The sequence below is a fragment of the Oncorhynchus mykiss genome, chromosome 25 (assembly GCF_013265735.2).
Source record: "Oncorhynchus mykiss isolate Arlee chromosome 25, USDA_OmykA_1.1, whole genome shotgun sequence".
NCBI classification, from domain to species: domain Eukaryota; kingdom Metazoa; phylum Chordata; class Actinopteri; order Salmoniformes; family Salmonidae; genus Oncorhynchus; species Oncorhynchus mykiss.
Window position 1 is genome coordinate 47,256,695 of NC_048589.1, and position 286,008 is coordinate 47,542,702.

General features: G+C 43.4%; 4 protein-coding genes across 9 annotated transcripts; 2 read left to right on the forward strand and 2 right to left on the reverse strand.

Annotated features, from left to right (window-relative positions):
• Positions 1-9,237: 9,237 nt before the first annotated feature.
• Positions 9,238-44,409, reverse strand: LOC110506009 (protein Jade-1). Of its 6 annotated transcripts, none has more exons than XM_036962896.1 (9): positions 44,357-44,409; positions 43,074-43,159; positions 32,960-33,024; positions 32,681-32,838; positions 30,202-30,386; positions 28,051-28,262; positions 27,654-27,854; positions 27,350-27,466; positions 9,238-10,043 (listed from the first exon to the last, which is right to left on the reverse strand). In XM_036962896.1, exons 2-9 carry the CDS (start codon positions 43,120-43,122, stop codon positions 9,507-9,509), a joined length of 1,524 nt encoding a protein of 507 aa, XP_036818791.1. In that variant the 5' UTR covers positions 43,123-43,159; positions 44,357-44,409; the 3' UTR covers positions 9,238-9,506. The 6 variants fall into 6 exon arrangements, with proteins under 6 accessions (XP_036818791.1, XP_036818789.1, XP_036818793.1 ...); XM_036962894.1 differs by lacking the exon at positions 44,357-44,409 and adding an exon at positions 44,034-44,288; XM_036962898.1 differs by lacking the exons at positions 27,654-27,854; positions 44,357-44,409 and adding exons at positions 27,894-27,965; positions 44,034-44,287.
• A 586-nt stretch (positions 44,410-44,995) lies between these two features.
• asmt2 (acetylserotonin O-methyltransferase 2) lies at positions 44,996-147,386 on the forward strand. The gene is made up of 9 exons (XM_036962707.1): positions 44,996-45,312; positions 97,196-97,287; positions 97,488-97,662; positions 113,058-113,187; positions 113,356-113,424; positions 123,615-123,733; positions 127,997-128,134; positions 128,210-128,332; positions 146,757-147,386. The coding sequence occupies exons 2-9, from the start codon at positions 97,207-97,209 to the stop codon at positions 146,966-146,968; spliced, it is 1,047 nt and encodes a 348-aa protein (XP_036818602.1). The 5' UTR covers positions 44,996-45,312; positions 97,196-97,206; the 3' UTR covers positions 146,969-147,386.
• Positions 101,439-103,535, reverse strand: LOC118944256. Its single transcript, XM_036962708.1, has 2 exons — positions 101,898-103,535; positions 101,439-101,478 (listed from the first exon to the last, which is right to left on the reverse strand). The coding sequence occupies exon 1, from the start codon at positions 103,189-103,191 to the stop codon at positions 102,229-102,231; it is 963 nt and encodes a 320-aa protein (XP_036818603.1). The 5' UTR covers positions 103,192-103,535; the 3' UTR covers positions 101,439-101,478; positions 101,898-102,228.
• A 24,572-nt stretch (positions 147,387-171,958) lies between the features above and the next one.
• On the forward strand, positions 171,959-188,286 carry pgmrc2 (progestin membrane receptor component 2). Its single transcript, NM_001124573.1, is given in 3 exon segments — positions 171,959-172,380; positions 185,725-185,880; positions 187,243-188,286. Coding segments are annotated over 3 exon segments (597 nt in total). The 5' UTR covers positions 171,959-172,037; the 3' UTR covers positions 187,341-188,286.
• The last annotated feature ends 97,722 nt before the right edge of the window (positions 188,287-286,008 follow it).

Below are 286,008 nucleotides of genomic sequence, written 5' to 3' on the forward strand. Positions count from 1 at the left end.
TACAGCCAGCAGAGTACAGTACACCTCCCAGCTACAGCCAGCAGAGTACTGTACACCTCCCAGCTACAGTCAGCAGAGTACAGTACACCTCCCAGCTACAGCCAGCAGAGTACAGTACACCTCCCAGCTACAGCCAGCAGAGTACACCTCACCTCCCAGCTACAGTCAGCAGAGTACACCTCCCAGCTACAGTCAGCAGAGTACACCTCCCAGCTACAGTCAGCAGAGTACAGTACACCTCCCAGCTACAGTCAGCAGAGTACAGTACACCTCCCAGCTACAGTCAGCAGAGTACAGTACACCTCCCAGCTACAGCCAGCAGAGTACAGTACACCTCCCAGCTACAGTCAGCAGAGTACACCTCACCTCCCAGCTACAGTCAGCAGAGTACAGTACACCTCCCAGCTACAGTCAGCAGAGTACAGTACACCTCCCAGCTACAGCCAGCAGAGTACAGTACGCCTCCCAGCTACAGCCAGCAGAGTACAGTACACCTCCCAGCTACAGCCAGCAGAGTACAGTACACCTCCCAGCTACAGCCAGCAGAGTACACCTCACCTCCCAGCTACAGCCAGCAGAGTACACCTCACCTCCCAGCTACAGCCAGCAGAGTACACCTCCCAGCTACAGTCAGCAGAGTACAGTACACCTCCCAGCTACAGTCAGCAGAGTACAGTACACCTCCCAGCTACAGTCAGCAGAGTACAGTACACCTCCCAGCTACAGCCAGCAGAGGACAGTACACCTCCCAGCTAAAGTCAGCAGAGTACAGTACACCTCCCAGCTACAGCCAGCAGAGGACAGTACACCTCCCAGCTACAGTCAGCAGAGTACAGTACACCTCCCAGCTACAGCCAGCAGAGTACAGTACACCTCCCAGCTACAGTCAGCAGAGTACAGTACACCTCCCAGCTACAGCCAGCAGAGTACAGTACACCTCCCAGCTACAGCCAGCAGAGTACTGTACACCTCCCAGCTACAGTCAGCAGAGTACACCTCACCTCCCAGCTACAGTCAGCAGAATACACCTCCCAGCTACAGTCAGCAGAGTACAGTACACCTCCCAGCTACAGTCAGCAGAGTACAGTACACCTCCCAGCTACAGTCAGCAGAGTACAGTACACCTCCCAGCTACAGTCAGCAGAGTACACCTCACCTCCCAGCTACAGTCAGCAGAGTACACCTCCCAGCTACAGTCAGCAGAGTACAGTACACCTCCCAGCTACAGTCAGCAGAGTACAGTACACCTCCCAGCTACAGTCAGCAGAGTACAGTACACCTCCCAGCTACAGCCAGCAGAGGACAGTACACCTCCCAGCTAAAGTCAGCAGAGTACAGTACACCTCCCAGCTACAGCCAGCAGAGGACAGTACACCTCCCAGCTACAGTCAGCAGAGTACAGTACACCTCCCAGCTACAGCCAGCAGAGTACAGTACACCTCCCAGCTACAGTCAGCAGAGTACAGTACACCTCCCAGCTACAGCCAGCAGAGTACAGTACACCTCCCAGCTACAGCCAGCAGAGTACTGTACACCTCCCAGCTACAGTCAGCAGAGTACACCTCACCTCCCAGCTACAGTCAGCAGAATACACCTCCCAGCTACAGTCAGCAGAGTACAGTACACCTCCCAGCTACAGTCAGCAGAGTACAGTACACCTCCCAGCTACAGTCAGCAGAGTACAGTACACCTCCCAGCTACAGCCAGCAGAGTACAGTACACCTCCCAGCTACAGCCAGCAGAGCACACCTCACCTCCCAGCTACAGTCAGCAGAGTACAGTACACCTCCCAGCTACAGCCAGCAGAGTACAGTACACCTCCCAGCTACAGCCAGCAGAGTACAGTACACCTCCCAGCTACAGCCGGCTACAGCATTTGTCTCATCTCTTGAAGCGCCACTGCTCTCCTCTCATAGATTACTTTAAACAGTAGAGGTTTCTATTATTTATGTGTATATGAAAGAGCAACGTTCTAGTAATACTGGAATATTGTTAGTTCCAGGTGGTTTTATATCTATGGATAGGCCTTGAATTAGGTTTGTTTCCTGTAATAGCCATAGGATACATTTAATTTTAAGTACATGATATTGTTTTCTTCATTTGAGTGATGCTAGTATACCTGGTCAGATAGTGTTATTAAAGCACAGAGCTGAAACCTTATTGTGGACTTTTACTCTGAAACCTTGTTGATGTTATTTCAGGTTTTCTAGGTGAGCTCAGGAGTTCTTGGCCTCAGCATGTATTGTTTTATTTTGTGAGGTGAGGCGTCCATGTGGTTTAAAGCACAGTGAGTTACACTACATTTATTTATACCTTTATTTAACTAAGTAAGTCAGTTAAGAACAAATTCTTATTTTCAATGACGGCCTAGGAACAGCGGGTTAACTGCCTGTTCAGGGACAGAACGACAGATATGTATACATTCGAACTTGTAACCTTTCGGTTACTAGTCCAATGCTCTAACCACCACCCTGCCGCCCCAACATGACCAAAAAAGTAGTGAAGACATCAAAACTGAAATAACACGTATGGTATCATGTAGTAACCAAAAAAATGTTAAACCAATCAAAATAAATGCATTCCAGGTGACTACCTCATGAAGTTGAGAGAATGCCAAGAGACAGCAATGCTGTCATCAAGGCATAGGGTGGCTCTACCCCGGTAGAGTTCACCCTAACTAAACCTCTCTACCCCGGTAGAGTTCACCGTAACTAAACCTCTCTCTACCCGGGCAGAGGTTGATGGATGTCGTTAAACCCATTGTTATTGAGCACTGTCATTTACTGTTGAGCTGCATTGTGCTATTAGGAGTATTGGAACTGCTGTTGTCATAGTACCCAGAGACTAATATGAGGGAAAAGTGATGCATTTATTGTAAATATCATACAACTAATAAGATTGTATGTTTGATGCAGTGCTGATGATTCTCTTTTTGTGCCAGACTTCAAAACATGCAATAATAGTGTTAAAAACCATGACATGCATTTTAGCCTCCGTTCTGTGACTTCAGGTTCTAAGGACTTGTAGGGCTGGTTTCCCTGACACAGATGGAGGAGAATCTCTTGAGAATATTAGTCCAGGACTAGGCTTTGGGCTGGATTTAATCCGTATTAAAATGTGAAATCCTTAGATTAGGGCCTAAGGAATTTATTTAAATTGAGAGAATTACCTGAAAGAGGAATGACCAGGTAATAAATTCAAGGACATCACAAATGAATGATGGGCTATGCATAAGCTTCTAATTTATAGCCTCTGTCTCACAATATGAGCCACGCTCTCCATTGGCCTCACTCCTTAAACGCTCTTGGAGTCCCAGGAAAAACTAGACTAGAATAGCTTGCTGGAAGAATTTAGTTTTATCATTTCTTATACTAATAGACTATTGGAAGAGGGATGCAAGCTCTTGTTAAAGTACAGCAGCCAATAGAAATGGCCATGTGCTGGGGAGTTTGAAAGGAGGCTATATCAGTTATTTGTTCAGACCCGTAACCATTCAATCTTGGTGACGCAAAAAGAACACCATCTGCATCTTGTTGTAGTCCTTTTATTATTGAAGCATGTCATTACGGCCAACTGTTGAAAGGGAAGGAAACAACAAAAAGGGGAGGCTACTACGCATGTCGCACAACACGCTAGCCTAAAATTGTAACTTTTCTGTCGTGCGGCAGCCTAGGATAAAATGCTCACTAACAGGGATGTAAACAATTGTGGGAAATATGCTTTTTTAGCATGTGGAACACTTCTGGGATCTTTTATTTCAGTTCATGAAACATGGGACTTGCATTTATATTTTTGTTCAGTGTAGATATAGCCTGTCCCCAGAGAGAGAGAGAGACTGGCAACATGCTACGACACTCACATGCATTAGCCTGTCCCCAGAGAGAGAAAGAGAGACTGGCAACATGCTACGACACTCACATGCATTAGCCTGTCCCCAGAGAGAGAGACTGGCAACATGCTACGACACCCACATGTAACGGATGTGAAACGGCTAGCTTAGTTAGCGTGGGCGCTAAATAGCGTTTCAATCAGTGACGTCACTTGCTCTGAGACCTTGAAGTAGTAGTTCCCCTTGCTCTGCAAGGGCCGCGGATTTTGTGGCGCGATGGGTAACGATGCTTCGAGGGTGACTGTTGATGTGTGCAGAAGGTCCCTAGTTCGCGCCCGGGTATGGGCGAGGGGACGGTCTAAATTTGTACTGTAGCATTGATGCTGTTGACCCGGATTACTGGTTGCTGCGGAAAAAGGAGGAAGGTCAAAAGGGGGGTGAGTGTAACGGATGTGAAACGGCTAGCTTAGTTAGCGTGGGCGCTAAATAGCGTTTCAATCAGTGACGTCACTTGCTCTGAGACCTTGAAGTAGTAGTTCCCCTTGCTCTGCAAGAGCCGCGGCTTTTGTGGCGCGATGGGTAACGATGCTTCGAGGGTGACTGTTGATGTGTGCAGAAGGTCCCTAGTTCGCGCCCGGCTATGGGCGAGGGGACGGTCTAAATTTGTACTGTTACACACATGCACTGTCCCCAGAGAGAGAGAGAGACTGGCAACATGCTACGACACCCACATGCATTAGCCTGTCCCCAGAGAGAGAGAGAGACTGGCAACATGCTACAACAACCACATGCATTAGCCTGTCCCCAGAGAGAGAGAGAGACTGGCAACATGCTACGACACCCACATGCATTAGCCTGTCCCCAGAGAGAGAGAGAGAGACTGGCAACATGCTACGACACCCACATGCATTAGCCTGTCCCCAGAGAGAGAGACTGGCAACATGCTACGACACCCACATGCATTAGCCTGTCCCCAGAGAGAGAGAGAGACTGGCAACATGCTACGACACCCACATGCATTAGCCTGTCCCCAGAGAGAGAGAGAGACTGGCAACATGCTACGACACTCACATGCATTAGCTTGTCCCCAGAGAGAGAGAGAGAGACTGGCAACATGCTACGACACCCACATGCATTAGCCTGTCCCCAGAGAGAGAGAGAGACTGGCAACATGCTACAACAACCACATGCATTAGCCTGTCCCCAGAGAGAGAGAGAGACTGGCAACATGCTACGACACCCACATGCATTAGCCTGTCCCCAGAGAGAGAGAGAGACTGGCAACATGCTACAACAACCACATGCATTAGCCTGTCCCCAGAGAGAGAGACTGGCAACATGCTACGACACCCACATGCATTAGCCTGTCCCCAGAGAGAGAGAGAGACTGGCAACATGCTACGACACCCACATGCATTAGCCTGTCCCCAGAGAGAGAGAGAGACTGGCAACATGCTACGACACCCACATGCATTAGCCTGTCCCCAGAGAGAGAGACTGGCAACATGCTACGACACCCACATGCATTAGCCTGTCCCCAGAGAGAGAGAGAGACTGGCAACATGCTACGACACCCACATGCATTAGCCTGTCCCCAGAGAGAGAGAGAGACTGGCAACATGCTACGACACTCACATGCATTAGCTTGTCCCCAGAGAGAGAGAGAGAGACTGGCAACATGCTACGACACCCACATGCATTAGCCTGTCCCCAGAGAGAGAGAGAGACTGGCAACATGCTACAACAACCACATGCATTAGCCTGTCCCCAGAGAGAGAGAGAGACTGGCAACATGCTACGACACCCACATGCATTAGCCTGTCCCCAGAGAGAGAGAGAGACTGGCAACATGCTACAACAACCACATGCATTAGCCTGTCCCCAGAGAGAGAGACTGGCAACATGCTACGACACCCACATGCATTAGCCTGTCCCCAGAGAGAGAGAGAGACTGGCAACATGCTACGACACCCACATGCATTAGCCTGTCCCCAGAGAGAGAGACTGGCAACATGCTACGACACTCACATGCATTAGCTTGTCCCCAGAGAGAGAGAGAGAGAGACTGGCAACATGCTACGACACCCACATGCATTAGCCTGTCCCCAGAGAGAGAGAGAGACTGGCAACATGCTACGACACCCACATGCATTAGCCTGTCCCCAGAGAGAGAGAGAGACTGGCAACATGCTACGACACCCACATGCATTAGCCTGTCCCCAGAGAGAGAGAGAGACTGGCAACATGCTACGACACCCACATGCATTAGCCTGTCCCCAGAGAGAGAGAGACTGGCAACATGCTACGACACCCACATGCATTAGCCTGTCCCCAGAGAGAGAGAGAGAGACTGGCAACATGCTACGACACCCACATGCATTAGCCTGTCCCCAGAGAGAGAGAGAGACTGGCAACATGCTACGACACTCACATGCATTTCTTTATGGCAGATGTTTACTGCATCTGCTACACAGTTATAACATTTACAAATTAACCTTATGTAAATCTATCAGAATATGTTATAGAAAGATAAGCATTATATTATAGGAGTAACTTTGGACGGGTAATATCAAAAGTCAAGCCATTGTTTATAGGGAATACAGTTCATTCATTTTGCTACATTACAGCATTATTCTAAAAAGTGTTTTAAAAAATAAAATAAATAATACTCAATCTACACACAATACCACATAATGACAAAGTGAAAACAGTTTTTTTGAAATTGAGCTCAGGTGCATCCTGTTTCGATTGATCGTCCTTGATGTTTCTACAACTTGATTGGACATGATTCGGAAAGGCACACACCTGTCTATATAAAGGTCCCACAGCAGTACATGTCAGAGCAAAAAATGATGTTGAAGGAAATGTCCGTAGAGCTCAGAGACAGGATTGTGTCGAGGCACAGATCTGGGGAAGGGTACCAAAAAATGTCTGCAGCATTGAAGGTCCCCAAGAACACAGTGGCCTCCATCATTCTTAAATGGAAGAAGTTTAGAACCACCAAGACTCTTCCTAGAGCTGGCCGCCTGGCCAAACTGAGCAATGGGGAAGAAGGGCCTTGGTCAGGGAGGTGACCCAGAACCCTATGGTCACTCTGACAGAGCTACAGATTTCCTCTGCGGAGATGGGAGAACCTTCCAGAAGATAAACCATCTCTACAGTACCCCACCAATCAAGCCTTCATGGTAGAGTGGCCAGACGGAAGCCACTCAGCATAAGGCGCTTGGAGTTTGCCAAAAGGCACCTAAAGGACTCTCAAACCATGAGAAACAAGATTCACTGGTCTGATGAAACCAAGATTTAATTATTTGTCCTGAATGCCAAGCGTCACATCTGGAGGAAACCTGGCACCATCCCTACGGGGAAGCATGGTGGTGGCAGCATCATGCTGTGGGGATGTTTATCAGTGGCAGGGACTGGGAGACCAGTCAGGATCGAGGGAAAGATGAAAGGAACAAAGTACAGAGAGATCCTTGACGAAAACGTGCTCTAGAATGCTCAGACTGGTGCGAGGTTCACCTTCAAACAGGACAACGACCCTAAGCACACAGCCAAGACAACGCAGGAGTGGCTTTGAATGTCCTTGAGTGGCCCAGCAAGAGTCCAGACTTGAACCTGATCGAATCTCTGGAGAAACCTGAAAATAGCTGTGCAGCGACTCTCCCCATGCAACCTGACAGAGCTTGAGAGGATCTGCAGAGAAGAATTGGAGAAACTCCCCAAATACAGGTGTGCCAATTGTAGCGTCATAGCCAAGAAGACTCGAGGCTGTAATCGCTGCCAAATGTGGTTCAACAAATTACTGAGTAAAGGGTCTGAATGCTTATGTAAATGTGATATTTTATATATATTTGTAAAGATTTTTTTTTTAAATCTGTTTTTGCTTTGTCATTATGGGGCATTGTGTGTAGATTGGCGGGAAATGTAATAAATTTTAGAACACACTGTATATGAGCAGGCTATTAAATTGTGGCAAACACAGCATTCATTTAAACTTAATTTGGCTAAAGAAAATGTCTCAACAGAATGAAATAAAACAATTGCAAACTGGTTTAAACCTTGACAAAAGTTTTGAACAGGCTATATTGCAGCAATTACCAACAAAGGCAAGTGCCTACAATACCCAATAAATGACAGAAATAGGCTGTTATGGGGATCACGTGACCCTTGAACGAGATGGCCGCATGAACTAAGAGCTCCACACAAGTCGTTTCCAACTCATCTGACCTCCACTTCAAGTTTAAACTCCTTTAGCTTTAGTCAAAAAGTCATGGCAGGCTACAAAAGGTGGCATTACAGGTGACATTGTTATCCGGACTCGTGCATTAGCGGCGGAAAAAGCCTCCAAGAAGAAACTAGTTTCAGAAAAAGCTAGCGCCATTAGCCAGGAGCATTAATGCTATTACTAAAGGAGGTAAGACAACATATAGCCGACATCCAAAGACCCACCCGACCTGCTAAATGTCATTATAGCCGTCTAATCTATATTTATTTTCAGTTAGACTGTATGGTGGGTTAGAGTCAGGGTCAGTTACACTGTATGGTGGGTTAGAGTCAGGGTCAGTTACACTGTATGGTGGGTTAGAGTCGGGGTCAGTTACACTGTATGGTGGGTTAGAGTCAGGGTCAGTTACACTGTATGGTGGGTTAGAGTCAGACAGTATGGTGGGTTAGAGTCAGGGTCAGTTACACTGTATGGTGGGTTAGAGTCGGGGTCAGTTACACTGTATGGTGGGTTAGAGTCAGGGTCAGTTACACTGTATGGTGGGTTAGAGTCGGGGTCAGTTACACTGTATGGTGGGTTAGAGTCAGGGTCAGTTACACTGTATGGTGGGTTAGAGCCGGGGTCAGTTACACTGTATGGTGGGTTAGAGTCAGGGTCAGTTACACTGTATGGTGGGTTAGAGTCATGGTCAGTTAGTGTGCTGGGTTAGAGTCAGACAGTATGGTGGGTTAGAGTCGGGGTCAGTGAGACAGTATGGTGGTGACTAACCCACTGAAAAGTGGGTTCAATTTGACTGTATAGTGGGTTAGTCCGGGTCAGTTACACTGTATGGTGGGTGAGTCAGGGTCAGTTAGTGTGCTGGGTTAGAGTCAGGGTCAGTTAGTGTGCTGGGTTAGAGTCAGGGTCAGTTAGTGTGCTGGGTTAGCGGCAGGGTCAGTTAGTGTGTTGGGTTAGAGTCAGGGTCAGTTAGTGTGCTGGGTTAGTCAGTGTCAGTTAGTGTGCTGGGTTAGAGTCAGGGTCAGTTAGTGTGTTGGGTTAGAGTCAGGGTCAGTTAGTGTGTTGGGTTAGAGTCAGGGTCAGTTAGTGTGCTGGGTTAGAGTCAGGGTCAGTTAGTGTGCTGGGTTAGAGTCAGGGTCAGTTAGTGTGTTGGGTTAGAGTCAGTGTCAGTGTGTTGGGTTAGAGTCAGGGTCAGTTAGTGTGTTGGGTCAGAGTCAGGGTCAATTTGACTGTGGATTAGAGTCTGAGGAATACAGTAGTTCTGTCTGTCTGGGTCATAGCACACCGGTCTCATATTCTTGTGATGTTTCTCCCAGTCATTAGACAAGCACACAGGCAACAGCCAACGCTGCACTCCGGATTTATTTCCATGGTTCGAGATACACCTGCTGGTATTGGGTTAGGAGTTAGTCATCCACCTCTTTGGTGGCTCCTCCCCTCTGCAGCTGGATACAATCAGCCAATAGCCAGCTGCCTGGGTGTGGCCGGCCTAGGCGCAGAACCCTGACCCATCCCCCGGGGAAACAGGTGGTGGAGGACGACATCATGCTCTCTCCCTGCCAGACTCTCCTCTTCCATCTGGGGGGTCAGCAATGGCTGGCTGTGATTGGCTTGGCATTTCAGCTTCCAGTACTGATACATGAAGTGGACTGTCTCCTGGTTCAGCTGCAGGGCCTGGGACACCTCCTTCACATCGACTAACTGGTGTGGCGACTCCTCCAGCTGCTGCAGTCTGATGTGACGGAGGCTCAGGGCCTCCACTGGGTTGGGGACTGGATGAGGGACAGGGGCGTTAAGAACTTCATCTCCTCTCAGTCTCCCTCCCCTCCTCCCCTCCTCCTTGCCGTCCTCTCCTCCCACCAGACCAGAGTGTTTGGGGCAGAAGGACTTGAACTTGACCTCATCCTGCTCTTTGATGATGGTGGTCATCTCCAGACTGCTGTCTAAGGCACAGCTCACATGGAACGCTGTCCGACAGCTTTCAGCTGAACACTGAGGGAACAGAGAGGAATGCTAAGGCAACTGACAGAAGACTGACAGAGAAAGGACTGCTAACGTGACAGAAATCCACACTAACAGTTATTAAAGCCTTCTCCATGCTAGCTTCATAGATCCAGTCTGGTCTTTACAGAGACAGCAGGTCAGTGTGTACAGGATCCAGTCTGGTCTTTACAGAGACAGCAGGTCAGTGTGTACAGGATCCAGTCTGGTCTTTACAGAGACAGCAGGTCAGTGTGTACAGGATCCAGTCTGGTCCTTACAGAGACAGCAGGTCAGTGTGTACAGGATCCAGTCTGGTCTTTACAGAGACAGCAGGTCAGTGTGTACAGGATCCAGTTTGGTCTTTACAGAGACAGCAGGTCAGTGTGAACAGGAACCAGTTTTGCCTTTACAGAGACAGCAGGTCAGTGTGTACAGGATCCAGTCTGGTCTTTACAGAGACAGCAGGTCAGTGTGTACAGGATCCAGTCTGGTCCTTACAGAGACAGCAGGTCAGTGTGTATCTGTATACAGGATCCAGTCTGGTCTTTACAGAGACAGCAGGTCAGTGTGTATCTGTGTACAGGATCCACTGGTCTTTACAGAGACAGCAGGTCAGTGTATACAGGATCCAGTCTGGTCCTTACAGAGACAGCAGGTCAGTGTGTATCTGTATACAGGATCCAGTCTGGTCTTTACAGAGAAAGCAGGTCAGTGTGTATCTGTATACAGGATCCAGTCTGGTCTTTGCAGGTCAGTGTGTATCTGTATACAGGATCCAGTCTGGTCTTTACAGAGACAGCAGGTCAGTGTATACAGGATCCAGTCTGGTCCTTACAGAGACAGCAGGTCAGTGTGTATCTGTATACAGGGGCCAGTCTGGTCTTTACAGAGACAGCAGGTCAGTGTGTACAGGATCCAGTCTGGTCTTTACAGAGACAACAGGTCAGTGTGTACCTGTGTACAGGATCCAGTCTGGTCTTTACAGAGACAGCAGGTCAGTGTGTACCTGTGTACAGGATCCAGTCTGGTCTTTACAGAGACAGCAGGTCAGTGTATACCTGTGTACAGGATCCAGTCTGGTCTTTACAGAGACAGCAGGTCAGTGTGTACAGGATCCAGTCTGGTCTTTACAGAGACAGCAGGTCAGTGTCTACAGGATCCAGTCTGGTCTTTACAGAGACAGCAGGTCAGTGTGTACAGGATCCAGTCTGGTATTTACAGAGACAGCAGGTCAGTGTGTACCTGTGTACAGGATCCAGTCGGGTCTTTACAGAGACAGCAGGTCAGTGTGTATCTGTATACAGGATCCAGTCTGGTCCTTACAGAGACAGCAGGTCAGTGTGTATCTGTATACAGGATCCAGTCTGGTCTTTGCAGGTCAGTGTGTATCTGTATACAGGATCCAGTCTGGTCTTTACAGAGACAGCAGGTCAGTGTATACAGGATCCAGTCTGGTCCTTGCAGGTCAGTGTGTATCTGTATGCAGGTCAGTGTGTATCTGTATACAGGTTCCAGTCTGGTCTTTACAGAGACAGCAGGTCAGTGTGTACAGGATCCAGTCTGGTATTTACAGAGACAGCAGGTCAGTGTGTACAGGATCCAGTCTGGTCTTTACAGAGACAGCAGGTCAGTGTGTACAGGATCCAGTCTGGTCTTTACAGAGACAGCAGGTCAGTGTGTACAGGATCCAGTCTGGTATTTACAGAGACAGCAGGTCAGTGTGTACAGGATCCAGTCTGGTCTTTATTGAGACAGCATGTCAGTGTGTATCTGTATACAGGATCCAGTCTGGTCTTTACAGAGACAGCAGATCAGTGTGTACAGGATCCAGTCTGGTCTTTACAGAGACAGCAGGTCAGTGTGTACCTGTGTACAGGATCCAGTCTGGTCTTTACAGAGACAGCAGGTCAGTGTGTACCTGTGTACAGGATCCAGTCTGGTCTTTACAGAGACAGCAGGTCAGTGTATACCTGTGTACAGGATCCAGTCTGGTCTTTACAGAGACAGCAGGTCAGTGTTTACAGGATCCAGTCTGGTCTTTACAGAGACAGCAGGTCAGTGTGTACAGGATCCAGTCTGGTCTTTACAGAGACAGCAGGTCAGTGTGTACAGGATCCAGTCTGGTCTTTACAGAGACAGCAGGTCAGTGTGTACCTGTGTACAGGATCCAGTCTGGTCTTTACAGAGGCAGCAGGTCAGTGTGTATCTGTATACAGGATCCAGTCTGATCTTTACAGAGACAGCAGGTCAGTGTGTATCTGTATACAGGATCCAGTCTGGTCTTTGCAGGTCAGTGTGTATCTGTATACAGGATCCAGTCTGGTCTTTACAGAGACAGCAGGTCAGTGTGTACAGGATCCAGTCTGGTCTTTACAGAGACAGCAGGTCAGTGTGTACCTGTGTACAGGATCCAGTCTGGTCTTTACAGAGGCAGCAGGTCAGTGTGTATCTGTATACAGGATCCAGTCTGATCTTTACAGAGACAGCAGGTCAGTGTGTATCTGTATACAGGATCCAGTCTGGTCTTTGCAGGTCAGTGTGTATCTGTATACAGGATCCAGTCTGGTCTTTACAGAGACAGCAGGTCAGTGTATACAGGATCCAGTCGGGTCTTTACAGAGACAGCAGGTCAGTGTGTATCTGTATACAGGATCCAGTCTGGTCCTTACAGAGACAGCAGGTCAGTGTGTATCTGTATACAGGATCCAGTCTGGTCTTTACAGAGACAGCAGGTCAGTGTGTACAGGATCCAGTCTGGTCTTTACAGAGACAGCAGGTCAGTGTGTACCTGTGTACAGGATCCAGTTTGGTCTTTACAGAGACAGCAGGTCAGTGTGAACAGGAACCAGTTTTGCCTTTACAGAGACAGCAGGTCAGTGTGTACAGGATCCAGTCTGGTCTTTACAGAGACAGCAGGTCAGTGTGTACAGGATCCAGTCTGGTCCTTACAGAGACAGCAGGTCAGTGTGTATCTGTATACAGGATCCAGTCTGGTCTTTACAGAGACAGCAGGTCAGTGTGTATCTGTGTACAGGATCCACTGGTCTTTACAGAGACAGCAGGTCAGTGTATACAGGATCCAGTCTGGTCCTTACAGAGACAGCAGGTCAGTGTGTATCTGTATACAGGATCCAGTCTGGTCTTTACAGAGAAAGCAGGTCAGTGTGTATCTGTATACAGGATCCAGTCTGGTCTTTGCAGGTCAGTGTGTATCTGTATACAGGATCCAGTCTGGTCTTTACAGAGACAGCAGGTCAGTGTATACAGGATCCAGTCTGGTCCTTACAGAGACAGCAGGTCAGTGTGTATCTGTATACAGGGGCCAGTCTGGTCTTTACAGAGACAGCAGGTCAGTGTGTACAGGATCCAGTCTGGTCTTTACAGAGACAACAGGTCAGTGTGTACCTGTGTACAGGATCCAGTCTGGTCTTTACAGAGACAGCAGGTCAGTGTGTACCTGTGTACAGGATCCAGTCTGGTCTTTACAGAGACAGCAGGTCAGTGTATACCTGTGTACAGGATCCAGTCTGGTCTTTACAGAGACAGCAGGTCAGTGTGTACAGGATCCAGTCTGGTCTTTACAGAGACAGCAGGTCAGTGTCTACAGGATCCAGTCTGGTCTTTACAGAGACAGCAGGTCAGTGTGTACAGGATCCAGTCTGGTATTTACAGAGACAGCAGGTCAGTGTGTACCTGTGTACAGGATCCAGTCGGGTCTTTACAGAGACAGCAGGTCAGTGTGTATCTGTATACAGGATCCAGTCTGGTCCTTACAGAGACAGCAGGTCAGTGTGTATCTGTATACAGGATCCAGTCTGGTCTTTGCAGGTCAGTGTGTATCTGTATACAGGATCCAGTCTGGTCTTTACAGAGACAGCAGGTCAGTGTATACAGGATCCAGTCTGGTCCTTGCAGGTCAGTGTGTATCTGTATGCAGGTCAGTGTGTATCTGTATACAGGTTCCAGTCTGGTCTTTACAGAGACAGCAGGTCAGTGTGTACAGGATCCAGTCTGGTATTTACAGAGACAGCAGGTCAGTGTGTACAGGATCCAGTCTGGTCTTTACAGAGACAGCAGGTCAGTGTGTACAGGATCCAGTCTGGTCTTTACAGAGACAGCAGGTCAGTGTGTACAGGATCCAGTCTGGTATTTACAGAGACAGCAGGTCAGTGTGTACAGGATCCAGTCTGGTCTTTATTGAGACAGCATGTCAGTGTGTATCTGTATACAGGATCCAGTCTGGTCTTTACAGAGACAGCAGATCAGTGTGTACAGGATCCAGTCTGGTCTTTACAGAGACAGCAGGTCAGTGTGTACCTGTGTACAGGATCCAGTCTGGTCTTTACAGAGACAGCAGGTCAGTGTGTACCTGTGTACAGGATCCAGTCTGGTCTTTACAGAGACAGCAGGTCAGTGTATACCTGTGTACAGGATCCAGTCTGGTCTTTACAGAGACAGCAGGTCAGTGTTTACAGGATCCAGTCTGGTCTTTACAGAGACAGCAGGTCAGTGTGTACAGGATCCAGTCTGGTCTTTACAGAGACAGCAGGTCAGTGTGTACAGGATCCAGTCTGGTCTTTACAGAGACAGCAGGTCAGTGTGTACCTGTGTACAGGATCCAGTCTGGTCTTTACAGAGGCAGCAGGTCAGTGTGTATCTGTATACAGGATCCAGTCTGGTCTTTGCAGGTCAGTGTGTATCTGTATACAGGATCCAGTCTGGTCTTTACAGAGACAGCAGGTCAGTGTGTATCTGTATACAGGATCCAGTCTGGTCTTTGCAGGTCAGTGTGTATCTGTATACAGGATCCAGTCTGGTCTTTACAGAGACAGCAGGTCAGTGTGTACAGGATCCAGTCTGGTCTTTACAGAGACAGCAGGTCAGTGTGTACCTGTGTACAGGATCCAGTCTGGTCTTTACAGAGGCAGCAGGTCAGTGTGTATCTGTATACAGGATCCAGTCTGATCTTTATACAGGATCCAGTCTGGTCTTTGCAGGTCAGTGTGTATCTGTATACAGGATCCAGTCTGGTCTTTACAGAGACAGCAGGTCAGTGTATACAGGATCCAGTCGGGTCTTTACAGAGACAGCAGGTCAGTGTGTATCTGTATACAGGATCCAGTCTGGTCCTTACAGAGACAGCAGGTCAGTGTGTATCTGTATACAGGATCCAGTCTGGTCTTTACAGAGACAGCAGGTCAGTGTATACAGGATCCAGTCTGGTCCTTACAGAGACAGCAGTTCAGTGTGTATCTGTATACAGGATCCAGTCTGGTCTTTACAGAGACAGCAGGTCAGTGTGTACCTGTGTACAGGATCCAGTCTGGTCTTTACAGAGACAGCAGGTCAGTGTGTATCTGTATACAGGTTCCAGTCTGGTCTTTACAGAGACAGCAGGTCAGTGTGTACCTGTGTACAGGATCCAGTCTGGTCTTTACAGAGACAGCAGGTCAGTGTGTACCTGTGTACAGGATCCAGTCTGGTCTTTACAGAGACAGCAGGTCAGTGTGAACAGGAACCAGTTTTGTCTTTACAGAGACAGCAGGTCAGTGTGTACAGGATCCAGTCTGGTCTTTACAGAGACAGCAGGTCAGTGTGTACAGGATCCAGTCTGGTCCTTACAGAGACAGCAGGTCAGTGTGTATCTGTATACAGGATCCAGTCTGGTCATACAGAGACAGCAGGTCAGTGTGTATCTGTGTACAGGATCCACTGGTCTTTACAGAGACAGCAGGTCAGTGTAAACAGGATCCAGTCTGGTACTTACAGAGACAGCAGGTCAGTGTGTATCTGTATACAGGATCCAGTCTGGTCTTTACAGAGACAGCAGGTCAGTGTGTATCTGTATACAGGATCCAGTCTGGTCTTTGCAGGTCAGTGTGTATCTGTATACAGGATCCAGTCTGGTCTTTACAGAGACAGCAGGTCAGTGTATACAGGATCCAGTCTGGTCCTTACAGAGACAGCAGGTCAGTGTGTATCTGTATACAGGGGCCAGTCTGGTCTTTACAGAGACAGCAAGTCAGTGTGTACAGGATCCAGTCTGGTCTTTACAGAGACAACAGGTCAGTGTGTACCTGTGTACAGGATCCAGTCTGGTCTTTACAGAGACAGCAGGTCAGTGTGTACCTGTGTACAGGATCCAGTCTGGTCTTTACAGAGACAGCAGGTCAGTGTATACCTGTGTACAGGATCCAGTCTGGTCCTTACAGAGACAGCAGGTCAGTGTGTACAGGATCCAGTCTGGTCTTTACAGAGACAGCAGGTCAGTGTCTACAGGATCCAGTCTGGTCTTTACAGAGACAGCAGGTCAGTGTGTACAGGATCCAGTCTGGTATTTACAGAGACAGCAGGTCAGTGTGTACCTGTGTACAGGATCCAGTCGGGTCTTTACAGAGACAGCAGGTCAGTGTGTATCTGTATACAGGATCCAGTCTGGTCCTTACAGAGACAGCAGGTCAGTGTGTATCTGTATACAGGATCCAGTCTGGTCTTTGCAGGTCAGTGTGTATCTGTATACAGGATCCAGTCTGGTCTTTACAGAGACAGCAGGTCAGTGTATACAGGATCCAGTCTGGTCTTTACAGAGACAGCAGGTCATTGTGTATCTGTGTACTTGATCCAGTCTGGTCTTTACAGAGACAGCAGGTCAGTGTGTATCTGTATACAGGATCCAGTCTGGTCTTTGCAGGTCAGTGTGTATCTGTATACAGGATCCAGTCTGGTCTTTACAGAGACAGCAGGTCAGTGTATACAGGATCCAGTCTGGTCTTTACAGAGACAGCAGGTCATTGTGTATCTGTGTACTTGATCCAGTCTGGTCTTTACAGAGACAGCAGGTCAGTGTGTACCTGTGTACAGGGTCCAGTCTGGTCTTTACAGAGACAGCAAGTCAGTGTGTACCTGTATACAGGGTCCAGTCTGGTCTTTACAGAGACAGCAGGTCAGTGTGCATCTGTATACAGGATCCAGTCTGGTCTTTACAGAGACAGCAGGTCAGTGTATCTGTATACAGGATCCAGTCTGGTCTTTACAGAGACAGCAGGTCAGTGTGTACAGGATCCAGTCTGGTCTTTACAGAGACAGCAGGTCAGTGTGTACCTGTGTACAGGATCCAGTTTGGTCTTTACAGAGACAGCAGGTCAGTGTGAACAGGAACCAGTTTTGCCTTTACAGAGACAGCAGGTCAGTGTGTACAGGATCCAGTCTGGTCTTTACAGAGACAGCAGGTCAGTGTGTACAGGATCCAGTCTGGTCCTTACAGAGACAGCAGGTCAGTGTGTATCTGTATACAGGATCCAGTCTGGTCTTTACAGAGACAGCAGGTCAGTGTGTATCTGTGTACAGGATCCACTGGTCTTTACAGAGACAGCAGGTCAGTGTATACAGGATCCAGTCTGGTCCTTACAGAGACAGCAGGTCAGTGTGTATCTGTATACAGGATCCAGTCTGGTCTTTACAGAGAAAGCAGGTCAGTGTGTATCTGTATACAGGATCCAGTCTGGTCTTTGCAGGTCAGTGTGTATCTGTATACAGGATCCAGTCTGGTCTTTACAGAGACAGCAGGTCAGTGTATACAGGATCCAGTCTGGTCCTTACAGAGACAGCAGGTCAGTGTGTATCTGTATACAGGGGCCAGTCTGGTCTTTACAGAGACAGCAGGTCAGTGTGTACAGGATCCAGTCTGGTCTTTACAGAGACAACAGGTCAGTGTGTACCTGTGTACAGGATCCAGTCTGGTCTTTACAGAGACAGCAGGTCAGTGTGTACCTGTGTACAGGATCCAGTCTGGTCTTTACAGAGACAGCAGGTCAGTGTATACCTGTGTACAGGATCCAGTCTGGTCTTTACAGAGACAGCAGGTCAGTGTGTACAGGATCCAGTCTGGTCTTTACAGAGACAGCAGGTCAGTGTCTACAGGATCCAGTCTGGTCTTTACAGAGACAGCAGGTCAGTGTGTACAGGATCCAGTCTGGTATTTACAGAGACAGCAGGTCAGTGTGTACCTGTGTACAGGATCCAGTCGGGTCTTTACAGAGACAGCAGGTCAGTGTGTATCTGTATACAGGATCCAGTCTGGTCCTTACAGAGACAGCAGGTCAGTGTGTATCTGTATACAGGATCCAGTCTGGTCTTTGCAGGTCAGTGTGTATCTGTATACAGGATCCAGTCTGGTCTTTACAGAGACAGCAGGTCAGTGTATACAGGATCCAGTCTGGTCCTTGCAGGTCAGTGTGTATCTGTATGCAGGTCAGTGTGTATCTGTATACAGGTTCCAGTCTGGTCTTTACAGAGACAGCAGGTCAGTGTGTACAGGATCCAGTCTGGTATTTACAGAGACAGCAGGTCAGTGTGTACAGGATCCAGTCTGGTATTTACAGAGACAGCAGGTCAGTGTGTACAGGATCCAGTCTGGTCTTTATTGAGACAGCATGTCAGTGTGTATCTGTATACAGGATCCAGTCTGGTCTTTACAGAGACAGCAGGTCAGTGTGTACAGGATCCAGTCTGGTCTTTACAGAGACAGCAGGTCAGTGTGTACCTGTGTACAGGATCCAGTCTGGTCTTTACAGAGACAGCAGGTCAGTGTATACCTGTGTACAGGATCCAGTCTGGTCTTTACAGAGACAGCAGGTCAGTGTGTACAGGATCCAGTCTGGTCTTTACAGAGACAGCAGGTCAGTGTCTACAGGATCCAGTCTGGTCTTTACAGAGACAGCAGGTCAGTGTGTACAGGATCCAGTCTGGTATTTACAGAGACAGCAGGTCAGTGTGTACCTGTGTACAGGATCCAGTCGGGTCTTTACAGAGACAGCAGGTCAGTGTGTATCTGTATACAGGATCCAGTCTGGTCCTTACAGAGACAGCAGGTCAGTGTGTATCTGTATACAGGATCCAGTCTGGTCTTTGCAGGTCAGTGTGTATCTGTATACAGGATCCAGTCTGGTCTTTACAGAGACAGCAGGTCAGTGTATACAGGATCCAGTCTGGTCCTTACAGAGACAGCAGGTCAGTGTGTATCTGTATACAGGGGCCAGTCTGGTCTTTACAGAGACAGCAGGTCAGTGTGTACAGGATCCAGTCTGGTCTTTACAGAGACAACAGGTCAGTGTGTACCTGTGTACAGGATCCAGTCTGGTCTTTACAGAGACAGCAGGTCAGTGTGTACCTGTGTACAGGATCCAGTCTGGTCTTTACAGAGACAGCAGGTCAGTGTATACCTGTGTACAGGATCCAGTCTGGTCTTTACAGAGACAGCAGGTCAGTGTGTACAGGATCCAGTCTGGTCTTTACAGAGACAGCAGGTCAGTGTCTACAGGATCCAGTCTGGTCTTTACAGAGACAGCAGGTCAGTGTGTACAGGATCCAGTCTGGTATTTACAGAGACAGCAGGTCAGTGTGTACCTGTGTACAGGATCCAGTCGGGTCTTTACAGAGACAGCAGGTCAGTGTGTATCTGTATACAGGATCCAGTCTGGTCCTTACAGAGACAGCAGGTCAGTGTGTATCTGTATACAGGATCCAGTCTGGTCTTTGCAGGTCAGTGTGTATCTGTATACAGGATCCAGTCTGGTCTTTACAGAGACAGCAGGTCAGTGTATACAGGATCCAGTCTGGTCCTTGCAGGTCAGTGTGTATCTGTATGCAGGTCAGTGTGTATCTGTATACAGGTTCCAGTCTGGTCTTTACAGAGACAGCAGGTCAGTGTGTACAGGATCCAGTCTGGTATTTACAGAGACAGCAGGTCAGTGTGTACAGGATCCAGTCTGGTCTTTACAGAGACAGCAGGTCAGTGTGTACAGGATCCAGTCTGGTCTTTACAGAGACAGCAGGTCAGTGTGTACAGGATCCAGTCTGGTATTTACAGAGACAGCAGGTCAGTGTGTACAGGATCCAGTCTGGTCTTTATTGAGACAGCATGTCAGTGTGTATCTGTATACAGGATCCAGTCTGGTCTTTACAGAGACAGCAGGTCAGTGTGTACAGGATCCAGTCTGGTCTTTACAGAGACAGCAGGTCAGTGTGTACCTGTGTACAGGATCCAGTCTGGTCTTTACAGAGACAGCAGGTCAGTGTATACCTGTGTACAGGATCCAGTCTGGTCTTTACAGAGACAGCAGGTCAGTGTGTACAGGATCCAGTCTGGTCTTTACAGAGACAGCAGGTCAGTGTCTACAGGATCCAGTCTGGTCTTTACAGAGACAGCAGGTCAGTGTGTACAGGATCCAGTCTGGTATTTACAGAGACAGCAGGTCAGTGTGTACCTGTGTACAGGATCCAGTCGGGTCTTTACAGAGACAGCAGGTCAGTGTGTATCTGTATACAGGATCCAGTCTGGTCCTTACAGAGACAGCAGGTCAGTGTGTATCTGTATACAGGATCCAGTCTGGTCTTTGCAGGTCAGTGTGTATCTGTATACAGGATCCAGTCTGGTCTTTACAGAGACAGCAGGTCAGTGTATACAGGATCCAGTCTGGTCCTTGCAGGTCAGTGTGTATCTGTATGCAGGTCAGTGTGTATCTGTATACAGGTTCCAGTCTGGTCTTTACAGAGACAGCAGGTCAGTGTGTACAGGATCCAGTCTGGTATTTACAGAGACAGCAGGTCAGTGTGTACAGGATCCAGTCTGGTCTTTACAGAGACAGCAGGTCAGTGTGTACAGGATCCAGTCTGGTCTTTACAGAGACAGCAGGTCAGTGTGTACAGGATCCAGTCTGGTATTTACAGAGACAGCAGGTCAGTGTGTACAGGATCCAGTCTGGTCTTTATTGAGACAGCATGTCAGTGTGTATCTGTATACAGGATCCAGTCTGGTCTTTACAGAGACAGCAGGTCAGTGTGTACAGGATCCAGTCTGGTCTTTACAGAGACAGCAGGTCAGTGTGTACCTGTGTACAGGATCCAGTCTGGTCTTTACAGAGACAGCAGGTCAGTGTGTACCTGTGTACAGGATCCAGTCTGGTCTTTACAGAGACAGCAGGTCAGTGTATACCTGTGTACAGGATCCAGTCTGGTCTTTACAGAGACAGCAGGTCAGTGTTTACAGGATCCAGTCTGGTCTTTACAGAGACAGCAGGTCAGTGTGTACAGGATCCAGTCTGGTCTTTACAGAGACAGCAGGTCAGTGTGTACCTGTGTACAGGATCCAGTCTGGTCTTTACAGAGGCAGCAGGTCAGTGTGTATCTGTATACAGGATCCAGTCTGATCTTTACAGAGACAGCAGGTCAGTGTGTATCTGTATACAGGATCCAGTCTGGTCTTTGCAGGTCAGTGTGTATCTGTATACAGGATCCAGTCTGGTCTTTACAGAGACAGCAGGTCAGTGTGTACAGGATCCAGTCTGGTCTTTACAGAGACAGCAGGTCAGTGTGTACCTGTGTACAGGATCCAGTCTGGTCTTTACAGAGGCAGCAGGTCAGTGTGTATCTGTATACAGGATCCAGTCTGATCTTTACAGAGACAGCAGGTCAGTGTGTATCTGTATACAGGATCCAGTCTGGTCTTTGCAGGTCAGTGTGTATCTGTATACAGGATCCAGTCTGGTCTTTACAGAGACAGCAGGTCAGTGTATACAGGATCCAGTCGGGTCTTTACAGAGACAGCAGGTCAGTGTGTATCTGTATACAGGATCCAGTCTGGTCCTTACAGAGACAGCAGGTCAGTGTGTATCTGTATACAGGATCCAGTCTGGTCTTTACAGAGACAGCAGGTCAGTGTATACAGGATCCAGTCTGGTCCTTACAGAGACAGCAGTTCAGTGTGTATCTGTATACAGGATCCAGTCTGGTCTTTACAGAGACAGCAGGTCAGTGTGTACCTGTGTACAGGATCCAGTCTGGTCTTTACAGAGACAGCAGGTCAGTGTGTATCTGTATACAGGTTCCAGTCTGGTCTTTACAGAGACAGCAGGTCAGTGTGTACCTGTGTACAGGATCCAGTCTGGTCTTTACAGAGACAGCAGGTCAGTGTGTACCTGTGTACAGGATCCAGTCTGGTCTTTACAGAGACAGCAGGTCAGTGTGAACAGGAACCAGTTTTGTCTTTACAGAGACAGCAGGTCAGTGTGTACAGGATCCAGTCTGGTCTTTACAGAGACAGCAGGTCAGTGTGTACAGGATCCAGTCTGGTCCTTACAGAGACAGCAGGTCAGTGTGTATCTGTATACAGGATCCAGTCTGGTCATACAGAGACAGCAGGTCAGTGTGTATCTGTGTACAGGATCCACTGGTCTTTACAGAGACAGCAGGTCAGTGTAAACAGGATCCAGTCTGGTACTTACAGAGACAGCAGGTCAGTGTGTATCTGTATACAGGATCCAGTCTGGTCTTTACAGAGACAGCAGGTCAGTGTGTATCTGTATACAGGATCCAGTCTGGTCTTTGCAGGTCAGTGTGTATCTGTATACAGGATCCAGTCTGGTCTTTACAGAGACAGCAGGTCAGTGTATACAGGATCCAGTCTGGTCCTTACAGAGACAGCAGGTCAGTGTGTATCTGTATACAGGGGCCAGTCTGGTCTTTACAGAGACAGCAAGTCAGTGTGTACAGGATCCAGTCTGGTCTTTACAGAGACAACAGGTCAGTGTGTACCTGTGTACAGGATCCAGTCTGGTCTTTACAGAGACAGCAGGTCAGTGTGTACCTGTGTACAGGATCCAGTCTGGTCTTTACAGAGACAGCAGGTCAGTGTATACCTGTGTACAGGATCCAGTCTGGTCTTTACAGAGACAGCAGGTCAGTGTGTACAGGATCCAGTCTGGTCTTTACAGAGACAGCAGGTCAGTGTCTACAGGATCCAGTCTGGTCTTTACAGAGACAGCAGGTCAGTGTGTACCTGTGTACAGGATCCAGTCGGGTCTTTACAGAGACAGCAGGTCAGTGTGTATCTGTATACAGGATCCAGTCTGGTCCTTACAGAGACAGCAGGTCAGTGTGTATCTGTATACAGGATCCAGTCTGGTCTTTGCAGGTCAGTGTGTATCTGTATGCAGGTCAGTGTGTATCTGTATGCAGGTCAGTGTGTATCTGTATACAGGTTCCAGTCTGGTCTTTACAGAGACAGCAGGTCAGTGTGTACAGGATCCAGTCTGGTATTTACAGAGACAGCAGGTCAGTGTGTACAGGATCCAGTCTGGTCTTTACAGAGACAGCAGGTCAGTGTGTACAGGATCCAGTCTGGTCTTTACAGAGACAGCAGGTCAGTGTGTACAGGATCCAGTCTGGTATTTACAGAGACAGCAGGTCAGTGTGTACAGGATCCAGTCTGGTCTTTATTGAGACAGCAGGTCAGTGTGTATCTGTATACAGGATCCAGTCTGGTCTTTACAGAGACAGCAGGTCAGTGTGTACAGGATCCAGTCTGGTCTTTACAGAGACAGCAGGTCAGTGTGTACCTGTGTACAGGATCCAGTCTGGTCTTTACAGAGACAGCAGGTCAGTGTGTACCTGTGTACAGGATCCAGTCTGGTCTTTACAGAGACAGCAGGTCAGTGTATACCTGTGTACAGGATCCAGTCTGGTCTTTACAGAGACAGCAGGTCAGTGTGTACAGGATCCAGTCTGGTCTTTACAGAGACAGCAGGTCAGTGTGTACAGGATCCAGTCTGGTCTTTACAGAGACAGCAGGTCAGTGTGTACAGGATCCAGTCTGATCTTTACAGAGACAGCAGGTCAGTGTGTACCTGTGTACAGGATCCAGTCTGGTCTTTACAGAGGCAGCAGGTCAGTGTGTATCTGTATACAGGATCCAGTCTGATCTTTACAGAGACAGCAGGTCAGTGTGTATCTGTATACAGGATCCAGTCTGGTCTTTGCAGGTCAGTGTGTATCTGTATACAGGATCCAGTCTGGTCTTTACAGAGACAGCAGGTCAGTGTGTACAGGATCCAGTCTGGTCTTTACAGAGACAGCAGGTCAGTGTGTACCTGTGAACAGGATCCAGTCTGGTCTTTACAGAGGCAGCAGGTCAGTGTGTATCTGTATACAGGATCCAGTCTGATCTTTACAGAGACAGCAGGTCAGTGTGTATCTGTATACAGGATCCAGTCTGGTCTTTGCAGGTCAGTGTGTATCTGTATACAGGATCCAGTCTGGTCCTTACAGAGACAGCAGGTCAGTGTGTATCTGTATACAGGATCCAGTCTGGTCTTTACAGAGACAGCAGGTCAGTGTATACAGGATCCAGTCTGGTCCTTACAGAGACAGCAGTTCAGTGTGTATCTGTATACAGGATCCAGTCTGGTCTTTACAGAGACAGCAGGTCAGTGTGTACCTGTGTACAGGATCCAGTCTGGTCTTTACAGAGACAGCAGGTCAGTGTGTATCTGTATACAGGTTCCAGTCTGGTCTTTACAGAGACAGCAGGTCAGTGTGTACCTGTGTACAGGATCCAGTCTGGTCTTTACAGAGACAGCAGGTCAGTGTGTACCTGTGTACAGGATCCAGTCTGGTCTTTACAGAGACAGCAGGTCAGTGTGTACAGGATCCAGTCTGGTCTTTACAGAGACAGCAGGTCAGTGTATACAGGATCCAGTCGGGTCTTTACAGAGACAGCAGGTCAGTGTGTATCTGTATACAGGATCCAGTCTGGTCCTTACAGAGACAGCAGGTCAGTGTGTATCTGTATACAGGATCCAGTCTGGTCTTTGCAGGTCAGTGTGTATCTGTATACAGGGGCCAGTCTGGTCTTTACAGAGACAGCAGGTCAGTGTGTACAGGATCCAGTCTGGTCTTTACAGAGACAGCAGGTCAGTGTGTACCTGTGTACAGGATCCAGTCTGGTCTTTACAGAGACAGCAGGTCAGTGTGTACAGGATCCAGTCTGGTCTTTACAGAGACAGCAGGTCAGTGTGTACAAGATCCAGTCTGGTCTTTACAGAGACAGCAGGTCAGTGTGCACCTGTGTACAGGATCCAGTCTGGTCTTTACAGAGACAGCAGGTCAGTGTGTACAGGATCCAGTCTGGTCCTTACAGAGACAGCAGTTCAGTGTGTATCTGTATACAGGATCCAGTCTGGTCTTTACAGAGACAGCAGGTCAGTGTGTACCTGTGTACAGGATCCAGTCTGGTCTTTACAGAGACAGCAGGTCAGTGTGTATCTGTATACAGGTTCCAGTCTGGTCTTTACAGAGACAGCAGGTCAGTGTGTACCTGTGTACAGGATCCAGTCTGGTCTTTACAGAGACAGCAGGTCAGTGTGTACCTGTGTACAGGGTACAGTCTGGTCTTTACAGAGACAGCAGGTCAGTGTGTACAGGATCCAGTTTGATCTTTACAGAGACAGCAGGTCAGTGTGTACAGGATCCAGTCTGGTCTTTACAGAGACAGCAGGTCAGTGTGTATCTGTATACAGGATCCAGTCTGGTCTTTACAGAGACAGCAGGTCAGTGTATACAGGATCCAGTCTGGTCCTTACAGAGAACGCAGGTCAGTGTGTATCTGTATACAGGATCCAGTCTGGTCTTTACAGAGACAGCAGGTCAGACTCTGTATCTGTATACGGGATCCAGTCTGGTCTTTACAGAGATAGCAGGTCAGTGTGTACAGGATCCAGTCTGGTCTTTACAGAGACAGCAGGTCAGTGTGTACAAGATCCAGTCTGGTCTTTACAGAGACAGCAGGTCAGTGTGCACCTGTGTACAGGATCCAGTCTGGTCTTTACAGAGACAGCAGGTCAGTGTGTACAGGATCCAGTCTGGTCTTTACAGAGACAGCAGGTCAGTGTGTACAGGATCCAGTCTGGTCCTTACAGAGACAGCAGGTCAGTGTGTATCTGTATACAGGATCCAGTCTGGTCTTTACAGAGACAGCAGGTCAGTGTGTATCTGTGTACAGGATCCAGTCTGGTCTTTACAGAGACAGCAGGTCAGTGTGTATCTGTATACAGGATCCAGTCTGGTCTTTGCAGGTCAGTGTGTATCTGTATACAGGATCCAGTCTGGTCTTTACAGAGACAGCAGGTCAGTGTGTATCTGTATACAGGATCCACTGGTCTTTACAGAGACAGCAGGTCAGTGTGTACAGGATCCAGTCTGGTCTTTACAGAGACAGCAGGTCAGTGTATACAGGATCCAGTCTGGTCCTTACAGAGAAAGCAGGTCAGTGTGTATCTGTATACAGGATCCAGTCTGGTCTTTGCAGGTCAGTGTGTATCTGTATACAGGGGCCAGTCTGGTCTTTACAGAGACAGCAGGTCAGTGTGTACAGGATCCAGTCTGGTCTTTACAGAGACAGCAGGTCAGTGTGTACCTGTGTACAGGATCCAGTCTGGTCTTTACAGAGACAGCAAGTTAGTGTGTACCTGTGGACAGGATCCAGTCTGGTCTTTACAGAGACAGCAGGTCAGTGTATACAGGATCCAGTCGGGTCTTTACAGAGACAGCAGTTCAGTGTGTATCTGTATACAGGATCCAGTCTGGTCCTTACAGAGACAGCAGGTCAGTGTATACAGGATCCAGTCTGGTCTTTACAGAGACAGCAGGTCAGTGTGTACCTGTGTACAGGATCCAGTCTGGTCTTTACAGAGACAGCAGGTCAGTGTGTATCTGTATACGGGATCCAGTCTGGTCTTTACAGAGATAGCAGGTCAGACTGTGTATCTGTATACGGGATCCAGTCTGGTCTTTACAGAGACAGCAGTTCAGTGTGTATCTGTATACAGGATCCAGTCTGGTCCTTACAGAGACAGCAGGTCAGTGTATACAGGATCCAGTCTGGTCTTTACAGAGACAGCAGGTCAGTGTGTACCTGTGTACAGGATCCAGTCTGGTCTTTACAGAGACAGCAGGTCAGTGTGTATCTGTGTACAGGATCCAGTCTGGTCTTTACAGAGACAGCAGGTCAGTGTGTACAGGATCCAGTCTGGTCTTTACAGAGACAGCAGGTCAGTGTGTACAGGATCCAGTCTGGTCTTTACAGAGACAGCAGGTCAGTCTGTACAGGATCCAGTCTGGTCTTTACAGAGACAGCAGGTCAGTGTGTACAGGGTCCAGTCTGGTATTTACAGAGACAGCAGGTCAGTGTATACAGGATCCAGTCTGGTCTTTACAGAGACAGCAGGTCAGTGTGTATCTGTATACAGGGGCCAGTCTGGTCTTTACAGAGACAGCAGGTCAGTGTGTACAGGATCCAGTCTGGTCTTTACAGAGACAGCAGGTCAGTGTGTACAGGATCCAGTCTGGTCTTTACAGAGACAGCAGGTCAGTGTGTATCTATATACAGGATCCAGTCTGGTCTTTACAGAGACAGCAGGTCAGTGTGTATCTGTGTACAGGGTCCAGTCTGGTATTTACAGAGACAGCCGGTCAGTGTGTACCTGTATACAGGATCCAGTCTGGTCTTTACAGAGACAGCAGGTCAGAGCCCATCTGTTACTGGGGATGTGGGACATGTTGGTGATGGGCTCCATCTTTTCTGGGTTCCCAATGCTCACCTAGGCAGACATGCACAACACAGAGCAGGGGTCACATTAGCTGTCAGAAGTCTGCAGTTTCACTATGTCTTTAGTTTACATAAGATAAAGCAACGTAAATCATTTTCCACAAAATCACTGATTACATCAGATGACAACAGAAGATGAACACTACTGTTAGCTTCCAAACAGAAGTAAATGAACTTACAATAAGCAGGGTTAAAGGGTCAGGGGTCTTCACCTCGGGGATCCACAGAGCACAGCTGACGTGGACCCACTTGGTTCCGCTGCGTGTGGGCTTCATGGCCCCGCCCTTCTTGGGGCAGACTTGGCATTTGGGCGAGATGCCGAGAGCACAGGTCTGACACAGCCAGCTCCCTTTTGGTACGTTCAGAATCCCATAACACCCCTGGAACATACAGACCCAGACAGGGTTAGGGGTCATCACCTCGGGGATCCACAGAGCACAGGTCTGACACAGCCTGCTCCCTTTTGGTACGTTCAGAATCCCATAACACCCCTGGAACATACAGACCCAGACAGGCCATTGAAGAGCAGAATTACAAGCGGTATTAAAAACAGTCTGAATAAAACTAAAGCGGTACCTGGTGAACACAGATGTTGCACTTGTCACAGAACACCATCTCATTGTTGTCCTCGCAGTCAGGTGACCGACACACGTCACACACGACGTCTTCGTCGTACTCCATGCCAAACCCCTCCTCCGTTGCCATGGGATGTCTCATTCTGTCATAGCAACGCCGCTCGAACTCCTCCATCGCTCTCTCCATGGTGGTCTCATCCAGCACAGCCATGCCTGAAAAACAGTAAACAGTATTATAGTGCAGTCTAGACCAGCGTGGGAGAACCACCGGTCTAGACTAACCCTAACCCTCCAGTAGAGAACCACTGGTCTAGACTAACCCCTAACCCCCCAGTAGAGAACCACTGGTCTAGACTAACCCCTAACCCCCCAGTAGAGAACCACCGGTCTAGACTAACCCTAACCCCCCAGTAGAGAACCACTGGTCTAGACTAACCCCTAACCCCCCAGTAGAGAACCACTGGTCTAGACTAACCCCTAACCCCCCAGTAGAGAACCACTGGTCTAGACTAACCCTAACCCTCCAGTAGGGAACCACTGGTCTAGACTAACCCCTAACCCCCCAGTAGAGAACCACTGGTCTAGACTAACCCCTAACACCCCAGTAGAGAACCACTGGTCTAGACTAACCCCTAACCCTCCAGTAGAGAACCACTGGTCTAGACTAACCCCTAACCCTCCAGTAGAGAACCACTGGTCTAGACTAACCCCTAACCCTCCAGTAGAGAACCACCGGTCTAGACTAACCCCGCAGTAGAGAACCACCGGTCTAGACTAACCCCTAACCCTCCAGTAGAGAACCACCGGTCTAAACTAACCCCTAAACCCTAACCCCCAAGCAGAGAACCACTGGTCTAGACTAACCCTCCAGTAGAGAACCACCGGTCTAGACTAAACCCTAACCCTCTAGTAGAGAACCACCGGTCTAGACTAACCCCTAACCCTCCAGTAGAGAACCACTGGTCTAGACTAACCCTCCAGTAGAGAACCACCGGTCTAGACTAAACCCTAAACCCTAACCCCCCAGCAGAGAACCACTGGTCTAGACTAACCCTCCAGTAGAGAACCACTGGTCTAGACTAACCCCTAACCCCCCAGTAGAGAACCACTGGTCTAGACTAACCCCTAACCCTCCAGTAGAGAACCACTGGTTTAGACTAAACCCTAACCCCCCAGTAGAGAACCACCGGTCTAGACTAACCCCTAACCCCCCAGTAGAGAACCACCGGTCTAGACTAACCCCTAACCCCCCAGTAGAGAACCACCGGTCTAGACTAACCCCTAACCCTCCATAGTCGTCTCATCCAACACAGCCATGCCTGGGGAACAGACAACATTAAAGGGATAGTGCGTCATGCTAGTTGTTCCTGTAGACTTCGTCATTGCACTAACGCTAGTTGGCAATGACTCCAGAAACAACCTTAAAACTGCACAAGGACTCATAAAAATGTTCTCCATGAGTTAATCTGACTGTAGGTAAGTAGAGGAAATGACTATCCCTTTAAACACAGTATTATAGTACAGTCTAACCCCAACCCTCTCTCCATGGTTGTCTTGTCCAACAGCCCCATGCCTGGAGAACAGACAGTCAACACTACGTAGCTCTGAACCACGACACAGTCAACAATACGTAGCGCTGAACCGCGACCCAGTCAGCACTACGCAGCGCTGAACCGCGACCCAGTCAGCACTACGCAGCGCTGAACCGCGACCCAGTCAGCACTACGCAGCGCTGAACCGCGACCCAGTCAGCACTACGCAGCGCTGAACCGCGACCCAGTCAGCACTACGCAGCGCTGAACCGCGACCCAGTCAGCACTACGCAGCGCTGAACCGCGACACAGTCAACACTACGTAGCGCTGAACCGCGACACAGTCAGCACTACGCAGCGCTGAACCGCAACAGTCAACACTACATAGCGCTGAACCGCGACACAGTCAACACTACGTAGCTCTGAACCGCGACACAGTCAACACTACGTAGCTCTGAACCGAGACACAGTCAACACTGCGTAGCTCTGAACCACGACACAGTCAGCACTACGTAGCGCTGAACCACGACACAGTCAGCACTATGTAGCGCCGAACCACGACACAGTCAACACTACATAGTAAGCTGTACAACCTTAGTTGAGGGGGTAAATCTACTGACCCATCAGAGTGAACTGGTGGTTGATAAGCTCCAGCCAGGCCACGTCAGTGTCGTTGAGGTCGTATCGACACGTCCCCTTAGCCAGGGTCTGGATGTCCACGTACCCCAGTGCCTCTGAACCCCCAGAACGGATCCACTTCTTGGGCTTCAAGAACATCACCTCCGTCCCCTTTTCAGCCACCACCCTAAGGAGCAGAGAGTTAGATATTAGGCCCGGGACGATACCAGTTTCCCGATACTTGTTGGTATTGTGGCAAGGAAACAAAACTCAGATTTATCATCACAGCCCTATTGGATATTAGAAACAACAAGTAGGCTTTGGTCTGAAATTCACGAGCCCCACAATGCCTACTCCACCAAGGTTGTACAGCTCACAGCTTTGACCTACTACAGTAGCTATGTTGGTATTGTACTTCAGACTGTGTAGACAGGTTGCTCATGATTCAAACCTCCTCAAACAGCCTGATTCATACTGTTAGAGGAGGTATTTCACAATAAAGTGATTTATACTGCACATACAGAGAGACAGACACATGTAGGCTACATGTCCTACCAGTCTACATGTCACATGTCCTACCAGGCTACAAGCTGGGATATGGTGTTTAGGCTACATGTCCCACCGGGCTACAGGCTGAGGGATGGGGTTTAGGCTACATGTCCTACCGGGCTACAGGCTGAGGGATGGTGTTTAGGCTACATGTCCTACCGGGCTACATGTCCTACTGGGCTACTGGCTGAGGGATGGGGTTTAGGCTACATGTCCCACCGGGCTACAGGCTGAGGGATGGTGTTTAGGCTACATGTCCCACCGGGCTACAGGCTGAGGGATGGTGTTTAGGCTACATGTCCCACCGGGCTACAGGCTGAGGGATGGTGTTTAGGCTACATGTCCCACCGGGCTACAGGCTGAGGGATGGTGTTTAGGCTACATGTCCCACCGGCCTACAGGCTGAGGGATGGTGTTTAGGCTACATGTCCCACCGGGCTACAGGCTGAGGGATGGTGTTTAGGCTACATGTCCCACCGGGCTACAGGCTGAGGGATGGTGTTTAGGCTACATGTCCCACCGGGCTACAGGCTGAGGGATGGTGTTTAGGCTACATGTCCCACCGGGCTACAGGCTGAGGGATGGTGTTTAGGCTACATGTCCCACCGGGCTACAGGCTGAGGGATGGTGTTTAGGCTACATGTCCTACCGGACTACAGGCTGAGGGATGGTGTTTAGGCTACATGTCCTACCGGACTACAGGCTGAGGGATGGTGTTTAGGCTACATGTCCTACCGGACTACAGGCTGAGGGATGGTGTTTAGGCTACATGTCCTACCGGGCTACAGGCTGAGGGATGGTGTTTAGGCTACATGTCCTACCGGACTACAGGCTGAGGGATGGTGTTTAGGCTACATGTCCTACCGGGCTACAGGCTGAGGGATGGTGTTTAGGCTACATGTCCTACCGGGCTACAGGCTGAGGGATGGTGTTTAGGCTACATGTCCCACCGGGCTACAGGCTGAGGGATGGTGTTTAGGCTACATGTCCCACCGGGCTACAGGCTGAGGGATGGTGTTTAGGCTACATGTCCCACCGGGCTACAGGCTGAGGGATGGTGTTTAGGCTACATGTCCCACCGGGCTACAGGCTGAGGGATGGTTTTTAGGCTACATTTCCTACTGGGCTACAGGCTGAGGGATGGTGTTTAGGCTACATGTCCCACCGGGCTACAGGCTGAGGGATGGTGTTTAGGCTACATGTCCCACCGGGCTACAGGCTGAGGGATGGTGTTTAGGCTACATTTCCTACTGGGCTACAGGCTGAGGGATGGTGTTTAGGCTACATGTCCTACCGGGCTACAGGCTGAGGGATGGGGTTTAGGCTACATGTCCTACCGGGCTACAGGCTGAGGGATGGTGTTTAGGCTACATGTCCTACCGGGCTACAGGCTGAGGGATGGTGTTTAGGCTACATGTCCTACCGGACTACAGGCTGAGGGATGGTGTTTAGGCTACATGTCCTACCGGGCTACAGGCTGAGGGATGGTGTTTAGGCTACATGTCCTACCGGGCTACAGGCTGAGGGATGGTGTTTAGGCTACATGTCCCACCGGGCTACAGGCTGAGGGATGGTGTTTAGGCTACATGTCCCACCGGGCTACAGGCTGAGGGATGGTGTTTAGGCTACATGTCCCACTGGGCTACAGGCTGAGGGATGGTGTTTAGGCTACATGTCCTACCGGGCTACAGGCTGAGGGATGGTGTTTAGGCTACATGTCCTACTGGGCTACAGGATGGTGTTTAGGCTACATGTCCTACCGGGCTACAGGCTGAGGGATGGTGTTTAGGCTACATGTCCTACCGGGCTACAGGTTGAGGGATGGTGTTTAGGCTACATGTCCTACCGGGCTACAGGCTGCGGGATGGTGTTTAGGCTACATTTCCTACCGGGCTACAGGCTGAGGGATGGTGTTTAGGCTACATTTCCTACCGGGCTACAGTCTGGGGAATGATGTGAGGGCTGACAGGGACCTGGACTCCCTTTTCCCACTCCTGTCTCCAGGGATCGGCCAGGATGAAGTAATCCTCAGGGTTCAGTTGGTACTTGTCATGGAGCTTCATGGCCGTGATGAAGTCTGTCCTGAACACCTGCACAACACAGGGACAAAGACAGACAGATTATACACTAAATACCTGGGACATGTATACTTCCTTCAGCAGCACACAGCAATAGGCCAACAAAAGGGGTTAGGTTAGTGGGGTGACATACCTCTGCGGGCTTCATCCCATTGGTTCTCCTGAGTTTAGAATGTTGCGACCAAGAAGTGGAGTTACCTTCGAGAAGACAGAGGAATTAATAAAATCAGACTTCAGCCATCTCAATTCTCCTTGGAGCTTATCTTAAACCGACATTTAGGCCGAATCATTTCGATCAAACTTCTGCAACTTGATGGGTATCTGACTGTAACCTGAAGTCTTTCTAGGCCACTAGCGTATAGGCCCATCTATGGTCCTGTAAGACACTAGAATATATAGTCCTTTATGTAGTCCTGTGAAATGTATGGAACAACGGCTGGTGTTCAGTTTCTTCCTTCTTTCCTGCCTGACCTGCCAAGACATCTTTAAATGTCCAGTAGCGCTGTCTGGCACTACTCTCTCTCTGCCTGGTCTGGAGACCCTCTGCCTCTCTGCTCTCTGTCCGTGTCTCTCTGGTCAATCTCCTGAGCCTTCCTGAACACCAAGTACAGCAGAGAATCAACAGGCCAATGAAATTACTTGTTTTCAAGTCTGAATTAAAGGTAATTGGACAGCTCTAGACATGATCTTGGAGAAATCACTGGTGCAACAATATTTTTCATAGAAATATAGACTGTGTGAAGAGTGGTTTTGGGTTGAGGTTAGTTTAGCGCTCCAAAACCCTTCTCCATATTTAGGGTTTCAGCGGCTACATTTGGCGTCGCTGTGTTAACATGTAGGAAGTCAATAATCATTACTTTCAATAATCTGCCAAATAAATACAGATCCTTAAGCTGCGTGTGCCTCCGGTTGAAAAACTACACCTCCTGCCCAGTTAGCTGACACACAGGTGTTCGGGGCACGCTAGATAGCTAATTAGCACAGGTGGAGGCCTATGTCTTCGTAAAACAAGCAAGGTGTGTAGTAATTTAACCTTTTGAAAAATATATAATTTATCGCTGATATGCAAGCGATGCGTGTGATGTTAAGACTGTCTAGGGCTCTTAATAACCAAACTATCCCTATCCCTATCATCATAGACCTAAAGCATCTATGAATGGAGTAGGGTTACTCTAACCCTAACTAACCCTATCATCATAGACCTAAAGCAGTCCACATCTATGAATGGGGTAGGGTTACTCTAACCCTAACTAACCCTATCAACATAGACCTAAAGCAGTCCATATCTATGGATGGGGTAGGGTTACTCTAACCCTAACTAACCCTATCATCATAGACCTAAAGCAGTCCATATCTATGAATGGGGTAGGGTTACTCTAACCCTAACAACATAGACCTAAAGCAGTCCATATCTATGAATGGGGTAGGGTTACTCTAACCCTAACTAACCCTATCAACATAGACCTAAAGCAGTCCATATCTATGGATGGGGTTGGGTTACTCTAACCCTAACTAACCCTATCATCATAGACCTAAAGCAGTCCACATCTATGAATGGGGTAGGGTTACTCTAACCCTAACTAACCCTATCATCATAGACCTAAAGCAGTCCACATCTATGAATGGGGTAGGGTTACTCTAACCCTAACTAACCCTATCATCATAGACCTAAAGCAGTCCACATCTATGAATGGGGTAGGGTTACTCTAACCCTAACTAACCCTATCATCATAGACCTAAAGCAGTCCACATCTATGAATGGGGTAGGGTTACTCTAACCCTAACTAACCCTATAAACATAGACCTAAAGCAGTCCACATCTATGAATGGGGTAGGGTTACTCTAACCCTATCATCATAGACCTAAAGCAGTCCACATCTACGAATGGGGTAGGGTTACTCTAACCCTAACTAACCCTATAAACATAGACCTAAAGCAGTCCACATCTATGAATGGGGTAGGGTTACTCTAACCCTATCATCATAGACCTAAAGCAGTCCACATCTATGAATGGGGTAGGGTTACTCTAACCCTATCATCATAGACCTAATGCAGTCCATATCTACGAATGGGGTAGTGTTACTCTAACCCTAAATAACCCTAACAACATAGACCTAAAGCAGTCCACATCTATGAATGGGGTAGGGTTACTCTAACCCTATCATCATAGACCTAAAGCAGTCCACATCTATGAATGGGGTAGGGTTACTCTAACCCTAACAACATAGACCTAAAGCAGTCCATATCTATGAATGGGGTAGGGTTACTCTAACCCTAACAACATAGACCTAAAGCAGTCCACATCTATGAATGGGGTAGGATTACTCTAACCCTAACAACATAGACCTAAAGCAGTCCACATCTATGAATGGGGTAGGATTACTCTAACCCTAACTAACCCTATCATCATAGACCTAAAGCAGTCCATATCTATGAATGGGGTAGGGTTACTCTAACCCTAACTAACCCTATCAACATAGACCTAAAGCAGTCCATATCTATGAATGGGGTAGGGTTACTCTAACCCTAACTATCCCTATCATCATAGACCTAAAGCAGTCCACATCTATGAATGGGGTAGGGTTACTCTAACCCTATCATCATAGACCTAAAGCAATCCACATCTATGAATGGGGTAGGGTTACTCTAACCCTAACTATCCCTATCATCATAGACCTAAAGCAGTCCATATCTATGAATGGGGTAGGGTTACTCTAACCCTATCATCATAGACCTAAAGCAGTCCACATCTATGAATGTGGTAGGGTTACTCTAACCCTATCATCATAGACCTAAAGCAGTCCATATCTATGAATGGGGTAGGGTTACTCTAACCCTAACAACATAGACCTAAAGCAGTCCATATCTATGAATGGGGTAGGGTTACTCTAACCCTAACAACATAGACCTAAAGCAGTCCACATCTATGAATGGGGTAGGATTACTCTAACCCTAACAACATAGACCTAAAGCAGTCCACATCTATGAATGGGGTAGGATTACTCTAACCCTAACTAACCCTATCATCATAGACATAAAGCAGTCCATATCTATGAATGGGGTAGGGTTACTCTAACCCTAACAACATAGACCTAAAGCAGTCCACATCTATGAATGGGGTAGGATTACTCTAACCCTAACTAACCCTATCATCATAGACCTAAAGCAGTCCACATCTATGAATGGGGTAGGGTTACTCTAACCCTAACACCATAGACCTAAAGCAGTCCATATCTATGAATGGGGTAGTGTTACTCTAACCCTATCATCATAGACCTAAAGCAGTCCACATCTATGAATGGGGTAGGGTTACTCTAACCCTAACTAACCCTATCATCATAGACCTAAAGCAGTCCACATCTATGAATGGGGTAGTGTTACTCTAACCCTAACTAACCCTATCATCATAGACCTAAAGCAGTCCATATCTATGAATGGGGTAGGGTTACTCTAACCCTATCATCATAGACCTAAAGCAGTCAACATCTATGAATGGGGTAGGGTTACTCTAACCCTATCATCATAGACCTAAAGCAGTCCATATCTATGAATGGGGTAGTGTTACTCTAACCCTAACTAACCCTATCATCATAGACCTAAAGCAGTCCACATCTATGAATGTGGTAGGGTTACTCTAACCCTATCATCATAGACCTAAAGCAGTCCATATCTATGAATGGGGTTGGGTTGCTCTAACCCTATCATCATAGACCTAAAGCAGTCCACATCTATGAATGGGGTAGTGTTACTCTAACCCTAACTAACCCTATCATCATAGACCTAAAGCAGTCCACATCTATGAATGGGGTAGGGTTACTCTAACCCTAACACCATAGACCTAAAGCAGTCCATATCTATGAATGGGGTAGTGTTACTCTAACCCTATCATCATAGACCTAAAGCAGTCCACATCTATGAATGGGGTAGGGTTACTCTAACCCTAACACCATAGACCTAAAGCAGTCCATATCTATGAATGGGGTAGTGTTACTCTAACCCTATCATCATAGACCTAAAGCAATCCACATCTATGAATGGGGTAGGGTTACCCTAACCCTAACTACTTATCACCATAGACCTAAAGCAGTCCACATCTATGAATGGGGTAGGGTTACTCTAACCCTATCATCATAGACCTAAAGCAGTCCATATCTATGAATGGGGTTGGGTTACTCTAACCCTAACTAACCCTATCATCATAGACCTAAAGCAGTCCACATCTATGAATGGGGTAGGGTTACTCTAACCCTAACACCATAGACCTAAAGCAGTCCATATCTATGAATGGGGTAGTGTTACTCTAACCCTATCATCATAGACCTAAAGCAATCCATATCTATGAATGGGGTAGGGTTACTCTAACCCTATCATCATAGACCTAAAGCAGTCCATATCTATGAATGGGGTAGGGTTACTCTAACCCTAACTAACCCTATCATCATAGACCTAAAGCAGTCCACATCTATGAATGGGGTAGGGTTACTCTAACCCTAACTATCCCTATCATCATAGACCTAAAGCAGTCCACATCTATGAATGGGGTAGGGTTACTCTAACCCTATCATCATAGACCTAAAGCAGTCAACATCTATGAATGGGGTTGGGTTACTCTAACCCTATCATCAAAGACCTAAAGCAGTCCATATCTATGAATGTGGTTGGGTTACTCTAACCCTAACTAACCCTATCATCATAGACCTAAAGCAGTCCACATCTATGAATGGGGTAGGGTTACTCTAACCCTAACACCATAGACCTAAAGCAGTCCATATCTATGAATGGGGTTGGGTTACTCTAACCCTAACTAACCCTATCATCATAGACCTAAAGCAGTCCACATCTATGAATGTGGTAGGGTTACTCTAACCCTAACACCATAGACCTAAAGCAGTCCATATCTATGAATGGGGTAGGGTTACTCTAACCCTATCATCATAGACCTAAAGCAGTCCACATCTATGAATGTGGTAGGGTTACTCTAACCCTAACACCATAGACCTAAAGCAGTCCATATCTATGAATGGGGTAGTGTTACTCTAACCCTATCATCATAGACCTAAAGCAGTCCACATCTATGAATGGGGTAGGGTTACTCTAACCCTATCATCATAGACCTAAAGCAGTCCATATCTATGAATGGGGTAGGGTTACTCTAACCCTAACACCATAGACCTAAAGCAGTCCATATCTATGAATGGGGTAGTGTTACTCTAACCCTATCATCATAGACCTAAAGCAGTCCACATCTATGAATGGGGTAGGGTTACTCTAACCCTAACACCATAGACCTAAAGCAGTCCATATCTATGAATGGGGTTGGGTTACTCTAACCCTAACTAACCCTATCATCATAGAACTAAAGCAGTCCACATCTATGAATGTGGTAGGGTTACTCTAACCCTAACACCATAGACCTAAAGCAGTCCATATCTATGAATGGGGTAGGGTTACTCTAACCCTATCATCATAGACCTAAAGCAGTCCACATCTATGAATGTGGTAGGGTTACTCTAACCCTAACACCATAGACCTAAAGCAGTCCATATCTATGAATGGGGTAGTGTTACTCTAACCCTATCATCATAGACCTAAAGCAGTCCACATCTATGAATGGGGTAGGGTTACTCTAACCCTATCATCATAGACCTAAAGCAGTCCACATCTATGAATGGGGTTGGGTTGCTCTAACCCTATCAACATAGACCTAAAGCAGTCCATATCTATGAATGGGGTAGGGTTACTCTAACCCTAACTAACCCTATCATCATAGACCTAAAGCAGTCCACATCTATGAATGGGATAGGATTACTCTAACCCTATCATCATAGACCTAAAGCAATCCACATCTATGAATGGGGTAGGGTTACTCTAACCCTAACTAACCCTATCATCATAGACCTAAAGCAGTCCATATCTATGAATGGGGTAGGGTTACTCTAACCCTAACTAACCCTATCAACATAGACCTAAAGCAGTCCATATCTATGAATGGGGTAGGGTTACTCTAACCCTATCATCAAAGACCTAAAGCAGTCCATATCTATGAATGGGGTTGGGTTACTCTAACCCTAACTAACCCTATCATCATAGACCTAAAGCAGTCCACATCTATGAATGGGATTGGGTTACTCTAACCCTAACTAACCCTATCAACATAGACCTAAAGCAGTCCATATCTATGAATGGGGTAGGGTTACTCTAACCCTAACTAACCCTATCATCATAGACCTAAAGCAGTCCATATCTATGAATGGGGTAGGGTTACTCTAACCCTATCATCATAGACCTAAAGCAGTCAACATCTATGAATGGGGTTGGGTTACTCTAACCCTAACTAACCCTATCATCATTGACCTAAAGCAGTCCATATCTATGAATGGGGTAGGGTTACTCTAACCCTATCATCATAGACCTAAAGCAGTCCACATCTATGAATGGGGTAGAGTTACTCTAACCCTATCATCATAGACCTAAAGCAGTCCACATCTATGAATGGGGTAGGGTTACTCTAACCCTATCATCATAGACCTAAAGCAGTCCACATCTATGAATGTGGTAGGGTTACTCTAACCCTATCATCATAGACCTAAAGCAGTCCATATCTATGAATGGGGTTGGGTTGCTCTAACCCTATCATCATAGACCTAAAGCAGTCCATATCTATGAATGTGGTAGGGTTACTCTAACCCTATCATCATAGACCTAAAGCAATCCACATCTATGAATGGGGTAGGGTTACTCTAACCCTATCATCATAGACCTAAAGCAATCCACATCTATGAATGGGATAGGATTACTGTAACCCTATCATCATAGACCTAAAGCAATCCACATCTATGAATGGGGTAGGGTTACTCTAACCCTATCATCATAGACCTAAAGCAATCCATATCTATGAATGGGATAGGGTTACCCTAACCCTAACTAACTATCATCATTGACCTAAAGCAGTCCATATCTATGAATGGGGTAGGGTTACTCTAACCCTAACTAACCCTATCATCATAGACCTAAAGCAGTCCATATCTATGAATGGGGTTGGGTTGCTCTAATCCTATCATCATAGACCTAAAGCAGTCCACATCTATTAATGGGGTAGGATTACTCTAACCCTAACTAACCCTATCATCATAGACCTAAAGCAGTCCACATCTATGAATGGGGTAGGGTTACTCTAACCCTAACTAACCCTATCATCATAGACCTAAAGCAGTCCACATCTATGAATGGGGTAGGATTACTCTAACCCTAACTATCCCTATCATCATAGACCTAAAGCAGTCCACATCTATGAATGGGGTAGGATTACTCTAACCCTAACTATCCCTATCATCATAGACCTAAAGCAGTCCACATCTATGAATGGGGTAGGGTTACTCTAACCCTAACTATCCCTATCATCATAGACCTAAAGCAATCCACATCTATGAATGGGGTAGGGTTACTCTAACCCTAACTAACCCTATCATCATAGACCTAAAGCAGTCCATATCTATGAATGGGGTAGGGTTACTCTAACCCTAACTAACCCTATCAACATAGACCTAAAGCAGTCCATATCTATGAATGGGGTAGGGTTACTCTAACCCTATCATCAAAGACCTAAAGCAGTCCATATCTATGAATGGGGTTGGGTTACTCTAACCCTAACTAACCCTATCATCATAGACCTAAAGCAGTCCACATCTATGAATGGGATTGGGTTACTCTAACCCTAACTAACCCTATCAACATAGACCTAAAGCAGTCCATATCTATGAATGGGGTAGGGTTACTCTAACCCTAACTAACCCTATCATCATAGACCTAAAGCAGTCCATATCTATGAATGGGGTAGGGTTACTCTAACCCTATCATCATAGACCTAAAGCAGTCAACATCTATGAATGGGGTTGGGTTACTCTAACCCTAACTAACCCTATCATCATTGACCTAAAGCAGTCCATATCTATGAATGGGGTAGGGTTACTCTAACCCTATCATCATAGACCTAAAGCAGTCCACATCTATGAATGGGGTAGAGTTACTCTAACCCTATCATCATAGACCTAAAGCAGTCCACATCTATGAATGGGGTAGGGTTACTCTAACCCTATCATCATAGACCTAAAGCAGTCCACATCTATGAATGTGGTAGGGTTACTCTAACCCTATCATCATAGACCTAAAGCAGTCCATATCTATGAATGGGGTTGGGTTGCTCTAACCCTATCATCATAGACCTAAAGCAGTCCATATCTATGAATGTGGTAGGGTTACTCTAACCCTATCATCATAGACCTAAAGCAATCCACATCTATGAATGGGGTAGGGTTACTCTAACCCTATCATCATAGACCTAAAGCAATCCACATCTATGAATGGGATAGGATTACTGTAACCCTATCATCATAGACCTAAAGCAATCCACATCTATGAATGGGGTAGGGTTACTCTAACCCTATCATCATAGACCTAAAGCAATCCATATCTATGAATGGGGTAGGGTTACCCTAACCCTAACTAACTATCATCATTGACCTAAAGCAGTCCATATCTATGAATGGGGTAGGGTTACTCTAACCCTAACTAACCCTATCATCATAGACCTAAAGCAGTCCATATCTATGAATGGGGTTGGGTTGCTCTAATCCTATCATCATAGACCTAAAGCAGTCCACATCTATTAATGGGGTAGGATTACTCTAACCCTAACTAACCCTATCATCATAGACCTAAAGCAGTCCACATCTATGAATGGGGTAGGGTTACTCTAACCCTAACTAACCCTATCATCATAGACCTAAAGCAGTCCACATCTATGAATGGGGTAGGATTACTCTAACCCTAACTATCCCTATCATCATAGACCTAAAGCAGTCCACATCTATGAATGGGGTAGGATTACTCTAACCCTAACTATCCCTATCATCATAGACCTAAAGCAGTCCACATCGATGAATAGGGTAGGGTTACTCTAACCCTATCATCATAGACCTAAAGCAGTCAACATCTATGAATGGGGTTGGGTTACTCTAACCCTATCATCATAGACCTAAAGCAGTCCACATCTATGAATGGGGTAGGGTTACTCTAACCCTATCATCATAGACCTAAAGCAGTCCACATCTATGAATGTGGTAGGGTTACTCTAACCCTATCATCATAGACCTAAAGCAGTCCATATCTATGAATGGGGTTGGGTTACTCTAACCCTAACTAACCCTATCATCATAGACCTAAAGCAATCCACATCTATGAATGGGGTAGGGTTACTCTAACCCTAACTAACCCTATCAACATAGACCTAAAGCAGTCCATATCTATGAATGGGGTAGGGTTACTCTAACCCTAACTAACCCTATCAACATAGACCTAAAGCAGTCCATATCTATGAATGGGGTAGGGTTACTCTAAACCTATCATCATAGACCTAAAGCAGTCCACATCTATTAATGGGGTAGGGTTACTCTAACCCTAACTAACTATCATCATTGACCTAAAGCAGTCCATATCTATGAATGGGGTAGGGTTACTCTAACCCTAACTAACTATCATCATTGACCTAAAGCAGTCCATATCTATGAATGGGGTAGGGTTACTCTAACCCTATCATCATAGACCTAAAGCAGTCCACATCTATTAATGGGGTAGGGTTACTCTAACAACATAGACCTAAAGCAGTCCACATCTATGAATGGGGTAGGATTACTCTAACCCTAACTATCCCTATCATCATAGACCTAAAGCAGTCCACATCTATGAATGGGGTAGGGTTACTCTAACCCTAACTATCCCTATCATCATAGACCTAAAGCAGTCCACATCTATGAATGGGGTAGGATTACTCTAACCCTAACTATCCCTATCATCATAGACCTAAAGCAGTCCATATCTATGAATGGGGTTGGGTTACTCTAACCCTAACTAACCCTATCATCATAGACCTAAAGCAGTCCATATCTATGAATGGGGTAGGGTTACTCTAACCCTAACACCATAGACCTAAAGCAGTCCATATCTATGAATGGGGTTGGGTTACTCTAACCCTAACTAACCCTATCATCATAGACCTAAAGCAATCCACATCTATGAATGGGGTAGGGTTACTCTAACCCTAACTAACCCTATCATCATAGACCTAAAGCAGTCCATATCTATGAATGGGGTAGGGTTACTCTAACCCTAACTAACCCTATCAACATAGACCTAAAGCAGTCCACATCTATGAATGGGGTAGGGTTACTCTAGTTGAAGAGGGTGCTTACTTCCATTGTCAGAGTCTTCGCTGCCGCTTGGATGTCGACTTCTCTTCATGATCAGTCTTGGCGAGGTTAAGGTCTAATTGTGTAATCTGAAAAGAGGAGATTCATAACCAACTGCACAGTCCAGACAGATTCCTCTGCTGCCAAGTACCCAACTTTCACTAGACCAAACACGGCTGTCATCTGCCTGACTGATGATCAGTGACTTCTCATCTATCATCTCAACCAGAATTTTTGGACTGACGATTAGTATGATAGATAATGTGGTGGCAAATGGTAAGATTTTTTAAAAATGTAACCTTTAACTAGGCAATTCAGTTAATTCCGGACGACGCTGGGCCAATTGTGCGCCGCCCTATGTATCTAGTACTACTCAATTATAAGATGGTCACCTCACCCACCATCACACAAAAGTGCTAATCACTAACGTTATTCATGCACCAGTGTCAAGGCTCCTAGCTAGCTAGGAACAAGCGAAACACCCGTCTACGACTGACAGGGTTTATTCCCATCTGAGACATCAAGCAACAACAACAAAATGGTACTAAAAATCATTGTTTACGTCACAATGACCCCACGACTGTGTATGTCTGAACGTTCCACAACGTTGTGCCCTGCTGAACACGCACCAACAACTAGTTAGGCAGTAACACATTCATATCAGAACAAAATGCTAGTAGCGAATCTACTAACTCACCGGGGCGGCAGGTATCCTAGTGGTTAGAGCGTTGGCCCAGTTACCGAAAGGTTGCTAGATCGAATCCCCGAGCTGACAGGCAGTTAACCCACTGTTCCTAGGCCTTAATTGTACATAACTGACTTGCCTAGTTAAATAAAAAAATGTTGACCAAACACAACCATGTATGTATGACTTGTAAACAAACACATGTGCTTAACTAGCTAACGTTACACGAACAACTGAATAGGATAACTTGTTTGTTTGTCAGTAAAAGGTTAGCCTACCTGACGTGCCATCTTAGCTCGCAAACCGTAACCAATGATACCGATAACTAACCCTGTACGCTAGCTGGTAATCTTCTTTGATTAGGTTTAACGGCGGTTGACATCCAATACATGTTACATTACCGCCACCTACTAGATTGGAGTATAACCCTAACCCTAACCCTTTGCTTGAAAATCAACAAATACCCTACCATCTAACCCTACACTCACTAAAACCCATCACCACTATTTCAATGTAATTAGTCCTACCTCAGGCCAACAGCCTTAAAATAATACAATTTGATTTAACAAGAAGGGAGACAACCACTGTAACACCCAAATACCTCTCTGCAGCTGCCACCACAGCCTCAAATTTCTGCCACTTACATTCCATCCCTGCAGTACAGTTGATAACTATAACTTGTTGGCCCCTCCCCCTGTACTGGTACAGATCTACTAGTCACACCACTCCCCTCACCACCCCTCCCTCCTAGCCCATCTTCCTCTACTTTCTTCACTGCCTCAGCATATGACAAGTCAGTTAACAGTCCAGATAGATTCCTCTGCTCCCAAGTACCCAACTTTCACTAAAATATAAACAGTGGGCTATAGGCCTATTTCAATTATATTGAAACACATTTAATGTTCTATCAATTGATTTCTATTTTGCTGCTTGAAGGCTACTGTCTGTAATTAGGCTCCTACTTGTAGACTACTGTCTGTAATTAGTCTTCTACTTGAAGGCTACTGTCTGTAATTAGGCTCCTACTTGTAGACTACTGTCTGTAATTAGTCTTCTACTTGAAGGCTACTGTCTGTAATTAGGCTCCTACTTGTAGACTACTGTCTGTAATTAGGCTCCTACTTGTAGACTACTGTCTGTAATTAGTCTTAATTTACTCCCACTGTAAAACGACACTTTAACTATCTTGGGTTAGTTATACTTATCTTTGACCGAGCCATGGTCATTGGATTAGACGGACATGCTCAGTAGCGCCCGGGCGGGACAGGCGCAGAGTAGAATTACACTGTTCATGTTGTGTTGATGTATTTTAAACATCGATATATAAATCGCGAGGCGACTTTTTCTTTTACGGTTATATCTGAATCTTTGCAGTGACTTGTAGAAGAGAACCGCAGTGAACTAGCGGGTCTACTACACGGATCATTTTGGATCTTTATCCCAGTTGCTCCGAAAGCTTCCATACATCCAACACTAAACCATTCTAAAGGAATCTGTCTATCCGACCTGAAGTGAACATCAGACGGTCGTCAATAGGTGACAGCATCGAACTATTGGGTGAGTCGGGTTTTAATGTCATCAAGACGATAATGTTGTAGACTCACACCGCATATTGTATATAAGACAGGTGGGACTATAACACAGTAGGCAGCTGCTGCACGTTTCGGAACATTGTTTTTACCACTGTATTATGTCATCAAGTGCCAGTCTGTCTCCCTGGTCAATATTATAGCATATCTCATGGTGGCGATGCTTTCTGGAGCGAGAGAGTCAAACAGACAGCTAGTGGCCTGAATGTAGCCTACTAAACACTTATCCTCTTGTTAAGCCCACACATTTTGCAGGGAAAATAATGGGTTATGCAACGGAGTTCCTTTGTATTGCACAGCTCTGCATATAGCTATGGGCCTCAAACTATGGCTATAACCCTAACCCTACACCACAACCAGCCAGGTCTCATAGGCTAGATGTAACAGAATTAATGAAAATCCGGGACATTCAAATTAGTATGATGTGTTTGGTATGGTTACATAAAACAGGTTACTTCCCAGTCAACATGGCGGGCTCGGGTCTATTCCGTTTGAGACTCGGGGACCTTCATACAGGCTGAGTTCTTCCCGAGTCCGGCAGAATCATATTACTCTGGGTTCCAGCTAATGGTACTCGGCCGAGTCTACTTCAGCATATCGATCCCGATTAACTCTTTCAGAAGTATGGCCATATTAGGTTTTTATTCGGCAGGTGATGGAAGAATAAAACATACAAAAAAGTAATAATTTCACCTGCAAATAATTTCACCTGCAAATTTGTAAGGTCATTTGCGAGCAAAAAATCTGTCCATTAGGATAGTAGATAGAGAAGGACCCTAATGAGGGCATTTTAAAACCCCGATGATGTGCAATTATTTTGGTTGATGTAATAACTTGTTTATGATGGCTGTGATGTTAGTGATGTTGTATTGCACCTGTTATTGTAAATTGTTTCTGTAAAAAAAAAATATATATATATATATATATATATATCTTACTTTACGGTCTCAGGGTACCATTGAAAATGAGACCCTGGTCTCAATTGGGATCCCCTTGTTAAATAAACGTTCCTAATAAAAACATCTGTGTTAGTAACCACGTGTCCATCCACAGTTTTAATCGTGACAGCTGTGATGGAAACAGGAAGTTTCGGTGTAATTTGATAAATGCCGACAGAATTTGTTCGTTCGACATGGTGGGATTTTTTTGTGTCGGTTAAATGTCTTATGTGGAAATGACAGTTGGAACGTCTTTATACGCAAATATTGACATAATAACCGTCATATCGACTCCGGAAAGCATACAGTTTATTGGGCTACAGATGAAATACGTTATGATGAACTTCACAGGGTGGTGAAAGTGCACGGTGATCTTGATGCTCCTTTCCAATAAATATTGAGGGTCTTATTATGGTGACATGATAATCGATGCTTGACTGCCGTTTGACAAATAAATATATTCTCTCTTTTATCCATAATAATCTCATCATGTAGACTGGCCGACCCGCACAGTTTACCCGCATTGTGTCTTCGAGCTGTTGGGTAGAGCGCACGTGCCAAGACCAAGAGTTGGCACATTTATTTTTAATTAAACAGTTATGACAGTCGCAGCCTGGAGGAACACATATCAGCCATTTCATAACCTGAAAACTTATTTTCCTGTATTTTAACAGATACAGTCCCTTGCGAAAGTATTCGGCCCCCTTGAACTTTGCGACCTTTTGCCACATTTCAGGCTTCAAACATAAAGATATAAAACTATTTTTTTTGTGAAGAATCAACAACAAGTGGGACACAATCATGAAGTGGAACGACATTTATTGGATATTTCAAACTTTTTTAACATCTCAAAACCTGAAAAATTTGGCGTGCATAATTATTCAGCCCCCTTAAATTAATACTTTGTAGCCCACCTTTTGCTGCGATTACAGCTGTAAGTCGCTTGGGGTATGTCTCTATCAGTTTTGCACATCGAGAGACTGAAATTTTTTCCCATTCCTCCTTGCAAAACAGCTCGAGCTCAGTGAGGTTGGATGGAGAGCATTTGTGAACAGCAGTTTTCAGTCCTTTCCACAGATTCTCGATTGGATTCAGGTCTGGACTTTGACTTGGCCATTCTAACACCTGGATATGTTTATTTTTTAACCATTCCATTGTAGATTTTGCTTTATGTTTTGGATCATTGTCTTGTTGGAAGACAAATCTCTGTCCCAGTCTCAGGTCTTTTGCAGACTCCATCAGGTTTTCTTCCAGAATGGTCCTGTATTTGGCTCCATCCATCTTCCCATCAATTTTAACCATCTTCCCTGTCCCTGCTGAAGAAAAGCAGGCCCAAACCATGATGCTGCCACCACCATGTTTGACAGTGGGGATGGTGTGTTCAGGGTGTTGCTTTTACGCCAAACATAACGTTTTGCATTGTTGCCAAAAAGTTCAATTTTGGTTTCATCTGACCAGAGCACCTTCTTCCACATGTTTGGTGTGTCTCCCAGGTGGCTTGTGGCAAACTTTAAACAACACTTTTTATGGATATCTTTAAGAAATGGCTTTCTTCTTACCACTCTTCCATAAAGGCCAGATTTGTGCAATATACGACTGATTGTTGTCCTATGGACAGAGTCTCCCACCTCAGCTGTAGATCTCTGCAGTTCATCCAGAGTGATCATGGGCCTCTTGGCTGCATCTCTGATCAGTCTTCTCCTTGTATGAGCTGAAAGTTTAGAGGGACGGCCAGGTCTTGGTAGATTTGCAGTGGTCTGATACTCCTTCCATTTCAATATTATCGCTTGCACATTGCTCCTTGGGATGTTTAAAGTTTGGGAAATCATTTTGTATCCAAATCCGGCTTTAAACTTCTTCACAACAGTATCTCGGACCTGCCTGGTGTGTTCCTTGTTCTTCATGATGCTCTCTGCGCTTTTGACGGACCTCTGAGACTATCACAGTGCAGGTGCATTTATACGGAGACTTGATTACACACAGGTGGATTGTATTTATCATCATTAGTCATTTAGGTCAACATTGGATCATTCAGAGATCCTCACTGAACTTCTGGAGAGAGTTTGCTGCACTGAAAGTAAAGGGGCTGAATAATTTTGCACTCCCAATTTTTCAGTTTTTGATTTGTTAAAAAGTTTGAAATATCCAATAAATGTCGTTCCACTTCATGATTGTGTCCCACTTGTTGTTGATTCTTCACAAAAAAATACAGTTTTATATCTTTATGTTTGAAGCCTGAAATGTGGCAAAAGGTCGCAAAGTTCAAGGGGGGCGAATACTTTCGCAAGGCACTGTACATATGTATAGCCCTAATATTTAGCTAATGTACTGTCTAATAGTATTTTATTTATCTTTTTACTTCGGCTAAACATTTCTACAGCCTCCCTCTTTCAGCTGTTCCTGTGCTTAATAGGCTGTGCAATGTATCTCCGCTATTCTCTTCTGGTGAAATCCCAGTAAATGCTATATATAGGAGAGAAGCAGGCTTGCTCTTTTTTATATATTTTTTTATGTAATTTGAACAAATATCAACCAAAAAAGAGGAATAGTCACATACAAACAAACTATTTACATTGGCAGGAATCCTAAACAAACAAATCATATTCATTAATAATACAACAAGTTTTAATTGCCTTTTTGTTTTTCATTTTAGTTAAAGTGATGCCATATTGTTTAAACTCATTTATAAAGTGAAAAAAGTTAGGTTTTGAATTAGACCATTTGCATTTGTGAATATGAAATTTACCTAGTATTTTTAGCAGGTTAATTAAATATACTACATCTTTAATTATGTCAGGATTTCTGAAATAAATCATATCAAAACCATTAAATAGTACAACCGGTCCTATTTTTTTTCGTAACAAAATTCTGTATGTCAATCCAGAACATTCTACTCTGAATACAGGCAATAAACAAATGCAAAATGATCTCCTTCTCCATTCCACAGAAATCACAGATATATTCAATATTCAGCTTGAATCTTTCCAAAACATGTTTCACAGGATAAATTCTATGTAACATTTTAATGAAACTTCCTTTACTTTGTTACTGATACAATATTTGTTAGCAATTTTCCATGCTTTCCCCCATTGTATATCACCATAGATATTTGACCAAAATAATCTTGCTATGGGAATTGTAGTATCACAAATAATATTCCTAATCTGTTAATTACTATTTTTATCTTTGATGTTAATTTTGCCAATTAATATATTTTCATGTAAATCTATGTTACTTACATCAACCACAGAGGAATTTAAAAGAGATACAACCCCCCTTGGAATCGCATCAAAAACAATTGCAAATTCTTTCGGGGTTATTGGAATTTTAAACTTATCAAGAAATTCCCCATATGAGAGTAGATATCCATCCTTATTCAGTAACTGACCAACCAAAACCAGTTCTCAAATCAGTTACGAAAAAAAGAGACTTATTTTTAAATCGTATATCTTTGTTGTTCCATAAAAAGTATCTGTGAGGGGAAAATTGTGCTTCGACGTTAATATCCAAGCTAAAATTGCCTGCTTATGGAAATTGGCCAACTTTACTGGGATTTTATTAATATCAAAATTACATTGAAGCAAAAATTCTAAACCACCAACGGAGTCAAATAAATACTCAGGGAAGACATTCAAAATACTGTTCTGGTTCTTAACATACTTCAGAATCCAATTTATTTTAAAAGTATTATTTAGATTATTGAAATCTAGAACCTCAAGACCTCCTTGTTCTTGGGTATTAGTGAGAATATCTTTTCGTAGATAGTGAGGCTTGTTCCTCCAAATAAAATGATAAAGAATCTTATCAAAGTCCTTTACAATTTTAGGGTGTAAGTCAAATGATAACGAGACATAAAACAGATCTGGATAACCCTTCAGCTTTGGATAATAAAACAGATCTGGATAACCCTTCAGCTTTGGATAATAAAACCCGACCGTGTAACGAAATACCTCTCATCAACCAGAGGTTCAATTTCTTCTTTGTTTTCTCAATAAAGTTCAATTCACTCCTTTGTTTTTCATCCTTGCATATAACAATTCCAAGATAAGTAACCTTATCTTTAATTGGGATGCCATATACTTCCTGTAAAACACAATCCTTGAGTGGAAATAAGACTGACTTATTGATATTAATTTTCAAACCCAAAACTAAGGAAAAGTCTTCAATACAGGAAACTGCTTTAGAAACCTCTCTTAAAAATATGGTGGTATCATCAACCAGTTGACATAGTTTAAATTCATTGCCAAGTGCTGAAACACCTTGAAAATGCCCTTTCTTGATATGAAGGGCCATAATTTGAGTAACCAATAAAAATACAAATGGACTAATTGGGCAGCCCTGCCTAATGCCACTGCCAATATCAAATCTTTGGGATGTCCCGTGAGCTAATTTTACAGAGCTAGTACAACCACTCTATAAACTTCGGACTGCTTTCAAAAAAAAAGTCACCAAACCCCAAAAAACATATTGCTTTGAACATAACTCATGTTACTTCCGGCGCCGACAGAGATGGCCGCCTCGCTTCGCGTTCCTAGGAAACTATGCAGTTTTTTGTTTTTTTACGTGTTATTTCTTACATTAGTACCCCAGGTCATCTTAGGTTTCATTACATACAGTCGAGAAGAACTACTGAATATAAGATCAGCATCAACTCACCATCAGTACGACCAAGAATATGTTTTTCGCGACGCGGATCCTGTGTTCTGCCTTACAAACAGGACAACGGAGTGGATCCTATGCAGCGACCCAAAAAAACGACTCCGAAAGAGAGGGAAACGAGGCGGTCTTCTGGTCAGACTCCAGAGACGGGCACAGCGCGCACCACTCCCTAGCATTCTTCTTGCCAATGTCCAGTCTCTTGACAACAAGGTTGATGAAATCCGAGCAAGGGTAGCATTCCAGAGGGACATCAGAGACTGTAACGTCCTTTGCTTCACTGAAACATGGCTCACTGGAGAGACGCTATCCGAAGCGGTGCAGCCAACGGGTTTCTCCACACATCGCGCAGACAGAAACAAACATCTTTCTGGTAAGAAGAGGGGAGGGGGCGTATGCCTCATGGCCAACGTGACATGGTGTGATGAAAGAAACATACAGGAACTCAAATCCTTCTGTTCACCTGATTTAGAATTCCTCACAATCAAATGTAGACCGCATTATCTACCAAGAGAATTCTCTTCGATTATAATCACAGCCGTATATATCCCCCCCCCAAGCAGACACATCGATGGCTCTGAACGAACTTTATTTAACTCTCTGCAAACTGGAAACAATTTATCCGGAGGCTGCATTCATTGTAGCTGGGGATTTTAACAAGGCTAATCTGAAAACAAGACTCCCCAAATTTTATCAGCATATCGATTGCGCAACCAGGGGAGGAAAGACCTTGGACCATTGTTACTCTAACTTCCGCGACGCATATAAGGCCCTGCCCCGCCCCCCTTTCGGAAAAGCTGACCACGACTCCATTTTGTTGATCCCTGCCTACAGACAGAAACTAAAACAAGAGGCTCCCACGCTGAGGTCTGTCCAACGCTGGTCCGACCAAGCTGACTCCACACTCCAAGACTGCTTCCATCACGTGGACTGGGAGATGTTTCGTATTGCGTCAGATAACAACATTGACGAATACGCTGATTCGGTGTGCGAGTTCATTAGAACGTGCGTTGAAGATGTCGTTCCCATAGCAACGGTTAAAACATTCCCTAACCAGAAACCGTGGATTGATGGCAGCATTCGTGTGAAACTGAAAGCGCGAACCACTGCTTTTAATCAGGGCAAGGTGTCTGGTAACATGACCGAATACAAACAGTGCAGCTATTCCCTCCGCAAGGCTATCAAACAAGCTAAGCGCCAGTACAGAGACAAAGTAGAATCTCAATTCAACGGCTCAGACACAAGAGGCATGTGGCAGGGTCTACAGTCAATCACGGACTACAGGAAGAAATCCAGCCCAGTCACGGACCAGGATGTCTTGCTCCCAGGCAGACTAAATAACTTTTTTGCCCGCTTTGAGGACAATACAGTGCCACTGACACGGCCTGCAACGAAAACATGCGGTCTCTCCTTCACTGCAGCCGAGGTGAGTAAGACATTTAAACGTGTTAACCCTCGCAAGGCTGCAGGCCCAGATGGCATCCCCAGCCGCGCCCTCAGAGCATGCGCAGACCAGCTGGCCGGTGTGTTTACGGACATATTCAATCAATCCCTATACCAGTCTGCTGTTCCCACATGCTTCAAGAGGGCCACCATTGTTCCTGTTCCCAAGAAAGCTAAGGTAACTGAGCTAAATGACTACCGCCCCGTAGCACTCACATCCGTCATCATGAAGTGCTTTGAGAGACTAGTCAAGGACCATATCACCTCCACCCTACCTGACACCCTAGACCCACTCCAATTTGCTTACCGCCCAAATAGGTCCACAGACGATGCAATCTCAACCACACTGCACACTGCCCTAACCCATCTGGACAAGAGGAATACCTATGTGAGAATGCTGTTCATCGACTACAGCTCGGCATTCAACACCATAGTACCCTCCAAGCTCGTCATCAAGCTCGAGACCCTGGGTCTCGACCCCGCCCTGTGCAACTGGGTACTGGACTTCCTGACGGGCCGCCCCCAGGTGGTGAGGGTAGGCAACAACATCTCCTCCCCGCTGATCCTCAACACTGGGGCCCCACAAGGGTGCGTTCTGAGCCCTCTCCTGTACTCCCTGTTCACCCACAACTGCGTGGCCACGCACGCCTCCAACTCAATCATCAAGTTTGCGGACGACACAACAGTGGTAGGCTTGATTACCAACAACGATGAGACGGCCTACAGGGAGGAGGTGAGGGCCCTCGGAGTGTGGTGTCAGGAAAATAACCTCACACTCAACGTCAACAAAACTAAGGAGATGATTGTGGACTTCAGGAAACAGCAGAGGGAACACCCCCCTATCCACATCGATGGAACAGTAGTGGAGAGGGTAGCAAGTTTTAAGTTCCTCGGCATACACATCACAGACAAACTGAATTGGTCCACTCACACAGACAGCATCGTGAAGAAGGCGCAGCAGCGCCTCTTCAACCTCAGGAGGCTGAAGAAATTCGGCTTGTCACCAAAAGCACTCACAAACTTCTACAGATGCACAATCGAGAGCATCCTGGCGGGCTGTATCACCGCCTGGTATGGCAACTGCACCGCCCTCAACCGTAAGGCTCTCCAGAGGGTAGTGAGGTCTGCACAACGCATCACCGGGGGCAAACTACCTGCCCTCCAGGACACCTACACCACCCGATGTCACAGGAAGGCCATAAAGATCATCAAGGACATCAACCACCCGAGCCACTGCCTGTTCACCCCGCTATCATCCAGAAGGCGAGGTCAGTACAGGTGCATCAAAGCTGGGACCGAGAGACTGAAAAACAGCTTCTATCTCAAGGCCATCAGACTGTTAAACAGCCACCACTAACATTGAGTGGCTGCTGCCAACACACTGACACTGACTCAACTCCAGCCACTTTAATAATGGGAATTGATGGGAAATGATGTAAATATATCACTAGCCACTTTAAACAATGCTACCTTATATAAATGTTACTTACCCTACATTATTCATCTCATATGCATACGTATATACTGTACTCTATATCATCGACGGTATCCTTATGTAATACATGTATCACTAGCCACTTTATACTATACTATGCCACTTTGTTTACATACTCATCTCATTTGTACATACTGTACCCGATACCATCTACTGTATCTGTCATGTACTGTCATGTTGTGTCTTGTCTCTGTCCTTTCCCTTCACCCTGTCTCCCTCTGCTGGTCGTTGTTAGGTTACCTTTTCTCCCCCGCTTTCCCCCAGCTGTTCCTTGTCTCCTCTGACTACCCATTCACCCCGTTTCCCACCTGTTCCCTTTTTCCCTCTGATTAGGTCCCTATATCTCTCTCTGTTTCTGTTCCTGTCCTTGTCGGATTCTTGTTTGTTGTGTTTCATGCCTGAGCCAGACTATCGTCATGTTTGCTGTAACCTTGTCCTGTCCTGTCGGAATCTGCCGGTCTATCTGAGCCTACCTATGTTTGGTTATTAAAGAAGCTCTGTTTAAGTTAGTTCGCTTTTGGGTCCTCATTCACTCACCATAACAGAAGAATCCGACCAAGAATGGACCCAGCGACTTCGGATCCTCTCCACTCAGCCGTCGGGATCCAGGGAGCGATGCTAGGCAGACACGAGCAGGAAGTGTCTGCTGCTCGACATGCCGTTGAGACCCTGGCCACCCAAGTCTCCAACCTCACAGAACAGGTTCACCATCTCCGCCTCGATCCACCGGCCACTTCCAGGGCTTTCGAATCTCCGGAGCCCAGAATCAATAACCCGCCGTGTTACTCTGGGGAGCCCACTGAATGCCGCTCGTTCCTCACCCAGTGTGATATTGTGTTTTCTCTCCAGCCCAACACTTACTCCAGGAGCACTGCTCGTGTCGCCTACGTCATATCTCTCCTTATTGGACGGGCTCGTGAGTGGGGCACGGCAATCTGGGAGGCAAGGGCTGAGTGTACTAACCAGTATCAGGACTTTAAGGAGGAGATGATACGGGTTTTTGATCGATCTGTTTTTGGGGAGGAGGCTTCCAGGGCCCTGTCTTCCCTATGTCAAGGCAATCGATCCATAACAGACTACTCTATTGAGTTTCGCACTCTTGCTGTCTCCAGTGGCTGGAACGAGCCGGCCTTGCTCGCTCGTCTTCTGGAGGGTTTCCGCGCAGAGGTAAAGGATGAGATTCTCTCCCTGGAGGTTCCTTCCAGCGTGGATTCCTTGATTGAACTCGCTATTCGCATTGAGCGACGGGTTGATCTTCGTCACCGAGCTCGTGGAAAGGAGCTCGCGCTCTCCGTCGCCTCCCTCTCCGCATCACTACCATCTTCCTCTGCCGGCTCGGGTGCTGAGCCCATGCAGCTGGGAGGTATCCGCATCTCGACTAAGGAGAGGGAACGGAGAATCACCAACCGCCTCTGTCTCTATTGCGGTTCCGCTGGTCATTTTGTCACTTCATGTCCAGTAAAAGGCCAGAGCTCGTCAGTAAGCGGAGGGCTACTGGTGAGCGCTACTACTCCTGTCTCTCCTTCAAGATCCTGCACTACCTTGTCGGTCCATCTACGCTGGACCGGTTCGTCAGCTTCCTGCAGTGCCTTAATAGACTCTGGGGCGGAGGGCTGTTTTATGGACGAGACCTGGGCTCGGGAACATGACATTCCTCTCAGACAGTTAAAGGAGCCCACGGCCTTGTTCGCCCTGGATGGTAGTCCTCTCCCCAGGATTCAGCGTGAGACGCTACCTTTAACCCTCACTGTTTCTGGTAATCATAGTGAAACCATTTCTTTTTTAATTTTTCGTTCACCTTTTACACCTGTTGTTTTGGGCCATCCCTGGCTAGTTTGTCATAATCCTTCCATTAATTGGTCTAGTAATTCTATCCTCTCCTGGAACGTCTCTTGTCATGTGAAATGTTTAATGTCTGCTATCCCTCCTGTTTCCTCTGTCTCTTCTTCACAGGAGGAGCCTGGTGATTTGACAGGGGTGCCGGAGGAATATCACGATCTGCGCACGGTGTTCAGTCGGTCCAGGGCCACCTCTCTTCCTCCACACCGGTCGTATGATTGTAGTATTGATCTCCTTCCGGGAACCACCCCCCCCCGGGGTAGACTATACTCTCTGTCGGCTCCCGAACGTAAGGCTCTCAAAGATTATTTGTCTGTAGCTCTTGACGCCGGTACCATAGTCCCCTCCTCCTCTCCCGCCGGAGCGGGGTTTTTTTTTGTCAAGAAGAAGGACGGGTCTCTGCGCCCCTGCATAGATTATCGAGGGCTGAATGACATAACAGTGAAGAATCGTTATCCGCTTCCTCTTATGTCTTCAGCCTTCGAGATCCTGCAGGGAGCCAGGTTTTTCACTAAGTTGGACCTTCGTAACGCTTACCATCTCGTGCGCATCAGGGAGGGGGACGAGTGGAAGACGGCGTTTAACACTCCGTTAGGGCACTTTGAATACCGGGTTCTTCCTTTCGGCCTCGCTAACGCTCCAGCTGTCTTTCAGGCATTAGTCAATGATGTCCTGAGAGACATGCTGAACATCTTTGTTTTCGTTTACCTTGACGATATCCTGATTTTTTCACCGTCACTCCAGATTCATGTTCAGCACGTTCGACGTGTCCTCCAGCGCCTTTTAGAGAATTGTCTTTTTGTGAAGGCTGAGAAGTGCACTTTTCATGCCTCCTCCGTCACATTTCTCGGTTCTGTTATTTCCGCTGAAGGCATTAAGATGGATCCCGCTAAGGTCCAAGCTGTCATTGATTGGCCCGTCCCTAAGTCACGCGTCGAGCTGCAGCGCTTTCTCGGCTTCGCGAACTTCTATCGTCGTTTCATCCGTAATTTCGGTCAGGTGGCAGCTCCTCTCACAGCCCTTACTTCTGTCAAGACGTGCTTTAAGTGGTCCGTTTCCGCCCAGGGAGCTTTTGATCTCCTCAAGAATCGTTTTACATCCGCTCCTATCCTTGTTACACCTGACGTCTCTAGACAGTTCGTTGTCGAGGTTGACGCGTCAGAGGTGGGCGTGGGAGCCATCCTTTCTCAGCGCTCCCTCTCTGACGACAAGGTCCACCCATGCGCGTATTTTTCTCATCGCCTGTCGCCGTCGGAACGTAACTATGATGTGGGTAACCGTGAACTGCTCGCCATCCGGTTAGCCCTAGGCGAATGGCGACAGTGGTTGGAGGGGGCGACCGTTCCTTTTGTCGTTTGGACTGACCATAGGAACCTTGAGTACATCCGTTCTGCCAAACGACTTAATGCGCGTCAGGCGCGTTGGGCGCTGTTTTTCGCTCGTTTCGAGTTCGTGATTTCTTATCGTCCGGGCTCTAAGAACACCAAGCCTGATGCTTTGTCTCGTCTCTTCAGTTCTTCAGTAGCCTCCACTGACCCCGAGGGGATTCTCCCTGAGGGGCGTGTTGTCGGGTTGACTGTCTGGGGAATTGAGAGGCAGGTAAAACAAGCGCTCACTCACACTCCGTCGCCGCGCGCTTGTCCTAGGAACCTTCTTTTCGTTCCCGTTCCTACTCGTCTGGCCGTTCTTCAGTGGGCTCACTCTGCCAAGTTAGCCGGCCACCCTGGCGTTCGGGGTACGCTTGCTTCCATTCGCCAGCGTTTTTGGTGGCCCACCCGGGAGCATGACACGCGTCGTTTCGTGGCTGCTTGTTCGGTCTGCGCGCAGACTAAGTCCGGTAACTTTCCTCCTGCCGGCCGTCTCAGGCCGCTTTCTATTCCCTCTCGACCGTGGTCTCACATCGCCTTAGATTTTGTCACCGGACTGCCTTCGTCAGCGGGGAAGACTGTTATTCTTACGGTTGTCGATAGGTTCTCTAAGGCGGCTCATTTCATTCCCCTTGCTAAGCTTCCTTCTGCTAAAGAGACGGCACAAATCATCATCGAGAATGTTTTCAGAATTCATGGCCTTCCGTCAGACGTCGTTTCGGACAGAGGTCCGCAATTCACGTCTCAATTTTGGAGGGAGTTTTGCCGTTTGATTGGGGCTTCCGTCAGTCTCTCTTCCGGCTTTCACCCCCAGTCTAACGGTCAAGCAGAACGGGCCAATCAGACTATTGGTCGCATCTTACGCAGTCTTTCTTTTCGTAACCCTGCGTCTTGGTCAGAACAGCTCCCCTGGGCAGAATACGCCCACAACTCGCTTCCTTCGTCTGCGACCGGGCTATCTCCTTTTCAGAGTAGCCTCGGGTACCAGCCTCCGCTGTTCTCATCTCAGTTCGCCGAGTCCAGCGTCCCCTCCGCTCAGGCTTTTGTCCAACGTTGCGAGCGCACCTGGAAGAGGGTCAGGTTTGCACTTTGCCGTTATAGGACGCAGACTGTGAGGGCTGCTAATAAGCGTAGAACTAAGAGTCCTAGATATTGTCGCGGTCAGAGAGTTTGGCTCTCCACTCAGAACCTTCCCCTTAAGACGGCTTCTCGCAAGTTGACCCCGCGGTTCATTGGTCCGTTCCGTATTTCTCGGGTCATTAATCCTGTCGCAGTTCGACTTCTTCTTCCGCGATACCTTCGTCGCGTCCACCCGGTCTTCCATGTCTCCTGCATCAAGCCCGTCCTTCGCGCCCCCGCTCGTCTTCCCCCCCCCCCCCCCCCCATCCTTGTCGAGGGCGCACCCATCTACAGGGTCCGTAGAATTTTGGACATGCGTCCTCGGGGCCGTGGTCACCAGTACCTCGTAGATTGGGAGGGGTACGGTCCTGAGGAGAGGAGTTGGGTTCCCTCTCGGGACGTGCTGGACCGTGCGCTGATCGAGGATTTCCTCCGTTGCCGCCAGGTTTCCTCCTCGAGTGCGCCAGGAGGCGCTCGGTGAGTGGGGGGGTACTGTCATGTACTGTCATGTTGTGTCTTGTCTCTGTCCTTTCCCTTCACCCTGTCTCCCTCTGCTGGTCGTTGTTAGGTTACCTTTTCTCCCCCGCTTTCCCCCAGCTGTTCCTTGTCTCCTCTGACTACCCATTCACCCCGTTTCCCACCTGTTCCCTTTTTCCCTCTGATTAGGTCCCTATATCTCTCTCTGTTTCTGTTCCTGTCCTTGTCGGATTCTTGTTTGTTGTGTTTCATGCCTGAGCCAGACTATCGTCATGTTTGCTGTAACCTTGTCCTGTCCTGTCGGAATCTGCCGGTCTATCTGAGCCTACCTATGTTTGGTTATTAAAGAAGCTCTGTTTAAGTTAGTTCGCTTTTGGGTCCTCATTCACTCACCATAACAGTATCTTGCCTATGCTGCTCTGTACCATCACTCATTCATATATCCTTATGTACATATTCTTTATCCCCTTACACTGTGTACAAGACAGTAGTTTTGGAATTGTTAGTTAGATTACTTGTTATTACTGCATTGTCGGAACTAGAAGCACAAGCATTTCGCTACACTCGCATTAACATCTGCTAACCATGTGTATGTGACAAATAAAATTTGATTTGATTTGATGTTCTACAGTGTTTTGGATCATTGTCTTGTTGGAAGACAAATCTCTGTCCCAGTCTCAGGTCTTTTGCAGACTCCATCAGGTTTTCTTCCAGAATGGTCCTGTATTTGGCTCCATCCATCTTCCCATCAATTTTAACCATCTTCCCTGTCCCTGCTGAAGAAAAGCAGGCCCAAACCATGATGCTGCCACCACCATGTTTGACAGTGGGGATGGTGTGTTCAGGGTGTTGCTTTTACGCCAAACATAACGTTTTGCATTGTTGCCAAAAAGTTCAATTTTGGTTTCATCTGACCAGAGCACCTTCTTCCACATGTTTGGTGTGTCTCCCAGGTGGCTTGTGGCAAACTTTAAACAACACTTTTTATGGATATCTTTAAGAAATGGCTTTCTTCTTACCACTCTTCCATAAAGGCCAGATTTGTGCAATATACGACTGATTGTTGTCCTATGGACAGAGTCTCCCACCTCAGCTGTAGATCTCTGCAGTTCATCCAGAGTGATCATGGGCCTCTTGGCTGCATCTCTGATCAGTCTTCTCCTTGTATGAGCTGAAAGTTTAGAGGTACGGCCAGGTCTTGGTAGATTTGCAGTGGTCTGATACTCCTTCCATTTCAATATTATCGCTTGCACATTGCTCCTTGGGATGTTTAAAGTTTGGGAAATCATTTTGTATCCAAATCCGGCTTTAAACTTCTTCACAACAGTATCTCGGACCTGCCTGGTGTGTTCCTTGTTCTTCATGATGCTCTCTGCGCTTTTGACGGACCTCTGAGACTATCACAGTGCAGGTGCATTTATACGGAGACTTGATTACACACAGGTGGATTGTATTTATCATCATTAGTCATTTAGGTCAACATTGGATCATTCAGAGATCCTCACTGAACTTCTGGAGAGAGTTTGCTGCACTGAAAGTAAAGGGGCTGAATAATTTTGCACGCCCAATTTTTCAGTTTTTGATTTGTTAAAAAAGTTTGAAATATCCAATAAATGTCGTTCCACTTCATGATTGTGTCCCACTTGTTGTTGATTCTTCACAAAAAAATACAGTTTTATATCTTTATGTTTGAAGCCTGAAATGTGGCAAAAGGTCGCAAAGTTCAAGGGGGCCGAATACTTTCGCAAGGCACTGTACATATGTATAGCCCTAATATTTAGCTAATGTACTGTCTAATAGTATTTTATTTATCTTTTTACTTCGGCTAAACATTTCTACAGCCTCCCTCTTCCAGCTGTTCCTGTGCGTAATAGGCTGTGCAATGTATCTCCGCTATTCTCTTCTGGTGAAATCCCAGTGAATGCTATAAATAGGAGAGAAGCAGGCTTGCTCTTTTTTTATATATTTTTTTATTTAATTTGAACAAATATCAACCAAAAAAGAGGAATAGTCACATACAAACAAACTATTTACATTGGCAGGAATCCTAAACAAACAAATCATATTCATTAATAATACAACAAGTTTTAATTGCTTTTTTGTTCATTTTAGTTAAAGTGATGCCATATTGTTTAAACTCATTTATAAAGTGAAAAAAGTTAGGTTTTGAATTAGACCATTTGCATTTGTGAATATGAAATTGACCTAGTATTTTTAGCAGGTTAATTAAATATACTACATCTTTAATTATGTCAGGATTTCTGAAATAAATCATATCAAAACCATTAAATAGTACAACCGGTCCTATTTTTTTTCGTAACAAAATTCTGTATGTCAATCCAGAACATTCTACTCTGAATACAGGCAATAAACAAATGCAAAATGATCTCCTTCTCCATTCCACAGAAATCACAGATATATTCAATATTCAGCTTGAATCTTTCCAAAACATGTTTCACAGGATAAATTCTATGCAACATTTTAATGAAACTTCCTTTACTTTGTTACTGATACAATATTTGTTAGCAATTTTCCATGCTTTCCCCCATTGTATATCACCATAGATATTTGACCAAAATAATCTTGCTATGGGAATTGTAGTATCACAAATAATATTCCTAATCTGTTAATTACTATTTTTATCTTTGATGTTAATTTTGCCAATTAATATATTTTCATGTAAATCTATGTTACTTACATCAACCACAGAGGAATTTAAAAGAGATACAACCCCCCTTGGAATCGCATCAAAAACAATTGCAAATTCTTTCGGGGTTATTGGAATTTTAAACTTATCAAGAAATTCCCCATATGAGAGTAGATATCCATCCTTATTCAGTAACTGACCAACCAAAACCAGTTCTCAAATCAGTTACGAAAAAAAGAGACTTATTTTTAAATCGTATATCTTTGTTGTTCCATAAAAAGTATCTGTGAGGGGAAAATTGTGCTTCGACGTTAATATCCAAGCTAAAATTGCCTGCTTATGGAAATTGGCCAACTTTACTGGGATTTTATTAATATCAAAATTACATTGAAGCAAAAATTCTAAACCACCAACGGAGTCAAATAAATACTCAGGGAAGACATTCAAAATACTGTTCTGGTTCTTAACATACTTCAGAATCCAATGTATTTTAAAAGTATTATTTAGATTATTGAAATCTAGAACCTCAAGACCTCCTTGTTCTTGGGTATTAGTGAGAATATCTTTTCGTAGATAGTGAGGCTTGTTCCTCCAAATAAAATGATAAAGAATCTTATCAAAGTCCTTTACAATTTTAGGGTGTAAGTCAAATGATAACGAGACATAAAACAGATCTGGATAACCCTTCAGCTTTGGATAATAAAACAGATCTGGATAACCCTTCAGCTTTGGATAATAAAACCCGACCGTGTAACGAAATACCTCTCATCAACCAGAGGTTCAATTTCTTCTTTGTTTTCTCAATAAAGTTCAATTCACTCCTTTGTTTTTCATCCTTGCATATAACAATTCCAAGATAAGTAACCTTATCTTTAATTGGGATGCCATATACTTCCTGTAAAACACAATCCTTGAGTGGAAATAAGACTGACTTATTGATATTAATTTTCAAACCCAAAACTAAGGAAAAGTCTTCAATACAGGAAACTGCTTTAGAAACCTCATTCCTGTCTCTTAAAAATATGGTGGTATCATCAGCCAGTTGACATAGTTTAAATTCATTGCCAAGTGCTGAAACACCTTGAAAATGCCCTTTCTTGATATGAAGGGCCATAATTTGAGTAACCAATAAAAATACAAATGGACTAATTGGGCAGCCCTGCCTAATGCCACGGCCAATATCAAATCTTTGGGATGTCCCGTGAGCTAATTTTACAGAGCTAGTACAACCACTTTATAAACTTCGGACTGCTTTAAAAAAAAAAAGTCACCAAACCCCCAAAAACATATTGCTTTGAACATAACTCATGTTCTACAGTGTCAAAAGCTTTATAAAAATCAACAAACATAAGAAAAGTATCATCAAGGATGAGGTCATTAGTCAATCATATCTGTGATCAACCTGATGTTATTACTAATGTGTCGACCATGCATAACACCAGATTGTTCTTCATCAATTATATGATGCAAGACTTGTATCAAGCTCTTAGCAAATACAAGGGCAAATAATTTCCCATCATTATTCAACAGGCTAATGAGTCTCCAGTTGTCTATATAAAGAGTATCCTTATTAGGTTTGGGAATCAAAGTAATTACACCTTGCTTTAAGGAAGCCGGTAACTCCCCTTTTTCTATGGATTCTTGAAACATAGCAAGAATGAAAGGAATCAATTTATCATTGAATGCTTTATAAAACTTGTTTATTAAACCATAATTTCCAGGGGACCTATTGTCCTTAAGGCTTTTAATACAGCCTTTTAACTTCAGATAACTCATCATCACAAAAATCCCTGAAATCATTATCTATCTTCTTAGCAATGTTTGCTACATTGTCTAAGAAAAGATTCATATTGGAAGTTGGCTGGGCTGATGTATACAGATTCTGATAAAACTGGGCAACATGCTGAGAGATTTATTTTGGATTTTCATTGGGAGTATTATTAATCATTAATTTACATATGGAAGTCTTTTCGCCTGCCCTTTTTTCTAAATTAAAGAAATATTTGGTATTTTTCTCTCCCTCTTCCATCCATTTGTCTTGATCTTACAAACACTCCCCGGGCCTTTTCCTCGTAGATACAGTCTAACTGCATTTGTAATGATGATAGCTCCAGTAATTCCTGATTAGTTAGTTCACTTTTTTTAGTATAATCCATTATTCCCTTTATGTCATATTCTTTCGCTCTCTTGGAACGAGCAATTTCTTTCCCCATTGAAATAGCCAAAAGCTTTATATAAAATTTCATTAGCTCCCAGTAACTTCCAAACCTATTCATAACACAGGCACAATTCCAGTATTTATCAATAATTCCTATTACTTCCTTCTTAAATACCTCATTCTCTAGTAGTCTTGTTCATTTTCCAGTAACCTTTGCTAACTTTTTTGTTGACAAACCATGCATATTTATCTTTATTGAGATCCCTTTGTGGTCTGTTAAAATTGATGGTACAATCAAGACTATATCAACCTTGTCTTCAGATATCAGCCAGAAATCAATACATGGTACTCCATGTACACATAATCTAATCTGGGTTCTTATGTCTCCAAATATCTAGAACACCTAACCTTAGACATATATTCCTTATCTCACAAACAGAATTGCTATCCTTAGGAGGCCATCTATCTAGATTATCATGTAATACTGTGTTAAAATCTCCACCCCATATGACTTTGGCCAATGGATATTTATCCATCATTTTACTTATTTTCTTCTCAATGTCTCTAAATAAAATACAGTTACTTGACTTGTTATTGGAAGCATAAGTATTTACAACAATGAATTGAACATGGTTGACCTCTACCAATAGTATAATCCATCTCCCTGTATTATCTGCTTCATGACTTAGTATATGACCCTTAAAGTTGCCTTTTAAATAGCGACACCTGCTGACCTATTAGTACCAAACGAAAACCAAATATCATTCCCCCATTGACACTTCCAAAACGCAGTATCTATGAAACAGGCATGAGTTTCTTGAATGAAATAAAAGTCGGCACTCTTACCCTTACAATACAAAAATAAAGATTTCCTTTTCAAAATATTACAGATTCCCCTGGCATTAATAGAAAAAACAGAAATGGGCATTTACTATCACAGTGACTATATGAAGAATATTAAACTTGTATACTTTCACATGAATCAGGGTCTCACAAATAGAAAAGTTCTTATTAGTTGCAAATAAACACAGTCCTTTGCATCACGCAAGTGGTTGACCTAAATTATACATATATTTTTATACAATTGCAAATAACATTGTACCATAGATTGGTAAAAACGAATAGCCATCAAGCTAACATTAAGTGCCAGTGTTTATTTCCCGGCCATAAAAACTTTGCACTTTTCCATGTCATATCACTCGCTGTCCAGGAGATGAATCTCATGATCACTGGTCGTGGTGGCTAGTTGTTTTCCCCATCTCTCAGCCTACCCAGGCGGTGCACTACATCCAGAGAACCTGCAACAACATTTCGCTCCTCCTCCGGGACTATTGCCCTGCAAATGTCCTTCACTCTTGCTTTGTTCTCGTCAGATTTTTCTGCTATTCCATAAATTTGAAGACTCCATCTCCGATACCGGTCATTCTCGTTTACCTTTGACTCCATTTCAGTGAGTTTCTTCTCCTGCTTTGCACCCTGAATGTTCAATGTTGCGTTCTGCTGCTTCACCGTAATTAGGCTTCTCCAAGCTCTGATGCTGCTGATGGTCATTAGTGTCCTACCAAATTTGCTAACTGCCTGGTACTCAACACGCTATTGTCTCTCTAATCACTCTGACATCAATGCAAATGTTTTGAAAATCTAATCAACACTTCATGAGAGCCCATGAGCTCATCTTGCCAACAGTTCTATAGGCTATGCAATTGCTCGAGAAAAGCGAGTGATGGTCTCTATTAAAAAGAGGAGGCTCCCATCAGCTTTCTATAGGCTGGCCTACAATATTTATTTATTAACTTTCCTAATATTAAGCACATTGCTTATATTTACAACAGGTGTATAGCCTACCTGGCTGGCATGAAAATAAACCACGGGGAAAAGCGTCCTCCATTCGCTATTTAAGTGCAAAGATGGCATGTATTTTTCCCCGCTGCCTATTTCGATACAGGTGCATGAAAATGGTCCATTCTAAATCAATACAAAATGTCACATATATTATTTAGTATATGTAAAGACAACATTAAATCAAGAGCAGTCTGATGGGTGACAATATTAGCCTATCACTTGTGAATTATATATTATCTCTTGTGAATGATGCTCGGCATAAGAAACAATGCCTTTTTTTAACAACTTTTTCGAAACGTAGTCGCACACCTCATGTGGCTTACTCCATAGGTCTATATGTTTTTATAAGTTTTGTAACTAAATTGGCCAAATAACTAATTAAAATTAAGCACATTAATCTGCTTTACAAGGGGTGTAAAGCCTAACTACATACATAAGCAGTGTGTGAGTTTCAAGTTTGGGGAAGATCATTTTCACACAAAAAATGCACCTTTATAATAAAAGCGTTACATGCATATTCACATTTGCGGTTACTTTTGATAACGTATTTTTCTGCAAAGGGAGCACTTATAGCCTATAGCATTGCTGAGCTTTTAATGTGAAGAAATAGCCTAAAAGTTTATCAACACTAAGTTAAACGTTCTGATCTGTTGCATCAGCCACATTGCGTAAAAAAGTTATTTGGATGCTAGTGGTTGTATTAATCTGGGATCTATCGCATCCTACAACTGTCCCAGACTCTGTTTGGAAAATGTATTTCTTGCACAAAATAGAATAGGTTGACTTTTGTACTATGGGAGATAGTAGATTGACATAGCTAGTGCTTTTTATGTTCGATTTACAGGCAGGTTGGCAGGTTACCTTAGTGTTCTTGGGCACAGGGACTATGGTGGTCTGCTTGAAACATGTTGGTATTACAGACTCATTCAGGGACAGGTTGAAAATGTCAGTGAAGACACTTGCCAGTTGGTCAGCGCATGCTCAGAGTACACGTCCTGGTACACCAGACGTATGTTCAGTCTCTTCTCTCTCTTCAAGCGACATCATTTTCTCCCTCAGTTGCTTCACTGCATCTCGGTATGTGGCTATGTTGTCTGTAGCATCCCTGGTGCTAACCTGCATCTCATCACAGAGGCTTGCATGTGACAGATTGGCTGGCTATGTCTTCTGTAGCATCCCCATCCCATTCCCAGACAACGATAGACAGCTGTCCCTGATTGAGAACCATACCCGGCCAAAACATGGAAATAAAGAAACTGAAATGCCCACCCTAGTCACACCCTGGCCTAACCAAAATAGAGAATAAAAGCCTCTGATATGGCCAAGGCGTGACAGTTGCATGCTAAAATTATGCTGAACCTGAACATATTCTTGAATTAAAAACTTGGTCTGAGACATCACATCACCAAGTTAATAGGCTACTATTTCCTGTTTATTTTACAAATCTGTGATTGTAATTTTTAAGATGACAAATAGCAGCATAAATGTATTGTCAATACGAATGCTTGCTGAAGTGTCCTTAATAGGGAGCTACCATTACTTCTAGGAGAACCAAATACACATGATCCTCGCAGGTTGAGCCGGCCTCCGCGCCTGACTTTCCAACTGTGAGAGTCAGTCAGTTGGTTAATTGTCGAGGCCAGCCAGAAAATATATAAAAAAGTTCAAAATACTAAAGGTCATTGTAGCTATTGTATTTAGTCTCAGTCGCTAATTGTAGTTTGACATTGTAGATAGCTTCATTTCTGGACTGGTCATGGTTGTTGTCAAAGTTTCTCCATCAATGTCAGCTAACGCAAATGTTAGTTAGCTAACATTAGCTAGCTAGCGATCTATCTTTGCTAACTGTTAGAGCAGAGGTAAGTCAATACATTTAGGGTCTAGCGATGTGATATTAGGTAGCTAATTGAGCTGGCTATTGTTTTTGTTTGTAAAACATTGGTAATCTAGCTAAGACAGCACCCAGTTAACATAGCTAGTTAGCAAGCAGTCACAGTTAGCTAGGCTAGCTAGCTAGCTATGTCCAGTGAGTCAAAGTATTCGAGCAAGCGCAACTGGTCTCGAGCAGAAATGGCAAAGAGCGCTCCAAGATTCAATTGTGATGATGATGATGGTGTATTTTATTTGTTTCATGTGTACTATGGCAGGTAAAAGCTGAACTACAGTAACACGCACAATAATTTTTTTTTAATATACACTGCCATTCTAAAGTTAAATTAGAAATGTCCATGTTTTTAAAAGAAAAGCACATTTTTTGTCCATTGAAATAACATCAAATTGATCAGAAATACAGTGAAGACATTGTTAATGTTGTAAATTACTATTCATTAAATAGTACCTGCAAAACACCAGTCTCAACGTCAACAGGGAAGGGGTGACTCTGGAGTTGCAAATAAAAAGCCATATCTCAGACTGGCCAATAAAAAGAAAAGATTAAGATGGGAAAAATAACACAGACACTGGACAGAGAAACTCTGTCTAGAAGGCCAGCATCCCGGAGTCACCTCTTCACTGTTGACGTTGAGACTGGACAGAGGAACTCTGCCTAGAAGGCCAGCATCCCGGAGTCACCTCTTCACTGTTGACGTTGAGACTGGTGTTTTGCAGGTACTATTTAATGAAGCTGCCAGTTGTGAGGTGTCTGTTTCTCAAACTAGACACTCTAATGTACTAGTCCTCTTGCTCAGTTGTGCACCGGGGCCTCCCACTCCTCTTTCTATTCTGGTTAGAGCCAGTTTGCACTGTTCTTTGAAGGGAGTGTTGTACAAGATCTTCAGTTTTCAGTAATTTTCCATCCAAGTTGTCAGATCCCGGTGGCTTGAGAACTGTTGGGAGAAGGCAGAATGCCTGAGAACTGTGGGGAGAAGTGTACAGACTTTCTAGTAGGCTTAAATTGAAGATGTGGCATTATCGTCCACTATTATCCTCAGTAGTTTTCCATTCAAGTTGTCAGAACCCAGTGGCTTGTCATTGTTGCTAGACAACAATAATTTTTTCACTTCTTCCTCACTCACTTTACAGAATTCAAAATTACAATTCTTGTCTTTCATAATTTGGTCAGATATACTGGGTTGTGTAGTGCCAGCATTTGTTGCTGGCATTTCATGTCTAAATTTGCTAATCTTGCCAATTAAAAAATCATTAATGTAGTTGCCAATATCAGTGGGTTTTGTGATGAATGAGTCATCTGATTCAATGAATAATGGAGCTGAGTTTGCCTTTTTTCCCAACATTTTATTTAAGGTTCTCCAAATGTTTTTACTATCTTTCTTTTTACAATTTAGCTTTGTGTTATGGCTCTCGTCGAAAGGAGTGGACCAAAGCGCAGCGTGGAAAGTGTTCATGATTTTTATTTTTTCAAAAAACACTCAAACAAAATAACAAACGTGAAAATGAAAGCGCACAGTTCTGTCAGGTACAGACACTAAACAGAAAACAAGATCCCACAAAACCCAAAAGGAAAATGGCAACTTATATGTGATCCCCAATCAAAGACAACGATAGACAGCTGCCTCTGTTTGGAAACCCCACACACATACACACACACACACACAGAAATAGAAACATAGACTTTCCCTCCCGAGTCACACCCTGACCTAACCAAACAGAGAATAAAAAGGATCTCTAAGGTCGTGACACTTTGTTTCATATTACCAGCCTGTTCAACCTCTCTTTCGTATCGTCCAAGATCACTAAAGATTGGATAGCTGCCGCAGTCATCCCCCTCTTCAAAGGGGGTGACACCCTAGACCCAAACTGTTACAGACCTATATGCATCCTGCCCTGCCTATCTAAAGTCTTTGAAAGCCAAGTTAATAAACAGATCACTGACCATTTCGAATCCCACCATACCTTCTCCGCTGTGCAATCCAGCTTCCGAGCCGGTCACGGGTGCACCTCAGCCACGCTCAAGGTACTAAACGATATCATAACCGCCATCGATAAAAGACAGTACTGTGCAGCCGTCTTCGTCGACCTGGCCAAGGCTTTCGACTCTGTCAATCACCATATTCTTATCGGCAGACTCAATAGCCTTGGTTTTTCTAATGACTGCCTCGCCTGGTTCACCAACTAGTTTGCAGACAGAGTTTAGTGTGTCAAATCGGAAGGCATGTTGTCCGGACCTCTGGTAGTCTCTATAGGGGTACCACAGGGTTCAATTCTCGGGCCGACTATTTTCTCTGTATATATCAATGATGTCACTCTTGCTGCGGGCGATTCCCTGATCCACCTCTACGCAGGCGACACCATTCTGTATACCTCTGGCCCTTCCTTGAACACTGTGCTAACTAACCTCCAAACGAGCTTCAATGCCATACAACACTCCTTCCGTGGCCTCCAACTGCTCTTAAACGCTAGTAAAAACCAAATGCATGCTTTTCAACCGTTAGTGGGGCGGGCGGGTGCGGGCAGCACCAGCATCACCACCCTGGACGGTTCCGACCTAGAATATGTGGACAACTATAAATACCTAGGTGTCTGGCTAGACTGTAAACTCTCCTTCCAGACTCATATGAAACATCTCCAATCAAAAATCTAATCTAGAATCGGCTTTCTATTTCGCAACAAAGCCTCCTTCACTCACACCGCCAAACTTACCCTAGTAAAACTGACTATCCTACCGATCCTTGACTTCAGCGATGTCATCTACAAAATAGCTTCTAATACTCTACTCAGCAAACTGGATGCAGTTTATCACAGTGCCATCCGTTTTGTTACTAAAGCACCTTATACCACCCACCACTGCGACCTGTATGCTCTAGTCGGCTGGCCCTCGCTACATATTCGTTGCCAGACCCACTGGCTCCAGGTCATCTATAAGTCTATGCTAGGTAAAGCTCCTACTTATCTCAGTTCACTGGTCACGATGGCAACACCCACCCGTAGCACACGTTCCAGCAGGTATATCTCACTGATCATCCCCAAAGCCAACACCTCATTTGGCCGCCTTTCCTTCCAGTTCTCTGCTGCCAGTGACTTGAACGAATTGCAAAAATTGCTGAAGTTGGAGACTTTTATTTCCCTCACCAACTTCAAACATCGGCTATCCGAGCAGCTAACTGATCGCTGCAGCTGTACATAGTCCATCTGTAAATAGCCCACCCAGTCTATCTCATCCCCATACTGTTTTTATTTACTTTTCTGCTCTTTTGCACACCAGTATCTCTACTTGCACATCATCATCTGCTCATTTATCACTCCAGTGTTAATCTGCTAAATTGTAATTATTCGATCCAATGGCCTATTTTGTTACGGTGCGTGAATGAGGACCCAAAAGCGAATTAACGTAAACAGAGCTTCTTTAATAACAAAACAAACGTAGGCTCAGATGGACCGGCAGATTCCGACAGGACAGGACAAGGTTGCAGCAAACATGACGATAGTCTGGTTCAGGCATGAATAACACAAACAAGAATCCGACAAAGACAGAAACAAAAACAGAGAGAGATATAGAGGACTAATCAGAGGGAAAAAGGGAACAGGTGGGAAAAGGGGTGACGAGGTAGTTAGGAGGAGACAAGGAACAGCTGGGGGAAAGAGGGGGAGAAAAGGTAACCTAATAACGACCAGCAGAGGGAGACAGGGTGAAGGGAAAGGACAGAAACAAGACACAACATGACAATACATGACAGTACCCCCCCACTCACCGAGCGCCTCCTGGCGCACTCGAGGAGGAAACCTGGCGGCAACGGAGGAAATCCTCGATCAGCGCACGGTCCAGCACGTCCCGAGAGGGAACCCAACTCCTCTCCTCAGGACCGTACCCCTCCCAATCGACTAGGTACTGATGACCACGGCCCCGAGGACGCATGTCCAAAATCCTACGGACCCTGTAGATGGGTGCGCCCTCGACAAGGATGGGGGGGGGGGGGGAAGACGAGCGGGGGCGCGAAGAACGGGCTTGATACAGGAGACATGGAAGACCGGGTGGACGCGACGAAGATATCGCGGAAGAAGAAGTCGAACTGCGACAGGATTAATGATCTGAGAAATACGGAACGGACCAATGAACCGCGGGGTCAACTTGCGAGAAGCGGTCTTAAGGGGAAGGTTCTGAGTGGAGAGCCAAACTCTCTGACCGCGACAATATCTAGGACTCTTAGTTCTACGCTTATTAGCAGCCCTCACAGTCTGCGCCCTATAACGGCAAAGTGCAGACCTGACCCTCTTCCAGGTGCGCTCGCAACGTTGGACAAAAGCCTGAGCGGAGGGGACGCTGGACTCGGCGAACTGAGATGAGAACAGCGGAGGCTGGTACCCGAGGCTACTCTGAAAAGGAGATAGCCCGGTCGCAGACGAAGGAAGCGAGTTGTGGGCGTATTCTGCCCAGGGGAGCTGTTCTGACCAAGACGCAGGGTTGCGAAAAGAAAGACTGCGTAAGAGGCGACCAATAGTCTGATTGGCCCGTTCTGCTTGACCGTTAGACTGGGGGTGAAAGCCGGAAGAGAGACTGACGGAAGCCCCAATCAAACGGCAAAACTCCCTCCAAAATTGAGACGTGAATTGCGGACCTCTGTCCGAAACGACGTCTGACGGAAGGCCATGAATTCTGAAAACATTCTCGATGATGATTTGTGCCGTCTCTTTAGCAGAAGGAAGCTTAGCAAGGGGAATAAAATGAGCCGCCTTAGAGAACCTGTCGACAACCGTAAGAATAACAGTCTTCCCCGCTGACGAAGGCAGTCCGGTGACAAAATCTAAGGCGATGTGAGACCACGGTCGAGAGGGAATGGGAAGCGGCCTGAGACGGCCCGCAGGAGGGGAGTTACCGGACTTAGTCTGCGCGCAGACCGAACAAGCAGCCACGAAGCGACGCGTGTCATGCTCCCGGGTGGGCCACCAAAAACGCTGGCGAATGGAAGCAAGCGTACCCCGAACGCCAGGGTGGCCGGCTAACTTGGCAGAGTGAGCCCACTGAAGAACGGCCAGACGAGTAGGAACGGGAACGAAAAGAAGGTTCCTAGGACAAGCGCGCGGCGACGGAGTTTGAGTGAGTGCTTGCTTTACCTGCCTCTCAATTCCCCAGACAGTCAACCCGACAACACGCCCCTCAGGGAGAATCCCCTCGGGGTCAGTGGAGGCTACTGAAGAACTGAAGAGACGAGATAAAGCATCAGGCTTGGTGTTCTTAGAGCCCGGACGATAAGAAATCACGAACTCGAAACGAGCGAAAAACAGCGCCCAGCGCGCCTGACGCGCATTAAGTCGTTTGGCAGAACGGATGTACTCAAGGTTCCTATGGTCAGTCCAAACGACAAAAGGAACGGTCGCCCCCTCCAACCACTGTCGCCATTCGCCTAGGGCTAAGCGGATGGCGAGCAGTTCGCGGTTTCCCACATCATAGTTACGTTCCGACGGCGACAGGCGATGAGAAAAATACGCGCAAGGGTGGACCTTGTCGTCAGAGAGGGAGCGCTGAGAAAGAATGGCTCCCACGCCCACCTCTGACGCGTCAACCTCGACAACGAACTGTCTAGTGACGTCAGGTGTAACAAGGATAGGTGCGGATGTAAAACGATTCTTGAGGAGATCAAAAGCTCCCTGGGCGGAAACGGACCACTTAAAGCACGTCTTGACAGAAGTAAGGGCTGTGAGAGGGGCTGCCACCTGACCGAAATTACGGATGAAACGACGATAGAAGTTCGCGAAGCCGAGAAAGCGCTGCAGCTCGACGCGTGACCTAGGGACGGGCCAATCAATGACAGCTTGGACCTTAGCGGGATCCATCCTAATGCCTTCAGCGGAAATAACAGAACCGAGAAATGTGACGGAGGAGGCATGAAAAGAGCACTACTCAGCCTTCACAAAAAGACAATTCTCTAAAAGGCGCTGGAGGACACGTCGAACGTGCTGAACATGAATCTGGAGTGACGGTGAAAAAATCAGGATATCGTCAAGGTAAACGAAAACAAAGATGTTCAGCATGTCTCTCAGGACATCATTGACTAATGCCTGAAAGACAGCTGGAGCGTTAGCGAGGCTGAAAGGAAGAACCCGGTATTCAAAGTGCCCTAACGGAGTGTTAAACGCCGTCTTCCACTCGTCCCCCTCCCTGATGCGCACGAGATGGTAAGCGTTACGAAGGTCCAACTTAGTGAAAAACCTGGCTCCCTGCAGGATCTCGAAGGCTGAAGACATAAGAGGAAGCGGATAACGATTCTTCACTGTTATGTCATTCAGCCCTCGATAATCTATGCAGGGGCGCAGGGACCCGTCCTTCTTCTTAACAAAAAAAAACCCCCGCTCCGGCGGGAGAGGAGGAGGGGACTATGGTACCGGCGGCAAGAGCTACAGACAAATAATCTTCGAGAGCCTTACGTTCGGGAGCCGACAGAGAGTATAGTCTACCCCGGGGGGGAGTGGTTCCCGGAAGGAGATCAATACTACAATCATACGACCGGTGTGGAGGAAGAGAGGTGGCCCTGGACCGACTGAACACCGTGCGCAGATCGTGATATTCCTCCGGCACCCCTGTCAAATCACCAGGCTCCTCCTGTGAAGAAGAGACAGAGGAAACAGGAGGGATAGCAGACATTAAACATTTCACATGACAAGAGACGTTCCAGGAGAGGATAGAATTACTAGACCAATTAATGGAAGGATTATGACAAACTAGCCAGGGATGGCCCAAAACAACAGGTGTAAAAGGTGAACGAAAAATTAAAAAAGAAATGGTTTCGCTATGATTACCAGAAACAGTGAGGGTTAAAGGTAGCGTCTCACGCTGAATCCTGGGGAGAGGACTACCATCCAGGGCGAACAAGGCCGTGGACTCCCTTAACTGTCTGAGAGGAATGTCATGTTCCCGAGCCCAGGTCTCGTCCATAAAACAGCCCTCCGCCCCAGAGTCTATTAAGGCACTGCAGGAAGCTGACGAACCGGTCCAGCGTAGATGGACCGACAAGGTAGTGCAGGGTCTTGAAGGAGAGACAGGAGTAGTAGCGCTCACCAGTAGCCCTCCGCTTACTGATGAGCTCTGGCTTTTACTGGACATGAAGTGACAAAATGACCAGCAGAACCGCAATAGAGACAGAGGCGGTTGGTGATTCTCCGTTCCCTCTCCTTAGTCGAGATGCGGATACCTCCCAGCTGCATAGGCTCAGCACCCGAGCCGGCAGAGGAAGATGGTAGTGATGCGGAGAGGGGGGCAACGGAGAACGCGAGCTCCTTTCCACGAGCTCGGTGACGAAGATCAACCCGTCGCTCAATGCGAATAGCGAGTTCAATCAAGGAATCCACGCTGGAAGGAACCTCCCGGGAGAGAATCTCATCCTTTACCTCTGCGCGGAGACCCTCCAGAAAACGAGCGAGCAAAGCCGGCTCGTTCCAGCCACTGGAGGCAGCAAGAGTGCGAAACTCAATAGAGTAGTCTGTTATGGATCGATTACCTTGACATAGGGAAGACAGGACCCTGGAAGCCTCCTCCCCAAAAACAGATCGATCAAAAACCCGTATCATCTCCTCCTTAAAGTCCTGATACTGGTTAGTACACTCAGCCCTTGCCTCCCAGATTGCCGTGCCCCACTCACGAGCCCGTCCAATAAGGAGAGATATGACGTAGGCGACACGAGCAGTGCTCCTGGAGTAAGTGTTGGGCTGGAGAGAAAACACAATATCACACTGGGTGAGGAACGAGCGGCATTCAGTGGGCTCCCCAGAGTAACACGGCGGGTTATTGATTCTGGGCTCCGGAGATTCGAAAGCCCTGGAAGTGGCCGGTGGATCGAGGCGGAGATGGTGAACCTGTTCTGTGAGGTTGGAGACTTGGGTGGCCAGGGTCTCAACGGCATGTCGAGCAGCAGACAATTCCTGCTCGTGTCTGCCTAGCATCGCTCCCTGGATCTCGACGGCTGAGTGGAGAGGATCCGAAGTCGCTGGGTCCATTCTTGGTCGGATTCTTCTGTTACGGTGCGTGAATGAGGACCCAAAAGCGAATTAACGTAAACAGAGCTTCTTTAATAACAAAACAAACGTAGGCTCAGATGGACCGGCAGATTCCGACAGGACAGGACAAGGTTGCAGCAAACATGACGATAGTCTGGTTCAGGCATGAATAACACAAACAAGAATCCGACAAAGACAGAAACAAAAACAGAGAGAGATATAGAGGACTAATCAGAGGGAAAAAGGGAACAGGTGGGAAAAGGGGTGACGAGGTAGTTAGGAGGAGACAAGGAACAGCTGGGGGAAAGAGGGGGAGAAAAGGTAACCTAATAACGACCAGCAGAGGGAGACAGGGTGAAGGGAAAGGACAGAAACAAGACACAACATGACAATACATGACATATTTACTGCCTACCTCCTCATGCCTTTGGCACACACTGTATATAGACTTTTTTTCTACTGTTTTTCTACTTTTTTAAAACTTTTTCTACTGTGTCATTGATTTGTTTAATGTGTTATTGGCTTATTTATTGTTTACTCCATGTGTAACTGTGTTGTTGTCTGTGTCACACTGCTTTGCTTTATCTTGGCCAGGTCGCAGTTGTAAATTAGAACTTGTTCTCAACTAGCCTACCTGGTTAACTAAAGGTGAAATAAAAAATAAAAAAAGGTTATTTACATTGTGTCTTCCAACGCCTCTGGGATAATATGCATTTGCTGAAGCATTATGACAACTCAGCGACACAATGGTGGGGTGGCAGGGTAGCCTAGTGGTTAGACTGGTAGGGATTAACTGATCTGGGCTTGGGTCATTGATACGTTGTCTCAAGTTGTCTCAATGCAACCTTATAAATGCTGTGAACGGATCTAGTAACTCATATGATTTGGGTGGAACCCATTCTCCTTATAAAACAAGCTTTGTCTCCAGAACATTTTCAATAAATGTTACACCCACAGAGCTACAATAGTCTGGTAGCCAGTTATTGAGGGATAACAGTCTGCTGATAGTCTGGTAGTCAGTTATGGAGGGATAACAGTCTGCTGATAGTCTGGTAACCAGTTATGTAGGGATAACAGTCTGCTGATAGTTTGGTAACCAGTTATGGAGGGATAACAGTCTGCTGATAGTCTGGTAACCAGTTATGTAGGGATAACAGTCTGCTGATAGTCTGGTAACCAGTTATGTAGGGATAACAGTCTGCTGATAGTCTGGTAACCAGTTATGTAGGGATAACAGTCTGCTGATAGTCTGGTAACCAGTTATGTAGGGATAACAGTCTGCTGATAGTCTGGTAACCAGTTATTGAGGGATAACAGTCTGCTGATAGTCTGGTAACCAGTTATGTAGGGATAACAGTCTGCTGATAGTCTGGTAACCAGTTATGGAGGGATAACAGTCTGCTGATAGTCTGGTAACCAGTTATGTAGGGATAACAGTCTGCTGATAGTCTGGTAACCAGTTATGTAGGGATAACAGTCTGCTGATAGTCTGGTAACCAGTTATTGAGGGATAACAGTCTGCTGATAGTCTGGTAACCAGTTATGTAGGGATAACAGTCTGCTGATAGTCTGGTAACCAGTTATTGAGGGATAACAGTCTGCTGATAGTCTGGTAACCAGTTATGTAGGGATAACAGTCTGCTGATAGTCTGGTAACCAGTTATGGAGGGATAACAGTCTGCTGATAGTCTGGTAACCAGTTATGTAGGGATAACAGTCTGCTGATAGTCTGGTAACCAGTTATGTAGGGATAACAGTCTGCTGATAGTCTGGTAACCAGTTATGTAGGGATAACAGTCTGCTGATAGTCTGGTAACCAGTTATGTAGGGATAACAGTCTGCTGATAGTCTGGTAACCAGTTATGGACGGATAACAGTCTGCTGAAACGTTCAATGCCACGATTTAGGGAGGGCAAAGGGACAGATATTATGGGGCGTTTGTTGGTGTCAAGCAGAGACCCAATCAGTTCTTTAAAATTCATCTTCAGCCAATCTCACAGCCAAGTTAAAAATCCACGATTCCAACATGGATTGTCTACTCAGGGAAAACAGGGTGATGAAGGAGTCGCTACTAGACATACAAAGTTGTAGCATGCGTGAAAATCTATTTTTTTTCGTCGTAAGAGACTGCAGGGTTATAATGTTTGGGAGCAGGTTATTGATGTCCTGATGCAGGGTTATAATGTTAGGGAGCAGGTTATTGATGTCCTGATGCAGGGTTATAATATGGAGCAAGTTATTGATGTCCTGATACAGGGTTATAATGTTCGGGAGCAGGTTATTGATGTCCTGATGCAGGGTTATAATGTTAGGGAGCAGGTTATTGATGTCCTGATGCAGGGTTATAATGTTAGGGAGCAGGTTATTGATGTCCTGATGCAGGGTTATAATGTTAGGGAGCAGGTTATTGATGTCCTGATACAGGGTTATAATGTTTGGGAGCAGGTTATTGATGTCCTGATGCAGGGTTATAATGTTAGGGAGCAGGTTATTGATGTCCTGATGCAGGGTTATAATGTTAAGGAGCAGGTAATTTATGTCCTGATGCAGGGTTATAATGTTTGGGAGCAGGTTATTGATGTCCTGATGCAGGGTTGTAATGTTAGGGAGCAGGTTATTGATGTCCTGATGCAGGGTTATAATGTTAAGGAGCAGGTTATTGATGTCCTGATGCAGGGTTATAATGTTAGGGAGCAGGTTATTGATGTCCTGATGCAGGGTTATAATGTTAGGGAGCAGGTTATTGATGTCCTGATGCAGGGTTATAATGTTTGGGAGCAGGTTATTGATGTCCTGATGCAGGGTTATAATGTTAGGGAGCAGGTTATTGATGTCCTGATGCAGGGTTATAATGTTAGGGAGCAGGTTATTGATGTCCTGATGCAGGGTTATAATGTTAGGGAGCAGGTTATTGATGTCCTGATGCAGGGTTATAGTGTTTGGGAGCAGGTTATTGATGTCCTGATGCAGGGTTATAATGTTAGGGAGCAGGTTATTGATGTCCTGATGCAGGGTTATAATGTTAAGGAGCAGGTAATTTATGTCCTGATGCAGGGTTATAATGTTTGGGAGCAGGTTATTGATGTCCTGATGCAGGGTTATAATGTTAAGGAGCAGGTAATGTATGTCCTGATGCAGGGTTATAATGTTAGGGAGCAGGTTATTGATGTCCTGATTAGAGGTCGACCGATTATGATTTTTCAACGGCGATACCGATTATTGGAGGACCAAAAAAGCCGATACCGATTAATCCGCCAATTTTTTATTTTATTTGTAATAATGACAACTACAACAATACTGAATGAACACTTATTTTAACTTAATATAATACATCAATAAAATCAATTTAGCCTTAAGTAAATAATGAAACATGTTCAATTTGGTTTAAATAATGCAAAAACAAAGTGTTGGAGAAGAATGTAAAAGTGCAATATGTGCTATGTAAGAAAGCTAACGTTTCAGTTCCTTGCTCAGAACATGAGAACATATGAAAGCTGGTGGTTCCTTTTAACATGAGTCTTCAATATTCCCATGTAAGAAGTTTTAGGTTGTAGTTATTATAGGAATTATAGGACTATTTCCCTCTATACCATTTGTATTTCATTAACCTTTGACTATTGGATGTTCTTATAGGCACTTTAGTATTGCCAGTGTAACAGTATAGCTTCCGTCCCTCCAGTTAGCGAGCGCTAACTAGCCAGCCATTTCACTTCGGTTACACCAGCCTCATCTCGGGAGTTGATAGGCTTGAAGTCATAAACAGCGCAATGCTTGACGCAAAACGAAGAGCTGCTGGCAAAACGCACAAAAGTGCTGTTTGAATGAATGTTTACGCGCCTGCTTCTGCCTACCACCGCTCAGTCAGATACTTAGATACTTGTATGCTCAGTCAGATTATATGCAACGCAGGACACGCTAGATAATATCTAGTAATATCAACCATGTGTAGTTAACTAGTGATTATGTTGAAGTCGGAAGTTTACATACACCTTAGCCAAAAACATTTAAACTCAGTTTTTCACCATTTCTGACATTTAATCTTAGTTAAAATTCCCTGTCTTAGGTCAGCTCACCACTTTATTTTAAGAATGTTAAATGTCAGAATAACAGTAGAGAGTGATTTATTTTAGCTTTTATTTCTTTCATCACATTCCCAGTTGGTCAGAAGTTTACATACACTCAATTAGTATTTGGTAGCATTGCCTTTAAATTGTTTAACTTGGGTCAAACTTTTGGGTAGCCTTCCACAAGGTTCCCACAATAAGTTGAATTAATTTTGGCCTGTTCCTCCTGACAGAGCAGGTGTAACTGAGTCAAGTTTGTAGGCCTCCTTGCTCGCACACACTTTTTCAGTTCTGCCCACAAATTTTCTATAGGATTGAGGTCAGGGCTTTGTGATGGCCACTCCAATACCTTGACTTTGTTGTCCTTAAGCCATTTTGCCACAACTTTGGAAGTATGCTTGGGGTCATTGTACATTCGGAAGACCCATTTGCGACCAAGCTTTAACTTCCTGACTGATGGCTTGAGATGTTGCTTCAATATATCCACATAATTTCCAGCCTCATGATGCCATCTATTTTGTGAAGTGCACCAGTCCCTCCTGCAGCAAAGCACCCCCACAACATGATGCTGCCACCCCCGTGCTTCACGGTTGGGATGGGGTTCTTCAGCTTGCAAGCTTCCCCCCGTTTTCCTCCAAACATAACTATGGTCATTATGGCCAAACAGTTCTATTTTTGTTTCATCAGGACATTTCTCCAAAAAGTAAGATCTTTGTCCCCATGTGCAGTTGCAAACCGTAGTCTGGCTTTTTATGGCGGTTTTGGAGCAGTGACTTCTTCCTTGCTGAGCTGCCTTTCAAGTTATGTCGATATAGGACTCGTTGTACTGTGGATATAGATACTTTTGTGCCTTTTTACTCCAGCATCTTCACAAGGTCCTTTGCTGTTATTCCGCACCAAAGTACATTCATCTCTAGGAGACAGAACGTGTCTTCTTCCTGAGCGGTATGACGGCTGCATGGTCCCATGGTGTTTATACTTGCGTACTATTGTTTGTACAGATGAACGTGGTACCTTCAGGCGTTTGGAAATTGCTCACAAGGATGAACCAGACGTGTGGAGGTCTACAATTCTTTTTCTGAGGTCTTGGCTGATCTTTTGATTTTCCCATGATGTAACGCAAAGAGGCACTGAGTTTGAAGGTAGGCCTTGAAATACATCCACAGGTACACTTTCAATTGACTCAAATTATGTCAATTAGCCTATCAGAAGCTTCTAAAGCCATGACATAATTTTCTGGAATTTTCCAAGCTGTTTAAAGGCACAGTCAACTTAGTGTATGTAAACTTCTTACCCACTGGAATTGTGATACAGTGAATAATAAGTGAAATAATCTGTCTGTAAACAGTTGTTGGAAAAATTACTTGTGTCATGCACAAAGTAGATGTCCTAACCGACTTGCCAAAACTATAGTTTGTTAACAAGAAATTTGTGAAGTGGTTGAAAAATTAGTTTTAATGACTCCAACCTAACACGGAACCCAAACCGGCCCAAACCGGCTGCGCGCGTGCGCCATCGTGCGCCATCGTGCGCCATCGTGCGCCATCGTGCATAAATATATTTCGTCCCCCCACACCAAATATGATCACGACACGCAGGTTAAAATATCAAAGGAAACTCTAAACCAATTAAATTAATTTGGGGACAAGTCGAAAAGCATTAAACATTTATGGCAATTTAGCTAGCTAGCTTGCACTTGCAAGCTAATTTGTCCTATTTAGCTAGCTTACTGTTTCTAGCTCATTTGTCCTGGGATGTAAACATTGAGTTGTTATTTTACCTGAATTGCACTAGGTCCTATACTCCGACAATTAATCCACACATAAAACGGTCAACCGAATCGTTTCTAGTCATCTCTCCTCCTTCCAGGCTTTTTCTTCTCTGGACTTTATATTGCGATTGGCAACTTTCATAAATTAGGTGCATTACCGCCACCGACCTCATTCGTCTTTCAGTCACCCACGTGTCACCCCTGCTTCTATAAATCAATGAGGAGATGGGAGAGGCAGGACTCGCTGCGCAATCTGCGTCACAAATAGAACTGACTTCTATTTTAGCCCTTGGCAACGCAGACGCTCGTTGGCGCAATAATTGAATAATATAGGTTTCAAATTATATTTTGCGACGCGCACGCGACGCGAGCGGTGTAGTCAGCCTTTAAGTGTATGTTAACTTCTGACTTCAACTGTATATTTACACTGAGGTGCGCTTTGATAGATGGGTCGAGGATGGAAGACTGGTTTGCCCAGCAGAGATCGCCCTTGTCCTTTGTAGAATCTTTCTGGTCGTAGTGTTGTAGAGGGGATACAGGGGGGAATTACCTTCTTCTTAGGAGATTGCCTGTCCTTTCCTAGGCTACGTACTTTTAAAGCTGCAGCTGATAACTCGACGTCTAGGATGTATCACTTCTTTAGTGAATAAGAGTTCAAAGTTCATACCAGGTTGCCATACTCAGCTCGTGCTGTATTCTGGCTGGTCTAGTTGAAATTCATCTTTCCAGCATGGTGATCGTCACCTCCACGTTGAAATTAGCCCTTTTAAAAGCATCGGGAACTGAGGTTGATTTCCGGGCTTTTGTATTGGGGGAGAGAAGGGCGTGTTTCATAGTTCTCAACCAATGTCTGTTTACTTGGGCGTGGCCACTGACTGAGCATAGTTTACTTATGAAAACAATTCTCTCATTTAGAAGCTAAAATGACATTTCATCTTTTCGCAAATAGTATTATATTCAAACATTTAAATTGCACAACAATGTCATGTGAATCTGATAACTAGAGTCTGTAGACTTTCCCAGATACAATTCATATTGTCCTGTCATCAGTCATAATGTCCCAGACAAGAACTGATCTGACATCATATACCAACGGATACTTTCAACTGGTTGGATTACAGAAATATTGTTCCATTCCCAACCTTTTGATGTGACTGTATTGCAAAGTCTCTGTGGTAACAACGGATTTTCAAAAGTACATTTTTGTAGAGTGGAGAGGGAAGGGGGAAAGGTATTTATGGGGGTCATAAACTGGTGGGGGGGAGAGGGAAAGGGGGTTTTATGACCCTCACCCAACAGGGCAAAGTCATGACACTAGCTAACTGGCTAGCTGGTAGCAGGTGTTGACACAAACACTTATAAAATAAAACAAAGTAAATCTTCGGAAACAGCAAGCCGAAGAAACAGGCCGAGGTGCATGAGGTATCTGAGTTTGTGACAGGAAATTATGTATCAGGACCTTACTGAGTAAAGTATTTGTCATCGTCACTACTCAACACAGTCAAAAAGTCATAATTATTTCTTAACCCTGCCCATTTCCATAATTTCTCTTTTTAAAATGTGATTTTAAACCTAACCCAAACTAATGAAGGCCAAGTTTGATGTGTTGGTCCACCAGACCTTCCACGCGTTTGGGCGGAAGTGTCTGAGAACGAGATTAGTTGTACAGTATATTCAGAAAGTTTTCAGACCCCTTGAATTTTTCCACATTTTGTTACGTTACAGCCTTTATTTTTTTCCTCCATCTACACACAATACCCCATAATGACAAAGCGAAAACAGGTTTTTAGAAAAGTTAGCGAGTGTCTATTTTTTAAAAACTGAAATAACTTATTTACCTAAGTATTCAGACCCTTTGCTATGAGACTTGAAATTGAGCTCAGGTGCATCCTGTTTCCATTGGTCATCCTTGAGATGTTTCTACAACTTGATTGGAGTCCACCTGTGATAAATTACATTGATTGGACATGATTTGGAAAGGCACGCACCTGTCTATATAAGGTCCCACAGTTGAAAGTGCATGTCAGAGCAAAAACCAAGCCAAGACGTTGAAGTAATTGCCCGTAGAGCTCTGAGACAGGATTGCGTTGAGGCACAGATCTGGGGAAGGGTACCAAATCTTCTGCAGCATTGAAAGTCCACAAGAACACAGTGGCCTCCATCATTCTTAAATGGAGAAGTTTGGAACCACCAAGACTCTTCCTAGAGCTGGCTGCCCGGCCAAACTGAGCAATCGGGGGAGAAGGGCCTTGGTCAGGGAGGGGACCAAGAACCTGATGGTCACTCTGACAGAGTTCCAGAGTTCCTCTGTGGAGATGGAAGAACCTTCTAGAAGGACAACCATCTCTGCAGCACTCCACCAATCAGGCCTTTATAGTAGAGTGGCCAGACGGAAGCCACTCCTCAGTAAAAGGCACATGACAGCCCACTTGGAGTTTGCCAAAGACACCTAAAGCACTCTGACCATGAGAATCAAGACTCTCTTGTCTGATGAAACCAAGATTGAAAACCTGGACTTGAACCCGATTGAACATCTCAGGAGTGACCTGAAAATAGCTGAGCAGCAACGCTCCCCATCCAACCTGAAAGAGCTTGAAAGGATCTGCAGAGAAGAATGGGAGAAACTCCCCAAATACAGGTGTGCCAAGCTTATAGCGTCATACCCAAGAAGACTCAAGGCTGTAATCGCTGCCAAAGGTGCTTCAACAGAGTACTGAGTAAAGGGTCTGAATACTTAAGTAAATGTGATATTTAATATTTTTTAAATGTTTATACATTATTTTAAAAATATTTATATGTTTTTTCTTCATCATTATTGGATATTGTGTGTAGATTAATGAGGGAGAAAAACAATTTAATACATTTTAGAATAAGGCTGTAACGTAACAAAATATAGATTAAGTCAAGGGGTTTGAATACTTTCCAAATGCACTGTAAACAGTTTCAAACTCTTTTGACAAGAAGTAAAGTCTTGGATGGTTGGTGGGCTGACGTTTGTGAGCTTGAACCTGTGGCCAAGAGGTCACTGGTTCAGGTCCCCGATTCGACTGGGTGGGGGGATCTGTACTTGTGATGCCTTTCTCTCTCCTGTCCCCCACTGTGATGCCCTTCTCTCTCCTGTCCCCCACTGTGATGCCTTTCTCTCTCCTCCCCCCCACTGCGATGCCTTTCTCTCTCCTGTCCCATACTGCGATGCCTTTCTCTCTCCTCCCCCCCACTGCGATGACCTTCTCTCTCCTCCTCCCCTGCGATGCCCTTCTCTCTCCTCTCCTCCACTGCGATGCCCTTCTCTCTCCTCTCCTCCACTGCGATGCCCTTCTCTCTCCTCTCCTCCACTGCGGTGCCCTTCTCTCTCCTCTCCTCCACTCTCTCTCCTGTCCCCCACTGCGATGCCTTTCTCTCTCCTCCCCCCCACTGCGATGCCCTTCTCTCTCCTCCCCCCCACTGCGATGCCCTTGTCTCTCCTCCCCCCCACTGCAATGCCCTTCTCTCTCCTCCCCCCCACTGCGATGCCCTTCTCTCTCCTCCCCCCCACTGCGATGCCCTTCTCGCTCCTCCCCTCCACTGCGATGCCCTTCTCTCTCTTCCTCCCCTGCGATGCCCTTCTCTCTCCTCTCCTCCACTGCGATGCCCTTCTCTCTCCTCTCCTCCACTGCGATGCCCTTCTCTCTCCAATCCTCCCCTGCGATGCCTTTCTCTCTCCTCTCCTCCACTGCGATGCCTTTCTCTCTCCTCTCCTCCACTGTGATGCCTTTCTCTCTCCTCCACTGCGATGCCCTTCTCTCTCCTCCCCCCCACTGCGATGCCCTTCTCTCTCCTCCCCCCACTGCGATGCCCTTCTCTCTCCTCCCCCCAACTGCGATGCCCTTCTCTTTCCTCCCCCTCACTGCGATGCCTTTCTCTCTCCCCCCCCCACTGCGATGCCCTTCTCTCTCCTCCCCCCACTGCGATGCCTTTCTTTCTCCTGTCCCCCACTGCGATGCCCTTCTCTCTCCTCCCCCCCACTGCGATGCCTTTCTCTCTCCTCCCCTCACTGCGATGCCTTTCTCTCTCCTGTCCCGCACTGCGATGCCTTTCTCTCTCCTCCCCCCCACTGCAATGACCTTCTCTCTCCTCCTCCCCTGCGATGCCCTTCTCTCTCCTCTTTTCCACTGCGATGCCCTTCTCTCTCCTCTCCTCCACTGCGGTGCCCTTCTCTCTCCTCCACTGCGATGCCTTTCTCTCTCCTCTCCTCCACTGCGATGCCTTTCTCTCTCCTCCACTGCGATGCCTTTTTCTCTCCTGTTCCCCACTGCGATGCCTTTCTCTCTCCTCCCCCCCCACTGCGATGCCTTTCTCTCTCCTCCCCCCCACTGCGATGCCCTTCTCTCTCCTCTCCTCCCCTGCGATGCCCTTCTCTCTCCTCTCCTCCACTGCGATGCCCTTCTCTCTCCTCCCCCCCACTGCGATGCCCTTCTCTCTCCTCCCCCCCACTGCGATGCCCTTCTCGCTCCTCCCCTCCACTGCGATGCCCTTCTCTCTCCTCTCCTCCACTGCGATGCCCTTCTCTCTCATCTCCTCCCCTGCGATGCCTTTCTCTCTCCTCTCCTCCACTGCGCTGCCTTTCTCTCTCCTCTCCTCCACTGTGATGCCTTTCTCTCTCCTCCACTGCGATGCCTTTCTCTCTCCTCCCCCCCACTGCGAAGCCCTTCTCTCTCCTACCCCCCACTGCGATGCCCTTCTCTCTCCTCCCCCCCACTGCGATGCCCTTCTCTCTCCTCCCCCCCACTGCGATGCCTTTCTCTCTCCCCCCCCCCCACTGCGATGCCCTTCTCTCTCCTCCCCCCACTGCGATGCCTTTCTTTCTCCTGTCCCCCTGCGATGCCCTTCTCTCTCCTCCCCCCCCACTGCGATGACCTTCTCTCTCCCCCACCCCCACTGCGATGCCTTTCTCTCTCCTCCCCCCCACTGCGATGCCTTTCTCTCTCCTGTTCCCCACTGCGATGCCTTTCTCTCTCCTCCCCCCCACTGCGATGACCTTCTCTCCCCTCCTCCACTGTGATGCCTTTCTCTGTCCTCCATTGCAATGCCTTTCTCTCTCCTCCACTGCGATGCCCTTCTCTCTCCACCCCCCCCACTGAGATGCCCTTTTCTCTCCTCCCCCCACTGCGATGCCCTTCTCTCTCCTCTCCCCACTGCGATGCCCTTCTCTCTCCACCCCCCCACTGCAATGCCCTTCTCTCTCCTCCCCCCCACTGCGATGCCCTTCTCTCTCCTCCCCCCCACTGCGAAAGCCTTCTCGCTCCTCCCCTCCACTGTGATGCCCTTCTCTCTCTTCCTCCCCTGCGATGCCCTTCTCTCTCCTCTCCTCCACTGCGATGCCTTTCTCTCTCCTCTCCTCCACTGCGATTTCTTTCTCTCTCCTCCTCTATGATGCCTTTCTCTCTCCTCCACTGCGATACCTTTCTCTCTCCTCCACTGCGATGCCTTTCTCTCTCCTCCACTGCGATGCCCTTCTCTCTCCTCCACTGCGATGCCCTTCTCTCTCCACCCCCCCACTGCGATGCCCTTCTCTCTCCTCCCCCCCACTGCGATGCCCTTCTCTCTCCTCCCCCCCACTGCGATAGCCTTCTCTCTCCACCCCCCCACTGCAATACCCTTCTCTCTCCTCCCCCCCCACTGCGATGCCCTTCTCTCTCCTCCCCCCCACTGCGATAGCCTTCTCGCTCCTCCCCTCCACTGCGATGCCCTTCTCTCTCTTCCTCCCCTGCGATGCCCTTCTCTCTCCTCTCCTCCACTGCGATGCCCTTCTCTCTCCTCTCCTCCCCTGCGATGCCCTTCTCTCTCCTCTCCTCCACTGCGATGCCTTTCTCTCTCCTCTCCTCCACTGTGATGCCTTTCTCTCTCCTACACTGCAATGCCTTTCTCTCTCCTCCACTGCGATGCCTTTCTCTCTCCTCCACTGCGATGCCCTTCTCTCTCCTCCACTGCGATGCCCTTCTCTCTCCTCCCCCCCACTGCGATGGCCTTCTCTCTCCTCCCCCCCACTGCGATGGCCTTCTCTCTCCTCCCCCCCACTGCGATGCCTTTCTCTCTCCTCCCCCCCACTGCGATGCCCTTCTCTCTCCTCCCCCCCACTGCGATGCCCTTCTCTCTCCTCCCCCCCACTGTGATGCCTTTCTCTCTCCTCACCCCCACTGCGATGCCCTTCTCTCTCCTCCTCCCCACTGCGATGCCCTTCTCTCTCCTGTCCCCCACTGCGATGCCTTTCTCTCTCCTCCCCCCACTGCGATGCCCTTCTCTCTCCTCCTCCCCTGCGATGCCCTTCTCTCTCCTCTCCTCCACTGGGATGCCTTTCTCGCTCCTCTCCTCCACTGTGATGCCTTTCTCTCTCCTCCACTGCAATGCCTTTTTCTCTCCTCCACTGAGATGCCTTTCTCTCTCCTCCACTGCAATGCCTTTCTCTCTCCTCCACTGCGATGCCTTTCTCTCTCCTCCACTGCGATGCCCTTCTCTCTCCTCCCCCCCACTGCGATGCCCTTCTCTCTCCTCCCCCCCACTGCGATGCCCTTCTCTCTCCTCCGCCCCACTGCGATGCCCTTCTCTCTCCTCCCCCCCACTGCGATGCCTTTCTCTCTCCTGTCCCCCACTGCAATGCCCTTCTCTCTCCTGTCCCCCACTGCGATGCCTTTCTCTCTCTTGTCCCCCACTGCGATGCCTTTCTCTCTCCTCCCCCCCACTGCGATGCCCTTCTCTCTCCTCCTCCCCTGCGATGCCCTTCTCTCTCCTCTCCTCCCCTGCGATGCCCTTCTCTCTCCTCTCCTCCACTGCAAATCCTTTCTCTCTCCTCTCCTCCACTGTGATGCCTTTCTCTCTCCTCCACTGCGATGCCTTTCTCTCTCCTCCACTGCGTTGCCTTTCTCTCTCCCCCACTGCGATGCCCTTCTCTCTCCTCCCCCCCACTGCGATGCCCTTCTCTCTCCTGTCCCCCACTGCGATGCCCTTCTCTCTACTCCCCCCCACTGCGATGCCCTTCTCTCTCCCCCCCCCACTGCGATGCCCTTCTCTCTCCTCTCCTCCACTGCGAATCCTTTCTCTCTCCTCTCCTCCACTGTGATGCCTTTCTCTCTCCTCCACTGCGATGCCTTTCTCTCTCCTCCACTGCGTTGCCTTTCTCTCTCCCCCACTGCGATGCCCTTCTCTCTCCTCCCCCCCACTGCGATGCCCTTCTCTCTCCTGTCCCCCACTGCGATGCCCTTCTCTCTACTCCCCCCCACTGCGATGCCCTTCTCTCTCCCCCCCCACTGCGATGCCGTTCTCTCCTCCCCCCCACTGCGATGCCCTTCTCTCTCCTTCCCCCCACTGCGATGCCCTTCTCTCTCCTCCCCCCACTGCAATGCCCTTCTCGCTCCTCTCCTCCACTGTGATGCCTTTCTCTCTCCTCCACTGTGATGCCTTTCTCTCTCCTCCACTGCAATGCCTTTCTCTTTCCTCCACTGCGATGCCCTTCTCTCTCCACCCCCCCACTGAGATGCCCTTCTCTCTCCTCCCCCCCACTGCGATACCCTTCTCTCTCCTACCCCCCACTGCGATGCCCTTCTCTCTCCACCCCCCCACTGCGATGCCCTTCTCTCTCCTCCCCCCCACTGCGATGCCCTTCTCTCTCCTCCCCCCCACTGCGATAGCCTTCTCGCTCCTCCCCTCCACTGCGATGCCCTTCTCTCTCTTCCTCCCCTGCGATGCCCTTCTCTCTCCTCTCCTCCACTGCGATGCCCTTCTCTCTCCTCTCCTCCCCTGCGATGCCCTTCTCTCTCCTCTCCTCCCCTGCGATGCCTTTCTCTCTCCTCTCCTCCACTATGATGCCTTTCTCTCTCCTCCACTGCGATGCCCTTCTCTCTCCTCCACTGCGATGCCCTTTTCTCTCCTCCCCTCCACTGCGATGGCCTTCTCTCTCCTCCCCCCCCACTGCGATGGCCTTCTCTCTCCTCCCCCCCACTGCGATGCCCTTCTCTCTCCTCCCCCCCACTGCGATGCCCTTCTCTCTCCACCCCCCCACTGCGATGCCCTTCTCGCTCCTCTCCTCCACTGTGATGCCTTTCTCTCTCCTCCACTGTGATGCCTTTCTCTCTCCTCCACTTTAATGCCTTTCTCTCTCCTCCACTGCAATGCCCTTCTCTCTCCACCCCCCCACTGAGATGCCCTTCTCTCTCCTCCCCCCCACTGCGATGCCCTTCTCTCTCCTTCCCCCCACTGCGATGCCCTTCTCTCTCCACCCCCCCACTGCGATGCCCTTCTCTCTCCTCCCCCCCACTGCGATGCCCTTCTCTCTCCTCCCCCCACTGCGATAGCCTTCTCGCTCCTCCCCTCCACTGCGATGCCCTTCTCCCTCTTCCTCCCCTGCGATGCCCTTCTCTCTCCTCTCCTCCACTGCAATGCCCTTCTCTCTCCTCTCCTCCCCTGCGATGCCCTTCTCCCTCCTCTCCTCCACTGCGATGCCTTTCTCTCTCCTCTCCTCCACTGTGATGCCTTTCTCTCTCCTCCACTATGATGCCTTTCTCTCTCCTCCACTGCGATGCCTTTCTCTCTCCTCCACTGCGATGCCTTTCTCTCTCCTCCACTGCGATGCCCTTCTCTCTCCTCCACTGCGATGCCCTTCTCTCTCCTCCCCCCCACTGCGATGGCCTTCTCTCTCCTCCCCCCCACTGCGATGGCCTTCTCTCTCCTCCCCCCCACTGCGATGCCCTTCTCTCTCCTCCCCCCCACTGCGATGCCCTTCTCTCTCCACCCCCCCACTGCGATGCCCTTCTCTCTCCTCCCCCCCACTGCGATGCCCTTCTCTCTCCTCCCCCCCACTGCGATAGCCTTCTCTCTCCACCCCCCCACTGCGATGCCCTTCTCTCTCCTCCCCCCCACTGCGATGCCCTTCTCTCCCCCCCCCCCCCCACTGCGACAGCCTTCTCGCTCCTCCACTCCACTGCGATGCCCTTCTCTCTCTTCCTCCCCTGCGATGCCCTTCTCTCTCCTCTCCTCCACTGCGATGCCTTTCTCTCTCCTCTCCTCCACTGTGATGCCTTTCTCTCTCCTGCACTGTAATGCCTTTCTCTCTCCTCCACTGCGATGCCTTTCTCTCTCCTCCACTGCAATGCCCTTCTCTCTCCTCCACTGCGATGCCCTTCTCCCTCCTCCCCCCCACTGCGATTGCCTTCTCTCTCCTCCCCCCCACTGCGATGGCCTTCTCTCTCCTCCCCCCCACTGCGATGCCTTTCTCTCTCCTCCCCCCCACTGCGATGCCCTTCTCTCTCCTCCCCCCCACTGCGATGCCCTTCTCTCTCCTCCCCCCCACTGCGATGCCTTTCTCTCTCCTCACCCCCACTGCGATGCCCTTCTCTCTCCTCCCCCCCACTGCGATGCCCTTCTCTCTCCTGTCCCCCACTGCGATGCCTTTCTCTCTCCTCCCCCCACTGCGATGCCCTTCTCTCTCCTCCTCCCCTGCGATGCCCTTCTCTCTCCTCTCCTCCACTGGGATGCCTTACTCTCTCCTCTCCTCCACTGTGATGCCTTTCTCTCTCCTCCACTGCGATGCCTTTCTCTCTCCTCCACTGAGATGCCTTTCTCTCTCATACACTGCGATGCCTTTCTCTCTCCTCCACTGCGATGCCCTTCTCTCTCCTCCCCCCACTGCGATGCCCTTCTCTCTCCTCCCCCCCACTGCGATGCCCTTCTCTCTCCTCCGCCCCACTGCGATGCCCTTCTCTCTCCTCCCCCCCACTGCGATGCCTTTCTCTCTCCTGTCCCCCACTGCGATGCCCTTCTCTCTCCTGTCCCCCACTGCGATGCCTTTCTCTCTCTTGTCCCCCACTGCGATGCCTTTCTCTCTCCTCCCCCCCACTGCGATGCCCTTCTCTCTCCTCCTCCCCTGCGATGCCCTTCTCTCTCCTCTCCTCCCCTGTGATGCCCTTCTCTCTCCTCTCCTCCACTGCGATGCCCTTCTCTCTCCTCTCCTCCACTGTGATGCCTTTCTCTCTCCTCCACTGCGATGCCTTTCTCTCTCCTCCACTGAGATGCCTTTCTCTCTCATACACTGCGATGCCTTTCTCTCTCCTCCACTGCGATGCCCTTCTCTCTCCTCCCCCCACTGCGATGCCCTTCTCTCTCCTCCCCCCCACTGCGATGCCCTTCTCTCTCCTCCGCCCCACTGCGATGCCCTTCTCTCTCCTCCCCCCCACTGCGATGCCTTTCTCTCTCCTGTCCCCCACTGCGATGCCCTTCTCTCTCCTGTCCCCCACTGCGATGCCTTTCTCTCTCTTGTCCCCCACTGCGATGCCTTTCTCTCTCCTCCCCCCCACTGCGATGCCCTTCTCTCTCCTCCTCCCCTGCGATGCCCTTCTCTCTCCTCTCCTCCCCTGTGATGCCCTTCTCTCTCCTCTCCTCCACTGCGATGCCCTTCTCTCTCCTCTCCTCCACTGCGATGCCCTTCTCTCTCCTCTCCTCCACTGCGATGCCTTTCTCTCTCCTCTCCTCCACTGCGATGCCTTTCTCTCTCCTCTCCTCCACTGTGATGCCTTTCTCTCTCCTCCACTGCGATGCCTTTCTCTCTCCTCCACTGCGATGCCTTTCTCTCTCCTCCACTGCGATGCCCTTCTCTCTCCTCATCCCCACTGCGATGCCCTTCTCTCCCCCCCCACTGCGATGCCCTTCTCTCTCCTCCCCCCCACTGCGATGACCTGCTCTCTCCTCTCCCCCACTGCGATGCCCTTCTCTCTCCCCCCCCCACTGCGATGTCCTTCTCTCTCCTCCCCCCCACTGCGATGCCCTTCTCTCTCCTCCCCCCCACTGCGATGCCTTTCTCTCTCCCCCCCCCCACTGCGATGCCTTTCTCTCTCCTCCCCTCCACTGCGATGCCTTTCTCTCTCCCCCACTGTGATGCCTTTCTCTCTCCTGTCCCCCACTGTGATGCCTTTCTCTCTCCTGTCCCCCACTGCGATGCCTTTCTCTCTCCCCCACTGTGATGCCTTTCTCTCTCCTGTCCCCCACTGTGATGCCTTTCTCTCTCCTGTCCCCCACTGTGATGCCTTTCTCTCCTGTCCCCCACTGCGAAGCCTTTCTCTCTCCTGTCCCCCACTGTGATGCCCGTCTCTCTCCTACTGTGATGCCTTTCTCTCTCCTGTCCCCCACTGTGATGCCCTTCTCTCTCCTACTGTGATGCCTTTCTCTCTCCTGGCCCCCACTGCGATGCCTTTCTCTCTCTTGTCCCCCACTGCGATGCCTTTCTCTCTCCTGTCCTCCACTGCGATGCCTTTCTCTCTCCTGTTCCCCACTGCGATGCCTTTCTCTCTCCTCTCCCCCACTGTGATGCCTTTCTCTCTCCTGTCCCCCACTGTGATGCCTTTCTCTCTCCTTTCCCCCACTGCGATGCCTTTCTCTCTACCTTCCCCCACTGCGATGCCTTTCTCTCTCCTGTCCCCCACTGTGATGCCTTTCTCTCTCCTGTCCCCCACTGCGATGCCTTTCTCTCTCCTGTCCCCCGCTGCAAAGCCCTTCTCTCTCCTGTCCCCCACTGCGATGCCTTTCTCTCTCCTGTCCCCCACTGCGATGCCCTTCTCTCTCATGTCCCCCACTGCGATGCCTTTCTCTCTCCTGTCCCCCACTGCGATGCCCTTCTCTCTCCTACTGTGATGCCTTTCTCTCTCCTGTCCCCCACTGCGATGCCTTTCTCTCTCCTGTCCCCCACTGTGATGCCCTTCTCTCTCCTCCCCCCACTGCGATGCCCTTCTCTCCCCCCCCCCCCACTGCGATGCCCTTCTCCCCCCCCCCCCCCCCCACTGCGATGCCCTTCTCTCTCCTCGCCCCCACTGCGATGCCCTTCTCTCTCCTCCTCCCCTGCTATGCCCTTCTCTCTCCTCTCCTCCACTGCGATGCCTTTCTCTCTCCTCTCCTCCACTGCGATGCCCTTCTCTCTCCTCTCCTCCACTGCGATGCCCTTCTCTCTCCTCTCCTCCACTGCGATGCCTTTCTCTCTCCTCCACTGTGATGCCTTTCTTTCTCCTCCACTGTGATGCCTTTCTCTCTCCTCCACTGTGATGCCTTTCTCTCTCCCTACTCCCACTGTAGCAGTATTCATTAGAGAGGGGTAAAGAATGATTTTTTCCGGCCTCCAGGCAGGTATTAACCATGCCGAAAGGAAAAGAGTAAAATAGAGAGACTACCACTACCAGACCCACACACATCAGCAGAAGAGACTGCCTAGAGTGTAGCCTGTTTACCAGTTAGCCAGTGGAGAGAAAAAAGAATACACACCATATAAAACCCACAGCACAGTGGTAACCCCAACAAGAATACCTCATTCAATAATATTAATACTAATAATGGCAGAGCAATTTAACAGCAACTTCATACAAGAAAGAACCCAGTCATCAACAGAGGATTTGCAATAATATGTATTATTGTCCAGTGGAGGAGTGCAGAGGGTATGAATGTGGGGGGTGTTCATAGACACAACAAAGGCCTTAACAATGTCCACAATCTTCTCGGCCACATGTCATTAGTACACCTCAATACAGTTCACATAACAATGCATAACTTGCAAGCAACCTCCCTTTTAACTAAAATGTCCACCCGAATACTTCTGACAGGGCAATAATAGTCCAGCTCTAATGAACTTCAATGGGAAGTGCATTGGAAGAATAGAGAGTCTGTTGGAGGGTAAAGCACTGGAACGATAGAGGGAAGAGAAAAAGAGAAAGAGAACAAGAGAGATCTTGTTGGTTTGTATGTTAAAGCTTCGCAACAATGTTGCTACTAATCCATGCGATCCATAACGGGCGCGGTCCCAAACGAAAACAACCACGACCTAGAGCGATTACACCGATGATTGAGTTAAATACTTTATAAACTACACACGCTGAAAACAAACAAAACTTCTGCAGCACAGCCCACACAATCAATCTGTCGCGCCACCCAAGAGCTCCTCCCCAAAGAGCTGAATGAGCTCTCTTTATTTCCTCCTTCCTTGTTGGTCATGAGCTCTTAAAGTGGCAGTGCACGGTGAAGGCTCCGTGCAGATTTCGCCACACTCCTCCCCCCATGAAAAACCAACGCCTGTAGAAACAGAGGATGCAGGCTTTGACAGGTTCATGTTCCTGCTACACAAAACCAGGGAAGTCCTCATCATCAGAGTCCTCCACGAAGAGGTCCTGCAGGTGTTGCTTTTGCCTGCGATCCAGCTCTTCTGCCGTAGGGTAGCAGGGCTTTAGGTCAACAACATGCACCGTCCTGACATCTTCCCCAGTGTCCTCCAAACAGACCAAGTAGTTCACTGGTCCCAACTGCTGCACTACACGGTATGGACCTTTCCATCTTGAAGCTAGCTTGGCAGTGAACTTCTTAGACGCCTTGTGAACGTACCCAGACACGAGACTTGGGTAAGAAAAACACATCTCGTCTATGTTTGTCATAGTTTCTCAGCTGTCGTTGTTTGGCTTTGGTTTTGCTGGCCTCCACTCTGGCTAGGAAGGTGTGGTGGTGTTGTAGGGCATCAAACGCTGGGTAGTCAGGTGAAACATTGGAACTTTGCAAGACTCTGTCCATCAGACCTTTTAGTGGTCTTCCCAGGTGAAGTTCGGCGGGAGTGACCCCAGAAGTCTCCTGCACGTCAGAGTTCAGTGCAAAGCGAAATTCAGGGAGATGCTGATCCCACCTTGTGTGCTGATCCCCCACGAATGAAGCAATCATCCCCTTCAGGGTTCGGTTTACCCTCTCGTCAGGTTGGTCAGAGGATGATAGGCTATGGTCAACTTGGCAATTACACCCCAGTAGGTACAGAGCTCTTTGTAGATTCCTGATATGAACTGCGGACCTCGGTCAGAGAGGATTTGGTCTGGAATCCCGAATCTGGTAAAGACCTCCCTTCCTCTGGTAAAGACACCCAGTGTGTGTAGTAGTCCACTACCACCAATAAAAATTAATTCCGTGTCCCCCGACTGGGAGGAAAAGGTCCCATGAGGTCAATTCCCAACATTTCATTTGGATGGTTCACCACGGTCTGCTGCATTTTCCCGGCAGGTCTGCCAATGTCTGGTTTGTATTTCTGGCAGACTTCACAATGCTGTACAAACTTCCGGGTATCAACCCACATGCCTGGCCATTAAACCACCTCTTGTAGTCTTCGATAAGTTTTAAAAACTCCAAGATGGCCACTCATGGGATTGGCATGATGAGCTTGGATTATCTGGTCACTCAATGTAGAGGGAATGAAGACGCGATAATGGGTACTGTGTATTCCATCTCCTCTTTATCCTGAATTATGCTATACGTATCATTGAAGCGACTCTTTGGAGTCTTCTTCAGACAGACTCTTGTGGATCGCCATGATGGCAGCATCCTTCTGCTGTGCTCTCCATACACTCATCATCCAGAGGAAAAGAATCATCCAGACATTTAGCGGTAGTATAAGTACTGCACAAGGGAGGACAAACATTGGCAGTCTCTGTAATCCGAGAAAGGGCATCTGGTACAATGTTCAGTTTTCCTTTGCGATACTCAATGATGAAGTCAAACTGCAGTCTGATAGACCAGCGAATAAGACGGCTGTTGGTCTTGCCTGATGCCAGAACCCACTGCAGAGCAGCGTGGTCTGTGACAACGGTGAAGATCTTTGCCTCCAAGTAGTAGCTCCATTTCTCCAAAGCCCAGACCACAGCGAGGCACTCCCTTTCAGTCGTTGAATAATTCCTCTCGGCTGAATTAAGGGTGCGACTTGCATAGGCAAGAACTTCTTCTGTTCCAAGTCCTGTTTGTTGAGCCAAGACTGCTCCAAGTCCTGTTTGACTTGCATCCGTGTACACAATGAAATGAGCATTCAGGTTAGGATGTCCAAGCACTAGAGGAGTAATTAGACTGTTTTTGAGTGCTTCAAATGCACTTTGGCATGCAGGGGTCCATTGGAATTTCACACCTTTCTTCTTAAGGTGGTTGAGGGGTTCAGTCTTGTCACTGTGATGCCTTTCTCTCTCCTTTCCCCCACTGCGATGCCTTTCTCTCTCCCTTCCCCCACTGCGATGCCTTTCTCTCTCCTGTCCCCCACTGTGATGCCTTTCTCTCTCCTGTCCCCCACTGCGATGCCTTTCTCTCTCCTGTCCCCCGCTGCAAAGCCCTTCTCTCTCCTGTCCCCCACTGCGATGCCTTTCTCTCTCCTGTCCCCCACTGCGATGCCCTTCTCTCTCCTGTCCCCCACTGCGATGCCTTTCTCTCTCCTGTCCCCCACTGCGATGCCCTTCTCTCTCCTACTGTGATGCCTTTCTCTCTCCTGTCCCCCACTGCGATGCCTTTCTCTCTCCTGTCCCCCACTGTGATGCCCTTCTCTCTCCTCCCCCCCACTGCGATGCCCTTCTCTCTCATGTCCCCCACTGCGATGCCTTTCTCTCTCCTGTCCCCCACTGCGATGCCTTTCTCTCTCCTCTCCCCCACTGTGATGCCTTTCTCTCTCCTGTCCCCCACTGTGATGCCTTTCTATCTCCTGTCCCCCACTGTGATGCCTTTCTCTCTCCTGTCCCCCACTGTGATGCCTTTCTCTCTCCTGTCCCCCACTGTGATGCCTTTCTCTCTCCTGTCCCCCACTGTGATGACTTTCTCTCTCCTGTCCCCCACTGTGATGCCTTTCTCTCTCCTGTCCCCCACTGTGATGCCTTTCTCTCTCCTGTTGCCCACTGTGATGCCCTTCTCTCTCCTATCTCCCACTGTGATGCCTTTCTCTCTCCTGTCCCCCACTGTAATGCCCTTCTCTCTCCTATCTCCCACTGTAATGCCCTTCTCTCTCCTATCTCCCACTGTGATGCTTTTCTCTCTCCCCCACTGTGATGCCTTTCTCTCTCCTCTCCCCCACTGTGATGCCTTTCTCTCTCCTGTCCCCCACTGTGATGCCTTTCTCTCTCCTGTCCCCCACTGTGATGCCTTTCTCTCTCCTGTGCCCCACTGTGATGCCTTTCTCTCCCCCCCACTGTGATGCCTTTCTCTCTCCTGTCCCCCACTGTGATGCCTTTCTCTCTCCTGTCCCCCACTGTGATGCCTTTCTCTCTCTCCCCCACTGTGATGCCTTTCTCTCTCCTATCCCCCACTGTGATGCCTTTCTCTCTCATGTCCCCCTCCATCCCACTCTCCTCTCCTCCCCCATCAGGACTCAATATCATGGCAGAACGTCTGTCCCAGAGCGAACTGGACTACCCCTTTAAACTCCTGGAATATTTCAATGGATTCAGAGTTTCAAAGGTTGGACTTTATAATATTTCTTTATCATGTAAGATTGACATCCCCTGACCTATGGTACAAAACCACTGGAAATATTTACAACGTAATGTACAGATATGTAGTTTAGATCTGACAAAATGACATTATGTAAACACCAAAAGATGCTGTCAGACTGCAAGAGTCCTCTGAACCCTTACCCTGACTGTTGCCCCTCCTATCAGGTTATCTTCTCAGCCTGTGAGTTGGGGGTGTTTGACCTCCTGCTGTTGTCCCAGAAGCCTCTGTCTGCGGAGCTCGTGGCCCAGGAGCTGGGCGCCAGCGTGGACGGGATTGAACGCCTTCTGGACGTACTGGTGGGAGTCGACATCCTGGAGGTGGAGCAGATAGACGGGACAGGTGAACCGCTTACACTTTACCACTAACACAGACACGCATACATAACATTCACACTATACAATCACATTTAATCAATCAATCAAATGTATTTTATAAAGCCCTTTTTACATCAGCAGATGTCACAAAGTGCTATACAGAAACCCAGCCTAAAACCCCAAACAGCAAGCAATGCAGGTGTAGAAGCACTGTGGCTAGGAAAAACTCCCTAGAAAGGCAGGAACCTAGGAATAAACCTAGAGAGGAGCCAGGCTCTGAGGGGTGGCCAGCCCTCTTGTAGCTCTGCTGGGTGGAGATTATAAGAGTACATGGCCATTAACCTGTCTAGGACTGGGGTTCCGCTACCGCAACAGCCAGTGACAGTGCAGGGCGCCAAATTCAAAACATCAAAAATCTCATAATTAAAATTCCTCAAACATACAAGTAATTTACACCATTTTAAAGATAAAATTCTCGTTAATCCAGCCACAGTGTCTTATTTCAAAAAGGATTTACAGCGAAAGCACCACAAACGATTATGTTAGGTCACCACCAAGCCACAGAAACACACAGCCATTTTTTCCAGCCAAAGAGATGAGTCACAAAAAGCAGAAAAAGAGATAAAAATGTATCACTAACCTTTGATGATCTTCATCAGATGACACTCATAGGACTTCATGTTACACAATACATGTATGTTTTGTTTGATAAAAATCTGAGTTTACATTGGAGCGTTACGTTCAGTAGTTCTAAAACATGAGGTGATATTGCAGAGAGCCACATCAATTTACAGAAATACTCCTAATAAACATTGATAAAGATACGACTATTATACATGGAACTTTAGATAAACTTCTCCTTAATGCAACCGCTGTGTCAGATTTCAAAAAAACGTAATAATCTTAACTTAATTTAATAATCTGAGTACAGCCTTTAGACAACAAAGCAGCCAAAAAGATACCCGCCATATTGGGTAGTCAACATTACTCAGAAATAGCATTTTAAATATTCACTTATCTTTGATGATCTTCATCAGAATGCACTCCCAGGAATCCCAGTTCCACCATAAATGTTTGATTTGTTCAATAATGTCCATCAGTTATGTCCAAATATCTTATTTTGTTAGGGCATTTGGTAAACAAATCCAAAAGCACGTTCATGTTGCGCCGAACATCGGACGAAAAGTTCAAAAGGTTCCGTTACAGTCCGTAGAAACATGCCAAACTAAGTATGGAATCAATCTTTAGGATGTTTTTAACATAAAACTTAATTCATGTTCCAACCGGACAATTCCTTTGTCTGTACAAATGAAGTGGAACGTAGCTACCTTCCACGTGAGCGCGTCAGACCGAGGCTGTGGCACTCTGCCAGACGTTCACTCAAAGAGCTCTTATGAGCCCCTCCTTTAGAGTAGAATCCTCAAAACAGGTTCTAAATACTGTTGACATCTAGTGGAAGCCTTGGGAAGTGAAACATAACTAATGTCACCCTGTATCTTCAATCTTCAATGGGCTGAGTTGAAAAACTACAAACCTCAGATTTCTCACTTCCTGGTTGGATTTTTTCTCAGCATTTTGCCTTCCATATGAGTTCTGTTATACTCACAGACATCATTCAAACAGTTTTAGAAACTTCAGAGTGTATCCAAATGTACTAATTATATGCATATTATAGCTTTTACGGCTGAGTAGCAGGAGGCTTAATTTGGGCACGTTTTTCATCCAAGCTACCCAATACTGCCCCCTACCCCAAAGAAGTTAATGCCAGATTTTCTTCAAGATGTTCAAACGTTCATTGATTGCCTGCAGGGTTGTAGACGGTGCAACAGGTCAATACCTCGGAGTAAATGTCAGTTGGCTTTTCATAGCCGAGCATTCAGAGGTTGAGACCGCAGGTGCGGTTGAGAGAGAGAGCAAGAGAGTCGAAAACAGCAGTTCCGGGACAAGGTAGCACATCCGGTGAACAGGTCAGAGTTCCATAGCCGCAGGCAGAACAGTTGAAACTGGAGCAGCGGCACGACCAGGTGGACTGGGGACAGCTAGGAGTTATTAGGCCAAGTTGTCATGAGGCATGGTCCTCGGGCTCAGGTCCTCTGGGAGGGTGAGAGGAAGATATAGGATATAACCCCACCCACTTTGCCAAAGCACAGCAACCACACCACTAGAGGGATATCAACAGACCACCAACTTACTACCCTGAGACAAGGCTGAGTATAGCCCCCACACCACTAGAGGGATATCAACAGTCCAACCTACTACCCTGAGACAAGGCTGAGTATAGTCACCGCACCACTAGAGGGATATCAACAGTCCAACTTACTAACCTGAGACAAGCTGAGTATAGCCCACGAAGATATCCACCGCACAAACCCGAGGGGGCGCAAAACTAAATTGGAGAGATAGGTAGCAGCGAGCCCATGTAATGCTTTGTAGGTTAGCTGTAAATCAGCCCTAGCCTTAACAGGAAGTCAGTGTAGAGAGGCTAGCACTGGAGTAATATGATCAAATTTGGGGGTTCTAGTCAAGATTCTAGCAGCCGTGTTTAGCACTAACTGAAGTGTATTTAGTACTTTATCCGGGTAGCCGGAGAGTAGAGCATTGCAGTAGTCTGATCTAGAAGTGACAAAAGCATGGATTAGTTTTTCTGCATCATTACACACATGTACACATGGATTTTGTATTGTAAATATGTGGTTGTAGAGTAGTAACATGAGGGCACACACTTAATTTGTTGTGAAATCTGTTGTGAATGTAATGTCATGTTTTTAATTGTTTAGAACTGCCTTCATTTTGAAGAGTAGCTGCTGCCTTGTCAGGAACTAATGGGGATCCATAATAAACCCCAGGAAGAGTAGCTGCTGCCTTGGCAGGAACTAATGGGGATCCATTATAAACCCCTGGAAGAGTAGCTGCTGCCTTGGCAGGAACTACTGGGGATCCATTATAAACCCCAGGAAGAGTAGTTGCTGCCTTGGCAGGAACTAATGGGGATCCATAATAAACCCCAGGAAGAGTAGCTGCTGCCTTGGCAGGAACTAATGGGGATCCATAATAAACCCCATGACGAGTAGCTGCTGCCTTGGCAGGAACAAATGGGGATCCATAATAAACCCCATGAAGAGTAGCTGCTGCCTTTGCAGGAACTAATGGGGCTCCATAATAAACCCCAGGAAGAGTAGCTGCTGCCTTGGCAGGTACTAATGAGGATCCATAATAAATCCCAGCAAGAGTAGCTGCTGCCTTGTCAGGAACTAATGGGGATCCATAATAAACCCCAGGAAGAGAGGCTGCTGCCTTGTCAGGAAGTAATGGTGATCCATAATAAGCCCCAGGAAGATTAGCGTCTGCCTTGGCAGGAACTATTGGGGATCCATAATAAATCCCAGGAAGAGTATCTGCTGCCTTGGCGTGATGTCCCGACTTCCGCCGAAGTCGGTCCCTCTCCTTGTTCAGGCGGCTTTTGGCGGTAGACGTCGCCGGCTTTCTAGTCGCCGCCAATCCATTTTTCATATTCCATTTGTTCTGTCTTTGTCTTACCTGGCTTCACTCAACAAATGACTTGTTTATTATGTAACCCTCTGTTCCCCATGTTGTGTTTGTGAGTGATTGTTGTAATTCGGTCCGTCTTTGTGGGCTTGTGATTTACTTTGTATATCTTTTTGAGTAAAGAACTTTGATTACGCATATCTGCTGTCCTGCGCCTGACTCTCTACACCTATTCTGCCCTTGATTTGCGTTCTCATGCAAAACTAGACAGATAGCTAACAACTAAGTCTTCAATAAAACTCCCAAGGCGTGACTTTTCTTGAATGAATATATTGAAAACGTTTATGTTGTGAAACTGCAAAATACAGAAAAGAATATACTTTAGTATTCAATTCACACCGACAGTAGCTGTACATTATACATTTGAAGTTGCATAAATACAAAGCACGCGCTAAGGTACCATGCATCTGGCATGATGCCAAACCATATAGCTAATTGTTACTCATATGGTAATTGTCTCCTTTCATTACTCTAATAATGTACAACCATTTAAGTAGAATAACAAAGCATATTACACTAGGAACAGTAACAAAACTACAGTATTGTATATTTTACAATTAGTTTGCATGACGCACGAGCAAAGTAATACAGCTAACGACATACATGAAAGGCATTGCAATTTGTGAGTAAATGCAACCAACCAACATTGATATGTAAGCAACTCTATCAATAACAAGATTATAATCATTAGCTAAATGCTTGAATCGAACTTACAAACAAATATTTTCCAAGGCTGAAGCGTGACAAGAAATAACTACATTGAAAGACCTGCACCGTAGCATTGTTTGTAGCTGCTTCTATGCGTGCAGAACAAATTCTCTACTTCCTGTTTGCGTAGTCTTTCTAAGTACCAGAAACATCCACTAGGGGGCAAATTACACCATTGAACACAATGAAAATCCAATTTAACCATTGTAATAAAATAATCTGTTACCTTCTAACAGGATGGCAGCACACTCCCCGCCTGGTATAATGAAATTGTGCCACTATGAAATAAAACATATCAAGAAACAAATAATGTCCTTTCTATTTGTATCTTTTGTCTCTAGGATGCTTCAGAAAGAAGAACAACAATCTCTGAGATTGGTCTCAGAAACAACTTAGCAGCTCCTTGCTTGACAATTTTTAGTTCTACTTTCCTAACCTTTTTGTCAGTACTGGGAAAGGTTTTTACCACAAGCCCGACTGGCCAGTCATTTCTGTGTGCCTGACTGTCTTTCAATAAGACATCTCCCACTTTTACATTTGGCTTTTCTGCTGTCCATTTTATGCGTCTCTGCAGCGTTGTCAGGTACTCCTGTCTCCACCTTTTCCAAAAGGTGTCAGCGAGACACTGGACTTGCTTCCACTGTTTTCCATGAAGGTCGTTCATGCTGAAGTATCCAGAAGGGGCTGAGGTAGCGCTGGTCTTTTGTGTAAGTAACATTGAGGGTGTGAGAATGGTAGGCATGTCAGGGTCGGTTGATACTGACACTAAGGGTCTCGCATTGATTATTGCCATAACTTCAGACATAAGAGTGCTCAAGACCTCATGTGTGAGACGAGTGGAGCCCGTCTGAAACAGCATAGCATCAAGAATACGTCTGGCAACCCCAATGAGTCTCTCCCAAGAACCACCCATATGAGACGAGTGTGGAGGATTAAATATCCAAGTACATCCCTTATCTGAGAGGTATTTAGTCAGTTCTGAGTCATTTGTGTCGATACCCAGTTCCCTGCAGGCACCTATAAAGTTTGTACCTCGATCAGATCGTAGCACTTTTGCTGGACCACGGATAGAGAAAAAACGCCTCAGCGCGTTGATGAAGCTGGATGTGGAAATGGATTGGATAAGCTCGATATGGACTGCTCTAGTATACATACATGTAAAGAGCACCGCCCAGCGCTTGGAGTCTGCACTACCACCTCTAGTGCGACGAGTTATGACATTCCATGGTCCAAACACATCAAGTCCAACGCTGGTGAATGGTGGTTCAGATGTGAGTCTGTCTGCAGGCAAGTCAGCCATTTTTTGGTCAACTAACCTCCCTCTAACCTTGCGGCAGGTGACACACTTGTGAATGATACCAGAGACCAGACGTTTGCTCCCAATAATCCAGAAGCCTGCTGCTCGAATAGCTCCATCTGAAAAATGACGGCCTTGGTGAGCCACTTGCTCGTAATAATGTCTTACCAGCAGAGTGGCAACATGGATGTGTCCGTGGGATGATGAGAGGATGTTTTTCGTCTTGTAACATGTCGGCGGAGGATAAGCGGCCTCCCACCCTCAGCAACCCATCCTCATCAATCACTGGGTTCAGATTTTTCAGTGTACTTTGCTTTGGGAACTCTTTTCCTTTTTCAATGCATTTGAATTCCTCTCTGAAGGCTTCATGTTGCACACAGTGAATGATTGCTGTTTTGGATTGTGACAACTCACTTGTACCGCATGGTTTATTACAGTCATGCCAGCCTCTGCAGCTGGTGTTGTCTGCACCTTCATGGAAGGATCTGGCAACATGAATGAGTCGTGCTGTGGCTCGATTGAGAGCTTTCCAGCTTGAGAACCTCTCAAAGCGATGAGAGCCGAGTTGAGCTCCAGAAACTTTAGAGGCAAAGACAGTGACGTCTGGTCGAATCTCTGCATCTGTGTGAGGCTCTACAAGGTCAAAGTTGATGTTCTCAGGCTTACTCGAGTTTGTTTGGGTCAGGAACGGTGGACCTGAGAACCAACTAGTGTGTTTTAAGAGCGCAGCAAGTATGGGCCTGGTTGCTGGTCTGCTGGATTGCTGTCAGTGTTTACATAGCACCACTGATCTGGATGGGTAGACTTCCTGATGCGAGTTACCCTATTGGCAACATAAACGTAGAATCTTTTGATGACATTGTGGATGTAACCGAGAATCTATCTTACTGTCTGTGTAGAACTTGGCTGCATGTACATCAATGTCCATTTCGTCTTTGATCAGTTCATACATCTCAACAGCTAGCAAAGCCGCACACAGTTCTAGGCGTGGGATAGTGTGGGCCGGACGAGGGGCCAATTTTGATTTCCCCATGACAAATCCAACATGGCATTGACCTTCCGAGTCAATAACTCTCAGGTAGGCTACTGCTCCTATGGCTACTGTAGAGGCATCCGAGAAGATGTGTAGCTCTCTTCTTTGAGTGGTAGACAAGGAGACTGGGATGTAGGTCCGCTGAATATTCATATGTTCCAACTCCATCAAAGATTCTTTCCACATTTTCCATTCCCCTTCTTTTTCTGTGGGAAGAGGGGCATCCCAGTCACTCTGATCAGAAGAGAGTTCTCTGATTAAGGCTTTACCTTGCATTGTTATTGGAGCCACGAACCCAAGGGGGTCATAAAGACTATTCACTGTGGACAGGATGCCTCTCCGTGTAAAAGGCTTCTCATTGTGGGACACCTGGAATGAGAAGCTGTCTGTTTCCAGGTTCCAGGAAAGTCCCAGACTCCGTTGAAAGGGGAGAGGATCCACTCCTAGGTCCAGATCTTTTAAGTCTTTCGCACGGTCCTCCATAGGGAAGGCTTCCATAACTGTTTTGCTATTGGATGCAATCTTGTGTAGTTTCATGTTGGACTCCGCCAACATTGCTTGTGTTTTTCTTAGAATGTTGATAGCTTCTTCTGTAGTAGCTGCTGATGTCAGACCATCATCGACGTAGAAGTTCCTCACTACATATTGCTTGGGTTCTGACCCATGTTCCTTCTCACCCTGTAGCGCTGCTCGTCTCATGCAGTAGCTGGCTACGGCTGGTGAAGGGCTGTTCCCAAATACATGGACTTTCATCCTGTACTCAGTTATGTTTCTATCTGGGTTGTTATCTTCATACCAGAGAAACCTTAAGTAATCTCTGTGATCCTCACGTACACCAAAACAGTAAACATTTGTTGCACATCTGCTGTTAGTGCAATGCAATCCTTGCGGAAACGCATTAGGACACCCAAGAGTGTGTTGTTTAAGTCTGGACCACTGAGCAGAACATCGTTAAGTGACACGCCTTGACACTTAGCACTGGAGTCAAATACTACTTGTATTTGTTCAGGCTTTTGTGGATGGTAAACACCAAATATGGGCAGATACCAACGTTCGTCGTCTCCCTCTAGTGGCTGTGAAGGTTCGGCTTGGTCGTTATCCAGCATCTTTTGCATGAAGTCAATAAAATGACGCTTCATGTCAGGCTTTTTGTCTAAAGTCCTGCGAAGTGATGTGAGACGGTTCATGGCCTGCTCCCTGTTATTAGGAAGGCGACGTCTAGTGGGGCAAAAGGGTAGTGGAGCCACCCAGTTGTTTCCATCATCCTGGAAAACCTGTTTGTCCATAATGTCCAAGAAGGCTTTGTCCTCCACTGATGGTGCTGGTTTATCATCGTCTTGTGTTTTGTCGAACACGGAACATCCCAGGCTGTCTGTGTTCACAGTTGTGATTGGATATCTTCGGGTGCACTGTAGAAGGAGAGATGTGTTTCTGAGCTACGCTGCTGTAGTTCTCTTTTACCTGGATGATGTCAGGGCAAGGGCTCAGATAGGATGTGCGACCATTTTGAAGTATGTTTGTCCTGAACACGTTAACATTGGCTGGTCGGTGAGCCGTTCCCAGACAGACCTCACCCACGATGACCCACCCGAGGTCGAGTCGCTGTGCATAAGGAGTGTCGTGGGGCCCATTGATTTGCTCTCGTACCTTGTGTACCCTTAAGATGTCTCGTCCTAAGAGCAGGAGGATGGGAGCGTCTGGGTCCACAGCTGGAATTTTGTCCATAACTGGTTGCAGATGGGGATGATGATACGCAATGTCGAGGGAGGGAATCTCCATCCTATCGTCTGGCATCATATCACACTCTATCAGAGTAGGGAGAGTGAGCTGCATGTGTCCATCTATAGACTCCACCATGAAGTTGACGGCTCTCCTGCCTGAAGTCTCTGTTACCCCAGAACACGTCATCATGACCACAACATCGGAAACAAATGCCATTGTCTTTGAGATATGATTTGCGCTCATCTAGAGTTTTGTATCTAAACCCACAACACTTTTTAAGAGGATGAGGCTTGTTATGTATTGGGCAGTGATGGTCAGGGTTTTCAACCTTTGTCTTACTGGGTTTGGTTTGGTGGTCTGAGGCCTCAGATGACGCATCTGTCTTGTATATAGTCACTTGTATACAGTCACAGGTGTCTTCCTGCTGTACCTGGCAGGTTTCTCACTTTTCATGGGCACCTGGTTAGTTGAGGTGTAGAGGGTGAAGCTGGGGTCATTTCTAATTTTCGCCTGGTTCCTGATGAATCCCGAGAAGAACGAGAATAGTGGGAATGCTACCCGATAGTCCTCCTTATATTTAGATCCCTGTGCTATCCATTTTTCTTGTAAACTGAATGGAAGTTTCTCTACAATAGGGTTTACCCCCCGAAGATGTGTCCAGATAAGCGAAGCCTGGAAGGTACCCTTCTACTATAGCACACTCCAGTTCGAGAAGAATGTCACTTAGTTCTCTTAGTTTGTGATTGTCTTTGTTAGCCAGTTTTGGAAAATCATCAATTTTCTTCAACAGTGCATTCTCGATCACTTCGGGTGTACCATAGCACTCTTCTAGTCGTTGCCAGACCATGTTAAGCCCTGCTGTTGCGTTGAAAATATGGACAGATCTAATTCTGTTTGCTTGCTCAGACGACTCTGCCCCTAGCCACTTGGTAATTAGATCTAACTCTTCCCTGGCTGATAAATTCAAGTCTCTGGTCGCATTGAGAAAGGATGCTTTCCATGCCCAATCATTTTCAGGGCGATCATCAAACTTCAGGAGTCCGGAACTCACCATCTCACGGCGTAGGAGGTACTTGATGAGGTCTGGTGCCACTTGTGACTCAGGGAAGTTTTGTGTGTGTGACTGGAAGTGGGCTTGTTTTCCATTTCCACCATGCTGCTGTTCCTTTCTTTTGAACGGAGAGTCTCTGCTCATGTTCTGTTGTTTGCTACTTTCTGGATTATGACATGTAGCTGGGTCAACACTAAGCTTGTCACGGCCGTCCTCCTCTTCATCTGAAGAGGAGAGGCGAGATGGATCTGAGGACCAATACGCGGCGTGGTAAGTGTCCATGGTCAATCTTTAATAAAGAAAGTAGTGAACACTGAACACTATACAAAACCAGTAAACAAAATAACAACCGTGAAGCTAATCATATGGACTGTGCTGAAACAAGCCATCAACATAGACAATCACCCACAAACAAACAGTGCAACCCAGGCTACCTAAGTATGATTCTCAATCAGAGACAACTAATGACACCTGCCTCTGATTGAGAACCATACTAGGCCGAAAACATAGAAATGTCCCAAAACATAGAAAAACAAACATAGACTGCCCACCCAACTCACGCCCTGACCATACTAAATAAATACAAAACAACGGAAATAGAGGTCAGAACGTGACAGTAACCCCCCCCCCCCAAAGGTGCGGACTCCGGCCGCAAAACCTTGACCTATAGGGGAGGGTCTGGGTGGGCGTCTGTCCGCGGTGGCGGCTCTGGCGCAGGACGCGGACTCCACTTCATCATTGTCTTAGTCCGCCTTATTGTCCGCCTCCGTGGCTTTCTCACCATGGCCACCCTACTCAATGACCCCACTGGACAGAGGGGCTGCTTGGGACAGAGGGGCGGCTCGGGACAGAGGTGGGGCAGCTGCTCGGGACAGAGGGACAGCTCGGGACAGAGGTGGGGCAGCTGCTCGGGACAGAGGGTCAGCTGCTCGGGACAGAGGTGCGGCAGCAGCTCTGGGCAGAGGGGCTCCGGCAGCGGCGCCGGACAGGCGGGAGGGTCCGGCAGCGGCGCCGGACAGGCGGAAGGCTCCGGCGCCGGACAGGTGGGAGGCTCCGGCAGCGGCGCCGGACAGGCGGGAGGCTCCGGCAGCGGCGCCGGACAGGCGGGTAGGCTCCGGCAGAGGCGCCGGACAGGTGGGAGGCTCCGGCAGAGGCGCCGGACAGGCGGGAGGCTCCGGCAGAGGCGCCAGACAGGCGGGAGGCTCCGGCAGAGGCGCCAGACAGGCGGGAGAGTCCGGCAGAGGCGCCGGACAGGCGGGAGACTCCGGCAGAGGCGCCGGACAGGCGGGAGACTCCGGCAGAGGCGCCGGACAGGCGGGAGACTCCGGCAGAGGCGCCGGACAGGCGGGAGACTCCGGCAGAGGCGCCGGACAGGCGGGAGACTCCGGCAGCGGCGCCGGACAGGCGGGAGACTCCGGCAGCGGCGCCGGACAGACAGGACCACCTGCAGGGAGGAGACAGAGAGACAGCCTGGTGCGTGGGGCTGCCACAGGAACCACCAGGCTGGGGAGACCTTCAGGAGGCTTGGGGTTAGGAGGAGGCACCTGAAGGACCGGGCTGTGGGGGAGCACTGGAGCGCAACCTTGGCACCACTTCCCCAGGCTGGATAACCACTCTAGCCCGGACCCTCCAGAGTGCAGGCACAGGTTGAACCGGGCTGTGGGTAAGCACGGGAGATCTAGTGCTTACTACACGCACCTCTCCCTTAGGCTCCATTCCCACATTCGCCCGGCACGAGCGGAGCGCAGGCAGAGGACGCACTGCACCCTCCCAGCGCCCCGGAGACACAGCACGCAGAGCCGGCGCAGGATACCCTGGACCAAAACTGCGTACCGGCGACCAGACCCGCTGAGCAGGCACCATACGCCCTGGCTCGATGCCCGCACTCGCATGACACTCTCGGGGGGCTGTCCTATAGCGCACCGGGCTATGGACACGTACTGGCGACACCATGCGCTTAACCGCATAACACGGTGCCTGCCCAGTATCGCGCTGCTTATAATAAGCACGAGGAGTGAGCGCAGGTCTGCTACCTGGCTTAGCTCCACCCCTCGTGTGCCTCCCCCCCAAAAACATTTTGGGGCTGTCTCTCGTACCTGTCGCACTGCCGTGCTGCCTCCTCATATCGCCGCCGCTCAGCTTTCGCTGCCTCCAGCTCTGCTTTGGGGCGGCGATATTCCCCAGCCTGTGCCCAGGGTCCCTCTCCGTTCAGTATCTCCTCCCATGTCCAGGAGTCCTGTGATACCGGCCGCTGTTGTTGCTGCTGCTGCTGCTGCTGCTGCTGTCGTCGCTGTTTTCTACCACGCCGCTTGGTCCTTGGTTGGTGGGTGATTCTGTCACGGCCGTCCTCCTCTTCATCTGAAGAGGAGAGGCGAGATGGATCTGAGGACCAATACGCGGCGTGGTAAGTGTCCATGGTCAATCTTTAATAAAGAAAGTAGTGAACACTGAACACTATACAAAACCCGTAAACAAAATAATAACCGTGAAGCTAATCATATGGACTGTGCTGAAACATGCCATCAACATAGACAATCACCCACAAACAAACAGTGCCCAGGCTACCTAAGTATGATTCTCAATCAGAGACAACTAATGACACCTGCCTCTGATTGAGAACCATACTAGGCCGAAAACATAGAAATTCAAAGGCTGCAGCTTCAGCCAACGCAGCAGCAGCTGCTCTCTCAACTTGGAGAACATATAAACTTGCTTCGAGGTCAGCTTTTTGCTTCATCACAGAAGCTTCCTTCTCAGCATAGGGGACTTGTGCAACAGGATGGCAGCACAACACCTATGCTACACATAGGACCGTTACACATTAACTAATTGAGATCCATAACAAATACATAGCGGAGAAGGTATGGTGGGATTCAAAATGGTCGGTGATCTGGTTGTTAACTTGGCTTTCGTAGAATTTAGAAAGGCAGGGTAGGATAGATATAGGTCTATAACAGTTTGTGTCTAGAGTGTGGGGATGACCACGGCAGCTTTCCAATCTTTGGGAATCTCAGACGATACGAAAGAGATGTTGAACAGACTAGTTATAGGGGTTGCAACAATTTCGGCAGATAATTTTAGGAAGAGAGAGTCCAGATTGTCTAGTCCTGCTGATTTGTAGGGGTCCAGATTTTGCAGCTCTTTCAGAATATCAGCTATCTGGATTTGGGTCTTGGTTCTAGACTGTTACGTCAGTGCTGTTGTCTTTGTTCTATAGTGTTTCAGCAGTAATGTCCTGTTGTCTTGGTTCTAGTGTTACATTAGTGCTGTTCTCCTGGTTCTCGTTTTACAATAGTAATGTCCTCTTGGTTCTAGTCTTACAGCAGTAATGTTCTCTTGGTTTTAGCGTGTTACAGCAGTAATGTCCTCTTGGTTTTAGTCTTACAGCATTATTTTTCACTTGGTTCTAGAGTATTACAGCAGTAATGCACTTCTCATGGTTCTTTTAATATTTTTTTTTTAATTCCACCTTTATTTAACCAGGTAGGCTAGTTGAGAACAAGTTCTCATTTACAACTGCGACCTGGCCAAGATAAAGCATAGCAGTGTGAACAAACAACAACACAGAGTTACACATGGAGTAAACAATAAACAAGTAAATTTGTTTACTAGGCAAGTCAGTTAAGAACAAATTCTTATTTTCAATGACGGCCTAGGAACAGTGGGTTAGCTGCCTGTTCAGGGGCAGAACAACAGATTTGTACCTTGTCAGCTCGGGGATTTGAACTTGCAACTTTTCGGTTACTAGTCCAACGCTCTAACCACTAGGCTACCCTGCCGCCCCCAATAACACAGTAGAAAAAAAAGAAAGAGTCTATATGCATTGTGTGCAAAAGGCATGAGGAGATAGGCGAATAATTACAATTTAGCATATTAACACTGGAGTGATAAATGATCAGATGGTCATGTGCAGGTAGAGATACTGGTGTGCAACAGAGCAGAAAAGTAAATAAATTGGGTGGGCTATTTACCGATAGACTATATACAGCTGCAGCGATCGGTTAGCTGCTCAGATAGCAGATGTTTAAAGTTGGCGAGGGAGATAAAAGTCTCCAACTTCAGCGATGTTTGCAATTCGTTCCAGTCACAGGCAGCAGAGAGCTGGAAGGAAAGGCGGCCAAATGAGGTGTTGGCTTTAAGGATGATCAGTGAGATACACCTGCTGGAGCGTGTGCTACGGGTGGGTGTTGCCATCGTGACCAGTGAACTGAGATAAGGCGGAGCTTTACCTAGCATGGACTTGTAGATGACCTGGAGCCAGTGGGTCTGGCGACGAATATGTAGCGAGGGCCAGCCGACTAGAGCATACAGGTCGCAGTGGTGGGTGGTATAAGGTGCTTTAGTAAGAAAACGGATGGCACTGTGATAAACTGCATCCAGTTTGCTGAGTAGAGTATTGGAAGCTATTTTGTAGATGACATCGCTGAAGTCGAGGATCGGTAGGATAGTCAGTTTTACTAGGGTAAGTTTGGCGGCGTGAGTGAAGGAGGCTTTGTTGCGAAATAGAAAGCCGATCAGGGAATTGCCCGCAGCAAGAGCAACATCATTGATATATACAGAGAAAAGAGTCGGCCTGAGAATTTAACCCTGTGGCACCCCCATAGAGACTGCCAGAGGACCGGACAACATGCCCTCCGATTTGACACACTGAACTCTGTCTGCAAAGTAGTTGGTGAACCAGGCGAGGCAGTCATTAGAAAAACCGAGGCTACTGAGTCTGCCGATAAGAATATGATGATTGACAGAGTCGAAAGCTTTGGCCAGGTCGATGAAGACGGCTGCACAGTACTGTCTTTTATCGATGGCGGTTATGATATCGTTTAGTACCTTGAGCGTGGCTGAGGTGCCGGCTCGGAAACCATATTGCACAGCGGAGAAGGTACGGTGGGATTCGAGATGGTCAGTGATCTGTTTGTAGACTTGGCTTTCGAAGACCTTAGATAGGCAGGGCTGGATGGATATACTGTAGGTCTGTAACAGTTTGGGTCCAGGGTGTCTCCCCCTTTGAAGAGGGGGATGACCGCGGCAGCTTACCAATCCTTGGGGATCTCAGACGATGTAATAGATTATTACAGCAGTTCTGTTCTCTTAGTTCTTACTTGTTTCTGTTCTCTTGTTTCTAGCGTGTTACAGCAGTACTGTTCTCATGGTTCCATCGTGTTACAGTAGTAATTTTCTCTTGGTTCAAAAAAATAAACAGTTACTTTACTTTTGGTTATTTTGTGTTCCTGTTCTCTTGGTTCTTTTGGTTCAGTACTTTTGTCTTGGTTCTAGTGTTACAGCAGTACTGTTCTTTTAGTTCTAGCATGTTACAGCAGTAACGTTATCTTGGTTCTAGCATGTAACAGCAGTACTGTTCTCTTGGTTCTTGCATGTTACAGTAGTACTGTTCTCTTGATTCTAGCTTGTTACAGCAGTACTGCTATCTTGGTTATAGTTACCACAGTACTGTTCTCTTGGTTCTAGAGTGTTACTGCAGTAATGTACTGTTATTTTGGTTATTGTGTTACAGCAGTACAGTTATTTTGGTTCTAGCATGTTACAGCAGTACTGTTCTCGTGGTTCTAGCATGTTACCACAGTACTGTTCTCGTGGTTCTTACATGTTACAGCAGTACTATTCTAGTGTATAAAAGCAGTAGTGTTCTCTTGGTTCTAGGGTGTTACAGCAGTACTATTGTCTTGGTTCTAGATTATTACAGCAGTACTGTTCTTTTAGTTCTAGGAATATTACAGCAGTAATGTTCTCTTGGTTCTAGAGTGTTACAGCAGTAATGCTCTCTTGGTTCTAGATCATTACATCAGTAATGTTCTCTTGGATCTAGATTATTGCAGGAGTAATGTTCTCTTGGTTCTAGAGTGTTACAGCAGTAGTGTTCTTTTAGTTCTAGCATGTTACAGCAGTAATGTTCTCCTGGTTCTAGAGTGTTACAGCAGTAATGTTCTCTTGGTTCTAGAGTGTTACAGCAGTAATGTTCTCTTGGTTCTAGAGTGTTCCAGCAGTAATGTTATCTTAGTTCAGTATGTTATAGCAGTAATGTTTTTACTTTTCTCTTGGTTCTAGCCTGTTACAGCGGTACTGATGTGGCCAACCTCTACCTGGCCAAGGGCAGCGCCAAGTCTCTTCATGACATGATCATCTACCAATCACAGACCATCTACCCTCTGTGGAACAACATGGTGCACGCTGTCAGGTGGCTAAACAACAATACAACACCAGATGCTGAATGAAGATGTACTCCCAACTGAATACTAATGTCATGTTCATCTACCTCACATAAACCGTTACATTGCATCAGTTAAGCAGGGTTATGTTTTCATATGCTTCTCAGCTGACGGTCATTGTGTTTGATATTTTACAGAGAGGGGAAGAACCAAAATGAAAAAACATTTGGCATCTCACCTGAAGACATCTTCCAAACCATCTACAGGTAGGTGGACTGTATCATCTTTATCAAGGAAGTAGAGGAATTATATAACTTCAAATATATCTTAGTATGGGTTAGGTTGGGTTAGAGTTAGTATGGGTTAGGGTTATCAAATCAAATGACATTTTATTTGTCACATACACATGGTTAGCAGATGTTAATGCGAGTGTAGCGAAATGCTTGTGCTGGAGGCGTGCATGGCCACGCGGGTGAACAGGGAGTACAGGAGAGGGCTGAGAACGCACCCTTGTGTGGCCCCATTGTTGAGGATCAGCTGGGTGGAGATGTTGTTTTCTACCCTCACCACCTGGGGGCGGCCTGTCAGGAAGTCCAGGACCCAGTTACACAGGGCGGGGTCGAGACCCAGGGTTTCGTGCTTGATGACGAGTTTGGAGGGTACTATGGTGTTAAATGCTGAGCTGTAGTCGATGAACAGCATTCGTACATAGGTATTCCTCTTGTCCAGATGGGTTAGGGCAGTGTGCAGTGTGATTTTATTGCGTCATCTGTGGACCTATTGGGGCGGTAAGCAAATTGGAGTGGGTGTAGGGTGTCAGGTAGGGTGGAGGGGATATGGTCCTTGACTAGTCTCTCAAAGCACTTCATGATGACAGAAGTGAGTGCTACAGGGCAATAGTCATTTAGCTCAGTTACCTTCGCTTCCTTGGGAACAGGAACAATGGTGGCCCTCTTGAAGCATGTGGGAACAGCAGACTGGGATAAGGATTGATTGAATATGTCCGTAAACACACCAGCCAGATGGTGATGCTCTGAGGATGCGGCTGGGGATGCAGTCTGGGCCGGCAGCCCTGCGAGGATTAACACGTTTAAATGTTTTACTCACGTTGGCTGCAGTGAAGGAGAGCCCGCAGGTTTTGGTAGTGGGACGTGTCAGTGGCACTGTATTGTCCTCAAAGCGAGCAAAGAAGTTGTTCAGTTTGTCTGGGAGCAAGACATAGTGGTCCGCGACGTGGCTGGTTTTCCTTTTGTAGTCCGTGATTGACTGTAGACCCTGTAGATACCTCTCGTGTCTGAGCCGTTGAATTGTGACTACTTTGTCTCTATATTGAACCTTAGCTTGTTTGATTGCCTTGCGGAGGGAATAGCTACACTGTTTGTATTCGGTCATGTTTCCGGTCACCTTGCCCTGACTAAAAGCAATGGTTCACGCTTTCAGTTTTGCGCGAATGCTGCCATTAATCCACAGTTTCTGGTTGTGGAATGTTTTAATAGACGCTGTGGGTACAACATCACCGATGCACTTGCTAATAAACTCGCTCACCGAATCAGCGTATTCATCAATGTTATTGTTCGACGCTATGCGGAACATATCCCAGTCCACGTGTTTGACGCAATCTTGAAGCGTGGAATCCGATTGGTAGGACCATTGTTGAACAGACCATTGTAAGGAATTCTAGGTCAGGTGAACAAAAGGACTTGAATTCTAGGTCAGGTGAACAAAAGGACTTCCTGAATGTTGTTATGATCACACCACGTCTCATTAATCATAAGGCATGCACCCCCGCCCTTCTTCTTACCAGAGAGATGTTTGTTTCTGTCAGCGCGATGTGTGAAGAAACCAGGTGGCTGTACCGACTCTGATGACGTATCCCGAGTGAACCATGTTTCCGTGAAACAAAGAATGTTACAATCTCCGATGTCTCTCTGGAAGGCAGACCTTGCTAGAATTTCATCTACCTTGTTGTCAAGAGACTGGACATTGGCGAGTAGTATACTCAGGAGCGGTGCGCGATGTGCCCGTCTACGGAGCCTGACCAGAAGACCGCTCCGTCTGCCCCTTCTGCGGCGCCGTTGTTTTGGGTCGCCGGCTGGGATCCGATCCATTGTCCTCGGTGGTGGACCAAACAGAGGATCCGCTTCGGGAAAAGGATGGGTTAGCGTTAGGTTGGGTTAGGGTTAGTATGGGTTGGGATGGGTTAGGGTTAGGATGGGTTAGAGTTAATATAGGTTAGAGTTAGTATGGGTTAGAGTTAGGTTGGGTTAGTATGGGTTAAGGTTAGGATGGGTTAGGGTTAGAATGGGTTAGGGTTAGTATGGGTTAGGGTTTGGATGGGTTAGAGTTAGTATTGGTTAGAGTTAGGATGGGTTAGGGTTAGTATGAGTTAGGGTTTGGATGGGTTAGAGTTAGTATGGGTTAGGGTTTGAATGGGTTAGGGTTAGTATGGGTTAGAGTTAGTATGGGTTAGGATGGGTTAGGGTTTGGATGAGTTAGGGTTAGGTTGGGTTATGGTTAGTTTGGGTTGGGATGGTTTAAGGTTAGGATGGGTTAAAGTTAGTATGGGTTAGGATGGGTTAGGGTTTGGATGGGTTAGGGTTTGGATGGGTTATGGTTAGGTTGGGTTAGAGTTAGTATGGGTTAGAGTTAGTATGGGCTGGGATGGGTTAGGGTTAGTATGGGCTGGGATGGGTTAAGGTTAGGTTGGGTTAGAGTTAGTATGGGTTAGTATGGGCTGGGATGGGTTAAGGTTAGGATGGGTTAGAGTTAGTATGGGTTAGGATGCGTTAAGGTTAGATTTGGTTAGTTAGTATGGGTTAGAGTTAATATGAGCTGGGATGGGTTAAGGTTAGGATGGGTTAGAGTTAGTATGGGTTAGGATGGGTTAAGGTTAGGTTGGGTTAGTTAGTATGGGTTAGAGTTAGGTTGGGTTAGTATGGGTTAGTATGGGTTGGGATGGGTTAGGTTGGGTTAGTTAGTATGGGTTAGAGTTAGGTTGGGTTAGAGTTAGTATGGGTTAGGGTTTGGATGGGTTAGAGTTAGTATGGGTTAGAGTTAGGTTGGATTAGAGTTAGTATGGGTTAGGGTTAGTATGGGTGAGGGTTTGGATGGGTTAGAGTTAGTATGGGTTAGGGTTTGGATGGGTTAGAGTTAGTATGGGTTAGGGTTAGGATGGGTTAGAGTTAGGTTGGGTTAGAGTTAGGTTGGGTTAGAGTTAGTATGGGTTAGAGTTAGTATGGGTTAGAGTTAGTATGGGTTAGAGTTAGTATGGGTTAGAGTTAGTATGGTTTAGGGTTAGTATGGGTGAGGGTTTGGATGGGTTAGAGTTAGTATGGGTTATGGTTTGGATGGGTTAGAGTTAGTATGGGTTAGAGTTCGTATGGGTTAGAGTTAGGTTGGGTTAGGGTTAGTATGGGTTAGGGTTAGTATGGGTTGGGAAGGGTTAAGGTTAGGATGGGTTAGAGTTAGTATGGGTTAGGATGGGTTAAGGTTAGGTTGGGTTAGTGTTAGGATGGGAGGCCAAGACATTCATCTCCTTTTTGTGCTTTCAATCAGCTAAAGCTCCATTGAACATTTTGCCTCGGGGGGTTTAGGGTTGGGGTAAGGGTTAACAATTTGCCTTGAGGGGTTTGGGGTTGGGTTTAGGGTTAACAATTTGCCGTGAGGGGTTTAGGGTTGGGCTTAGGGTTAACAATTTGCCGTGAGTGGTTTAGGGTTGGGTTTAGGGTTAACAATTTGCCTTGAGGGGTTTAGGGTTGGGTTTATGGAATAAATGTTGTGGATCTTAATGTTTTTCCTCATAATCCTGGACTATTGGACCACCATTTTATTACGTTTGCAATTGCAACAAATAATCTGCTCAGACCCCAACCAAGGAACATCAAAAGTCGTGCTATAAATTCACAGACAACACAAAGATTCCTTGATGTCCTTCCAGATTCCCTCTGTCTACCCAAGGACGCCAGAGGACAAAAATCAGTTAACCACCTAACTGAGGAACTCAATTTAACCTTGCGCAATACCCTAGATGCAGTTGCACCCCTAAAAACTAAAAACATTTCTCATAAGAAACTAGCTCCCTGGTACACAGAAAATACCCGAGCTCTGAAGCAAGCTTCCAGAAAATTGGAACGGAAATGGCGCCACACCAAACTGGAAGTCTTCCGACTAGCTTGGAAAGACAGTACTGTGCAGTACCGAAGAGCCCTTACTGCTGCTCGATCATCCTATTTTTCTAACTTAATTGAGGAAAATAAGAACAATCCGAAATTCCTTTTTGATACTGTCGCAAAGCTAACTAAAAAGCAGCATTCCCCAAGAGAGGATGACTTTCACTTTAGCAGTGATAAATTCATGAACTTCTTTGAGGAAAAGATTATGATTATTAGAAAGCAAATTACGGACTCCTCTTTAAATCTGCGTATTTCTTCAAAGCTCAGTTGTCCTGAGTCTGCACAACTCTGCCAGGACTTAGGATCAAGAGAGACGCTCAAGTGTTTTAGTACTATATCTCTTGACACAATGATGAAAATAATCATGGCCTCTAAACTTTCAAGCTGCATACTGGACCCTATTCCAACTAAACTACTGAAAGAGCTGCTTCCTGTGCTTGGCCCTCCTATGTTGAACATAATAAACGGCTCTCTATCCACCGGATGTGTACCAAACTCACTAAAAGTGGCAGTAATAAAGCCTCTCTTGAAAAAGCCAAACCTTGACCCAGAAAATATAAAAAAACTATCAGCCTAAATCGAATCTTCCATTCCTCTCAAACATTTTAGAAAAGGCTGTTGCGCAGACAAACAATGTATACGAAATGTATACGAAATGCTTCAGTCTGGTTTTAGACCCCATCATAGCACTGAGACGGCACTTGTGAAGGTGGTAAATGACATTTTAATGGCATCGGACCGAGGCTCTGCATCTGTCCTCGTGCTCCTAGACCTTAGTGCTGCTTTTGAATCCATTGATCACCACATTCTTTTGGAGAGATTGGAAACCCAAATTGGTCTACACGGACAAGTTCTGGCCTGGTTTAGATCTTATCTGTCGGAAAGATATCAGTTTGTCTCTGTGAATGGTTTGTCCTCTGTAAATTTCGGTGTTCCTCAAGGTTCCGTTTTAGGACCACTATTGTTTTCACTAAATATTTTACCTCTTGGGGATGTTATTCAAAAACATAATGTTAACTTTCACTGCTATGCGGATGACACACAGCTGTACATTTCAATGAAACATGGCGAAGCCCCAAAATTGCCCTTGCTAGAAGCATGTGTTTCAGACATAAGGAAGTGGATGGCTGCAAACTTTCTACTTTTAAACTCGGACAAAACAGAGATGCTTGTTCTAGGTCCCAAGAAACAAAGAGATCTTCTGTTGAATCTGACAATTAATCTTAATGGTTGTACAGTCGTCTCAAATAAAACTGTGAAGGACCTCGGCGTTACTCTGGACCCTGATCTCTCTTTTGAAGAACATATCAAGACCATTTCAAGGACAGCTTTTTTCCATCTACGTAACATTGCAAAAATCAGAAACTTTCTGTCCAAAAATGATGCAGAAAAATTAATCCATGCTTTTGTCACTTCTAGGTTAGACTACTGCAATGCTCTACTTTCCAGCTACCCGGATAAAGCACTAAATAAACTTCAGTTAGTGCTAAATACGGCTGCTAGAATCCTGACTAGAGCCCAAAAAATTGATCACATTACTCCGGTGCTAGCCTCTCTACACTGGCTTCCTGTCAAAGCAAGGGCTGATTTCAAGATTTTACTGCTAACCTACAAAGCATTACATGGGCTTGCTCCTACCTATCTCTCTGATTTGGTCCTGCCGTACATACCTACACGTACGCTACGGTCACAAGACGCAGGCCTCCTAATTGTCCCTAGAATTTCTAAGCAAACAGCTGGAGGCAGGGCTTTCTCCTATAGAGCTCCATTTTTATGGAACGGTCTGCCTACCCATGTCAGAGACGCAAACTCGGTCTCAACATTTAAGTCTTTACCGAAGACTCATCTCTTCAGTGGGTCATATGATTGAGTGTAGTCTGGCCCAGGAGTGGGAAGGTGAACGGAAAGACTCTGGAGCAACGAACCGCCATTGCTGTCTCTGCCTGGCCGGTTCCCCTCTTTCCACTGGGATTCTCTGCCTCTAACCCTATTACAGGGGCTGAGTCACTGGCTTACTGGGGCTCTCTCATGCCATCCCTGGAGGGGGTGCGTCACCTGTGTGGGTTGATTCACTGATGTGGTCATCCTGTCTGGGTTGGCGCCCCCCCCTTGGGTTGTGCCGTGGCGGAGGTCTTTGTGGGCTATACTCAGCCTTGTCTCAGGATGGTAAGTTGGTGGATGAAGATATCCCTCTAGTGGTGTGGGGGCTGTGCTTTGGCAAAGTGGGTGGGGTTATATCCTTCCTGTTTGGCCCTGTCCGGGGGTGTCCTCGGATGGGGCCACAGTGTCTCCTGACCCCTCCTGTCTCAGCCTCCAGTATTTATGCTGCAGTAGTTTATGTGTCGGGGGGCTAGGGTCAGTTTGTTATATCTGGAGTACTTCTCCTGTCCTATTCGGTGTCCTGTGTGAATCTAAGTGTGCGTTCTCTAATTCTCTCCTTCTCTCTTTCTTTCTCTCTCTCGGAGGACCTGAGCCCTAGGACCATGCCCCAGGACTACCTGACATGATGACTCCTTGCTGTCCCCAGTCCACCTGACCGTGCTGCTGCTCCAGTTTCAACTGTTCTGCCTTATTATTATTTGACCATGCTGGTCATTTATGAACATTTGAACATCTTGGCCATGTTCTGTTATAATCTCCACCTGGCACAGCCAGAAGAGGACTGGCCACCCCACATAGCCTGGTTCCTCTCTAGGTTTCTTCCTAGGTTTTGGCCTTTCTAGGGAGTTTTTCCTAGCCACCGTGCTTCTACACCTGCATTGCTTGCTGTTTGGGGTTTTAGACTGGGTTTCTGTACAGCACTTTGAGATATCAGCTGATGTACGAAGGGCTATATAAATACATTTGATTTGATTTGATTTGGTTTAGGGGTTAACAATTTGCCTTGAGGGGTTTAGGGTTGGGCTTAGGGTTAGGGTTAACAATTTGCCTTGAGGTGTTTAGGGTTGGGTTTAGGGTTAATAATTTGCCTTGAGGGGTTTAGGGTTGGGCTTAGGGTTAGGGTTAACAATTTGCGGTGAGGGGTTTAGGGTTGGGCTTAGGGTTAACAATTTGCATTGAGGGGTTTAGGGTTGGGCTTAGGGTTAACTATTTGCATTGAGGGGTTAGGGGTTGGGTTTAGGGTTAACAATTTGCCTTGAGGGATTTGGGCTTAGGGTTAACAATTTGCCTTGAAGGGTTTAGTGTTTTTATCTGAGGGTTCTGTGCTCTGAAAGTCTCCCTCACTGCCAGTTCATTCTGTGTTACAGATAGAAGGAGATTCAACATTTATTCACTGGACATAAACATTAGCACATAATACAATAGAATATTATGAATTCAGTTTTCCCCCTCAATAAATAATTGAATAGTTTGCATTAATTATAATTACATTTGGAAACATGTATTATATATTGCAACAGGTTCTAGTGAGAATAGTAGCATTGTAAAAACCATGCAAGTATAGACAGTATCTATATAGATCTATAAGAGAGGATCATTATGGTTCCAGGCAGGGCCTCAGTCAGAGACAGTGTATATATAGATCTATAGTAGAGGATCATTATGGTTCCAGACAGGGCCTCAGTCAGAGACAGTATATATATAGATCTATATTAGAGGATCATTATGGTTCCAGACAGGGCCTCAGTCAGAGACAGTGTATATATAGATCTATAGTAGAGGATCATTATGGTTCCAGACAGGGCCTCAGTCAGAGACAGTATATATATAGATCTATAGTAGAGGATCATTGTGGTTTCAGACATATCACACAATGGAAGCTTTAGCTGTAGTCCAGACCACTGGTCCTCCTGGTAGTTTAACTACAATGTTAGCTGTAGGCCAGAACACTGGTCCTCCTGGTAGTTTAACTACAATGGTAGCTGTAGTCCAGAACACTGGTCCTCCTGGTAGTTTAGCTACAATGTTAGCTGGAGGCCAGAACACTGGTCCTCCTGGTAGTTTAACTACAATGTTAGCTGTAGGCCAGAACACTGGTCCTCCTGGTAGTTTAACTACAATGTTAGCTGTAGGTCAGAACACTGGTCCTCCTGGTAGTTTAACTACAATGTTAGCTGTAGGTCAGAACACTGGTCCTCCTGGTAGTTTAACTACAATGTTAGCTGGAGGCCAGAACACTGGTCCTCCTGGTAGTTGAACTACAATGTTAGCTGTAAGCCAGAACACTGGTCCTCCTGGTAGTTTAACTACAATGTTAGCTGTAGGTCAGAACACTGGTCCTCCTGGTAGTTTAACTATAATGTTAGCTGGAGGCCAGAACACTGGTCCTCCTGGTAGTTTAACTACAATGTTAGCTGTAGTCCAGAACACTGGTCCTCCTGGTAGTTTAACTACAATGTTAGCTGTAGTCCAGAACACTGGTCCTCCTGGTAGATTAACCACAATGTTAGCTGTAGGTCAGAACAGTGGTCCTCCTGGTAGTTTAACTACAATGTTAGCTGTAGGTCAGAACAGTGGTCCTCCTGGTAGTTTAACTACAATGTTAGCTGGAGGCGAGAACACTGGTCCTCCTGGTAGTTTAACTACAATGTTAGCTGTAGTCCAGAACACTGGTCCTCCTGGTAGTTTAACTACAATGTTAGCTGTAGGTCAGAACACTGGTCCTCCTGGTAGTTTATCTACAATGTTAGCTGGACGCCAGAACAGTGGTCCTCCTGGTAGTTTATGTACAATGTTAGCTGTAGGTCAGAACACTGGTCCTCCTGGTAGTTTAACTACAATGTTAGATGTAGGTCAGAACACTGGTCCTCCTGGTAGTTTAACTACAATGTTAGCTGGAGGCCAGAACACTGGTCCTCCTGGTAGTTTAACTACAATGTTAGCTGTAGTCCAGAACACTGGTCCTCCTGGTAGTTTAACTACAATGTTAGCTGTAGTCCAGAACACTGGTCCTCCTGGTAGTTGAACTACAATGTTAGCTGTAAGCCAGAACACTGGTCCTCCTGGTAGTTCAACTACAATGTTAGCTGTAGGTCAGAACACTGGTCCTCCTGGTAGTTTAACCACAATGTTAGCTGTAGGCCAGAACACTGGTCCTCCTGGTAGTTTAACTACAATGTTAGCTGTAGGCCAGAACACTGGTCCTCCTGGTAGTTTAACTACAATATTAGCTGTAGGCCAGAACAGTGGTCCTCCTGGTAGTTTGACTACAATGTTAGCTGTAGTCCAGAACACTGGTCCTCCTGGTAGTTTAACTACAATGTTAGCTGTAGGTCAGAACACTGGTCCTCCTGGTAGTTTAACTACAATGTTAGCTGTAGGTCAGAACACTGGTCCTCCTGGTAGTTTAACTACAATGATAAATGTAGGTCAGAATACTGGTCCTCCTGGTAGTTTAACTACAATGTTAGCTGGAGGCCAGAACAGTGGTCCTCCTGGTAGTTTGACTACAATGTTAGCTGTAGTCCAGAACACTGGTCCTCCTGGTAGTTTAACTACAATGTTAGCTGTAGTCCAGAACACTGGTCCTCCTGGTAGATTAACCACAATGTTAGCTGTAGGTCAGAACAGTGGTCCTCCTGGTAGTTTAACTACAATGTTAGCTGGAGGCCAGAACACTGGTCCTCCTGGTAGTTGAACTACAATGTTAGCTGTAAGCCAGAACACTGGTCCTCCTGGGAGTTTAACTACAATGTTAGTTGTAGGTCAGAACACTGGTCCTCCTGGTAGTTTAACTACAATGTTAGCTGTAAGCCAGAACACTGGTCCTCCTGGTAGTTTAACTACAATGTTAGATGTAGGTCAGAACACTGGTCCTCCTGGTAGTTTAACTACAATGTTAGCTGGAGGCCAGAACACTGGTCCTCCTGGTAGTTGAACTACAATGTTAGCTGTAGTCCAGAACACTGGTCCTCCTGGTAGTTTAACTACAATGTTAGCTGTAGGTCAGAACAGTGGTCCTCCTGGTAGTTTAACTACAATGTTAGCTGGAGGCCAGAACACTGGTCCTCCTGGTAGTTGAACTACAATGTTAGCTGTAAGCCAGAACACTGGTCCTCCTGGTAGTTTAACTACAATGTTAGCTGTAGGTCAGAACACTGGTCCTCCTGGTAGTTTAACCACAATGTTAGCTCTAGTCCAGAACACTGGTCCTCCTGGTAGTTTAAACATTCAGGAGCCTTACTGCTACTGGGACAAAGGATTGTTTGGCCTATTTCTTTTGTCCCCCGGTACCCTGTAATGTCACCCTGAGGTGAGCAGCTCAAACCCCTGGTAAAGAGGATATTCTTGCAGTCCATCAGTACCTTGTGGGGTTTTGTGAAGGCAGCTGTCTGCTGTTTCAGGTCAGAGGAGGAGATGCTGAAGTTTATGGGTCTGATGAACTCAACATGGATCCTGGATGGACACGACATTGTCACAGCCTTCAACCTCTCCTGCTTTAAGGCCATGGTGGACCTTGGAGGTAGGTGACCCTGACCCTAACCCTAACCCCATAACCCTAACCCCATAACCCTAACCCAAACCCCATAACCCTAACCCTCACCCTAACACTAACCCAAACCCTAACCCCATAACCCAAACCCTAACCCCATAACCCTAACCCCATAACCCTAACCCCATAACCCTAACCCCATAACCCTGACCCTAACCCACCTAACCCTGACCCTAACCCTAACCCTGAACCTAACCCTGACCATAACCCTGAACCTAACCCTAACCCCATAATCCTAACCCCATAACCCTAACCCCATAACCCTGACCCTAACCCACCTAACCCTGACCCTAACCCTGAACCTAATCGACCTAACCCTGACCCTAACCCTGAACCTAACCCTGAACCTGACCCTAACCCTGACCCTAACCCTGAACCTAACCCTGAACCTAACCCTGAACCTAACCCTAACCCCATAACCCTAACCATAACCCTGACCCTAACCCACCTGACCCTGAACCTAACCCCATAATCCTAACCCTAACACCATAACCCTAACCCTGAACCTGACCCTGAACCTAACCCTGACCCCAACACCGACCCCAACCCTAACCCTGACCACAACCCTGACCCTGACCTTGACCCTAACCCCATGACCCTAACCCTAATCTTGACCCTAACCCCATGACCCTAACCCCATAACCCTACCCTAACCCCATAACCCTAACCCCATAACCCTAACCCCATAACCCTGACCCTAACCCACCTAACCCTGACCCTGAACCTAACCCTGACGATAACCCTGAACCTAACCCTAACCCCATAACCCTGACCCTAACCCACCTAACCCTGACCCTAACCCTGAACCTAATCGACCTAACCCTGACCCTAACCCTGAACCTAACCCTGAACCTGACCCTAACCCGGACCCTAACCCTGAACCTAACCCTGAACCTAACCCTAACCCCATAACCCTAACCATAACCCTGACCCTAACCCACCTGACCCTGAACCTAACCCCATAATCCTAACCCTAACACCCTAACCCTGAACCTGACCCTGAACCTAACCCTGACCCCAACACCGACCCCAACCCTAACCCTGACCACAACCCTGACCCTGACCTTGACCCTAACCCCATGACCCTAACCCTAACGCCATAACCCTAATCCTGACCCTAACCCCATGACCCTAACCCCATAACCCTAACCCTAACCCCATAACCCTGACCCTAACCCCATAACCCTAACCCTGAACCTGACCCCTAACCTGACCCTAACCCTAACCCTGACCCCAACACCGACCCCAACCCTAACCCCAACCCTGACCCTAACCCTGACCCTAACCCTGACCCTGAAGCTAACCCTTAACCTCACCCTGACCCTAACCCTAAACCCTGACCCTAACCCTGACCCTAACCCTGAACCTATCCCTGAACCTAACCCTGAACCTAACCCTAACCCTCACCCTAACACTAACCCAAACCCTAACCCCATAACCCTAACCCCATAACCCTACCCTAACCCCATAACCCTAACCCCATAACCCTACCCTAACCCCATAACCCTAACCCCATAACCCTAACCCCATAACCCTGACCCTAACCCACCTAACCCTGACCCTAAACCTGAACCTAACCCTGACCATAACCCTGAACCTAACCCTAACCCCATAATCCTAACCCTAACCCCATAACCCTAACCCCATAACCCTGACCCAAACACCTAACCCTGACCCTAACCCTGAACCTGACCCTGACCCTAATCCTGAACCTAACCCTGAACCTAACCCTGAACCTAACCCTAACCCCATAACCATAACCCTAACCCACCTGACCCTGAACCTATCCCCAAAACCCTAACCCTAACACCATAACCCTAACCCTAACCCCATAACCCTGACCCTAACCCCATGACCCTAACCCCATAACCCTAACCCCATAACCCTGACCCTAACCCCATAAACCTAACCCTGAACCTGACCCTTAACCTGACCCTAACCCTAACACCGACCCCAACCCTAACCCCAACCCTGACCCTAACCCTGACCCTAACCCTGACCCTGAAGCTAACCCTGAACCTCACCCTGACCCTAACCCTAAACCCTGACCCTAACCCTGACCCTAACCCTGAACCTAACCCTGAACCTAACCCTGTTTTACCTGTTAGTTGTCATGGTGATATTCAGTTGTCATACTGATATTGCGTTGTGGTGGTGATATTGTGTGGTGGTGATATTGTGTGGTGATGGTGATATTGTGTGGTGGTGATATTGTGTGGTGGTGATATTGTGTGGTGATGGTGATATTGTGTGGTGATGGTGATATTGTGTGGTGATGGTGATATTGTGTGGTGGTGATATTGTGTGGTGGTGATATTGTGTGGTGGTGGTGGTGATATTGTGTGGTGATGGTGATATTGTGTGGTGGTGGTGATATTGTGTGGTGTTGGTGATATTGTGTGGTGGTGGTGATATTGTGTGGTGGTGGTGATATTGTGTGTTGGTGATATTGTGTTGTGGTGGTGATATTGTGTGGTGGTGATATTGTGTGGTGGTGATATTGTGTGGTGGTGATATTGTGTGGTGGTGGTGATATTGTGTGGTGGTGATATTGTGTGGTGGTGGTGGTGATATTGTGTGGTGATGGTGATATTGTGTGGTGGTGGTGATATTGTGTGTTGGTGATATTGTGTTGTGGTGGTGATATTGTGTGGTGGTGATATTGTGTGGTGGTGATATTGTGTGGTGGTGATATTGTGTGGTGGTGGTGATATTGTGTGGTGGTGATATTGTGTGGTGGTGGTGGTGATATTGTGTGGTGATGGTGATATTGTGTGGTGGTGGTGATATTGTGTGGTGTTGGTGATATTGTGTGGTGGTGGTGATATTGTGTGGTGGTGGTGATATTGTGTGTTGGTGATATTGTGTTGTGGTGGTGATATTGTGTGGTGGTGATATTGTGTGGTGGTGATATTGTGTGGTGGTGATATTGTGTGGTGGTGGTGATATTGTGTGGTGGTGATATTGTGTGGTGGTGGTGGTGATATTGTGTGGTGATGGTGATATTGTGTGGTGGTGGTGATATTGTGTGGTGTTGGTGATATTGTGTGGTGGTGGTGATATTGTGTGGTGGTGGTGATATTGTGTGTTGGTGATATTGTGTTGTGGTGGTGATATTGTGTGGTGATGGTGATATTGTGTGGTGATGGTGATATTGTGTGGTGGTGATATTGTGTGGTGTTGGTGATATTGTGTGGTGGTGGTGATATTGTGTCGTGGTGATATTGTGTGGTGGTGGTGATATTGTGTGGTGGTGGTGATATTGTGTGGTGGTGGTGATATTGTGTCGTGGTGATATTGTGTGGTGGTGGTGATATTGTGTGGTGGTGGTGATATTGTGTGGTGTTGGTGATATTGTGTGGTGGTGGTGATATTGTGTGGTGGTGGTGATATTGTGTGGTGGTGGTGATATTGTGTGGTGGTGGTGATATTGTGTGGTGGTGATATTGTGTGGTGGTGGTGATATTGTGTGGTGGTGGTGGTGATATTGTGTGGTGGTGATATTGTGTGGTGGTGGTGATATTGTGTGGTGGTGATATTGTGTGGTGGTGGTGATATTGTGTGGTGGTGATATTGTGTGGTGGTGGTGGTGATATTGTGTGGTGGTGGTGATATTGTGTGGTGGTGGTGATATTGTGTGGTGGTGATATTGTGTGGTGATGGTGATATTGTGTGGTGATGGTGATATTGTGTGGTGGTGATATTGTGTGGTGGTGGTGGTGATATTGTGTGGTGGTGGTGATATTGTGTGGTGGTGGTGATATTGTGTGGTGGTGGTGATATTGTGTGGTGGTGGTGGTGATATTGTGTGGTGGTGGTGATATTGTGTGGTGGTGGTGGTGATATTGTGTGGTGGTGGTGATATTGTGTGGTGGTGGTGATATTGTGTGGTGGTGGTGATATTGTGTAGTGTTGGTGATATTGTGTGGTGGTGGTGATATTGTGTGGTGGTGGTGATATTGTGTGGTGGTGGTGGTGATATTGTGTGGTGGTGATATTGTGTTGTTGTGGTGATATTGTGTGGTGGTGGTGGTGGTGGTGATATTGTGTGGTGGTGATATTGTGTGGTGGTGGTGATATTGTGTGGTGGTGATATTGTGTGGTGGTGATAATGTGTGGTGGTGGTGGTGATATTGTGTGGTGGTGGTGATATTGTGTGGTGGTGATATTGTGTGGTGGTGGTGATATTGTGTGGTGGTGATAATGTGTGGTGGTGTTGTTGGCCTGTTGCAGGTTGTTCGGGGGCTCTGGCCAGGGAGCTGTCCAAGGCCTACCCCTCCTCCTCTGTCACTGTGCTGGACCTTCCTACAGTCATCCAGACAGCCAGACAGCACTTCTCTGAACAGGACGATACCATCGTGTTTCAGGAGGGTGAGCATCGTTAACCCTCCTAACCTCAACACCTCAGATGATCAGTCGGTATAAATGAATGATGTTGTTTTGTAGGAGACTTCTTTGGTGGAGACATCCCTCCAGCTGATCTGTACATCTTGGCCAGAATCCTCCATGACTGGAAGGAAGATAAATGTGTTCAGCTGCTGAAGAAGATCCATGCATGTTGTCAACCAGGTGAGTGTTTTATGTTGTCAACCAGGTGAGTGTTTTATGTTGTCAACCAGGTGAGTGTTTTATGTTGTCAACCAGGTGAGTGTTTTATGTTGTCAACCAGGTGAGTGTTTTATGTTGTCAACCAGGTGAGTGTTTCATAATGTCAACCAGTTGAGTTCCATGTTCAAATAAAATACAATTCAGATCAAATTCTATTGGTCACATACACATGGGTAGCAGATTTTAATGCGAGTGTAGCGAAATGCTTGTGCTTCTGGTTCCGACAGCGCAGAAATATCTAACAACAATTCCCCAACAACTACCTAATACACACAAATCTAAAAGGGGGGAATGAAAATATGTACATATAAATATATGGATGAGCGATGTCCGAGTGGCATAGGCAAGATGCAACTAGATGGTATAAAATACAGTATATACTGTACATATGAAATGAGTAATGTAAGATATGTAAACATTGTTAAAGTGGTATTATTTAAAGTGGCATTGTTTAAAGTGACTAGTGATCCATTTATTAAAGTGGCATTGGTTAACGTAACTAGTGATCCATTTGTTAAAGTGGCCAGTGTTTGGGTCTCCATGTAGGCAGCAGCCTCTCTGAGTTAGTGGTGGCTGTTTAACAGTCTGATGGCCGTGAGATAGAAGCTGTTTTTCAGTCTCTCGGTCCCAGCTTTGATGCACTTGTACTGACCTCGCCTTCTGGATGATAGCGCTGTGAACAGGCAGTGGTTCGAGTGGTTGTTGTCCTTGATGATCTTTTCGGCCTTTCTGTGACATCGGGTGCTGTAGGTGTCATGGAGGGCAGGTAGTTTGCCCTCCCGTTATGCAGACCCGGACCACACTCTGGAGAGCCTTGCGGTTGAGGGCGGAGCAGTTGCTGTATCAGGCTGTGACCGACAGGATGCTCTCTATTGTGGAACTGTAGAAGTTAGTCAGGGTTTTGGGTGAAAAGCCACATTTCTTCAGCCTCCTGAGTTCTGTGTGGGTGGACCATTTCAGTTTGTCGTTGATGTATACGCCAAGGAACTTAAAACTTTCCACCTTCTCCACTGCTGTCCATTCGATGTGGATAGGGGGGTGCTCCCTCTGCTGTTTCCTGAAGTCCACAATCAACTCCTTTGTTTTGTTGACATTGAGTGAGAGGTTGTTTTCCTGACACCACACTCCGAGTGCCCTCACCTCCTCCCTGTAGTCTGACTCGTCGTTGTTGGTAATCAAGCCTACCACTGTAGTGTCGTCTGCAAACTTGATGATTGAGTCGGAGGCGTGCATGGCCACCAGTGGGTGGGTGGGTGAACAGGGAGTACAGGAGAGGGCTGAGAACTCACCCTTGTGGGGCCCCAGTGTTGAGGATCAACTGGGTGGAGATGTTGTTTCCTACCCTCACCACCTTGGGGCGGCCCGTCAGAAAGTCCAGGACCCAATTTCACAGGGCGGATTTGAGGCCCAGGACCTCCAGCTTGATGATGAGCTTGGAGGGTAGTATGGTGTTGAATGCTGAGCTGTAGTCAATGAACAGAATTCTTACATAGGTATTCTTCTTGTCCAGATGGGATAGGGCAGTGTGCAGTGTGATGGCGATTGCATCGTCTGTGGACCTGTTAGGGCAGGATGCAAACTGAAGTGGGTCTAGGGTGGCTGGTAAGGTGGAGGTGATATGATCCTTGACTAGTCTCTCAAAGCACTTAATAATGACAGAAGTGAGTGCTACGGGGCGATAGTCATTTAGTTCAGTTATCTTTGCCTTCTTGTGTACAGGAACAATGGTGGCCATCTTGAAGCATGTGGGGACAGCAGACTGGGATAGGGAGCGATTTAATATGTCCGTAAACACACCAGTCAGCTGGTCTGTGCATGCTCTGAGGACGCAGCTAGGTATGCCGTTTGGGCCAGCAGCCTTGCGAGGGTTAACATGTTTAAAAGTTTTACTCACGTTGGTGACGGAGACGGAGAGGGGGGGTGGGATGCGCAGTTTTTGTTAGCCGGCCGCGACAGTGGCACTGTATTATCCTCAAAGCGGGCAAGGAAGGTGTCCGTGATGTGGCTGGTTCTCTTTTTGTAGTCCATGATTTCCTGTAGACCCTGCCACATATGTCTTGTGTCTGAGCCGTTGAATTGCAACTCCACTTTGTCCCTGTACTGGCATTTTGCTTGTTTGATTGCCTTGCAGAGGGAATAACTACACTGTTTATATTCAGCCATATTCTCAGAGCTCTTTCCGTGGTTGAATGCGGTGGTTCACGCTTTCAGTTTGCACAAATGCCGCCATCCATCCACGGTTTCTGGTTAGAGTATGTTTTAATAGTCACAGTGGGTACAACATCTCCAATGCTCTTCCTTATAAATTCACTCACCGAGTCAGCGTATATGTCAATGTTATTCTCTGAGGCTGACCGGGAACATATCCCAGTCCGCGTGATGAAAACAATCTTGAAGCGTGGATTCCAATTGGTCAGACCAGCGTTGAATGGTTCTAGTCACTGGTACATCCTGTTTGAGTTTCTGCCTATAAGACGGTAGGAGCAAGATGGAGTCATGGTTGGATTTGCCGAAGGGAGGGTGGGGAAGGGCTTTGTATGCATTGCAGAAGTTAGAGTAGCAGTGGTCTAGTGTATTACCCCCCGTGCGTAGTGAAATCAATATGCTGATATAATTTATGTAGCCTTGTTCTCAAATTTGCTTTATTAAAATCTCCAGCTACGATAAATGCAGCCTCAGGATATAAGGTTTCCAGTTTATATAGAGTCCAGTGAAGTTACTTTAGGGCCATCTTGGTGTCTGCTTTAGGGGGAATGTACACAGCTGTGATGATAAATTACGAGAATTCTCTTAGAAGGTAATATGGCCGGCATTTGATTGTGAGGAATTCGAAGCCGGGTGAGCAGAAGAACTTGAATTCCTGTCTGTTGTTATGATTACACCATGAGTTGTTACACCCCCCGCCCGATGTTATCTCTGTTGGCACGATGCATGGAGAACCCCGGTGGCTGAACCGATTCCGACAGCATATCCCAAGAGAGCTATGTTTCCGTGAAACAGAGAATGTTACAATCTCTGATGTCGCTTTGGAAGGCAACCGTTGCTCGAATTTCGTCTACCTTGTTGTCAAGAGACTGGACATTGGCAAGTAGTATGCTAGGGAGCGGTGGGCAATGTGCACATCTACGGAGTCTGACCAGGAGGCTGCTCCATCTGCCCCTTCTGCGGCGCCATTGTCTTGGGTTGGCTACTGGGATTAGATCCATTGTCCTGGGTGGTTGTCGAAACAGAGGATCCGCTTCGGGAAAGTCGTATTCCTGGTCGTAATGTTGGTAAGTTGACGTTGCTCTCATAACCAATAGTTATTCCCGGCTGTTTGTAATAAGACTTAAGATATCCTGGGGTTACAATGTAAGCAATAATACATACAAAAACACAATACTGGTAGTTTCCTAAGGACTCGAAGCGAGGTGATCATCTCTGTCGGCGCCATCTTTTATAGTGGGGGTGCAGGAAAATATATGTTTTTGAGCATATTTTATATGGTTGAAATACTGACAGCTTTTATCTCACAGTGTCAATCACTGAAAAATACAGAGAGCTCAAGAGATGCTGAGAATAAATACTGTAATGCTTCACAACCTTTTCCCGAGACAAAATTTAAATTTGGTGTATATCATTGTACTGCAAGAAATACTTAATTCCGCAGGAGTTCATTTCATATCAGACTACATGTGAGTCCAAATTTCATGTACTATTCCATTTAACCCATCTCAAGTTCAAAGGTGTGGAGTATCATTTCAACTTTCTCATTTGTTGTTAATGTGAGAATAGTAGATTAGTCTTTCACAATATCACAGTCTTTCACATTAATACTCAAAGTAAATTATCCTTATAAATTGTATTCTGTGTGAGATTTTAAAGTAATCAGTTCAAGGACATATACGTCTGGTGTATTAGAAGCAATTATTGGTACTATGATTGTCTACAAAATATTTGTTTATTTACACGAAGATTGACCGTCAAGATAGAAATTTTTCCATTCGCTATGATGTGGGATCCTGTTTTCTGCTAACAATGCCAACAGTACCACTGTACAATCTCCTGGTGTTGTGCCCTTAAACCCCATAATGGCTTTCCCTCAACGGACACTGCACTGCTGCTGACTCTGTGTCAACTTGGGTTGAGAAAGGAGAAGATACATTTCCCTTCTAACTCATGGACAATAAAGTTGTATTCTATTCCACTTTGGAGTCATCCACTTCTTTATCCAGCATATTGTCCATCAAGAGGGCTGGACAGCCCCGACAACACAAGCTAGCTCCCCTCGTAGTCTACTCCAGGAACAATATGTATGCGGTCTAGCATTATTGTCTGAAAAAAAAAACCCACATTAGACTCCCCTGAACAGGCATTTGTTGAAATACAACAGCTCAAAGTTGATCAAATCACATTTTATTGGTCACATACACCTATTTAGCATGGACAGGAAGGGGAACTCTGTTGTCCTGGAAAGGAATAGCAAGAGGGCCATGCGACATGTTTCTTTTGTGAAACTGTGGATACAACCACAGTCAGGACAATGGACTATAAATGACAGACACTGACCAGGCAGAGCCTGACACACTGCCTAGAACCTGACGAGGCCATTCAACCACAGCCTCGACCTCTAGAGACTCAGACAACAAGTTGTGCATCTGAAGGACTATGTTAGATAGACGTGTTGCCATAATGGATCAGAATAATCTTCGGCACAGTCTAAATGTCAGGGCAGTCTACCCCATCACAGAAAAGTTCCAGAAATGTAACCAGTGTTATCAAATCATATTGGTCACATACACATATTTAGCAGATGTTATTGCAGGTGTATTGAAATGCTTGTGTTTATAGCTCCAACAGTGCAGTAGTATCTAAAAATTCACAACAACACACATCTAAAAATAAAATAATGGAATTAAGAAATGTATAAATATTAGGAGGAGCAATGTCGGAATGGCATTGACTAAAATGCAGTAGATTAGAATACAGTATATACATGTGAAATTAGTAAAGCAGTATGTAAACATTATTAAAGTGGCCAGTGATTCCATTATTATACTGGGCAGCAGCCTCTACGGTGCAGGGTTGAGTAAACCCAGCTTTGATGCACCTGTACTGACCTCGCCTTCTGGATGATAGTGGGGTGAACAGGCAGTGGCTCGGGTGGTTGATGTCCTTGATAATCTTTATGGCCTTCCTGTGACATCAGGTGCTGTAGGTGTCCTGGGGGGCAGGTAGTTTGCCCCCGGTGATGCGTTGGGCACACCGCACCACCCTCTGGAGAGCTCTGCAGTTGTGGGCGGTGCAGTTGCCATACCAGGCGGTGGTACAGTCCAACAGGATGCTCTCATTTGTGCATCTGTAAATCTAAATGTTCTGCCCTTGTAAAGTACCATTAATTATAACAAAATGGCCAAATGTATCGTTCACACAATTCAACAAGTGGTAAGTTCTTTTTCACAAGAATTGCTACACCTCTTCTTCTGGATGTAAATGATGAGAAAAACACATGACCCCCCTTGTTGTAATTTCAGGTGCTCCTTATCATCCAAATGAGTTTCTTGCAACAGGGCGATATCAATATATATATATTTTTTAAAGACAGTAGTTTCTTCCTTTTAATGGGGTTATGGCTCCCTCTAATGTTCCATGTACATACACTCAGTCTGTTACCTGCCATTGCACTTTGACCAATCAATATCCAGACTGAATCCTACTGTAAACATGGCGTGGTACCTTTTCCCATGTGTTGAACTCTCCTCAATCTCACCGAGCATAAACAAACAATATGAACCCTGAACCCGAACTATACTAAACCCAAAAATTAAACGTTCAAAGATCCAAAAGGGGGTTTCCCACTAGCTAACATGCAGGGGATTTCAACTTTCCAATGTAGACTCTTAAGTCTGCATTGCCACTCAACAGCCTCATCCTTTATATATATGGACATGAAAATCAATAGAAGAAGATTGAGGCTCTTCCACCTAAAACCAAGCCTGGGCACCAATATGGATTCACACACATCTCAGTCTGAGCTACAGTGGCAGTTACTTTAGCAAGAAAAATAATAAAGATACGAATATCACTGAACCGGAGTACGTGAGAATTCACCCCACTGTTTCATGATCAGATTCAAATAAAAAGTTATCCAATGCTGCGGGGGTGCAGCTTAATGTTATTTACCCAAGAGAGTCAATAAACGCAGCAGCCTCTTCAGGTGTGTAGAGTTTTTTTAGGTGATCCGTTGACCATAACCTTCAATGTGGCTGGGTACAACAGTAGTCCATCTTCACTCTCTTGAGTCTATTCCTCACCTCATCAAACGCTTTGAATAATCATTGAAGAATGAGACCTTTGGACCTTTACGTTGACTACCATCAGAGCCGATGTTTCTAGCCGTGTCCATGACGCGCTACTTGTCGGTGAAGTTGTGGAACTTTATACCCACCGGCTGTGGGCGCTGGTTGGGACTGGGTATCGGTGCTTGAGAGCGATGGGCTCTGTCCAGCTTCACATGACCTGCCTTAGTGTCCATTTGCCAGGGATCCATTCCTCAAATTTTTTTACAGAACGTGTCCCTCCAGTGTTTTCCGGGAGTCCCACAACACGGATATTTAATCTGCGTCCTCGATTATCCAAGTCGTCATTGTGCTCTGCCATTTCACGCACCTGTTTCTCAAGTGCCTTTATCTTAGTGTCTATTGATGTAGTTGAAGTTTCCACAGTAGCAATTCTTCCTTCCACCTCATCAACATGCTTGACAACCCTCTGTAGTTCAGCTGAATGGCCCGCTATTGCTTCCAAGACCGTTCCTTTCTTAACATCGATGACTTTAGTAATGTTATACGTCCTCCTTTGAATCACCAGTTCCATTGTGCCTGGATCCGCAGTGGTGTTAGCTTCGCTAACGTTAGCTAGCTCCTCCTGCACATCTACAGGGATGGTGGTTTGGTCGAGTTCTTTGTAGTTCTGCTGGGCATGTTGTCGGAAATTTTTGAGAAGTAGCCGTCTAGACTCATTGTAGGAATCATAAAACACGGGACGAGATGTTAAAAAACTGTCCATTGTGCCAATAGATGGAATGCACTCGCATGAGATTTGCCGTGATGTTGACAGAGTGGCATGGGAGGTTTATTTCTTAGACTGGGTTAAGATGTCAATTTTGGGACACATCCTCAGTAGTGTGCCTTCGAATCAGTGGGTGTTTCGGCCTTTAATCACTAAACACTCTCATCAAAGGTGGCCAGCTAAAGGGTGATCAAGCCTTAGCTTGTGTCCCATGCCCAATTAAGATGTCCCACGGGACTATGCAAGGCAGGGGCGTCCTCTTCCCTGAGCCAGTCCGACAGCTGACCGCATACCTCATATGCCCTCCTCAAGTTGGAGGGATCTGAATTGGGTTCTCAGGTGGGGGTGGGGGGTCATGAAGTTATAGCCCAGCAAGGGTCCTTCCGTTTAATCCAGATCCACTGGCTGCCTCTTTCAGCTGCTTGAGAAACTGCTCTGACGGTCTGCCGCAGAGCCTGTCCATGGATTCCAAGTTCTTTCAGCAACCTGATGGTGGAAGAAGCCACGAATCCTCTGCATCCCACTTCAACTGGCCAGACTTTTGCATTCCAGCCACGCTGAGTTGCGTCTGCTGCCAACTCTGTGTAACGCAGTTTCTTACGCTCGTAGGCCTCTTCAACAGAGTTTTCCCACGGGACTGTGAGCTCTATGATGTACACAGCCTTTCGTGAAGGGGACCAGAGTACCATGTCTGGCCTAAGTTTGGTAGAAGCAATCTCAGGTGGAAAAATTAGTTGCTGGCCAATATCGACAAGCATCTTCCAGTCCCGGGCCATGGCTAGGTGTCCAGTTTCTGGCTTTGTAGGAGGATACTTGGGCCTTTTCTGTCCCTCCCGGATGAATGTTGTTGTTTTGACAGGATTGCTTGTTTTTGGAGGTAATGAATTGGTTGCACTCCTCTTGGTCTCAAGTGCTGCAGCCAGGCTCTTGAGGACCTGATTGTGCCTCCAGGTGTAACGGCCTTGTGAGAGGCTGGTCTTGCAACCTGTCATTATATGCCTGAGAGTCGCTGGAGCTGGGCAGAGGGGGCAGGTCGAGTCCTCGCCATACCATTGATGTAGATTTTTTGGTGATGGAAGCACATCATAAACAGCTCTTATGATGAAGCTGATGTTGCTTGCCTCCATTTGCCAAAGCTCACTCCAGTTGATCTTTCTCCTCTCCAGGCCTTCCCACCACGTCCATTGACCTTGTTTAGCAAGAGAGACAGCCTTTGCACTTCTTGCAGTCTCCTCCTGTCTGCGCACCTCCTTGACCACCAGCTTCCTGCGTTCAGATGTTGTTGCCTTATGGAACGTTGGTTTGCTTGCTGCCAGGCCAAAGCCTCCTCTTCCATGCTGGATATTCCCCACAATGTCTTGGTGTCTCAGGGCTGATGTTGCTTGCTGCACAGCCTTGGATGATGTCCATTTCCGTCCAGTTTGTAGGGGAGGTGCAGCCTTGCTAATGGTCTGGTCTTTAGAGTCCTTCAATGTCATCTGAAGTCTTACTTTAGAGCACTTGTACTCCTCCGTTAGACTTGTAAGAGGTAGTTCAAGGACCCCTTTGCCATAGAGGCCGATGTTACTCAAGCATCGTGGGACACCCAGCCATTTCTTCACGTATGAGGTAATGGTTCGCTCCATCTTCTCCACTGTTGTTATTGGGACCTCATAGACGGTGAGTGGCCACATTACCCGGGGGAGAAGTCCAAACTGTAGGCACCAAAGCTTGAGCCTCCCAGGCAGTAGGGTCTTGTTGATGTTCTCAAGACCGTCGGCGATGTCCTGCCTTACTTGCTGCACTTGATCTTTATCCCGGAGGCTTTCGTTGTACCATCTACCCAGGCTCTTGATGGGTTGCTCAGACACCGTTGGTATCGGGTCATCTCCAATGCAGAACCTCACATCTTTAAGCTGTCCCTTGACTATGGAAATGCTTCGAGATTTGCTTGGCTTGATTTTCATCCGGGCCCACTTGATGTTATCCTGCAGTTTTGCAAGTAGCCGCCTGGTGCATGCTGCAGTGGTGGTCAGTGTAGTCATGTCATCCATGTATGCTCGGATAGGTGGGAGACGGAGCCCCTCCTTAGTTCTCTCACCGCCGACCACCCATCTCGATGCCCTGATGATGACTTCCATGGCCATAGTGAAGGCCAGAGGAGAAATTGTACAGCCTGCCATTATGCCTACTTCCAAGCGCTGCCATGTTGTTGTGAAGTCAGGTGTTGTGAAACACAATTGCAGGTCTTGGAAATAGGCCTTTACCAGTGTAGTGATGGGTTCTGGTACGTGGAAAAAGTTGAAGGATTCCCAGAGGAGTTCATGGGGAACTGAGCCAAAGGCATTGGCCAGGTCGAGGAAGATGACATAGAGGTCTCTCTTGTCCTTCTTAGCTGTTTGGATCTGGTGCCAAATCATACTAGTATGTTCCAGGCAACCAGAGAAACCAGGAATGCCTGCTTTCTGTACAGATGTATCAATGTACTTGTTCCTTTCCAGATAAGTGGACAGCCTCTGTGCTATTATACTGAAAAAGATCTTCCCTTCGACGTTTAGAAGGGAGATTGGTCGGAATTGACTGATGTCTGTCGCATCCTTCTCTTTCGGGATTAGCACACCACCAGCCCTTCGCCATGCCTTTGGTATTATTTCCTTCTGCCACACTATCCTCATGAGCCTCCAAAGAAAGCGTAGAACATCCGGGGCATTCTTGTAAAGCTTGTATGGTACTCCATTAGGCCCAGGAGCCGAGGCCGCTCTTGCTCTTCGGACAACGTTCTCTACTTCCCTCCATTTTGGAGGGTCAGTGTCCAGATTAAATTCTGGTGGTTGAATAGGTGGGATGTCATGTGGGATGATTATCTGCTCATGCCTTTTCATGTCCTGGTGGACCTTTTCCAGATGTTCTTCCAGTTCAGGCTTTGGAGTTTTTAGGATTCCGCACTTTTCCTTTGCGAAGAGATCTTTGACAAACTTAAAGGGGTTTTTATAGAACTGTGTTCTTGAGTGTTCCTTCTTCCTACGAAGTTTCCTTAAGTTTTCCGCTCTTCGCAAGGTTGCCAGCCGACATTTAATGTCTGCTTGGAGTAGCATGAGACCTTCTCTCTCTGCATCAGAGGCCTTCTTCCACTGCTTCCTCAGCTGCCTTCTCTCTCTGACAAGTATCTCGATCTCCTGCTGCCTCCTAGATTTGGCTGGTGCGGGTGGTGTCTTGCCACTTCTCCTTTCGTTTACTCCAAAGCGCTCTTCTCCGTAGTGGTAGATAATGTCTCCCATCCTTTCAAGCTTTTTCTCTGCTGTTCCTACCTGTTGTTCCAAGATTTTTGTCAGGTCGTTGTTGATTGTTTCCCACTCTCTCTTTTCAACAGCTTTGGGCCACTTCACACTCGGTCTGTGCCCTTTGATCTTTTCCTGTTTTAGAGGTCTCTGTGGTTGGGTGAGTTCATCCACCGGCATTTCTGTGCTTGTGTTATCCTCCTCGGTTACAGGGGTGCTGATGCTTTGCGAACTTTGGTTTGCGTCCCGTCGCTGTGCTTCATTCGACTGATTTGACTGGCTGCTTCGTAAGAAGTACTGGTCAATGCGAGGTCCCTGTCTCTGCTCTCCCAAGCACCTTTTCCTCCCTTGATGGATCCTTAACCCCCTTGCCGATGTTACTCTCTCCCAACCACAGCTGCACGCCTGAAGTGTGAGTCCTGCTGCTGTTATGGTTGTCTCATGTGCTGTGTTCCTACTCGTAGTCGTTTCCGTTCCTGGGTCCGTAACCATGTGATCAGTCATTGAGCCATCTTGCGCCCCAGCTCTCGCAGGCTCTAGGGGTATGTTCCTTTGTTGACTTTCAGTAGCACTTAGCGGGTGTCTCCAACATACTGAAACAGCGTCGGAGACTGCCAACATGGGTAGCTAGCCCATGACAGCCCCAGTGGGGTCTATTCCCTCCGGTCAGCTGTCTCTCCAAGCTGTCACACAGACTTTCCTATGTTGTCAGCTGTCCTTTCACAGCAGTCACTGGACTGGTCCAGATGATCAGAATCATAAAACACGGGACGAGATGTTAAAAAACTGTCCATTGTGCCAATAGATGGAATGCACTCGCATGAGATTTGCCGTGATGTTGACAGAGTGGCATGGGAGGTTTATTTCTTAGAGAACTTATTTAGCAAATTCTACCACTTTTTCAACCTACAAAATGTATGTAGAAAGAGATGTATGAATGCCACGGGAGCTCGCTGAAACAGGGTGTTCTCTCTATGGCGCCATTTTGTCCCCCGCTCGCCAAATATTTATATATTCTTAATTCCATTCCTTTTCTTTAGATTTGTGTGTATTGTTGTGAAATTGTTAAATATTACTGTTAGATATTACTGCACTGTTAGAGATGGAAACACAAGCATTTCGCTACACATGCAATAACATCTGCTAAACATGTGTATGTAACAAATAATATTTGATTTGATCTGATAACTAGCTATAAAAGGATTCAATTTCCCTGGGTTCTGCATTAGACTCAGACCTATACAGAGCTAATATCTGTTGTTCTGGTCAGCAGTGAGCCTGCCCGATCCCATGTGTTGTTCTGGTCAGCGGTGAGCCTGCTCGATCCCATGTGTTGTTCTGGTCAGCAGTGAGCCTGTCCGATCCCATGTGTTGTTCTGGTCAGCAGTGAGCTCTCCTGATTAATATCTGTTGTTCTGGTCAGCAGTGAGCCTGCCCGATCCCATGTGTTGTTCTGGTCAGCAGTGAGCCTGTCCGATCCCATGTGTTGTTCTGGTCAGCAGTGAGCCCTCCTGATTAATATCTGTTGTTCTGGTCAGCAGTGAGCCTGCCTGATCCCATGTGTTGTTCTGGTCAGCGGTGAGCCTGCCCGATCCCATGTGTTGTTCTGGTCAGCAGTGAGCCCTCCTGATCCCATGTGTTGTTCTGGTCAGCAGTGAGCCTGCCCGATCCCATGTGTTGTTCTGGTCAGCCTGTCTGATCCCATGTGTTGTTCTGGTCAGCAGTGAGCCTGCCTGATCCCATGTGTTGTTCTGGTCAGCAGTGAGCCTGCCTGATCCCATGTGTTGTTCTGGTCAGCAGTGAGCCTGTCCGATCCCATGTGTTGTTCTGGTCAGCAGTGAGCCCACCTGATCCCATGTGTTGTTCTGGTCAGCAGTGAGCCCTCCTGATCCCATGTGTTGTTCTGGTCAGCAGTGAGCCTGCCTGATCCCATGTGTTGTTCTGGTCAGCAGTGAGCCTGCCTGATCCCATGTGTTGTTCTGGTCAGCAGTGAGCCTGCCTGATCCCATGTGTTGTTCTGGTCAGCAGTGAGCCTGCTTGATCCCATGTGTTGTTCTGGTCAGCAGTGAGCCTGTCCGATCCCATGTGTTGTTCTGGTCAGCAGTGAGCCCTCCTGATCTCATGTGTTGTTCTGGTCAGCAGTGAGCCCTCCTTATTAATATCTGTTGTTCTGGTCAGCGGTGAGCCTGCCCGATCCCATGTGTTGTTCTGGTCAGCAATGAGCCCTCCTGATCCCATGTGTTGTTCTGGTCAGCAGTGAGCCTGCCTGATCCCATGTGTTGTTCTGGTCAGCAGTGAGCCTGCCTGATCCCATGTGTTGTTCTGGTCAGCAGTGAGCCTGCCCGATCCCATGTGTTGTTCTGGTCAGCAGTGAGCCTGCTCGATCCCATGTGTTGTTCTGGTCAGCAGTGAGCCTGCCCGATCCCATGTGTTGTTCTGGTCAGCAGTGAGCCGTCCTGATCCCATGTGCTGTTCTGGTCAGCAGTGAGCATGCTCGATCCCATGTGTTGTTCTGGTCAGCAGTGAGCCTGCCCGATCCCATGTGTTGTTCTGGTCAGCGGTGAGCCTGCCCGATCCCATGTGTTGTTCTGGTCAGCAGTGAGCCTGCTCGATCCCATGTGTTGTTCTGGTCAGCAGTGAGCCCTCCTGATCCCATGTGTTGTTCTGGTCAGCAGTGAGCCTGCCCAATCCCATGTGTTGTTCTGGTCAGCGGTGAGCCCTCCTGATCCCATGTGTTGTTCTGGTCAGCAGTGAGTCTGCCCGATCCCTTGTGTTGTTCTGGTCAGCGGTGAGCCTGTCCGATCCCATGTGTTGTTCTGGTCAGCAGTGAGCCCTCCTGATTAATATCTGTTGTTCTGGTCAGCAGTGAGCCCTCCTGATCCCATGTGTTGTTCTGGTCAGCAGTGAACCTGCCCGATCCCATGTGTTGTTCTGGTCAGCGGTGAGCCTGTCCGATCCCATGTGTTGTTCTGGTCAGCAGTGAGCCTGTCCGATCCCATGTGTTGTTCTGGTCAGCAGTGAGCCTGCCCGATCCCATGTGTTGTTCTGGTCAGCAGTGAGCCTGTCCGATCCCATGTGTTGTTCTGGTCAGCAGTGAGCCTGCCCGATCCCATGTGTTGTTCTGGTCAGCAGTGAGCCTGTCCGATCCCATGTGTTGTTCTGGTCAGCAGTGAGCCCTCCTGATCTCATGTGTTGTTCTGGTCAGCAGTGAGCCCTCCTTATTAATATCTGTTGTTCTGGTCAGCGGTGAGCCTGCCCGATCCCATGTGTTGTTCTGGTCAGCAATGAGCCCTCCTGATCCCATGTGTTGTTCTGGTCAGCAGTGAGCCTGCTCGATCCCATGTGTTGTTCTGGTCAGCAGTGAGCCCTCCTGATCCCATGTGTTGTTCTGGTCAGCAGTGAGCCTGCCCAATCCCATGTGTTGTTCTGGTCAGCGGTGAGCCCTCCTGATCCCATGTGTTGTTCTGGTCAGCAGTGAGTCTGCCCGATCCCTTGTGTTGTTCTGGTCAGCGGTGAGCCTGTCCGATCCCATGTGTTGTTCTGGTCAGCAGTGAGCCCTCCTGATTAATATCTGTTGTTCTGGTCAGCAGTGAGCCCTCCTGATCCCATGTGTTGTTCTGGTCAGCAGTGAACCTGCCCGATCCCATGTGTTGTTCTGGTCAGCGGTGAGCCTGTCCGATCCCATGTGTTGTTCTGGTCAGCAGTGAGCCTGTCCGATCCCATGTGTTGTTCTGGTCAGCAGTGAGCCTGCCCGATCCCATGTGTTGTTCTGGTCAGCAGTGAGCCTGTCCGATCCCATGTGTTGTTCTGGTCAGCAGTGAGCCTGCCCGATCCCATGTGTTGTTCTGGTCAGCAGTGAGCCTGTCCGATCCCATGTGTTGTTCTGGTCAGCAGTGAGCCCTCCTGATCTCATGTGTTGTTCTGGTCAGCAGTGAGCCCTCCTTATTAATATCTGTTGTTCTGGTCAGCGGTGAGCCTGCCCGATCCCATGTGTTGTTCTGGTCAGCAATGAGCCCTCCTGATCCCATGTGTTGTTCTGGTCAGCAGTGAGCCTGCCTGATCCCATGTGTTGTTCTGGTCAGCAGTGAGCCTGCCTGATCCCATGTGTTGTTCTGGTCAGCAGTGAGCCTGCCCGATCCCATGTGTTGTTCTGGTCAGCAGTGAGCCTGCTCGATCCCATGTGTTGTTCTGGTCAGCAGTGAGCCTGCCCGATCCCATGTGTTGTTCTGGTCAGCAGTGAGCCGTCCTGATCCCATGTGCTGTTCTGGTCAGCAGTGAGCATGCTCGATCCCATGTGTTGTTCTGGTCAGCAGTGAGCCTGCCCGATCCCATGTGTTGTTCTGGTCAGCGGTGAGCCTGCCCGATCCCATGTGTTGTTCTGGTCAGCAGTGAGCCTGCTCGATCCCATGTGTTGTTCTGGTCAGCAGTGAGCCCTCCTGATCCCATGTGTTGTTCTGGTCAGCAGTGAGCCTGCCCAATCCCATGTGTTGTTCTGGTCAGCGGTGAGCCCTCCTGATCCCATGTGTTGTTCTGGTCAGCAGTGAGTCTGCCCGATCCCTTGTGTTGTTCTGGTCAGCGGTGAGCCTGTCCGATCCCATGTGTTGTTCTGGTCAGCAGTGAGCCCTCCTGATTAATATCTGTTGTTCTGGTCAGCAGTGAGCCCTCCTGATCCCATGTGTTGTTCTGGTCAGCAGTGAACCTGCCCGATCCCATGTGTTGTTCTGGTCAGCGGTGAGCCTGTCCGATCCCATGTGTTGTTCTGGTCAGCAGTGAGCCTGTCCGATCCCATGTGTTGTTCTGGTCAGCATTGAGCCTGCCCGATCCCATGTGTTGTTCTGGTCAGCAGTGAGCCTGTCCGATCCCATGTGTTGTTCTGGTCAGCAGTGAGCCTGCCCGATCCCATGTGTTGTTCTGGTCAGCAGTGAGCCTGCCCGATCCCATGTGTTGTAAATTATTTGTAATTTATTTTTTTACTTATTTTGTTCATAATGTTGCTGCTACCGTATCTTATGACCAAAAATATATTTTGGACCACAGAACAAAGATTACTCACCTCGAACTGGAAGATTTTTTCTTTGACGAGTCCGACGCGAGGGATATACTGTTTTCTACTTTTTTCTGGGGAACAGGCCCAAATCCCTGTCATTTGCGTGAAGAAAAGACAGCGAAAAAGGGGGCGGAGTGAGTAAACCCCACTGCCATCCGTTCTATTGGCCAATGTTCCAATCATTGGAAAATAAAATGGATGATCAATGACCAAGATTTTCCTGTCAACGGGACATTAAAAACTAATATCTTAGGTTTCACCGAGTCGTGGCTGAATTATGACACGGACAATATAAAGCTGATGGGATTTTCCATGCACCGGCAGGACAGAGAAGCTATGCCTGGTAAGACATGGCTTTGAGGAGTATACCACCTCAGTCATTGGCTTCATCAATAAGTGCATTGATGATGTCGTCCCCGCAGTGACTGTACGTACATATCCCAACTAGAAGCCATAGATTACAGGCAACATCCGCATCTAGCTAAAGGCTAGAGCTGCAGCTTTCAAGGAGCGAGACACTAATCCGGACGCTTATAAGATATCCCGCTATGCCCTCAGACGAACCATCAAAAAAGCAAAGCGTCAGTACAGGATTAAGATTTAATCATACTAGACAGGCTCTGAAACTCGTTGGATGTGGCAGGGCTGGAAAACTATTACGGACTACAAAGGGAAACCCAGACGCGAGCTGCCCAGTGACGTGAGCCTACAAGATGATCTAAATGCCTTTTATGCTCGCTTCGAGGCAAGCAACACTGAAGCATGCATGAGAGCACCAGCTGTTCTGGACGACTGTGTGATAACGCTCTCAGTAGCCGATGTGAGCAAGACCTTTAAACAGGTCAACATTCACAAAGCCACGGGGTCAGACAGATTACCAGGACGTGTACTCAAAGCATGCCCGGACCAACTGGCAAGTGTTTTCCCTGACATTTTCAACCTCTCACTGGCCACGTTTGTAATATCTAAATGTTTCAAGCAGACCATCATAGTCTCTGTGTCCAAGGAAGCGAAGGTAACATTCCTAAATGATTACCGCCCCATAGCACTCACGTCGGTAGCCATGAAATGCTTTGAAAGGCTGGTCATGGCTCACATCAACAGCATCCACCCGGGTACCCAATTTGCATACATATCCACAGATGACGCAATCTCAATCACACTCCACACTGCCCTTTCCCACCTGGACAAAAGGAACACCTATGTGAGAATGCTGTTCATTGACTACAGCTCCGTATTCAACACCATAGTGCCCACAAAGCTCATCACTAAGCTAAAGACCCTTGGAAAAAAACACCTCCCTCTGCAACTGGATCCTGGACTTCCTGACAGGCCGCCCCAAGGTGGAAAGGGTAGGCAACAACACATCTGCCACGCTGATCTTCAATACTGGGCCCCCTCAGGGGTGTGTGCTTTGTCCCCTCTTCTACTCCCTGTTCACCCACGACTGCATGGCCAAACACGACTCCAACACCATCATTAAGTTTGCTGATGACACAGCAGTGGTAGGCCTGATCACCGACAACGTTGAGACCCTATAGGGAGGAGGTCAGAAACCTGGCCGTGTGATGCCAGGACAACAACCTCTCCCTTAATGTGTTCAAGACAAAGGAGCTGATCATCGTCTGACCGTAAGGCCAAAAGGCTCCTTAACAGCTTCTACCCCCAAGCCATAAGACTGCTGAACAATTAATAAAATGGCCACCGGACTATTTACATTGACATCCCCCCAACCCCATTTGTTTTTTACACTGCTGCTATGCTGTTTATTATCTATGTATAGTCACTTCACCCCTACCTACATGTACAAATTACCTACACTAACCTGTACCCCCACACATTGACTCAGTAGCGGTACCCCTGTATATACCCTCGTTATTGTCATTTTAGTTTATTTGGTAAATATTTTCTTAACTCTTTCTTGAACTGCATTGTTGGTTGGTTAAGGGCTTGAAAGTCGGCATTTCACAGTAAGGTCTACACATGTTGTATTCGGCGCATGTGACAAATAAAGTTTGATTTGATAAAGTTTGATTTGATTTGTATCTGCTTCTTAAATTCAATTTGTTTGGCAGCGCTCTCCTTCTTTTTGTGTGAGGCATGTTGGGTTATGTGGCCCCTCAGGAAGACCTTTAAAGCCTCCCAGGCCACTCCAGGAGATGGGGGGAAGGGTAGATTTTCTTTGTACAAGTCAATTTGAGCATTCAAAGAACCTGAAGTAAACATCCAATAATTAACTGCAATTAAGGATCCTCCTACGAAAATGACTTAATTTACTAAAGGGGACAAAGCAGAGATTCACATCAGACCTCAGATATCACATTCACATCAGATATCAGTATGCTCCCAATTGTGCATGAGAGGGGGGAGGCACCACAAGTTGTTGACAGGGCGCACAACAATCAAAACCAAAAAATGCACAACCGGTAGCAATGTTAATCAATCTCTCTCTCTCTCTCTCTCTCTCTCTCTCTCTCTCTCTCTGTCTCTGTCTCTCTCTGTCTCTCTCTCTCTTCTCTCTCTCTCTCTCTGTCTCTGTCTCTCTCTGTCTCTGTCTCTCTCTCTCTGTCTCTGTCTCTCTTTCTCTGTCTCTGTCTCTCTCTGTCTCTCTCTCTCTCTGTCTCTCTCTCTCTCTGTCTCTCTCTCTCTCTGTCTCTCTCTCTCTCTCTCTGTCTCTCTCTCTCTCTCTCTCTCTCTCTCTCTCTCTCTCTCTGTCTCTGTCTCTGTCTCTCTCTGTCTCTCTCTCTCTCTGTCTCTCTCTCTTCTCTCTCTCTCTCTGTCTCTCTCTCTCTGTCTTTGTCTCTCTCTGTCTTTGTCTCTCTCTCTCTCTCTCTCTCTCTCTCTGTCTCTCTCTGTCTCTCTCTGTCTCTCTCTCTCTCTCGCTCTCTCTCTCTCTCTCTCTCTCTCTCTCTCTCTCTCTCTGTCTCTCTCTCTCTGTCTCTGTCTCTCTCTGTATCTCTCTCTCTCTGTCTCTCTCTCTCTGTGTCTCTCTCTCTCTCTCTCTGTCTGTCTCTCTCTCTCTCTCTCTCTATAGGTGGTGGGGTTCTGTTAGTGGAGGCTCTACTGTTTGAGAACCGTCGAGGTCCGGTCATGGCTCAGATCTTCTCCCTCAACATGTTGGTCCAGACAGAGGGGAAGGAGCATCCTCCCTCTCAGTACTCTAACATGCTCTCCTTCGCTGGTTTCCACAACGTCCAGGTCTGTCGGACAGGGAAATCCTACGATGCCATCCTGGCCATCAAATGAACCTGTCAGGCTGTTTAGACCATGAAATCTCTATTGTTTAGACAATGAAATCTCTATGGTTTAGACTGGATATCTTAGGAAGTATCTATCTTGTGTGAAGCCTCCATGTTAGCAGTCTGTCTGCATGAACCTCACCCTTCAGATGCAGCCGACCCGATAGTTTCCTGGTGACTCTGTTATTGGCTAGCTAAGATGACATCACAGTGTTATTGTTTTTACTCTTTTTTTCAGGGTCATGTCTTCTCCCTCAAATGCAAATATTTTGTTTTTCCGTGCATATAGTCTGTATATTATCTGAGATGTGATAGTGATGTTATTCTCACTTCGAAGACGAGGAAAAATGTGGGCATAACTGTAATGTTAGACCTGTTAGTAACCTGTTAGTAATTTCCTATTAAAGGAGTTTCCTCAGCAACAACCCATCGTACAGTTATGTTTCTACAGGATACAGTGAGTACACTGGTACCAGAGGTCTGATCCACACACTAGACACAGATGTCAGAATGTCTATTCCACGTTGGTTCAACGTCATTTTGTGGAAACAACGTTGATTCAACCAGTGTGTGGCCTGTGGGCAGTCTCTGCTGTTACTCTCTTAACAGCTCTCCTGCTCTATCTAGTGTCACATCTGTGCATCGATTCCTGAAGAACAATTATTTAAGTAGGTTACTGTTCAATGTCCAGGGAGAAGAGAAGGAGTTTTTGCAAGTTAAAAAATATATTTTTTGGGACCCATATCTAACCCCTTTTTTTTGTGTAGGCACAAAACTACCTCCATACTTCCATAGATTTTTTAAAACCGGTGACACTTGTGGGGGTCGTAGTGAGAGTCTCCTGTTCATGAAAGTAGTTTGTTGGCCAAACCGTTCGGGCGCTACAGCCATAGGGTTAGGGTTAGGGTTAGGGTTATATTCGTGATGTCTCATGCTCTGACCAAGACAGCTGTAGCTCGGCCTCCTTCCACAGCAGATGCGGAAGGCTGCTATAGACGTATAACCCTAACCTAGTCAGCTCGGCCTCCTTCCACAGCAGGTGTGTAAGGCTGCTATAGACGTATAACCCTAATCTAGTCAGCTCGGCCTCCTTCCACAGCAGATGTGGAAGGCTGCTATAGACGTATAACCCTAACCTAGTCAGCTCGGCCTCCTTCCACAGCAGATGTCACTCTCAACGGTCTAGCTCTAGCTGGGATGTGTGAACCCCACCTTTATCCTCTAGACTCTTTGCTTCACCACTAATTGGTCCTTGAGTTGTTATTAAGCACTAGTCCTACCAGTCTCTATATGATTTCCCTGTGGTTGAGTGTTTCCCCTCTGTGATGTATCTAGTTTCATCTAGTGTGAAGACCTTTAGTCAACTTAGTCTCACTACTCTGCCCGTCGGCTATGTATCGCTTGGAAAATAAAACTTAGATAGATCGATAAGACAATTAAATGAATCACTACTGGACACACCTTCCTCCTTGTCTTTTAATGGTAACTCATTCTGTCATAGAGCATTGATCCCCGTTTCCAATGTCCCGGTAGCGGGGAGTGTCAGAGTTGTTATCTCCCGTGCCGTTAACTGTCTTTGAGAAAACCTTTTACTCGAGACAAAATAAGACTACCGTTTATTTTTGAAAACACTCTGTTTTTTGTCTTTTACAATCAAACACACTTCAAAATACACAATTTGTTACTCGGTTACACACAGTGTTAATCAAAAACATGCAAATGCCTTAATGCTCTATAATGCCTGGTACAATGATAACACTTATCTCTAATAAAATATAATACTTCAACTTAATTACCTTTAAAAGATGACAGGGAGACCCACGGGATCAGGAGCGGTGTTTCAATCGGTCAGAGTTCTGAGAATTTAGTTTATGTATCGATCTCTCCTATGAGGAATCGTTGGTTCAACTAAATTTCGAGATTCAAGTTAGACTGAGTACTCTAACCTGCCATCAGGTTGGATAGTAGTGTCAAATAACCCGCAACCGCGATTCCAGGGCAAGGCACTGTGTTACAACAGTACACGTGTCACTGGGTCAGTCGGAGACAGAGTCGATTCGAACAATTTTCCAACCGTTCTCAGCAGGTGGTAATTCTGCCGTTGATCTACCGCAGTGTCTGGGGCAAGCAACCCGGCCGGTGCTACAGTGTTCCTTGGTCAATTAAGACTTTGTCACAACGGTACACTCGGTCCAAACGTATGCTGCACACAGGGTCAACTGGTCGATAGGTAAACGGACTCTTACCCTGGTATCCAGCAAGTTAGAATCTTTAAGTAATTTGAGTCAGGTGGCAAATACCCGAAGTCAAATGGTTGTCTAAATGAATTCAGAATTCAAGAAGTCAGCGCCAAAGTAATGGCAAATGTCTCTTTATATACCTTTTGATTCTCTGCACCCGATCCGCTGCTCCTCCCATTGCCTCAGAGCAGAGAGGGTGATGACATATCTTACAACAGGAAATACTTTTCTTACAGTGCGCATATGGGCCTCTGTTTATGACAGTGCCCTTACCCTATCAGCAATGAGTCTATCAGCTGTTCCCATTCAGAGGTGTCACTTGAGGCAGAGGGTGATTCTTCCTGACACCAGTCAGGTTCAGTAGTTGGTTGGCTTGAGTCGTCTTCTGGTGGCTTTGCCCAATCCGGTATTTCAGTAGGCGAGGTCATCTCTGTCTCTACCCTTGGTGGGTAAGACAGGGAAAGAGGACCAGGAGGTAGATCCATTTGGCGTTTTACTACAGCTGCTATAGACGTATAACCCTAACCTAGTCAGCTCGGCCTCCTTCCACAGCAGATGTGGAAGGCTGCTATAGACGTATAACCCTAACCTAGTCAGCTCGGCCTCCTTCCACAGCAGATGTGGAAGGCTGCTATAGACGTATAACCCTAACCTAGTCAGCTCGGCCTCCTTCCACAGCAGATGTGGAAGGCTGCTATAGACGTATAACCCTAATCTAGTCAGCTCGGCCTCCTTCCACAGCAGGTGTGGAAGGCTGCTATAGACGTATAACCCTAACCTAGTCAGCTCGGCCTCCTTCCACAGCAGGTGTGGAAGGCTGCTATAGACGTATAACCCTAACCTAGTCAGCTCGGCCTCCTTCCACAGCAGATGTGGAAGGCTGCTATAGACGTATAACCCTATTCTAGTCAGCTCGGCCTCCTTCCACAGCAGGTGTGGAAGGCTGCTATAGACGTATAACCCTAACCTAGTCAGCTCGGCCTCCTTCCACAGCAGGTGTGGAAGGCTGCTATAGACGTATAACCCTATTCTAGTCAGCTCGGCCTCCTTCCACAGCAGATGCGGAAGGCTGCTATAGACGTATAACCCTAACCTAGTCAGCTCGGCCTCCTTCCACAGCAGATGTGGAAGCCTGCTATAGACGTATAACCCTAACCTAGTCAGCTCGGCCTCCTTCCACAGCAGATGTGGAAGGCTGCTATAGACGTATAACCCTAACCTAGTCAGCTCGGCCTCCTTCCACAGCAGATGTGGAAGGCTGCTATAGACGTATAACCCTAATCTAGTCAGCTCGGCCTCCTTCCACAGCAGGTGTGGAAGGCTGCTATAGACGTATAACCCTAACCTAGTCAGCTCGGCCTCCTTCCACAGCAGGTGTGGAAGGCTGCTATAGACGTATAACCCTAACCTAGTCAGCTCGGCCTCCTTCCACAGCAGATGTGGAAGGCTGCTATAGACGTATAACCCTATTCTAGTCAGCTCGGCCTCCTTCCACAGCAGGTGTGGAAGGCTGCTATAGACGTATAACCCTAACCTAGTCAGCTCGGCCTCCTTCCACAGCAGGTGTGGAAGGCTGCTATAGACGTATAACCCTATTCTAGTCAGCTCGGCCTCCTTCCACAGCAGATGCGGAAGGCTGCTATAGACGTATAACCCTAACCTAGTCAGCTCGGCCTCCTTCCACAGCAGATGCGGAAGGCTGCTATAGACGTATAACCCTAACCTAGTCAGCTCGGCCTCCTTCCACAGCAGATGCGGAAGGCTGCTATAGACGTATAACCCTAACCTAGTCAGCTCGGCCTCCTTCCACAGCAGGTGTGGAAGGCTGCTATAGACGTATAACCCTAACCTAGTCAGCTCGGCCTCCTTCCACAGCAGGTGTGGAAGGCTGCTATAGACGGATGCGGTGGATTGAGCCGCAGCCTATGCAAAAAAAACATGACCGATTTTAAACTGACAGATTTTGATGGTAATTTTTTCATTCTGTTAATTAGATTGATGCACCAGTGCGTCAATAGACTCTAGGGGGGTTTCAAGTTCATTTTCCCCCCAGGTTGCTTGAGAAAAAAGTGTGAAGCATGTGCGCTAATAAACAACACCCCCCAAGTGTGTGATTCAGCCTGTGACGTTCGTTCAGGTGAAGACTCTGGGAGCTGATGGGGACAACATCCCTGGGATACAGCCGGAACCCAATTTTCATACTTGAGTAAAAGTAAAGATAACATAATATAAAATGACTCAAGTGAAATTCACCCAGTAAAGTACTACTTGAGTAAAAGTAAAAGTATTTGGTTTTAAATATACTTAAGTATCAAAAGTAAAACTATCAATGCAAGTCCCAGGTCTGGGACGTGCTACCTGTCCCAGACCTGCTGTTTTCAAGTCTCTAGAGACAGCAGGAGCGGTAGAAATACTCTGAATGATCGGCTATGAAAAGCCAACTGACATTTCCTCCTGAGGTGCTGACCTGTTGCACCCTCGACAACTACTGTGATTATTATTATTTGACCCTGCTGGTCATTTATGAACATTTGAACATCTTGGCCATGTTCTGTTATAATCTCCACCCGGCACAGCCAGAAGAGGACTGGCCACCCCTCATAGCCTGGTTCCTCTCTAGGTATCTTCCTAGGTTCTGGCCTTTCTAGGGAGTTTTTCCTAGCCACCATGCTTCTACACCTGCATTGCTTGCTGTTTGGGGTTTTAGGCTGGGTTTCTGTACAGCACTTTGAGATATCAGCTGATGTAAGAAGGGCTTTATAAATAAATTTGATTTGATTTGATGAATCATTTCAAATTCCTTATATTAAGCAAATACAGATTGCCAGAGATAGACTTCTACACAATTTACAAACAAAACACTTGTGTTTAGTGAGTCCACCAGATCAGATGCAGTAGGGATGACCAGGGATTTTCTCTTAGGTAAAAATACTTTAAAGTACTACTGAAGTACTTTACTCCACTGTGTGTGCATGTCTTTTGGGGGGTAAAAAGCATGAACGTGGCATTGCTAGCTGGCTTCTGATTTAACCATCCTACTTTACTAGCAAACTGTATCAGGCAGCTTTAGATGTGAGTGGAAAACAAATGTTCTTGCTAGCTATCTATCTGATTTGATAAAGTAGCAAGCTAGCTAGCTAAGTGGACTGTAGCTATGTTTCTAGAAAATAACTATATATTTACTAGTTATATATTCTTTTCTTTTTGAGACTTAGATTTTTTGGTTTTGGTCAATATTTTCAAAGTGTAATTAAGACACTGTACAATAATAGTAACAGCTCTGTTAAATTATCCCATAGAACTTCACAGATTCGACATTAGACGCTGAATTAAACAAAGATGCCCAATTTCTCATTTTTTGGGGGGGGCTCGGCTAACCGGATGTTCGTTCCTGATTCAGCCCGGCCTCAGGTCCTGGAATGGGCTTACTCCTTCTATAAGGGCTCAGGGCCAGACCCAGATGCAGACACGGGAGGCAGATGGTTTGAGCGTTTGATATTTATTAGTTCCAAAAGGGCTAGGCAAGAGAATAGTGGTGGACAGGCAGAAGGTCAAAACCAGATCAGAGTTCAGGAGGTACAGAGTGGCAGGCAGGCTCGAGATCTGGGCAGGCAGACTGGTCAGCAGGCAGGTACAGAGTCCAGAAAACAGGCAAGGGTCAAAACTGGGAGAGCGAGCGAATATGGGCCTAGAAACCGAAGACAGAGGACTGTGAGACAAGGGCTTAATCCTGGACACATGAAAAGTGGGGTGAACATGGAGGGTACGGGGCAACAACAGACGGACAGCAGTGGGACTATGGACTCTAGAAATGGGGAAAGGACCAATGCAACGGGGGGAAAGTTTACGGGATTCTACCCGGAGGGTCCCGAGTGGACAACAATACCCTCTGCCTGACCCGATAGCGAGGAGCCAAAGTCCGGTGGCATTCCGCTTGTTGACGATACCTGGAGATGGTCTTGAGAAGCACCACCCGAGCACTTCTCCAGGTAACCTATAGGTCAATGATATGATGATAACTATAGGTCAATGTAGCAGTAGGTCTATAACTCAGAGATAGCCTATAGGTCAATGTAGCAGTAGGTCTATAACTCAGAGATAGCCTATAGGTCAATGCAGCAGTAGGTCTATAACTCCAAGACCAAAGAGCTGTCAAAGGACACCAGAAACAAAATTGTAGACCTGCACCAGGCTGGGAAGACTGAATCTGCAATAGGTAAGCAGCTTGGTTTGAAGAAATCAACTGTGGGAGCAATTATTAGGAAATGGAAGACATGCAAGACCACTGATAATCTCCCTCGATCTGGGGCTCCACGCAAGATCTCACCCCGTGGGGTCAAAATGATCACAAGAACAGTGAGCAAAAATCCCAGAACCACACGGGGGGACCTAGTGAATGACCTGCAGAGAGCTGGGACCAAAGTAACAAAGCCTACCATCAGTGACACACTACGCCGCCAGGGACTCAAATCCTGCAGTGCCAGACGTGTCCCCCTGCTTAAGCCAGTATATGTCCAGGCCCAATCTGAAGTTTGCTAGAGAGCATTTGGATGATCCAGAAGAAGATTGGGAGAATGTCATATGGTCAGATGAAACCAAAATATAACTTTTTGGTAAAAACTCAACTCGTCGTGTTTGGAAGACAAAGAATGCTGAGTTGCATCCAAAGAACACCATACCTACTGTTGGGGAATAATCAGAATTGGTTGGTAACATAGGTAAGATGTTTTATATTCATCATATGTTTGTAAGTTACTTCTCATCAGAATGTGTTTGTATAATACTGTGGCGGGGTTGCAATATCTGTTCTATGTCAAGACTAAGTTGCTTGGGCCGGAAAGAGGGGAGAGGTCAAGCGTGTATCTCTTGGCTCCACAATGTCTGTGTGCCAGTCAGTGTGTCTCTGTGATCTTGTCAAGATAGGATGGATTTGATATATGCCTGTTGATATGGAGGATTGGTTTATGGTTCTGAGTTTGAGTTTGAGAAAAGAGCATAGTGTGGGAGACAAAGCTGAACAATGAATTATGTCTATGCTGTCTGGCTATGTGTGTTTTTTGCTATTAAAGGATCTCAGTTGCAATGTGGAAGGGACTCTCAGAGAATACATTGATAGACACTGAATTGATCTGAGAGTCACAGGGTTGTGATAGAGCTCATATAATTAAAGATGGACTTTGATAACTAACTCTGACTTGTGTGTGGATTGCTCTCATGATTTGGTAAATAGAGGAAATTTCCACGACATTTGGCGACGAGGAGGGGATGTGAATCTTCACTCGGTGACCGTTCCTGACGATCTAGGTAAATAAATCGTGCACGAGGGATCCCCTAAAGTTGGGATCTCAGGGAAACCGCACTTCGGGAACGAAGCAGATGGACCAACCTTTGATCTAAGAGGAAGCGAGCCGAGTGGATACCACATCTCGAACTGAGTTTTTTTAAAGAAAAAGGTGAGCGAACCACACACAGATTTGAAGTCGAGTTTTTTAATTATGCCTGTTACGTATACTCTGAGCGTGAATTCCTTTGTAAGGAAGGCACCTTGGTGGCGTAAGCAGGGCCGAGTCAGAGGAGAGTAATCTGGGGGTTTTGTGGACTCAAAAGATACTCTGCACTGTCCGGTTGCGAGTGACCAAGAGCCCTCCTGACACTGAATTGATCACAGTGGGGATTTGGTGAGGTCTGTTAGGGTGAGGGGCCAGGGGACTGTGTGTTCTAGGTGAAACACGGCACTTGGTGAAGCCCTATTGGAAGAAGGACCTCATTCTGTGCATCTGTGTGATTGTCTAAGTGACCCTCAGATGTGGTGAATTCCAATTATTTTAAATGTGCTAGCCAGGTATGCCCTGGGTTACTCTGTGTGAGTATTTTGTTATGGTATCACTAGGTAATAGTTGTCCGTTCTGTGTGAGCGGGGTAGGGTTGACTCTGTGTGGGCAAACCTTTTTATGTTCGGATGTTCTGTGTGGACGTCTGACCAGTTCTGTGTGAACATCTGACCAATCCTGTGTGGGTGATCCTGAAAGTTTTATATGGATTCTGTGAATTATTTGAAATTATGATAAATTGTATGTGTGTATAATCAATTACTAGAGATTTGATAAAGTAATGCTGAGAATGATTAGATACAATTTAAACCACCCATTCGTAGACATACGTAGGTTTTGAGTTGGTATCTTAAATGGATACGTTTTTAAGCACTATTAAAATAATCTACAAAATCTGGGAAATTGAGCTCTAGAAACTGATTAGAGTGTGTCCACTTTTGGTTATCTTACCCTAACGATGTAACTATAAAACGCATATGGGATTATCTCCATCTGGGTGAAACATTTGAAATTAAACTGCCCTTAAGGTCTGAACATGTTATATTTTTTCTTCCCAGTATTAGAGAAGTTGCGGGATTTATTGAATAAACTGAATAAAGTTAGAGAGAATTAAAGGGGAATCTCGATGTAATTTATAATGTCGTACAAAGCCTAAGGTTTTCCATCAAACTAATTATCATTGCGTGATTAATGTGATGTAGTAAAGTAATTGAAATACGTTGCATAAGTAAACATAATCTACTTTTATTAAAAGGCGCAATATCTGTTAACTAGTCATTAACTGTCGATTTTATTCTTTGATTGCTAATATATTCATTTGGAATTTGACAATCATAGCTGGAGTAACGTTTGTACTATTAAAATTGGGCTATTATTCTTCTGGGAATTGCCGACAGTGACGTATTTTGATTTTACTTGTAAATGGGGTTTATTTGCGGAGAAACTTAGTTTTTCACATAGCATTCAGTGGAAGAATTCTCGCCTGCCACGCGGGAGGCCCGGGTTCCATTCCCAGTCATAGCGCTGACTGAATTCTGAGGTTTTGATTGAAAATAATCTATTTGTATGTCTTGCCTGGAAAGTTATGGTCGCTAGTGTTTGTATAAGATATAAACTGAACGTTTTAATAGCTTGTCTGGTTCAAATTGATAGAAGGGATAAATTGAAAGTTTTCAATAGATTGTTTAGGTTAAATTGATAGACTAATTCAACTTAAAATAATAACGAAGCGAATTCTGATGCAAGACGATGTCTGTTCACTAAATTATCTGCTGGAATAATGTATTGAGAATTGAGTCGTATTTAAATTACTGTATCAATAGAGAAGACAGTTACCTAAGTTAAAGAAATTCTGAATAATAGCGGAGAGAATGGCGATAGAAAGTGGTTACCGAAATGTTTTTCATTCTTATAGATTGACTGACGCATGTTATAATTTTGGCGCTGCGCGTGTTATTTTTAAAGAAATAGGATACATTTCATAAGTGTGAAGAGCAAAGAGAAGAGGAAGTTATAAAGTTGGGGTTTTAATCTTACGATAGAGGTAAGGAAAAATGTTGAAATGAGAGGGGTTATATATTTTTGCCCAATGGGAAAAAAGGAATAGGGTAAGTTGAGCTGAAAGTATGGAAGAGAGTTAGTTGCTATGTTGGCTACTAATTGTCAGGTTAAGTTGCTGGAGGCAGGTAGATTGTTGTAGAATAACGTACATTTGCGTTATTAGTTTGAATATACAATAACCTTACTCTAATTGTTTTGACCGTTGTTCAGGTAAATTTTTGTCTGTATTTCTAGCAGCTGATTCACTAGGTGGGCATCATAGATTTGTGGTGTTTATTTGGACTGTATTAGGCTATGAGAATTGGGAGATTGGATGTCTGAATCATAAAACATCATGATAATAGATTCAGATGGTTATTGATTCTTGGTTTGATTGTTTAAGTAACACCAGTTAATTTGAGCAGGAAAGTTCATGTAGTCTAACATTATAGTATGTTTCCATTATGTGGAACAATGTCAGGTCATTAAAGGTGATTGCTGGATTGAGTAGTATGAGAGCCTGTTGGCAGAAGACTAAACTAATATGTTAAGTGGGGGAGTATCATAATTTTAAATATAGTATTGTTACCGCAATAGTCTAAATAATTTCATATGTTTTGGGGGATGAAAGCTTTGTGGATATGAGTGGGAAAAAATAATACGTTTGTTTTGATTTTTACGCTGATGAGACAGCGCCAACTTTTGAAAGATTTTAGATTTGTTTAAAAAAATCAGGATTGGTTTTTACTAAATTTATATCAACAGGTTGAAATTATTAGGTTGCTGATTAAAAGTTTTTTTAGGAGTTGATTTAACTTAATTAAACATTGTATCATACATATACTTATTTTTAATGATTTGAGGTACAGTGGAATTATCATTAGGTTTGGTTTATAGTTCACGTTTGAGTTTCTGAATCGATGTAGTGTAAATGAATACTAACTAAGTGTTTTGTGTTTTCTCCGGGAAAATTTATATTTCACTGTCTCTCTCTGGAATGTTTCCAGGGACTATACTCTTGGGGAGAGTGAGGGAATTTGAGGCCATAAACTACCACATTAAAGGGGCCTGGAAGTTTTTTGTTTTAGTGCAAGGGTATTAAAGGTATTAAAGGGGCACTCACCACATGGGAGTTTTTATTTTCTGACTTTTCATTACACACGCAAATTCTTTTGATAAAGGAATGTTCTGGGAACATGGAAATACAAAAATGTTGGAACTAGTTGATTATTGTTTGCAAATTGTTTAATATAGTGAAAAACACTGCTTTGAAGGGTTTTGTATAACCTATGACCTTCTGATGACTTTCCGTTGTGGCTTGATCACCCGCATTGGAAAGCCATTTGGATAATAAATGTATGGTCATTTGTAATACTGCTTTCAAAATAATTTGTGTAATTGGTAAATATGTTTCTTAGCCATATTTGTAATTTGGACCACTGTGAAGGGCATTGCTTTTAACTAAGGGTATGCTGCTTTAAGTCTATTTTCCTATGACCATAGGGGTTAAATCATTTTTCTTTGTGGAGTTTCTTTTCAGTTTAGTGATTTTAATTTGATTAGGTTAGTAGAAATTTTGTTTTACAATTTTTGTAGTTTTTGATTTACATTACTCTCATACAGAGAGATGTGTGTAAAACATGGGAGATGATTCCGTTTTTTAAGGGTTTGAATTGAAGTTATACAACTTAAGTGATATGTGAAGGAGTGTATTGTATTGTTGAGTGTATAGTTGTGTTTGTTTTGTTCTATTCCCGAGGTATAGGTCTAACTTCTTGATCCTTGGCTCTACGATGGAGTTGACAGTGAGATGGGGAGTATAAACCAATTTGAAAGAATAGTTTCAATAGAATGTTTTGATATTCTCTGTGAAATATGTTTAGATATGTGTTAAGAATAATTGGTAAAAGTAATAATTTATCATGTAGTTAATGAACTGAACTGAACTAAAATGTTGTTCTGATCTGTTCTTTCGAGGTTATCATGAAAAGTGACATCAGACGGTATCTTAATGCATGGAAGAGATAATTGAACCGAATAGTGTGTGTACCTCAAAACCCCCTCTAACTGGCTGAAGAAGAGTGACAAAGGCGTTGAAGGCTTTCCAAACCACTTCTACCGAGAGAAAAGAACCAAGCCAGAAATTGGTGTACAGTCTCAGATCTAAGCTATCAACTGCTTTTCTTTCATGAGTCTACTTGGAGTGATCATGGAGAAAGATTGTTCTAACATTTTCTTATGATGCTGGTATATTGGTTGACGAATGGACAAGACATGAGTGGTAAAGATGAGACATTATAGATAGACTTTGATAACTAACTCTGACTTGTGTGTGGTTTGCTCTCATGATTTGGTAAATAGAGGAAATTTCCACAACACTACTGTGAAGCATGGGGGTGGAAACATCATGCTTTGGGGCTGTTTTTCTGCAAAGGGACCAGGACGACTGATCCATGTAAAGGAAATAATGAATGGGGCCATGTATCGTGAGATTTTGAGTGAAAACCTCCTTCCATCAGCAAGGGCATTGAAGATGAAACGTGGCTGGGTCTTTCAGCATGACAATGATCCCAAACACAATAAGCATTTCAAGGTCCTGGAGTGGCCTAGCCAGTCTCCAGATCTCAACCCCATAGAAAATCTTTGGAGGGAGTTGAAAGTCCGTGTTGCCCAGCAACAGCCTCAAAACATCACTGCTCTAGAGGAGATCTGCATGGAGGAATGGGCCAAAATACTAGCAACAGTGTGTGAAAACCTTGTGAAGACTTACAGAAAAAGTTTGACCTCTGTCATTGCCAACAAAGGGTATATAACAAAGTATTGATCAACTTTTGTTATTGACCAAATACTTATTTTACACCATAATTTGCAGATACATGTATTAAAAATCCTACAATGTGATTTTCTGGATTTTTTTTCCTCATTTTGTCTGTCATAGTTGAAGTGTACCTATGATGAAAATACAGGCCTCTCTCATCTTTTTAAGTGGGAGAACTTGCACAATTGGTGGCTGACTAAATACTTTTTTGCCCCCAAAAATATACAGCAGTATGTGGACACCTCTTCAAGTCACTGAATTCAGCTATTTCAGTCACACCCGTTGCTGACAGGTGCATAAAATTAAGCACACATGTACACATGCAATCTCCATAGACACACATTGGCAGTAGAATTGCCTTAATGAAGAGCTCAGTGACTTTCAACTTGGCACCGTCATAGGATGCTACCTTTCTAACAAGTCATTTCACCAAATTTCAGTCAACTGTAAGTGCTGTCATTGTGAAGTGGAAACATCGAGAAGAAACAATTGCTCAGACACGAAGTGGTAGGCCACACAATTACACAGAATGGGACCACCGAGTGCTGAAGTGAGTATAAATTGTCTGTCCTCGGTTGCAACACTCACTACTGAGTTCCAAACTGCCTCTGGAAGCAACATCAGCACGATAACTGTTCATCGGGAGCTTCCTGAAATGGGTTTCCATGGCCGAGCAACCACACACAAGTCTAAGATCACCATGCGCAATGCCAAGCATCGGCTGGAGTGGTGTAAAGCTTGCCGCCATTGGACTCTGGAGCAGTGGAAACGTGTTCTCTGGAGTGTTGAATCACGCTTCATCATTTGTCAGTCCGATGGATGAATCTGGGTTTGCCGGATGCCAGGAGAACGTTAGCTGCCCGAATGCAAAGTGCCCGAATGCAAAGTGGAACTAACGCTACAGCATACAATAACTTTGTAGACGATTCTGTGCTTCCAACTTTGTGGCAACCGTTTAGGGAAAGCCCTTTCCTGTTTCAGCATGACAATACCCCTGTGCTAAAAAGCGAGGTCCTGACCACAACCCCATCGAACACATTTGGGATGAACTGGAACACAGACTGCGAGCCAGGCCTAATCACCCAACATCAATGCCCGACCTCACTAATGCTCTTGTGGCTGAATGAAAGTAAGTCCCTGCAGTAATGTACCAACATCTAGTGGAAAGCCTACCCAGAATATAGCAGCAAAGGGGGGGAACCAACTCCATGTTAATGCCCATGATTCTGGAATGAGATGCTCGACCAGCAGGTGTCCACATACTATTGGTCATGTGTATGCAATGGGGAATTGATAACAAATAAACCATCAAAGGGCAAACAATTCACACAATGAAACAATGAATGAGCAGGAATTCTGGAGAGACACACCACATCTTCACCACACCCTTCCCCATTCTGGAGAGACACACCATATCTTCACCACACCCTTCCCCATTCTGGAGAGACACACCACATCTTCACCACACCCTTCCCCATTCTGGAGAGACACACCATATCTTCACCACACCCCCCCTCTCCATTCTGGAGAGCCGCACCATTCCTTCACCACACCCCTCCCCATTCTGGAGAGACACACCACATCTTCACCACACCCCCCTCTCCATTCTGGAGAGACACACCATATCTTAACCACACCCCTCCCCATTCTGGAGAGACACACCACATCTTAACCACACCCCTCCCCATTCTGGAGAGACACACCACATCTTCACCACACCCTTCCCCATTCTGGAGAGACACACCATATCTTCACCACACCCCCCTCTCCATTCTGGAGAGCCGCACCATTCCTTCACCACACCCCTCCCCATTCTGGAGAGACGCACCATATCTTCACCACACCCCTCCCCATTCTGGAGAGACGCACCATATCTTCACCACACCCCTCCCCATTCTGGAGAGACGCACCATATCTTCACCACATCCCTCCCCATTCTGGGGAGAGACACCATATCTTCACCACATCCCTCCCCATTCTGGAGAGAGATGCCATATCTTCACCACACCCCTCCCCATTCTGGAGACACACCATATCTTCACCACACCCCTGGTGTATATATATAATAACTATAATAACTTTCTAGTTAATTACATTTACATGATTAGCTCAATCTGGCTTTACTCAAAAACGAGTGTCATGTCATTAGTAAAGATTGAAAAAAGTAAGGGGCCTAGACAGTTACCCTGGGGAATTCCTGATTCTACCTGAATTATGTCGGAGAGGCTTCCATTAAAGGACACCCTCTGTGTTCTCTTAGACAGGTAACTCTTGATCCACAATATAGCAGGGGATGTAAAGCCATAACATATAAGTTTAAAAGCTGCACTGAAGTCTAACAAAACAACCCCCACAATCTGTTTATCATCAATTTCTCTCAGCCAATCATCAGTCATGTGTGTAAGCGCTGTGCTTGTTGAATGTCCTTCCCTATAAGCATGTGTATTAGTGTGATGTTGTTCCCCTAGATTATGCACCAAGTTGCACACAATAACCAGTTTGAATAGGCCAGGTCAAGAGGGGATGTTAATAATTTGATAATAATAATAATAATTATGTGTTTTTTGATGTACAAACACTTTTTCATATATATATTGTACATACACGTGATTGTAAAAGTTTTGTATATTTTGGTTTTTCCATCGCGGGTTATCTGTATTTCTGAAGCACAGCGCAGGATGGATGAAGCTAAGAAGGGTTACCTTGCTGAGAAAAATCATTGAGAACAAAAATGACTCTAAAAAGCTTTGGAAATAATTTTAGGGAACTAGGTTGTAGTAGTACTACCAAAAACAAACTAAACAGTATTGGACTGAACATCAAAGAGGAGATAGCTGCTGGCCACCAGTTAGCAAGCTGCCCACCAGTTCTGGTTTGTATGGAAGCAACCAAGTCAAGAAGTATTTTGTAAAGTTAGGGGTTCCGCCAAAATCTTTCACTTCTGCAAAGATAGCAACAGCCATAGAGTCAGTACGCTGGCAGAGTTTAAATGCTCCAAAGCACAGGCCTGGATAATTTTCCTGCAAGGTTTCTCATAGATTCTGCTGAGCAAATTGGCCCTTGTATTACGCATATGTCACGCCCTGGTCTTAGTATTTTGTGTTTTCTTTATTATTTTGGTCAGGCCAGGGTGTGACATGGGTTATTTATGTGGTGTGTTTTGTCTTAGGGTTTTTGTAGGTTATGGAATTGTGGTATAGTAGAGTAGTCTAGGAAAGTATATGGTTGCCTGGAGTGGTTCTCAATCAGAGGCAGGTGTTTATCGTTGTCTCTGATTGGGAACCATATTTAGGCAGCCATATTCTTTGAATGTTTCGTGGGTGATTGTTCCTGTCTCTGTGTTTGTTTGCACCAGATAGGGCTGTTTTGGTTTTTCGTTACGTTTAGTGGTTTTGTATTGTTTTGTTATCATCTTTATTAAAGATGTATCGAGTTAACCATGCTGCATTTTGGTCCTCCTCTCTTTCATCGGAAGAAAACCTTAACAGCATATCATTAATCTCTCTCTTGAACAAGGCACATTTCCCAGGGACATGAAACAAGCTAAAGTTATACCTCTGTATAAGAAGGGGATAAAGTCTGACCCTGAGAATTATAGGCCTGTATCTATCCTCTGTGTAACATCAACGATCCTGGAGAGAATTGCACATGAGCAATGTATGAATATGTTAACAAACAGGGTCTATTGTATGATTTTCAGTCTGGTTTTAGAAAAACATACTCCACTGATTCATGTCTACTTTACTTGACTGACTTCATCAGGAAAGAGATTGATGAGGGAAATCTGTGTGGAATGGTACTGCTTGACCTACAGAAGGCCTTTGATACAGTTAACCACTGTCTCCTAATCTCCAAACTGGGGTTGGGGTTAAGCAGTATCCCTCTAGGCTGGGTAAAGTCATATTTATCAGGAAGAGAGCAAGTAGTAGAGGTTAATGGTTCACGGTCTCAGGCAAAACCAATGAGTTGTGGCGTTCCGCAGGGGAGCGTGTTTGGGCCTCTGCTGTATTTATTGTATATTAACGATACGGCAAGAACAAGCTTCTTTCATATTTTTCTTTATGCAGATGACTCTACACTTCTGTTGTCTCACAACAGTAATACTATGTTGGAGAGCATACTTAGCACATAGCTTACTAAAATTAGCAAATGGCTTGGAGATAATAAGCTGTCTCTGCACTTAGGGAAAAATTAAGCAAATATTTTTGGATCCAGACCTAAATTGTGTAGGTCGTCTGAAATCAGAGTGGAGTTAGGAGGTGAGGTGCTGACTACTAAAACCTCTGTTAGCTACTTGGGATGTATCCTTGATGGAAGCTTGGGAGGTGTGGGCATGGCAAATAAGGTGCTAGGGAAGGTTAATGCCAGGACTAAGTTTTTGGCTAGAAAGTCCAAGCTGCTTGATAAGGACTCCATGAAAGTGCTAGCTACTGCCCTCATTCAATGCCATTTTGACTATGCTAGTACTTCCTGGTTTGGGGGCTTATCTAAATGTATGAAGGGGAAGCTCCAGATAGCCCCGAATAAGCTGACCATGGTAGTATTGAAGGTGATTCCACATACTCACATAGACAGGAGCTGCTATCAGGAACTAAACTGGTTGCCTGTTGAGGCTACGGTGTCCCAGATTAGACTAGGTTTGGTTTACAGGAGTATTTATGGTCCTGCGCCCAGATATCTAAGTGATTACTTTCCTCGTGTTAGGGATGCACACAATCACAGCACCAGATCAGGTGTTGCTGATGTGTGCTTATACAGGTTCAGGAGTAATGCTGGGAAAGGTACTTTCTTGTATACTGGAGCCTCAGAAAGGAATGAGTTGCCTCTGCCTATAAAAACAACGTGCTCTCTCTGGGCAGCTTTAAAAATAAAGTAAAAATATGTTTGATGTCCTCTGAGCCCATATGAATAACCCCTATGATGTAACTGGAATGATGAGATAGATGTTCTTCTTCTATGTTATTGTTTGAATATGTAACTGCCATACTGTGTTCCATCTTGTCTAGCCATCTTGTGTCAAGAGGACCACAATGGAAATAAGTCCCAGACTTTATTATGTGTTATCCTCAATGATTTTAATCATGTGCAAGTATGAATTTTAAGTTTTATGTGTGCTTGTTTTTGTAATTTTTTTAAATAATAAATTAAACTAAACTAAACTTTTGCTGAGAGCTCAGATGAAGACAGTCCTAGATTGCGTAGCGGAGAAGATACGGTGGGATTCAAAATGGTTGGTGATCTGGTTTTTAACTTGGCTTTCAAAGACCTTAGAAAGGCAGGGTAGGATAGATATAGGTATGTAGCAGTTTGGGTCTAGAGTGTATCCCCCTTTGAAGAGGGGGATGACCGTGGCAGCTTTCCAATCTTTGGGGATCTCAGACGATATGAAAGAGAGGTTGAACAGGAGTAGGATAAGGGTACGGCTAAAGGCTATAAGAACTGGTCGTCTAGTACGTTCGGAACAGAGAGTAAAAGGAGCAGGTTTCTGGGCACGTTATAACAGACTTCAAGGCATAATGTACAGACAAAGGTATGGTAGGATGTGAATACAGTGGAGGTATACCTATGTATTGAGTGACGATGAGATATATTTTGTCTCTATAAACATAATTTAAACCAGGTGAGGTGACCGCATGTGTGGGAGGTGGAACTAAAGGGTTAGCTAAGGCGTATTGAGCAGTGCTAGAGGCTGTACAAGGAGATAAGGCAATAAATACTAACCAAAACAGCAATGGACAAGGCATATTGACATTAGGGAGAGGCATGCGTAGCTGAGTGATTATTGGGTCCAGTGAGTAGCTGGGCGAGCTGGAAACATGGCGATTCAGACAGCTAGCAGGCATGGGATAGCAGTCTAGCAGAAGGGCCTTAGAGGGACGTCGTGACGGAGCCCCTTCGTGCGGTTACGTTGGCAGATTAGTTGTGATGGATCAGCAGGGCTCCATGTAGTAAAATGATCCCCCAAGTAACCCCCAAAAATTGGCAGATGGACTTCTTCAGCTAACTGTCCGGTGTGCTCTAGACAGCTAGCGGGCCGTGGCTAGCAGGCTAGCAGATGGGCATTCAGGGGAGGTCGCGATGGGGGAGCCAGTTGAAAAAAACCCTCGGGCGGATTACGTCGGTAGTCCAGTCGTGAAGGATCGGCGGGGCTCTGCATCGGCAGTAAAAGGGGTCCAGGCCAATTGACAAAATAAGAATTGTAGTGCATGGAGTTGCTGATGGACATCTTCAGCTAGCCGGAAGATGGGCCTAGCATAGGTTAGCTCCAGACTAATTGGTGTTTGCTTCGGGACAGAGACGTTAGCCAGGAGAAGCCAATCAGATAGCAGCTAGCTAGCTGCGATGATCCAGGTGAAGAGGTACAGAGCTTGCGTTAGGAATTTGGGGATAAGGAGAAGAAGAAGTCCGGTACACTCTGGGTTGAATCACGTTGTGCAGACTGGCAGGAGTTGTCCTGGCTAAAGGTTAGCTGATGACCGCTAGCTGACTACTAGCTAGTAGCTAGTTAGCTGGTTAGCTTCTTTAGGCGGTTCTGGTTCAGAAGTAAAGAAAATAGCAGATACATACCACATTGGGTGATGCGTGTTGCAGGAGAGTATGTTGAAGTTGGGGTTTAGAAAAATATACAAAATATGTGAAGGAAAAATATATATACACGGGACACGACAAGACAAAGACAAAAATATCTACTAGGCTTGAGGTGGCTTCCTTGATCACACAGACACTGGGGAGAACGCAGAGTGGAATGTTTACTCGTTTGTCGTTATCTGACTGGCTGGTGTTGCCTGGAGCTACCCCATCTGATAGAGGAGTCGAAGGAGCTCAGCAAGAGGAGCATGGTGTCATGATTTTGCCCTGTTGGTGAGGTTTATGACCCCCATAAATACCTTTCCCCCTTTTCTCTCACCACTCTACAGATTTCGCTATTGGAAAGACCTTTGTTGACATTGAGAGAGTCTGGTAACATCAAAAGGTTGTGAACGGTGCCATATTTCGGAAATCCAACCAGTTGAAAATATCCGTTGGTACTTAAAGAATATGATGTCAGATCAGTTGTGGTCTGAGACATTATTACCGATGATAGGATGACAGTCTTCACTCCCAACAAGAGGCCAAGAGCGGATACAAACAACTAATAGTTTTGCTGTCCTGTAGCCTGATCTTCCTGCACCTTCGTCGCTGGGGGTACCTGTATTTGCGGCCTCAGTGCCTACTCCTACGATTTAGAAGTTGACGTCGGCAACCTTCCATCCCTGCTCTGGATCGAGCGGGGCTTCTCCATCTGTCGGAGGCACCTGGAGCAACAGGCTTAAGTTGTCCTGTCTCTCACCCGTCCATAAAGGGTTCTCCGAATCCTGTGAAGCATGGGGGTGGGCAGATATCCTCGTCCTTCTCGCCAGCTGTGATTTTGGGCAGCTCCATTGTAAGAAATGTGACCTATCCCGGAGCTCGAGTAAATTACATTACTAAGCTGCTCCCGAATGTACTACGTCAGGACATGGAAATCAATTCTATCCTAGTCCATGTGGGTTTTAATGGCATTATGAAGATCAGCTCTGAAAAGTTGAAACAGGATTTTAAAGAGCTGATTGACGCTCTGCTAAACACTAATAAAAGACCCATCATATCTGGCCCTGTGTCCTCTCTGAAGCGTGGCATTGAACGCTTATTTCTCTTCACAACTGGCTACGTGATTATTGCAGCTCAATAGGTGTAACTTTTGTTGACAATACAAAACAGGTTTTATAAGGAGATTTATAAGGAGATTTTAGGATGGGATCCACACAAATCATTTGGGTCCCTGGATCTTTTAACATTATTATAAGGATGGGCTCCCGAGTGGCACAGCAGTCTAAGGCACTGCTTGTGGAAGTTGTCATTAATTACTGTAATTACTGTGTAAGTCTATTGAAGGGGGTGAGAACCATGAGTCCCCTAGATTTTGTATTGAAGCCAATGTACTCAGAGGAGCACGGAAGATGTCCTCCGGCTACAGTATGGTGCTACCCTACAGAGTGCTGTTGAGGCTACTGTAGACTGTAGACCTTCTTTGCAAAATAGTGTGTTTTAATCAACTATTTGGTGACGTGATTATATTTAGTATAGTTTTATCTAAAAAGGATAACTTTTTAATGTTTTAAGAATTACATTTTTATATTACATTATACCAGGAAGAGTTGTTAGACACAATGTAAGTAAACTAATTTATGTCCCTCTAACTGCCCTCTGCTGATCCTACAGCTATTGTCTTCAGTAATCATGTGCCTATGAACCAGAGTTATACTGTTAGCACTGAGGCGGTGTGCCCTAGTAGGAAGTCCACTGTGTGCAGCTCACCCTGCACTAACATAAATAACATGACAATATCTACTTCTGCTAAGCTTCCCAGTAAAGCAATGAAAACAAGTAAGCATCCCAGAAAAACAGTGCTCATAATAGCCTGCGTTAACATATGTAGCCTAAGAAACAAGGTTCATGAAATCAATAATAATAATAATTCTAACAGATGACATTCATATTCGGACTATCTCTGAAACTCACTTAGATAATACCTTTGATGATACAATAGCAATAGCAATACAAGGTTATAACATTTACAGAAAATACAGAAATTCCAATGGGGGCGGTGTTGCGGTCTATATTCAGAACCACATTCGTGTAAAGTTTAATACTTAAATATTTAAATACTGTTGAAGTAATATGGCTACAGGTTCATCTGCCTCACCTAAAGCCCATTATTGTGGGAAGCTGCTATAGATCACCAAGTGCTAACAGTCAGTATCTGGATAACATGTGTGAAATGCTTGATAATGTATGTGATAAACAGAGAGGTATATTTTCTGGGTAATTTAAATATCGACTGGCTTTCATCAACCTGCCCACTTAAGAAAAAGCTTCAAACTGTAACTAGTGCCTGCAACCTGGTTCAGGTTATCAGTCAACCTACCAGGGTAGTTACAAACAGCACAGGAATGAAATCAATATGTATTGATCACATCTTTACTAATTCTGCAGAAATCTGCTTGAAAGCAGTATCCAGATCCATCGGATGTAGCGTTCACAAAATAGTAGCCATATCTAGGAAAACCCCAAAGGCCTTAATATAGTGTATAAGGGGTCATACAATTAGTTTTGTAATGATTCCTATGTTGTTGATGTAAAGAATATTTGTTTGCAAACAGACGCTGCACATTTATGAAATTGCTTATTCCAGTTACTAATGATCATGCACCCATTAAGAAAATGACTGTAAAAACAGTTATATCCCAGTGGATTGATGAGGAAATGAAAAAGTGTATGGTTGAGAGGGATGAGGCAAAAGGAATGTCAAATAAGTTGCTGCACAACCGATTGGCAAACGTATTGCAAATTGAGAAATCATGTGTCTAAACTGAATTTAAAAAATAAACTACACTATGAAACAAAGATAAATGACACAAAGAATGATAGTAAAAAGCTTTGGAGCACCTTCAATGACATTTTGGGAAGGCACAGTCAGCTCCATCATTCATTGAATCAGATGGCTCATTCATCACAAAACCAACTGATATTGGCAACTACTTTAATGATTTTTTCCATTGTCAACATTAGCAAACTTAGGCATGTCATGCCAGCAACAAACGCTGCCACTACACATCCAAGTATATCTGACCAAATTATGAAAGACAAGCATTGTAATTTTGAATTCCGTAAAGTGAGTGGGGAAAAAATAGTTGTCTTTCATCAATGACAAGCGGTCGATATTGCCACTGCTATTTGCCATATTTTCAATTTAAGCCTTCTAGAAAGTGGGTGCCCCCCGACCTGGAGCAAAGCAAAAGTAATTCCGCTCCACTTTAGTGCGGCTTTTGACATTATTGATAGTCTGCTGCTGGAAAACCTTGTTATGGCTTTACACACCCTGCTATATTGTGAATAAAGAGTTACCTGTCTAATAGAACACAGAGGGTGTCCAACATAATCCAGGTAGAATCGGGCATTCCCCGGGGCATCTGTCTAGGCCCCTTACCCTTTTTCATTCTTTACTAATGACATGAGTAAAGCCAGTGTGGCTATGTATGCGGATCGGATGACACAACACTATAAACGTCAGCTACTACAGCGACTGAAATGACTACAACACAAAACTTCTTCAGGATTGGTGGGTCCCTTGCGGGACGGTTGAGATAACATTGGCTAATGCGATTAGCATGAGGTTGTAAGTGTCATGACGTTGCCCTCTTTGGGTGTGGCGAGCCCCATCCCCCTCTCCCTGCCTCCCCCTTTCCTCCTTCAACTAGGCTGCTGTGGTCAGAGAGACATCGTAAATTCCTGAGGATCTCCTCATGGACACACAGTATAGAGAGAGTAAATGTTCCCCTATCCACATCGAGGGGACAGCAGTGGAGAAGGTGGAAAGTTTTAAGATCCTCGGTGTACGCATCACTGACAAACTGGTCCACCCACACAGACAGCATGGTGAGGAAGGCGCAACAGCTCCTCTTCAACCTCAGGAGACTGAAGACATTTAAAACACTCACAAACTTTTACAGATGCACAATCGAGAGCATCCTGTCGGGATGTATCACTGCCTGGTACGGCAATTGCACCGCCCGCAACCGTAAGGCTCTCCAGAGGGTAATGTGGTCTGCACAACGCATCACCGGGGGCAAACTACCTGCCCTCCAGGACACCTACAGCACCTGATGTCACAGGATGGCCAAAAATATCATCAAGGACAACAACCACCCGAGCCATTGCCTGTTCACCCCGCTATCATGCAGAAGGCGAGGTCAGTACAGGTGCATCAAAGCTGGGGCCGAGAGACTGAAAAACAGATTCTATCTCAAGGCCATCAGACTGTTAAACAGTCATCACTAACATTGAGTGTCTGCTGCCAACATACTGACTCAAATCTCCAGCCACTTTAATCATTAAAAATTGGTTGTAGTAAATGTATCACTAGTCACTTTAAACAATGCCACATAATGTATAATGTTTACATACCCAACATTACTCATCTCATATGTAAATACTGTACTCTATACCATCTACTGCATCTTGCCTATGCCGCACGGCCATCGCTAATCCATATATTTATATGTACATATGCTTATTCATTCCTTTACACTTGAGTGTATACAGTAGTTGTTGCCTGGTCAGAACTAGAAGCACAAGCATTTCGCTACACTCGCATGAACATCTGCTAACCATGTGTATGTGACCAATAACATTTGTTTTGATTTGATGAGCATGTCGAATTTGGTCTTCCAAAAAATGTACGAGTTTATTTGATCGAATAGAAGTTTCCTAATGCTTAAGTTGTTACGAGAGTACTGATATAAGTAGGACACGTGACATCCGGGCAACTTTGAGGAAAAACACTTTATATTGGAGTTGTCTCGAGATGGCTATGTATATTCATGTCATGAGGCTAGTAGTGGAACCGATGTGAATTGGCTAGCTAGTTAGCGGGGTGCACGGTAATAGTGTTTCAATCGGTGACATCACTCGCTCTGAGACCTTGAAGTAGTTGATCCCCTTGCTCTACAAGGGCTGTGGCTTTTGTAGAGCAATGGGTAACAATGCTTTGAGAGTGGCTGTTGTCGATGTGTGCAGAGAGTCCCTGGTTCGAGCCCAGGTAGGGGCGAGGAGAGGGACAGAAGCTATACTGTTACAGTAGCATAGCATTTCTCTCCATTGAATACCGGAAGTTGATGTCAACAACCCTCATCGAATATTCAAAAATAGATGACAATAATGAGATGTATCCACCAATCCAAAGAAAGGATAGGTGGGAGCTAGTAGAAAGCCCGCCGGGCCGCTTTGCGGACAATTACTCCCATTGTTAGGGCGGAGACGTGTATCTTATCAGTATGTCCATAATCTTTGGTTGTACTCTACGTATGTTGTAGACTGTAGAGCATGAACCTGCAGGAGCAAGTCACTGCTTTGAAGTTTGCAGAAAACGTAATGTTGTTGTCCAGGGTCAGCCAAGGTTCTTTGCACTCTGGGAGGGGGACAACATGGAGTTGTCAACCATGATGGAGAGGTCTTTGAGTGGCAGGCCTTACCTGTGAGGAAGAGCATCTTGTCAAGGTTGAGCTTGAGGTGGTGGGCTAACATCCAAGCTGAGATATTTGCCAGGCACCCAGAGATGCGTGTGGCCACCTGGGTGTCAGACGGGGAAAGGAGAAAAATGGTTGTCATCCGCATAACAATGATAGGAGAGACCATGTATCCAATAGTACCAGTTTTGAAACGATCCCATGTTTTAGTGGATGTATAAAGTAAAGTAATTGGTTTGTGCTACGATTGACCCATATTATTAGGCTAATTGACCAGGAATTATTGTTCGTGAGAAAGATTCTCAGCATATGCACATTATTAAAGGCCATGGGCACAAACTGGGCTATTGTTGTTATATTATTTCACAATAACTTAATCCTTACTCTAAATGGCTATGCCGTTAAGAAACTGCGCATTGCTTTCTCCGTGCAACTAATCTCTGGCCTAGAAACACACAACTTTTCGCTATCATTTCAACAAAAAGCCCATTGTCGTCTTGCTGGTGTTATTGTGCTGCTCCTTGAATGATTGACGCAGGCCAATCATATCTGATGAGGAGCCCCAGGTGGGCGGGTCTTTGTGTTCGGCTCTATCGACAGTATGGCGGACGATGGCGACAGGTCGACTGGAGCTGTTGATACTAGTGGCGGGCAGAGAACTTCAGATGAGTCAGACGGGTTCAGTCTTGGCGGGATGTTGTTAAATTTAAGTATTTTAGTTTTAGTGGTTACGATCTGCTATGTTATTTATCGGCGATGGGGTAAACGGATTGGTGCTGACGCGGCCCAGGGAAGCGAGGCCTCGTCTCTGCCGAAGATGAGAAGACGTGATTTCACTTTGGAGCAACTTGGGGAATACGATGGACTGCAAAACCCCCGGATCATGATGGCAGTCAATATGAAAGTATTCGATGTTACCACCGGCAAAAAGTTTTATGGTCGAGGTAGGAATCCGTGAATGGAAAAGAGCACACTAGTTAGCTAGGCATTGTAGCTAGCTACTGTGTCTGGCACCAGTCTAGACCAACACAAATGATGATGGCATCGGTTATTTGGGCGCAATAGCTAGCTTCGGCTAGCTAACTAACTCAGTTACAGCAAGTTATTTTAGTGATTTAATTTTGCACGTTAGTTAATCTGGCACTTTGCATTTACATGGCTTGATAACCAGATAGCTAGTTTGTCTGTGCAAGCAGTGTCTTCTAGTTTGTAGCAGTATGTTAACGTTAGACACGCTTGTTTACAAGGTGGTTAGCTAACTAGCTATCTAGCCTACCTGTTATGTAGCTACATCTAAACTAGGTTGTTAGCTAGACAGACTGATCAGCGTTAGCTGAAGTGGGGACCACGAAAACAAACGTTAACTAGTTATCCCCAAAGGCGTGCGGAAAAACCAAGCCCCTGTGCTAGCTAACGCTAAACCACGTCCGTTTTTAAAGCCAGGCATAGTTGCTAGGTAGCAAACAACTTTGCCAGTTAGCTAAATTATCTTACTGCTAAATATCAGAACTGTTTTGAGATCATATCAAGTTACACAGCTAGTTAACTAACAACTAACGTTGTAGGTTGACCTATACGAGCCATATTCTGAGGATTAATGCTGTGGGCTAGGCCTAGTTGATCAGCTGTAGAAGATTGCTAGCTAACATTAGCTAGGCTCGTAGCTAGGTAGGTATGCTGTTAGCCACTGAAGGACCCTTTAACTTGGCTGGCGGACCCACCCATCAACCTCACTTGTGTAATCATGATCATAAATCCATTTACATCATCCATCTAGCTAGCTAGTCTCGTAGGAGTGGAAAGTTAACCAAAAATGTATCTAACAAGCCTTTAACCAACAATGCAGTTTTAAGAAAAATAAGTGTTAAGTTAAAAATAGATAAGTAAAAAATAACAAATAATTAAAGAGCAGCAGAAAAATAACAAAAGTGAGGCTTTATACAGGGGGTAACGGTACAGAGTCAATGTGCGGGGGCACTGGTTAGTCGAGGTAATTGAGGTTATATGTACATGAAGGTAGAGTTAAAGTGACTGTGTAACTGTATAGATTCCGTCCCTCTCCTCACCCCTACCTGGGCTTGAACCAGGGACCCTCTGCACACATCAACAACTGACACCCACGAAGCATCGTTTACCCATCGCTCCACAAAACTTGCAGAGCAAGGGGAACAACTACTTCAAGGTCTCAGTGAGCTATTAGCGAGCACCACCGCTAACTAGCTAGCCATTTCACATCGGTTACACTCACCCCCCTTTTGCCCTCCTCCTTTTCCCGCAGCAACCAGTGATCTGGGTCAACAGCATCAATATAACAGTATAGCTTCTGTCCCTCGCCCCGAACCAGGGACCCTCTGCACACATTGACAAGTCACCCTCGAAGCATTGTTACCTATCGCTCCACAAAACCTGCAGAGCAAGGGGAACAACTACTTCAAGGTCTCAGAGCGAGTGACGTCGCCGATTTTAAACGCTATTAGCGCGCACCCCCGCTAGCTACCTAGCCATTTCACATCGGGTACATATGCATAGATAATAAACAGAGTAGCATCAGAGTAAAATAGGGAGTGGGGTGTACAGTGCAAATAGTCTGGGTAGGCGTCTGATTAGCTGTTCAGGAGTCTTATTGCTTGGGGTAGAAGCTGTTAAGAAGCCTTTTGGACCTAGACTTGACGCTCTGGTACCGCTTGCCGTGCGGTAGCAGAGAGAACAGTCTATGACTTGGGTGGCTGGAGTCTTTGACAATATTTAGAGCCTTCCCCTGACACTGCCTGGTATAGAGGTCCTGGATGGCAAGAAGCTTGGCCCCAGTGATGTACTGGGCCGCTCGCACTACCCTCTATAGTGCCTGGTAGTCAGAGGCCGAGTAGTTATGATTCTTTCTGAGGATATGACAAGTGTTTGGTGCTCTATCTGTCCTGTGCTAGTCTTGCTAACACCAGCTTCTCTACGTCCATGTCGGCATGCAGCAACGATAATGTGCCCTCAGACTTCAAGACCATATGGTGGTTGGATATCCCCGTTTTGAATTGAATGAATCATGTTCTATTATTTATAGCTAACATCATGAATTGGGTGCATAAATCATCACTCACATTTTCTACACTAAAATGGGGGACATATTAGACAACTGCAACCTGTTATACATTACGATCGTGTGGCTAGCAAGTAGCAACTAACTTTAGCTTGCATTGATCAGCCTATAGAAAGCCAGCCAGCTAATAAACTTTAGCTTGTTTGCTATCAACTTGAAATCGGCTAGCTAGCCTTATGTATGTTTTAGTTATAAATGAACTAGTTAGCTAATTATAGGCTGAATTTTTCCTTACTCCACTGGAGTTATTCATGTTTCTTCTTGGATGTCTTCTGTGTATATAGTAAGTCAATGATGTGAATCACCCATGCATTCTAGCTAGCTACTACTGTACTACCCATGTTCACTTATGGCATGTTTCCTCCCCGCCCCCTAATTTTGCAATGCATGAACGTGAAGTACCCTAAACCTGAATAGATTTGTCTGACCCAAAAATATCTATTAATTTTGTTAGTTAGCCTCACTCATATCATATTGAAAACTGCAAACATCTTAGAATTGCACAAATCAAAAATGTAGCTCCGGTATCAAGAGGGGGCCACTAAAATGTTTTACTCACAGTGGGGGGTTTATGGATGTGGTTACGCAGACCGGCCCTCCATGATGTGCTGTAGAGTGTGCTGTCTTTCATCCCTCTAGCCTGGTGCAGTGGGACAATTCTTGTTCATAGTAGCATGATTATGGATAGTTCAACTCCTGTAAATAGTGAACATATTTTTTTTGATGTCCATGGGACAGTTTTCCAACCATAACATTGTAATACACTCAGAGTGGGCTATGAGTTTTTCCAACTTGAGACCCTAGCAGGGTTTCCTTTAGGAAAATGTGGTGCCGGACAATGTGACCGGGAAGATTTTAATTTACCAGCCATTTGAGAAATTTACCGGACCCCTATGCATTGGTTGTGTAACCCATTAGGGTGTCCACCCATGGTGCTCAGAGTAACCCATTAGGGTGTCCACCCATGGTGCTCAGAGTAACCCATTAGGGTGTCCACCCATGGTGCTCAGAATGACAGAAATCACATCAGAGTATGAAATCAGAAATCAGAGTATAGTAATTTATCTTAACAGAACATGCAACTCCTGTAATGAAGCGATTCGTAATGAATGCGATTTGAGGCAAAGCTCCATTCTAAACAGCGCATATGGTGTCTCTCCGGAATGGGGAGGGTTGTGGTGAAGATATGGTGTGTCTCTCCAGAATGGGGAGGGTTGTGGTGAAGATATGGTGTGTCTCTCCAGAATGGGGAGGGTTGTGGTGAAGATATGGTGTGTCTCTCCAGAATGGGGAGGGGTGTGGTGAAAATATGGTGTGTCTCTCCAGAATGGGGAGGGGTGTGGTGAAGATATGGTGTGTCTCTCCAGAATGGGGAGGGGTGTGGTGAAGATATGGTGTGTCTCTCCAGAATGGGGAGGGGTGTGGTGAAGATATGGTGTGTCTCTCCAGAATGGGGAGGGTTGTGGTGAAGATATGGTGTGTCTCTCCAGAATGGGGAGGGGTGTGGTGAAGATATGGTGTGTCTCTCCAGAATGGGGAGGGGTGTGGTGAAGATATGGTGTGTCTCTCCAGAATGGGGAGGGGTGTGGTGAAGATATGGTGTGTCTCTCCAGAATGGGGAGGGGTGTGGTGAAAATATGGTGTGTCTCTCCAGAATGGGGAGGGGTGTGGTGAAGATATGGTGTGTCTCTCCAGAATGGGGAGGGGTGTGGTGAAGATATGGTGTGTCTCTCCAGAATGGGGAGGGGTGTGGTGAAGATATGGTGTGTCTCTCCAGAATGGGGAGGGTTGTGGTGAAGATATGGTGTGTCTCTCCAGAATGGGGAGGGGTGTGGTGAAGATATGGTGTGTCTCTCCAGAATGGGGAGGGGTGTGGTGAAGATATGGTGTGTCTCTCCAGAATGGGGAGGGGTGTGGTGAAGATATGGTGTGTCTCTCCAGAATGGGGAGGGGTGTGGTGAAAATATGGTGTGTCTCTCCAGAATGGGGAGGGGTGTGGTGAAGATATGGTGTGTCTCTCCAGAATGGGGAGGGGTGTGGTGAAGATATGGTGTGTCTCTCCAGAATGGGGAGGGGTGTGGTGAAGATATGGTGTGTCTCTCCGGAATGGGGAGGGGTGTGGTGAAGATATGGTGTGTCTCTCCAGAATGGGGAGGGTTGTGGTGAAGATATGGTGTGTCTCTCCAGAATGGGGAGGGGTGTGGTGAAGATATGGTGTGTCTCTCCAGAATGGGGAGGGGTGTGGTGAAGATATGGTGTGTCTCTCCAGAATGATGGCTCAGCAGTATTTATGCGCTCATATCTTTAGCCTCCAGTGAATCACAGTGTATCAATATGTCTAAATGGCAGAGGCTGATCTCACATTAGTTGATTTTTAGTTTTTGGATTTTTTTTTACTTCTGATTTTTATGATTAACCACATGACATTGATTTTGAGAAATGATAACGTTATCATTGAAATGAAACTTCCACGAAAATGCTAATTTGAAAATTGTAACTACAGATCGATAGAAATGGTAGGATAAATTGTAAGCTTCCCCAAACTTTAAGTGTTTATAATAGAACTACCTCCACGTTTCCATGGTGGGATTTGCCTATAGGCTACTTTGAAGCAAGGCAAGACATGCCTCGTAATATGAAGTAAAACATTCAGGTTTCAAACAATTAAGTAGGCCTATGTTTTTGAAATGCATACTGCCTCCAGCTCACATTGTAAAGTGGTGGGGACGCGCTGATAGCCTATTGCATTCACGTGAATGTGAGGCACGCTTCAATTAGGCTACCAGTTGACAAATAGAAATAGCAGGAGTAGCTCCTTTAATTGTGCACCAAAACTGTTTTTAACACACGATTACGTTTAGCATTGTTGTGCAATGAATGGGCTCAAACAAGGAAATTGGCTCCAGCAGCAACCAGCTGAGGAGCTGCAGGAGAAATCCCGCTCAAAATAGGCTGTGTGATGTGTTACTCATCATGTAGACTAATCAAAATACACACACGCCAAGTTAATTCCACTATATTATGCAAATTAACCTATAGACCGATAAGCGTGACGGTCACATGTCATGGACTAGTATTTCCATCAATTAATCCTTGAGTCTATTGACGCACCCATGCGTCAATCTAAGTAACATTTTTTTTAAAAATCCATCAGTTTAAACTAGAGATCTTCATGGGCTGCGTGTCAATCCACCCCATCCGCCAATGTTGGCCTTCCACATCTGTGGTGAAAGGTAGCAGAGCTAAAGCGGTGTTTGTCAGACCAAGAGACATCCCGGAAATCGGTCTTCTCACAAAAATGTCTGTTTCATCTGAGTGGTTTGACCGACAAACTATTGTGACCACTCTATGGAAAGGGGAGACTCTGACGAACATGTTGTTCTCTGTTTAGCTTTACAAGTGTCACGGGACCTGTATGAGGGTAACCCACACAAACTAATGGAAGTAGTTTTGTGCCAGCAAAAATTAGGGGTTAATTGTGTCCAGAAAACACATATTTCCTGAGCTTTCTAATCTCCTATATATAGGACAGACACTTAACCTTATTTTTTGACTCTTTTTTTGCCATTTCTGAATGTGTTGTTCAATTAGTTTCTATGGGCTATTGTAGTAAAGGCCAAATTCAATATGTTATATGTCGTCACTATGTTAGGTTAATTTCAGTCAATAATGGAATGAAAAGGTCTAGGTAGCCTAGCCAGCCAAGCCATTTGTGGCACACCTATTATGTGTGCCGGGGCGGCAGGGTAGCCTAGTGGTTAGAGCGTTGGACTAGTAACCGGAAGGTTGCAAGTTCAAATCCCCGAGCTGACAAGGTACAAATCTGTCGTTCTGCCCCTGAACAGGCAGTTAACCCACTGTTCCTAGGCCGTCATTGAAAATAAGAATTTGTTCTTAACTGACTTGCCTAGTAAAGGCAAATAAATAAAGGTAAAATAAATAAAATGTCAGTGGTGGCTGGCTTGGGTCCCACAACATCCTCTTGCAGATACACTACCTTCATATTCTCTGTGTCCTACAGCAGGACAAGTGGAGAGAAGAGCGAGAGAGGGGTGTTTCAATGTACAGGCCGTGCTGGGGGTCATGATGCCTGTGCTGAAGGGCAAGTGGGCAGACATCGCCACAGACACCTACAGGAGCTTCTGATGTTAAGTCAAACCACCTCTGGCACTACTTCTTGCAGTACTTGAAGAACACCTAGACATTCCCATTCCCATATTCTTATCACTCTCTCTGGCTGTGTCCGAATACCCATACTTGCGTTCTAAATAGTAGGTTGTTAGAGTATGCAAAACAATTTTGTTTAAATGTGACATTTTAAAAATCAAGTATACTTTAAATGCCTGATGCCAAAGCCTAAATGTGTATGACAACAGCTGATGGATCAGATATGGGGAGGATCAACCAATAGCGGGAAACAACGCAATTGCGCATGACACATTCTCAGTATGCCAAAATAAATGTTTTATAGTATGCAACATTTCATCTAGTATGGTTTAAATGCCAGGATGTTGTACTTATCTCCGCTCTTCATCTAGTAGGATTAGATGCACTTTCCCACAATATATTGGAAGAGGTGGGCTGCGAGTGATTGGCTCTAGCTCTCTTCAAGTAGCCAACAACAAAACTAGGCTACTTAACTGGGAAGATACCCAAAGCTACTGTGGTGGTGTTCAAATGTAGGCTAAGTAGTTTTTGTTCTCCTTAAAATGTTCATGAATATTGCATCTTTGAAAATGATATTTTGATTTCTGAATGTGTCGGCACCGGGGAACGGGGATGTGGCTGCGTTACTAATGTCATATTAATCAGGACTTTTGATTTGAACAGAGTTAGTTTCATAGGCTATGCTACCTTCTTGAATTATTACAGTTATGGATCAAGCAGTTATTCTGATCAATGCTTTAGTTTATTATGTTGCTGTCCAGTGGTTCTGAAGTTTGGTTAGGGTCCACGTTTTCTGTGCAATAGCCTTTTGATTTGAACATTTGAAATGTTTTGGTTTGTGTACTAGGCTATTTGATTTATATACAGTACCAGTCAAAAGTTTGGACACCTACTAATTCAAGGGTTTTATGTTGCACTTCTATCACTGTATTTAGTCTACTTAATGGTCCATCACTGTATTTAGTCTACTTAATGGTCCATCACTGTATTTAGTCTACTTAATGGTCCATCACTGTATTATTCTACTTAATGGTCCATCACTGTATTATTCTACTTAATGGTCCATCACTGTATTATTCTACTTAATGGTCCATCACTGTATTATTCTACTTAATGGTCCATCACTGTATTAATCTACTTAATGGTCCATCACTGTATTTAGTGTACCTAATGGTCCATCACTGTATTATTCTCCTTAATGGTCCATCACTGTATTATTCTACTTAATGGTCCATCACTGTATTTAGTCTACTTAATGGTCCATCACTGTATTATTCTACTTAATGGTCCATCACTGTATTATTCTACTTAATGGTCCATCACTGTATTATTCTACTTAATGGTCCATCACTGTATTTAGTCTACCTAATGGTCCATCACTGTATTTAGTCTACTTAATGGTCCATCACTGTATTTAGTCTACTTAATGGTCCATCACTGTATTATTCTACTTAATGGTCCATCACTGTATTTAGTCTACTTTTATTTTTATTTTTATTTCACCTTTATTTAACCAGGTAGGCTAGTTGAGAACAAGTTCTCATTTGCAACTGCGACCTGGCCAAGATAAGGCATAGCAGTGTGAACAGACAACACAGAGTTACACATGGAGTAAACAATTAACAAGTCAATAACACAGTAGAAAAAAGGGGAGTCTATATATACATTGTGTGCAAAAGGCATGAGAAGGTAGGCAAATAATTACAATTATGCAGATTAACACTGGAGTGATAAATGATCAGATGGTTATGTAAAGGTAGAGATAGAGATATTGGTGTGCAAAAGAGCAGAAAAATAAATAAATAAAAACAGTATGGGGATGAGGTAGGTGAAAATGGGTGGGCTATTTACCAATAGACTATGTACAGCTGCAGCGATCGGTTAGCTGCTCAGATAGCAGATGTTTGAAGTTGGTGAGGGAGATAAAAGTCTCCAACTTCAGCGATTTTTGCAATTCGTTCCAATCACAGGCAGCAGAGAACTGGAACGAAAGGCGGCCAAATGAGGTGTTGGCTTTAGGGATGATCAGTGAGATACACCTGCTGGAGCGCGTGCTACGGATGGGTGTTGCCATCGTAACCAGTGAACTGAGATAAGGCGGAGCTTTACCTAGCATGGACTTGTAGATGACCTGGAGCCAGTGGGTCTGGCGACGAATATGTAGCGAGGGCCAGCCGACTAGAGCATACAAGTCGCAGTGGTGGGTGGTATAAGGTGCTTTAGTGACAAAACGGATGGCACTGTGATAGACTGCATCCAGTTTGCTGAGTAGAGAGTTGGAAGCAATTTTGTAGATGACATCGCCGAAGTCGAGGATCGGTAGGATAGTCAGTTTTACTAGGGTAAGTTTGGCGGCGTGAGTGAAGGAGGCTTTGTTGCGGAATAGAAAGCCGACTCTTGATTTGATTTTCGATTGGAGATGTTTGATATGGGTCTGGAAGGAGAGTTTAGAGTCTAGCCAGACACCTAGGTACTTATAGATGTCCACATATTCAAGGTCGGAACCATCCAGGGTGGTGATGCTGGTCAGGCGTGCGGGTGCAGGCAGCGAACGGTTGAAAAGCATGCATTTGGTTTTACTAGCGTTTAAGAGCAGTTGGAGGCCACGGAAGGAGTGCTGTATGGCATTGAAGCTCGTTTGGAGGTTAGATAGCACAGTGTCCAAGGACGGGCCGGAAGTATATAGAATGGTGTCGTCTGCATAGAGGTGGATCAGGGAATCGCCCGCAGCATGAGAAACATCATTGATATATACAGAGAAAAGAGTCGGCCCGAGAATTGAACCCTGTGGCACCCCCATAGAGACTGCCAGAGGACTGGACAGCATGCCCTCCGATTTGACACACTGAACTCTGTCTGCAAAGTAATTGGTGAACCAGGCAAGGCAGTCATCCGAAAAACCGAGGCTACTGAGTCTGCCGATAAGAATACGGTGATTGACAGAGTCGAAAGCCTTGGCAAGGTCTATGAAGACGGCTGCACAGTACTGTCTTTTATCGATGGCGGTTATGATATCGTTTAGTACCTTGAGCGTGGCTGAGGTACACCCGTGACCGGCTCGGAAACCAGATTGCATGGTCCATCACTGTATTATTCTACTTAATGGTCCATCACTGTATTATTCTACTTAATGGTCCATCACTGTATTATTCTACTTAATGGTCCATCACTGTATTAATCTACTTAATGGTCCATCACTGTATTTAGTCTACCTAATGGTCCATCACTGTATTTAGTCTACCTAATGGTCCATCACTGTATTATTCTACTTAATGGTCCATCACTGTATTTAGTCTACTTAATGGTCCATCACTGTATTTAGTCTACCTAATGGTCCATCGCTGTATTTAGTCTACCTAATGGTCCATCACTGTATTTAGTCTACTTAACCTGTCTACGATATTGGTTCCCAATTGGGAATCAACCCTCCCACGTTCAGCTGAAACGGTGGCGCATGGAAAGCAAAAATATTCTTAAAAATATTTATCCTCCACACATTAACAAGTCCAATAGCTCAAATGAAAGATAAACACCTTGTTCATCTAGCCAGCAAGTCAGATTTCTAAAATGTTTTACGGCGAAAACATAGCACATATATATGTAAAACCACCACCAGACACAGCTCATTTGAATAGCCAAAACATGCAATCAACAAACGCAGGATTAAAAAATAAATTGCTCACTAACCTTTTGAAAATCTTCATCAGATGACAGTAATATGACATGTTACACAGTACATATTTTTTTTTTCAATAATATGCCATTTATATCCATAAATGTCCATTTACAGTGAGTTCACGTTCAGAAATTACTCAAAAATGCCCGCAGGAAATCTAGGTAGCGCGGCAAGATAACGTAAATAGACATCATAAACTTTGACTAAATATACATGTTCTACATATAGTTAGAAAGATACACTGCTTCTTTATGCAACCGCTTTGTTAGATTTATTTTTAACGTTACAGAAATCGCACACTATTCAATATGCTGAGACGGCGCTCAGTTCCAAGCTACATTTCTACGTAATGTTGGAGTCAACAGAAACACAGATTTAAGCATAAATATTCCCTTACCTTCGATGGTCTTCGTTCAGAATGTTCTGGAAGGCTTCATACTTACCCAATACATCGTTTGGTTTCAAGTCTTGCGTCTTTGTATTAGCTACTGCTAATAACATCAGCTGAAATGTACCCAAAACATCCTCTGGTCCGGAAAAGTTGCGCATCAAAACTTCAAAATTACATATTATATGTCGACTAAACAGGTCAAACTAAGTGCAGAAGCAAGCTTTATGATGTTTTAGACACGCAAAACAAACTTCAATTCAATCGGCCATCGTCTGCCCTTCTCTTGAGTGCTGGAACAAAGGAATGGCTGGGACCAATTCGCGCCCTAACGCACAGCCTATTCTCTCGTGGCACGCACTAATTTCACTCCCATAGGGTCAATTCTCGCGGGATTTGAACGACGATTCAAAGCTCTACTGAAAGAGGACATCTAGCGGAAGAGATAGAAAGTCTCCCCAGAATCATAACTGGTTGGGAAGGGTGGGGGCCATGACGTCAAAGTTGCTCCAACTTTCATGGCCACAAAAACTAGTTTGGAAGAATGCCTGCCCTGTGAGTTCTGCTATACTTACAGACATAATTCCAACGGTTTTAGAATCTTTAGAGTGTTTTCTATCCAATAATAATTTTTATTTGCATATATTAGCAATTTTTGACAGATTTTTTTTTCAGTTTACTAGGGGTACCCAATCTCTCCAAAGGGGGCATATGTCTGCCATATCCTTAACAGGTTTTAATGGTCCATCACTGTATTTAGTCTACCTAATGGTCCATCACTGTATTATTCTACTTAATGGTCCATCACTGTATTATTCTACTTAATGGTCCATCACTGTATTTAGTCTACCTAATGGTCCATCACTGTATTTAGTCTACTTAATGGTCCATCACTGTATTTAGTCTACTTAATGGTCCATCACTGTATTTAGTCTACCTAATGGTCCATCACTGTATTTAGTCTACCTAATGGTCCATCACTGTATTTAGTCTACCTAATGGTCCATCACTGTATTTAGTCTACTTAATGGTCCATCACTGTATTTAGTCTACCTAATGGTCCATCACTGTATTATTCTACTTAATGGTCCATCACTGTATTTAGTCTACCTAATGGTCCATCACTGTATTTAGTCTACCTAATGGTCCATCACTGTATTATTCTACTTAATGTCTTATAGGCCTATCATTCACACACACTACTTACTCATTTACATTTGTAAATTACTTCCTGCTGTCATTGGTGTGTCATCACTATAATTTCCATTCCATTCCATTACATGTGTCCATCACTGTGCCATTCTATATTGTTGAGGTACAGTTCTAGGTCATTGTTCATACCATATGTGTCCATCACTGTGCCATTCTATATTGTTGAGGTACAGTTCTAGGTCATTGTTCATACCATATGTAGGTCATATGAACTTCATCCACAACGATTCAGATGATTTTGGAGCTGTATAGGACTGAGGTCAACACATCTCTCACATCCCTGTCTTCCCCAACCAGCTCTTCGGACTTCCGAAGACATGGTCTCATGCACCCTCCCATATAGTGTTCTTGTCTTTCTCCACAACCATCCAATCTGAGACCCAGGGCTGTTGCATCACGGATTTGGTCGACCATAGACTTTAACAGGGTTGCGAAGGCCACCCTGAGGCTTTTTACCTAGCCTATTGAAGATTAAAACTAGCTAGCTAACTGGTCAAGGAGGCTTTTGGCAAGTCCGCCAATACATCCTCCCCTCGCACAAAGGCTTGAAATGCTACTATTTAAATTCAATCCCTAAATTGGTTGTTACTATGTGGCAGTGGTCTCGATCCCCTTTCCAGAAGGCTCCATCACTGAGTTTTCCCCCAGCAGTTTTAGTTAGACTAGCTAGTCTAGCTAACTTTAGCTCGTAGCAAATTGACGAGGAAGTATGTGGGACGTTGCGCATGCAAATAGCGTGTTTTTGAAAACTAATAAACTTGCTTTTTTTTTTAAGCTAACCTCTTGTAACCAGCGTTTCTAGCCACGTGGGTTGCCGCCTCCGTGGAGTCACGTGGGTCGCCGCCGCCTCCGTGGAGTCACGTGGGTCGCCGCCGCCTCCGTGGAGTCACGTGGGTCGCCTCCGTGGAGTCACGTGGGTCGCCTCCGTGGAGTCACGTGGGTCGCCTCCGTGGAGTCACGTGGGTCGCTGCCGCCTCCGTGGAGTCACGTGGGTCGCCGCCGCCTCCGTGGAGTCACGTGGGTCGCCTCCGTGGAGTCACGTGGGTCGCCGCCGCCTCCGTGGAGTCACGTGGGCCGCCTCCGTGGAGTCACGTGGGTCGTGGGTCGCCTCCGTGGAGTCGCGTGGTTCGTGGGTCGCCTCCGTGGAGTCGCGTGGTTCGTCACTGCCGTGGAGTCACGTGGTTCGTCATCGCCTCCGTGGAGTCACGTGGGTCGCCGCCTCCGTGGAGTCACGTGGGTCGCCGCCTCCGTGGAGTCACGTGGGTCGCCGCCTCCGTGGAGTTGCGTGGGTCGCCGCCTCCGTGGAGTCGCGTGGGCCGCCGCCTCCGTGGAGTCGCGTGGGTCGCCGCCGCCTCCGTGGAGTCACGTGGGTCGCCTCCGTGGAGTCGCGTGGTTCGTCACTGCCGTGGAGTCACGTGGTTCGTCATCGCCTCCGTGGAGTCACGTGGTTCGTCATCGCCTCCGTGGAGTCACGTGGTTCGTCATCGCCTCCGTGGAGTCACGTGGGTCGCCGCCGCCTCCGTGGAGTCACGTGGGTCGCCTCGTGTCATTTCTTTAATAGAACCATATTCTGTTTACTGCACTGCTTCTCCCTACAGACGGTATTTCTAGAACTGAACCATACAGTTAGATGCAGTAGGTGTAGATTCTGTTTACTGAACTGTCTCTCTCCCTACAGACGGTCCTTATAGAACTGATACGTAGTTAAATTCAGTAGGTATATATTCTGTTTAATATACTGTCTCTCCCTACAGACGGTCCTTATGGTATCTTTGCGGGCCGGGATGCATCGAGGGGTCTGGCCACGTTCTGTTTGGAGAAAGATGCCTTGAGGGAGGACTATGATGACCTGTCAGACCTCAACGCTGTTCAGATGGAGTCAGTCAGAGAGTGGGAGATGCAGTTCATGGGTATGTTATAAAAGATATGAAACATACAGTACCAGTCAAAAGTTTGGACACCTACTCATTCGAGGGTCTGTCTTTATTTTTTAGATTGTAGAATAATAGTGAAGACAAAAATATTAAATAACACATGGAATCATGTAGTAACCAGAAAAGTGTTATACAATTCAAAATCTATTTTATATTTGAGATTCTTCAAAGTAGCCACCCTTTGCCTTGATGACAGTTTTGCACACTCTTGCCATTCTCTCAACCAGCTTCATGAGATAGTCACCTGGAATGTATTTAAATTAACAGGTGTGCCTTGTTAAAAGTTAATTTGTGGAATTTCTTTCCTTCTTAATGTGTTTGAGCCAATCAGTTGTGTTGTGACAAGGTAGGGGTGGTATATATAAGATAGCCCTATTGGGTAAAAGACCAAGTCCATATTATGGCAAGAACAGCTCAAATAAGTAAAGAGAAACGACAGTCCATCATTACTTTAAGACATGAAGGTCAGTCAATACAGAAAATGTCAAGAACTTTGACAGTTTCTTCAAGTCCGGTTGCAAAAACCATGAAGCTCTATGATGAAACTGGCTCTAGTAAGGACCGCCACAGGAAAGGAAGACCCAGAGTTACCTCTGGTGCAGAGATGTTTGGTTCCAACCGACGTGTCTTTGTGAGACGCATAGTAGGTGAACAGATGATCTCCGCATGTGTGAATTCCACCGTGAAGCACGGAGGAGGTGGTATGAGAGTGCTTTGTTGGTGACACTGATTTATTTAGAATTCAAGGCACACTTAACCAGTATGGCTACCACAGCATTATGCAGCGATACGCCATCCCATCTGGTTTGTGCTTAGTGGGACTATCATTTGTTTTTTAGCATGGAAAAAAAACACCACTACTCCAGGCTGTGTAAGGGCTAATTGACTAAGAAGGAGAGTGATGGAGTGCTGCATCAGATGACCCGGCCTCCACAATCGGCCAACCTCAACCCAATTGAAATGGTTTGGGATGAGTTGGACCGCAGAGTGAAGGAAAATCAGCCAACAAGTGCTCAGCATATATGGGAACTGTTGGAAAAGCAATCCAGGTAAAGCTGGTTGAGAGAATGCCAAGAATGCCATGTTTGTGGTTACTACATGATTCCATGTCTTATTTCATAGTTTGATGTCTTCACTATTATTCTACAATGTTGAAAATAGAAAAAATAAAGAAAAACCCTTGAATGAGTAGGTGCATCCAAACTTTTGACTGGTACTGTATGTTTGGATATGAAGATATGTAGGCTATAAAGATGTATATGTATGGCTATATTGAAGCCCATTGAAGATGAGAATTCAGAGTGCAGTTTATTTGACCCCTGTGATCTCGCATTACAGAAAAATATGATTATGTTGGTCGGCTATTAAAGCCCGGGGATGAGCCTTCAGAATACACGGATGAAGAGGACATCAAGGACCACCTGAAACATGACTGAACTGTTGCCCTGCTCTGTTCTGTTCACACCACCAACCAAAGCCAGGACCCAAACAGCTGCCAGCACCCGCCTGCCCCTCCCCTGCCCCCCTCTCTCCCCCACCTTCCCTCCCCAGCCATTCATCCTCCTCTGATTGGATGGTCCAGTGGGCGGGCTCTGAACTGACTCCTCCATCATACAGATCACCACCAACAGAAACCAATGTTGACAAACTGTTTCAGGGGGATTTGAAGGACATTAACTGGGTTTTGTGCTGTTAGAATATCTGAAAAAGGAAAAGAAACAAAACATTGCTAGAATGCTAGAATTTTCCTTGTGATGTCACGGTTCTCTTCATGTAAACAGAAGCAGAGTGGTTGTCAAGCTGAGAGGTTGTGATGGTCAGAGAAGACTGGGTGGAAAGGGAGAGCTTTTAGTTTTGTTCTTCTCCCTCCTCTCAACTGCTTTAGCATTCGATTTGAACCTTATCAATCAATTAATCGATTGCCTGTGGGACTTTTGTTGAAGAAAAAAACATTTGTTTAACTTTCCCCAATTGAAAAGGCAGTGCTGTGGCCTAACCAAAGGCAATGGGAGGGGAGTTATATGTGTCCTGTGTTGGTAGTGTGTACACTACTAGGTTCTCTCTGTCAACATGTCGTTCTGTTTGTGGGGTTCCATGTGATTCTATTTGTGTGTGATTCTATTTGTGTGGGGGGGGGGGGGGGGGGGTAGTAACATATTTAGAATCACTCAGATTGATTGATTGGGTAATACAAAGGGAAGGTCAGCTGACAGACAGTTCTAATCAATCAACCATTTCCAAGCCACACTACTAGATGTCTGTGCAATCCCCAGGACATGAAATGGTCAAAGTATTAATTGTGCCTTATTTTGTTTTATACTACTAAAATCCTGACCAGTCTAAAATAAAAATAAAATAAAAATAAGTGGGAGATTTGTAAAACTATTGTACCCTTCCTGTTTATTAGATCTTTATCTTTGAGGTGTTCTGAAGAGCAGTCTGCTTTAGAGGTATCAGATGAAGGCATGCTCTGGTCTGAGAGAGACTCCCCACATCACAACCTTGTATGTATATATATATAGACCTCTGTGTTACTGCCATATTTATGTAGTTAATGATGAATTCCATATATTTCTGTGTTGTATTGGCCAAAAGCCCCTTGTTTATTTTTATTTTTTAAATGTGGGTGAATTTCAAAAGGAACATTGAAAGTGCTGTGGGGTGGGATCGGGGTATGTTCAAATTTGGGAAAGAAGTCGCTTGTAAATATATCTATCATTTTATTAAAGCATGTGCAACAATGATGAACTATGCTGAATTCCTGCCAAGTCATGTATTTAATGTTGGGTATGTGTCTGCAGAGAGAGACCAAGGCAAGGGATTCCTTCATGCATAATAAACTGATTTGGTTAATAATTCATGTCTGATTTATGTTAAATCATTGTCTGTGTAAGGCAGAAATGTAGAATGTTACCATACCTAGTCAAATACCCATCTCTACTTTACAGAAGGAAAACTATAGGTGAAATTCAAAAGGCCACTGATAGTTTAAGGAAATTGGGTAAGCTCGGTTCCTCTGGGACTTCCGGAGTCCTTGAGTGAGCGATTGGGACTGAAATCAAACTTCTTCTCCCTCCTAAGTTCCTGTAGCCGTCCATTGATACGGATGGATAAGGTGATGAGTGAGTCGAGATCTGTTGGCAGTTCCCGGGCTGCAAGCTCGTCCTTTACTTCCTCCGATAATCCGTGCAGGAACGTGTAGAACAGCGCTTCTGGGTTCCATGCACCCTCCTCTGCTAGCGTGCGGAAATCCACTGCATAGTCTGCCACACTGAGGGAGTCCTGCTGAAGCTGGAGTAACTTCCGGGTTCATAGTCTGCCACCGAGGGAGTCCTGCTGAAGCTGGAGTAACTTCTGGGTTCATAGTCTGCCACACTGAGGGAGTCCTGCTGAAGCTGGAGTAACTTCTGGGTTCATAGTCTGCCACACTGAGGGAGTCCTGCTGAAGCTGGAGTAACTTCTGAGTTCATAGTCTGTCACACTGAGGGAGTCCTGCTGGAGTAACTTCTGGGTTCATAGTCTGCCACACTGAGGGAGTCCGGCTGAAGCTGGAGTAACCTCCTGGCAGCCTCTCTCCCGGACACCGGAGCTGCAAAAACTTTTTTCACTTCCGCCATGAAACCCTCCAGACTGAAGCAAATGGCCGTAGCCCAGGCGAAGGCCCTCCCGGACATCAGCGTGATGAGGTACGCTATCTTAGAGAGGTCTGAGGGGAAGGAGGAATGCTGCACCTCCCTGACGAGGGAACACTGAGCGAGAAACACCCGACAGGTGCCCAACTCTCCATCAAAGTGCTCCGGGGGAGGTAAATGGGGTTCACTGGAAACTGGGTTGACTGTGCTGCTACCAGCCGGGTTACGGAGTGGCTAGGAGGTTACCGTCGTGGTAGGCTGCCTAGTAGACAGCCCACGGAATTACTCCTGCAATGTGCCCAATGCTAGGTCGTGACGTTCGGCCACGGCCTGGAACCCTTCCATCAGACCGTGAAGAGAACTCCTCATGCCTTCCAATGGTGGCTCCTTGGGAGGAAATGGCGTTGCAGAGCTGGTCCAAGTCTGCTGGGTCAGTCATGGCCATTTCATACTATCATGTTTTAAGGTATGACCCAGGTGCCGACAGTGTTGAAGAAACTAAAGTTTATTCTTAGGAAGGCAAACGACAGGTCAAGGCAGGCAGGGGTTAGGGTCAGGTCAGGCAGGAAAAGTCAAAACAAGGACTATAGCAAAGACAGGTCAAGGAAAAACGCTGGTAGGTTTGAACGAACACAACTAACCGGCACAGACAGACAGAAAACACATATGTGCCCAGGGGATAATGGGGAAGATGGGCGACACCTGGAGGGGGGTGGAGACAAGCACAAGGATATGTGAAACAGATCAGGGCGTGAAACACTCCAAAGTTAGTTACTTTAAGGAGCAGTTCTGTCTCTTTGGGTCTAACCCCAAGAAGTTCTGGAAAACAGTTAAAGACCTGGAGAATAAACCCTCACAGCTGCCCATGTCCCTTAATGTTGATGATGTGGTTGTTACTGTCAAGTAGCACATGGCTGAGCTCTTTAATCACAACTTCATTAAGTCAGTATTCCTATTTGACTCAGCCATGTCTCCTTGCCCGTCCAACATTTCCTCATCTCCCACCCCATCTAATGCGACTATCCCCGATGCTCCTCCCTCTTTTTCCCCTGCCCCACTAAATTGTTTCTTCCTGCAGGCAGTCACTGAGTCTGAGGTGCTAAAGGTGCTCCTGAAACTTGACCCCAAAAAAACATCTGGGTCAGATCCTTGAGGGCCGCCGTGGTATCGGCTTGAGGGGGGAAATATACACGGCTGTGACAATAACCAATGAGAATTATCTTGGTAGATAATATGGTCGTGTTCTTTTCTTCTCAGGAAGGCCAAGTCTGAATATATTATGTCTGTTACCACTGATAACCTGAATGACCCTAGAATGTTTTAGAAGGCTATTAAGTCTATGTCTGGTAACAGTAATGTTAATGAATTACCGTCATGTGTTTTGAAGGACTCTGTTGCTGTATATGACAAAACTGAAATGCTGAATTGTTTCAATGAGCACTTTGTATCATCTGGTAGGCTGTTTGATTCAGTGTCCTCTGTCTCTGCACAACCCTGTGTGGATGAACCAGTGAGAGCTGGTCAAACTTTTAGCTTTTTGCCATTCTCAGTGCAGGTGGTACATAAAGCCCTGAAATCCTTAGATCAGAGAAAGCCTGCAGGTCCTGATCTTTTTGATCCCTGCTTTTTAAATCTGGCAGCTGATTTCATAGCTGAACCACTTACATATCTGTTCAATCTAACCCTGGAATGTAATGAAATTCCAAAGATCTGGAAATCAGCATTTGTCCTACCACTTTTAAAAGGGGGAGATCCAACTCTTTTAAATAATTATAGGCCAATCTCAAAGCTGTCACCCCTGGTGAAAATACTTGAAACCCTTATGAGTGAACAGCTAAAATAGTTTTTATTTACTAACTATATTTTATCAATGTACCAATCGGGTTTCAGGAAGAAGCATAGCACAATTTCAGCAGCCATGAAGGTTTTAAATGATATCACTGAAGCCCTTGACAAAAAACAGCAGTGTCTCACTTTTTATTGATCTCTCTAAGGCTTTTGATACAGTTGATCATGCTATACTAAGGCAGAGATTGTCGAGTGTAGGTCTTTCAGAGCATGCAGTTGCATGGTTTGCTAACCATCTGTCTGATAGAACTCAGTGCACTCAATTTGATGGGCTCATGTCTGTTAAATTGTCTGTCTTGTGCCCCAAGGCTCTGTACTTGGTCCTCTCTTATTCACTATTTATATAAATGATTAAGACAAAAATTTCAAAAATGCGCAACTTAATTTTTATGCTGATGATATTTACTGTTGTGCCTCATCTCTTACAAAAGCTTTCCAGAACTTGTGAACTGCTTTTTATACTGTTCAACATACCTTGTGTCAATTGAGCTTATCCTCAATACTGACAAAACTAAACTAATGGTGTCTTCTAAAGCAAGAAATAGACCTCTGAACCTTTCAGCTATTACTACCTGTCAGGGCAAGGAGATTGAGGTTGGAATAAATATCTTGGAATTTTAATTGATGACGGCCTCTCTTTCAAATTGAATATTCAGCAACTTACAAAATAATTGAAGCTGAAATTGGGATTTTATTTTAGGAATAAGGCCTGTTTTTCTTTTGAAGCCAGAAGGAGGCTAGTATCAGCTACATTTATGCCTTTACTAGACTATGGGGATATTTTATATATGAATGCTTCCGCTCAGTGTTTGAGATCAATTGACACTCTTTACCATGGCACTTTGAGATTTATTTTAAACTGCAAAACCGTTACGCATCACTGCACTTTGTATACCAGGGTTGGCTGGCCTTCTCTAGTCACTCGTAGGCTCAGTCACTGGTATACTTTTATTTACAAAGCCATTTTGGGTTTACTACCTTTTTATTTGGCCATTTTTATTGTTCAGAAATGTGGGTACTCTCTTCGTTCGCTGGACTTTATCCTGCTAACTGTTCCAAATGTCCGAACTGAATTTGGTAAAAGGGCTTTTATGTACTCTGCGCCATCGTTTTGGAACGCCTTAAAAAATACTTTTAAACTAGAAGAACTTGTCTCGATTGGTATTTTTAAATCATTGATGAATGATCTTGAGACTGATTCCCTGACCTGTCAATGTTTTTAATTTGCTGTTTTTGATTTTGTTATACTCTTGTGAATTCTATGGTTTTTACTAGATTACTTGTAGTTTTTCATGTTGTTTGTCTGTAATTTTTGTAATGACTTGGTGCTGCCTATCTTTGCAAGGACGCTCTTGATACAGATATTTTAAATCTCAATGAGCCCTTCCTGGTTAAATAAAGGTTAAATAAATAAATAAAAATACAATTTGATTGTGAGAATTATAGGTCAGGTGAACAAAAGGACTTGAGTTCCTGTATGTTGTTACGATTACACCATGAGTCATTAATCATGAGACATACACCTCCGCCCTTCTTCTTCCCAGAGAGATCACTCCCCCCTATCTGAGATGTCTACTGTAGCCGCCATCCTTAACATACAACACCTGTTCTGCCAGTCACATTCTGTTAAAGGTCCCCAAAGCACACACATCCCTGGGTCGCTCATCTTTTCACTTTGCTGCAGCTAGCGACTGGAACGAGCTGCAACAAACACTCAAAATTGACAGTTTTATCTCAATCTCTTCATCCAAAGACTTGTCTTGAAGTCCTGAAGTTACTGCCGTTTGAAGGTTATGAGATCTTGTACCACCATCTTACTATTTATTGTAAAATGTAAATGTAGGAGGTGTGTTATCTCAGGACCGAACCCCGAGATAGAAATGAGAAAATATTACTGTTGGTTATAAAAAATATTGTAGAAACAACTAATTGATTAAGTTTTGGGAACAGTACTGTGTGAATGTGAATGAGAGTTGTGTGAGTGTGGAAATAAGGGTTAATCTGAAGTTTGGATAATAAAATATAGGAATGTGTATAATAAACTGATTTAAATTTGGATAATAAGTTTCGATATGTAGCGTTATCTTGGGGTTCCGTTCATCACCGCCCATCATATAATATCACGGGGTGGTATTATTAAGTGCTAGATTTTATTTTAGAAAACAGCGGCAAATCTATCATTTCTGGAAGTCCAACGAATTGTTGAGGATACGTGTGGAGTATTATTCCCATAGGGCAGCGTCCGGGAAACTAAAGTTTTTGGCTTCCGCTGGGAGTGTATACATGAAATTGTTGGAAACGCACATGGAGTGGTTCATTAATATGAGTACCTAAGATTTCCTACGTTATATATTGATTGTTTTACGATATGAAAAAAATGAATGACAAATAACCATATGTGTGTATAATTGATAATCGCTAATTCATAGAAGAGGTAAACTATAGCAAAGCCATAAAGACACCAATAGAAGCGTATGTGCATTCTACCAATTCGGCTCAAATATGGAGAAAAAAAAATCTAATCATGGATAAAAATTGGCAGCAAAAAATCCAATCGAATAGTGAATTCAGGGATGCAATTGTGACTTGGCACAATGACATAAAAGAAAAATCCAGTGTATTGATTTCAACGTTCTATCAGCGTAATCGCACTAACCGTACAATTTGTGAAGTAATTTGAGTATGGACATTGTTAAATGGGGTACTTAGTAAATACGCTCCGGCTATTGCTGGTTGAATATGGCTGGTGTCAGTAAACGTTAGGGAAATAACGTAATTTGAATTATTGCCAGCAGCACAGTTAGTCAACAATGTTTTGAAGAACATGAAAACAAGCCTATCCAGCTCTGTTAGGTGAGTAGAATGGAGAGTGAAGAGGTGTTTCTTGTGTGTGTCTGGAAGTGACGTTAGCTAGCAAGCTAGCCAACTTTAGCCAGTTAGCTTGGGTGTGAGGCAAGGAAAGTATTATATTTTGTGAGGGTCAGAGAGTTGGATCAACCCTGCTCTTTAGCAGATTGGGGTTGAATAATCCCTGTGAGAATCAAGGACAGTCAATTTACAACTGCGACCTGGCCAAGATAAAGCAAAGCAGTTCGACACATACAACAACACAGAGTTACATGGAGTAAAACAAACATACAGTCAATAATACAGTAGAAAAATATCTATATAGATATATCTATATACGATGTGAGCAAATGAGGTTGAGATAAGAGAGGTAAAGGCAAAAAAGGCCATAGTGGCGAAGTTAATACAATATAGCAAGTAAAACACTGGAATGGTAGATTTGCAGTGGGAAGAATGTGCAGAGTAGAAATAAAAATAATGGGGTGCAAAGGACCAAATAAATAAATACAGTAGGGGAAGAGGTAGTTGTTTTGGCTAAATTATAGATGGGCTATGTACAGGTGCAGTAATCTGTGAGCTGCTCTAACAGCTGGTGCTTAAAGCTAGTGAGGGAGATCTGAGTCTCCAGTTTCAGTGATTTTTGCAGTTCGTTCCAGTCATTGGCAGCAGAGAACTGGAAGGAAAGGCGGCCAAAGGAAGAATTGGCTTTGGGGGTGACCAGTGAAATATACCTGCTGGAGCGCGTGCTACGGGTGGGTGCTGCTATGGTGACCAGTGAGCTAAGGCGGGGCTCTACCTAGCAAAGACTTGTAGATAACCTGGAGCCAGTGGGTTTGGCGACGAGTATGACGCGAGGGGAAGCCAACAAGAGTGTACAGGTCGCAGTGGTGGGTAGTATATGGGGCTGACAAAACGTATATGGGGTGACAAAACGGATGACACTGTGATAGAATGCATCCAATTTGTTGAGTAGAGTCTTGGAGGCTATTTTATAAATGACATCGCCAAAGTCAAGGCTCGGTAGGATGGTCAGTTTTACGAGGGTATGTTTGGCAGCATGAGTGAAGGATGCTTTGTTGCGAAATAGGAAGCCGATTCTAGATTTAATTTTGGATTGGAGATGCTTAATGTGAGTCTGGAAGGAGAGTTTACAGTCTAACCAGACACCGAGGTATTTGTAGTTGTCCACATATTCTAAGTCAGAACCATCCAGAGTAGTGATGCTGAACGGGCGGGCAGGTGCGGGCAGCGATCGGTTTAAGAGCATGCATTTCATTTTACTTGTATTTAAGAGCGGTTGGAGGCCACGGAAGGAGAGTTGTATGGCATTGAAGCTTGTCTGGAGGTTAGTTAACACAGTCCAAAGAAGGGCCAGAAGTATACAGAATGGTGTCGTCTGCGTAGAGGTGGATCAGAGAATCACAAGCAGCAAGAGCGATATCATTGATGTATACAGAGAAGAGAGTCGGCCCGAGAATTGAACCCTGTAGCACCCCCATAGAGACTGCCAGAGGTTAGGGGTTAGGGTCAGTGATTTTGTTTTTTTTATTTTTATTTCACCTTTATTTAACCAGGTAGGCTAGTTGAGAACAAGTTCTCATTTGCAACTGCGACCTGGCCAAGATAAAGCATAGCAGTTTGACACATACAACAACACAGAGTTACACATGGAATGAACAAAACATACAGTCAATAATACAGTAGAAAAAAAAAGAAAACAAAGTCTATATACAGTGAGTGCAAATAAGGTCAAATAAGGGAGTTAAGGCAATGAATAGGCAATGGTGGCGAAGTAATTACAAAATGGCAATTAAACACTGGAATGGCAGATGTGCAAAAGATGGATGTGCAAGTAGAGATACTGTGGTGCAAAAGGAGCTAAATAAATAAATACAGTATGGGAATGAGGTTGATAGATGGGCTGTATACAGATGGGCTATGAACAGTGATGCAGTGATCTGTGAGCTGCTCTGACAGCTGGTTCTTAAAGCTAGTGAGGGAGATGGGGAATCTCCAGCTTCAGTGATTTTTGCAGTTCGTTCCAGTCAGTGGCAGCAGAGAACTGGAAGGGTTAGTGTTAAGGGTTAGGGTTAAGGGTTAGGGGTTATGGTTTAGGGGGTTAGGTGTTAGGGTTAGGGTTCGGTTTCTAGTTTTGAGTCGGTTGATCCACTTCCATCTCTGACACGGGGAAGCCGGAGGGGGGGAAGGGGAATGGGTGCACTCCACAGCATTGACGAGCGGGCCAAGGGGGTCTGGGCACACCCGGCCAAAGTTGTAGAACCCATGGTTGCCCACTTGTAGAAACGCCCTGGTTGGGCTTAAAACCGTCCGTCCGTAGGGTTAAGGGATGGTTAACGTTAGGGTTGAGGTTGGAGATGGTTAAGGTTAGGGTTAGAATGGTTAAGGTTAGGGTTAAGGTTAGGGTTAGAGTGGTGTCATGACGTTGGCCTGGGGGATAGGTTTATGACATCCATAAATACCTCTTCCCCCCTTTTCCCCTCTCTAACCTACTGAGGTTACATTTAAAAAAAACCTTGGTTAACATAGAGATTCTGGGAACATCAGAATGTGGGGGGAAATTAACTATATTCTGGTAATCCGAACAATTGAACATATGCGGTGGTACTTAATGAATATGATGTCAGTTCGGTTGTCATCTGAGACATTCTCATCAATGATAAGATGACATAAACTCTACAGTGGAAAGTCTACACATCAGAGTTATCGGATTCACATGGAATTGTTGTTCAATTTAAATGTTTGAATATGAAATTATTTGTGATGGGATGAAATGTGATTTTAGCTTCTAAAATGTGTGATGTGGGTTTTCATAAGTTAGGGCTGCTCACTCAGTGGCCTGCCTCTGTGAAGGGAAATGGGATATAAAACTTTTCAAACACGCCCTCTTCTCCCTTCCTATATAAGCCCTTGACGACAACATAACTTCCTGTTCCGAGGATATGAGGGCAACGGTCCTATGTCAGAATGGTTCAGAACGAAGCCAACATCAGCATGAGCTTTGGTTGCGAATGGTATGAACTTTGAACTCTTATTCACTTCAGAAGTGATACCTCCTAGCTGTTGAGTTAGCGACTGCAGCTGCAAACGCATGTTAGGAAAGAACAGACAGAGTATCCCGTCTATCACACAACGACGTTACTACAACGTATACAATTGACAACCAGAGACATTCGTCAAAGGACAGAGGACTCGGTTTGGCAACCCGGCCTTCCATCTACCACCAACCTACTGAAGCGCAGCTCAGAGTAAATATTTATTGCATTTCCCTTTTCCAAATGGGCGGTAATTTAGAATGCAAAAGATACTGTATTTGCGATAGCACAGCTTCGCCTTTGTTCCTGTCTTCCTGCTCTTTCACTCAACCCAGCCCCTTTTCCTTTGTGTAACAGGCCGTCATATCTGTTCCGCCCGCTAGGGACGTTTTCCTTTATGACCTAATTTGTAATCAAGTTATGATTAATTGTGTGTATGTGAATAATGTGTGATTAGTGTTGTAACTTTAATGTGTTACAGAGTTAATGTTTAAGTTAATTCATTGAGCTGTATCTAAAGATATTTCTTTAGATTTATTTACATATGTAATTGAATTGGTTTGTATTGAATTACGCTTTTTGACTGCAAGTTCCAGAATGCCTTGCGACAGGAATGAGAGAGATAACGCGCCAATTATGTGCAGGTGCAAAGTGATTAAGCTGACTTTCCGCTTGCATCTTGTCTGCATTGCTCTGTAGAATCTAAAGTTGTTAAATGTAACGTGAACAAGTATTATTACTAAAATAACCTTTCATATCAAACCCGACGTCCCGAGTCATTACTTTGAAGTTAGTTAATCTAAAAATGAGTTAGGTATTTAGTAAATAAATAATTAAACCCAATTTTGTATTGCTGATTCAAATTGTTAGCCAGGGTTCTTGCAGATAAAATAATTCACAACTTTCAGATGAGACTGAAGTAAGATGAAGATTAATGTTGACTGCTATGGATGTAAAATATTACTAGGTCTTTAAGAGTTTACTCGGAAGATAACAGCTCAATAAATATTGTTTTGTGGTGCCCGACTCTCTAGATAATTACATTTAATTACATTTACATGATTAGCTCAATCAGGTGATATTAATTACAGAGAAATTATTTTATAGAATAGCAAGTCATATCACATAATCCAGCATAGCCAAAGACACGACAGTCTGTTTGCCACAAGGTCTGTTTGCCAATGGAAGTGGGAAGCATAGTTCATCCTAGGAGTTACTCCCCATCTGATCCTTCTTTTTATCTCCATGTTGTCTATGTATTTACTCCGTGTCCGTCTGTCTGAAGTCCTGGATGTTTTCAATCATAAGTAAAATTAAGAGTTATTCCCTTCCAGGATCCTAGCTCCCAATTATCCCATGTCTAGTCAAATCCAGCTGGTCTGTTTGGCTATACTCGTCGTAGGATCAGGCAAAAGCCCTCGAGTTGCGTTCCTTATGCAGGTCCGGCCCTCAGTTGGTTGCCATGTGTCCCTGTCGAGTGGTTAGTCATTGAACTTCCTTTGTAATCCAGTGGTTCGGGTGGCAGTGACCCATGGGGCTACTCCCTTCCAGGATCGTAGCGTTCCAGTGATATGTCATCCCTAGACAGTGAATTTTTTCGTAGTCAAAAGGTCAAAAAGTGGGTTAGGGTTAGGTTCGGTTGTCCAGGCTGAGTACGGCGGGTACGGCAGTGAAAAGTTGCTCTGTGGAATCCAATGCTCCGCCAGACATCATCTGAGCACCCCAGGGATCTCCCGGCCCAGGGATAATTTCAGCGGCACCGCCTGCCTCCCAAAGCACCTTTTTACTTTATTTAAGAAAACTTCCATCACACTCGGAGAAAACACGCGCTACTGGACATACTACCAATCCAATTCTAAACTGGGTAGGTAGTCGTCCAGCGCGGTACGTGAGTCTTCATTGGACAGGGCAGAGATGTTGGCCGATTGGTCTGCACAACGGGACCCGGAGAGGTCCCAAAGGAGACCGGTCTTTCCACCTTAACCGGCCGTCTTATTCAGGGCAAGGAAGGGCCTAGTTTGCTTAGGACACAATCGCTGCGGGGGAGTCCCCTGGGTCGGAGTTCCCAGAGTAGTTGTAGAAAAAATATTTCTCGTCCGTTGGGGGTGTAGGTGGGTGTATAAAGAAATGTATACAAAAAATATTTTTTTGGAAGATGGTAGGTTGGTGAGAGGATATTTTTTTGGTTAATTTTATATTATCCTATGATCCAAGGGTTCATGGTCATAGTAACCCCAAGAGGATCATTTTTGTTTTGTTGTTAAAAACGTACTATGTATTATGACAGAACAGCTAGATCTACTGTCTCTATTATATTATGACAGACCAGCTAGATATACTATCTCTATTATATTTTGACAGACCAGCTAGATCTACTGATTCTATTGTATTGTGACATACCAGCTAGATTGATTGTCTCTATTGTATTATGACAGAACAGCTAGATCTACTGTCTCTATTATATTATGACAGACCAGCTCGATCTACTGTCTCTATTATATTATTACAGACTAGCTAGAACTACTGTCTCTGTTCTTTTATGACAGACCAGCTAGATCTACTGTCTCTATTATATTATGACAGACCAGCTATATCTACTGCCTCTATTGTATTATGACAGACCAGCTAGATCTACTGTCTCTATGTCTCTATTATATTATGACAGACCAGCTAGAACTACTGTCTCTATTATATTATGACAGAACAGCTAGATCTGCTGTCTCTATTATATTATGGCAGACCAGCTCGATCTACTGTCTCTATTATATTATGAACAGACCAGCTAGATCTACTGTCTCTATGTCTCTATTATATTATGACAGACCAGCTAGAACTACTGTCTCTATTATATTATGACAGAACAGCTAGATCTGCTGTCTCTATTATATTATGGCAGACCAGCTCGATCTACTGCCTTTATTGTATTATGACAGACCAGCTAGATCTACTGTCTCTATGTCTCTATTATATTATGACAGACCAGCTAGAACTACTGTCTCTATTATATTATGACAGAACAGCTAGATATACTATCTCTATTATATTTTGACAGACCAGCTAGATCTACTGATTCTATTGTATTATGACATACCAGCTAGATCGATTGTCTCTATTATATTATGGCAGACCAGCTTGATCTACTGTCTCTATTATATTATGACAGACCAGCTAGATCTACTGTCTCTATTATAACATGACAGACCAGCTAGATCTACTGTCTCTATGTCTCTATTATATTATGACATACCAGCTAGATCTACTGTCTCTATTATATTATGACAGACCTGCTAGATCTACTGTCTCTATTATATTATGACAGACCAGCTAGATCGATTGTCTCTATTGTATTATGACAGAACAGCTAGATCTACTGTCTCTATTATATTATGACAGACCAGCTAGATCTACCGTCTCTATTATAATATGACAGACCAGCTAGATCTACTGTCTCTGTCTCTATTATATTATGACAGACCAACTAGATATACTATCTCTATTATATTTTGACAGACCAGCTAGATCTACTGATTCTATTGTATTATGACAAAGCAGCTAGATCGATTGTCTCTATTGTATTACGACAGAACAGCTAGATCTACTGTCTCTATTATATTATGACAGACCAGCTAGATCTGCTGTCTCTATTATGTTATGGCAGACCAGCTCGATCTACTGTCTCTATTATATTATTACAGACTAGCTAGAACTACTGTCTCTGTTCTTTTATGACAGACTAGCTAGATCTACTGTCTCTATTATATTATGACAGACCAGCTAGATCTACTGCCTCTATTGTATTATGACAGACCAGCTAGATCTACTGTCTCTATGTCTCTATTATATTATGACAGACCAGCTAGAACTACTGTCTCTATTATATTATGACAGAACAGCTAGATCTGCTGTCTCTATTATATTATGGCAGACCAGCTCGATCTACTGTCTCTATTATATTATGACAGACCAGCTAGATCTACTGTCTCTATTATAATATGACAGAACAGCTAGATCTGCTGTCTCTATTATATTATGGCAGACCAGCTCGATCTACTGTCTCTATTATATTATGACAGACCAGCTAGATCTACTGTCTCTATTATAATATGACAGACGAGCTAGATCTACTGTCTCTATGTCTCTATTATATTATGACAGACCAGCTAGATCTGCTGTCTCTATTATATTATGACAGACCAGCTCGATCTACTGTCTCTATTATATTATTACAGACTAGCTAGAACTACTGTCTCTGTTCTTTTATGACAGACCAGCTAGATCTACTGTCTCTATTATATTATGACAGACCAGCTATATCTACTGCCTCTATTGTATTATGACAGACCAGCTAGATCTACTGTCTCTATGTCTCTATTATATTATGACAGACCAGCTAGAACTACTGTCTCTATTATATTATGACAGAACAGCTAGATCTGCTGTCTCTATTATATTATGGCAGACCAGCTCGATCTACTGTCTCTATTATATTATGAACAGACCAGCTAGATCTACTGTCTCTATGTCTCTATTATATTATGACAGACCAGCTAGAACTACTGTCTCTATTATATTATGACAGAACAGCTAGATCTGCTGTCTCTATTATATTATGGCAGACCAGCTCGATCTACTGCCTTTATTGTATTATGACAGACCAGCTAGATCTACTGTCTCTATGTCTCTATTATATTATGACAGACCAGCTAGAACTACTGTCTCTATTATATTATGACAGAACAGCTAGATATACTATCTCTATTATATTTTGACAGACCAGCTAGATCTACTGATTCTATTGTATTATGACATACCAGCTAGATCGATTGTCTCTATTATATTATGGCAGACCAGCTTGATCTACTGTCTCTATTATATTATGACAGACCAGCTAGATCTACTGTCTCTATTATAATATGACAGACCAGCTAGATCTACTGTCTCTATGTCTCTATTATATTATGACATACCAGCTAGATCTACTGTCTCTATTATATTATGACAGACCTGCTAGATCTACTGTCTCTATTATATTATGACAGACCAGCTAGATCGATTGTCTCTATTGTATTATGACAGAACAGCTAGATCTACTGTCTCTATTATATTATGACAGACCAGCTAGATCTACCGTCTCTATTATAATATGACAGACCAGCTAGATCTACTGTCTCTGTCTCTATTATATTATGACAGACCAACTAGATATACTATCTCTATTATATTTTGACAGACCAGCTAGATCTACTGATTCTATTGTATTATGACAAAGCAGCTAGATCGATTGTCTCTATTGTATTACGACAGAACAGCTAGATCTACTGTCTCTATTATATTATGACAGACCAGCTAGATCTGCTGTCTCTATTATGTTATGGCAGACCAGCTCGATCTACTGTCTCTATTATATTATTACAGACTAGCTAGAACTACTGTCTCTGTTCTTTTATGACAGACTAGCTAGATCTACTGTCTCTATTATATTATGACAGACCAGCTAGATCTACTGCCTCTATTGTATTATGACAGACCAGCTAGATCTACTGTCTCTATGTCTCTATTATATTATGACAGACCAGCTAGAACTACTGTCTCTATTATATTATGACAGAACAGCTAGATCTGCTGTCTCTATTATATTATGGCAGACCAGCTCGATCTACTGTCTCTATTATATTATGACAGACCAGCTAGATCTACTGTCTCTATTATAATATGACAGAACAGCTAGATCTGCTGTCTCTATTATATTATGGCAGACCAGCTCGATCTACTGTCTCTATTATATTATGACAGACCAGCTAGATCTACTGTCTCTATTATAATATGACAGACGAGCTAGATCTACTGTCTCTATGTCTCTATTATATTATGACAAACCAGCTAGATCTACTGTCTCTATTATATTATGACAGACCAGCTAGATCTACTGTCTCTATTATATTATGACAGACCAGCTAGATTGATTGTCTCTATTGTATTATGACAGAACAGCTAGATCTACTGTCTCTATTATATTATGACAGACCAGCTAGATCTACCTTCTCTATTATAATATGCCAGACCAGTTAGATCTACTGTCTCTGTCTCTATTATATTATGACAGACCAACTAGATATACTATCTCTATTATATTTTGACAGACCAGCTAGATCTACTGATTCTATTGTATTATGACATACCAGCTAGATCGATTGTCTCTATTGTATTACGACAGAACAGCTAGATCTACTGTCTCTATTATGACAGACCAGCTAGATCTACTGCCTGTATTGTATTATGACAGACCAGCTAGATCTACTGTCTCTATGTCTCTATTATATTATGACAGACCAGCTAGAACTACTGTCTCTATTATATTATGACAGAACAGCTAGATCTGCTGTCTCTATTATATTATGACAGACCAGCTAGATCTGCTGTCTCTATTATGTTATGGCAGACCAGCTCGATCTACTGTCTCTATTATATTATTACAGACTAGCTAGAACTACTGTCTCTGTTCTTTTATGACAGACTAGCTAGATCTACTGTCTCTATTATATTATGACAGACCAGCTAGATCTACTGCCTCTATTGTATTATGACAGACCAGCTAGATCTACTGTCTCTATGTCTCTATTATATTATGACAGACCAGCTAGAACTACTGTCTCTATTATATTATGACAGAACAGCTAGATCTGCTGTCTCTATTATATTATGGCAGACCAGCTCGATCTACTGTCTCTATTATATTATGACAGACCAGCTAGATCTACTGTCTCTATTATAATATGACAGACCAGCTAGATCTACTGTCTCTATGTCTCTATTATATTATGACAGACCAGCTAGATCTACTGTCTCTATTATATTATGACAGACCAGCTAGATCTACTGTCTCTATTATATTATGACAGACCAGCTAGATTGATTGTCTCTATTGTATTATGACAGAACAGCTAGATCTACTGTCTCTATTATATTATGACAGACCAGCTAGATCTACCTTCTCTATTATAATATGACAGACCAGCTAGATCTACTGTCTCTGTCTCTATTATATTATGACAGACCAACTAGATATACTATCTCTATTATATTTTGACAGACCAGCTAGATCTACTGATTCTATTGTATTATGACAGACCAGCTAGATCTACTGCCTGTATTGTATTATGACAGACCAGCTAGATCTACTGTCTCTATGTCTCTATTATATTATGACAGACCAGCTAGAACTACTGTCTCTATTATATTATGACAGAACAGCTAGATCTGCTGTCTCTATTATGTTATTGCAGACCAGCTCGATCTACTGTCTCTATTATATTATTACAGACTAGCTAGAACTACTGTCTCTGTTCTTTTATGAAAGACCAGCTAGAACTACTGTCTCTATTATATTATGACAGACCAGCTAGATCTTCTTCCTCTATTGTATTATGACAGACCAGCTAGATCTACAGTCTCTATGTCTCTATTATATTATGACAGACCAGCTAGATCTACTGTCTCTATTATATTATGGCAGACCAGCTCGATCTACTGTCTCTATTATATTATTACAGACTAGCTAGAACTACTGTCTCTGTTCTTTTATGAAAGACCAGCTAGAACTACTGTCTCTATTATATTATGACAGACCAGCTAGATCTACTGCCTCTATTGTATTATGACAGACCAGCTAGATCTACTGTCTCTATGTCTCTATTATATTATGACAGACCAGCTAGATCTACTGTCTCTATTATATTATGGCAGACCAGCTCGATCTACTGTCTCTATTATATTATGACAGACCAGCTAGATTGATTGTCTCTATTGTATTATGACAGAACAGCTAGATCTGCTGTCTCTATTATATTATGGCAGACCAGCTCGATCTACTGTCTCTATTATAATATGACAGACCAGCTAGATCTACTGTCTCTATGTCTCTATTATATTATGACAGACCAGCTAGATCTACTGTCTCTATTATATTATGACAGACCAGCTAGATCTACTGTCTCTATTATATTATGACAGACCAGCTAGATTGATTGTCTCTATTGTATTATGACAGAACAGCTAGATCTACTGTCTCTATTATATTATGACAGACCAGCTAGATCTACCTTCTCTATTATAATATGCCAGACCAGCTAGATCTACTGTCTCTGTCTCTATTATATTATGACAGACCAACTAGATATACTATCTCTATTATATTTTGACAGACCAGCTAGATCTACTGTCTCTAAGTCTCTATTATATTATGACAGACCAGCTAGAACTACTGTCTCTATTATATTATGACAGACCAGCTAGATCGATTGTCTCTATTGTATTACGACAGAACAGCTAGATCTACTGTCTCTATTATGACAGAACAGCTAGATCTACTGCCTCTATTGTATTATGACAGACCAGCTAGATCTACTGTCTCTATGTCTCTATTATATTATGACAGACCAGCTAGAACTACTGTCTCTATTATATTATGGCAGACCAGCTCGATCTACTGTCTCTATTATATTATGACAGACCAGCTAGATCTACTGTCTCTATTATAATATGACAGACCAGCTAGATCTACTGTCTCTATGTCTCTATTATATTATGACAGACCAGCTAGATCTACCTTCTCTATTATAATATGACAGACCAGCTAGATCTACTGTCTCTGTCTCTATTATATTATGACAGACCAACTAGATATACTATCTCTATTATATTTTGACAGACCAGCTAGATCTACTGATTCTATTGTATTATGACATACCAGCTAGATCGATTGTCTCTATTGTATTACGACAGAACAGCTAGATCTACTGTCTCTATTATATTATGACAGACCAGCTAGATCTACTGCCTCTATTGTATTATGACAGACCAGCTAGATCTACTGTCTCTATTATATTATGACAGACCAGCTAGATCGATTGTCTCTATTGTATTATGACAGAACAGCTAGATCTACTGTCTCTATTATATTATGACAGACCAGCTAGATCTACCTTCTCTATTATAATATGACAGACCAGCTAGATCTACTGTCTATGTCTCTATTATATTATGACAGACCAACTAGATATACTATCTCTATTATATTTTGACAGACCAGCTAGAGCTACTGATTCTATTGTATTATGACAGAACAGCTAGATCTACTGTCTCTATTATGACAGACCAGCTAGATCTACTGCCTCTATTGTATTATGACAGACCAGCTAGATCTACTGTCTCTATGTCTCTGTTATATTATGACAGACAAGCTAGAACTACTGTCTCTATTATATTATGACAGAACAGCTAGATCTGCTGTCTCTATTATGTTATGGCAGACCAGCTCGATCTACTGTCTCTATTATATTATTACAGACTAGCTAGAACTACTGTCTCTGTTCTTTTATGACAGACCAGCTAGAACTACTGTCTCTATTATATTATGACAGACCAGCTAGATCTACTGCCTCTATTGTATTATGACAGACCAGCTAGATCTACTGTCTCTATGTCTCTATTATATTATGACAGACCAGCTAGAACTACTGTCTCTATTATATTATGACAGAACAGCTAGATCTGCTGTCTCTATTATATTATGGCAGACCAGCTCGATCTACTGTCTCTATTATATTATGACAGACCAGCTAGATCTACTGTCTCTATTATAATATGACAGACGAGCTAGATCTACTGTCTCTATGTCTCTATTATATTATGACAGACCAGCTAGATCTACTGTCTCTATTATATTATGACAGACCAGCTAGATCTACTGTCTCTATTATATTATGACAGACCAGCTAGATCTACTGTCTCTATTATATTATGACAGACCAGCTAGATCTACCTTCTCTATTATAATATGACAGACCAGCTAGATCTACTGTCTCTGTCTCTATTATATTATGACAGACCAACTAGATATACTATCTCTATCATATTTTGACAGACCAGCTAGATCTATTGTCTCTAAGTCTCTATTATATTATGACAGACCAGCTAGAACTACTGTCTCTATTATATTATGACAGACCAGCTAGATCGATTGTCTCTACTGTATTACGACAGAACAGCTAGATCTACTGTCTCTATTATGACAGACCAGCTAGATCTACTGCCTCTATTGTATTATGACAGACCAGCTAGATCTACTGTCTCTATGTCTCTATTATATTATGACAGACCAGCTAGAACTACTGTCTCTATTATATTATGGCAGACCAGCTCGATCTACTGTCTCTATTATATTATGACAGACCAGCTAGATCTACTGTCTCTATTATAATATGACAGACCAGCTAGATCTACTGTCTCTATGTCTCTATTATATTATGACAGACCAGCTAGATCTACCTTCTCTATTATAATATGACAGACCAGCTAGATCTACTGTCTCTGTCTCTATTATATTATGACAGACCAACTAGATATACTATCTCTATTATATTGTGACAGACCAGCTAGATCTACTGATTCTATTGTATTATGACATACCAGCTAGATCGATTGTCTCTATTGTATTACGACAGAACAGCTAGATCTACTGTCTCTATTATATTATGACAGACCAGCTAGATCTACTGCCTCTATTGTATTATGACAGACCAGCTAGATCTACTGTCTCTATGTCTCTATTATATTATGACAGACCAGCTAGATCTACTGTCTCTATTATATTATGACAGACCAGCTAGATCTACTGTCTCTATTATATTATGACAGACCAGCTAGATCTACTGTCTCTATTATATTATGACAGACCAGCTAGATCTACCTTCTCTATTATAATATGACAGACCAGCTAGATCTACTGTCTCTGTCTCTATTATATTATGACAGACCAACTAGATATACTATCTCTATCATATTTTGACAGACCAGCTAGATCTATTGTCTCTAAGTCTCTATTATATTATGACAGACCAGCTAGAACTACTGTCTCTATTATATTATGACAGACCAGCTAGATCGATTGTCTCTACTGTATTACGACAGAACAGCTAGATCTACTGTCTCTATTATGACAGACCAGCTAGATCTACTGCCTCTATTGTATTATGACAGACCAGCTAGATCTACTGTCTCTATGTCTCTATTATATTATGACAGACCAGCTAGAACTACTGTCTCTATTATATTATGGCAGACCAGCTCGATCTACTGTCTCTATTATATTATGACAGACCAGCTAGATCTACTGTCTCTATTATAATATGACAGACCAGCTAGATCTACTGTCTCTATGTCTCTATTATATTATGACAGACCAGCTAGATCTACCTTCTCTATTATAATATGACAGACCAGCTAGATCTACTGTCTCTGTCTCTATTATATTATGACAGACCAACTAGATATACTATCTCTATTATATTGTGACAGACCAGCTAGATCTACTGATTCTATTGTATTATGACATACCAGCTAGATCGATTGTCTCTATTGTATTACGACAGAACAGCTAGATCTACTGTCTCTATTATATTATGACAGACCAGCTAGATCTACTGCCTCTATTGTATTATGACAGACCAGCTAGATCTACTGTCTCTATTATATTATGACAGACCAGCTAGATCTATTGTCTCTATTGTATTATGACAGAACAGCTAGATCTACTGTCTCTATTATATTATGACAGACCAGCTAGATCTACCTTCTCTATTATAATATGACAGACCAGCTAGATCTACTGTCTATGTCTCTATTATATTATGACAGACCAACTAGATATACTATCTCTATTATATTTTGACAGACCAGCTAGATCTACTGATTCTATTGTATTATGACATACCAGCTAGAGCGATTGTCTCTATTGTATTACGACAGAACAGCTAGATCTACTGTCTCTATTATGACAGACCAGCTAGATCTACTGCCTCTATTGTATTATGACAGACCAGCTAGATCTACTGTCTCTATGTCTCTGTTATATTATGACAGACAAGCTAGAACTACTGTCTCTATTATATTATGACAGAACAGCTAGATCTGCTGTCTCTATTATGTTATGGCAGACCAGCTCGATCTACTGTCTCTATTATATTATTACAGACTAGCTAGAACTACTGTCTCTGTTCTTTTATGACAGACCAACTAGAACTACTGTCTCTATTATATTATGACAGACCAGCTAGATCTACTGCCTCTATTGTATTATGACAGACCAGCTAGATCTACTGTCTCTATGTCTCTATTATATTATGACAGACCAGCTAGAACTACTGTCTCTATTATATTATGACAGAACAGCTAGATCTGCTGTCTCTATTATATTATGGCAGACCAGCTCGATCTACTGTCTCTATTATATTATGACAGACCAGCTAGATCTACTGTCTCTATTATAATATGACAGATGAGCTAGATCTACTGTCTCTATGTCTCTATTATATTATGACAGACCAGCTAGATCTACTGTCTCTATTATATTATGACAGACCAGCTAGATCTACTGTCTCTATTACATTATGACAGACCAGCTAGATTGATTGTCTCTATTGTATTATGACAGACCAGCTAGATCTACCTTCTCTATTATAATATGACAGACCAGCTAGATCTACTGTCTATGTCTCTATTATATTATGACAGACCAACTAGATATACTATCTCTATTATATTTTGACAGACCAGCTAGATCTACTGATTCAATTGTATTAAGACATACCAGCTAGATCGATTGTCTCTATTGTATTACGACAGAACAGCTAGATCTACTGTCTCTATTATGACAGACCAGCTAGATCTACTGCCTCTATTGTATTATGACAGACCAGCTAGATCTACTGTCTCTATGTCTCTGTTATATTATGAATGACAAGCTAGAACTACTGTCTCTATTATATTATGACAGAACAGCTAGATCTGCTGTCTCTATTATGTTATGGCAGACCAGCTCGATCTCCTGTCTCTATTATATTATTACAGACTAGCTAGAACTACTGTCTCTGTTCTTTTATGACAGACCAGCTAGAACTACTGTCTCTATTATATTATGACAGACCAGCTAGATCTACTGCCTCTATTGTATTATGACAGACCAGCTAGATCTACTGTCTCTATGTCTCTATTATATTATGACAGACCAGCTAGAACTACTGTCTCTATTATATTATGACAGAACAGCTAGATCTGCAGTCTCTATTATATTATGGCAGACCAGCTCGATCTACTGTCTCTATTATATTATGACAGACCAGCTAGATCTACTGTCTCTATTATAATATGACAGACGAGCTAGATCTACTGTCTCTATGTCTCTATTATATTATGACAGACCAGCTAGATCTACTGTCTCTATTATATTATGACAGACCAGCTAGATCTACTGTCTCTATTACATTATGACAGACCAGCTAGATTGATTGTCTCTATTGTATTATGACAGAACAGCTAGATCTACTGTCTCTATTATATTATGACAGACCAGCTAGATCTACCTTCTCTGTTATAATATGACAGACCAGCTAGATCTACTGTCTCTGTCTCTATTATATTATGACAGACCAACTAGATATACTATCTCAATTATATTTTGACAGACCAGCAAGATCTACCTATTCTATTGTATTATGACATACCAGCTAGATCGATTGTCTCTATTGTATTACGACAGAACAGCTAGATCTACTGTCTCTATTATATTATGACAGACCAGCTAGATCTACTGCCTCTATTGTATTATGACAGACCAGCTAGATCTACTGACTCTATGTCTCTATTATATTATGACAGACCAGCTAGAACTACTGTCTCTATTATATTATGACAGAACAGCTAGATCTGCTGTCTCTATTATGTTATGGCAGACCAGCTCAATCTACTGTCTCTATTATATTATTACAGACTAGCTAGAACTACTGTCTCTGTTCTTTTATGACAGACCAGCTAGATCTACTGTCGCTATTATATTATGACAGACCAGCTAGATCTACTTCCTCTATTGTATTATGACAGACCAGCTAGATCTACTGTCTCTATGTCTCTATTATATTATGACAGACCAGCTAGAACTACTGTCTCTATTATATTATGACAGAACAGCTAGATCTACTGTCTCTATTATATTATGACAGACCAGCTAGATCTACTTCCTCTATTGTATTATTACAGACCAGCTAGATCTACTGTCTCTATGTCTCTATTATATTATGACAGACCAGCTCGATCTACTGTCTCTATTATATTATGACAGACCAGCTAGATCTACTGTCTCTATTATAATATGACAGACCAGCTAGATCTACTGTCTCTATGTCTCTATTATATTATGACAGACCAGCTAGATCTACTGTCTCTATTATATTATGACAGACCAGCTAGATCTACTGTCTCTATTATATTATGACAGACCAGCTAGATTGATTGTCTCTATTGCATTATGACAGAACAGCTAGATCTACTGTCTCTATTATATTATGACAGACCAGCTAGATCTACCTTCTCTATTATAATATGACAGACCAGCTAGATCTACTGTCTCTGTCTCTATTATATTATGACAGACCAACTAGATATACTATCTCTATTATATTTTGACAGACCAGCTAGATCTTCTGATTCTATTGTATTATGACATACCAGCTAGATCGATTGTCTCTATTGTATTACGACAGAACAGCTAGATCTACTGTCTCTATTATATTATGACAGACCAGCTAGATCTACTGCCTCTATTGTATTATGACAGACCAGCTAGATCTACTGTCTCTATGTCTCTATTATATTATGACAAACCAGCTAGAACTACTGTCTCTATTATATTATGACAGAACAGCTAGATCTGCTGTCTCTATTATGTTATGGCAGACCAGCTCGATCTACTGTCTCTATTATATTATTACAGACTAGCTAGAACTACTGTCTCTGTTCTTTTATGACAGACCAGCTAGATCTACTGTCTCTATTATATTATGACAGACCAGCTAGATCTACTGCCTCTATTGTATTATGACAGACCAGCTAGATCTACTGTCTCTATGTCTCTATTATATTATGACAGACCAGCTAGAACTTCTGTCTCTATTATATTATGACAGAACAGCTAGATCTGCTGTCTCTATTATATTATGGCAGACCAGCTCGATCTACTGCCTCTATTATATTATGACAGACCAGCTAGATCGATTGTCTCTATTGTATTATGACAGAACAGCTAGATCTACTGTCTCTATTATATTATGACAGACCAGCTAGATCGATTGTCTCTATTGTATTATGACAGAACAGCTAGATCTACTGTCTCTATTATATTTTGACAGACCAGCTAGATTACTGATTCTATTGTATTATGACATACCAGCTAGATCGATTGTCTCTATTGTATTATGACAGAACAGCTAGATCTACTGTCTCTATTATATTATGACAGACCAGCTTGATCTACTGTCTCTATTATATTATTACAGACTAGCTAGAACTACTGTCTCTGTTCTTTTATGACAGACCAGCTAGATCTACTGCCTCTATTGTATTATGACAGACCAGGTAGAACTACTGTCTCTGTTCTTTTATGACAGACCAGCTAGATCTACTGCCTCTATTGTATTATGACAGACCAGCTAGATCTACTGTCTCTGTTCTTTTATGACAGACCAGCTAGATCTACTGCCTCTATTGTATTATGACAGACCAGCTAGATCTACTGTCTCTATTATATTTTGACAGACCAGCTAGATTACTGATTCTATTGTATTATGACATACCAGCTAGATCGATTGTCTCTATTGTATTATGACAGAACAGCTAGATCTACTGTCTCAATTATATTATGACAGACCAGCTTGATCTACTGTCTCTATTATATTATTACAGACTAGCTAGAACTACTGTCTCTGTTCTTTTATGACAGACCAGCTAGATCTACTGCCTCTATTGTATTATGACAGACCAGGTAGAACTACTGTCTCTATTATATTATGACAGAACAGCTAGATCTGCTGTCTCTATTATATTATGGCAGACCAGCTCGATCTACTGCCTCTATTGTATTATGACAGACCAGCTAGATCTACTGTCTCTATGTCTCTATTATATTATGACAGACCAGCTAGAACTACTGTCTCTATTATATTATGACAGAACAGCTAGATCTGCTGTCTCTATTATATTATGGCAGACCAGCTCGATCTACTGTCTCTATTATATTATGACAGACCAGCTAGATTTACTGTCTCTATTATAATATGACAGACCAGCTAGATCTACTGTCTCTATGTCTCTATTATATTATGACAGACCAGCTAGATCTACTGTCTCTATTATATTATGACAGACCAGCTAGATCTACTGTCTCTATTATATTATGACAGACCAGCTAGATCGATTGTCTCTATTGGATTATGACAGAACAGCTAGATCTACTGTCTCTATTATATTATGACAGACCAGCTAGATCTACCTTCTCTATTATAATATGACAGACCAGCTAGATCTACTGTCTCTGTCTCTATTATATTATGACAGACCAGCTAGATCTGCTGTCTCTTTTATGTTATGGCAGACCAGCTCGATCTACTGTCTCTATTATATTATTACAGACTAGCTAGAACTACTGTCTCTGTTCTTTTATGACAGACCAGCTAGATCTACTGCCTCTATTGTATTATGACAGACAAGCTAGATCTACTGTCTCTATGTCTCTATTATATTATGACAGACCAGCTAGAACTACTGTCTCTATTATATTATGACAGAACAGCTAGATCTGCTGTCTCTATTATATTATGGCAGACCAGCTCGATCTACTGTCTCTATTATATTATGACAGACCAGCTAGATCTACTGTCTCTATTATAATATGACAGACCAGCTAGATCTACTGTCTCTATGTCTCTATTATATTATGACAGACCAGCTAGATCTACTGTCTCTATTATATTATAACAGACCAGCTAGATCTACTGTCTCTATTATATTATGACAGACCAGCTAGATTGATTGTCTCTATTGTATTATGACAGAACAGCTAGATCTACTGTCTCTATTATATTATGACAGACCAGCTAGATCTACCTTCTCTATTATAATATGACAGACCAGCTAGATCTACTGTCTCTATGTCTCTATTATATTATGACAGACCAGCTAGATCTACTGTCTCTATTATATTATAACAGACCAGCTAGATCTACTGATTCTATTGTATTATGACATACCAGCTAGATCGATTGTCTCTATTGTATTACGACAGAACAGCTAGATCTACTGTCTCTATTATGACAGACCAGCTAGATCTACTGCCTCTATTGTATTATGACAGACCAGCTAGATCTACTGTCTCTATGTCTCTATTATATTATGACAGACCAGCTAGAACTACTGTCTCTATTATATTATGACAGAACAGCTAGATCTGCTGTCTCTATTATGTTATGGCAGACCAGCTCGATCTACTGTCTCTATTATATTATTACAGACTAGCTAGAACTACTGTCTCTGTTCTTTTATGAAAGACCAGCTAGAACTACTGTCTCTATTATATTATGACAGACCAGCTAGATCTACTGCCTCTATTGTATTATGACAGACCAGCTAGATCTACTGTCTCTATTATAATATGACAGACCAGCTAGATCTACTGTCTCTATGTCTCTATTATATTATGACAGACCAGCTAGATCTACTGTCTCTATTATATTATAACAGACCAGCTAGATCTACTGTCTCTATTATATTATGACAGACCAGCTAGATTGATTGTCTCTATTGTATTATGACAGAACAGCTAGATCTACTGTCTCTATTATATTATGACAGACCAGCTAGATCTACCTTCTCTATTATAATATGACAGACCAGCTCGATCTACTGTCTCTGTCTCTATTATATTATGACAGACCAACTAGATATACTATCTCTATTATATTTTGACAGACCAGCTAGATCTACTGATTCTATTGTATTATGACATACCAGCTAGATCGATTGTCTCTATTGTATTACGACAGAACAGCTAGATCTACTGTCTCTATTATGACAGACCAGCTAGATCTACTGCCTCTATTGTATTATGACAGACCAGCTAGATCTACTGTCTCTATGTCTCTATTATATTATGACAGACCAGCTAGAACTACTGTCTCTATTATATTATGACAGAACAGCTAGATCTGCTGTCTCTATTATGTTATGGCAGACCAGCTCGATCTACTGTCTCTATTATATTATTACAGACTAGCTAGAACTACTGTCTCTGTTCTTTTATGAAAGACCAGCTAGAACTACTGTCTCTATTATATTATGACAGACCAGCTAGATCTACTGCCTCTATTGTATTATGACAGACCAGCTAGATCTACTGTCTCTATGTCTCTATTATATTATGACAGACCAGCTAGAACTACTGTCTCTATTATATTATGGCAGACCAGCTCGATCTACTGTCTCTATTATATTATGACAGACCAGCTAGATCTACTGTCTCTATGTCTCTATTATATTATGACAGACCAGCTAGATCTACCTTCTCTATTATAATATGACAGACCAGCTAGATCTACTGTCTCTGTCTCTATTATATTATGACAGACCAGCTAGATCTACTGTCTCTATTATATTATGACAGACCAGCTAGATCTACTGTCTCTATTATATTATGACAGACCAGCTAGATCTACTGTCTCTATTATATTATTTTTTTATTTTATTTTTTTATTTCACCTTTATTTAACCAGGTAGGCTAGTTGAGAACAAGTTCTCATTTACAACTGCGACCTGGCCAAGATAAGGCATAGCAGTGTGAACAGACAACACAGAGTTACACATGGAGTAAACAATTAACAAGTCAATAACACAGTAGAAAAAAGGGGAGTCTATATATACATTGTGTGCAAAAGGCATGAGAAGGTAGGCAAATAATTACAATTATGCAGATTAACACTGGAGTGATAAATGATCAGATGGTTATGTACAGGTAGAGATATTGGTGTGCAAAAGAGCAGAAAAATAAATAAATAAAAACAGTATGGGGATGAGGTAGGTGAAAATGGGTGGGCTATTTACCAATAGACTATGTACAGCTGCAGCGATCGGTTAGCTGCTCAGATAGCAGATGTTTGAAGTTGGTGAGGGAGATAAAAGTCTCCAACTTCAGCGATTTTTGCAATTCGTTCCAGTCACAGGCAGCAGAGAACTGGAACGAAAGGCGGCCAAATGAGGTGTTGGCTTTAGGGATGATCAGTGAGATACACCTGCTGGAGCGCGTGCTACGGATGGGTGTTGCCATCGTAACCAGTGAACTGAGATAAGGCGGAGCTTTACCTAGCATGGACTTGTAGATGACCTGGAGCCAGTGGGTCTGGCGACGAATATGTAGCGAGGGCCAGCCGACTAGAGCATACAAGTCGCAGTGGTGGGTGGTATAAGGTGCTTTAGTGACAAAACGGATGGCACTGTGATAAACTGCATCCAGTTTGCTGAGTAGAGTGTTGGAAGCAATTTTGTAGATGACATCGCCGAAGTCGAGGATCGGTAGGATAGTCAGTTTTACTAGGGTAAGTTTGGCGGCGTGAGTGAAGGAGGCTTTGTTGCGGAATAGAAAGCCGACTCTTGATTTGATTTTCGATTGGAGATGTTTGATATGGGTCTGGAAGGAGAGTTTAGAGTCTAGCCAGACACCTAGGTACTTATAGATGTCCACATATTCAAGGTCGGAACCATCCAGGGTGGTGATGCTGGTCAGGCGTGCGGGTGCAGGCAGCGAATGGTTGAAAAGCATGCATTTGGTTTTACTAGCGTTTAAGAGCAGTTGGAGGCCACGGAAGGAGTGCTGTATGGCATTGAAGCTCGTTTGGAGGTTAGATAGCACAGTGTCCAAGGACGGGCCGGAAGTATATAGAATGGTGTCGTCTGCGTAGAGGTGGATCAGGGAATCGCCCGCAGCATGAGAAACATCATTGATATATACAGAGAAAAGAGTCGGCCCGAGAATTGAACCCTGTGGCACCCCCATAGAGACTGCCAGAGGACAGACCAGCTAGATCGATTGTCTCTATTGTATTATGACAGAACAGCTAGATCTACCTTCTCTATTATAATATGACAGACCAGCTAGATCTACTGTCTCTGTCTCTATTATATTATGACAGACCAGCTAGATCTGCTGTCTCTATTATGTTATGACAGACCAGCTAGATCTACCTTCTCTATTATAATATGACAGACCAGCTAGATCTACTGTCTCTGTCTCTATTATATTATGACAGACCAGCTAGATCTGCTGTCTCTATTATGTTATGGCAGACCAGCTCGATCTACTGTCTCTATTATATTATTACAGACTAGCTAGAACTACTGTCTCTGTTCTTTTATGACAGACCAGCTAGATCTACTGTCTCTATTATATTATGACAGACCAGCTAGATCTACTGCCTCTATTGTATTATGACAGACCAGCTAGATCTACTGCCTCTATTGTATTATGACAGACAAGCTAGATCTACTGTCTCTATGTCTCTATTATATTATGACAGACCAGCTAGAACTACTGTCTCTATTATATTATGACAGAACAGCTAGATCTGCTGTCTCTATTATATTATGGCAGACCAGCTCGATCTACTGTCTCTATTATATTATGACAGACCAGCTAGATCTACTGTCTCTATTATAATATGACAGACCAGCTAGATCTACTGTCTCTATGTCTCTATTATATTATGACAGACCAGCTAGATCTACTGTCTCTATTATATTATGACAGACCAGCTAGATCTACTGTCTCTATTATATTATGACAGACCAGCTAGATTGATTGTCTCTATTGTATTATGACAGAACAGCTAGATCTACTGTCTCTATTATATTATGACAGACCAGCTAGATCTACCTTCTCTATTATAATATGACAGACCAGCTAGATCTACTGTCTCTGTCTCTATTATATTATGACAGACCAACTAGATATACTATCTCTATTATATTTTGACAGACCAGCTAGATCTACTGATTCTATTGTATTATGACATACCAGCTAGATCGATTGTCTCTATTGTATTACGACAGAACAGCTAGATCTACTGTCTCTATTATGACAGACCAGCTAGATCTACTGCCTCTATTGTATTATGACAGACCAGCTAGATCTACTGTCTCTATGTCTCTATTATATTATGACAGACCAGCTAGAACTACTGTCTCTATTATATTATGACAGAACAGCTAGATCTGCTGTCTCTATTATGTTATGGCAGACCAGCTCGATCTACTGTCTCTATTATATTATTACAGACTAGCTAGAACTACTGTCTCTGTTCTTTTATGAAAGACCAGCTAGAACTACTGTCTCTATTATATTATGACAGACCAGCTAGATCTACTGCCTCTATTGTATTATGACAGACCAGCTAGATCTACTGTCTCTATGTCTCTATTATATTATGACAGACCAGCTAGAACTACTGTCTCTATTATATTATGGCAGACCAGCTCGATCTACTGTCTCTATTATATTATGACAGACCAGCTAGATCTACTGTCTCTATGTCTCTATTATATTATGACAGACCAGCTAGATCTACCTTCTCTATTATAATATGACAGACCAGCTAGATCTACTGTCTCTGTCTCTATTATATTATGACAGACCAGCTAGATCTACTGTCTCTATTATATTATGACAGACCAGCTAGATCTACTGTCTCTATTATATTATGACAGACCAGCTAGATCTACTGTCTCTATTATATTATTTTTTTATTTTATTTTTTTATTTCACCTTTATTTAACCAGGTAGGCTAGTTGAGAACAAGTTCTCATTTACAACTGCGACCTGGCCAAGATAAGGCATAGCAGTGTGAACAGACAACACAGAGTTACACATGGAGTAAACAATTAACAAGTCAATAACACAGTAGAAAAAAGGGGAGTCTATATATACATTGTGTGCAAAAGGCATGAGAAGGTAGGCAAATAATTACAATTATGCAGATTAACACTGGAGTGATAAATGATCAGATGGTTATGTACAGGTAGAGATATTGGTGTGCAAAAGAGCAGAAAAAGAAATAAATAAAAACAGTATGGGGATGAGGTAGGTGAAAATGGGTGGGCTATTTACCAATAGACTATGTACAGCTGCAGCGATCGGTTAGCTGCTCAGATAGCAGATGTTTGAAGTTGGTGAGGGAGATAAAAGTCTCCAACTTCAGCGATTTTTGCAATTCGTTCCAGTCACAGGCAGCAGAGAACTGGAACGAAAGGCGGCCAAATGAGGTGTTGGCTTTAGGGATGATCAGTGAGATACACCTGCTGGAGCGCGTGCTACGGATGGGTGTTGCCATCGTAACCAGTGAACTGAGATAAGGCGGAGCTTTACCTAGCATGGACTTGTAGATGACCTGGAGCCAGTGGGTCTGGCGACGAATATGTAGCGAGGGCCAGCCGACTAGAGCATACAAGTCGCAGTGGTGGGTGGTATAAGGTGCTTTAGTGACAAAACGGATGGCACTGTGATAAACTGCATCCAGTTTGCTGAGTAGAGTGTTGGAAGCAATTTTGTAGATGACATCGCCGAAGTCGAGGATCGGTAGGATAGTCAGTTTTACTAGGGTAAGTTTGGCGGCGTGAGTGAAGGAGGCTTTGTTGCGGAATAGAAAGCCGACTCTTGATTTGATTTTCGATTGGAGATGTTTGATATGGGTCTGGAAGGAGAGTTTAGAGTCTAGCCAGACACCTAGGTACTTATAGATGTCCACATATTCAAGGTCGGAACCATCCAGGGTGGTGATGCTGGTCAGGCGTGCGGGTGCAGGCAGCGAACGGTTGAAAAGCATGCATTTGGTTTTACTAGCGTTTAAGAGCAGTTGGAGGCCACGGAAGGAGTGCTGTATGGCATTGAAGCTCGTTTGGAGGTTAGATAGCACAGTGTCCAAGGACGGGCCGGAAGTATATAGAATGGTGTCGTCTGCGTAGAGGTGGATCAGGGAATCGCCCGCAGCATGAGAAACATCATTGATATATACAGAGAAAAGAGTCGGCCCGAGAATTGAACCCTGTGGCACCCCCATAGAGACTGCCAGAGGACAGACCAGCTAGATCGATTGTCTCTATTGTATTATGACAGAACAGCTAGATCTACCTTCTCTATTATAATATGACAGACCAGCTAGATCTACTGTCTCTGTCTCTATTATATTATGACAGACCAGCTAGATCTGCTGTCTCTATTATGTTATGACAGAATAGCTAGATCTACCTTCTCTATTATAATATGACAGACCAGCTAGATCTACTGTCTCTGTCTCTATTATATTATGACAGACCAGCTAGATCTGCTGTCTCTATTATGTTATGGCAGACCAGCTCGATCTACTGTCTCTATTATGACAGACCAGCTAGATCTACTGCCTCTATTGTATTATGACAGACCAGCTAGATCTACTGTCTCTATGTCTCTATTATATTATGACAGACCAGCTAGAACTACTGTCTCTATTATATTATGACAGAACAGCTAGATCTGCTGTCTCTATTATGTTATGGCAGACCAGCTCGATCTACTGTCTCTATTATATTATTACAGACTAGCTAGAACTACTGTCTCTGTTCTTTTATGAAAGACCAGCTAGAACTACTGTCTCTATTATATTATGACAGACCAGCTAGATCTACTGCCTCTATTGTATTATGACAGACCAGCTAGATCTACTGCCTCTATTGTATTATGACAGACAAGCTAGATCTACTGTCTCTATGTCTCTATTATATTATGACAGACCAGCTAGAACTACTGTCTCTATTATATTATGACAGAACAGCTAGATCTGCTGTCTCTATTATATTATGGCAGACCAGCTCGATCTACTGTCTCTATTATATTATGACAGACCAGCTAGATCTACTGTCTCTATTATAATATGACAGACCAGCTAGATCTACTGTCTCTATGTCTCTATTATATTATGACAGACCAGCTAGATCTACTGTCTCTATTATATTATGACAGACCAGCTAGATCTACTGTCTCTATTATATTATGACAGACCAGCTAGATTGATTGTCTCTATTGTATTATGACAGAACAGCTAGATCTACTGTCTCTATTATGTTATGACAGACCAGCTAGATCTACCTTCTCTATTATAATATGACAGACCAGCTAGATCTACTGTCTCTGTCTCTATTATATTATGACAGACCAACTAGATATACTATCTCTATTATCTTTTGACAGACCAGCTAGATCTACTGATTCTATTATATTATGACATACCAGCTAGATCGATTGTCTCTATTGTATTACGACAGAACAGCTAGATCTACTGTCTCTATTATGACAGACCAGCTAGATCTACTGCCTCTATTGTATTATGACAGACCAGCTAGATCTACTGTCTCTATGTCTCTATTATATTATGACAGACCAGCTAGAACTACTGTCTCTATTATATTATGACAGAACAGCTAGATCTGCTGTCTCTATTATGTTATGGCAGACCAGCTCGATCTACTGTCTCTATTATATTATTACAGACTAGCTAGAACTACTGTCTCTGTTCTTTTATGAAAGACCAGCTAGAACTACTGTCTCTATTATATTATGACAGACCAGCTAGATCTACTGCCTCTATTGTATTATGACAGACCAGCTAGATCTACTGTCTCTATGTCTCTATTATATTATGACAGACCAGCTAGAACTACTGTCTCTATTATATTATGGCAGACCAGCTCGATCTACTGTCTCTATTATATTATGACAGACCAGCTAGATCTACTGTCTCTATGTCTCTATTATATTATGACAGACCAGCTAGATCTACCTTCTCTATTATAATATGACAGACCAGCTAGATCTACTGTCTCTGTCTCTATTATATTATGACAGACCAGCTAGATCTACTGTCTCTATTATATTATGACAGACCAGCTAGATCTACTGTCTCTATTATATTATGACAGACCAGCTAGATCTACTGTCTCTATTATATTATTTTTTTATTTTATTTTTTTATTTCACCTTTATTTAACCAGGTAGGCTAGTTGAGAACAAGTTCTCATTTACAACTGCGACCTGGCCAAGATAAGGCATAGCAGTGTGAACAGACAACACAGAGTTACACATGGAGTAAACAATTAACAAGTCAATAACACAGTAGAAAAAAGGGGAGTCTATATATACATTGTGTGCAAAAGGCATGAGAAGGTAGGCAAATAATTACAATTATGCAGATTAACACTGGAGTGATAAATGATCAGATGGTTATGTACAGGTAGAGATATTGGTGTGCAAAAGAGCAGAAAAATAAATAAATAAAAACAGTATGGGGATGAGGTAGGTGAAAATGGGTGGGCTATTTACCAATAGACTATGTACAGCTGCAGCGATCGGTTAGCTGCTCAGATAGCAGATGTTTGAAGTTGGTGAGGGAGATAAAAGTCTCCAACTTCAGCGATTTTTGCAATTCGTTCCAGTCACAGGCAGCAGAGAACTGGAACGAAAGGCGGCCAAATGAGGTGTTGGCTTTAGGGATGATCAGTGAGATACACCTGCTGGAGCGCGTGCTACGGATGGGTGTTGCCATCGTAACCAGTGAACTGAGATAAGGCGGAGCTTTACCTAGCATGGACTTGTAGATGACCTGGAGCCAGTGGGTCTGGCGACGAATATGTAGCGAGGGCCAGCCGACTAGAGCATACAAGTCGCAGTGGTGGGTGGTATAAGGTGCTTTAGTGACAAAACGGATGGCACTGTGATAAACTGCATCCAGTTTGCTGAGTAGAGTGTTGGAAGCAATTTTGTAGATGACATCGCCGAAGTCGAGGATCGGTAGGATAGTCAGTTTTACTAGGGTAAGTTTGGCGGCGTGAGTGAAGGAGGCTTTGTTGCGGAATAGAAAGCCGACTCTTGATTTGATTTTCGATTGGAGATGTTTGATATGGGTCTGGAAGGAGAGTTTAGAGTCTAGCCAGACACCTAGGTACTTATAGATGTCCACATATTCAAGGTCGGAACCATCCAGGGTGGTGATGCTGGTCAGGCGTGCGGGTGCAGGCAGCGAACGGTTGAAAAGCATGCATTTGGTTTTACTAGCGTTTAAGAGCAGTTGGAGGCCACGGAAGGAGTGCTGTATGGCATTGAAGCTCGTTTGGAGGTTAGATAGCACAGTGTCCAAGGACGGGCCGGAAGTATATAGAATGGTGTCGTCTGCGTAGAGGTGGATCAGGGAATCGCCCGCAGCATGAGAAACATCATTGATATATACAGAGAAAAGAGTCGGCCCGAGAATTGAACCCTGTGGCACCCCCATAGAGACTGCCAGAGGACAGACCAGCTAGATCGATTGTCTCTATTGTATTATGACAGAACAGCTAGATCTACCTTCTCTATTATAATATGACAGACCAGCTAGATCTACTGTCTCTGTCTCTATTATATTATGACAGACCAGCTAGATCTGCTGTCTCTATTATGTTATGACAGAATAGCTAGATCTACCTTCTCTATTATAATATGACAGACCAGCTAGATCTACTGTCTCTGTCTCTATTATATTATGACAGACCAGCTAGATCTGCTGTCTCTATTATGTTATGGCAGACCAGCTCGATCTACTGTCTCTATTATATTATTACAGACTAGCTAGAACTACTGTCTCTGTTCTTTTATGACAGACCAGCTAGATCTACTGTCTCTATTATATTATGACAGACCAGCTAGATCTACTGCCTCTATTGTATTATGACAGACCAGCTAGATCTACTGCCTCTATTGTATTATGACAGACAAGCTAGATCTACTGTCTCTATGTCTCTATTATATTATGACAGACCAGCTAGAACTACTGTCTCTATTATATTATGACAGAACAGCTAGATCTGCTGTCTCTATTATATTATGGCAGACCAGCTCGATCTACTGTCTCTATTATATTATGACAGACCAGCTAGATCTACTGTCTCTATTATAATATGACAGACCAGCTAGATCTACTGTCTCTATGTCTCTATTATATTATGACAGACCAGCTAGATCTACTGTCTCTATTATATTATGACAGACCAGCTAGATCTACTGTCTCTATTATATTATGACAGACCAGCTAGATTGATTGTCTCTATTGTATTATGACAGAACAGCTAGATCTACTGTCTCTATTATGTTATGACAGACCAGCTAGATCTACCTTCTCTATTATAATATGACAGACCAGCTAGATCTACTGTCTCTGTCTCTATTATATTATGACAGACCAACTAGATATACTATCTCTATTATCTTTTGACAGACCAGCTAGATCTACTGATTCTATTGTATTATGACATACCAGCTAGATCAATTGTCTCTATTGTATTACGACAGAACAGCTAGATCTACTGTCTCTATTATGACAGACCAGCTAGATCTACTGCCTCTATTGTATTATGACAGACCAGCTAGATCTACTGTCTCTATGTCTCTATTATATTATGACAGACCAGCTAGAACTACTGTCTCTATTATATTATGACAGAACAGCTAGATCTGCTGTCTCTATTATGTTATGGCAGACCAGCTCGATCTACTGTCTCTATTATATTATTACAGACTAGCTAGAACTACTGTCTCTGTTCTTTTATGAAAGACCAGCTAGAACTACTGTCTCTATTATATTATGACAGACCAGCTAGATCTACTGCCTCTATTGTATTATGACAGACCAGCTAGATCTACTGTCTCTATGTCTCTATTATATTATGACAGACCAGCTAGAACTACTGTCTCTATTATATTATGGCAGACCAGCTCGATCTACTGTCTCTATTATATTATGACAGACCAGCTAGATCTACTGTCTCTATGTCTCTATTATATTATGACAGACCAGCTAGATCTACCTTCTCTATTATAATATGACAGACCAGCTAGATCTACTGTCTCTGTCTCTATTATATTATGACAGACCAGCTAGATCTACTGTCTCTATTATATTATGACAGACCAGCTAGATCTACTGTCTCTATTATATTATGACAGACCAGCTAGATCTACTGTCTCTATTATATTATTTTTTTATTTTATTTTTTTATTTCACCTTTATTTAACCAGGTAGGCTAGTTGAGAACAAGTTCTCATTTACAACTGCGACCTGGCCAAGATAAGGCATAGCAGTGTGAACAGACAACACAGAGTTACACATGGAGTAAACAATTAACAAGTCAATAACACAGTAGAAAAAAGGGGAGTCTATATATACATTGTGTGCAAAAGGCATGAGAAGGTAGGCAAATAATTACAATTATGCAGATTAACACTGGAGTGATAAATGATCAGATGGTTATGTACAGGTAGAGATATTGGTGTGCAAAAGAGCAGAAAAAGAAATAAATAAAAACAGTATGGGGATGAGGTAGGTGAAAATGGGTGGGCTATTTACCAATAGACTATGTACAGCTGCAGCGATCGGTTAGCTGCTCAGATAGCAGATGTTTGAAGTTGGTGAGGGAGATAAAAGTCTCCAACTTCAGCGATTTTTGCAATTCGTTCCAGTCACAGGCAGCAGAGAACTGGAACGAAAGGCGGCCAAATGAGGTGTTGGCTTTAGGGATGATCAGTGAGATACACCTGCTGGAGCGCGTGCTACGGATGGGTGTTGCCATCGTAACCAGTGAACTGAGATAAGGCGGAGCTTTACCTAGCATGGACTTGTAGATGACCTGGAGCCAGTGGGTCTGGCGACGAATATGTAGCGAGGGCCAGCCGACTAGAGCATACAAGTCGCAGTGGTGGGTGGTATAAGGTGCTTTAGTGACAAAACGGATGGCACTGTGATAAACTGCATCCAGTTTGCTGAGTAGAGTGTTGGAAGCAATTTTGTAGATGACATCGCCGAAGTCGAGGATCGGTAGGATAGTCAGTTTTACTAGGGTAAGTTTGGCGGCGTGAGTGAAGGAGGCTTTGTTGCGGAATAGAAAGCCGACTCTTGATTTGATTTTCGATTGGAGATGTTTGATATGGGTCTGGAAGGAGAGTTTAGAGTCTAGCCAGACACCTAGGTACTTATAGATGTCCACATATTCAAGGTCGGAACCATCCAGGGTGGTGATGCTGGTCAGGCGTGCGGGTGCAGGCAGCGAACGGTTGAAAAGCATGCATTTGGTTTTACTAGCGTTTAAGAGCAGTTGGAGGCCACGGAAGGAGTGCTGTATGGCATTGAAGCTCGTTTGGAGGTTAGATAGCACAGTGTCCAAGGACGGGCCGGAAGTATATAGAATGGTGTCGTCTGCGTAGAGGTGGATCAGGGAATCGCCCGCAGCATGAGAAACATCATTGATATATACAGAGAAAAGAGTCGGCCCGAGAATTGAACCCTGTGGCACCCCCATAGAGACTGCCAGAGGACAGACCAGCTAGATCGATTGTCTCTATTGTATTATGACAGAACAGCTAGATCTACCTTCTCTATTATAATATGACAGACCAGCTAGATCTACTGTCTCTGTCTCTATTATATTATGACAGACCAGCTAGATCTGCTGTCTCTATTATGTTATGACAGAATAGCTAGATCTACCTTCTCTATTATAATATGACAGACCAGCTAGATCTACTGTCTCTGTCTCTATTATATTATGACAGACCAGCTAGATCTGCTGTCTCTATTATGTTATGGCAGACCAGCTCGATCTACTCTCTCTATTATATTATTACAGACTAGCTAGAACTACTGTCTCTGTTCTTTTATGACAGACCAGCTAGATCTACTGTCTCTATTATATTATGACAGACCAGCTAGATCTACTGCCTCTATTGTATTATGACAGACCAGCTAGATCTACTGCCTCTATTGTATTATGACAGACAAGCTAGATCTACTGTCTCTATGTCTCTATTATATTATGACAGACCAGCTAGAACTACTGTCTCTATTATATTATGACAGAACAGCTAGATCTGCAGTCTCTATTATATTATGGCAGACCAGCTCGATCTACTGTCTCTATTATATTATGACAGACCAGCTAGATCTACTGTCTCTATTATAATATGACAGACCAGCTAGATCTACTGTCTCTATGTCTCTATTATATTATGACAGACCAGCTAGATCTACTGTCTCTATTATATTATGACAGACCAGCTAGATCTACTGTCTCTATTATATTATGACAGACCAGCTAGATTGATTGTCTCTATTGTATTATGACAGAACAGCTAGATCTACTGTCTCTATTATATTATTTTTTTATTTTATTTTTTTATTTCACCTTTATTTAACCAGGTAGGCTAGTTGAGAACAAGTTCTCATTTACAACTGCGACCTGGCCAAGATAAGGCATAGCAGTGTGAACAGACAACACAGAGTTACACATGGAGTAAACAATTAACAAGTCAATAACACAGTAGAAAAAAGGGGAGTCTATATATACATTGTGTGCAAAAGGCATGAGAAGGTAGGCAAATAATTACAATTATGCAGATTAACACTGGAGTGATAAATGATCAGATGGTTATGTACAGGTAGAGATATTGGTGTGCAAAAGAGCAGAAAAATAAATAAATAAAAACAGTATGGGGATGAGGTAGGTGAAAATGGGTGGGCTATTTACCAATAGACTATGTACAGCTGCAGCGATCGGTTAGCTGCTCAGATAGCAGATGTTTGAAGTTGGTGAGGGAGATAAAAGTCTCCAACTTCAGCGATTTTTGCAATTCGTTCCAGTCACAGGCAGCAGAGAACTGGAACGAAAGGCGGCCAAATGAGGTGTTGGCTTTAGGGATGATCAGTGAGATACACCTGCTGGAGCGCGTGCTACGGATGGGTGTTGCCATCGTAACCAGTGAACTGAGATAAGGCGGAGCTTTACCTAGCATGGACTTGTAGATGACCTGGAGCCAGTGGGTCTGGCGACGAATATGTAGCGAGGGCCAGCCGACTAGAGCATACAAGTCGCAGTGGTGGGTGGTATAAGGTGCTTTAGTGACAAAACGGATGGCACTGTGATAAACTGCATCCAGTTTGCTGAGTAGAGTGTTGGAAGCAATTTTGTAGATGACATCGCCGAAGTCGAGGATCGGTAGGATAGTCAGTTTTACTAGGGTAAGTTTGGCGGCGTGAGTGAAGGAGGCTTTGTTGCGGAATAGAAAGCCGACTCTTGATTTGATTTTCGATTGGAGATGTTTGATATGGGTCTGGAAGGAGAGTTTAGAGTCTAGCCAGACACCTAGGTACTTATAGATGTCCACATATTCAAGGTCGGAACCATCCAGGGTGGTGATGCTGGTCAGGCGTGCGGGTGCAGGCAGCGAACGGTTGAAAAGCATGCATTTGGTTTTACTAGCGTTTAAGAGCAGTTGGAGGCCACGGAAGGAGTGCTGTATGGCATTGAAGCTCGTTTGGAGGTTAGATAGCACAGTGTCCAAGGACGGGCCGGAAGTATATAGAATGGTGTCGTCTGCGTAGAGGTGGATCAGGGAATCGCCCGCAGCATGAGAAACATCATTGATATATACAGAGAAAAGAGTCGGCCCGAGAATTGAACCCTGTGGCACCCCCATAGAGACTGCCAGAGGACAGACCAGCTAGATCGATTGTCTCTATTGTATTATGACAGAACAGCTAGATCTACCTTCTCTATTATAATATGACAGACCAGCTAGATCTACTGTCTCTGTCTCTATTATATTATGACAGACCAGCTAGATCTGCTGTCTCTATTATGTTATGACAGACCAGCTAGATCTACCTTCTCTATTATAATATGACAGACCAGCTAGATCTACTGTCTCTGTCTCTATTATATTATGACAGACCAGCTAGATCTGCTGTCTCTATTATGTTATGGCAGACCAGCTCGATCTACTGTCTCTATTATATTATTACAGACTAGCTAGAACTACTGTCTCTGTTCTTTTATGACAGACCAGCTAGATCTACTGTCTCTATTATATTATGACAGACCAGCTAGATCTACTGCCTCTATTGTATTATGACAGACCAGCTAGATCTACTGCCTCTATTGTATTATGACAGACAAGCTAGATCTACTGTCTCTATGTCTCTATTATATTATGACAGACCAGCTAGAACTACTGTCTCTATTATATTATGACAGAACAGCTAGATCTGCTGTCTCTATTATATTATGGCAGACCAGCTCGATCTACTGTCTCTATTATATTATGACAGACCAGCTAGATCTACTGTCTCTATTATAATATGACAGACCAGCTAGATCTACTGTCTCTATGTCTCTATTATATTATGACAGACCAGCTAGATCTACTGTCTCTATTATATTATGACAGACCAGCTAGATCTACTGTCTCTATTATATTATGACAGACCAGCTAGATTGATTGTCTCTATTGTATTATGACAGAACAGCTAGATCTACTGTCTCTATTATATTATGACAGACCAGCTAGATCTACCTTCTCTATTATAATATGACAGACCAGCTAGATCTACTGTCTCTGTCTCTATTATATTATGACAGACCAACTAGATATACTATCTCTATTATATTTTGACAGACCAGCTAGATCTACTGATTCTATTGTATTATGACATACCAGCTAGATCGATTGTCTCTATTGTATTACGACAGAACAGCTAGATCTACTGTCTCTATTATGACAGACCAGCTAGATCTACTGCCTCTATTGTATTATGACAGACCAGCTAGATCTACTGTCTCTATGTCTCTATTATATTATGACAGACCAGCTAGAACTACTGTCTCTATTATATTATGACAGAACAGCTAGATCTGCTGTCTCTATTATGTTATGGCAGACCAGCTCGATCTACTGTCTCTATTATATTATTACAGACTAGCTAGAACTACTGTCTCTGTTCTTTTATGAAAGACCAGCTAGAACTACTGTCTCTATTATATTATGACAGACCAGCTAGATCTACTGCCTCTATTGTATTATGACAGACCAGCTAGATCTACTGTCTCTATGTCTCTATTATATTATGACAGACCAGCTAGAACTACTGTCTCTATTATATTATGGCAGACCAGCTCGATCTACTGTCTCTATTATATTATGACAGACCAGCTAGATCTACTGTCTCTATGTCTCTATTATATTATGACAGACCAGCTAGATCTACCTTCTCTATTATAATATGACAGACCAGCTAGATCTACTGTCTCTGTCTCTATTATATTATGACAGACCAGCTAGATCTACTGTCTCTATTATATTATGACAGACCAGCTAGATCTACTGTCTCTATTATATTATGACAGACCAGCTAGATCTACTGTCTCTATTATATTATTTTTTTATTTTATTTTTTTATTTCACCTTTATTTAACCAGGTAGGCTAGTTGAGAACAAGTTCTCATTTACAACTGCGACCTGGCCAAGATAAGGCATAGCAGTGTGAACAGACAACACAGAGTTACACATGGAGTAAACAATTAACAAGTCAATAACACAGTAGAAAAAAGGGGAGTCTATATATACATTGTGTGCAAAAGGCATGAGAAGGTAGGCAAATAATTACAATTATGCAGATTAACACTGGAGTGATAAATGATCAGATGGTTATGTACAGGTAGAGATATTGGTGTGCAAAAGAGCAGAAAAAGAAATAAATAAAAACAGTATGGGGATGAGGTAGGTGAAAATGGGTGGGCTATTTACCAATAGACTATGTACAGCTGCAGCGATCGGTTAGCTGCTCAGATAGCAGATGTTTGAAGTTGGTGAGGGAGATAAAAGTCTCCAACTTCAGCGATTTTTGCAATTCGTTCCAGTCACAGGCAGCAGAGAACTGGAACGAAAGGCGGCCAAATGAGGTGTTGGCTTTAGGGATGATCAGTGAGATACACCTGCTGGAGCGCGTGCTACGGATGGGTGTTGCCATCGTAACCAGTGAACTGAGATAAGGCGGAGCTTTACCTAGCATGGACTTGTAGATGACCTGGAGCCAGTGGGTCTGGCGACGAATATGTAGCGAGGGCCAGCCGACTAGAGCATACAAGTCGCAGTGGTGGGTGGTATAAGGTGCTTTAGTGACAAAACGGATGGCACTGTGATAAACTGCATCCAGTTTGCTGAGTAGAGTGTTGGAAGCAATTTTGTAGATGACATCGCCGAAGTCGAGGATCGGTAGGATAGTCAGTTTTACTAGGGTAAGTTTGGCGGCGTGAGTGAAGGAGGCTTTGTTGCGGAATAGAAAGCCGACTCTTGATTTGATTTTCGATTGGAGATGTTTGATATGGGTCTGGAAGGAGAGTTTAGAGTCTAGCCAGACACCTAGGTACTTATAGATGTCCACATATTCAAGGTCGGAACCATCCAGGGTGGTGATGCTGGTCAGGCGTGCGGGTGCAGGCAGCGAACGGTTGAAAAGCATGCATTTGGTTTTACTAGCGTTTAAGAGCAGTTGGAGGCCACGGAAGGAGTGCTGTATGGCATTGAAGCTCGTTTGGAGGTTAGATAGCACAGTGTCCAAGGACGGGCCGGAAGTATATAGAATGGTGTCGTCTGCGTAGAGGTGGATCAGGGAATCGTCCGCAGCATGAGAAACATCATTGATATATACAGAGAAAAGAGTCGGCCCGAGAATTGAACCCTGTGGCACCCCCATAGAGACTGCCAGAGGACAGACCAGCTAGATCGATTGTCTCTATTGTATTATGACAGAACAGCTAGATCTACCTTCTCTATTATAATATGACAGACCAGCTAGATCTACTGTCTCTGTCTCTATTATATTATGACAGACCAGCTAGATCTGCTGTCTCTATTATGTTATGACAGACCAGCTAGATCTACCTTCTCTATTATAATATGACAGACCAGCTAGATCTACTGTCTCTGTCTCTATTATATTATGACAGACCAGCTAGATCTGCTGTCTCTATTATGTTATGGCAGACCAGCTCGATCTACTGTCTCTATTATATTATTACAGACTAGCTAGAACTACTGTCTCTGTTCTTTTATGACAGACCAGCTAGATCTACTGTCTCTATTATATTATGACAGACCAGCTAGATCTACTGCCTCTATTGTATTATGACAGACCAGCTAGATCTACTGCCTCTATTGTATTATGACAGACAAGCTAGATCTACTGTCTCTATGTCTCTATTATATTATGACAGACCAGCTAGAACTACTGTCTCTATTATATTATGACAGAACAGCTAGATCTGCTGTCTCTATTATATTATGGCAGACCAGCTCGATCTACTGTCTCTATTATATTATGACAGACCAGCTAGATCTACTGTCTCTATTATAATATGACAGACCAGCTAGATCTACTGTCTCTATGTCTCTATTATATTATGACAGACCAGCTAGATCTACTGTCTCTATTATATTATGACAGACCAGCTAGATCTACTGTCTCTATTATATTATGACAGACCAGCTAGATTGATTGTCTCTATTGTATTATGACAGAACAGCTAGATCTACTGTCTCTATTATATTATGACAGACCAGCTAGATCTACCTTCTCTATTATAATATGACAGACCAGCTAGATCTACTGTCTCTGTCTCTATTATATTATGACAGACCAACTAGATATACTATCTCTATTATATTTTGACAGACCAGCTAGATCTACTGATTCTATTGTATTATGACATACCAGCTAGATCGATTGTCTCTATTGTATTACGACAGAACAGCTAGATCTACTGTCTCTATTATGACAGACCAGCTAGATCTACTGCCTCTATTGTATTATGACAGACCAGCTAGATCTACTGTCTCTATGTCTCTATTATATTATGACAGACCAGCTAGAACTACTGTCTCTATTATATTATGACAGAACAGCTAGATCTGCTGTCTCTATTATGTTATGGCAGACCAGCTCGATCTACTGTCTCTATTATATTATTACAGACTAGCTAGAACTACTGTCTCTGTTCTTTTATGAAAGACCAGCTAGAACTACTGTCTCTATTATATTATGACAGACCAGCTAGATCTACTGCCTCTATTGTATTATGACAGACCAGCTAGATCTACTGTCTCTATGTCTCTATTATATTATGACAGACCAGCTAGAACTACTGTCTCTATTATATTATGGCAGACCAGCTCGATCTACTGTCTCTATTATATTATGACAGACCAGCTAGATCTACTGTCTCTATGTCTCTATTATATTATGACAGACCAGCTAGATCTACCTTCTCTATTATAATATGACAGACCAGCTAGATCTACTGTCTCTGTCTCTATTATATTATGACAGACCAGCTAGATCTACTGTCTCTATTATATTATGACAGACCAGCTAGATCTACTGTCTCTATTATATTATGACAGACCAGCTAGATCTACTGTCTCTATGTCTCTATTATATTATGACAGACCAGCTAGATCTACTGTCTCTATTATATTATGACAGACCAGCTAGATCTACTGTCTCTATTATATTATTTTTTATTTTTATTTTTTTATTTTACCTTTATTTAACCAGGTAGGCTAGTTGAGAACAAGTTCTCATTTACAACTGCGACCTGGCCAAGATAAGGCATAGCAGTGTGAACAGACAACACAGAGTTACACATGGAGTAAACAATTAACAAGTCAATAACACAGTAGAAAAAAGGGGAGTCTATATATACATTGTGTGCAAAAGGCATGAGAAGGTAGGCAAATAATTACAATTATGCAGATTAACACTGGAGTGATAAATGATCAGATGGTTATGTACAGGTAGAGATATTGGTGTGCAAAAGAGCAGAAAAAGAAATAAATAAAAACAGTATGGGGATGAGGTAGGTGAAAATGGGTGGGCTATTTACCAATAGACTATGTACAGCTGCAGCGATCGGTTAGCTGCTCAGATAGCAGATGTTTGAAGTTGGTGAGGGAGATAAAAGTCTCCAACTTCAGCGATTTTTGCAATTCGTTCCAGTCACAGGCAGCAGAGAACTGGAACGAAAGGCGGCCAAATGAGGTGTTGGCTTTAGGGATGATCAGTGAGATACACCTGCTGGAGCGCGTGCTACGGATGGGTGTTGCCATCGTAACCAGTGAACTGAGATAAGGCGGAGCTTTACCTAGCATGGACTTGTAGATGACCTGGAGCCAGTGGGTCTGGCGACGAATATGTAGCGAGGGCCAGCCGACTAGAGCATACAAGTCGCAGTGGTGGGTGGTATAAGGTGCTTTAGTGACAAAACGGATGGCACTGTGATAAACTGCATCCAGTTTGCTGAGTAGAGTGTTGGAAGCAATTTTGTAGATGACATCGCCGAAGTCGAGGATCGGTAGGATAGTCAGTTTTACTAGGGTAAGTTTGGCGGCGTGAGTGAAGGAGGCTTTGTTGCGGAATAGAAAGCCGACTCTTGATTTGATTTTCGATTGGAGATGTTTGATATGGGTCTGGAAGGAGAGTTTAGAGTCTAGCCAGACACCTAGGTACTTATAGATGTCCACATATTCAAGGTCGGAACCATCCAGGGTGGTGATGCTGGTCAGGCGTGCGGGTGCAGGCAGCGAACGGTTGAAAAGCATGCATTTGGTTTTACTAGCGTTTAAGAGCAGTTGGAGGCCACGGAAGGAGTGCTGTATGGCATTGAAGCTCGTTTGGAGGTTAGATAGCACAGTGTCCAAGGACGGGCCGGAAGTATATAGAATGGTGTCGTCTGCGTAGAGGTGGATCAGGGAATCGCCCGCAGCATGAGAAACATCATTGATATATACAGAGAAAAGAGTCGGCCCGAGAATTGAACCCTGTGGCACCCCCATAGAGACTGCCAGAGGACAGACCAGCTAGATCGATTGTCTCTATTGTATTATGACAGAACAGCTAGATCTACCTTCTCTATTATAATATGACAGACCAGCTAGATCTACTGTCTCTGTCTCTATTATATTATGACAGACCAGCTAGATCTGCTGTCTCTATTATGTTATGACAGACCAGCTAGATCTACCTTCTCTATTATAATATGACAGACCAGCTAGATCTACTGTCTCTGTCTCTATTATATTATGACAGACCAGCTAGATCTGCTGTCTCTATTATGTTATGGCAGACCAGCTCGATCTACTGTCTCTATTATATTATTACAGACTAGCTAGAACTACTGTCTCTGTTCTTTTATGACAGACCAGCTAGATCTACTGTCTCTATTATATTATGACAGACCAGCTAGATCTACTGCCTCTATTGTATTATGACAGACCAGCTAGATCTACTGCCTCTATTGTATTATGACAGACAAGCTAGATCTACTGTCTCTATGTCTCTATTATATTATGACAGACCAGCTAGAACTACTGTCTCTATTATATTATGACAGAACAGCTAGATCTGCTGTCTCTATTATATTATGACAGACCAGCTAGATTGATTGTCTCTATTGTATTATGACAGAACAGCTAGATCTACTGTCTCTATTATATTATGACAGACCAGCTAGATCTACCTTCTCTATTATAATATGACAGACCAGCTAGATCTACTGTCTCTGTCTCTATTATATTATGACAGACCAGCTAGATCTGCTGTCTCTTTTATGTTATGGCAGACCAGCTCGATCTACTGTCTCTATTATATTATTACAGACTAGCTAGAACTACTGTCTCTGTTCTTTTATGACAGACCAGCTAGATCTACTGTCTCTATTATATTATGACAGACCAGCTAGATCTACTGCCTCTATTGTATTATGACAGACCAGCTAGATCTACTGTCTCTATGTCTCTATTATATTATGACAGACCAGCTAGAACTACTGTCTCTATTATATTATGACAGAACAGCTAGATCTGCTGTCTCTATTATATTATGGCAGACCAGCTCGATCTACTGTCTCTATTATATTATGACAGACCAGCTAGATCGATTGTCTCTATTGTATTATGACAGAACAGCTAGATCTACTGTCTCTATTATATTATGACAGACCAGCTTGATCTACTGTCTCTATTATATTATTACAGACTAGCTAGAACTACTGTCTCTGTTCTTTTATGACAGACCAGCTAGATCTACTGCCTCTATTGTATTATGACAGACCAGGTAGAACTACTGTCTCTATTATATTATGACAGAACAGCTAGATCTGCTGTCTCTATTATATTATGGCTGACCAGCTCGATCTACTGCCTCTATTGTATTATGACAGACCAGCTAGATCTACTGTCTGTATGTCTCTATTATATTATGACAGACCAGCTAGAACTACTGTCTCTATTATATTATGACAGAACAGCTAGATCTGCTGTCTCTATTATATTATGGCAGACCAGCTCGATCTACTGCCTCTATTGTATTATGACAGACCAGCTAGATCTACTGTCTCTATGTCTCTATTATATTATGACAGACCAGCTAGAACTACTGTCTCTATTATATTATGACAGAACAGCTAGATCTGCTGTCTCTATTATATTATGGCAGACCAGCTCGATCTACTGCCTCTATTGTATTATGACAGACCAGCTAGATCTACTGTCTCTATGTCTCTATTATATTATGACAGACCAGCTAGAACTACTGTCTCTATTATATTATGACAGAACAGCTAGATCTGCTGTCTCTATTATATTATGGCAGACCAGCTCGATCTACTGTCTCTATTATATTATGACAGACCAGCTAGATCTACTGTCTCTATTATAATATGACAGACCAGCTAGATCTACTGTCTCTATGTCTCTATTATATTATGACAGACCAGCTAGATCTACTGTCTCTATTATATTATGACAGACCAGCTAGATCTACTGTCTCTATTATATTATGACAGACCAGCTAGATTGATTGTCTCTATTGTATTATGACAGAACAGCTAGATCTACTGTCTCTATTATATTATGACAGACCAGCTAGATCTACCTTCTCTATTATAATATGACAGACCAGCTAGATCTACTGTCTCTGTCTCTATTATATTATGACAGACCAGCTAGATCTGCTGTCTCTTTTATGTTATGGCAGACCAGCTCGATCTACTGTCTCTATTATATTATTACAGACTAACTAGAACTACTGTCTCTGTTCTTTTATGACAGACCAGCTAGATCTACTGTCTCTATTATATTATGACAGACCAGCTAGATCTACTGCCTCTATTGTATTATGACAGACCAGCTAGATCTACTGTCTCTATGTCTCTATTATATTATGACAGACCAGCTAGAACTACTGTCTCTATTATATTATGACAGAACAGCTAGATCTGCTGTCTCTATTATATTATGGCAGACCAGCTCGATCTACTGTCTCTATTATATTATGACAGACCAGCTAGATCGATTGTCTCTATTGTATTATGACAGAACAGCTAGATCTACTGTCTCTATTATATTATGACAGACCAGCTTGATCTACTGTCTCTATTATATTATTACAGACTAGCTAGAACTACTGTCTCTGTTCTTTTATGACAGACCAGCTAGATCTACTGCCTCTATTGTATTATGACAGACCAGGTAGAACTACTGTCTCTATTATATTATGACAGAACAGCTAGATCTGCTGTCTCTATTATATTATGGCTGACCAGCTCGATCTACTGCCTCTATTGTATTATGACAGACCAGCTAGATCTACTGTCTGTATGTCTCTATTATATTATGACAGACCAGCTAGAACTACTGTCTCTATTATATTATGACAGAACAGCTAGATCTGCTGTCTCTATTATATTATGGCAGACCAGCTCGATCTACTGCCTCTATTGTATTATGACAGACCAGCTAGATCTACTGTCTCTATGTCTCTATTATATTATGACAGACCAGCTAGAACTACTGTCTCTATTATATTATGACAGAACAGCTAGATCTGCTGTCTCTATTATATTATGGCAGACCAGCTCGATCTACTGTCTCTATTATATTATGACAGACCAGCTAGATCTACTGTCTCTATTATAATATGACAGACCAGCTAGATCTACTGTCTCTATGTCTCTATTATATTATGACAGACCAGCTAGATCTACTGTCTCTATTATATTATGACAGACCAGCTAGATCTACTGTCTCTATTATATTATGACAGACCAGCTAGATCGATTGTCTCTATTGTATTATGACAGAACAGCTAGATCTACTGTCTCTATTATATTATGACAGACCAGCTAGATCTACCTTCTCTATTATAATATGACAGACCAGCTAGATCTACTGTCTCTGTCTCTATTATATTATGACAGACCAGCTAGATCTGCTGTCTCTTTTATGTTATGGCAGACCAGCTCGATCTACTGTCTCTATTATATTATTACAGACTAGCTAGAACTACTGTCTCTGTTCTTTTATGACAAACCAGCTAGATCTACTGTCTCTATTATATTATGACAGACCAGCTAGATCTACTGCCTCTATTGTATTATGACAGACCAGCTAGATCTACTGCCTCTATTGTATTATGACAGACAAGCTAGATCTACTGTCTCTATGTCTCTATTATATTATGACAGACCAGCTAGAACTACTGTCTCTATTATATTATGACAGAACAGCTAGATCTGCTGTCTCTATTATATTATGGCAGACCAGCTCGATCTACTGTCTCTATTATATTATGACAGACCAGCTAGATCTACTGTCTCTATTATAATATGACAGACCAGCTAGATCTACTGTCTCTATGTCTCTATTATATTATGACAGACCAGCTAGATCTACTGTCTCTATTATATTATGACAGACCAGCTAGATCTACTGTCTCTATTATATTATGACAGACCAGCTAGATTGATTGTCTCTATTGTATTATGACAGAACAGCTAGATCTACTGTCTCTATTATATTATTTTTTTATTTTATTTTTTTATTTCACCTTTATTTAACCAGGTAGGCTAGTTGAGAACAAGTTCTCATTTACAACTGCGACCTGGCCAAGATAAGGCATAGCAGTGTGAACAGACAACACAGAGTTACACATGGAGTAAACAATTAACAAGTCAATAACACAGTAGAAAAAAGGGGAGTCTATATATACATTGTGTGCAAAAGGCATGAGAAGGTAGGCAAATAATTACAATTATGCAGATTAACACTGGAGTGATAAAAGATCAGATGGTTATGTAAAGGTAGAGATAGAGATATTGGTGTGCAAAAGAGCAGAAAAATAAATAAATAAAAACAGTATGGGGATGAGGTAGGTGAAAATGGGTGGGCTATTTACCAATAGACTATGTACAGCTGCAGCGATCGGTTAGCTGCTCAGATAGCAGATGTTTGAAGTTGGTGAGGGAGATAAAAGTCTCCAACTTCAGCGATTTTTGCAATTCGTTCCAATCACAGGCAGCAGAGAACTGGAACGAAAGGCGGCCAAATGAGGTGTTGGCTTTAGGGATGATCAGTGAGATACACCTGCTGGAGCGCGTGCTACGGATGGGTGTTGCCATCGTAACCAGTGAACTGAGATAAGGCGGAGCTTTACCTAGCATGGACTTGTAGATGACCTGGAGCCAGTGGGTCTGGCGACGAATATGTAGCGAGGGCCAGCCGACTAGAGCATACAAGTCGCAGTGGTGGGTGGTATAAGGTGCTTTAGTGACAAAACGGATGGCACTGTGATAAACTGCATCCAGTTTGCTGAGTAGAGTGTTGGAAGCAATTTTGTAGATGACATCGCCGAAGTCGAGGATCGGTAGGATAGTCAGTTTTACTAGGGTAAGTTTGGCGGCGTGAGTGAAGGAGGCTTTGTTGCGGAATAGAAAGCCGACTCTTGATTTGATTTTCGATTGGAGATGTTTGATATGGGTCTGGAAGGAGAGTTTAGAGTCTAGCCAGACACCTAGGTACTTATAGATGTCCACATATTCAAGGTCGGAACCATCCAGGGTGGTGATGCTGGTCAGGCGTGCGGGTGCAGGCAGCGAACGGTTGAAAAGCATGCATTTGGTTTTACTAGCGTTTAAGAGCAGTTGGAGGCCACGGAAGGAGTGCTGTATGGCATTGAAGCTCGTTTGGAGGTTAGATAGCACAGTGTCCAAGGACGGGCCGGAAGTATATAGAATGGTGTCGTCTGCGTAGAGGTGGATCAGGGAATCGCCCGCAGCATGAGAAACATCATTGATATATACAGAGAAAAGAGTCGGCCCGAGAATTGAACCCTGTGGCACCCCCATAGAGACTGCCAGAGGACCGGACAGCATGCCCTCCGATTTGACACACTGAACTCTGTCTGCAAAGTAATTGGTGAACCAGGCAAGGCAGTCATCCGAAAAACCGAGGCTACTGAGTCTGCCGATAAGAATACGGTGATTGACAGAGTCGAAAGCCTTGGCAAGGTCTATGAAGACGGCTGCACAGTACTGTCTTTTATCGATGGCGGTTATGATATCGTTTAGTACCTTGAGCGTGGCTGAGGTACACCCGTGACCGGCTCGGAAACCAGATTGCACAGCGGAGAAGGTACGGTGGGATTCAAGATGGTCAGTGATCTGTTTGTTGACTTGGCTTTCGAAGACCTTAGATAGGCAGGGCAGGATGGATATTGGTCTGTAACAGTTTGGGTCCAGGGTGTCGCCCCCTTTGAAGAGGGGGATGACTGCGGCAGCTTTCCAATCCTTGGGGATCTCAGACGATATGAAAGAGAGGTTGAACAGGCTGGTAATAGGGGTTGCGACAATGGCGGCGGATAGTTTCAGGAATAGAGGGTCCAGATTGTCAAGCCCAGCTGATTTGTACGGGTCCAGGTTTTGCAGCTCTTTCAGAACATCTGCTATCTGGATTTGGGTAAAGGAGAACCTGGAGAGGCTTGGGCGAGTAGCTGCGGGGGGGGGGGAGCTGTTGGACGAGGTTGGAGTAGCCAGGCGGAAGGCATGGCCAGCCGTTGAGAAATGCTTGTTGAAGTTTTCGATAATCATGGATTTATCGGTGGTGACCGTGTTACCTAGCCTCAGTGCAGTGGGCAGCTGGGAGGAGGTGCTCTTGTTCTCCATGGACTTCACAGTGTCCCAGAACTTTTTGGAGTTGGAGCTACAGGATGCAAACTTCTGCCTGAAGAAGTTGGCTTTAGCTTTCCTGACTGACTGTGTGTATTGGTTCCTGACTTCCCTGAACAGTTGCATATCGCGGGGACTGTTCGATGTTAGTGCAGTCCGCCACAGGATGTTTTTGTGCTGGTCGAGGGCAGTCAGGTCTGGAGTGAACCAGGGGCTATATCTGTTCTTAGTTCTGCATTTTTTGAACGGAGCATGCTTATCTAAAATGGTGAGGAAGTTACTTTTAAAGAAAGACCAGGCATCCTCAACTGACGGGATGAGGTCAATGTCCTTCCAGGATACCCGGGCCAGGTCGATTAGAAAGGCCTGCTCACAGAAGTGTTTTAGGGAGCGTTTGACAGTGATGAGGGGTGGTCGTTTGACTGCGGCTCCATAGCGGATACAGGCAATGAGGCAGTGATCGCTGAGATCCTGGTTGAAGACAGCGGAGGTGTATTTGGAGGGCCAGTTGGTCAGGATGACGTCAATGAGGGTGCCCTTGTTTACAGAGTTAGGGTTGTACCTGGTGGGTTCCTTGATGATTTGAGTGAGATTGAGGGCATCTAGCTTAGATTGTAGGACTGCCGGGGTGTTAAGCATATCCCAGTTTAGGTCACCTAACAGAACAAACTCTGAAGCTAGATGGGGGGCGATCAATTCACAAATGGTGTCCAGGGCACAGCTGGGAGCTGAGGGGGGTCGGTAGCAGGCGGCAACAGTGAGAGACTTATTTCTGGAGAGAGTAATTTTCAAAATTAGTAGTTCGAACTGTTTGGGTATGGACCTGGAAAGTATGACATTACTTTGCAGGCTATCTCTGCAGTAGACTGCAACTCCTCCTCCTTTGGCAGTTCTATCTTGACGGAAGATGTTATAGTTGGGTATGGAAATCTCAGAATTTTTGGTGGCCTTCCTGAGCCAGGATTCAGACACGGCAAGGACATCAGGGTTAGCAGAGTGTGCTAGAGCAGTGAGTAAGACACACTTAGGGAGGAGGCTTCTGATGTTGACATGCATGAAACCAAGGCTTTTTCGATCACAGAAGTCAACAAATGAGGGTGCCTGGGGACATGCAGGGCCTGGGTTTACCTCCACATCACCCGCGGAACAGAGAAGGAGTAGTATGAGGGTGCGGCTGAAGGCTATCAAAACTGGTCGCCTAGGGCGTTGGGGACAGAGAATAAGAGGAGCAGGTTTCTGGGCATGGTAGAATATATTCAGGGCATAATGCGCAAACAGGGGTATGGTGGGGTGCGGGTACAGCGGAGGTAAGCCCAGGCACTGGGTGATGATGAGAGAGGTTGTATCTCTGGACATGCTGGTTGTAATGGGTGAGGTCACCGCATGTGTGGGGGGTGGGACAAAGGAGGTAACAGGGGTATAAAGAGTGGAACTAGGGGCTCCATTGTAAACTAAAACAATGATAACTAACCTGCACAACAGTATACAAGGCATATTGACATTTGAGAATGACATACAGCGAGGCATACAGTAATCACAGGTGTTGAATTGGGAGAGCTAGCTAAAACAGTAGGTGAGACAACAGCTAATCAGCTAGCACAACAACAGCAGGTAGAATGGCGATTGATTAGGCAGAGAGGGTCGGATTAACTACACACAGAGCCTAAGTGCGGCTGGGGCCGACAGATAAAACATAAACAAGCAGAATGGATTACCGTGATTAATGGACAGTCCAGCATGCATCAGCTATGTAGCCAAGTGATCAGTGTCCAAGGGGCAGCGGTGGATGGGGCAGGGAAGCTGGACTGGCGAGTGTTATCCAGGTTAGAAAACTAACAATGACCAAATAGCTTGTAGCCAGTTAGCTGGTTAGCTTCTGGAGGTTCTTGAGTGTGTTCTAGAAATGTAAAGATAATAGCGGTTCCGTATCACATTGGGTGAGGCAGGTTACCGGAAGGTATAAACAAATTAAAAATCGAAAAGGGATAGAAAGTAAATATGGGTTCAGTGAGTGTTTGGGACGCGGCGATTCAGACGGTTAGCAGGCCTGTGCTAACAAGCTAACAGTTAGTAGACGGTGCTAAACACGGTAGCAGTTAGCGGACCGGGCTAAACAAGCTAGCAGTTAGCAGGCCGAATTTGCAAGCAAGGAGATAGCAAGGGCTAGAGAGTTAGCCTTTGGGGACGTCGCGATGGGGGGTATCTGTTTATTCCTCTTCATGCAGTGACATCGATGGACCGGTCGTGGGTCTGGATATTGTAGCCCAGGAGCTCAAAATGTTCCGTTTGCGATGGGAATCCGGGGATGAAAAATAAAATAAAATAATAAATAGGTCCGTTATGCTCTGGTTAGAGTCGCGTTGTTCGAACTGGCGAGAGCTTTCCGAGCTAAAGGTTAGCTGATGACCGGTTAGCTGAAGACCGCTAGCAATGTTTTGCTGAAGCTGGTAGTTCGTTGGCTAGCTTCAGTTGAGGGGTTCCAAGGTCCGAAGTAAATATAAATACTTTAGGAAAAATAGCTACGTTGGGTGAGGCGGGTTGCAGGAGAGTATTTAGAAGAAGTTGAGGTTCAGCAAAAAGTTTTAAAGATATGTGAAGAAAAAAAAAAAACGAAAACAAACGATATATACAAGGAACACAACACGACAATACGTCCTACTGCTACGCCATCTTGGATCCAATTAGAATAGGCTAGATCTGCTGTCTCTATTATATTATGGCAGACCAGCTCGATCTACTGTCTCTATTATATTATGACAGACCAGCTAGATCTACTGTCTCTATTATAATATGACAGACCAGCTAGATCTACTGTCTCTATGTCTCTATTATATTATGACAGACCAGCTAGATCTACTGTCTCTATTATATTATGACAGACCAGCTAGATCTACTGTCTCTATTATATTACGACAGACCAGCTAGATTGATTGTCTCTATTGTATTATGACAGAACAGCTAGATCTACTGTCTCTATTATATTATGACAGACCAGCTAGATCTACCTTCTCTATTATAATATGACAGACCAGCTAGATCTACTGTCTCTGTCTCTATTATATTATGACAGACCAACTAGATATACTATCTCTATTATATTTTGACAGACCAGCTAGATCTACTGATTCTATTGTATTATGACATACCAGCTAGATCGATTGTCTCTATTGTATTACGACAGAACAGCTAGATCTACTGTCGCTATTATATTATGACAGACCAGCTAGATCTACTGTCTCTATTGTATTATGACAGACCAGCTAGATCTACTGTCTCTATTATATTATGACAGACCAGCTAGATCGATTGTCTCTATTGTATTATGACAGAACAGCTAGATCTACTGTCTCTATTATATTATGACAGACCAGCTAGATCTACCTTCTCTATTATATTTTGACAGACCAGCTAGATCTACTGTCTCTGTCTCTATTATATTATGACAGACCAACTAGATATACTATCTCTATTATATTTTGACAGACCAGCTAGATCAGGGGTGTCAAAGTCAAATGGACGGAGGGCCAAATAAAAAAATCAGCTACAAGACGAGGGCCGGACTGTTCGAATGTTCATTGAAAAATTTTTAAATGACGCATATAGTCTAGTGAACCTAATTGAACCTACTGAAAACCTAACAAATATATTACAATATGATCAGATAAATAAAGCAATATTTTCTTATGGCTCTGTCAGTAATCTTTAATTTTCAACAGACACAAAAGACAAATTTCCTTTATATAAATATCCCCATAACATGAACATTAAATGAAAGAAACCGGTATTCAAGGCACCATCAGTAGACTATATTTTCTATTTTAGCAAAAGTGGGCTAAATTTACTTCAAAGAAAAAACAATAATAGCAATTTTCTATCATCCACTCAACTGAAATATTTTTAAAATATAATTGGATTGAAATACAAAAAAATAAAGTGCAAAAATCTATTAATCAAAAACAACACTTTGTTTAAGGAGAAGTAACATGCAGTGAAAACAAATATTAAATTTTAACTTTTAAACTTGAACTGAGTAAAAACTCTAAATATGTGATTGCACAGTAATGTTCACTTGTTTGAGGTTGAGGGTGATACTTGGTGGTGTCCCATCTTTTCCACAAGTTCATCAATGTTCGGGGTAAGGCTCTGAGCTGAAGAAATCCTCAGAATTGAGTGGAGGTGTTCAGCAGTAAGTCGACTTCTGTGTGATGTTTTGTTCAGGTTCATCAAAGAAAACAGTTGTTCACACAGGTATGTGCTGCCAAACATAGACAACGTTTGAGCAGCCTGGATGCGCAGCTGGGGCATTGTGCCGGGGAGGAAACGGGCGAACTCCGCAGCACCCACTGCCGCATATTTTGCCCTCAGTGCATCATTGCATTGGAGGTCAATCAACTCCATTTGGAGGTTTGGTGGTGAGCTTTCCACGTCAACAGCAAATGGGTTACCGAGCAGTTCCAACCTGCTTTTTTGTGCTTCAAAGTCAGCAAATCGGCGTCGAAAGTCAGCGGCAAGCATACCTATTTTATCAGCCAACTGTGTGCTCGGGAACGCACTGGTAGAGAGCTTCTCTTTCATGGTCTGGCAGCTGGGAAAGTGGCTCAAATTTTCTTTCCGCATCTGCGTCTCCCACAGAGTCAGTTTGGTTTTAAATGCCTTCACTGTACTGTACATATCAGAGATGACACGATCCCGACCCTGCAGCTGCAAGTTTATTGCATTCAGATGACTCGTAATGTCACACAGAAAAGCCATTTCACACAGAAACATTTCGTCTCGGAGTTGTGTTGTGTCTTTCCCTTTGCTGTCCAAGAACAGACAAATCTCCTCACGAAGCTCGAAACATCTTTGAAGCACCTTTCCCTGGCTTAGCCATCGCACCTCTGTGTGATAAGGCAAATCACCATGCTCCGTTTCTAACTCCGTCAGAAATGCCTTGAACTGGCGGTGATTCAAACCTTTGGCTCTGATAAAGTTAACTGTGCGCGTGATGATGCTCATTACATGCTCCATTTTCAAGGCTTTACCGCACAACGCTTCCTGGTGTATGATACAATGATAAGCTGTCAGCTCACCTGTCGCGTTTTCCTCTTGCATCTTTTCCCGTATCTTCGCCACCAGTCCGCTCCTGTGTCCACACATCGCAGGTGCTCCGTCGGTTGTCAAACCCACGAGTTTTTCCCAAGGCAGCTCCATCTCATTTACACATCTTGACACCTCTTCATACAAATCATGCCCCGTAGTTGTGCCATGCATAGGACGTAAAGCCAAAAACTCCTCTGTCACGCTTAGGTTGGAGTCCACTCCGCGGATGAAAATTGACAACTGGGCAATGTCAGAAATGTCGGTGCTCTCATCCACAGCCAAGGAATATGCAATAAAATCTTTTCCCTTTTTCACAAGCTGCTCTTTTAGATTGATGGACAACTGGTCTACTCTCTCGGCAATGGTGTTTCTGCTCAGACTCACATTTAAAAAGAGTTGCCTTTTTTCTGGGCAAACTTCGTCACAAACTTTAATCATGCAGTTTTTGATGAAATCCCCCTCCGTAAATGGCCGGGCTGATTTAGCGATCTCTTCTGCCAAAATAAAACTGGCCTTGACAGCAGCCTGGCCTTGTGATTTGGCTTTTTTGAACAGAGCCTGTCGAGATTTGAGGCCTCGTTTTAATTCCTCTGCCTTTTGTAGCCTTTGTTCCATGTCCATATTCTTGTTTTTGTCCGCGTGTTTCGTTTCATAATGTCGTCTCAGATTATACTCTTTCAGTACCGCCACACTTTCTCCACACAGAAGACACACAGGTTTTCCAGCTACCTTCGTGAACATATACTCCGACTCCCACCTTGTTTGAAACCCCCGGTTCTCAGTATCCACCTTCCGTTTTGCCATTTTTGATGGGTATCTGAAAGTTAATTTTACTGTGATGCTGACGACTGCTGTGCCAATAAATATTGAAATGAAGCAGCCTACTGCTCGGTGCGTCACCTTTGCATTGTGGGAAATGTAGTATTGGTGCGTGTAAAAGATCTGCGGGCTGCCGGCTTGCTGCGGGCCGGTTCTAATAATAAATCAAGATCATCCCAGGGGCCGTAAAAAACCTTCTTGCGGGCCGGATGTGGCCCGCGGGCCTTGACTCTGACATATGGGAGCTAGATCTACCTATTCTATTGTATTATGACATACCAGCTAGATCGATTGTCTCTATTGTATTACGACAGAACAGCTAGATCTACTGTCTCTATTATATTATGACAGACCAGCTAGATCTACTGACTCTATGTCTCTATTATATTATGACAGACCAGCTAGAACTACTGTCTCTATTATATTATGACAGAACAGCTAGATCTGCTGTCTCTATTATGTTATGGCAGACCAGCTCGATCTACTGTCTCTATTATATTATTACAGACTAGCTAGAACTACTGTCTCTGTTCTTTTATGACAGACCAGCTAGATCTACTGTCTCTATTATATTATGACAGACCAGCTAGATCTACTGCCTCTATTGTATTATGACAGACCAGCTAGATCTACTGTCTCTATGTCTCTATTATATTATGACAGACCAGCTAGAACTACTGTCTCTATTATATTATGACAGAACAGCTAGATCTGCTGTCTCTATTATATTATGGCAGACCAGCTCGATCTACTGTCTCTATTATATTATGACAGACCAGCTAGATCTACTGTCTCTATTATAATATGACAGACCAGCTAGATCGACTGTCTCTATGTCTCTATTATATTATGACAGACCAGCTAGATCTACTGTCTCTATTATATTATGACAGACCAGCTAGATCTACTGTCTCTATTATATTATGACAGACCAGCTAGATCGATTGTCTCTATTGTATTATGACAGAACAGCTAGATCTACTGTCTCTATTATATTATGACAGACCAGCTAGATCTACCTTCTCTATTATAATATGACAGACCAGCTAGATCTACTGATTCTATTGTATTATGACATACCAGCTAGATCGATTGTCTCTATTGTATTACGACAGAACAGCTAGATCTACTGTCTCTATTATATTATGACAGACCAGCTAGATCTACTGTCTCTATGTCTCTATTATATTATGACAAACCAGCTAGAACTACTGTCTCTATTATATTATGACAGAACAGCTAGATCTGCTGTCTCTATTATGTTATGGCAGACCAGATCGATCTACTGTCTCTATTATATTATTACAGACTAGCTAGAACTACTGTCTCTGTTCTTTTATGACAGACCAGCTAGATCTACTGTCTCTATTATATTATGACAGACCAGCTAGATCTACTGCCTCTATTGTATTATGACAGACCAGCTAGATCTACTGTCTCTATGTCTCTATTATATTATGACAGACCAGCTAGAACTTCTGTCTCTATTATATTATGACAGAACAGCTAGATCTGCTGTCTCTATTATATTATGGCAGACAAGCTCGATCTACTGCCTCTATTATATTATGACAGACCAGCTAGATCGATTGTCTCTATTGTATTATGACAGAACAGCTAGATCTACTGTCTCTATTATATTATGACAGACCAGCTAGATCGATTGTCTCTATTGTATTATGACAGAACAGCTAGATCTACTGTCTCTATTATATTTTGACAGACCAGCTAGATTACTGATTCTATTGTATTATGACATACCAGCTAGATCGATTGTCTCTATTGTATTATGACAGAACAGCTAGATCTACTGTCTCTATTATATTATGACAGACCAGCTTGATCTACTGTCTCTATTATATTATTACAGACTAGCTAGAACTACTGTCTCTGTTCTTTTATGACAGACCAGCTAGATCTACTGCCTCTATTGTATTATGACAGACCAGGTAGATGTACTGTCTGTATGTCTCTATTATATTATGACAGAACAGCTAGATCTGCTGCCTCTATTATGTTATGGCAGACCAGCTCGATCTACTGTCTCTATTATATTATGACAGACCAGCTAGATCTACTGTCTCTATTATAATATGACAGACCAGCTAGATCTACTGTCTCTATGTCTCTATTATATTATGACAGACCAGCCAGATCTACTGTCGCTATTATATTATGACAGACCAGCTAGATCTACTGTCTCTATTATATTATGACAGACCAGCTAGATCGATTGTCTCTATTGTATTATGACAGAACAGCTAGATCTACTGTCTCTATTATATTATGACAGACCAGCTAGATCTACCTTCTCTATTATAATATGACAGACCAGATAGATCTACTTTATCTATGTCTTTATTATATTATGACAGATCAACTAGAAATACTATCTCTATTATATTTTGACAGACCAGCTGGATCTACTGATTCTATTGTATTATGACAGACCAGCTAGATCTACTGTCTCTATTATATAATGACGAACAGCTAGATCGATTGTCTCTATTGTATTATGACAAAACAGCTAGATCTACTGTCTCTATTATAATATGACAGACCAGCTCGATCTACTGTCTCTATTATATTATGACAGACCAGCTAGATCTACTGTCTCTATTATAATATGACAGACCAGCGAGATCTACTGTCTCTATTATATTATGACAGACCAGCTAGATCGATTGTCTCTATTGTATTATGACAGAACAGCTAGATCTACTGTCTCTATTATATTATGACAGACCAGCTAGATCTACCTTCTCTATTATAATATGACAGACCAGATAGATCTACTTTATCTATGTCTTTATTATATTATGACAGATCAACTAGAAATACTATCTCTATTATATTTTGACAGACCAGCTGGATCTACTGATTCTATTGTATTATGACAGACCAGCTAGATCTACTGTCTCTATTATATAATGACGAACAGCTAGATCGATTGTCTCTATTGTATTATGACAAAACAGCTAGATCTACTGTCTCTATTATAATATGACAGACCAGCTCGATCTACTGTCTCTATTATATTATGACAGACCAGCTAGATCTACTGTCTCTATTATAATATGACAGACCAGCGAGATCTACTGTCTCTATGTCTCTATTATATTATGATAGACCAGCTAGATCTACTGTCTCTATTATATTATGACAGACCAGCTAGATCTACTGTCTCTATTAAATTATGACAGACCAGCTAGATCTACTGTCTCTATTATATTATGACAGACCAGCTAGATCTACCTTCTCTATTATAATATGACAGACCAGCTAGATCTACTGATTCTATTGTATTATGACATACCAGCTAGATCGATTGTCTCTATTGTATTACGACAGAACAGCTAGATCTACTGTCTCTATTATGTTATGGCAGACCAGCTCGATCTACTGTCTCTATTATATTATGACAGACCAGCTAGATCTACTGTGTCTATTATATTATGACAGACCAGCTAGATCGATTGTCTCTATTGTATTACGACAGAACAGCTAGATCTACTGTCTCTATTATGTTATGGCAGACCAGCTCGATCTACTGTCTCTATTATATTATGACAGACCAGCTAGATCTACTGTGTCTATTATATTATGACAGACCAGCTAGATCGATTGTCTCTATTGTATTACGACAGAACAGCTAGATCTACTGTCTCTATTATATTATGACAGAACAGCTAGATCTGCTGTCTCTATTATGTTATGGCAGACCAGCTCGATCTACTGTCTCTATTATATTATTACACACTAGCTAGAACTACTGTCTCTGTTCTTTTATGACAGACCAGCTAGATCTACTGTCTCTATTATAATATGACAGACCAGCTAGATCTACTGTCTCTATGTCTCTATTATATTATGACAGACCAGCTAGATCTACTGTCTCTATTATATTATGACAGACCAGCTAGATCTACTGTCTCTATTATATTATGACAGACCAGCTAGATCGATTGTCTCTATTGTATTATGACAGAACAGCTAGATCTACTGTCTCTATTATATTATGACAGACCAGCTAGATCTACCTTCTCTATTATAATATGACAGACCAGCTAGATCTACTGTCTCTGTCTCTATTATATTATGACAGACCAACTATATATACTATCTCTATTATATTTTGACAGACCAGCTAGATCTACGGATTCTATTGTATTATGACATACCAGCTAGATCGATTGTCTCCATTGTATTACGACAACAGCTAGATCTACTGTCTCTATTATATTATGACAGAACAGCTAGATCTGCTGTCTCTATTATGTTATGGCAGACCAGCTCGATCTACTGTCTCTATTATATTATTACAGACTAGCTAGAACTACTGTCTCTGTTCTTTTATGACAGACCAGCTAGATCTACTGTCTCTATGATATTTTGACAGACCAGCTAGATCTACTGCCTCTATTGTATTATGACAGACCAGCTAGATCTACTGTCTCTATCTCTCTATTATATTATGACAGACCAGCTAGAACTACTGTCTCTATTATATTATGACAGAACAGCTAGATCTGCTGTCTCTATTATATTATGGCAGAACAGCTCGATCTACTGTCTCTATTATATTATGACAGACCAGCTAGATCTACTGTCTCTATTATAATATGACAGACCAGCTAGATCTACTGTCTCTATGTCTCTATTATATTATGACAGACCAGCTAGATCTACTGTCTCTATTATATTATGACAGACCAGCTAGATCTACTGTCTCTATTATATTATGACAGACCAACTAGATCGATTGTCTCTATTGTATTATGACAGAACAGCTAGATCTACTGTCTCTATTATATTATGACAGACCAGCTAGATCTACCTTCTCTATTATAATATGACAGACCAGCTAGATCTACTGTCTCTGTCTCTATTATATTATGACAGACCAACTAGATATACTATCTCTATTATATTTTGACAGACCAGCTAGATCTACTGATTCTATTGTATTATGACATACCAGCTAGATCGATTGTCTCTATTGTATTACGACAGAACAACTAGATCTACTGTCTCTATTATATTATGACAGACCAGCTAGATCTACTGCCTCTATTGTATTATGACAGACCAGCTAGATCTACTGTCTCTATGTCTCTATTATATTATGACAGACCAGCTAGAACTACTGTCTCTATTATATTATGACAGAACAGCTAGATCTACTGTCTCTATTATGTTATGGCAGACCAGCTCGATCTACTGTCTTTATTATATTATTACAGACTAGCTAGAACTACCTTCTCTGTTCTTTTATGACAGACCAGCTAGATCTACTGTCTCTATTATATTATGACAGACCAGCTAGATCTACTGCCTCTATTGTATTATGACAGACCAGCTAGATCTACTGTCTCTATGTCTCTATTATATTATGACAGACCAGCTAGAACTTCTGTCTCTATTATATTATGACAGAACAGCTAGATCTGCTGTCTCTATTATATTATGGCAGACCAGCTCGATCTACTGTCTCTATTATATTATGACAGACCAGCTAGATCTAATGTCTCTATTATAATATGACAGACCAGCTAGATCTACTGTCTATATTATATTATGACAGACCAGCTAGATCTACTGCCTCTATTATATGATGACAGACCAGCTAGATCGATTGTCTCTATTGTATTATGACAGAACAGCTAGATCTACTGTCTCTATTATATTATGACAGACCAGCTAGATCTACCTTCTCTATTATAATATGACAGACCAGCTAGATCTACTGTCTCTATTATATTTTGACAGACCAGCTAGATTACTGATTCTATTGTATTATGACATACCAGCTAGATCGATTGTCTCTATTGTATTATGACAGAACAGCTAGATCTACTGTCTCTATTATATTATGACAGAACAGCTAGATCTGCTGTCTCTATTATGTTATGGCAGACCAGCTCGATCTACTGTCTCTATTATATTATTACAGACTAGCTAGAACTACTGTCTCTGTTCTTTTATGACAGACCAGCTAGATCTACTGTCTCTATTATATTATGACAGACCAGCTAGATCTACTGCCTCTATTGTATTATGACAGACCAGCTAGATCTACTGTCTCTATGTCTCTATTATATTATGACAGACCAGCTAGAACTTCTGTCTCTATTATATTATGACAGAACAGCTAGATCTGCTGTCTCTATTATATTATGGCAGACCAGCTCGATCTACTGTCTCTATTATATTATGACAGACCAGCTAGATCTACTGTCTCTATTATAATAGGACAGACCAGCTAGATCTACTGTCTCTATTATATTATGACAGTCCAGCTAGATCTACTGTCTCTATTATATTATGACAGTCCAGCTAGATCTACTGTCTCTATTATATTATGACAGACCAGCTAGATCTACCTTCTCTATTATAATATGACAGACCAGCTAGATCTACTGTCTCTATTATATTTTGACAGACCAGCTAGATTACTGATTCTATTGTATAATGACATACCAGCTAGATCGATTGTCTCTATTGTATTATGACAGGACAGCTAGATTTACTGTCTCTATTATATTATGACAGACCAGCTTGATCTACTGTCTCTATTATATTATTACAGACTAGCTAGAACTACTGTCTCTGTTCTTTTATGACAGACCAGCTAGATCTACTGCCTCTATTGTATTATGACAGACCAGGTAGATCTACTGTCTGTATGTCTCTATTATATTATGACAGACCAGCTAGAACTACTGTCTCTTTTATATTATGACAGAACAGCTAGATCTGCTGTCTCTATTATATTATGGCAGACCAGCTCGATCTACTGTCTCTATTATATTATGACAGACCAGCTAGATCTACTCTCTCTATTATAATATGACAGACCAGCTAGATCTACTGTCTCTATGTCTCTATTATATTATGAAAGACCAGCTAGATCTACTGTCTCTATTGTATTATGACAGAACAGCTAGATCTACTGTCTCTATTATATTATGACAGGCCAGCTAGATCTACCTTCTCTATTATAGTATGACAGACCAGCTAGATCTACTTTATGTATGTCTCTATTATATTATGACAGATACACTAGATATACTATCTCTATTATATTTTGACAGACCAGCTGGATCTACTGATTCTATTGTATTATGACAGACCAGCTAGATCTACTGTCTCTATTATATAATGACAGACCAGCTAGATCTACTGTCTCTATTATATAATGACGAACAGCTAGATCGATTGTCTATTGCATTATGACAGAACAGCTAGATCTACTCTCTCTATTATAATATGACAGACCAGCTAGATCTACTGTCTCTATTATATTATGACAGACCAGCTAGATCTACTGATTCTATTGTATTATGACATACCAGCTAGATCGATTGTCTCTATTGTATTACGACAGAACAGCTAGATCTACTGTCTCTATTATATTATGACAGACCAGCTAGATCTACTGCCTCTATTATATTATGACAGACCAGCTAGATCTACTGCCTCTATTGTATTATGACAGACCAGCTAGAACTACTGTCTCTATTATATTATGACAGAACAGCTAGATCTGCTGTCTCTATTATATAAATGGCAGACCAGCTCGATCTACTGTCTCTATTATATTATGACAGACCAGCTAGAACTTCTGTCTCTATTATTTTATGACAGAACAGCTAGATCTGCTGTCTCTATTATATTATGGCAGACCAGCTCGATCTACTGTCTCTATTATATTATGACAGACCAGCTAGATCTACTGTCTCTATTATAATATGACAGACCAGCTAGATCTACTGTCTATATTATATTATGACAGACCAGCTAGATCTACTGCCTCTATTATATGATGACAGACCAGCTAGATCGATTGTCTCTATTGTATTATGACAGAACAGCTAGATCTACTGTCTCTATTATATTATGACAGACCAGCTAGATCTACTGTCTCTATTATATTATGACAGAACAGCTAGATCTGCTGTCTCTATTATGTTATGGCAGACCAGCTCGATCTACTGTCTCTATTATATTATTACAGACTAGCTAGAACTACTGTCTCTGTTCTTTTATGACAGACCAGCTAGATCTACTGTCTCTATTATATTATGACAGACCAGCTAGATCTACTGCCTCTATTGTATTATGACAGACCAGCTAGATCTACTGTCTCTATGTCTCTATTATATTATGACAGACCAGCTAGAACTTCTGTCTTTATTATATTATGACAGAACAGCTAGATCTGCTGTCTCTATTATATTATGGCAGACCAGCTCAATCTACTGTCTCTATTATATTATGACAGACCAGCTAGATCTACTGTCTCTATTATAATAGGACAGACCAGCTAGATCTACTGTCTCTATTATATTATGACAGTCCAGCTAGATCTACTGTCTCTATTATATTATGACAGTCCAGCTAGATCTACTGTCTCTATTATATTATGACAGACCAGCTAGATCTACCTTCTCTATTATAATATGACAGACCAGCTAGATCTACTGTCTCTATTATATTTTGACAGACCAGCTAGATTACTGATTCTATTGTATAATGACATACCAGCTAGATCGATTGTCTCTATTGTATTATGACAGGACAGCTAGATTTACTGTCTCTATTATATTATGACAGACCAGCTTGATCTACTGTCTCTATTATATTATTACAGACTAGCTAGAACTACTGTCTCTGTTCTTTTATGACAGACCAGCTAGATCTACTGCCTCTATTGTATTATGACAGACCAGGTAGATCTACTGTCTGTATGTCTCTATTATATTATGACAGAGCAGCTAGACCTACTGTCTCTTTTATATTATGACAGAACAGCTAGATCTGCTGTCTCTATTATATTATGGCAGACCAGCTCGATCTACTGTCTCTATTATATTATGACAGACCAGCTAGATCTACTCTCTCTATTATAATATGACAGACCAGCTAGATCTACTGTCTCTATGTCTCTATTATATTATGAAAGACCAGCTAGATCTACTGTCTCTATTGTATTATGACAGAACAGCTAGATCTACTGTCTCTATTATATTATGACAGACCAGCTAGATCTACCTTCTCTATTATAGTATGACAGACCAGCTAGATCTACTTTATGTATGTCTCTATTATATTATGACAGATACACTAGATATACTATCTCTATTATATTTTGACAGACCAGCTGGATCTACTGATTCTATTGTATTATGACAGACCAGCTAGATCTACTGTCTCTATTATATAATGACAGACCAGCTAGATCTACTGTCTCTATTATATAATGACGAACAGCTAGATCGATTGTCTATTGTATTATGACAGAACAGCTAGATCTACTCTCTCTATTATAATATGACAGACCAGCTAGATCTACTGTCTCTATTATATTATGACAGACCAGCTAGATCTACTGTCTCTATTATATTATGACAGACCAGCTAGATCGATTGTCTCTATTGTATTATGACAGAACAGCTAGATCTACTGTCTCTATTATATTATGACAGACCAGCTAGATCTACCTTCTCTATTATAATATGACAGACCAGCTAGATCTACTGTCTCTGTCTCTATTATATTATGACAGACCAACTATATATACTATCTCTATTATATTTTGACAGACCAGCTAGATCTACGGATTCTATTGTATTATGACATACCAGCTAGATCGATTGTCTCCATTGTATTACGACAACAGCTAGATCTACTGTCTCTATTATATTATGACAGAACAGCTAGATCTGCTGTCTCTATTATGTTATGGCAGACCAGCTCGATCTACTGTCTCTATTATATTATTACAGACTAGCTAGAACTACTGTCTCTGTTCTTTTATGACAGACCAGCTAGATCTACTGTCTCTATGATATTTTGACAGACCAGCTAGATCTACTGCCTCTATTGTATTATGACAGACCAGCTAGATCTACTGTCTCTATCTCTCTATTATATTATGACAGACCAGCTAGAACTACTGTCTCTATTATATTATGACAGAACAGCTAGATCTGCTGTCTCTATTATATTATGGCAGAACAGCTCGATCTACTGTCTCTATTATATTATGACAGACCAGCTAGATCTACTGTCTCTATTATAATATGACAGACCAGCTAGATCTACTGTCTCTATGTCTCTATTATATTATGACAGACCAGCTAGATCTACTGTCTCTATTATATTATGACAGACCAGCTAGATCTACTGTCTCTATTATATTATGACAGACCAACTAGATCGATTGTCTCTATTGTATTATGACAGAACAGCTAGATCTACTGTCTCTATTATATTATGACAGACCAGCTAGATCTACCTTCTCTATTATAATATGACAGACCAGCTAGATCTACTGTCTCTGTCTCTATTATATTATGACAGACCAACTAGATATACTATCTCTATTATATTTTGACAGACCAGCTAGATCTACTGATTCTATTGTATTATGACATACCAGCTAGATCGATTGTCTCTATTGTATTACGACAGAACAACTAGATCTACTGTCTCTATTATATTATGACAGACCAGCTAGATCTACTGCCTCTATTGTATTATGACAGACCAGCTAGATCTACTGTCTCTATGTCTCTATTATATTATGACAGACCAGCTAGAACTACTGTCTCTATTATATTATGACAGAACAGCTAGATCTACTGTCTCTATTATGTTATGGCAGACCAGCTCGATCTACTGTCTTTATTATATTATTACAGACTAGCTAGAACTACCTTCTCTGTTCTTTTATGACAGACCAGCTAGATCTACTGTCTCTATTATATTATGACAGACCAGCTAGATCTACTGCCTCTATTGTATTATGACAGACCAGCTAGATCTACTGTCTCTATGTCTCTATTATATTATGACAGACCAGCTAGAACTTCTGTCTCTATTATATTATGACAGAACAGCTAGATCTGCTGTCTCTATTATATTATGGCAGACCAGCTCGATCTACTGTCTCTATTATATTATGACAGACCAGCTAGATCTAATGTCTCTATTATAATATGACAGACCAGCTAGATCTACTGTCTATATTATATTATGACAGACCAGCTAGATCTACTGCCTCTATTATATGATGACAGACCAGCTAGATCGATTGTCTCTATTGTATTATGACAGAACAGCTAGATCTACTGTCTCTATTATATTATGACAGACCAGCTAGATCTACCTTCTCTATTATAATATGACAGACCAGCTAGATCTACTGTCTCTATTATATTTTGACAGACCAGCTAGATTACTGATTCTATTGTATTATGACATACCAGCTAGATCGATTGTCTCTATTGTATTATGACAGAACAGCTAGATCTACTGTCTCTATTATATTATGACAGAACAGCTAGATCTGCTGTCTCTATTATGTTATGGCAGACCAGCTCGATCTACTGTCTCTATTATATTATTACAGACTAGCTAGAACTACTGTCTCTGTTCTTTTATGACAGACCAGCTAGATCTACTGTCTCTATTATATTATGACAGACCAGCTAGATCTACTGCCTCTATTGTATTATGACAGACCAGCTAGATCTACTGTCTCTATGTCTCTATTATATTATGACAGACCAGCTAGAACTTCTGTCTCTATTATATTATGACAGAACAGCTAGATCTGCTGTCTCTATTATATTATGGCAGACCAGCTCGATCTACTGTCTCTATTATATTATGACAGACCAGCTAGATCTACTGTCTCTATTATAATAGGACAGACCAGCTAGATCTACTGTCTCTATTATATTATGACAGTCCAGCTAGATCTACTGTCTCTATTATATTATGACAGTCCAGCTAGATCTACTGTCTCTATTATATTATGACAGACCAGCTAGATCTACCTTCTCTATTATAATATGACAGACCAGCTAGATCTACTGTCTCTATTATATTTTGACAGACCAGCTAGATTACTGATTCTATTGTATAATGACATACCAGCTAGATCGATTGTCTCTATTGTATTATGACAGGACAGCTAGATTTACTGTCTCTATTATATTATGACAGACCAGCTTGATCTACTGTCTCTATTATATTATTACAGACTAGCTAGAACTACTGTCTCTGTTCTTTTATGACAGACCAGCTAGATCTACTGCCTCTATTGTATTATGACAGACCAGGTAGATCTACTGTCTGTATGTCTCTATTATATTATGACAGACCAGCTAGAACTACTGTCTCTTTTATATTATGACAGAACAGCTAGATCTGCTGTCTCTATTATATTATGGCAGACCAGCTCGATCTACTGTCTCTATTATATTATGACAGACCAGCTAGATCTACTCTCTCTATTATAATATGACAGACCAGCTAGATCTACTGTCTCTATGTCTCTATTATATTATGAAAGACCAGCTAGATCTACTGTCTCTATTGTATTATGACAGAACAGCTAGATCTACTGTCTCTATTATATTATGACAGGCCAGCTAGATCTACCTTCTCTATTATAGTATGACAGACCAGCTAGATCTACTTTATGTATGTCTCTATTATATTATGACAGATACACTAGATATACTATCTCTATTATATTTTGACAGACCAGCTGGATCTACTGATTCTATTGTATTATGACAGACCAGCTAGATCTACTGTCTCTATTATATAATGACAGACCAGCTAGATCTACTGTCTCTATTATATAATGACGAACAGCTAGATCGATTGTCTATTGCATTATGACAGAACAGCTAGATCTACTCTCTCTATTATAATATGACAGACCAGCTAGATCTACTGTCTCTATTATATTATGACAGACCAGCTAGATCTACTGATTCTATTGTATTATGACATACCAGCTAGATCGATTGTCTCTATTGTATTACGACAGAACAGCTAGATCTACTGTCTCTATTATATTATGACAGACCAGCTAGATCTACTGCCTCTATTATATTATGACAGACCAGCTAGATCTACTGCCTCTATTGTATTATGACAGACCAGCTAGAACTACTGTCTCTATTATATTATGACAGAACAGCTAGATCTGCTGTCTCTATTATATAAATGGCAGACCAGCTCGATCTACTGTCTCTATTATATTATGACAGACCAGCTAGAACTTCTGTCTCTATTATTTTATGACAGAACAGCTAGATCTGCTGTCTCTATTATATTATGGCAGACCAGCTCGATCTACTGTCTCTATTATATTATGACAGACCAGCTAGATCTACTGTCTCTATTATAATATGACAGACCAGCTAGATCTACTGTCTATATTATATTATGACAGACCAGCTAGATCTACTGCCTCTATTATATGATGACAGACCAGCTAGATCGATTGTCTCTATTGTATTATGACAGAACAGCTAGATCTACTGTCTCTATTATATTATGACAGACCAGCTAGATCTACTGTCTCTATTATATTATGACAGAACAGCTAGATCTGCTGTCTCTATTATGTTATGGCAGACCAGCTCGATCTACTGTCTCTATTATATTATTACAGACTAGCTAGAACTACTGTCTCTGTTCTTTTATGACAGACCAGCTAGATCTACTGTCTCTATTATATTATGACAGACCAGCTAGATCTACTGCCTCTATTGTATTATGACAGACCAGCTAGATCTACTGTCTCTATGTCTCTATTATATTATGACAGACCAGCTAGAACTTCTGTCTTTATTATATTATGACAGAACAGCTAGATCTGCTGTCTCTATTATATTATGGCAGACCAGCTCAATCTACTGTCTCTATTATATTATGACAGACCAGCTAGATCTACTGTCTCTATTATAATAGGACAGACCAGCTAGATCTACTGTCTCTATTATATTATGACAGTCCAGCTAGATCTACTGTCTCTATTATATTATGACAGTCCAGCTAGATCTACTGTCTCTATTATATTATGACAGACCAGCTAGATCTACCTTCTCTATTATAATATGACAGACCAGCTAGATCTACTGTCTCTATTATATTTTGACAGACCAGCTAGATTACTGATTCTATTGTATAATGACATACCAGCTAGATCGATTGTCTCTATTGTATTATGACAGGACAGCTAGATTTACTGTCTCTATTATATTATGACAGACCAGCTTGATCTACTGTCTCTATTATATTATTACAGACTAGCTAGAACTACTGTCTCTGTTCTTTTATGACAGACCAGCTAGATCTACTGCCTCTATTGTATTATGACAGACCAGGTAGATCTACTGTCTGTATGTCTCTATTATATTATGACAGAGCAGCTAGACCTACTGTCTCTTTTATATTATGACAGAACAGCTAGATCTGCTGTCTCTATTATATTATGGCAGACCAGCTCGATCTACTGTCTCTATTATATTATGACAGACCAGCTAGATCTACTCTCTCTATTATAATATGACAGACCAGCTAGATCTACTGTCTCTATGTCTCTATTATATTATGAAAGACCAGCTAGATCTACTGTCTCTATTGTATTATGACAGAACAGCTAGATCTACTGTCTCTATTATATTATGACAGACCAGCTAGATCTACCTTCTCTATTATAGTATGACAGACCAGCTAGATCTACTTTATGTATGTCTCTATTATATTATGACAGATACACTAGATATACTATCTCTATTATATTTTGACAGACCAGCTGGATCTACTGATTCTATTGTATTATGACAGACCAGCTAGATCTACTGTCTCTATTATATAATGACAGACCAGCTAGATCTACTGTCTCTATTATATAATGACGAACAGCTAGATCGATTGTCTATTGTATTATGACAGAACAGCTAGATCTACTCTCTCTATTATAATATGACAGACCAGCTAGATCTACTGTCTCTATTATATTATGACAGACCAGCTAGATCTACTGTCTCTATTATATTATGACAGACCAGCTAGATCGATTGTCTCTATTGTATTATGACAGAACAGCTAGATCTACTGTCTCTATTATATTATGACAGACCAGCTAGATCTACCTTCTCTATTATAATATGACAGACCAGCTAGATCTACTGTCTCTGTCTCTATTATATTATGACAGACCAACTAGATATACTATCTCTATTATATTTTGACAGACCAGCTAGATCTACTGATTCTATTGTATTATGACATACCAGCTAGATCGATTGTCTCTATTGTATTACGACAGAACAACTAGATCTACTGTCTCTATTATATTATGACAGACCAGCTAGATCTACTGCCTCTATTATATTATGACAGACCAGCTAGATCTACTGCCTCTATTGTATTATGACAGACCAGCTAGAACTACTGTCTCTATTATATTATGACAGAACAGCTAGATCTACTGTCTCTATTATAATATGACAGACCAGCTAGATCTACTGTCTATATTATATTATGACAGACCAGCTAGATCTACTGCCTCTATTATATGATGACAGACCAGCTAGATCGATTGTCTCTATTGTATTATGACAGAACAGCTAGATCTACTGTCTCTATTATATTATGACAGACCAGCTAGATCTACTGTCTCTATTATATTATGACAGAACAGCTAGATCTGCTGTCTCTATTATGTTATGGCAGACCAGCTCGATCTACTGTCTCTATTATATTATTACAGACTAGCTAGAACTACTGTCTCTGTTCTTTTATGACAGACCAGCTAGATCTACTGTCTCTATTATATTATGACAGACCAGCTAGATCTACTGCCTCTATTGTATTATGACAGACCAGCTAGATCTACTGTCTCTATGTCTCTATTATATTATGACAGACCAGCTAGAACTTCTGTCTTTATTATATTATGACAGAACAGCTAGATCTGCTGTCTCTATTATATTATGGCAGACCAGCTCGATCTACTGTCTCTATTATATTATGACAGACCAGCTAGATCTACTGTCTCTATTATAATAGGACAGACCAGCTAGATCTACTGTCTCTATTATATTATGACAGTCCAGCTAGATCTACTGCCTCTATTATATTATGACAGACCAGCTAGATCGATTGTCTCTTTTGTATTATGACAGAACAGCTAGATCTACTGTCTCTATTATATTATGACAGACCAGCTAGATCTACCTTCTCTATTATAATATGACATACCAGCTAGATCTACTGTCTCTATTATATTTTGACAGACCAGCTAGATTACTGATTCTATTGTATAATGACATACCAGCTAGATCTACTGTCTCTATTATATAATGACAGACCAGCTAGATCTACTGTCTCTATTATATAATGACGAACAGCTAGATCGATTGTCTATTGTATTATGACAGAACAGCTAGATCTACTCTCTCTATTATAATATGACAGACCAGCTAGATCTACTGTCTCTAGTATATTATGACAGACCAGCTAGATCTACTGTCTCTATTATATTATGACAGACCAGCTAGATCGATTGTCTCTATTGTATTATGACAGACCAGCGAGATCTACTGTCTCTATGTCTCTATTATATTATGATAGACCAGCTAGATCTACTGTCTCTATTATATTATGACAGACCAGCTAGATCTACTGTCTCTATTAAATTATGACAGACCAGCTAGATCTACTGATTCTATTGTATTATGACATACCAGCTAGATCGATTGTCTCTATTGTATTACGACAGAACAGCTAGATCTACTGTCTCTATTATATTATGACAGACCAGCTAGATCGATTGTCTCTATTGTATTATGACAGACCAGCGAGATCTACTGTCTCTATGTCTCTATTATATTATGATAGACCAGCTAGATCTACTGTCTCTATTATATTATGACAGTCCAGCTAGATCTACTGTCTCTATTATATTATGACAGTCCAGCTAGATCTACTGTCTCTATTATATTATGAAAGACCAGCTAGATCTACCTTCTCTATTATAATATGACAGACCAGCTAGATCTACTGTCTCTATTATATTTTGACAGACCAGCTAGATTACTGATTCTATTGTATAATGACATACCAGCTAGATCGATTGTCTCTATTGTATTATGACAGGACAGCTAGATTTACTGTCTCTATTATATTATGACAGACCAGCTTGATCTACTGTCTCTATTATATTATTACAGACTAGCTAGAACTACTGTCTCTGTTCTTTTATGACAGACCAGCTAGATCTACTGCCTCTATTGTATTATGACAGACCAGGTAGATCTACTGTCTGTATGTCTCTATTATATTATGACAGACCAGCTAGAACTACTGTCTCTTTTATATTATGACAGAACAGCTAGATCTGCTGTCTCTATTATATTATGGCAGACCAGCTCGATCTACTGTCTCTATTATATTATGACAGACCAGCTAGATCTACTCTCTCTATTATAATATGACAGACCAGCTAGATCTACTGCCTCTATGTCTCTATTATATTATGAAAGACCAGCTAGATCTACTGTCTCTATTGTATTATGACAGAACAGCTAGATCTACTGTCTCTATTATATTATGACAGACCAGCTAGATCTACCTTCTCTATTATAGTATGACAGACCAGCTAGATCTACTTTATGTATGTCTCTATTATATTATGACAGATACACTAGATATACTATCTCTATTATATTTTGACAGACCAGCTGGATCTACTGATTCTATTGTATTATGACAGACCAGCTAGATCTACTGTCTCTATTATATAATGACAGACCAGCTAGATCTACTGTCTCTATTATATAATGACGAACAGCTAGATCGATTGTCTATTGTATTATGACAGAACAGCTAGATCTACTCTCTCTATTATAATATGACAGACCAGCTAGATCTACTGTCTCTATTATATTATGACAGACCAGCTAGATCTACTGTCTCTATTATATTATGACAGACCAGCTAGATCGATTGTCTCTATTGTATTATGACAGAACAGCTAGATCTACTGTCTCTATTATATTATGACAGACCAGCTAGATCTACCTTCTCTATTATAATATGACAGACCAGCTAGATCTACTGTCTCTGTCTCTATTATATTATGACAGACCAACTAGATATACTGTCTCTATTATATTATGACAGACCAGCTAGATCGATTGTCTCTTTTGTATTATGACAGAACAGCTAGATCTACTGTCTCTATTATATTATGACAGACCAGCTAGATCTACCTTCTCTATTATAATATGACATACCAGCTAGATCTACTGTCTCTATTATATTTTGACAGACCAGCTAGATTACTGATTCTATTGTATAATGACATACCAGCTAGATCTACTGTCTCTATTATATAATGACAGACCAGCTAGATCTACTGTCTCTATTATATAATGACGAACAGCTAGATCGATTGTCTATTGTATTATGACAGAACAGCTAGATCTACTCTCTCTATTATAATATGACAGACCAGCTAGATCTACTGTCTCTAGTATATTATGACAGACCAGCTAGATCTACTGTCTCTATTATATTATGACAGACCAGCTAGATCGATTGTCTCTATTGTATTATGACAGACCAGCGAGATCTACTGTCTCTATGTCTCTATTATATTATGATAGACCAGCTAGATCTACTGTCTCTATTATATTATGACAGACCAGCTAGATCTACTGTCTCTATTAAATTATGACAGACCAGCTAGATCTACTGATTCTATTGTATTATGACATACCAGCTAGATCGATTGTCTCTATTGTATTACGACAGAACAGCTAGATCTACTGTCTCTATTATATTATGACAGACCAGCTAGATCGATTGTCTCTATTGTATTATGACAGACCAGCGAGATCTACTGTCTCTATGTCTCTATTATATTATGATAGACCAGCTAGATCTACTGTCTCTATTATATTATGACAGTCCAGCTAGATCTACTGTCTCTATTATATTATGACAGTCCAGCTAGATCTACTGTCTCTATTATATTATGAAAGACCAGCTAGATCTACCTTCTCTATTATAATATGACAGACCAGCTAGATCTACTGTCTCTATTATATTTTGACAGACCAGCTAGATTACTGATTCTATTGTATAATGACATACCAGCTAGATCGATTGTCTCTATTGTATTATGACAGGACAGCTAGATTTACTGTCTCTATTATATTATGACAGACCAGCTAGATCTACTGTCTCTATTATATTATGACAGACCAGCTAGATCGATTGTCTCTATTGTATTATGACAGACCAGCGAGATCTACTGTCTCTATGTCTCTATTATATTATGATAGACCAGCTAGATCTACTGTCTCTATTATATTATGACAGACCAGCTAGATCTACTGTCTCTATTAAATTATGACAGACCAGCTAGATCTACTGATTCTATTGTATTATGACATACCAGCTAGATCGATTGTCTCTATTGTATTACGACAGAACAGCTAGATCTACTGTCTCTATTATATTATGACAGACCAGCTAGATCGATTGTCTCTATTGTATTATGACAGACCAGCGAGATCTACTGTCTCTATGTCTCTATTATATTATGATAGACCAGCTAGATCTACTGTCTCTATTATATTATGACAGTCCAGCTAGATCTACTGTCTCTATTATATTATGACAGTCCAGCTAGATCTACTGTCTCTATTATATTATGAAAGACCAGCTAGATCTACCTTCTCTATTATAATATGACAGACCAGCTAGATCTACTGTCTCTATTATATAATGACAGACCAGCTAGATCTACTGTCTCTATTATATAATGACGAACAGCTAGATCGATTGTCTATTGTATTATGACAGAACAGCTAGATCTACTCTCTCTATTATAATATGACAGACCAGCTAGATCTACTGTCTCTATTATATTATGACAGACCAGCTAGATCTACTGTCTCTATTATATTATGACAGACCAGCTAGATCGATTGTCTCTATTGTATTATGACAGAACAGCTAGATCTACTGTCTCTATTATATTATGACAGACCAGCTAGATCTACCTTCTCTATTATAATATGACAGACCAGCTAGATCTACTGTCTCTGTCTCTATTATATTATGACAGACCAACTAGATATACTGTCTCTATTATATTATGACAGACCAGCTAGATCGATTGTCTCTTTTGTATTATGACAGAACAGCTAGATCTACTGTCTCTATTATATTATGACAGACCAGCTAGATCTACCTTCTCTATTATAATATGACATACCAGCTAGATCTACTGTCTCTATTATATTTTGACAGACCAGCTAGATTACTGATTCTATTGTATAATGACATACCAGCTAGATCTACTGTCTCTATTATATAATGACAGACCAGCTAGATCTACTGTCTCTATTATATAATGACGAACAGCTAGATCGATTGTCTATTGTATTATGACAGAACAGCTAGATCTACTCTCTCTATTATAATATGACAGACCAGCTAGATCTACTGTCTCTAGTATATTATGACAGACCAGCTAGATCTACTGTCTCTATTATATTATGACAGACCAGCTAGATCGATTGTCTCTATTGTATTATGACAGACCAGCGAGATCTACTGTCTCTATGTCTCTATTATATTATGATAGACCAGCTAGATCTACTGTCTCTATTATATTATGACAGACCAGCTAGATCTACTGTCTCTATTAAATTATGACAGACCAGCTAGATCTACTGATTCTATTGTATTATGACATACCAGCTAGATCGATTGTCTCTATTGTATTACGACAGAACAGCTAGATCTACTGTCTCTATTATATTATGACAGACCAGCTAGATCGATTGTCTCTATTGTATTATGACAGACCAGCGAGATCTACTGTCTCTATGTCTCTATTATATTATGATAGACCAGCTAGATCTACTGTCTCTATTATATTATGACAGTCCAGCTAGATCTACTGTCTCTATTATATTATGACAGTCCAGCTAGATCTACTGTCTCTATTATATTATGAAAGACCAGCTAGATCTACCTTCTCTATTATAATATGACAGACCAGCTAGATCTACTGTCTCTATTATATAATGACAGACCAGCTAGATCTACTGTCTCTATTATATAATGACGAACAGCTAGATCGATTGTCTATTGTATTATGACAGAACAGCTAGATCTACTCTCTCTATTATAATATGACAGACCAGCTAGATCTACTGTCTCTATTATATTATGACAGACCAGCTAGATCTACTGTCTCTATTATATTATGACAGACCAGCTAGATCGATTGTCTCTATTGTATTATGACAGAACAGCTAGATCTACTGTCTCTATTATATTATGACAGACCAGCTAGATCTACCTTCTCTATTATAATATGACAGACCAGCTAGATCTACTGTCTCTGTCTCTATTATATTATGACAGACCAACTAGATATACTGTCTCTATTATATTATGACAGACCAGCTAGATCGATTGTCTCTTTTGTATTATGACAGAACAGCTAGATCTACTGTCTCTATTATATTATGACAGACCAGCTAGATCTACCTTCTCTATTATAATATGACATACCAGCTAGATCTACTGTCTCTATTATATTTTGACAGACCAGCTAGATTACTGATTCTATTGTATAATGACATACCAGCTAGATCTACTGTCTCTATTATATAATGACAGACCAGCTAGATCTACTGTCTCTATTATATAATGACGAACAGCTAGATCGATTGTCTATTGTATTATGACAGAACAGCTAGATCTACTCTCTCTATTATAATATGACAGACCAGCTAGATCTACTGTCTCTAGTATATTATGACAGACCAGCTAGATCTACTGTCTCTATTATATTATGACAGACCAGCTAGATCGATTGTCTCTATTGTATTATGACAGACCAGCGAGATCTACTGTCTCTATGTCTCTATTATATTATGATAGACCAGCTAGATCTACTGTCTCTATTATATTATGACAGACCAGCTAGATCTACTGTCTCTATTAAATTATGACAGACCAGCTAGATCTACTGATTCTATTGTATTATGACATACCAGCTAGATCGATTGTCTCTATTGTATTACGACAGAACAGCTAGATCTACTGTCTCTATTATATTATGACAGACCAGCTAGATCGATTGTCTCTATTGTATTATGACAGACCAGCGAGATCTACTGTCTCTATGTCTCTATTATATTATGATAGACCAGCTAGATCTACTGTCTCTATTATATTATGACAGTCCAGCTAGATCTACTGTCTCTATTATATTATGACAGTCCAGCTAGATCTACTGTCTCTATTATATTATGAAAGACCAGCTAGATCTACCTTCTCTATTATAATATGACAGACCAGCTAGATCTACTGTCTCTATTATATAATGACAGACCAGCTAGATCTACTGTCTCTATTATATAATGACGAACAGCTAGATCGATTGTCTATTGTATTATGACAGAACAGCTAGATCTACTCTCTCTATTATAATATGACAGACCAGCTAGATCTACTGTCTCTATTATATTATGACAGACCAGCTAGATCTACTGTCTCTATTATATTATGACAGACCAGCTAGATCGATTGTCTCTATTGTATTATGACAGAACAGCTAGATCTACTGTCTCTATTATATTATGACAGACCAGCTAGATCTACCTTCTCTATTATAATATGACAGACCAGCTAGATCTACTGTCTCTGTCTCTATTATATTATGACAGACCAACTAGATATACTGTCTCTATTATATTATGACAGACCAGCTAGATCGATTGTCTCTTTTGTATTATGACAGAACAGCTAGATCTACTGTCTCTATTATATTATGACAGACCAGCTAGATCTACCTTCTCTATTATAATATGACATACCAGCTAGATCTACTGTCTCTATTATATTTTGACAGACCAGCTAGATTACTGATTCTATTGTATAATGACATACCAGCTAGATCTACTGTCTCTATTATATAATGACAGACCAGCTAGATCTACTGTCTCTATTATATAATGACGAACAGCTAGATCGATTGTCTATTGTATTATGACAGAACAGCTAGATCTACTCTCTCTATTATAATATGACAGACCAGCTAGATCTACTGTCTCTAGTATATTATGACAGACCAGCTAGATCTACTGTCTCTATTATATTATGACAGACCAGCTAGATCGATTGTCTCTATTGTATTATGACAGACCAGCGAGATCTACTGTCTCTATGTCTCTATTATATTATGATAGACCAGCTAGATCTACTGTCTCTATTATATTATGACAGACCAGCTAGATCTACTGTCTCTATTAAATTATGACAGACCAGCTAGATCTACTGATTCTATTGTATTATGACATACCAGCTAGATCGATTGTCTCTATTGTATTACGACAGAACAGCTAGATCTACTGTCTCTATTATATTATGACAGACCAGCTAGATCGATTGTCTCTATTGTATTATGACAGACCAGCGAGATCTACTGTCTCTATGTCTCTATTATATTATGATAGACCAGCTAGATCTACTGTCTCTATTATATTATGACAGTCCAGCTAGATCTACTGTCTCTATTATATTATGACAGTCCAGCTAGATCTACTGTCTCTATTATATTATGAAAGACCAGCTAGATCTACCTTCTCTATTATAATATGACAGACCAGCTAGATCTACTGTCTCTATTATATTTTGACAGACCAGCTAGATTACTGATTCTATTGTATAATGACATACCAGCTAGATCGATTGTCTCTATTGTATTATGACAGGACAGCTAGATTTACTGTCTCTATTATATTATGACAGACCAGCTTGATCTACTGTCTCTATTATATTATTACAGACTAGCTAGAACTACTGTCTCTGTTCTTTTATGACAGACCAGCTAGATCTACTGCCTCTATTGTATTATGACAGACCAGGTAGATCTACTGTCTGTATGTCTCTATTATATTATGACAGACCAGCTAGAACTACTGTCTCTTTTATATTATGACAGAACAGCTAGATCTGCTGTCTCTATTATATTATGGCAGACCAGCTCGATCTACTGTCTCTATTATATTATGACAGACCAGCTAGATCTACTCTCTCTATTATAATATGACAGACCAGCTAGATCTACTGTCTCTATGTCTCTATTATATTATGAAAGACCAGCTAGATCTACTGTCTCTATTGTATTATGACAGAACAGCTAGATCTACTGTCTCTATTATATTATGACAGACCAGCTAGATCTACTGTCTCTATTATATTATGACAGACCAGCTAGATCTACTGTCTCTATTATATTATGACAGACCAGCTAGATCTACTGTCTCTATTATAATAGGACAGACCAGCTAGATCTACTGTCTCTATTATATTATGACAGACCAGCTAGATCTACTGTCTCTATTATATTATGACAGACCAGCTAGATCGATTGTCTCTATTGTATTATGACAGAACAGCTAGATCTACTGTCTCTATTATATTATGACAGACCAGCTAGATCTACCTTCTCTATTATAATATGACAGACCAGCTAGATCTACTGTCTCTGTCTCTATTATATTATGACAGACCAGCTAGATCTACTGCCTCTATTATATTATGACAGACCAGCTAGATCTACTGCCTCTATTGTATTATGACAGAACAGCTAGATCTACTCTCTCTATTATAATATGACAGACCAGCTAGATCTACTGTCTCTAGTATATTATGACAGACCAGCTAGATCTACTGTCTCTATTATATTATGACAGACCAGCTAGATCGATTGTCTCTATTGTATTATGACAGAACAGCTAGATCTACTGTCTCTATTATATTATGACAGACCAGCTAGATCTACCTTCTCTATTATAATATGACAGACCAGCTAGATCTACTGTCTCTGTCTCTATTATATTATGACAGACCAACTAGATATACTATCTCTATTATATTTTGACAGACCAGCTAGATCTACTGATTCTATTGTATTATGACATACCAGCTAGATCGATTGTCTCTATTGTATTACGACAGAACAGCTAGATCTACGGTCTCTATTATATTATGAAAGACCAGCTAGATCTACTGCCTCTATTATATTATGACAGACCAGCTAGATCTACTGCCTCTATTATAATATGACAGACAAGCTAGATCTACTGTCTCTATTATATTTGACAGACCATCTAGATTACTGATTCTATTGTATTATGACATACCAGCTAGATCGATTGTCTCTATTGTATTATGACAGAACAGCTAGATCTACTGTCTCTATTATATTATGACAGACCAGCTAGATCTACCTTCTCTATTATAATATGACAGACCAGCTAGATCTACTGTCTCTATTCTATTATGACAGACCAGCTAGATCTACTGTCTCTATGTCTCTATTATATTATGACAGACCATCTAGATTACTGATTCTATTGTATTATGACATACCAGCTAGATCGATTGTCTCTATTGTATTATGACAGACCAGCTCGATCTACTGTCTCTATTATATTATGACAGACCAGCTAGATCTACTGTCTCTATTATAATATGACAGACCAGCTAGATCTACTGTCTCTATTATATTATGACAGACCAGCTAGATCTACTGCCTCTATTATATTATGACAGACCAGCTAGATCGATTGTCTCTATTGTATTATGACAGAACAGCTAGATCTACTGTCTCTATTATATTATGACAGACCAGCTAGCTCTACCTTCTCTATTATAATATGACAGACCAGCTAGATCTACTGTCTCTATTATATTTTGACAGACCAGCTAGATTACTGATTCTATTGTATTATGACATACCAGCTAGATCAATTGTCTCTATTGTATTATGACAGAACAGCTAGATCTACTGTCTCTATTATATTATGACAGACCAGCTTGATCTACTGTCTCTATTATATTATGACAGACCAGCTAGATCTACTGCCTCTATTGTATTATGACAGACCAGGTAGATCTAATGTCTGTATGTCTCTATTATATTATGACAGACCAGATAGAACTACTGTCTCTATTATATTATGACAGAACAGCTAGATCTGCTGTCTCTATTATGTTATGGCAGACCAGCTCGATCTACTGTCTCTATTATATTATGACAGACCAGCTAGATCTACTGTCTCTATTATAATATGACAGACCAGCTAGATCTACTGTCTCTATGTCTCTATTATATTATGACAGACCAGCTAGATATACTGTCTCTATTATATTATGACAGACCAGCTAGATCTACTGTCTCTATTATATTATGACAGACCAGCTATATCGATTGTCTCTATTGTATTATGACAGAACAGCTAGATCTACTGTCTCTATTATATTATGACAGACCAGCTAGATCTACCTTCTCTATTATAATATGACAGACCAGCTAGATCTACTGTCTCTGTCTCTATTATATTATGACAGACCAACTAGATATACTATCTCTATTATATTTTGACAGACCAGCTAGATCTACTGATTCTATTGTATTATGACATACCAGCTAGATCGATTGTCTCTATTGTATTACGACAGAACAGCTAGATCTACGGTCTCTATTATATTATGACAGACCAGCTAGATCTACTGCCTCTATTATATTATGACAGACCAGCTAGATCTACTGCCTCTATTATAATATGACAGACAAGCTAGATCTACTGTCTCTATTATATTTGACAGACCATCTAGATTACTGATTCTATTGTATTATGACATACCAGCTAGATCGATTGTCTCTATTGTATTATGACAGAACAGCTAGATCTACTGTCTCTATTATATTATGACAGACCAGCTAGATCTACCTTCTCTATTATAATATGACAGACCAGCTAGATCTACTGTCTCTATTCTATTATGACAGACCAGCTAGATCTACTGTCTCTATGTCTCTATTATATTATGACAGACCAGCTAGAACTTCTGTCTCTATTATATTATGACAGAACAGCTAGATCTGCTGTCTCTATGATATTATGGCAGACCAGCTCGATCTACTGTCTCTATTATATTATGACAGACCAGCTAGATCTACTGTCTCTATTATAATATGACAGACCAGCTAGATCTACTGTCTCTATTATATTATGACAGACCAGCTAGATCTACTGCCTCTATTATATTATGACAGACCAGCTAGATCGATTGTCTCTATTGTATTATGACAGAACAGCTAGATCTACTGTCTCTATTATATTATGACAGACCAGCTAGCTCTACCTTCTCTATTATAATATGACAGACCAGCTAGATCTACTGTCTCTATTATATTTTGACAGACCAGCTAGATTACTGATTCTATTGTATTATGACATACCAGCTAGATCAATTGTCTCTATTGTATTATGACAGAACAGCTAGATCTACTGTCTCTATTATATTATGACAGACCAGCTTGATCTACTGTCTCTATTATATTATGACAGACCAGCTAGATCTACTGCCTCTATTGTATTATGACAGACCAGGTAGATCTAATGTCTGTATGTCTCTATTATATTATGACAGACCAGATAGAACTACTGTCTCTATTATATTATGACAGAACAGCTAGATCTGCTGTCTCTATTATGTTATGGCAGACCAGCTCGATCTACTGTCTCTATTATATTATGACAGACCAGCTAGATCTACTGTCTCTATTATAATATGACAGACCAGCTAGATCTACTGTCTCTATGTCTCTATTATATTATGACAGACCAGCTAGATATACTGTCTCTATTATATTATGACAGACCAGCTAGATCTACTGTCTCTATTATATTATGACAGACCAGCTATATCGATTGTCTCTATTGTATTATGACAGAACAGCTAGATCTACTGTCTCTATTATATTATGACAGACCAGCTAGATCTACCTTCTCTATTATAATATGACAGACCAGCTAGATCTACTTTATCTATGTCTCTATTGTATTATGAGAGATCAACTAGATATACTATCTCTATTATATTTTGACAGACCAGCTGGATCTACTGATTCTATTGTATTATGACAGACCAGCTAGATCTACTGTCTCTATTATATAATGACAGACCAGCTAGATCTACTGTCTCTATTATATAATGACGAACAGCTAGATCGATTGTCTCTATTGTATTATGACAGAACAGCTAGATCTACTGTCTCTATTATAATATGACAGACCAGCTAGATCTACAGTCTCTCTGTCTCTATTATATTATGACAGACCAACTAGATATACTGTCTCTATTATATTATGACAGACCAGCTAGGTCTACTGATTCTATTGTATTATGACAGACCAGCTAGATTGATTGTCTCTATTGTATTATGACAGAACAGCTAGATCCACTGCCTCTATTATATTATGACAGACCAGCTAGATCTACTGTCTCTATTATTTTATTACAGACTAGCTGGATCTACAGTCTCTTGTGTATTATGATAGACCAGCTAGATCTACTGTCTCTATTGTATTTTGACAGACCAGCTAGATCTACTGTCTCTATTATATTATGACAGACCAGCCTGATCTACTGTCTCTATTATGTTATTACAGACTAGCTGGATCTACAGTCTTGTGTGTATTATGATAGACCAGCTAGATCTACTGTCTCTGTTATATTATGACAGACCAGCTAGATCTACTGTCTCTGTTATATTATGACAGACCAGCTAGATCTACTGTCTCTGTTATATTATGACAGACCAACTAGATCTACTGTCTCTATTATATTATGACAGACCAACTAGATCTGCTGTCTCTATTATATTATGACAGACCAGCTAGATCTACTGTCTCTATTATATTATGACAGACCAGCTAGATCTACCTTCTCTATTATAATATGACAGACCAGCTAGATCTACTGTCTCTGTCGCTATTATATTATGACAGACCAACTAGATATACTATCTCTATTATATTTTGACAGACCAGCTAGATCTACTGATTCTATTGTATTATGACAGACCAGCTAGAACTACTGTCTCTATTATATTATGACAGAACAGCTAGATCTGCTGTCTCTATTATGTTATGGAAGACCAGCTCGATCTACTGTCTCTATTATATTATTACAGACTAGCTAGAACTATTGTCTCTGTTCTTTTATGACAGACCAGCTAGATCTACTGTCTCTATTATATTATGACAGACCAGCTAGATCTACTGCCTCTATTGTATTATGACAGACCAGCTAGATCTACTGTCTCTATGCCTCTATTATATTATGACAGACCAGCTAGATCTACTGTCTCTATTATTTTATTACAGACTAGCTGGATCTACAGTCTCTTGTGTATTATGATAGACCAGCTAGATCTACTGTCTCTATTGTATTTTGACAGACCAGCTAGATCTACTGTCTCTATTATATTATGACAGACCAGCCTGATCTACTGTCTCTATTATGTTATTACAGACTAGCTGGATCTACAGTCTCGTGTGTATTATGATAGACCAGCTAGATCTACTATCTCTGTTATATTATGACAGACCAGCTAGATCTACTGTCTCTGTTATATTATGACAGACCAGCTAGATCTACTGCCTCTATTGTATTATGACAGACCAGCTAGATCTACTGTCTCTATGTCTCTATTATATTATGACAGACCAGCTAGAACTTCTGTCTCTATTATATTATGACAGAACAGCTAGATCTGCTGTCTCTATTATATTATGGCAGACCAGCTCGATCTACTCTCTCTATTATATTATGACAGACCAGCTAGATCTACTGTCTCTATTATAATATGACAGACCAGCTAGATCTACTCTCTCTATTATATTATGACAGACCAGCTAGATCTACTGCCTCTATTATAATATGACAGACCAGCTAGATCTACTGTCTCTATTATATTTGACAGACCATCTAGATTACTGATTCTATTGTATTATGACATACCAGCTAGATCGATTGTCTCTATTATATTATGACAGACCAGCTAGATCTACCTTCTCTATTATAATATGACAGACCAGCTAGATCTACTGTCTCTATTCTATTATGACAGACCAGCTAGATCTACTGTCTCTATGTCTCTATTATATTATGACAGACCAGCTAGAACTTCTGTCTCTATTATATTATGACAGAACAGCTAGATCTGCTGTCTCTATGATATTATGGCAGACCAGCTCGATCTACTGTCTCTATTATATTATGACAGACCAGCTAGATCTACTGTCTCTATTATAATATGACAGACCAGCTAGATCTACTGTCTCTATTATATTATGACAGACCAGCTAGATCTACTGCCTCTATTATATTATGACAGACCAGCTAGATCGATTGTCTCTATTGTATTATGACAGAACAGCTAGATCTACTGTCTCTATTATATTATGACAGACCAGCTAGCTCTACCTTCTCTATTATAATATGACAGACCAGCTAGATCTACTGTCTCTATTATATTTTGACAGACCAGCTAGATTACTGATTCTATTGTATTATGACATACCAGCTAGATCAATTGTCTCTATTGTATTATGACAGAACAGCTAGATCTACTGTCTCTATTATATTATGACAGACCAGCTTGATCTACTGTCTCTATTATATTATTACAGACTAGCTAGAACTACTGTCTCTGTTCTTTTATGACAGACCAGCTAGATCTACTGCCTCTATTGTATTATGACAGACCAGGTAGATCTAATGTCTGTATGTCTCTATTATATTATGACAGACCAGATAGAACTACTGTCTCTATTATATTATGACAGAACAGCTAGATCTGCTGTCTCTATTATGTTATGGCAGACCAGCTCGATCTACTGTCTCTATTATATTATGACAGACCAGCTAGATCTACTGTCTCTATTATAATATGACAGACCAGCTAGATCTACTGTCTCTATGTCTCTATTATATTATGACAGACCAGCTAGATATACTGTCTCTATTATATTATGACAGACCAGCTAGATCTACTGTCTCTATTATATTATGACAGACCAGCTATATCGATTGTCTCTATTGTATTATGACAGAACAGCTAGATCTACTGTCTCTATTATATTATGACAGACCAGCTAGATCTACCTTCTCTATTATAATATGACAGACCAGCTAGATCTACTTTATCTATGTCTCTATTGTATTATGAGAGATCAACTAGATATACTATCTCTATTATATTTTGACAGACCAGCTGGATCTACTGATTCTATTGTATTATGACAGACCAGCTAGATCTACTGTCTCTATTATATAATGACAGACCAGCTAGATCTACTGTCTCTATTATATAATGACGAACAGCTAGATCGATTGTCTCTATTGTATTATGACAGAACAGCTAGATCTACTGTCTCTATTATAATATGACAGACCAGCTAGATCTACAGTCTCTCTGTCTCTATTATATTATGACAGACCAACTAGATATACTGTCTCTATTATATTATGACAGACCAGCTAGGTCTACTGATTCTATTGTATTATGACAGACCAGCTAGATTGATTGTCTCTATTGTATTATGACAGAACAGCTAGATCCACTGCCTCTATTATATTATGACAGACCAGCTAGATCTACTGTCTCTATTATATTATGACAGACCAGCTATATCGATTGTCTCTATTGTATTATGACAGAACAGCTAGATCTACTGTCTCTATTATATTATGACAGACCAGCTAGATCTACCTTCTCTATTATAATATGACAGACCAGCTAGATCTACTTTATCTATGTCTCTATTGTATTATGAGAGATCAACTAGATATACTATCTCTATTATATTTTGACAGACCAGCTGGATCTACTGATTCTATTGTATTATGACAGACCAGCTAGATCTACTGTCTCTATTATATAATGACAGACCAGCTAGATCTACTGTCTCTATTATATAATGACGAACAGCTAGATCGATTGTCTCTATTGTATTATGACAGAACAGCTAGATCTACTGTCTCTATTATAATATGACAGACCAGCTAGATCTACAGTCTCTCTGTCTCTATTATATTATGACAGACCAGCTAGATCTACTGTCTCTATGTCTCTATTATATTATGACAGACCAGCTAGAACTTCTGTCTCTATTATATTATGACAGAACAGCTAGATCTGCTGTCTCTATTATATTATGGCAGACCAGCTCGATCTACTCTCTCTATTATATTATGACAGACCAGCTAGATCTACTGTCTCTATTATAATATGACAGACCAGCTAGATCTACTCTCTCTATTATATTATGACAGACCAGCTAGATCTACTGCCTCTATTATAATATGACAGACCAGCTAGATCTACTGTCTCTATTATATTTGACAGACCATCTAGATTACTGATTCTATTGTATTATGACATACCAGCTAGATCGATTGTCTCTATTATATTATGACAGACCAGCTAGATCTACCTTCTCTATTATAATATGACAGACCAGCTAGATCTACTGTCTCTATTCTATTATGACAGACCAGCTAGATCTACTGTCTCTATGTCTCTATTATATTATGACAGACCAGCTAGAACTTCTGTCTCTATTATATTATGACAGAACAGCTAGATCTGCTGTCTCTATGATATTATGGCAGACCAGCTCGATCTACTGTCTCTATTATATTATGACAGACCAGCTAGATCTACTGTCTCTATTATAATATGACAGACCAGCTAGATCTACTGTCTCTATTATATTATGACAGACCAGCTAGATCTACTGCCTCTATTATATTATGACAGACCAGCTAGATCGATTGTCTCTATTGTATTATGACAGAACAGCTAGATCTACTGTCTCTATTATATTATGACAGACCAGCTAGCTCTACCTTCTCTATTATAATATGACAGACCAGCTAGATCTACTGTCTCTATTATATTTTGACAGACCAGCTAGATTACTGATTCTATTGTATTATGACATACCAGCTAGATCAATTGTCTCTATTGTATTATGACAGAACAGCTAGATCTACTGTCTCTATTATATTATGACAGACCAGCTTGATCTACTGTCTCTATTATATTATTACAGACTAGCTAGAACTACTGTCTCTGTTCTTTTATGACAGACCAGCTAGATCTACTGCCTCTATTGTATTATGACAGACCAGGTAGATCTAATGTCTGTATGTCTCTATTATATTATGACAGACCAGATAGAACTACTGTCTCTATTATATTATGACAGAACAGCTAGATCTGCTGTCTCTATTATGTTATGGCAGACCAGCTCGATCTACTGTCTCTATTATATTATGACAGACCAGCTAGATCTACTGTCTCTATTATAATATGACAGACCAGCTAGATCTACTGTCTCTATGTCTCTATTATATTATGACAGACCAGCTAGATATACTGTCTCTATTATATTATGACAGACCAGCTAGATCTACTGTCTCTATTATATTATGACAGACCAGCTATATCGATTGTCTCTATTGTATTATGACAGAACAGCTAGATCTACTGTCTCTATTATATTATGACAGACCAGCTAGATCTACCTTCTCTATTATAATATGACAGACCAGCTAGATCTACTTTATCTATGTCTCTATTGTATTATGAGAGATCAACTAGATATACTATCTCTATTATATTTTGACAGACCAGCTGGATCTACTGATTCTATTGTATTATGACAGACCAGCTAGATCTACTGTCTCTATTATATAATGACAGACCAGCTAGATCTACTGTCTCTATTATATAATGACGAACAGCTAGATCGATTGTCTCTATTGTATTATGACAGAACAGCTAGATCTACTGTCTCTATTATAATATGACAGACCAGCTAGATCTACAGTCTCTCTGTCTCTATTATATTATGACAGACCAACTAGATATACTGTCTCTATTATATTATGACAGACCAGCTAGGTCTACTGATTCTATTGTATTATGACAGACCAGCTAGATTGATTGTCTCTATTGTATTATGACAGAACAGCTAGATCCACTGCCTCTATTATATTATGACAGACCAGCTAGATCTACTGTCTCTATTATATTATGACAGACCAGCTATATCGATTGTCTCTATTGTATTATGACAGAACAGCTAGATCTACTGTCTCTATTATATTATGACAGACCAGCTAGATCTACCTTCTCTATTATAATATGACAGACCAGCTAGATCTACTTTATCTATGTCTCTATTGTATTATGAGAGATCAACTAGATATACTATCTCTATTATATTTTGACAGACCAGCTGGATCTACTGATTCTATTGTATTATGACAGACCAGCTAGATCTACTGTCTCTATTATATAATGACGAACAGCTAGATCGATTGTCTCTATTGTATTATGACAGAACAGCTAGATCTACTGTCTCTATTATAATATGACAGACCAGCTAGATCTACAGTCTCTCTGTCTCTATTATATTATGACAGACCAACTAGATATACTGTCTCTATTATATTATGACAGACCAGCTAGGTCTACTGATTCTATTGTATTATGACAGACCAGCTAGATTGATTGTCTCTATTGTATTATGACAGAACAGCTAGATCCACTGCCTCTATTATATTATGACAGACCAGCTAGATCTACTGTCTCTATTATTTTATTACAGACTAGCTGGATCTACAGTCTCTTGTGTATTATGATAGACCAGCTAGATCTACTGTCTCTATTGTATTTTGACAGACCAGCTAGATCTACTGTCTCTATTATATTATGACAGACCAGCCTGATCTACTGTCTCTATTATGTTATTACAGACTAGCTGGATCTACAGTCTTGTGTGTATTATGATAGACCAGCTAGATCTACTGTCTCTGTTATATTATGACAGACCAGCTAGATCTACTGTCTCTGTTATATTATGACAGACCAGCTAGATCTACTGTCTCTGTTATATTATGACAGACCAACTAGATCTACTGTCTCTATTATATTATGACAGACCAACTAGATCTGCTGTCTCTATTATATTATGACAGACCAGCTAGATCTACTGTCTCTATTATATTATGACAGACCAGCTAGATCTACCTTCTCTATTATAATATGACAGACCAGCTAGATCTACTGTCTCTGTCGCTATTATATTATGACAGACCAACTAGATATACTATCTCTATTATATTTTGACAGACCAGCTAGATCTACTGATTCTATTGTATTATGACAGACCAGCTAGAACTACTGTCTCTATTATATTATGACAGAACAGCTAGATCTGCTGTCTCTATTATGTTATGGAAGACCAGCTCGATCTACTGTCTCTATTATATTATTACAGACTAGCTAGAACTATTGTCTCTGTTCTTTTATGACAGACCAGCTAGATCTACTGTCTCTATTATATTATGACAGACCAGCTAGATCTACTGCCTCTATTGTATTATTACAGACCAGCTAGATCTACTGTCTCTATGCCTCTATTATATTATGACAGACCAGCTAGATCTACTGTCTCTATTATTTTATTACAGACTAGCTGGATCTACAGTCTCTTGTGTATTATGATAGACCAGCTAGATCTACTGTCTCTATTGTATTTTGACAGACCAGCTAGATCTACTGCCTCTATTGTATTATGACAGACCAGCTAGATCTACTGTCTCTATGTCTCTTTTATATTATGACAGACCAGCTAGAACTTCTGTCTCTATTATATTATGACAGAACAGCTAGATCTGCTGTCTCTATTATATTATGGCAGACCAGCTCGATCTACTCTCTCTATTATATTATGACAGACCAGCTAGATCTACTGTCTCTATTATAATATGACAGACCAGCTAGATCTACTCTCTCTATTATATTATGACAGACCAGCTAGATCTACTGCCTCTATTATAATATGACAGACCAGCTAGATCTACTGTCTCTATTATATTTGACAGACCATCTAGATTACTGATTCTATTGTATTATGACATACCAGCTAGATCGATTGTCTCTATTGTATTATGACAGAACAGCTAGATCTTCTGTCTCTATTATATTATTATAGACTAGCTAGAACTACTGTCTCTGTTCTTTTATGACAGACCAGCTAGATCTACTGTCTCTATTATATTATGACAGACCAGCTAGATCTACTGCCTCTATTGTATTATGACAGACCAGCTAGATCTACTGTCTCTATGTCTCTATTATATTATGACAGGCCAGCTAGAACTTCTGTCTCTATTATATTATGACAGAACAGCTAGATCTGCTGTCTCTATTATATTATGGCAGACCAGCTCGATCTACTGTCTCTATTATATTATGACAGACCAGCTAGATCTACTGTCTCAATTGTATTATGACAGACCAGCTAGAACTACTGTCTCTATTATATTATGACAGAACAGCTAGATCTGCTGTCTCTATTATGTTATGGCAGACCAGCTCGATCTACTGCCTCTATTGTATTATGACAGACCAGCTAGATCTACTGTCTCTATTATATTTGAAAGACCATCTAGATTACTGATTCTATTGTATTATGACATACCAGATAGATCGATTGTCTCTATTGTATTATGACAGAGCAGCTAGATCTACTGTCTCTATTATATTATTACAGACTAGCTAGAACTACTGTCTCTGTTCTTTTATGACAGACCAGCTAGATCTACTGTCTCTATTATATTATGACAGACCAGCTAGATCTACTGCCTCTATTGTATTATGACAGACCAGCTAGATCTACTGTCTCTATGTCTCTATTATATTATGACAGACCAGCTAGATCTTCTGTCTCTATTATATTATGACAGAACAGCTAGATCTGCTGTCTCTATTATATTATGGCAGACCAGCTCGATCTACTGTCTCTATTATATTATGACAGACCAGCTAGATCTACTGTCTCTATTATAATATGACAGACCAGCTAGATCTACTGTCTCTATTATATTATGACAGACCAGCTAGATCTACTGCCTCTATTATATTATGACAGACCAGCTAGATCGATTGTCTCTATTGTATTATGACAGAACAGCTAGATCTACTGTCTCTATTATATTATGACAGACCAGCTAGATCTACCTTCGCTATTATAATATGACAGACCAGCTAGATCTACTGTCTCTATTATATTTTGACAGACCAGCTAGATTACTGATTCTATTGTATTATGACATACCAGCTAGATCGATTGTCTCTATTGTATTATGACAGAGCAGCTAGATCTACTGTCTCTATTATATTATTACAGACTAGCTAGAACTACTGTCTCTATTATATTATGACAGACCAGCTAGATCTACTGTCTCTATTATAATATGACAGACCAGCTAGATCTACTGTCTCTATTATATTATGACAGACCAGCTAGATCTACTGCCTCTATTATATTATGACATACCAGCTAGATCGATTGTCTCTAATGTATTATGACAGAACAGCTAGATCTACTGTCTCTATTATATTATGACAGACCAGCTTGATCTACTGTCTCTATTATATTATTACAGACTAGCTAGAACTACTGTCTCTGTTCTTTTATGACAGACCAGCTAGATCTACTGCCTCTATTGTATTATGACAGACCAGGTAGATCTAATGTCTGTATGTCTCTATTATATTATGACAGACCAGCTAGAACTACTGTCTCTATTATATTATGACAGAACAGCTAGATCTGCTGTCTCTATTATGTTATGGCAGACCAGCTCGATCTACTGTCTCTATTATATTATGACAGACCAGCTAGATCTACTGTCTCTATTATAATATGACAGACCAGCTAGATCTACTGTCTCTATGTCTCTATTATATTATGACAGACCAGCTAGATATACTGTCTCTATTATATTATGACAGACCAGCTAGATCTACTGCCTCTATTGTATTATGACAGACCAGCTAGATCTACTGTCTCTATTATATTTGAAAGACCATCTAGATTACTGATTCTATTGTATTATGACATACCAGCTAGATCGATTGTCTCTATTGTATTATGACAGAGCAGCTAGATCTACTGTCTCTATTATATTATTACAGACTAGCTAGAACTACTGTCTCTGTTCTTTTATGACAGACCAGCTAGATCTACTGTCTCTATTATATTATGACAGACCAGCTAGATCTACTGCCTCTATTGTATTATGACAGACCAGCTAGATCTACTGTCTCTATGTCTCTATTATATTATGACAGACCAGCTAGATCTACTGTCTCTATTATAATATGACAGACCAGCTAGATCTACTGTCTCTATTATATTATGACAGACCAGCTAGATCTACTGCCTCTATTATATTATGACAGACCAGCTAGATCGATTGTCTCTATTGTATTATGACAGAACAGCTAGATCTACTGTCTCTATTATATTATGACAGACCAGCTAGATCTACCTTCGCTATTATAATATGACAGACCAGCTAGATCTACTGTCTCTATTATATTTTGACAGACCAGCTAGATTACTGATTCTATTGTATTATGACATACCAGCTAGATCGATTGTCTCTAATGTATTATGACAGAACAGCTAGATCTACTGTCTCTATTATATTATGACAGACCAGCTTGATCTACTGTCTCTATTATATTATTACAGACTAGCTAGAACTACTGTCTCTGTTCTTTTATGACAGACCAGCTAGATCTACTGCCTCTATTGTATTATGACAGACCAGGTAGATCTAATGTCTGTATGTCTATTATATTATGACAGACCAGCTAGAACTACTGTCTGTATTATATTATGACAGAACAGCTAGATCTGCTGTCTCTATTATGTTATGGCAGACCAGCTCGATCTACTGTCTCTATTATATTGTGACAGACCAGCTAGATCTACTGTCTCTATTATAATATGACAGACCAGCTAGATCTACTGTCTCTATGTCTCTATTATATTATGACAGACCAGCTAGATATACTGTCTCTATTATATTATGACAGACCAGCTAGATCTACTGTCTCTATTATATTATGACAGACCAGCTATATCGATTGTCTCTATTGTATTATGACAGAACAGCTAGATCTACTGTCTCTATTATATTATGACAGACCAGCTAGATCTACCTTCTCTATTATAATATGACAGACCAGCTAGATCTACTTTATCTATGTCTCTATTGTATTATGACAGATCAACTAGATATACTATCTCTATTATATTTTGACAGACCAGCTGGATCTACTGATGCTATTGTATTATGACAGACCAGCTAGATCTACTGTCTCTATTATATAATGACAGACCAGCTAGATCTACTGTCTCTATTATATA

Coding starts and splice junctions, on each gene's coding strand:
- LOC118944256 (XM_036962708.1), bottom strand. CDS start 103,191: ATGGCTGACTTGCCTGCAGACAGACTCACATCTGAACCACCATTCACC.
- asmt2 (XM_036962707.1), top strand. CDS start 97,207: ATGGCAGAACGTCTGTCCCAGAGCGAACTGGACTACCCCTTTAAACTC. Junction 97,288..97,487: donor ATGGATTCAGAGTTTCAAAG/GTTGGACTTTAT, acceptor CCCTCCTATCAG/GTTATCTTCTCAGCCTGTGA. Junction 113,188..113,355: donor AACATGGTGCACGCTGTCAG/GTGGCTAAACAA, acceptor GATATTTTACAG/AGAGGGGAAGAACCAAAATG.
- LOC110506009 (XM_036962896.1), bottom strand. CDS start 43,122: ATGAAGAGAAGTCGACATCCAAGCGGCAGCGAAGACTCTGACAATGGA. Junction 27,467..27,653: donor ACCCTTTAACCCTGCTTATT/GTAAGTTCATTT, acceptor ATGTCTGCCTAG/GTGAGCATTGGGAACCCAGA. Junction 10,044..27,349: donor AGACTGGATCCTGTATACAG/GTACACACTGAC, acceptor CTGTTCCCTCAG/TGTTCAGCTGAAAGCTGTCG.